This window comes from Oncorhynchus keta, chromosome 28, assembly GCF_023373465.1.
Source record: "Oncorhynchus keta strain PuntledgeMale-10-30-2019 chromosome 28, Oket_V2, whole genome shotgun sequence".
NCBI lineage: Eukaryota > Metazoa > Chordata > Actinopteri > Salmoniformes > Salmonidae > Oncorhynchus > Oncorhynchus keta.
The window spans coordinates 28,911,257-29,199,614 of record NC_068448.1 but is presented as its reverse complement, the minus strand read 5'-3'; the positions used below and the strand labels follow the sequence as shown (position 1 = coordinate 29,199,614).

Here is a 288,358-nt window from a genome sequence, read left to right as displayed (position 1 = left end):
TATAACCATATTTGCATACATCTCAATGCATTTCAGAGGCCATAGACTTGAATGGGTAAATGTTGACATGTAACTAGTCTTCAACAGTTTAAGCTAGAAACGCCATTCAAACTTTAAAACGTGAAGACCGGTCTGGAATAGGTTCCTTGTATACAGATAACCATATTTGCATACATCTCAGTGCATTTCAGAGGCCATAGACTTGAATGGATACATTTCAAAGGCCATAGACCTGAATGGGTACATTTCAGAGATAGACCTGAATGGGTACATTTCAGAGGCCATAGACTTGAATGGATACATTTCAAAGGCCATAGACCTGAATGGGTACATTTCAGAGGTCATAGACTTGAATGGGTAAATGTTTAAGCTAGAAATGCCATTCAAACTTTAAAATGTGTAGACCGGTCTGGAATAGGTTCCTTGTATACAGATTTTGATACCATTTATACTTTTTTTAAACTATAACCATTTAAAATGTGCATAAAAGCTCCATAGGCCTGAAAGGGAAGTATTTGGTTTCGCCACTGCTCTTGAACCGTTGAAGCTACTAACACCAAAACAACTTTAAAACGGGCAGGCTGACTGTCTTCAGGTTGCTTGAAAAACATTTAAAAAATTGATACTACCTATACTTTTTCCACTACAACCACATTTGCATAGATCCCAATGCATTTCAATTGCCATAGACTTGAATGGGAAACATTCAGGCCTTCAACCGTTTAAGCTAGAAACGCCACACAAACTTTAAAACATGCAGACCGGTCTGGAATAGGTTGCTTGTATACAGCTTTTTGATACCATTTATCATTTCTGAACCATAACCAGAGTGTATCCCCCATAATTTACACTCTGACTATAACCATTTTAAATGTACATAAAAGCTCCATAGGCTTGAATAGGAAATATTTGGATTCGTCACTACTCTTGAACTGTTACAAACTGCTACAAACACCAAACCAGCGTTGACATGTACGTGGGTCGTTACACCAATTAGGTGCCTTTTCAGTGGTGCAGTGTTTCCCAAACTCAGTCCTTGGGACCCCAAGGGGTGCACGTTTTGGTTTTTGCACTACACAGCTGATTCAAATAATGTATGGGCCTAATAGTAAAAACGTCATTGAGCAGTAACAATTCATTACATTTTAATGTGGCATGAGCACAACCAGTCGTGATATTTTCATCTGATTGTCAAAAACAAAATCACTTCAGAAAGTGAGCTACCTGAGGCTTTATACTGACTTCACAACCATTTTAAATAGGCATAAAAGCTCTATAGACTTCAAAGGCCACATTTGGATTTGCCACTGAGGTGTTTATGCTACAAGCAACAAAACAAAGTTCAAATGCAAACTGACTCAACTTCGATAGCTTCAAACACAGCTTTTTGTTCAAATTCATGGTACTTTCAAAACTATAAAGCTTGTTGTATGGCAGAATGCAGGCTTGAGGATTCTAAACTGAAGGGACTGGCACAGATACATTTGATAGCTTCAAAACATATTATATGGCTTATGTGCTATCGTACACACTCTAGCACACTATACTAGCCTGCTATAACCCACTATAATAACTCCACAGCAACAAACCACCCAAAATAGGTCACTATAACTAACACATAGCCTATGAAATCCCTATTACTACCATGACTACTCCTATAATTAATACTGCCATCACTACCACTACTATTTCACAACCATAAATATTTCAAGACTACCAAGCACACCACATGTACTTCAGTAAATTTACTTTTCTAGGTTTCAATTAACTTTGCAACTCTTCCAACTATTGACTTTTTTCACAACTGACAAAACTGGCGACAAAACTGTTACAACGTAGACATATATATTGATATAGTAAAATTAATATAAGTGTGTACAAAAAATAAAGGATATTTCATGCTGAAACCCTCATATTAAACACCAATGTTATTCACTAAATTGGTGGTTTAAATTTAGGATAATTTTTTACAGCTTTATCATTTTATTTTTATTTTTGTAATAATCTTATTTGATAATAATATTTATTTGACATATTTTAAATATGATAAGGTCACGCAGAGGGCCAGCGATAATTGCAGACACCTGTGATAATCTGAAGTACCCAAAAGGGTCACTATGTCATCTGATAAAATACAAATAAAAACTTGAAAGTTACCAAAATTCTGGTAGTTTATTGGTAAACTTAGAAGGTTTCCAGTAATATACCCTCCCTTTGCAACCCTAGTTAGTTATTTTTCCTGCCTCTCAGTTGTCCAATGTCAAACACTGACATACAATTCATACATAAAACTAAATATAGCTTAGAAAGGGAAAAACCCTTCATAGATAAATTATACATACCTGTTAATGTTGCTGGTGGGTTCTCCATCCAGTCTCTTTTCTGAACTTTCAGGACACCCCCTTTGATAGGCAGGACAAAACAACTACAGAAAACAAGGCAGAATAGTTGAGACAAATAGGGTAGTCCTGCTGTCAAATAAATCAATAGTCACTCTTGTAAAAAAAGAAAATACTTTAATTTGAAGTCTTCAAGCATTCCTGTGTAGATAAACAGATTATACAAAACATGCAGGCCAAGACATTATCTAACATACAGCAAATAGCCATTTTGGCATAAAATCTAATAAAGAATGACTCTGATGAATTTATATCGACTTTACACCTAGGCCAACGTAATAGCCTAAAATATTGGTAATTAAAAACAAAAAAGAAACACAAATAAAAGTGAGTATCAATTTTAAACTTCAGTACTTACATAGTAAGGATGACACCAAGCATAGTCCAATCCATGGCACTTTGTGATTGAGGTAAGCAAACTGTTGTTGCATGAGTTTTTATTGGTGCAGTCCATTCTCAGCTGTGTTTGTCTTGAAATATAACACGTAAATACCAGGGAAATGAAAGAAAAGGATCAGAGCAGTCACCAGATGTATCCAAGTGTGAAAATTCACCTGGGGCCTTTGAAGAATGTAAAGGGCGAAGTGATTATGACAAGCCAGGTGTAGTAGGGCTACACCTGTAGGGATGTTTTGATACTTTACTTTACTAAATCTCATTGCTTAACAGCATGTACAAAGTTAAGCAATATGTTTATATTTGTGATCATAATCTCAATAAAGTATAGGCAAAGGCATGATTCATGAATAAAGTGAACAATTCTCTCAAATTAATTTGCCGACTGAGTCAATTTTGCATAAAAGGAAAATAATCTACACTGCATCTATTGATAAATGCAGCGTATATGAGAGCAGTGGCGGTTGGTGACGTTTAAGGTAAGGGAGGCCGATAATATTTTTAATGAGCATGGCCTTATTTCTATTACTGTCACGATTTTCGTACTCCTCTTATGAGGAGGAGTAGGAAGGATCGAACCAATACGCAGCGTGGTAAGTGTTCATCATAGTTTTTATTAAAACTGAACACTACACAAAATGAAAACGAAACAGTTCCATGTGGAAAACACAGACACAGAAAATAATCACCCACAACCAAAAATGGGGAAAACAGGCTACCTAAGTATGATTCTCAATCAGAGACAACGATTTTGCTGATTGTATAATTCCTTCTCGCACCTACGTGCTCTCCTCCTCTCACCTTTTCCCTTCGCTTGTGGACTCCAGTGCACAACACATCAGTTGTCTGTGACCAGACGAAGAAACCTTTCCAAGCCAAACCTTCATATCATAACCGCTAACCGCTACACACAGCCTACATCACTGTCAACATATTAGCTAACAATGTTAGTAACGTCATAGTCAACACAGCTACTAAAACTAACACATTAGTAAACTCGCTACAATCATGCAGTATAGTGTACAGTCAGCAAGCAGTTTAGCAGTTAAAAAAAGCTTGCCTTGACTTGGAAGAGTTCAACGGATGGATAGCCATAGCCAGCTAGCTAACATATGTATGATATCAATATCAAATAGAAATATGCAACTGACATCGATACAGATTTTCCAAATGAATGGTTGGAGTAAAAGCCTATCGACACTCCGTATTATCTAGTACCCCATGAAATAACACAATATATAGATTCTACAGACCTTACTGAGAACTCCCAACCCCGCTTTTACATCAGCACATAATAGTTGTTTCTCTATAAGCCAATATGTAATTCACATACAGTGTATTGCATTGAGGGCAATGGAGTGGGTGGAGTAAAAGCCCAGCAACACGTCATTTTATCCAGTACTAACCTCGTTTTATCCAGTACTAACCGAACCCCACTTTTACATCGGCATAATTAATTGTTTTTTCTCTAGAAGCCAGTACTGTTCAAAAGTTTGGCAGCACTTAGAAATGTCCTTGTTTTTGAAAGAAAAGCTATTTTTTCGTCCATTAAAATAACATCAAAGTGATCCGAAATACAGTGTAGACATTGTTAATGTTGTAAATTACTATTGTAGCTGGAAACAGCAGATAATTTATGGAATATCGACATAGGCGTACAGAGGCCCATTATCAGCAACCATCACTCCTGTGTTCGATTGTCAAGCTTATCATTTTAAACGGCTAATTGATCATCAGAAAACCCTTTTGCAATTATGTTGTGCTGTTTAAAGAAGGAATAAAACTGGCCTTCTTTTGACTAGTTGAGTATCTGGAGCATCAGAATTTGTGGGTTCGATTACAGACTCAAAATGGCCAGAAACAAAGAACTTTCTTCTGAAACTCATCAGTCTATTCTTGTTCTGAGAAATGATGGCCATTCCATGCGAGAAATTGCCAAGAAACGGAAGATCTGGTACAACGCTGTGTACTACTCCCGTCACAGAACAGAGCAAATTGGCTCTAACCAGAATAAAAAGAGGAGTGGGAGGCCCCGGTGCACAACTGAGCAAGATGGCAAGTACATTAGAGTGTCTAATTGAGAAACAGACGCCTCACAAGTCCTCAACTGGCAGCTTCATTAAATAGTACCCGCAAAACACCCGTCTCAACATCAACAGTGAAGATGTGACTCCTGGATGCTGGCCTTCTAGACAGAGTTGCAAAGAAAAATACATATCTTAGACTGGTCAATAAAAAGAAAAGATTAAGATGGGCAAAAGAACACAGAAACTGGACAGAGGAATATTGAAAAAAGTATTATGGACAGACAAATTTAAGTTTGAGGTGTGCGGATAACAAAGAAGAACATTTGTGAGACACAGAATAAATGAAAATATGCTGGAGGAGTGCGTAACGCCATCTGTCAAGCATGGTAGAGGCAATGTGATGGTCTGGGGGTGCTTTGGTGGTGGCAAAGTGGAAGATTTGTGCAGTGTAAAATGGATCTTGAAGAAGGAAGGTTCTCACTCCATTTTGCAATGCCATGCCATATCCTATGGATGGTGCTTAATTGTAGCCAATTTCCTCCTACGACAGTATAAGGACCCAAACCACAGCTCCAAACTATGCAATAACTATTTAGGGAAGAAGCAGTCAGCTTGGATTCTGTCTATAATGGAGTGGCCAGCACAGTGACCGGATCTCAACCCTATTGCTGTTGTGGACGCAGCTTGACCGTATGGTACGTAAGAAGTGTCCATCATGCTAATCATGCTAATCCAATTTATGGGAGGTGCTTCAGGAAGCATGGGGTGAGATCCATTTAGATTACCTCAACAAATTGACAACTAGAATGCCAAAGGTCTGCAGGGCTGTAATTGCTAAAAAAATATGTATACCTTTGTCAACATCTTGACTATATTTCCTATTCATTTTGCAACTCATTTCATGTATGTTTTCATGGAAAACAAGGAAGTTTCTAAGTCCCCGATGAAATAACACCATTTCCCTCGACTAACATGTACCCCCGCACATTGACTCGGTACAAGTACCTGCTCTATATAGCCTCGTTATTATTATTTTATTGTGTTACTTTTTATTTTTTAAATTACATTAGTTTATTTAATAAATATTTTCTTAACTCTATTTCTAGAACTGCATTGTTGATTAAGGGCTTGTAAGTAAGCATTTCACGGTAAGGTCTACCTACACCTGTTGTATTCGGAACGTGTGACAAATAACAATTGATTTGATTTGATATACAGTGTATTCTGAAAGTATTCAGACCCCTTTTACCACAGTCTTATTTTAAAATGGATGAAATACTTTTTTCCCTCATCAATCTACACACATTACCCCATAATGACAAATCAAAAACAGGTTTTTAGATTTTTAGCAAATGTATAAAATAAAATACACTGAAATATCACATTTACATAATTATTCAGACCCCTTACAGAAAACTTTGTTAAAGGACCTTTGGGAGCAATTACAGCCTCGCATCTTCTTGGGTATGATGCTACAAGCTTGGCACAGCTGTACTTTCGTAGTTTCCCCCTTATTCTTCTCTGCAGGTCATCTCAAACTCTGTCAAGTTGGATGGGGAGCGTCGCTGCACAGCTATTTTCAGGTCTCTCCAGAGATGTTTGATCGGGTTCAAGTCCGGGCTCTGGCTGGGCCACTCAAGTACATTCAGAGACTTGTGTTGTGTTGGCTGTGTGTTAAGGAGTCTTTAGACCCTACTTAGTACTCCCAATCTCACTTGTACATCAATAATTGTAATAATAGTTTTTTCTCTATAAGCCAATATGTAATTCATACAGTGGAGGCTAGAGGGGAGACCTATAGGAGGATGGGTTCACTGTAATGACTGGAATGGAATAAATGGAACAGTATCAAACACATGGTTAAATCTTGATAATGAGCCATCCACCTATAGATCCTCCCACCAGCTTCCTCTGAATTCATAGACAGTGTATTGCATTGAGGGCAATGGAATGGGTGGAGTAAAAGCCCAGCAACACTTTTGATTATCCAGTCCCCCATGAAATGACACCATATATAGATTCTAGAGACCAATATTGTGAATATACCTGTCTGTACATTGTAGTTTTCAAGTGGTCTTAATTGTTTATTTGTTTATTTTAAACATATATGTTTATAAAGTGGGTGGTTCAATCCCTTAATGCTGATTGACTGACAACCGTGGTATATTTTATTTTTTATTTTACCTTTATTTAACTAGGCAAGTCACTTAAGAACAAATTCTTATTTTCAATGACGGCCTAGGAACAGTGGGTTAACTACCTTGTTCAGGGGCAGACTGTCACTCCCTGACCATAGTTTGCTTTGTATGTTTATAGGTTTTGTTTGGTCAGGGTGTGATCCGAGTGGGCATTCTATGTTGTATGTCTAGTTTGTCTGTTTCTGTGTTTGGCCTGATATGGTTCTCAATCAGAGGCAGGTGTTAGTCGTTGTCTCTGATTGGGAACCATATTTAGGTAGCCTGTTTTGTCAGTGTGGGTTGTGGGTGATTGTCTATGTGTAGTGTTTGTGTCAGCACATTTTGTATATAGTGTCACGGTCGTTGTTCATTTATTGTTTTGGTCAGTTTACGTTGTGTTTTCGTCATCCGTTAAAATGATGCATTCACACCACGCTGCGCTTTGGTCCGCTTTTTACGATGATCGTGACACAGACAGACAAAACACACATCCAGGCTGTGTAAGGGCTATTTGACCAAGAAGTAGAGTGATGGAGAGCTGCATCAGATGACCTGGCCACAATCACCCGACCTCAACCCAATTGAGATGGTTTGGGATGAGTTGGACTGCAGAGTGAATAAAAAGCAGCCAACAAGTGCTCAGCATATGTGGGAACTCCTTCAATACTGTTGGAAAAGCCTTCCTCATGAAGCTGGTTGAGAGAGGGCCAAGAGTGTTCAAAGCTGTCATCAAGGCAAAGCGCGGCTACTTTGAAGAATCTCAAATATAAAATATAGTTAGATTTGTTTAACAGTTTTTCGTTACTACATGATTCCATATGTGTTATTACATAGTTTTGATGTCTTCACTATTATTCTACAGTGTAGAAAATAGTAAAATTAAATAAAAACCCTTGAATTAGTAGGTGTGTCCAAACTTTTAACTGGTACTGTATATATATTTTAAAAATCACATTCCTTCTTGCATTTGCTTATAAGCACCATAAAAATGGCCATTGATTACAATCAGATACGAATTGTGGGGGAGCCAGAGGGAGCAGCATTTTCCCATTCAAGTCTATTGCCATTGTAATGCATTGAGATTTATGCAAATATAGTTGTAGTGTGAAAAGTATTATTATTAGTAGTAGTAGTAACAACATTCTCTAAGTACACTGACCAGTGCCAGCCTGCTCCTGGTTTTAGTGTTGGTAGCTTTAACAGTTTTGAAACTAGAGGTTCCAGCGGAATAAGAAGAAGTATGAACAGTTTTTAAAGTTGTGCTTTGCTTTCAGAAAGCACACCTAACAATGCCATTGTTGATTAGATGCTTAGGCTAACCACCTCCTAGCCTAATACATAACACACAGCTGTCTGTGCGGGTCGCTACAATATGTTAAAATAGCTGATCTGATTCCTTTGATAGACTACTATATCAACCTTATTACTTTGGAGTGTGGGGCAGTTGGATCACATATTTCATCACAAATAAGACTACTACACTTGTATACACTCTCCTACTAGAAAACTACAGTATATACAAACTGTAATAATTACTCATAAGGAATTAGAAAAATTGTGGGCTATCATTTAGGGAGAGAAATATGATGGTGGATGCAAAGACGCAAAGTTATGGAATATGGATGAATGGACATTTTCTGTCTAATAAGATGTGAATGTGTTTGTGAATGTGTTGTGTAAGTCATTATATCTTTCTTTACTCCACACAAAGAATGTTTGAAATCAAAACAAAGTATTCTTAAACCCTACTTTGGTGTTCTAATCAACACATTGTTTTAAATTGCTTGGGGTGGCGAGCAAATAATTGCACATCAGCGCCGCCAGCTGGATGGGAGTTTACTACTGTGCAAGGCAGACTACAGACCAGTACTTAAGGTAAAAGATAACTAACTATATGTAAACAAACACTACTGTGTGGCATAATATGTCTTATGTGATCCCCCATTGTTATAATTTGTAAGTTCTGAAAAGTTCTATGGCAGTTAATTCATGGCAGTGGTAAATTAGGTGATGTGGTTACTAAAACAGCTGATCTCTTGATTGGTAGTAGATGGTTCTGTTCTGATTCCAGATTTAAATAGCAGAGAAGTAGACCAAGATGTCATACCATTTAAGTTTTTGTCTAAAGTGCTGGGTAAGTGGTCAACATTTCAGTTGTTTTGTAAAAGTGTAGACGAAAAGTAGTTGATGCGGAACTAAAACAGCTGTCGTTTTTGATTGGTAGAAGATAATTCTGTTCTGATTCCAGCTTTGAATAGAAGAGAACTAGGCCAATATGTCATTCTCTCTTGGTTTTTGGCTAAAGTGCTGGGTAAGTAAAATTTCAGTTGTTTGTAAAACTTGAGATGAAAAGTAGTTAATGGTTTTATTAAAACAGCTGTCATTTTTTGTTGTTGTTTCAGAATTGAATAGCAGAGAAGTAGAGGCAGATTTCATATGCTCTCATTTTTTGTCTAAATTTTTGGGAAAGTATTCAAAGTAGCTGATTTGTGTCAAAGGTACATTTTTTTTTACAGTGAATAGAATAGAATCTTGGGTGTTATGATGTCACAATGTGACCTTTAGAATACTGAGGAAATCCCATGAGACAAAAAATGTAATAGTTTAAAGTATACAAAGTGTTATGCAAGCATACTATTCCAGACCAGTCTACACTTTTTAAAGTTTGAACGGCGTTTCTAGTTTAAACGGTGAAGAGGAATAATAATAACTATAAATAATAATAACTATAAATCAGAAATAATTCTTACAACATCTAAAGTGTGGCTGCTGTCACAAGCCATACAAAAAATGTATACTATATTAATACGCTTTTAAAAAAGTTATTCAAGTATAAATGACCAAAATGACCAAAGATTCTGGTAACTTTGGTAAATTACAGGTAGCCTGCAACACTAGAACCAACCCACTGAAATTAAATGTATTTTCAGAGGGAGATGTGGAATGTTTCTCAGAGTACATGGAGGTGTGGGTCCACAGAATGAGAAAAGAGGGCTTGAGACTGTCTCTCCTTCCGGGCCCTAAGAATTGAAGGTGACTATCCTAGTTTAACTAACTAATGACCTAAAAACTGGTTGAAATGTGGGCTTTTATTTTGAAGGTTCCTTTGTTAGTGTACGAAACTGACGTCATAATTTGTGTACCAGCAAAGCGGACATTTTAGAAGTTTGAAGGTAAAGGAGATTAGCTGACGACTTTCATATAATATTTTCGTTTCACAAATTTGAGGTGTAGTTATGCTGGTTTTATAATTTAATTCAAGAACCGGGTCGACCTCGTTCTTTGAACTAGTAAAGAAGTTGAGTCCAGTATTTTTGTATCGTATGCGGGCAAGATCCTGCTGCTAGCCCGTCATTTTGCAAGTGTGCGTTGTTTTTTAGCCCGTTAAAAGAGGGCCCTTTCAGCTCTCAGACGCCAAATCTAGTTTTTTTCTTCAAAATAGACGCATGGCCCGTGAACGTATAAATTATAACTTGTGTCTTTGTCATTTTATTAAGATAGCTAGATTAGAAGCGCTTTGGAATATTGCTAGGCCAACTGGCTTGCTAGCTAACAATTGACAACCCCGCGTGCGCCATCAGCTTTGTGAACGTGAATTAGCCATTAGCTAGCTAGTTTACGTTACTTGCTAATCTAATTTAGAGACCATGGCAGAGTTGTACATTCGCGTGGGAGAGGATGAAAACGAAGAGCCAATGGAGATCCCATCTGAGGATGATGGCACTGTTTTGCTGTCAACAGTAGCAGCCCAGTTTCCCGGGGCGTGCGGCCTACGTTACAGGAGCCCTGCGTCTCAGTGCATGCGAGGCGTCCGTCTAGTTGAGGGCATCTTGCACGCACCTGAGAATGACTGGGGTAGTCTGGTGTACGTCGTCAACTACCCAAAAGGTAAAGGTATACTAACTAACTACCAGTACTAGCTAGCTACGTTTGACTGACTGTACAGTGTGCACAGTCATGCGTAACTAGCTAGTAACCTTACTTGTAACAGTAGCTATGCAGCCTCATTTAGGGAGTTACCCATTAACTAAAGTTGGTGCACGAGGTGCACCCTTTCCGTAGTACTTAACATTTATATTGCGAAGCTAGCTATTTTGCTCGTGTTTAGGCTAATGACCAATTATTCTTCTTGACTGCCTTTTGATTTTGTCTTATCGCTGTATCTTACATTTTGTATTCCTGTGTCAGATAACAAAAGGAAGATGGATGAAATGGATGCCGTCTCTGCTGTAAAAATGAAGAGAGGTATTGATAGAACATCAGACCTCATTATCCTTGGGTTGCCATGGAAAACATCTGAGCAAGATTTGAAAGACTACTTTGCCACTTTTGGAGAAGTCATCATGGTGCAGGTAACACAACCTTATCAAGATTTGCTTTAATGGTTGATGTGTGTCATAAAGGAAACCATACATGTCAATAATCATACTTTTCACTCTCTAACTATCTGCAGGTCAAAAGAGATGTCAAGACTGGGAACTCGAAAGGGTTTGGCTTTGTTCGGTTCACTGAGTATGAGACTCAATCCAAAGTGATTTCTCAGCGACACATGATCGATGGAAGATGGTGTGACTGCAAACTACCAAACTCTAAGGTATTTAATCAATATGTAAGGAGTACTCTCATTTTAATATTTTCCTTAAGTCTCCATTTTGTTCTATTCCCTGTGCAGGTAAAATACTCAAGTGCTTTCTCTTTTATTTTCATGTTAGGCAGGGACTGATGAGCCCATGCGCAACTGTAAAATCTTTGTTGGCCGCTGCACAGAGGACATTACCACTGATGAGCTCCGGCAGTTCTTCATGCAGTATGGCGAGGTCACCGACGTCTTCATTCCTAAACCCTTCCGGGCGTTTGCCTTTGTCACTTTCTCAGATGACCAGGTATGTTTTCCTATGGCCATTCCTCAACCTGTTGGGTCAAGACTTGACGTGGTACGCAGATTACACTCTGGTTGGTTTGAGTGTTGAATCATCTCCTCCACCCGTCCCCGTCTCTCTAGGTTGCCTCAGCATTGTGCGGAGAAGACCTGATCATCAAGGGTGTCAGCGTGCACATCTCCAACGCCGAGCCTAAGCACAATAATAGTAGGCAAATGATGGATCGTGGGGCTGGTGGGTTCGGGGGTCAGGGCTATGGCGGTGGTCGTGGAGGGCTACCGACCAGTGGCAGTAGCGGGGTGAATTTTGGGGGCTTTAGCCTTAACCCAGCCATGATGGCTGCCGCTCTGCAAAGTATGCTGGCTAACCAGCAGGGTCAGACCAATGTGGCAGGCACTGCCATCGCCGGGCAGACAAGTGCCACCGGAGATCAAAGCCAAGTCTATAGTTCTAGCAGCACCAGTTACAGCAGCCCCAGCGCAGCTAGTCTTGGGTGGGCTGCAGGCACTAACTCTGCCTCTGGCGGTGGGTTCAGCTCTGGCTTTGGCACTATGGAGTCAAAGTCATCAGGTTGGGGAATGTAGAGAGCTTTGATTGAAAGTCTTATTTCTAGATTAATCTGGTAAGTATTTTGAGGGGCAAGAAAGAGTTAGTCATATCACATGTCTCTGCTATTTAAAACTATTGCCTTTTTTGTTTTGTTAAGAAGACATTAATTGTGTGCGTGACTAATTCTGTAGGAAATGAGTGAGTGGTTGAAGTGTATAGTTAGTGGTAAACTACTACACATGTAGTTTTTTTTTTCTTTTTCTTGAGAAAAAGTTATTTTGTAAAAGACATCAGATGACTGCATGCTAAGTAGATATTTGAGTATCACGACAGGCCCCCAACCATGTGTATATGGAATTGGATTTGATGTTTAATCTCTGTATGCAGTTGATTGTATCTTTGTTTACCATTTTATGGAAACACCTTCATGAAAATCTCTTCAACAGTTAACCAACTGTTTTCGAATTTCCCGGGAAGAAGCCCCTCGTTGGCAGCAATGTTCGACCGAACTCAGTATCGGTACCCCTCTTCCCATGTGTAAATGCTTTGCCATCAAAAGACACAGCTTCACTCTGCATATACTGTGTTAGACGGTGGGTGTTGCCTTTTTTTCTCCCCTCTTCATGGATATACAAATCTTGTCTGCTTTTTGTATCGCTTTTGAGAACAATGCGATTGGTGGTGGCCAAAGAGTGAGACTGAGTGAGCGAACGGTAAAGAAAGCAAGTGTGAAGAGGACTGGTTGTGCGATGCTAAAGGGCCAGATGTCTGCGAGAGTTAAGAATAACCTGTGGCTTTGTGCGAGTGTGAAAGGAAGAAGCAAGTACGAGTGTGTTCCATATGACCATCAAAAGGACATTTATCGCATATTGAGATCCCCAAAGTCTCCTTTCTCTAATATTTCTATCAAACTTAATCTTAAATACAGTGGAATGTTTAGTGCTTTGGATATTTGTATCCTTTCTTGCTGTCTGATTTGATGTGAATGCTGTGTGCTTTATTTTCTTCTTGTTCCTACCTACCCCTTTGTGTGAAAATGTGACCTGTTGGTGATTCTGTGTTGAGAGCACTGGGGGAGCTTGGAGGCGTGATGTGCAAGTGAACTCGTGTGTCTTAAGAGGGTGCAGTGGCGAGCGTTTGACGAGTCCCTATTGAAAGTTTGTTGAAGTGTTTTTGAATGCATTTTATATGTTTTGTCAAAGGGAATTCTCAAATAAAATTTGACTAGGTATTTTGCCTACCTTACAGTGACTTTTTATTTTTACTTAACATTAATTGTACTGCCAACACTTTAATTCGCATGTATAGGGACCTTGGACACGGCTGGCCCAGGTTTACATCTGAACCCCAGAGTGAAGTCAATTTTCGGGAAGCTGAAGACTGGAGTTTGCACTGTTGGTTGGGGGCTGCAGAATGCCTTATGCCTGGAAAGGGACTTCTTCACCTCACTAACAAGACCCCTGGATCACCCCACTGAAATTTATAACAGACCATTCTCAAATTGGGCAGAGGTATTTAGTTTTATACCTTCAAACAAGTACATTTTAAAAGCAACGGCAACATTTAATTTATGTAACAAATGACCTGCTATTTAGTGACCATGTTTTTGTTGAGTCTTTTATTTTTTAAGAATGACCCGACTCTTTAAATCTTACTTTTGAAATATTCCTTTTGTCATTCATTTATGCTTTGTCCCAATACAGCCATCGGTTATTGTAAAGATTTAAGTTTAAAGTATTCCGTTGATCTCTTTTTCATGTGGTTCGAAATGTACAATTTTTTTTGTTGGATTTATGGGACCTTCAAATTATTTTAAGGCTGTAAAGGGGAATGACTCCACTCAGTTTTTTACAGGGTTTTAGATATTTGGAAAATTCTTGAACTCGCCAGCAGCAGGTTCAATGAGTTAGCCAGCTAACTTGACTATATATTTTGCAAATTTTTGGGCATGTTCTAATTGACTCAACCAAAAACACATGTTTAGCTTCTGGTTCTTTATCAAAGTTAGCTGGCTAACTAATTGAACCTACTTTGTAGTATACCCCTCACGAATTGTCACTTGTGTACAGATATGGAACTCTTATTTTTAGTTCACTGAAGTGTAAAATAAAGTTTTAAATTTGTAATAATTTGTTGTATTTCTCTGTTTAGACAAGGTTATGTCTTTTAGCAGCCAGCACCATATTTGGTGAAGAGTCAGAAATTGTTGCAAAGTTCACCATCTTAAATTTGAGTCAGTGTGGCAGCCCTAAGGCAACATTGGAGCAATATCTTTTATAGATCAACTCTAATTTGTTGAATTTAGACAATTGCCTGGCTGTCATGCTCCAATCTCATTTAGAATGGGTGCAATTTGCTTATTAACTGGCTCATACCCAATTGACTGTCTTTGATATGGCTAATAACATTTCAACCTCCAGGTGGTAGCAAATTGTAACAGTCTGGCCCACAACTTTTCATGTTTCATCTGAGTCATTCATTTAATAGATTTAAGAACTTTTGAATTTGCATAAATCATTCAAATATGTAAACTAATTGACAGCAAAATGTCAGCTAAAGGCAGTGTTGATTTAAAGGGTCAATCTGCACTTGCTACATACATTTTGACTATTAAATTCATGATCTATACCCATTGATTTGTGAAGTATACAATTTATAAATGCCTCGTGAGCTTAGTTCAAATGTCCAACCTGGTTCCTGGAGAGCTACTGTCCTGTAGGTCGGGGTTTCCCAAACTTGGTCCCTCCCTGAGTGTATGTTTTGGTTGTTGCCCTAGCACTACACAGCTGTTCCAAATAATCAGAGCTTGATGATTGGTGGGAGTTCGGGAAACCCTGCTGTAGGTTTTCACTGACCCTAATCTAGCGCACCTGATTCTAATAATTAGCTGATTGATAAACAATTGAATTATTTACAACTGGGTTTGTGACAAAAAACTTACATGAGGGTAGCACTCCAGGAACAGGGTTAGAAAGTTGGGCCAGTAACCTAAAGTTTGAATTCCCGAGCCGACTAGGTGAAAAATCTGTTGATCTGCTCTCGAGCAAGGCACTTACCCCTAATTGCTCCAGGGTCGCCATCAATAATGGCTGATCCCTGGCCGTGACCCCACTCTGAGGTCGTCTCGGGGGAGTGGGATATGCAAAAAACACATTTCCATTTCATACCACACACTTGTACATGTGTGAAACAGGACAAAAATAAGCACCCCCTGTTTGACCTTTGACATAGGGTTGGATTCAATCCATATTGCAGAAGATCCGTGCCAAAATGTAAAGGTAATTTCCAATCAAGCCGGTAATGCGGTCTCTACAACTGCGGAAACAATGCCTTTATTTGTCAGTAGTGCTATAAATCGTCTCTTTAGCGCTACAGATTGAATAGAGCCTCCAGCCTCATCCTGAGCTATTTACCTAATCAAATTTTATTTGTCACATGCGCCGAATACAACAGGTATTTGACCTTACAGTGAAATGCTTACAAGCCCTTAACTAACAATGCAGTTAAGAAAAATACCTACCAATAAATAAAAGTAACAAATAATTAAAGAGCAGCAGTAAAATAACAATAGTGAGGCTATATACAGGGGGTACCGGTACAGAGTCAATGTGCGGGGGCACCAATTAGTCGAGGTAATTGAGGGATGTACACGTTGGTAGAGTTATTAAAGTGACTGCATAGATAATAACAGAGAGTAACAACGGGGGGGCAATGCAAATAGTCTGGGTGGCCATTTTATTAGATGTTCAGGAGTGTTATGACTTGGGGGTAGAAGTTGTTTAGAAGCCACTTGGACATAGATTTCGCGCTCCGGTACCGCTTGCTATGCGGTAGCAGAGAGAATAGCCTATGACTAGGGTGGCTGGAGTCTCTGACAATTTTTAGGGCCTTTCTCTGACACCGCCTGCTATAGAGGTCCTGGATGTCAAAATTCTTGGCCCCAGTGATGTACTGGGCCCTACGCACTACCCTCTGTAGTGCCTTGCGGTCAGTGGCTGAGCAGTTGCCATACCAGGCAGTGATGCCCGTCAGGATGCTCTCGATGGTGTAGCTGTATAACGTTTTGAGTATCTGAGGACCCATATCAAATATTTTCATTCTCATGAGGGGGAATAGGTTTTGTCGTGCCCTCTTCACGACTGTCTTGGTGTGCTTGGACCATGTCAGCTTGTTGATGATGTGGACGCAAAGGAACTTGAAGTTCTCAACCTGCTCCACTGCAGCCCCGTTGATAAGAATGGGGGTGTGCTCGGTCCTCTTTTTCCTGTAGTCCACAATCATCTCCTTTGTCTTGATCACGTTGAGGGAGAGGTTTTTGTCCTTGCACCACACGGTCAGGTCTCCGACCTCCTCCCTATAGGCTGTCTCATTGTTGTCAGTGACCAGGCCTACCACTGCTGTGTGATCGGATGGTGTTGGAGTTGTGCCTGGCCGTGCAGTCATGAGTGAACAGGGAGTACAGGAGGGGACTGAGCACGCTCCCGTGTTGAGGATCAGCGTGGCAGATGTGTTGTCACCTACCCTTACCACCTGGGGGTAGCCAGTCAGGAAGTCCAGGATCCAGTTGTCGAGGGAGGTGTTAGTCCCAGGGTCCTTAGCTTAGTGATGAGCTTTGAGGGCAGTATGGTGTTGAACGCTGAGCTGTAGTCAATGAATAGCATTCTCACATACAGTTGAAGTCGGAAGTTTACATACACTTAGGTTGGAGTCATTAAAACTCGTTTTGCAACCACTCCACAAATTTCTTGTTAACAAACTATAGTTTTGGCAAGTCGGATAGGACATCTACTTTGTGCATGACCCAAGTAATTTTTCCAACAATTGTTTACAGTGATTATTTCACTTATAATTCACTGTATCACAACTCCAGTGGGGCAGAAGTTTACATACACTAAGTCGACTGTGCCTTTAAACAGCTTGGAAAATTCCAGAAAATGATGGCATGGCTTTAGAAGCTTCTGATAGGCTAATTGACATCATTTGAGTCAATTGGAGGTGTACCTGTGGATGTATTTCAAGGCCTACTTTCAAACTCAGTACCTCAGTGCTTGACATCATGGGAAAATCAAAAGCAATCAGCCAAGACCTCAGAAAGATAATTGTAGACCTCTACACGTCTGGTTCATCCTTGGGAGCAATTTCCAAACACCTGAAGGTACCATGTTCATCTGTACAAACAATAGTACGCAGGTATAAACACCATGGAACCACACAGCCGTCATACTGCTCAGGAAGGAGACGCGTTCTGTCTCCTATAGATGAACGTACTTTGGTGTGAAAAGTGCAAATCAATCTCAGAACAACAGCAAAGGACGTTGTGAAGATGCTGGAAGAAACAGGTACAAAAGTATCTATATCCACAGTAAAACGAGTCCTATAATCGACATAACCTGAAAGGTCACTCAGCAAGGATGAAGCCACTGCTCCAAAACAGCAAAAAAAAGCCAGACTATGGTTTGCAACTGCACATGGGGACAAAAATTGCACTTTTTGGAGAAATGTCCTCTGGTCTGATGAAATAAAAATAGAACTGTTTGGCCATAATGACCATCGTTATGTTTGGAGGGAAAAGGGGGAGGCTTGCAACCCGAAGAACGTCATTCCAACCGTGAAGGACGAGGGTGGCAGCATAATGTTGTGGGGGTGCTTTGCTGCAGGAGGGACTGGTGCACTTCACAAAATAGATGGCATCACGAGGCAAGAAAATTATGTGGATATATTGAAGTAACATCTCAAGACATCAGTCAGGAAGTTAAAGCTTGGTTGCAAATGGGTCTTCCAAATGCACAATGCATACTTCCAAAGTTGTGGCAAAATGGCTTACGGACAACAAAGTCAAGGTATTGGAGTGGCCATCACAAAGCTCTGACCTCAATCCTATGGAGAATGTGTGGGCAGAACTGAAAAAGCATGTGTGAGCAAGGAGGCCTACAAACCTGACTCAGTTACACCAGCTCTGTCAGGAAGAGTGGGCCAAATTTCACCCAGCTTGTAGAATGCTACCCGAAACGTTTGACCCAAGTTAAACAATTCAAAGGCAATGCTACCAAATACTAATTGAGTGTATGTAAACTTCTGACCCACTGGGAATTTGATTGAAGGAGTAAAATCTGAAATGAATCATTCTCTCTACTATTATTCTGACATTTCACTTTCTTAAAATAAAGTGGTGATCCTAACTAACCTAAGACAGGGATTTTTTTACTGGGATTAAATGTCAGAAATTGTGAAAAAATGAGTTTAAATGTATTTGGCTAAGGTGTATGTACACTTCCAACTTCAACTGTAGATGTTCCTTTTGTCCAGGTGTGAAAGGGCAGTGTGGAGTGCAATAGAGATTGCATCATCTGTGGATCTGTTGAGGTGGTATGCAAATTGGAGTGGGTCTAGGGTTTCTGGGATAATGGTGTTGATGTGAGCCACGACCAGGCTTTCAAAGCACTTCATGGCTACAGACTTGAGTGCTACGGGTCAGTAGTCCTTTAGGCAGGTTACCTTAGTGTTCTTGGGCACAGGGAGTATTGTGGTCTGCTTGAAACATGTTGGTAATACAGACTCATACAGGGAGTCTTGGGACGTCCCTACCCCATTGAAGTTGAAATGTAAAATGGTTTAAAGTAGGGGTTAAGGTTAGGGTTTGTGATAGGGATGTCTCAAGGAAGCCGAATAGCACTGACACTAATTCAACTGCTGAAAACCCTCCCACTTGCTGGCTAACAGACATTCTCGTGGAGTTTTCATTCAATCAAGTTTTTAGTACATTTATCTAAAGCCATCCCTTTAAATTTGGTGTATCTTTCAGTAACATTTTCTCGACAGGCTCACTAGACTATATGGAGAGAACGTTCAGAATATTAGGGATCAATGAAAGAAAGCCATGTAGGCCTAAATACACGCATATGTCTCTTTTTCAGCACCAATTGGTAGATTAATTATACTCTGATCTTGTATTTTATTAAGGTAATGATTGTACAGTTGAAATCAGAAGTTTACATACACATAGGTTGGAATCATTAAAACCCGTTTTTCAATCACTCCACAAATTTCTTGTTAACAAACTATAGTTTTGGCAAGTCGGTTAGGACATCTACTTTGTGCATGATACAAGTCAATTTTACAACAATTGTTTACAGACAGATTATTTCACTTATTTCACAGTGTGATTTTCTGGATTTTTTTCTCATCTTGTCTGTCATAGTTGAAGTGTAACTATGATGAAAATTACAGGCCTCCCTCATCATTTTAAGTGGGAGAACTTGCACAATTGGTGGCTGACTAAATACTTTTTTGCCCCACTGTATATATATATAAAACACCATTCTATCTATCTATATATATATATATATATAGATATGTAAATAACACCATTCTCTCTCTCTCTCTATATATATATATATATATAAATATGTTCCTTATCCATTGTTTCATCACGTGTAAATGTGATGGAATTATTAGGGAATTAAATCAAGGTCAGAATACCGTGTATCTGTAGACACACACCACATTTAAATGTCTTTATTCAAACTTGACCTCTTTGCTCGTGGTCTGTTAGATCACATGCATGAATGTTGCCCATTGTTTGAAGCGGTTTCTTTTGCCTTGGAGTGCTTTTGAGTCAAACAGGTATGGTAAATGGACCGAATTATGGGACAGAAAGGGGCACACAATGGGCAAAATATTGTTAGCATAAAACTAAGGATAGTGTGGTTTCACGAGTTACGAAATGCAAATGACCCAAATACAGTGCCTTCTGAAAGTATTCAAACCCCTTGACATTTTCCACATTTTGTTACGTTACACACTCATTTTAAAATGTATTAAATAAAAAAAACTCAGCAATCTACACACAATACACCATTATGACAAAGGGAAAACAGGTTTTTGGAAATTACATAACTATTCAGACCCTTTGCTATGACTCTCGAAATTGAGCTCAGGTGCATCCTGTTTTCATTGATCATCCTTGAGATTCTACAACTTGATTGGAGTCCACCTGTGGTAAATTCAATTGATTGGACATGATTTGGAAAGGCACACTCCTGTCTATATAAGGACCCACAGTTGACAGTGCAGGTCAGAGCAAAAACCAAGCCATGAGGTCGAAGGACTTGTCCGTAGCGCTCCGAGACAGGATTGTGTCGAGGCACAGATCTGGGAAAGGGTAAAAATAATTTCTGCAGCATTGAAAGTCCCCAAGAACACAGTGGCCTCCATCATTCTTAAATGGGAGAAGTTTGGAACCACAAAGACTATTCCTAGAGCTGGCCGCCCGGCCAAACTGAGCAATCGGGGGAGAAGGGCCTCGGTCAGGGAGGTGACCAAGAACCCTATGGTCACTCAGACAGAGCTCTAGAGTTCCTCTGTGGAGATGGGAGAACCTTCCAGAAGGACAACCATCTCTGCAGCACTCCACCAATCAGGCCTTTATGGCGGAGTGGCCAGACAGAAGCCACTCCTCAGTAAAAGGCATGATAGACCACTTGGAGTTTGCCAAAGTCACCTAAAGACTCAAACCATGAGAAACAAGATTATCTGGTCTGATGAAACCAAGATGGAACTCTTTGGCCTGAATGCCAAGCGTCATGTCTTATTATTATATATTATTATTATTATGGAGGAAACCTGACATCATCCCTATGGTGAAGTATGGTGGTGGCAGCATCATGCTGTGAGTATGTTTTTCAACCTGCTCCACAGCACTCCTCAGGGTCTGACTGGGGTGAACGTTCACCTTCCAACAGGACAACAACCCTAAGCAGCACACAGCCAAGACAATGCAGGAGTGAATTCGGGACAAGCCAGAGCCCGGACTTGAACCCGATCTAACATCTCTGGAGAGACCTGAAAATAGGTGTGCAGCAACGCTCCCCATCCAACCTGACAGAGCTTGAGAAGATTGCAGAGAAGAATGGGAGAAACTCCCCAAATACAGGTGTGGCAAGCTTGTAGCGTCATACTCAAGAAGACTTGATGCTGTAATCAATGCCAAAGGTGCTTCAACAAAGTAAAAAGGGTCTGAATAATTATGTTAATGTGATATTTCATTTTTATAATGAGCAAAAATGTTAAATAAAATAAAAGTAATTATGGGGTATTGTGTAGAGATTGATGAGGACAAAAAATATTTCAATCAATTTTAGAATAAAGTTGTAACGTAACAAAATGTGGAACAAGTCAAGGGGTCTGAATACTTTCCGAAGGCAACGTCTGGGCAAGGCAAGAAGCCAAAATGTGAGGTAAGCAATTATCTAGGCTGCAGCCTTTTCTCATTGTAATTCAGTTGATGTTAATAGTAATGACAGTATGAAGGCTTCATAATGTTGTCTTTTGCTGACACAGTAACAATAAACCATGTTAAATCCATGCAAAACAGTTAATAGCAAGGAATTGTAATTCTTCACCTCAAACATTCCCTGAAAAGAAATACAATAAAGAAAGACCAATGCAATAGTAAGATAATACCACTTGCCTGCCCTACATTCTAGGAGAGATGCAGTATAGGCAGAGGTACTGCATCACACAGTCATCAATCAGAATTAGTTTTTCTTTAGTTGCAGTTTATTCATAGTAATTTGAGTATTACTCATGCAATGCGGTTAAGAGGCCAGGGTGTGGACTGTGACTGCCAGCAGCTGTCTGCCAGTGCCTTTGCTTGCAGGATGAGAAGGTCTTCCAAAATAACTTTTTACAGGGGGATCTCACTTTGGCAGGAACTTGAGCTCTGAGAGATCTGTCCTGCAGCTCTCTGTGGAGCTGTTGATCCGGATACATATACTTGGACGTCAGCTCATTCAGCCCCGACAACGTCTTCAACAGGTCCCTCTGCTCCACGGTCAACTCCTGGACCAAAATTACATTTTTGTCATGTATTATTAAATAAATTATATAGGTGAATTTGATTTGCACAGCATGATCCTGGATGGAGGGAGTTGACACTTGATTAAGTCCTTGTTAGGTTGCATCCAATGGATGACTTCCTCTCAGCCAGGTTTGCTGTCAGAACGGTTTCTAAGGGCTCTAATCGATCCACATCGCGGGACTTTAGCTTTACAGCGTGATTGGAATTTAACGGCAATGTTTACACTTTATCGGAGACTGTATTCACCGTAAACACGGAATATGTTGGCTCAATCTGAAATTACCTTTATATTTCTATTGCGGAATCTAATGCTTCAGCGTTACAGATTGAATAGAGGCCTAAATCACGTGTCAACTACTACCAGCCAGGACACGTTGCCCTGCGACTCAAACCGAAGCGTGTATCCAGTAACAACTATCTGTAGTTGACCTGAATATCGGCATTTGTGGTTGCAATTCATGGCTCATGCTTGATATTACAACACAACAAACATGCAACATCAAGTGTGGTGTCATATCTCAACTTTAGAACTGTACCACAAAACTATGAGCTGTCCCCAAAAGTCTAAATTGACATATGTAGAAACTAACATTTTCATACCAAACCTTTAAACACGCTATTGAGTTTAATAAGGAGTGATTATTATCAACTCACCCGGTTGTGCTGCAATCCTAGGTTATCCTCTATGGGAAGTGCCATTGTCTCTTGTCCACACCACACCATAAGGATGAAGGGTACTAAACTCACCAGCACCCTCATGATCATCACTTTCTTGAAGCTGCTGCAGGTCTCGTGGCACAAGCCACATTTTTATAGACCCCCCCACACACACACAAACAGGAGCATTTGACGCAGACATGAGTAATTACCAATATGAGCCCATTTCCTGTTAATACGCTGTAGTACATAAAAAAACAGACAGTATGTTCTCTGAATTAGACATCACAATTAAGTGGATGTAATTTCCTTTAAAAGCCTCCCTCCACCACAACTTGTAGCATCTTCTCCTCTAAGTAATTATGCACTGATTAAGTATCAATTTGCCATGTGTTCCATAATTGTAAAAATAAATGGTAAGGACAAAATAACAAAAGTGTGATGAAAGTTAGGAAAGGATCTCAAAACTAAGGGCTCTATTCAATCTGTATGCTAAAGCAATCCATGGTTTGGTTTAGTTTCCCCTGGCACCATTTCAACATGTCAGCGTTTTAGCGTTTGTGGCACAAATCCCATTAGAGCCATGGGACAGATATTTGCATTTTTTGCACACCATGTCCAAATCATTGGCCCCGTGCCTTGAATGGAATTTGTATCACAAATGCTAAAACATTAGGATGGTAAGCCAGCAGCATACCACCCTGCATCCCACTGCTGGCTTGCTTCTGAAGCTAAGCAGGGTTGGTCCCTGGATGGGAGACCAGGTGCTGCTGGAAGTGGTGTTGGAGGGTGCACTTATTAATGACACTTATTGTCATTATTTATTTAACTAGGCAAGTCAGTTAAGAACAAATTTGTTTATACAATGACGGTCAACATCGGACGACGTTGGGCAACTGTGTTTCCGTCCTATGGGACTCCCAATCATGGCCGGTAAGAGTAGGGGTGTTAACTCCGGTGTCCTGGCTAAATTCCCAATCTGGCACTCATACCATCACATTCACCTAATCATCCCCAGTTTACAATTGGCTCACTCATCCTCCTCTTCCCTGTAACTATTTCCCAGGTCGTTGCTGTAAATGAGAATGTGTTCTCAGTCTATTTACCTGGTAAAATAAGGGTTAAATAAAATAAAAGCATGTGGAAACAGTGCCAAGGAGACTAAACCGAAGCATGAATTTCTGTCATAGCTTGTCTATAGACTTAGAGGGTAAAGAAACCAATGTTTCATTTTGTAAAGGTAATTTCCAATTGAGCCGAAATATACAGTGTTTATGGTTAATGTGGTCTCCGCTAATGCAAGAACAGGAACATTCGCTTGTAAAAAATGTATCACGCTGCAACACTAAACGTCCGCAATGTGGAACAGCTGCTCAATGATATGACAGCTCCAGTTGCACCTCCGACATCACCTTAACGAAAAACAATGATATGCTATAGAATTGTCGTTAACTGCGGGTTAATGCTGATCTGATTGAATCTAGGTTTACGGCATTCTTTGGTAACGTATGTCGGCTCAATTGGAAATTCCCTTTACATTTCAATTGCGCTGTAGCGGGATCTTCAGCGCTATGGATTGCACATAGCCCTATTAACTGCGTTAGAGCTGTCAAATCCACAAGTGGCTCCTGGCGTTACCTATCACGGACATTGCCATTGGATGCACCAAGACGCATCAGTAAAAATCCCATGCAGCCGCGTTACAAGTTCGAACACTGGCATGTTAATTAGGCTAATTTTTCGTTTAATGGTTTTAAATGAGCGTCATTATTTATATATAGCCTACTCTTTTTCATTCTGAACTTCTAACGTGGGTGGGATAGGACGGTTGTGGTTTCGTGACAATGACGACAGGAGCAGCTGCTCACCAATTTGACCAACCTGGACTCGGGTATACGTAACATTGTAAATGAAAATCCGTCACACTCAAATTACACAGGCTACTGTTTGGGCCGTAGCACACGCCAAATAGATGACAGATAACCCACAAGCCAATCGTGACCTTCTCTTGTGAAACCCAGACGTAAGAGAGAGAGAACAAAACATTAGGATCTTTACTGTTTTGAAACTGTTGTATGTGTAATGTTTACTGTTAATTTTTGTTGTTTTTCACTTTATATATTCACTTTGTATGTTGTCTACCTCACTTGCTTTGGCAATGTTAACACATGTTTCCCATGCCAATAAAGCCCTTGAATTGAATTGAACAAAGGCTGAACCTGGTCTTAACTTCCAATGCTCCACCCCCCTGCCCAACCCCCCTCCACGCCACTCCGCCAACCACCAGGATGCCCGGCCTCAGAACATTCCAGGCATTCCCGTGATTGGCAGATAGCAGGTTGATTGACAGGTCGGACCCCGCGAACACCGGGTACTGGTCAGTACAACACAACCACCTCCTAGCCTAACACATAACACACAGCTGTCTGTGCGGGTCGCTACAATATGTTATGTTTGGTATGTATTAATTTGTGGATGTCCATCATCCATTTCGTATGATATGTTACGAATTACAATTTGTTGTGGCTAACGTTAGCTAGGTTAGGGGTTAAGATTAGGAGTTCGGTTAAAGGGTTGAGGTTAGGGGAAGGGTTAGCTAGCGATCTATGTAGTTGCAAAGTAGCTAAAAATTAGTTTCAATGTTGCTAATTAGCTAAACTATCCAAGTTTTCTGTAAAGAGATTTGAACACGCAACCTTTGGGTTGTTAGATGTACGCATTATACACCCACCCTGACCAACCACCCTACTTTTGTTTTTGCCTTAAGGAACCTTCTTTCTAATGTAACCATACCAAATGTAACATGAATGCCATGGATTTACATTGACTATGTTACGTCTAGTCCGAGACCAACCTGATTTGACAGCTCTAAACGCACCTCTGACACCACCTCAACAAAAGCAATGAAAAGTTAATCATGTGGCTAACAAGGGTTAACGCTGATCTGAATTAATCCTGGCCTAAACCCTATATAGCTTTCACCCATTCCTCTTTCTCAGATTGGAAGGAATTGCAGGCCTATACGTTCCCCAACAATATGTGTAATACAAAAACCACAAGAAGGTGGTATGCTGCAGGACCCAATTTGATTCAAGTTTTTGGGAATATGGGTTCTTCTCGTGTCTTCCTCAACACAACTGTATAATGCATTATTGAACAGGTTACATCCCAAACGGCACCCTAGTGCACTACTTTGATCTGGGCCCTGGTCAAACGTAATGTACTCAATAGGGTGCCATCTGGGACTCACTGTCTGAAGGCTGACTCGGCACCATCACCCAGCTGCACTGCCATCAAAGAGCTCATACGTTTTAATACAACCCAACATTAAGTCATTTAGAACACTTCCCTCCTCAGCAAGCCCCTAATTGTCGATGTTCCTTTTTCCGATGGATTAATTAAACCGTGGGCATAAACAAAGGATCAACCCAGACAAATATTTATTTAAAAAAGGAGAAGAGTATCATTAACAAAGTCAATGCTGAATCCAAATAGCAAAGCTATGCTAAATGGGTTGAGTGGTGATGACGATCCTAACTTTGATAATGGAAGAGCCAGGTTGTCTTTTTATGATAACTGTAATCTGTAGGCCTACATAGCAAAAACACTGTCACTTTGTTTGTCATGTAAGAAGTTAAGTCAACTAAACAGGAACACCAGAATGTATTTACAACAAGCCTACAGAGATAAAGGCTCCTTTAACCATCAAAAGGATTGACAATGGCAGCACATCTTCCATACCGAATGTCAATACTCGACAGTGGACTCCTTTCTTATAGCCTCGTTCGACCATCCTGATCTTACATTTTGGTGGACCAGGCTACATTTCCTATGCACTTTTCCAAAACCCTTTATCTTGATCTGAAAGGATTAGATAGTTGAAAGAAACATGGCATATATGGCCAGTGCCAGTGTTAAGTAGGAGCTAATTGCTAAAATGGGGGCCAATGAAGGTATTCTTGGAAGAACCTAACTGCCCAAAATAAGTGACGGTGGATGGCTAGAGAAGCTGAATGAGGGGAACTTAAGGCCTAAAACAAAGGCGTCAAAGATCAAAGCTACAGGTGCATCTGGTGCACTGGCAAATGAGCTTTGAATTGCCCTACGGATTTCAACAGGTGAGTGCTACAGCTGATATTAAAGGAAGAACAAACTGTGTGCCTGCTTGAGATGTAGCGTTTCTCACGTATAAGCCAAAGACACTGAGAAGATCTGAGCAGAGTGAATTGAGATCTGAACAACACGTGAACTATATTGCCTTCGCCAATAGGTGAGATACAAACTCCGCTCTCTCCACAAATGTGATTTAGCTTTTTCCACTCAAAGTATTCCATACTGTAAAGTTGTAAACAAATTAGATGATGCATTATCAATCATTTGAAAAAGTTCAGTAACCTTAGAATCCAAAACCCTTCAACACCTTCTCAAAGTAAGAACAAACCTGCACTGACAAGATGGACTTGACTAAACCACTAAATAATTTCCAAGACACATTTCAGACTATATGAGTCTGTTCAATCTGTGTTTTCATGATTGACATCCAGGAACCACAGGGACAAGTGTCTTAGGGCCACCTACTGGAAATTGCTTGAAATTACACAGGCTACAAATAAACAAAAGATTGTTCAATTGGTTTGAATTGTGCTAATTTGGTAAGCAAAGGCTTCAATGGATTTCATGAAAGAGAGATGCTCTCACTGATTTAACAGAAACTTTGAAAAAAATGACCATTACTGTACCTTGGGCCATCGCCGCAGTTGACGCCACGTTCTGCCCAATGTAACCCTGGGCAGTTATAAAACAGAGCAAAACCTGAATCCTGTTTTCCGCTCGAGGCTGGAGTGTAAGGACCACAAAAGCTAATTAAAAAGGGATTGAAATCTTTATTTAGCCTAATACAGTACAGTGCCATGGTTAACCTTAATCCAGTGTCAACTGTGAGAACTCTGGGTCTAACATGATTGGAGAAACTAGCCGACAGCTTGTGGTGTAAATTTTGGGGGCGAAACCAAAGAGGGAAGTCACGTCTGTGGCAATGGGCCCTACAGTACTAAGCACTGCACTTACCAACCTCATAGGGGAAGTGTTGACATACACTGATTACTTTTCCCACTTCATCATAAATAAAACTAATAGTACATCTGAACCCCTTTTAAGAATCATAAAGATACAATACGTCTGATTGAAGGAAGGGGTCTTTACATATTGATGCTTGGTTTTAGAGAAGTAACATCTAACATAAATCTTCTTGAGCTAGAAAATGCCCCTCATCTCTTCTGGCCTTCCGTCTCTGCGTCTGTCTGAGACGGCGTTGCTCCTTAAGCGTTGTAAGAGGAAGAGGAAACGTTGCCACCGTGGCCTGTCCAGTTGGTGTGGATGTACTTGCCAGGGTTTGACAGAAGTTCATACGTGTGTGCTCCAAAGTAGTCCCTCTGGGCCTAAAGTGACAAACACACAGAGATAAGAGTTGCCTCAGTAAAATGTTGTTTTATTCCTTCTATATTTTTGTCAATAAAGCGACGCAAGATGCTCTCGCAGAAGAGTGGGCGCCAGAACAGCCCGGCTGGCACATAACGTTTTTGTAATGTACTGCAACGTTTTCACAACTTTGTAAAACATTTCCTTGCTAGCTGGGCATATGGGTGGGCCTAAATGCTGCAGTATCCATTTCAATATGGTAGTTACATCATCGTCTTAGGGTCTTAAAGTCCACCCGCCTCCCCCTGCATCCAAACACACACTACCCTTAGCTAACATCCACACGTGACAAGACCGTTTTAATCTCTTTCACTTTGACATATGTTCTTGTAGGGGGAGCTTTGAGCCCTGAAGAGAGTGGTGTGTTGTGTCACTGAGTTGCTCCTTAAGCATGGTAAAGAGGAGACGCTTCCACCGTGGCATCCAATGTGTTGTTACCTGGAGGAGGTTAGCCGGGAGCATGTCGTGTCTGTAGCCGTCGTAGAAGGACAAGGCGGTGGTGAAACAAGGCATAGGGATCCCCTGCTGCACTCCAATGCTGACTGCCCGGCGCCACGAGTCCTGCAGCCATGACAAAGACAAGCACACGCATGAGCAAAAGCATACAGAATAATCTCTAACCCTCTGGGATTTGGGAACGTCATGGTGAATACAGTTATTTCAAGTTTATTAGACAAGATCATTGCAAAGCAATATGACATGAACACTTATAATCACATAATTAGATAGCTACAAGGGGGTTATTTATTTAAACGCAGAGACCAAATACAGTATAACTTTGTAAATGTTGCCCTGTCTTGGGCCATACCATGTACAACACTGCGATTAAAATGCAGTTTGAATAAGAAGCCCATGACATGTCATCTATATTACAAAAACACATTTCTACCAATAACTAACAGCCCCAATATATTCTCCTTTTGTGGGCTGGGAAATGGTATGTATCAATATAGCGGTGGGGTGGTAACAGCCGTGAGTGTGTGTTGCTAACGTGGCCACAAAGGTGTGGGCTTTCTTTCATCACTTCCTACTCCCCTAGGTGCAGATTGAGGATCAGCTTCCCCTCCCCCAATCCTAAACTTAACCCTTATGGGGGGAAAATGCTAAAAATGACCCAAGTTCAGCATTTTAGAGCAGATTAACCCTACTCTCCTTTACTGTACCTGGCAGTCCTGTACGGCATTACTGAAGAAGGTATCCAACAGCAGATTCTGCAGCTCAGCATCCCTGTCAAAGGCCTCTTTGATCTTCCCCAGGAAAACACTGGAGAAAAGAGATGGTGAGAGAGATACTGGCATCATTACTCACCAAACAAAACACAAACAGGGAGGGACTACAAGACCGTTTATTTTCATTTTCTGGTGCCAAACATTTTGCTACAGTGTGTCCTAATGTATATGACCCAGGGTCACTGTTTTATTATCCCTGAAAAAGGATAAAACCATTTCAGACAGGAGTGTAAGGACCGATCTACTTTAGACGGCTCTGCCCTACTGACCAAGACCATATTCAGAGTTAAAACACATTGCACTTTGAAAAGTAATGTCGGGTGTAGTTTGGCACAGGGCTGAGAGACATTATGATGAATGGTTTCTGTTTGCTTTATGCAACATATTTCCCACATTGCGCATTAAGACCAACATTTCCTCATTCTTGTATGGCTCTGATTCTCCAGGAATCCTTCTCTTCTTCATTGTGGTTGACTCACCAGCTGGCTGTATTACAATACTCTGTGGCAGCAAGAATACAACAAATATGACTTGACACCAGAGTTAGGGTGATATCAAATTGAGTCAATTCAGGATGTAAACTGACATTCCAATTCAATCATTTACAAAAGGGCATCCATTATTAAATGACTTCTCAATACACTGACAATGAGAAGCTAGTTATTTCAAAAGTTTATTTTTTTACTGACTGCAACCCTGATTAGGAGAGACATTTCCTCATTCTTCTCCCACTCCGATTTTCCAGGAAATCTTATCTCACATTCCTTGTGGCTTCATCAACCCTGCTTTACAACACTGTGGCAGCAAGAATAAAACAAATGGCTTCACACTGTGGCCACACGTTCGTAAATGGAGCTCTGACAGCCTTTTAATGATGATGGTATGTTAGGTCTTACCTTCGGATGATGCAGCCTCCCCTCCACATCAGGGCAATGGCGCCATAGTTTAGGGACCAGCCAAACTCTTTGGCCGCCTGTCTGAGCAGCATGAAGCCCTGGGCATACGAGATGATCTTGGAGGCATAGAGGGCCTGAACAGGACACAAGACAAAACCATTTGCTTGAAGTAACTGATAATTAGCAGATAAATTCTGTTCCCATATCCATGATTAATTTACGGAAGAGTTTAAAAAAATTAAAAAAATAATAACAATTACTTGACGAGTGGTGGTACTTGGATCATATTTTTGTATGTATAGCACTTAAAGTGGCAATATTTCAAGAATAAGTGGCAATATTTAGAGAATAAAGTCACACTTATATGTCAAGATTAAAGTAGGGGATTTGCATGTCTCCCTGGTGCTGTTGAAATGCCTGCAGTTGGATGACCTGGTGAAACTAGACTTCTGTAAAAAGGAAATCCTCTCTTAACACATAATAACCATAGGCCTATTAGGACCTGGAAGAGGTTGTGCCACAGATTAATTTCAGAATGAGGAACCACACGGACTCAGATGTCCTCACAACCCAGCTTCTTAGCACAGCGCGCATCCAACCCGGAAGCCAGCCGCACCAATGTGTCGGAGGAAACACTGTGCACCTGGCAACCTTGGTTGGCGTACACTGCGGCCGGACCGCCACAGGAGTCGCTGGTGCGCGATGAGACAAGGACATCCCTACTGGCCAAGCCCTCCCTAACCCGGACAACGCTAGGCCAATTGTGCGTCGCCCCACGGACCTCCCGGCCGGTTACGACAGAGCGAACCCAGGGTCTCTGGTGGCACAGCTGGCGCTGCAGTACAGCGCACTTAACCACTGCGCCACCCGGGAGGCCCCCATTGATCATCCTTGAGATGTTTCTACAACTTGATTGGAATCCACCTGTGGTAAATTAAACTGATTGGACATGATTTGGAAAGGCACACAAGTTTTCAGAAAACAATATGAAATAAATTATTTGGGAACAGTCTATAACTGAGGAAGCCAACTGAGTCCACCAATTAGCTATAGCATTTTTTGTTTTGCCTACCCCGGCCAAACCCAGACGACGCTGGGCCAATTGTGCGCCGCCCTATGGGACTCCAATCACGGCCGGATGGAATACAGCCTGGATTCAAACCAGGAACTGTAGTGATGCCTCTTGCACTGAGCTCTTAGACCGCTGCACCACTCTGGAGCATGAGTCAACATGTTCAAAATACTCTGTTTGGCTGATTACAAATAAAACATGTGATTTTCCTCAGCTATTGGTGAGAAAACATGACAAGCGCTTTAATAGTGATATGTGGATGAACTCTTGTTTTTACAGCATTGCCCCAGAAACCCAGACATCTGTAGCCTGGCTACCTTTCTGATGTCCTCAAGGAACGAGGCCTTGTCCCCGTTGAACTTGGCTCCCTGGGGCCCGGCCAGGCTCCTGCTGGCCTCCACTCTCTCGTCCTTCAGGGCCGACAGACATCTGGCAAAGACAGCCTCGCCTGTGAGAGGGAGGATGAGAGAGAGAGAGCGATGAGGCAGAGCACGAGAGGCATGAGAGAAAGAGGCATGAGAGGCAGAGAGCGAGCGAGAGGCAGAGTCAGCTTCTTTACAGAGCAACACATTTGGTCACAAACCAGGTCGCGGTCATTGGGCACAAAATGGGGAAAATGCTTTCAATAGGAAATTGGACAAGATCTACCTCAAAACATGTTCTCCCTTTTCATTTATATTAAATGCAATCACCCTATGAGTCCTCGTATGGTGATTCCTCACAAAATTAGAACAAAGAAAACAAGATTTGGGGTATTTTCATGAAATGTAAAAGACCCTACTATGGATTACATTTCATAAAAATCTCACAAATCCGGTTATTTTCTTTGTTCTAGTTACGTGAGGAATGACCCAGTAAACAGCTGTGATCTGTCAAAGATAATTGATAGCCTAGCTGAAATTGGCATGCTCAGCTCAAATGTTTGTAGTGACAAAAGGTCTTCGGGTAGCGGGTTCAAAAGGCATATATTTGAAGGAAAGGGTGAGTGCAGGTTTCTCTTTCCTTCATGAATTAGACATTAAGGGATTGTATTGTACACGCTGTAAACTAGACACTGACAGACAACTCCAATATTTACCACCAAAATTCTGCCCTTCTATATCTTTGATCGAATAGGCATCCCGTTTATACCTTAATCATCATCAAGTTTAATACTAATCCCAAACATAATGACAAGCCTACAGCTGGCACAGTTCCTAGCCGACAAAGTTAACACAATGCCGCCCACAACACAAAGGTACCCTATGACTCAGCGTTAGTAACCATCATTCTATTGTAAAAGCAGGGCTTGCCACATTCAAAAAAAAGGAACAACTTCCCACCACATGATGAAAAAAATACGTTGGGTAAGCATGACTTGCTAAATATTGCCACAGTGATGCAATGCAATGGCGAGCTGGGGAAGAGAAGACAAAAAAGATGTCACAATGAGTAAGGCTAAACGAAGCACCCGACTCCGCATTGAACGCAACCCTATTGAGAGCTGAAATCCACCCCCCCCAAGCCTGCCTGTATGGTGTGTCCACTCTCTCCCTGGCCCATGGCCACCCACACCAGTTCTCTGCTTTCACAATGAACCCTTTTGTTCTCTCCGCTATCATTCACAAAGGAGCTCCCTGTACTGATGATACAGGGACAACATTAAATACCATTAACACACCGCAATTTGTTTTTTAAAGTCTTCCTTTTCTGTTGCAGAAAAAAGTAGCCCTTTCTATAGCAATCTTGTGGTTCCATTTTCAAATCGTGAGTAAGACTGAATAACAGGCCTATGACATGGTTGTCAACTCAAGTGTAAACCAGTTTGATAATATCACTTAGGAGACGTATCTCTCCACTACTTTAGTCTTTAGCTGGAGGCAGCTTTGTCCTGGAATAACCACGCCACCTGATGCTACCTTTAGGAGACGCTGCCCATCGCAGCAGCAGCAGACTGAAAATCCCCCTTATGTCACTTGAAATGAGGTGGTGTGACTAGAAAAGCCTCCAATCTTCTTAGGGAGGCTGCAGACACTTCATTGATCACGTTCAGCTGAACAAAGACTGGGCCACTACTGTGGGGGTCAGTTAATGTGGCTAAACATTAGCAGCTCTTAAACAAACCACTACAAGAGTACTAAGTAGTTTGTGGGCTGGGTATCACTGCAAGGGGCGTCACTACAGTCCCTGGTTAGAATCCAGGCAGTATCGCATCCAGCTGTGATTGGGAGTCCCATAGGGCGGAGCACAATTGGGCCAGCGTCGTCCAGGTTTGGCCGGGGTAGGCAGTCATTGTATATAAGAATTTCTTCTTAACTGACTTGCCTAGTTAAATAAAGGTTCAATAAATAAAAATGATTCAGTATGCACAAAATGGAAGCCAATGTTCTGAAACAGAGTGAAACGGGGAGGTACTATCTGAACTTATTGAATAACAAATGCTTGTTTCATTTTCCATTGCCCTAATGAACAACCCTGTATCATGACTATGCCAACATTGCTGGGATACAAGTCTCTTGGCCAGGCTGTTAACTGCCCCAGGTTAACCTGTTGAGTGTGAGTATAGGGGGCAGTATTTTGATGTTTGGATGAAAAACATAGCCAAATGAAACTGCCTATTTCTCAGGTCCAGAATCTAGAATATAATTAGGATAGAAAACACACTAAAGTTTCCAAAACTGTCAAAATATTGTCTGTGAATATAGCAGAACTGATATTGCAGGTGAAAACCTGAGGACAATCCAACTAGGAAGTGCCTCTTATTTTGAAAGCTCCCTGTTACATTGCATGCCTTCCCTCCATTTAAAGGAATAGCAACCAGATTCCTTTCCCTATGGCTTCCACATGATGTGAACAGTCTTTAGACATAGTTTCAGCCTTTTATCCTGAAAAATGAGCGGGAATGATCACATCACATTAGTGGATTGCTGGGTGCCAGCAGAGTTTTGCATGCACAACAGCTTGGAGCAGACATTTTCTCTCTCTCGCCTATTGAAATATTATCAATTATTTATTGTAAATACAACCTGAGGATTGATTATAAAACACGTTCGATATGTTTCTACGAACTACAGATACTATTTGGAATTTGTCTGCCCCGTCGTGACCGCTAGAGCCTGTGGATTTCTGAACATAACGCGCCAACCAAATGGAGGTGTTTGGATTTAAAAATAATCTTTATGGAATAAAAGGAACATTTATTGTGTAACTGGGTGTCTAGTGAGTGCAAACATCCGAAGATCATCAAAGCTAGCGATTCATTTTCTTGCTTTTCTGACTTTCGTGACCAATCTACTTTGCTGCTAGCTGTTTGTAATGTTTTGTCTGCTGAGAGAGATGTCCTTACATAAACGCTTGGTTTGCCTCAGCTGTAAAGCTTTTTTGAAATCTGACACGCCAGGTGCATTAAGAACAAGCTAAGCTGTGTTTTGCTATATTGCACTTGTGATTTCATGAAAATTAAATATTTTTAGTAATTTAATTTGAATTTGGCGCTCTGCAATTCAGCGGATGTTGACGAAAATGATCCCGCTAACAGGATGGATGTGCCAAGAAGTTAATAAAGAGTGGTACAACTGAAAATAAACCGTGTCCAAAAAAAGAAAATAACCACTTTGCCGACAAGGTGTAGACTACACCAAAGGAGAGCATACACACAAAACAAGTTTGATTTGACTCAAAATGTCAGTCAAAATTGGTGGCAATCTAAACTTTTAGCCTCAGAGTGAAACGTCACTGCGGACGATTAATTTCCAAATGGAGACTTCATGACTATTGTCCGTTTCTCTCTTACCGATCAGGGTGACTGGTGTGCCGTACTCGAGAGCCGAAATAGCCGTCCACTTCCCTGTGCCTTTCTGCCCGGCGGCGTCCCGGATCTTAGGCAGCAGGTGAGTGCCGTCGGTGTCTCTGAACTTGAGGATGCCAGCTGTGATCTCGATAAGGAAGGAGTCCAACTCCGTTTTGTTCCAGTCTTCAAAAGCCTAAGGGAGACCCAAGAGCAGAAGTGAACCTGACAAATAGAATAATCAACTAAGATACGTCATGACATCATATAGTATCAACAGCTGTTATAGTTAGCTACTATGGAGACCATTTCATGGCGAGGTTTATGCTATTAAAGTTATGGTCCTAAGACATTCAGCCTCTTTTCTAAAAGACATATCTATTACATGACTGGCAGAGGAGTCAAAAGCAGAAAGTCATCAGGGGTGTCTGGAATGGTTCATAATTTAAATAAACTTTGATTCATTTTGAATGGCTCACCTGTGCCATCACGTCATGGTCCATACCCAGGACATCCTTCATGAGGTGGTACGCCTCGCAGATCAGTTGCATGTCCCCATACTCAATACCATTATGGACCATCTTCACAAAGTGGCCTGCACCCTCATCACCAACCTGTCAAAACAGCACATTTCAAATGACACGTAGAGCCAGGGAAGAGGGAAAGTTGTGCAATTTTGTGCCAAATCCTGTGGACATGAAAAATAAATTCCGCTCACCCAGTCACAGCACGGCTCTCCTGTCCCCACCTTGGCAGCGATGCTTTGGAAAATCTCTTTAATATGTGGCCTGTAGGAGTAAAAAACAATCACATTTTAACAGTTCATAATAATTAAATCATTGATTGTGGACACACGGAACATGGGAAAGCTTAAAAATACAGTATGAATAAGACAATTTTCTCACAGATGATCACTACTCCTCCTCATTACAGTCTGTACTCCGGTGTTATTTGGGACACAGTCATAATCAACCATCATTCCCAACCCCTCCATAGCAGAGGGAAGGGTAGAGTCCCAAAAGCTCACCAGGCCTCTTTGTGTCCCCCTGGCATCAGTGAGGGTCCATAGCGAGCCCCCTCTTCTCCTCCACTGACTCCACTGCCGACAAACAACAGGTTCTTCTCCTTCAGACTCTTACAGCGCCGCTAGACACACATACACACACAGTCGACACTACCATGAGACCACACTCTTGACAATGACACTACCATAGCTTTGAAATGGGTGTTTCTGATAAACTTACTGTTGTGTCTCTGTATTCTGAATTGCCGCCATCAATGATAATGTCCCCAGCCTCAAGAAGAGGGACCTGTGAAGGAAAATGGACTGGTAGAAGGGGGCAATCTACTTTAATGCAAGTGCCATGCACAACCAAATGAGCCACATTAGGGACTGTGTTTGAAAATTTGTATATTTCCAAAATTTTCCAGAAATCTTGTTTGAAGGATTACGGATTTCCTGCTTTTTCCCTCCTAATTTTGGGAAACCTACCGGAGATTTTAAACCGTGGGACTAAATTTCACTAGTTCTACATTTTTTCTTTGTGGCATTTCAATACCCCAAATGCATCCAAGCCAGCCATTACCTGATTTGGTGAACTGAAAAAGCCTTGATACATTTGACAGCCACAGCATGACCCATCATTTCTATCCTGTTTTTCTGTTTGTGCCACTGACCAGCTTGTCGATGAAGTCGTCCACCGCCTGGCCGGCTTTGACCAGCATCACAATCCTCCTTGGCTTCTTCAGCTTGGCCACCATGTCCTCCAAGGACTCAGCTCCTATTATCTTGGTGCCTTTAGCCTCATTGGCCAGAAAATCGTGCACTTTGGAGACAGTGCGGTTGTATGCACAGACCTATGGAAAGAATAGGTTAGATTAGGATTGCAAAATTCTGATACCGTTAATAGAATTCCCAGGTTTTTCAGAAATCCTGGGGAAATCTGGGAAAGTTACCAGAATTTTGAAACCCTACGATAGATGTAAGACAGTTTAGGCAAGGGAAAGACTGTAAAAAGTTTAGGCCTACCACTTATGTTGCAGACTATTTAGGGGGTATGTAACTGTATAAACTGCAATATGAGACTTACCACAAAGCCATGATCATTCATATTCAGGATGATGTTTTGGCCCATGACAGCCAAACCAATCAACGCAATATCTGCTCTGTGGAAAGAAAATCATATTAGTCAAGAGTCATGGTATCTGTTAGTTAGGGCATCTGGATAGAGACTGAACAAACGAGAGGGTGCCTCTCAAGCAAGAAACACGAGCCTGTCCAATATTGTAATGTTAGTGCCTACTCTGAATCAATTCTACAACGTTAGGTAGCATATTTTAAAGCCATGTCTATATAAAGTTGATTGAAATTGTCATGTAGGAAAGAGTTAATTAAATAGCCAGGATTCACTTAACTATTCAAGATTACCATGTCATTTACTATTCAAGGTTGAGGATACATTTTAATGTTATTTTACTAGACCTATGTCGATGTGTCGCGTGCATCGTCAAATCACTTTAGTTAACAACGTTTGCTAACGTTAAATTAAAGAGTAAAAACAGAGAGGTTTCTGTGGCTAACTAGGCTAGTTAGTAGATTAAGCCAGACTGCCCTTTTAATTCCAGGCATGCAACGTTAGCTAGCCATATTACACTGCTGGGTGGTATTGGATAGCTAACTAGCTTGCTAGCTAAAGTTAATGAAATAAAAAGTGGAGTGAGCTAGCAAAAATAGATGGTTTATCCATCGCCAGCTGTTTGAAATAATAATAATTCAGTTCTCAGAGACGATAATGCATTGATGTGCAATACTCACTCTGCCATGTTTCTGGTAAGGAAAATAATCCGTCTTCAAGTAACACACACAGCCAATGGACTTTCTTGAGATTTCCACAGTACTTCCTCGTTCTCAATTTGAAGAGGAAACCTCAAATTCAACCAAACCAAAGGATCGCCTATGTGAGATGACGTCAAAGAGCTCAAGCCATATTGTTCTCGAGTTCTCATTCGTGGAGAAAAACTGAGCAGAGATATCAAATATTTCATTGGTTTAAACCCCCTGTCACTCTTATAACTTTGTTACACTCCCACAAATTTCAAGACGACAAGACAACATTGAAATCTAATAATTTGGCTCCACAATGTTTGACCCCAATAAAAATATAAAAAACAATCTAACAACCTTTTTCCAAACGCACTTTGAGTTTAATTCCAAATAATGTTATACATTACTATTAAAGTTATATTTGTTGCCTGACCCAATCTTCACTTCTCTCCTTTGAGGACAATATTTTCAACACGACATGTAAAAATGATATACTGCCGGACCTGCACACAACTATTATCGTAGTTTATCATGCAGAACTACCACCACATGATGTAGCCTATGTGGTGTCAGAAATTTAATATGAAACTCATATCTTCCTAACAAAGAGCAGGAGAGCTGGGAAATTTGAGGAATATAAGGAAACGTTAACAGGAAATAGGTGGCAAAAAAGTATTTCTTCATGAAAGAAATGTCCCCATCTGTACCTTCATTTGAGATCGTTTCACTGATTTGAACAAATCAAAGAGGGGACAATATTATCCTCTTACATGATCATCATAAGATTATATAACTATGAGCCGTATTTTTTTTATTACCATATGCTCTGAATGTGTCTTCTAAATGACTGAAATGTCATATAAATGTAGAACTTCAGAACGATTAAATAAGAATGTATGTGATCCAATAGTATCGTCATAATTTTTCTGAATAGCATTTGTTTGAGAAAATGTGTAACGTTTTTTAAAGAACCCTCAGACTACCAACATATTTTACACACATGGATTACCAAGAAGAAACTACTGGATATAGCAAGAATCAAAGCAAAATATAAATCTATTTTCAGGACACCATACAACATTTTAAATATACTTAATTTTATCAACAAAATGTTCGTCATATTTTGATCCTGAGAGAGAATGACCAACAATATGGATTAGATTTCTTTATTGACTAACCCCCATAGACATAATTAGAATAACAGCAAAACAATGGGAGTAGGCTGGTTCATTCCACGAAAATATACTGAACAAAAATATAAACGTAACATGGAACAATTTAAAAGATTTGACTGAGTTACAATTCATATGAGGAAATCAGTCAATAAAAATAAATTCATTAGGCCCTAATCTATGGATTTCACATGACTGGGAATGCAGATACAGTTGAAGTCGGAAGTTAACATACACTTAGGTTGGAGTCATAAAACCTTGTGTTTCAACCACTCCACAAATTTCTTGTTAACAAACTATAGCTTTGGTAAGGTGGTTAGGACATCTACTGTGTGCATGACACAAGTAAGTTTCCAAAAATTGTTTACAGATTATTTCACTTATAATTTACTGTATCACAATCCCAGTGGATCAGAAGTTTACATACACTAAATTGACAGTGACTACGTTGCCTTTAAATAGCTTGGAAAATTACAGAAAATGTCATGGCTTCAGAAGCTTCTGATAGGCTAATTGACATCATTTGAGTCAATTGGAGGTGTACCTGTGGATGTATTTCGAGGCCTACCTTCAAACTCAGTGCCTCTTTGTTTGACATCATGGGAAAAGCAAAAGCAATCCACCAAGACCTCAGAAAGAAAATTGTAGACCTCCAAAAGTCTGGTTCATCCTTGGGAGCAATTTCCAAATGCCTGAAGGTACCACGTTCATCTGTACAAACAATAGTATACAAGTATGAACACCATTGGACCACGCAGCCGTCATACCGCTCAGGAAGGAGACGCATTCTGTCTCCTAGAGATTAAAGTACTTTGGTGCAAAAAGTACAAATCAATCCCAGAACAACAGCAAAGGACTTTGTGAAGTTGCTGGAGGAAACAGGTACAAAAGTATCTATATCCACAGTAAAACGAGTACAATTTCGACATAACCTGAAAGGCCGCTCAGCAAGGAAGAAGCCACTGCTCCGAAACCGCCATAAAAAAGCCAGACTACGGTTTGCAACTGCACATGGGGACAAAGATCGTACTTTTTGGAGAAATGTCCTCTGGTCTGATGAAGCAAAAATAGAACTGTTTGGCCATAATGACCATCGATATGTATGGGGGGAAAAGGGGGGAGGCAGGCAAGCCGAAGAACGTCCTCCCAACCGTGAAGCACGGGGGTGGCAGCATCATGTTGTGGGGGTGCTTTGCTGCAGGAGGGAATGGTGCACTTCACAAAATAGATTGCATCATGAGGAAGGACAATTATGTGGATATATTGAAGCAACATCTCAAGACATCAGTCAGGAAGTTCAAGCTTGATCGCAAATGGTTGTTCCAAATGGACAATGAATCCAAGCATACTTCCAAATTTGTGGTAAAATGGCTTAAGGACAACAAAGTCAAGGTATTGGAGTGGCCATCACAAAGCTCTGACCTCAATCCTATAGAATATTTGTGGGAAGAACTGAAAAAGCGTGTGTGAGCAAGGAGGCCTACAAACCTGACTCAGTTACACCAGCTCTGTCAGGGGGAATGGGCCAAAATTCACCCAATTTATTGTGGGAATCTTGTGGAAGGCTACCCAAAATATTTGACCCAAGTTAAACAATTTAAAGGCAATGCTACCAAATACTTATTGAGTGTATGTAAACTTCTGACCTACTGGGAATGTGATGAAAGAAATAAAAGCTGAAATAAATAATTCTCACTACTATTATTCTGACAAGTGGTGATCCTAACTGACTTAAGACAGGGAATTGTTACTAGGATTAAATGTCAGGAATTGTGAAAAACTGAGTTTAAATGTAAACTCAGCAAAAAAAATGAAATGTCCCTTTTTCAGGACCCTGTCTTTCCAAGATAATTCTTAAAAATCCAAATAACTCAACAGATCCTCATTGTAAAGGGTTTAAACACGGTTTCCCATGCTTGTTCAATGAACCATAAACAATTAATGAACATGCACCTGTGGAACGATCGTTAAGACACTAACAGCTTACAGACGGGAGGCAATTAAGTTCACAGTTATGAAAACTTAGGACACAAAAGAGGCCTTTCTACTGACTCTGAAAAACACCAAAAGAAAGATGCCCAGGATCTCTGCTCATCTGCGTGAACGTGCCTTAGGCATGCTGCAAGGGGACATGAGTACTGCAGATGTGACCAGGGCAATAAATTGCAATGTCCGTACTGTGAGACACCTAAGACAGCGCTACAGGGAGACAGGACGTACAGCTAATCGTCCTCACAGTGGCAGACCACGTGTAACAACACCTGCACAGGATCAGTACATGCGAACATCACACCTGCGGGACAGGTACAGGATGGCAACAACAACAGCCCAAGTTACACCAGGAACGCACAATCCCTTCATCAGTGCTCAGACTGTCCGCAATAGGCTGGACTGAGGGCTTGTAGGCCTGTTGTAAGGCAGGTCCTCACCGGACATCACCGGCAACAACGTTGCCTATGGGCACAAACCCACCGTCGCTGGACCAGACAGGACTGGCAAAAAGTGCTCTTCACTGACAAGTCACGGTTTCGTCTCACCATGGGTGATAGTTGAATTCGAGTTCATCGTCAAAGGAATGATCGTTTCACCATGGTCTGGGGCGGTTTGTCACAGGATCATCGGACTGAGCTTGTTGTCATTGCAGGCAATCTCAATGCTCTGCGTTAAAGGGAAGACATCCTCCTCCCTCATGTGGTACCCTTCCTGCAGGATCATCCTGACATGACCATCCAGCATGACAATGCCACCAGCCATACTGCTCATTATGTGCGTGATTTCCTGCAAGACAGGAATGTCAGTGTTCTTCCATGGCCAGCGACGAGCCCGGATCTCAATCCCATTGAGCACGTCTGGGACCTGTTGGATCGGAGGGTGAGGGCTATGGCCATTCCACCCAGAAATGTCCGGGAACTTGCAGGTGCCTTGGTGGAGGAGTGGGGTAACATCTCACAGAAAGAACTGGCACATTTGGCGCAGTCTATGAGGAGGAGATGCACTGCAGTACTTAATGCAGCTGGTGGAGACACCAGATACCGGCTGTTGCTTTTTAGATACATTATTCCATTTCTGTTAGTGACATCTGTGGAACTTGTTCAGTTTATGTCGCAGTTGTTGAATCTTGTTTTGTTCATACAAATATTTACACATGTTAAGTTTGCTAAAAATAAATGCAGTTGACAGTGAGGGGATATTTATTTTTAGTGGTGTGGGGGCTGTGCTTTGGCAAAGTGGGTGGGTTATATGCTTCCTGTTTGGCCCTGTCCGGGGGTATCATCGGATGGGGCCCCAGTGTCTCCTGACCCCTCCTGTCTCAGACTCCAGTATTTATGCTGCAGTAGTTTATGTGTCGGGGGGCTAGGGTCAGTTTGTCATATCTGAATTACTTCTCCTGTCTTATCCGGTGTCCTGTGTGAATTTAAGTATGCTCTCTCTAATTCTCTTTTTCTTTCTCTCTCTCTGAGGACCTGAGCCCTAGGGCCATGCCTCAGGACTACCTGGCATGATGACTCCTTCCTGTCCCCAGTCCAACTGGCTGTGCTGCTACTCCAGTTTCAACTGTTCTGCCTGCGGCTATGGAAACCTGACCTGTTCACCGGACGTGCTACCTGTCCCAGACCTGCTGTTTTCAACTCTCTGGAGACAGCAGGAGCGGTAGAGATACTCTTCATGATCGGCTATGAAAAACCAAATGACATTTACTCCTGAGGTGCTGACTTGATGCACCCTCGACAACTACTGTGATTATTATTATTTGACCATGCTGGTCATTTATGAACATTTGAACATCTTGGCCATGTTCTGTTATAATCTCCACCCGGCACAGCCAGAAGAGGACTGGCCACCCCCCCCTCATATCCTGGTTCCTCTCTTGGTTTCTTCCTAGGTTTTGGCCTTTCTAGGGAGTTTTTATTAAAAATTTTGCACGCCCAATTTTTCAGTTTTTGATTTTAAAAAGTTTGAACTATCCAATAAATGTCGTTCCACTTCATGATTGTGTCCCACTTGTTGATTCTTCACAAAAAAATACAGTTTTATATCTTTATGTTTGAAGCCTGAAATGTGGCAAAAGGTCGCAAAGTTCAAGGGGGCCGAATACTTTCGCAAGGCACTGTAAAGACATTTGTGCAATTAAAAAAAAGGAACAAGCTTTTTGTCCGTATGTAACATTTCTGGGATCTTTTATTTCAGATCATGAAACATGGGACCAACACATTACACATTGCGTTTATTTTTGTGTTTATTGTAGTTATTTTTAATATTTTAAGTTGAAATTGTGTACCAATACTGACATATAAAAGCCTGTTATATTAACTGAATTTCCCTTTAATATAGATCACATGGAGAATTCAATATATATCTATATACAAATTGTGAATAAAGGCTTGCTAAAGTGCCAATATTCAGCATTTTGACATGTACCTCCAACCCGGTGTCACTTCTTGGAAGATTTCAAACCATTTAATCCAACAATTTCTCCAAGTTTCACCATAATTATTTTGTTGCTCTGACAAAGTCATTTCATGTGATTAGTGATTCATTTAAGTCTGTCCCTCATTAAGGGACAGACTTAACCCTGTTAAGTGAACTGAACTATCGTTTTAATATGGTGAATCGATTCCTTTAAAAATATATATTTCATAAGAAAAATTGAACATTAAGTCAAATCATAGTGTAAAAGCATGTGAGGTGGGTCTACTCTTTTTGGCCTTTTTCTGGTGGGAAACTGAGTGGGTCAAGCATAACACTTCAACCCTGTTACCCATAGACAGGCTAGAATGTTTCAGCATTGTAATTTTCTTCTGTGAAGCTGCATTCAATTGCTACTTCCTGTTGCACAGAAGAGGCTTCCATTCCCCTGTTAAGAGGGGATTTATGGCTGATTTAACCAACCAGATCAGCTCTGACAAAGTGGGGAAAATATCAGAATAGGGCTGCCTGTGTAAATACAACCTGTGCATCAGGTTTCTGTATTGCAGTTGTACCAAGTTCTTATACCACAGAGATGTTTTGATAGCAAGTGCTGGGATTGGAACCTTAATTATTCCATTATAATTTCAGTCCAAATAGTGCTAAATAACTAACTATTAATCCGAGGTCATTTTGATTTTGTTCAGTCATACCTGGTATAGGACAGTTATAATCATTGGCTGATACTCTAAATAAGGGGCTGTAACTCTGCAAATGATCCGTGTATCTGGACAAAAATCGCTGATAGGCCTACAGATCCCATTCACCCTCTGATGGTATGGATAACTTGGTATTAGGTCACCAGAGAAACCCAGATTAAAATAAAAGGTCATATTTATCAAATTAATATAGACAGGATACTGTTTTGGCTGGGGTTAAAATTACCCCAAAGGATATGTATTTGATTAAGACCATATTGACACAGAAACACTAAATAATGAGTGAGATTAATAAAGTTGATTGACAAAGTCATGAAAAACACGTTGAATAAACAACCTTTTAAATATGATTAAAAATAGGCCTCTGGGTTCAAAATGACCCCAGTCAGTAGCATGATAAAGGATGAGACGAACAGATTGAATTTATTCTGCTTATGCACGGGTTGTACTTTTATTGTTACCTCATTCACTAAACAGCTCAATGGTGCAAGATTACCATACACAGAATTAGGACATCTGCATGACACATCTAGGCTATACAGCGAATGGATTATGATTATTACAAATACAGGAAACATATTTACATTTTAATTCAAGCCCCATACAACACAGATATTTACAAAATAAGTATGAAAATGAAGCCAATCTGACAAATAATGTACAGTGATAATGTCGTGGTTTGTCATTTTTGTGAACAAATCAGAAGGAATGTCAGTTAAAAACAAATAAGTCTTCTGATTGGGGTCAGTGGGGAAGATGCAAAATATCATGGCTAGTTTTGTTTTAAAGGCAGCATGGGAAAGCGTTGAGGTGAAGACATCTTGAGAAACAATGGTATACTGTAATTTTGGATGCCTAACAACAATAGCTACTTCTTAATATACTCCCTGATATTAGAAAAACAAACAAGAAATAACAAAAAGCGCAACTGCAACATTCTAGATGGCTAGCTATCACTAATATGGTTTAAGTTCAAAAGCAAACTTATTTCAGACTACTTTCTAAAAGGAAGCACTAAAGTGACCCATCTCCCTACAACTGGGCTCAAATGGGTTACATTTTAGTTCCTTTTTGATGAATGGAAATAATACACAGCAACATCCTGATATTACATTCAACTTTCTCTTCAAACTGCCTCAGCTTGCAAATGCTGCACTCCATCATTTGGTTCATTTGTAGTGAAACAACTGAAATTGAGCAGACTTTATTTGATCAGTTAGTTATACCTTTTATTATTCTGTGCAAAGAGCTGCAAACTAATATATACATTGCAAAACGATAAATACAGATGAAACAATCCATAATAATATCTATCATATAGATTTGTTGCCAAGTGGAAATCTTTGCTTTGACAGGTAATCATATCAATATGTTAATATTAGCTCATACATGTCATTATTCAATATAGTGAAGTTAATGGGAGGTAAACTTAGCTTTTGATCAGTGCATAGAGGCTGCTCTGTCATCTTGGAGGTTGAGGAAAGCTTGTCCTCCTACAACTAATCATTTTTCAGTAAGGATACCCTGACATGGAGAACCATTTCTGCAGCTCTTAAAGTAACAATCCAACAACGAGCCAAAGGTTTTTCTATCTGCCCTGCTATAGGTTGGTTGACCTGAGGGCAGAATGTCTTTCAGCGATTTTCATCTGTTCTGAGAAAATGTTGTCAATTAATTTCCAAACTGAAAAATGATGTCTTAATTTTAGCAAATAACTTTATGAAGCCCCAAACACAGAGGCTTGTCCACAATTGTCACTGTCTCTACACACTCAAACTTCAACTTATCTTTGCAGTGTGCCGAGGGCAAAAGGAACTACTGGTTGGTTGGCCAGAGCCATCTCATAGCCCTCTGAATATTCCATTCTTTACATATGTGCAGTACAAAGCAACCAAATGTAGAGACAGAGCCCCCATTTTAATGTCCCTTCATCATTTTGAGGGACCTAAAACGTGTGGCCGCAGTTGACCTATTGTGACGAGCAGAGCAAATATTTTCATAAATAATATCAGAAAAAGCATCAGAGCATATTCTATCCCTTTGATCCCAGACAGTGGTCTATAGTTAGTAAACATTAGCAGTCTCAGAGATACTCATCAACACATCATCATGCACACTGCCCAGCTAACACATTTTGGTTCCCAGAATATTACGGGAACTTTTTTTTTTAGGTTGTGAAACGTTCTGTGTTAGCTGGGTGGTAACCTATCAACCTTGTCACTTTCTTATCAATACTTACGTTAAAAGACCTCGTATTTACTGCCGGTGCTAAGATTCAATCGATCTTGGCTTGAATATGTCTGGTCTGCTCTATAGTCTTGCTATAGTTATTAGTTATATGTAAATGTGCAAAATAATGTTAAAACATAGCTGGATAAAACATCACTTCTTTCGCATTTGTTCCATTATTTCATATCAAAATCCATTATGGAATGACCGCATAGTATAAAAGAATCAACAGTGCTAATAAAAAAAATAACTTATGAGTAGTTAGCGGAGTTAATGAGGTTTAGATTCAAGAAAGAATAACAAAAGAAAAATATGGGATTCTGTGGGAAATCCGCCCCACCCTGTTTGTTCACCAATTCACCCGAAGAAACACAGTACCTGATGGTTTTCATGAGAGTGAATGGACCAGATATAGGCTATCATCTGGTCTATTTCTGCAAGGCAACACACTACAACCTTCACCAAATAACTACCAAGGGGGTCAAGGCTATTCAACCCTACTGAGTTCCCTTGGTTCCTTTCATTTGCACTGTGTTATGTCTTTAGTTGTTACACAAGGATGCGATGATAAAACACTGAATAAATGCTGAGGTCCAGTGTGGCTATGTGAGCCGACTAGCCACGAACCTAAATAGAGCAGTGTAGGAAAAGCACTAAGAGTAAGACTAAGAGTAAATGAGAGGTGACTAGCACAAGGATCCTGGAACATTATGTACAAATGACATTCTCCTCACAGTACTGTCCCCCCTCCTCCTCCCTCTATCGGTGACTTGGTATATTCCTGCTCTATTTATCTATCTATTCAATGACTGAGATATCAAGGACAGCTGAACTGGCAAAAGAGTAGAGGGGTGTTCAGTAATGTATTTTCATGGGAATAGTTCAATTTAATATTTTCATTACTGAATCGTGTTTATTTTGCTAGTTGTATTTCATACTCCTATACGCCAAATCGCTTTGAAAGTCCTTGCAGATAGACAGACAGCAATGCTTAAATTTGGGGTTGATTTGTGTATACAGAGGTCAAAACAGTAGGACATGGATACCACGTGGATAACAATAGTGTTTCTCCAATGCTGCAATAATGTCTAACTGAAAATGTCAATCTTTACCAACAGGTGTTGTTTTCCTGTTCGGTATTTCACACAAACATTCAGGGGAGTGGGGGGTGGTGTATGAGGGCTAGATTATACTGAGGGGCAGAGGCCCAAAGCAAAGTCTCGTAGACTGAAAACCTGTTTTCACTAGCAGCAATAGTTCTTGAACCAGCGGTGCTTTCTGTTGGAGAGCGTAAACTGATATTTCTCATGTAGTTCCTCATTTGTTTTGTTTCCCAGTAGTTTTTTAACTGTCATGTGATTATTTTGGTGTGTAGAATAAGCAAACCTGGTCTTCTCCTGAGGAATGCTGCTGTTGTCATGCGGGCGCGTAAATAAAATATTCTTGATAGACAGCTAACACTGATATAAAGACAATCTTTACAGACGATTAGTAAACTTAAAGAGAGTGGTCAGAACCTGTTTCTGAAGAATCGTGCACATACAAGTAGACTATTACGACATGCTACTAGTTAGAGGGGTCAGGGAAGGGTAATGACGACAAAGCGAAACAAAACACGAAAACGAATCCCAAACGAAAACACGAGAGGCTGGGAGAGGGAAATAGAGAAGGGGGAGAGTTGGGGGTGTTGGAGGGTTGGATAGGGGGTAAGCAGATTTTCAGGAACTTAAACTTTTAGTTGCTTGAGAGGAGACTTAAGCCACAAGTCTACGTACAAGAGAAAACCGTCAAGAATCACAATGGTTAATAAGTGTTAACACTTGGTATGTGTTCCAAGGCTAGTCTGAAGAATAGGAGCCATGTTTTCCTGCACACAGACGAACTCTATCAGTTCTTCAGCAGACCAGAGCGCCTTCTCGCCAACTTGGACCTGTGAGTTGAAGGAAAAACAACAACCGTAAGCAAAAAAACAACATACGTGTATATATCCCACCAAGTTGGGTGCTGGGCTAAAAGAAAAAGTAGATTAGAGCACTGGAAAAATGTTGTAAACGTACACTAAAGCAATAAGCTTTACTTTACAGGCAAAGGTATATCAAAATAAACAATTATAGAAAATGAAATCATTTCTCTATGGGTAGCATCAGAGCCTTATCAACATCAGTACTCTCAGTAGTCTTCTATATGTTCTATTCAATGGTAATGCTTAAATCACTAAGGGCTGGTTTCTTGAACCCAAATCAAGCCTCGACTTAAATGCACTTTCTATGGACATTCTCCATTGAAAATGTTTTTTACTCCAGGACTAAGCATGGGTACTGGGTACAAGGAAACGGGTCCTAAACAGCTGACAATGTTGTATTTCTAGTTAGGGGAATGTGTACAGTACCTTATTGTTCCCGCTAGAAGCGGGTTGAAGGCGTATAGCCAGTCGTTCATGTCTTTGTCATTGTTGGCCTGGAGCAGGATCCCTCTGTGCTTTGTGCACACAGCGAATGTGTTGGGTGTCTAGAGAGGATTCAAACAACACACGAGGAAGCTAGTTACCCTTGTGGCAAGCCATTTACACATGTAAGGGCATTATGTGCCATTGTTGTTCAACCCGAAGAGCTCGTATCAATCCTGTTCTACTCTTAAAACTCCACATTGTGCGTGGGTATAGTGTTGACCCATTAAAATGCCTGTACCTGCCAAACAGGTGAAAGCTTGTGTTTGTGTGCGCACGTGCATGTGGGCCCACCTTGAGCATGGCCTGCTGGTCCTCGCTGTACTCCACCTGGGCAGTGGACAGGTTGAGTACTCCCCTCTCCACCGGGTCCTTGTCGTTGTTGTAGATAAATACGTAAGGCCGGCGCACCACCACAAAGTGCTTCACCCACGAGTTGGACCGCGGCTCCATGAAGCTCAGGAAACCCTTCTTGGACACCACAGACCTGTGGTGGGAGAGAACAGGGGCTCAGTTTGATTCATTGGGTTTTAGCTATGAAATCATGACAACCACTCGAACATGCAGGGTTAACAATAGGAGTTAGTCTAGCCACTCACCAAACCTATACTCTATGTAAATGTATTGCATTATGCTATATGGTTGTTTGCGTGAATACTGTATGTCTGTGTGTCTAATGCATTATGTTTGGAACGTTTGTGATGTGCTGTCTATCTGTGTGTATATGCATACTGGCATGCCATATGATTAAAAAAACAATAAAGTGATCGTCATCATCATGCCCACTGCTAACACGAGAGGGACAAGGAGATAGCAGTTACCCAGGTCTCATCTCCTCGATGTCGGGCACCAGGTTGAGGAACTCGTTTTTGCCGGCTCGAGCCAGATAAGACGTCTCCAGGGTGGGCACCATGGGGAAGTTCTCATAGTCCGAGCAGGAGGGGCTGGAGGCGCGAGAATTGGCTTCTGGGGTTCTGGGAAACAATGAAGAGCGTCAGTCTGATGATACTAAGAATTAAATATTCAAAACTAATCACATATTTAGAAGCACTTCAGAAACATTTTAACTGTAGGGTGTGTCCCAGAATATAGTATACAAACCTGTGGCTCGGACATGAATATTTAGCCTATTTCTTATGACTGTTTTAAATAGTTTTAACAGTATATAGGAGGCTTAAAGTGCCACTCCCTCAATTATGCACAAAAGTGTACACCAGGTTGATGAAGCTCAAGTGTTATTGGTTTATATGTAGTGGTCAATACTGGATGTCATTTAGAATGGGAGAGGTGTGTTCATTTCAAATGGAGTCCACTATATGTATTCTACTATATGTATTCTACTATAGTCTAATTGATTCTACTATATGTATTCTACTATAGTCTAATTGATTCTACTATATGTATTCTACTATATGTATTCTACTATAGTCTAATGGATTCTACTATATGTATTCTACTATAGTCTAATGGATTCTACTATATGTATTCTACTATAGTCTAATTGATTCTACTATATGTATTCTACTATATGTATTCTACTATAGTCTAATGGATTCTACTATATGTATTCTACTATATGTATTCTACTATAGTCTAATGGATTCTACTATATGTATTCTACTATATGTATTCTACCATATGTATTCTACCATATGTATTCTACTATAGTCTAATGGATTCTAATATATGTATTCTACTATAGTCTAATTGATTCTACTATAATGGAGTCTACTATAATAGAGTCTTACTTCTGATCCACAGAGCTACAGCGGGAGTCAGCCAGAGAGGGGCAGGTGGAGGAGGGGGTGAGGGTGGCACTGCTGAAGCTGGTCACTGACGGGTCACGGCCCATGGGGGAGATGTCTGACAGCTTGAGCGAGAGAGCAGAAACAAGGAAGGGGAGATTAAGACAGTACTAACCACACTGATTTGGTGAAATTTAGTTGGCAGACAATGTCATGTTGTTCTGTTAAGGCATTGCAGCTTGTTATCGATCCACCTCTACTGTATCTCACCTTGCAGTCACTGATGCTGTTGCACACCTGGTTGTATTCACTGTTGAAAGTGTGGGTCAGAAGGCGGAGGCACTACAGGACAACAGATAATATGGTGAATGTTATGTTGTGTACATTGTGTGTCCTATTCGTTGTGAAATGTTTGTTGTTGACTTTATGGATATGATTCTGCTGCAAAACCAATTTCCCCTTGAGGGACAATACAGTTTTCTACTATGAGTTATTCCAGTGCTGGGCTCAAATTCACAACAAACCAGTGGGCTCCCACAGTTGACAGTGCATGTCAGAGCAAAAACCAAGCCATGAGGTCGAAGGAATTGTTTATAGAGCTCCGAGACAGGATTGTGTCAAGACACAGATCTGGTGAAGGGTACCAAAAAATATCTGCAGCATTGAAGATCCAAGAACACAGTTGCCTCCAGCATTCTTAAATGGATGAAGTTTGGAAGCACAGAGACTCTTCCTAGAGCCGGCCGCCCGGCCAAACTGAGCAATCGGCGGAGAAGGTCCTTGGTCAGGGAGGTGACGAAGAACCCTGTGGTCACTGACAGAGCTCTAGAGTTCCTCTGTGAAGATGGGAGAACCTTCCAGAAGGACAACCATCACTGTAGCACTCCACCAATCAGCAGGCCTTCATGGTAGAGTGGCCAGATGGAAGCCACTCCTCAGTAAAAGGCACATTACAGCCTTTTCAAGATTCTCTGGTCTGATGAAACCAAGATTGAACTCTTTGGCCTGAATGCCAAGCATCACATCTGGAGGAAACCTGGCACCATCCCTACAGTGAAACATGGTGGTGGCAGCATCATGTTGTGGGGATGTTTTTCAGAGGCATGGATTGGGAGACTAGTCAGGATTAACGGAAAGATGAACGGAGCAAAGTACAGAGATATCCTGGATGAAAACCTGCTCCAGAGCGCTCAGGACCTCAGACTGGGGTGAAAGTTCACCTTCCAACAGGAGAACGACCCTAAGCACACAGCCAAGACAATGCAGGATTGGCTTTGGGACAAGTCTCGGAATGTCCTTGAGTGGCCCAGCCAGAGCCCGGACTTGAACCTGATCGAACATATCTGGAAAGACCTGAACATAGCTGTGCAGTGACGCTCCCCATCCAACCTGAAAGAGCTTGAGGGGATCTGCAGAGAAGAATGGGAGAAACTCCCCAAATACAGGTGTGCCAAGCTTGTTGCGTCATACCCAAGAAGACTCAAGGCTGTAATCGCTGCCAAAGATGCCTCAAAGTACTGAGTAAAGGGTCTGAATACTTATGTAAATATTTCAGTTTTTTATTTTTTAATACATTTTCAAAAAATCTGTTTTTGCTGTGGCATTGTGGGGTATTCTGTATAGATTCATAAGGGAAAAACACAAATTAATCAATTTTATAAAAAGGCTGCAACGTAACGAAATGTTGAAAAAGTCCCGGGGTCTGAATACATTCCAAATGCACTGGATTTAGGTCAGTCAGCTGGCCAACTCATTGACCCTGCTTTCTGGAACACCCACCCCATTCCTTTGTTGGGGACCATGTGCAGTACAACTTTAGCAGGTACAGTTTGTAAACCATTAAAACAGGGTCATATTCATTAGGCATCAAACAAAATAAAATGGACTGAAACAGAGAGACTACTTGGACTTAAGAAACTGTCATATCCGTTTTCCTTTAAAACATTTTCCTTGCATTCCCTAATGAATATAACCCTGGGGTGTATTTATTAGTGCAAACCGTAGCTACTGAAATCATGTGTTTCTTATTGGACAAGTTCAGGTTAATCCCTCCCAGTTTCAGCCCATTTATAAAATTCTTTGTTCCCCCATCTCCTTCCTCCCTCCCTCCTCACCTTGGTAGCCAGCTCCTTCTCGCGGTCCACCAGGCTCTCGATGTCGGCCGAGTCGTAGCCACTGCTCTCGCTGGGTGTGATTGCACTCTCGAAGGTGGTGCTGGAGATCTGGGAGGAGATGGAGGTGGAGGTGCTCAGGGTGCCGCTGCTCATGCTAGGGGACAGTGACTCGCTCAGGGACTTGCTGGTGGGCCCCCCAGGGCCTGTAGCTGGAGCAGTCTCCACCAGCTTCTCTCTCAGCAGCAGCAGGTGACGCGTCTTCTCCACCTGGAGGGGGAAGGAAAAGGAACGAAGCGTGAGAGAGTTTGAAATGGATTTGATCCAAATTGTGCACTGTACAGGGAAGAGGGCTTTGGTCAAAAGTATAATTCATGATACAGGACATAGGGCTTTAGCAAAAATAAGCCATTATATAGGGAATATGGCTCTGGTCTAAAGTAGTGCACTACATAGGATTTTTTAAAGTTGTTGCCATTTCAGGCTTCCCTTTGCCCTCAACACTCTCAAAGTGCTCAGTCACCTCATGCAGCTGCTCCATTTTCTCCAGCTCCCATTGGTGCTCCAAGATGAGGCTGTCTCCTCTGGGCCTCCAGCCAGCCAGGTTCTCCTCTCCCCGGACGTAGGCCACAGAAGTGTCCAGAATCTTCCTCCTCCTCCGCTGCATACCTGAGTAGCAAACAAACACTCACTTCTCAGTATATAGTGGAAGGGGGGAGAGATACAAAGAGCTAGAGAGAGAGCATGCAGACATGGATCCTGTTATGAATTTAAACCAGCTCTGATTAAGACATAAGAAGGTTGAAACGTCACTACCTCCGAGGGTGGCTGTTATATCAATACACAACTGTTTGTCTGGACTTATACCAAGCACACACAAGCGCTATAGAGAACAGGGGAGTGGAGAGGAGTATGTTTGGGGGGTATATTTTAGCTATCCTCTGCTATTAAGTTAAGGCTAACGGTGCTTTTATCCCATACCAACAGTGTTTCAAGAGAGAGATTGCACTAACCTGGGCTTCCTGTGTCAGACATCTTGCACAAGCTCAGCTCATAGATGCCAGTCACTCTGTTGCTGTAATACGGAACACAAGAGGTTATATTAGGGTGTTGTTCATCAAGGTCGTATCTTAAGGCTGAATACAAAATGGCTGATAGCTGATTATTTGTCAACATAGATAACCGACAGCTGTGTATTAGTCATACACAGGAGGTTGGTGGCACCTTAATTGGGGAGGACAGGCTCGTGGTAATGGCTGGAGCAGAATTGTTGGAATGGTATTTGATGCCATTCCATTTGCTCCGTTCCAGCCATTATTATGAGCCGTCCTCCCCTCAGCAGCCTCTACTGGAGTCATAAAGGGTGTACACAAAATGGCTGACAGCTGCTTATCTGTCAACTTAAGATATCTGACAGCTGTCTACGAGTCATATAGAAGGTGGACACAAAATGACTGTCAGATGCCTTACCAGTCAGGGGTCTTGGAGTAGCCGCTTCCAAAGAGGTTCCTCAGGGAGCGGGGAGGGGAGATCTTGGCGTCTCGGGAGTAGAAGACCATGCAGATGTCTTTGGTAATAATGGCAGGCTGAATGCAGTGGTCGAGCTGTGGAGTGGAGAAATGGTTAGCATGTTAGCGCTCAAGCTCCTGAGTGCAGAGCACTGTAAATGAGTGGATACTGTAACACTACTGTATATAGTGCTTATGGGGCTGTTATACATCATTATTCACAATACATTCTTATTTACATGTATGCAGCCCTTTTAAGTATGGCCGAATAAGAATATCTGTATTATAGCAGTACATGTTTATAAGTTTGATTTACCTACAAGTGTCCTTGACACTTAACATTTAATGTGTTTCATTGATGATAATTGTCATCTGCAAATAAAATCCCTAAATCCTAAGCAGTAGGCCTAGAGACGGTAGATTATGTTTTATTAATACACAATACCAATTCATTATTGAGACAGGATTCCCTAGGTTGGTGGATACAGTAAAATCAAGATGGCAGGCAGGGCTGACCTCCAGGTATGCAGACAGGGTCATGAAGATCTTCTCTCCGTAGGGAGTGACTCGGTTGAGCAGAAGGGAGTTGTGCAGAGAGCTGTCCCACACAGCCTCGAATCTGTAGAAGGTCCTGAGAGGAAAAGATGAGAGGTCAGTATCTCCACGTTTACAGACTGAGGCCATGTCTGAAATGACAACCTATTTCCTGTCAAGCACACTACTTTTGTGCACTAGAAGCAGTGTATTATAGGCAATATGGTGTCTGTGGCTCTGGCTAAAAGTAGTGCACTGTATAGCTGCCATTTTGGCCGCACCCTGGTGGATCATTTCAACTGTGTGGGACATTTCTAAAATGGCTGTTCAGTGTCACAATGAGGCTGGTTGTGATTCCTCCAAGGTTCTCTCTTTTATATCACAATAGAGGTGAGAGAGTAAGCAACCAACAGTTCATAATATAGCCTGATGTAGCAGCGTAATCTACTCACTGAAGGTTAGAGAAAAATCACTGGGGTTCGGGTCAATTTAGGTAACCATATTGCACATCAACTATTGCTATATATTTGCTAGTAGTATTGACATTTGCTAGTAGTATTTTGAAAGACTTTGCAAATGCTACCAGAACATAATTTTGTAATAGACAAAGGTCTGTATGGCATGTGGACACCACCAGACACATATTATAGGAAGTAGCCTAGCAGAAACTAAGTTAATAAGTAGCCACATGGGGAGTAACTGAAGTAAATGTCAGTGTTATCTACTGCTCTCTCTCCCCAACTGTTACCAAAACATATACTAGAGTAGAAAATAGAGCCCAGAGATACGGTACAAATGTTAGTATTTGTAACCTAACTTGCTTTTTCTAACTGTTTCTGAGGGGAAATAAAGCTGTATTAAAATGGACAAATTGAAGAGGGGATAATACTGGATTCTAAGCATTATATGACACACCAATGAATCCCTGAACTATGGTTGTGGAAGGGAAAGCACTGCTACACACGCGGTCCTGGTGACGACTAGGAGTGAGGAAACACACGGAGGTGAGACCTGAACAGCACGCACGCTTTGAGCAGGTGTCACGCTACAACGCAAGTGTGAAAAGCTTGTCAAGAGCTTTGAGTGCTTAAGCTTTTTTATAGATAAGGGCCATTTTAATTATTATGAGGGGAAATTAAGTATGGACAAAAGTAGTGCACTAAACAGGGAATAGGGTGCCATTTGGGATGCTAGGGGGCCATTTGGGATACATAAACCCTTGGGAGTGAGGACACCTCATATACGGAAGGGTTCATTCCATTGTGTTCTACTCTTGAAATGCCACAATCCTCACAGTCCGATTGTGCGGTTGATAAAAAAAAACGAATGGCTCTGATTGCAAGACGCCCTGAATAAGATAACTGCTAAATGACTAAAACGTCAATGTAAATCTGTGCTGCGCTTACTCGTTTGTGACGACTGTGTTGTTTTTTTTACTTGTTTTCCCCCATGGGGAAAATACATTTTGATCCATTGACTTTGTTGGTGTCCGTCAATGAGCAACAGACCAATGGTTTCCAATGAAAGTAGCAGAAGGTGTATTTTTCATTACTCATGAACAAATTCTCTACTAACCACCAGGGGGCACCACAACCTTTAGCTCGCCTGACCCTGCCCTCATCCCTCAAGGACTCACGATGGCTGACGGAGTGATTCTGAAAAGTCCCCACTAAGCCATAGGATAGCATGTTTTACAGTAATTAGTCTTTAGATTCCTATTGCTTATGTGCAAGACAAAGGGAATTAGCAGTGTGACCTTTTCCAAAATCAGAAAAGCCTCAGTTAACAAAAGCGTGAATAATAGGCTATGATAGCCGTGATAATAGAATGAAAAAAGGATGAAACTGTCCTCGTTTCACAATGTGATGAAATGACAAATGAGCGCAATCAAAGAGCTGTAGAAAAGAACAATTCCAAGCTAATAGGTTTGTACTGGCTAGAAGGATATTAACCAATGGGAGTGGTATCAAAAGGTGTAAGACAAGAGAACACAAATTAAGAGTTATTACTACAGGCTAAGGGGCAAATCCTAACTTCCCATTGAAATCAATGCACGACTAAGTGACAATTATGACTTAATTGCAGGGTAGGATCCGCCCCAATGTCTATAAAAAGCCAAAGAGAGCCATAAAGCTTAATTCAGAGAAGACACTTTATGTTCCTTGGTTGCTGGTACCTAGCAATATCCTTATCAAGACAAAGCCTGAGCAAAATCAAGAGTCCAGCCGCAGCAGGAGAAAAGAAAACAAAAGAGAAAACAGAGAGAGTCAAGCAACACAAACAATGGAGTAAATAAAGAGAGCAAAATGTTAGCACTGGAAATAAATGTGATTGCCCACATGCAATGATGTCTGTGTACATACATCCAATGTCAGAGCTTATACACACACACACACACACAACACTGAAATGGGGCATTTTTGCTGTCTCTTCTAGCCAGGAAAGGCAACCTTGAAAGGCAGTGACGATTCCTTTCAATTTGGACAGAGTTATTCTGTTATGAATAACAAAACTGGTATTTTGTTTCTACTTTTAACAGACAACATGCATGCCAATTCAATATCATAACCATATTTCACTATACAGTACAACAAAGATAATCATATATAATTAGAATTCTTAGACTACTAAATAAAATACACTATAGTCCGGTTTCCCGGACACAGAATCTAGTTTTGGATTACAAAGGCACTTTTACTTGAGAATCTCCATTGAACATACAGATGAAGCCTACTCCTGGACTAAGAAGTATCTGGGAAACCAACCCTTGTCATAAAATCCATCCAAAGACATAATATTCTCATACTGTATGATTATCTTCTATGCCTGTATCCCTGCACCCTCCTGCACACGATGAGCTAAAACCTATGCATTAGATTGGGGAGCTAACACAATTTGATGGTGCTACACTGCCCTACCAAGCAAAAAGGCTTGGTAGGGCAGTGTTGCACCATAGCGTGGAACTGAGAAAAATGGCTTTTATTTACTTTGGTTTCACAGTAACTTTACGCAGTTAATGCTAACATGACCCCCAATTTCTCCAAAACACAATACAGGCAGGATACTTGTCCACATGATTAAGCATGTATTTAATATAGCAAAAATGACATTGACTCATTTTAGACCAAATGAGCAGTTACTGCCTTTTTACTTGGTAGGGCAGTACTGGCGTACCTGTTAGCATTGTGGGATGATTTGATATTTTTGGCCGAGATGATGTTAAGGGACAGGACGGCATCTGCTGCCGAGTCGTCCACCTCTGGCTTGTTCCTGATCCGACCTGAGGAAGCAAGCAACACCAGATGTTCTCATGATGATGAAGCCCTGTCTCTCCGGTAATGTCGCCAGACACTGGGATTCGAGTCAAATTTAATTAAAATCAGTCAGTTCATGAAGTGACAAAAAAAAAAAAAAAAAATTTGTTTATTTAGACATAATTTAAAATAGTTGCCACTTTTCAATGATCTTGTCTGGAACCAATGACCTTGGGTAGGCCAGTTGTGTATTTTTGTGCTAACATAGCGGAGGCAAATCCATATGTATTTACATTTCTCAAATAAAATGAATGAATTCAGTTGGATTTGGCTTTATTTTGAAGCACTCACCGACAACCAGCTCACGCACGTCCTTCCAGTGGAGCTCACTGCCCTTCTCGTGGATGAGGGTGACGGTGATCCGGCGCTGAATCCCCTGCAGCACAAGCAAACAGTCAGTATCCCAGTAGCCCAGACACAATGTCTGAACGTGTCAATATCAACAACGATACCATCATAAACAGTCAAATCATGTAATATTATGAATTATGATCAAAAAGGCTAAACTGATTCCAGATCAGCACTTCTACTCTGAGATGCTTTATGAATATGGGCCCTGAGGGGTCTCTGTACTGTACCTGATGTAGTAGGTAGGTTCCATGGCAGGGCAGTCCTCCACTGTGATCCACCACAGCTGGTATGTACCTACGGAAAGAAGCCAGGGACAAACATAAGTCGAACAGCCAAACCCCTGTGTTTGTATGTGCATGCGTCCGCATGTGTGTATGCTCGTGTGCATGCGACCGTGAGTGCGCGCAGACTTGGACACTCACTCTCCGGTGGGCTCCAGCTCGCTGATCTCGAACCACACCAGCAGGTCGTACTTGCTCACACACTGGCCCAGGTTGGACTTGCTGATGGTGTTGAGCTTGGTGGCTGGTACTGGGGGGAAACGCACACAGAGACAGACAGAGAGCGAGTGAGACACACAAACCCATTAGACAATCTAAATAGAATGTGGTAACAGAGGTGGCTGCTGAAATAACCTAGAGAGAAAAATGAATTCTGCATTTCTTGGAAAAATTAACAGGGGATGATAATCATCATGTACAGTACGCGTCCTACTATTACACACTGGGAGCAGTGGCGTACGTAAACAATGGTTAAATAGATAGTGATGATGACATGCGGAAACTCCTGTAACACGTTAATGTGTTATTATAAGCCTGTAAACATTCACTAATCAATACTCCTTACTGTACTCGAAGGGCTTATTTCACAAGGTACAAAACAACTGTCCAATTCTAAATCCACTACAATTTAATTAAGCCGGGAACACTGCAATCTTCATTTAAATACTATCAAGGAGTGACACTACAACACAGCCTGTCCAAACGCAAATCACAAATACTCTCAATTCTATAGTGCTACACTAGGGGACGTGAGGCTATATGACAGATTACACATTAGAAGCTGTATCTCCTGCTGAGTTATCAAACTGCCACATCCTGATTATAACTCCACCTACATGTAAATATTACCTCAACTAACTGGTGCCGCCGCACATTGACTCTGTACCGGTCCCTCCCTGTATATAGTCTCCACATTGACTCTGTACCGGTCCCTCCCTGTATATAGTCTCCACATTGACTCTGTACCGGTCCCTCCCTGTATATAGTCTCCACATCGACTCTGTACCGGTCCCTCCCTGTATATAGTCTCCACATCGACTCTGTACCGGTCCCTCCCTGTATATAGTCTCCACATCGACTCTGTACCGGTCCCTCCCTGTATATAGTCTCCACATTGACTCTGTACCGGTCCCTCCCTGTATATAGTCTCCACATCGACTCTGTACCGGTCCCTCCCTGTATATAGTCTCCACATTGACTCTGTACCGGTCCCTCCCTGTATATAGTCTCCACATCGACTCTGTACCGGTCCCTCCCTGTATATAGTCTCCACATTGACTCTGTACCGGTCCCTCCCTGTATATAGTCTCCACATTGACTCTGTACCGGTCCCTCCCTGTATATAGTCTCCACATTGACTCTGTACCGGTCCCTCCCTGTATATAGTCTCCACATCGACTCTGTACCGGTCCCTCCCTGTATATAGTCTCCACATCGACTCTGTACCGGTCCCTCCCTGTATATAGTCTCCACATCGACTCTGTACCGGTCCCTCCCTGTATATAGTCTCCACATCGACTCTGTACCGGTCCCTCCCTGTATATAGTCTCCACATCGACTCTGTACCGGTCCCTCCCTGTATATAGTCTCCACATTGACTCTGTACCGGTCCCTCCCTGTATATAGTCTCCACATTGACTCTGTACCGGTCCCTCCCTGTATATAGTCTCGCTATTGTTATTTCACCGCTGCTCTTTAATTACTTGTTACTTTATTTCTTATCCGTATTTTTTAAAACTGCATTGTTGGTTATGGGCTTGTAAGTAAGCATTTCACTGTAAGGTCTACCTACACCTGCTGTATTTCAGCACATGTGACTAATAATATTTGAGTTACCTCTTTCGCTTTTAACATTATTTTTCTACAGCAGATAGAGATTTGCTATTCAACTATTCACTCAACAATAGCAGAGATTGTTAAAAGGAAACAATTTTTTCTGTTCGTGTGTGTTTAGGTAATGGAACTGGAGCCCAAATGGCTTTAGGCCTGTATTCTCATGCCGTCTCATCTCTCTGCAGCAGACACATAGTGAGCAATATGTTGAGAGAGAATGCTAAGAGTGTGCAAAGCTGTAATCAAGGAAAAGTGTGGCTATATTGAAAAATCTCAAATATAGTTTGATTTGTTGATCACTTTTTTTGGTTACCACAGGATTCTATATGTGTATTTCATAGTGTTGATGTCTTCACTATTATGCTACTATGGAGAAAACGAGGTGTCCAAACTTTTGGTTCTTTAAGTATGGTGATGATATCATATTGTGAGGTCCATGGTAATTCCCAGCCCTAAAAGGTATGTGGCTGGTTGGTATGTGAGAGACAGTGGAGGGGACTAGAACTAGAATTGGGCCAGACAAAACTAGGATGCACCACACCGGCCTATGCCAACTACAGCCAGAAGATAAAGCAAAACAAAAGCACAGCACAGGGCTACAGTAGAGTAGCCTGATTCCACATCTGTTTGTGTGTATATATGGTCGTTGTCGATGCAGAACAAACAGATCTGGGACCAGGCTAATAGTACAGCGCATACTGCTGCTACTCCCAGCTACTACTCTCACGATTGTAATGTCCGCTGTACCAACCATGGTGCCTGGGTACAGTCAGCACGGGGCTGGTGGGCATGGGAAGGAAAGGGAAGTGAGAGAGCTGGTCAGCCCCGTCCTCCAGGCTGGCCACTGCCGTGGATGCTAGGGCATTGGCATGCTCGGACAGCGTGTCCAGCACCTGGCCGGGCACGGAGCCAGTCATCAGGTAACGAATCAACTCTATTTTACGGGCGTGGTCTGAGACGGGGCGGGGGGGGGTAGGTCATATGGCGTAGGGGTGGGAGTGAATGGAAGAGAGAGGGAGTAAGAAAAATGTGGGTGAGTGGAAGAGTGAGTGGAAGAGTTTGGGAAAGAGAGATGGATATAGATAGAGAGATGGATATAGGACATATTGAGGGAGTGGGTGAGTAGTGACAAGGAAATGGGTCAGAAAACAAAATGCCCAAAAAAAGGAAAGAAAGAGGGGAAGATATGAGACATGCAGTTGTGACTGGATATACAGTGTGGTGGCGATTCTAAAAAAATAATTGGATAAAGGGATTGCAAGATTTTCTGCAATGCTGTCCACGATACTGTCGATGTGGTATATGAAGAATCCTTACCTGGTTTAGACAGGGGCATTGGAATAGGGTAGTACTTCCTGGCAGCCTGAGGAGGACTACAAACAAACAAAAAGACTACACATTTAGTATTGAATTATATTGACGACACATTTAGTTTAAATTGAATTGCTTTTTGTATGTTTTTGTTTGATGTCATTACTTGAGCTTTTAATGTGATGTTTTTAATGTGTTGGATGTGAGCCTTAAGCCATTCTGGCTAATGGTAATTAGATAGACAACAAATCATGGTGTGCTGGTCTGGAATAAAATGATGTAGTACTACAGTAGCAAAAGACCTTGTTAACAAATTGACAGTTGAGAGTGTTGGCTTTACTTTACTACTAGACAACCCATCATTACCAATTCATCATTAATAAAGGTATGTGGGGGTGTGGCATTATGTAGCGCCTAGATCCTGATCTTGGATCAGTTTAGCATTTTCTCCTATAGGATTGGAGGAGAAGCTGATCTTGGATCTGTATCTAGGAAAAACCTCACCCTGGAGCATACCGTATGTGTGCAGGTGACCATTCAACCTACCTTATGAGGTCCTGACCGTGCAGGTGCAGAGGGTGCTGCTGGTAGTGACCAAACACCTCAAACACGATGGGCTTGGTTTTGATGTACTCAATGAACGACTCAGTCACCTCCACTGAAATCTACACAACAGGAGGGAATGGGAAAATGAGTCAGCTTTGGGTCATGTTCTATACCTTTGTGTATGTGTATGTGTGTGGTGTGTACGTGAGTGTGCGTTGTGCATGCACTCACATTCTGGACGTGATAGAAGCCCAGAGGAGTTCCTTTCCCACTGTTCTTCAGAGGCTCTGTGGAGAAGGCTTCGTCGTGACGATGGAGGAAACTGAGGAGCCAACAGATGATGCTTGATTATCACAAATAATAATACTGTACATAACTAAACTGTTACTAAAAGGTCTATACAGATGAAAGCCGACAGGTATGATTCCTGATGCTGTTGTTATGACTTGTGTTTAACACCCTTATAAGGTCTTATAACGATCCTGACTAAATAACAGCCATTTGGAATTTGTTAAATATCACATAAGCCTTATAACATATTATAAGAAGACATCATAAAGGCTCATACATGCTTATAACGAGTTTTAACCATTATACCTGTCGACCTTAAGTGTCATCAGTACTTCTGTTACACACACACACACACACACACACACACACTTTTGGGTCACTTAGAAATGTCCTTATTTTGGAAAGAAAAGCACATTTTGTGTCCATTAAAATAACATCAAATTGATCAGAAATACAGTGGAGACATTGTTAATGTTGTAAATTACTATTGTAGCTGGAATCAGCTGATTTTATGGAATATCTACAGTTGAAGCCAGAAGTTTACATACACCTTACCCAAATACTTTCAAACTCAGTTTCACAATTCCTGACATTTAATCCTAGTACAAATTCCATGTCTTAGGTCAGTTAGGATCACCACTTATTTTAAGAATGTGGAATGTCAGAATAATAGTAGAGAGCATGATTTATTTCAGCTTTTATTTATTTCATCACATTCCCAGTGGGTCAGAAGTTAACATACACTCAATTAGTATTTGTTAGCATTGCCTTTAAATTGTTTAACTTTGGTCAAACGTTTCAGGTAGCCTTCCACAAGCTTCACACAATAAGTTCGGTGAATTTTGTGACAGAGCTGTTGTAACTGAGTCAGCTTTGTTGGCCTCCTTGCTTTTTCAGGTCTTGCCCACACATTTTCCATAGGATTGAGGTCAGGGCTTTTTGATGTCCACTCCAATTCCTTGACTTTGTTGTCCTTTTGCCACAACTTTGAAAGTATGCTTGGGGTCATTGTCCATTTGGAAGACCCATTTGCAACCAAGCTTGAACTTCCTGACTGATGTCTTGAGATGTTGCTTCAATATATTCACATAATTTCCCACCCTCATGATGCCATCAATTTTTTTTAAAGTGCACCAGTCCTTCCTGCAGGAAAGCACCCCCACAACATTATGCTGCCACCCCAGTCCTTCACGGTTGGAATGACGTTCTTCGGGTTGCAAGCCTCCCCCTTTTCCCTCCAAACATAACGATGGTCATTATGGCCAAACAGTTCTATTTTTGTTTCATCAGACCTGAGGACATGTCTCCAAAAAGTACAATCTTTGTCCCCATGTGCAGTTGCAAACCGTAGTCTGGCTTTTTATGGCGGTTTTGGAGCAGTGGCTTCTTCCTTGCTGAGCAGCGTTTAAGGTTATGTCGATATAGGACTCGTTTTACTGAGGATATAGATAGTTTTGTACCTGTTTTCCTCCAGCATCTTCAAAGTCCTTCGAGTTGTTCTGGGATTGATTTGCACTTTTCACACCAAAGTACGTTCATCTCTAGGAGACAGAACGCAGTATGACGGCAGCGTGGTCCCGTGGTGTTTATACTTGCATACCATTGTTTGTACAAATGAACGTGGTACCTTTAGGCGTTTTGAAATTGCTCCCAAGGATGACCCAGACTTGGAGGTCTACAATTTTCTGAGGTCTTGGCTGATCACTTTTGATTTCCCCATGATGCCAAGCAAAGAGGCGCTGAGTTTGAAGGTAGGCCTTGAAATACATCCACAGGTACACCTCCAATTGACTTGACAGTCTGTTGTCCTCAGAAATTAAGGCTATTCCATTCGAAAAATTCCAAAATTCCAATTCCAAGAAACTTTAGATCTTGTACAACGCTGTGTACTACTTCCTTCACAGAACAGCGCTCTTCAACAGTGAAGAGGCAACTCCGGGATGCTGGCCTTCTAGGCAGAGTTCCTCTGTCCAGTGTCGGTGTACTTTTGCCCATCTTAATCTTTTATTTTTATTGGCCAGTCTGAGATATGTTTTTTTCTTTGCAACTCTTGCCTAGAAGGCCAGCATCCCGGAGTTGCCTCTTCACTGTTGACGTTGAGACTGGTGTTTTGTGGGTACTATTTTATGAAGCTGCCAGTTGAGGACTTGTGAGGCGTCTGTGTTCCTCAAACTAGACACTCTAATGTACTTGTCCCTCTTGCTCAGTTGTGCACCGGGGTCTCACACTCCTCTTTCTATTCGGGTTAGAGCCAGTTTGCGCTGTTCTGTGAAGGGAATATTTTTGATTTCTCAGAACAAGAATAGACTGATGAGTTTCAGAAGAAAGTTATTTGTGTTTCTGGATATTTTGAGCCTGTAATTGAACTCACACATGCTGATGCTCCAGATACTCAACTAGTCTAAATGTGTCCAGTTTTATTGCTTCTTTAATCAGAAAAACAGTTTTCAGCTGTGCTAACATAATTGCAAAAGGGTTTACTAATGATCAATTAGCCTTTTAAAATGATAAAACTTGGATTAGCTAACACAATGTGCCATTGGAACACAGGAGTGATGGTTGCTGATAATGGGCCTCTGTACGCCTATGTAGATATTCCATTAAAGAAATCAGCCTTTTCCAGCTGCAATAGTCATTTACAACATTAACAATGTCTATACTGTATTCCTGATCAATTTGATGTTATTTTAAATGGACAAACAAGGACAATTCTAAGTGGCCCCAAACTTTTGAACGGTTACACACAAACACACACACACTTTGACAACAGCCCTGATCCTAGATCAGTATGGCAGTGGTGTGCGTGTGCTCCGTAGCCTGCGAGGTTGATCTGAGGACAGATCTGATGATAGCCGATCAACTCACTTGAACTGGCAGAAGATGTCGGCATACTCTGGGAGAATGCCGCTGGCTTGGAGCACGGTCACACGGAAGGTAAAGATACTGCCCACCTCCAGTTGGTCGGCCAGTCCTTCTTCTCGACTAAGCTTAGGGTCAACCAAGTTCCCCTGAACCAGCTTCAAGTCTGTCACAAAACACCCACAGCAAAGGGTTAGAACATGCTGCGGACAGGTACATACCAGGATGAACACAATGCAAAATATTGTGTGTTATCCTCAAGTTTCATACATTTACTTTTCCCCCCAATTTCATTATATCCAATTGGTAGTTAGTCTTGTCCATAGGGGATTTGCAGCGATGGGACTCGGGAGAGGCGAAGATCGAGAGCCATGCTTCTTGACACACTGCTCGCTTAACCTGTAAGCCATCTGCACCAATCTGTCAGAGGAAACGCCGTCCAACTGGAGTCGCTAGAACGTGATGGGACAAGGACATCCCGGCCGGCCAAACACTCCCCTAACCCATACGACGCTGGGCCAATTGTGTGCCACCTCATGGGTCTCCCGATCACGGCCTACTGTGACACAGCCTGGGATCGAACCAGGGGCTGTAGTGACGCCTCAAGCACTGCGATGCAGCACCACTCGGGAGGCCATGATTTTAGTGTTTTATTGATAGAGACAGGTATAACGGGGAGGGGGATGTGGGTAGATGCAGAGGTGAGAAGGCTGGTAGGGCCAGGATTCTATTCAACACAGGCAGGGGGACCATACATGTGCCAGAGACAGCGGCTTTAACTGCTAGACCAACTCTCTCTACTTCCCTCCATATTTTTCGCTCTCCCTCTCCTCCTTCCCTCTTTACTTACAGTTAACAGCTCAATAAAGTGCACAATGAAAGGAAGGTTTATGGTCAAAGTTTATTATGTTTTTCTATCAAATGGCTTATGTGGACTATTGTAAATTCCTTCACAGGGAAACTAGATATGACTGCACCAACCAGATGTCACTTTACACCCAGAGATTCACATTAGCCAAAAACGTTTTATTTTTTATTTAACTAGGCAAGTCAGTTTTTACTTACAATGACTTACCATGACAGCCTAGGAACAGTGGGTTAACTGCCATGTTAACTGCCATGTTCAGGGGCAGAAAGACAGATTTTTAGCTAGTCAGCTCAGGTATTCGATCTAGCAACCTTGCGGTTACTGGCCCAATGCTCTAACCACTAGGCTACCTGCTGCCTAGTGACCTTTAGTAATTTAAATCTATTTGATTTTTATGACTGAAGGCCATTTCCAACTCTTGTATCAACCTATTTCAATTCATCCTCCACCTTCAATAAGAATATCTGCCACCAGCGTTTCCCCCATCATTGTAGAGGCGGTACGCCAGCCACCCTCCCCCGCCTACAAACATTTGGTTGAAAATGTTGGTTTAAGAGGCCCTGGATGCTAATTGGGGTGCCTTTGCAGAGCCCCACCTGGAAAATAATTTCGGGACAACACTGTCTGACACGATTAATTCCCACTCAATTCAAGCCATTGGCCGGCGAGATGTAGGCCTAATATGAATGAGAGGAGAGGGTTTTGGAGCTGTGCCGGTCTCTCCTTCCTTACCCATGTCATTGATTCTGTTCTGCTCCTCTGAGGGGGTGATGATCTCTGAACTCTGACCCTGGCCCTCCACGAAGCGCAGCTCTTCCAAAGATAGGCCAGAGCAGGTCATGACTGTGGAAGGAAAGTCATTCTGATGGGAGGGAGGGAGGGAGGGAGGGAGGGAGAGAGAGAGAGAGAGAAAGAGAGAGAGAAAGAGAGCGAGAGAAAGACAGAGGCAGTGGATATCAGCATATAGCTGCTTTGATAGTGAACATTTTAAGAAAAAAGAACTGAGAAAATGTTGCTGATTAAAAGACACGTTTATTGGGAGGTGTATGGAATGTAGACAAGATTAAGCCTAGTCCTAGACTAAAAAGCACTTTCAATGGAGAATCCCCATTGAACAGGACTAGGCTCAAACTGTATTCGGGAAATCGGCTATAACATAAAAAAAAAAGAGAGTTTGTCTGACGTGGCCTTACCTTTTTGAAGTACTCGTCGTCAAAGGATATCTTGGCAGTTCCCGACTGTCTCACTCCTGACCCGTAGTCTGGGGCCTCCTCGTCAGCTACAAAGACACGTTTTACAAGTCATTGTCATCGCGTTCGTCAGCCCGTTATTAACGTGGTGTGTTGACAAGAGCAGACTTGTCTCTTCAAAGAGCACAAAGCAGTCGACTCTGGGAATTCTCTCTCAGGTCGCAAGAAAACCGAGGACCTTTCAACATTTCTTCCAGTCATTCTGATTCATTGTAGAGTTAGATCTGGTATTTTCTTGTATAAAATAGTTTTGTTGTGATTTTAGTGAATGTGGTCTGTGATTAGGGTGCCTTGTCGCATTTTGTACACACATTGTTACATTCTACCTGGATACATACTCAAGGAGCAGGATTGGACAATTATGTGACAGTATATTAGATACTAATACTAATCACAATGAGACTCAGAGTAGGAGTGCTGATCTAGGATAAGTTTGCCATTTAGATAATGGACAGGGGGACCTAATCCTAGATCAGCACTCCTCCTCTGAGACACTGTGAATACAGGCCCAGGTCTGAATCTTGTCAAAGAGGGTGTGTGTAGAGAGAAATAAAGAGAGATGGAGCAGTACGTACCAGCGATGGCTTGGACACCGACACGCAGGAAACCACGCACATCGCCCTTCTCCGTCACTATGGCGACACGATGGACCAGGGGCACGGGGTAGAGCAGGTTGCTCAGGTACACAAAGGCTCTATGGGGGAAGGAGGGGGGAGAGAGGTGAGGATCTAACCCTACAAGCCCCAATTGGGGTCTGCTTTTGACTCACAAGGCTTGGTCAAATGAATTTATATTTGTCAATAAAGAAAGGTGACGCGGATATTTCATTACTTTCTTAATTTGAATGCGGTAACATTTAGTTAAAGGGTTCATAAGAAGTTCATAGCACATAACATACTGCATCAGTAAACCGTATACTGCTTATGAGTGCTGTATCTATGGGTTATAAATATACAATGTTATGGAGTCCTTATGTAGGTAGCTCTTCAATTGTCTTTTAGAGGCATTCCTAACATCCACTGGTCAAGAAACTAAACTAAGTGAACATTTTACTGAAGCGGAAGTTAGGGTTGAACCCTTAATGAATTAATAGGTATTTAAATAAATTTGACCATAACTCAATGACAGTACAGAAGGCCCTAAAGAAGTTAAGCTTGAGCCATCTGCGTCATGACAATACATCCTAGTCACATGGAAGGGGTGTAATATGAGATCTAATGAGCCAATAGCCAATCACTATGACTCAATTGACATTTGTGCAAGGCCGAGAGGCACACTTTTAGATACAATCATCAGATGATCACTGAAGTGATTGAGGTCATGTTCCAAATGGCACCCTATTTACTACATAGGGCTCTGGTCACAAGTAGTGCACTATGGGACCTTGTCAAAAGTAGGGCATTGTATAGGGAAAAGGGGTGCCATTTGGGATGCGACCTTATAGTAAACTCAGAAATGCATTCTATCACAAATTAAGATATATTTCAGAATAGACAAACACAAAAATAGACAAACTGCTAAAATGATAGACAACTGATATTGCAGCAAAAATAAAAACAATCTCTTTCAGCCATGTTGTTGAATGGTAAAATAGCAATACTAGCTAAATTGAAATGCAGCAGTCAGAGCCGACTCGCTTGTTATGTCGACGGGCTTTAGTCACACATTGACGTGTTGTTGCTTTGTGGGGGTTGATTTGCAGCGCCCCCGTTGCCCTAACTCTCCCCCTCCCTGTGCAGGAGAACTCAATGCTGAGGCAAAGGAGAGAGGAGAAATATATCTCAAATATCTTTAGTCATGATGACGCAGGTAGGGCTGTTAACAGGACAGACTGGCTGGGCCTGCATCGATCTGCCGTCTGACTCAGAGTCTGGATCCCAAATGGCACTCTGTTGCCTACATAGCGCACAAATTTTGATCCCTATGGGCACTGGTCAAAAGTAGTGCACTATATAGAGAACAGGGTGCCATTTGGGATGCAGACAGACTAGATGCGGTGGCTATGACATCTGAAATACAAACGGAGTTGATTCAGATGTACTATAAATACATATGTGTCGTATTTTTTTTTACCACTAAGGTTATTTACTTGATATCATTCATGTGAATTTCAAATCAGTATCACCTCCACTCCTACAATTATTAACGTCATGATTGTTATTATATGGATAATTGAAATCATTGCCATTGTATCACACATACAGTACCAGTCAGAAGTTTGGACACACCTACTCACTCATTCAAGGGTTTTTCTTTCATTTTTCACTATTATTCTACAATGTAGCAAATAGTAAAGAATAAAGAAAAACCCTTGAATGAGTAGGTGTGTCCAAACTTCTGACTGGTACTGTATGCTGTTAACAAATATGACTACGGACATTGAAAAGAAAGCAAAGCAAAATACAATTCAAATAAAAAAAATAATAAAATAAGGTCATGAAAAATAAACACCAAAACAAATAGACAATGAATTAACCACTACAGATACAACAAAAAGAGATGAGTTGTAGGGTGAAGTCACCCCTACTGTATACTGGGTCAGTTTAGCATTTTCTCCGCTAATGAGGATTGGGGGAGGGAAAGCTAATCCTAGATCTGTACATAGTGGAAACTTCACCCGGGAGCAGAAAATGGTGGCATCTGGAGCGGAGCGGTATTAAGCCATAGAAATAGAATGTCATAGAATGACATTCTATATCTACAGATGAAACAACACGCCTGGAGGATGACGGTGCTGGCTCTATTCTAATTCTAGAATATTCTACTCTGCCTGCCTTCATTCTAAATGAGGCCTTACAAATAAGACACTGCTCCATAGCAGTGTGACACATTATGCTTCTTTTCAGTCTACCATCTTGCAGAATGCAATACATAGAAAAGGGTTAGGTCCCAAATGGCACCCTATTCCCTACACACTAACAAATCAGCAATAAAGACAGTAGTGCACTTTATAGAGAATAGGATGCCATTTGGGATGCAACTGAGGAGACATGTCTCAGATATCCTTGCATCATTGACACTGAGGGGATGTTAGAGACTCACAGTATGAATAAGTGATAACTTGTTTCTATGCTTTATAGGTTGTGTCAAACTAAAACCTCCTTGGCCTGAAAATAAATTAAACCTCACAAACACTTAGTTCAGAGCACTCAATTCAATGAATGAGACATTTGAAACCCAACAGTTTGAGGTGTAAGTGGACTACTCAGCACACAAGATAATTTTGATGGGTGGGAATACGTTTCAATTATATCATCAGCCCTATAAATCGTATATGGTAGCCAAATAATGAGAAGACGCCTTTAGTACCTCCAAAGCTACACTTCACAGCGCTAACTATCACACACCCCCCTTATGGGGAATCAATGCATGACTAAGTGAAAACTCTACTTATAGTGAGCTCCAAATGTATTGGGACAGTGACACATTTGTGGTTTTGGCTCTGTACTCCAGCACTTTGGATTGGAAGTGATACAATGACGTTAAAGTGCAGACTGTCAGATTTAATTTGACATTTTAGGGGACCAAAATTATTGGGACTTATTCACTTATATTTGTATCAAAGTAGTAAAAAGTTAAGTATTTGATCCCATATTCATAGCACGCAATGACTACATCAAGCTTGTGACTCCAAATGTGTTGGATGCATTTGCTGTTTGTTTTGGTTGTTCCAGATTATTTTGTGCCCAATAGAAATTAATGGTAAATAATGTACTGCGCCATTTGAGTCACTTTTATGATAAATAAGAATATAATATGTGCCATGAACCCTTCTACATTAACTACGGATAATACTGAATGAATAGTGAATAATGATGAGCAAGAAATGTACAGTTGCACAAATATTATACCCCCAAGACATGCAAACCTCTCAATAACAGAAGGTTAGCATTTTTGGGGGAGTATGATATTTGTGCGTCTGTAAGTCATTGTATCATTTCAAATCCAAAGTGCTGGAGTACAGAGCCAAAACAAACAAAATATGTACTGTTTCAATACTTGGAGCTCACTGTATGTGGACTAAGTGAACATTGAATTTAAGTTTAAGTTAGTATTTGCCCCTGAGTGAAATGAGCCAGCACTCTTCTCCCCCACCCCCTCTCCCAGAGCCTGTGTAAATGTCACATGTGACACGGTCACAAAATGACTGACATGGTGGTTCAGATCATCATCATCATCATCATCATCATCATGGGTGGTCACCAACCTTCCCACCAGTATGAACCAGGGGGAGCGGTCGTAGAAGGGATCCTGGCCGTCGCTGAAGATATCCGAGCCCTCCTCGGTGCCAGCGTCTGAGCTGGTGTCGTCAACGAACGCCTCGTCATCCAAGTAGTCCGACATCTCGCTCTGTCGCTCGTCCGCCAGCTCTGTGATGTCTGAGTCGGCCGTGGAGAAGGTGGGTGAGGGCGTGCGGTCGGCCAGCCGCTGCTCGTTGACGCAGCCATGGAAGATGGGGGAGCTAAGGTGGAGGGAAGGGTACAAGGGGAGGGCCGGGAGGGTGATGGGATGCAGGGAGGCAAGCAGCCAAGTGAAGTTAACAATGGAGAGAGTTATAGTTTGGCTTGAGTAGATTGTACTGTAATGTGAAAGACTGACTTGAAGGTTAAAGTCTGTCATGGTGCACAGTTGGAGAGGGATACACTGGTCTCATTTGGTAGAGCACGTCGCTAGCAACGACAGGGTTGTGGGTTTGAGACCAGTACGAAAAAGTTACATGTATTCAGTCACTACTGTAATTTGCTCTGGATCAGAGCAAATTGCTAAAATATATATTGTTGACACTGTCCATATTGATAAAGTTATGTGAACAAGAGAAACAGCATTTGAATTATAAGAACAAAAGCTTACTTACATTTGTTAGTAGTCTAGTGTTAACTTTACGACTAGTACTAGTCTTATTTAACTGAAACACTACATCACAGGAAACACAAACAGAATTGTTACAACAATTGTTTTTGTACAAAAACACAAGGCGTAGACATAGTGGTTAGTAACAAAACAAGGACATACTGTATACATGAAATGACATTGATAAAATTAAAGAAAAATAAATAAAATCACCAAATGAAAATAACAAATGAAAAGTGAAATGCTGTAAGGGTCCAAAAAAACCAAAACCACATCATAAGGGCACAGAATGTCCGCTATCAACATAAAACAAATGAAACGTGCTTATTGAAAGATGTGAAATAATTAAAACATGAGGCTATAAGGACAGAAAATGAAACAATCCAACAGCACAGACATAAAAATGAATAATGGAATCGCAGAAGTGTAAATGGATTCCATTTCATGAATGATTCATGAAAGCTCCTCAAAACAGCTGAGGGTATCCGTCCACATAACAAAACCAACCGCTTTGATTTTGACTCCATAAAGCAACTCTTTTACATCTAAAATACCCAACCAAAGACAGCAGAAGTGACAAATAGAAGCCTAACAAGAAAAATTGAACAAAGGAATTGTTTGAGCCAGTGTTGTGTCGTACGTACCTCCCCACCAATTTGAACCAATGAAAGCGGTCATAGAAGGGGTCATTTCCAGTCAAAGCCCCCTCGTTGTCGTCCTGATTGGAGGAAGCCATTTCCCCGGCGCGGTCGTACATCTCTCTCATCTGGTCCAGCCTCTGCCTGCAAATCACATCAGAGTTCCACTTAGACCACAGTTTCGCTTCATTCCACTGATACTGTTTTCCCATCACCCTATTGTGCCAACCTGAACAGTACTGAACTGCCGTGGATATTTTCTCTCCACCTTTTCCTTTCCAGCACGGTCCACAGCAGCAACTATGGTATACGAATGTGAAACCAGGCCAACGCGTTAAAGCTTGGCTCAGTTCTGCTTAGCCAAGTAGTGTGAACAGTTCATTATTATTCTAACTTTTTAACCGTTATTTTGTCAACGAGTCATGTTAAGACCAAGGTCTCTTTCACCCAATACATCTAATAAATATAGACTTAGGTTACATCAGAGGGCCAAACAACCTTCTGGTAGAGAATGCAGTCGTGTACTAAACTAGTCGCCCGTAATAAAACGAAGAGCGCTATGGTAAAATGCAGCGAACGGCTTTAATGAAGTGGCAGCTGCGTTCATATATAGAACATGTCGCCATAGTCTCAGCTTTCTTCTATAGGAGGCCATTTTAAATTCTCAGCTTCTTTATTTTACATTTTAATCAATTTTTCTCCCCAATTTCGTGATATCCAATTAGTATTTAGTCTTGTCCCATCGCTGCAACTCCCATACGGACTCGGGAGAGGCAAAGGTCGAGAGCCATGCATCCTCCGAAAACACGACCCTGCCAAGCCCGCACAGCTTCTTGACACTGCTCGCTTGACCCAGAAGCCAGCTCCAAAGTGTCGGGGGAAAAAAAAACCTTCCAACTGGCGACCGTGTCAGAGTGCATGCGCCCAGCACGCCACGCAACAGCGCGAAGGGACAAGGACATCCCGGCCGGCCAAACCCTCCCCGAACGACACTGGGCGCCGCCTCATGGGTCTCCCGGTCTCCGGGCTGCGTCCCAGCCCGGGATCGAACCTGGGTCTGTTGTGACGCCTCAAGCACTGCGATACAGTGCCTTAGACTACTGCACCACTCGGGAGGCAATTCTCAGCTTCAAAACTAACTCTTCAATATGCTTTTTAAAAGACAGCTTTTCGTCTATCCAGATGATCAGATATTTGTAGTTCAGGACACGATCAATGTGGGCACCATCCAAAGTACATATGCTTAAAGTTATTTTTATGCGCTCTATTGTGTCCTGCTCTATTGTGTCCTGCTCTATTGTGTGCTGATTGTCAGACAGATTTTTTACCAATGGACTACCTTTGAATTAGTAGAGTGATCCACAGTATCGAAGGCCTTTGACAGGTTAATGAAAAGGGCAGCACAATGTTGCCTTACAATTTACAACATCATTTATAACAAGTGAAGCAGCAGAGACGCTGTGACCTGGTCTAAAATTCGACTGATACATTTCAAAGATAAGACCTTAGCTGAGAATTAATCAAGGATTCTAACATTTTAGCTCGGCAAGAACGTTTTGTAATAGGGCGATAGTTATTTAGGTCACAAAGAGTCACCACCTTTGAAGGGGTAGTACATGGGCCACCTTCCAAACCTTGGGGATAGTATCAGATATAATCGTCAGGTAAAAAATATGGGTTAATGATTCTGCAATCAAAAATGGAGGACAAACATTTTAGAGCCAACTCAACTCAGGCCCTTGAATACAGGAGACCCTAAATAAGTGCGTAACAAGTTGTGTACAAACCCGAGGAGAACATTTAAAAAAGTTTATATTCTTATTTAAACAGGGATCCATTTTTTTGCAGTTTGGTATCTCTAATACATACTATGGGACAATGATCTCTGACAAATGCAAAAACTAATTCCATATGCAAAAACATTATGGGGGTTATTTTCACATTTATAATCGTGGGTTTTGAGATCAATTGAGTCAGGTTAAAATCAATGCACATACACTTTAGTTTATCAGATACAGCACCAATATAACTGGAGTGCTGATCTAGGATCACTTTTGCGTTTTAGATACCAATGAATAGTATATGGACAGGTGTGACTTGATCCTAGATCAGCGAGCGTTGTGAATATAGGCCCTGTACCCTTTACCATACACCTCCCTTAAGAATGCAAAGAGGGATGGCATCACGGATATCATAAGTGGGCATGAAAATCAAGGTAAGCTGTGGCAATATCATATGAATCCAAATCAACTCAATGCAGGAAAGTGAATTGAAACCTGTGTAATTGATCATCTTAACATCCAAAGTAATGGGCAATTTCCAGTTTTTAAACTGAATTTCAACCCCCTTTGCTAAAATGACTGTAGCTGACCCAGGATTGACCCCAGAATCAAATAATTTACTACTTTAGGAGACCAGGGTTGTTTGTGTTCATTAGGGACTAAATGGAAGAAAATGGAGAGACTACCTAGAATTGCCCAATAAGAAACACTCATTTTAATTTTCTGTTGCAAAACGATTTTGCTACAGTGTGCCCTAATGAACATGACCCAGGGTCTTACTTAAGCTTCTCCAGGGACCAGTAGTGCGTGGCGCCATTCTTCAGGTCCTGTATCTCAACAGCCACCACGGTGCGGGGGAACGGGCGTGAGTCGCGCTCCTTCTCCAGCTCGGGGGGCGAAAGCTCCGGGGGAAGTGGTGAGTACAGGGTGTCCGTCAGCAATACGAACTGGAACTGCACCTGAAAGATGGGCGAGGTGGAGAAGGAGAGGTCAAAAAGGAAGGAGGGGGTGGAGTCCTGCCTGAGGTAATATGTTCAAGAAAAGAATGCCAAAGGGCATAAATAATAGGAGAGTAGAAGCTTGTGATAAATAAAGAGCAGTAGGAAACCTGAAAGTCCTTTCCCCTCCACGAGCCTGCTCCTACAACCTGACATGTCTATACTCAGAATGGAAATCACAAGCTCCTCTAGATCAGGAAGACCATGTGTCCCCCCCCCAAATGGTACCCACTTCCCTATATAGTTCACTACTAGGGGTCAAAAGTAGTGCACTATGTAAGGAGCCATTTGGGACTCGCTATACAGACCGGCAACAGTACGGTGACCGCAGGCTTCTCAGATTCCATATTTGCGTCCCAACTGGCACCCTATTTCCTTTTATTGTGCTTTTCTTTTGACCAGGGAGCTCTGGTCAACAGTAGTGCACGATAAAAGGAATAGGGTCCATTTGGGGCGCATACCATCTCAAAGATCAACATCCATAATTTGAAGGGTTGTGTTCAGCATTTTCTCCTCCTATCCTCTTCATGGAATGTATTGTTGCGATTGATTGATACTCATAAAACGTGAGTAATTTGAAACATTGTGATGTCCTTCCCTGTGACATCATCTCATGTACAGTACCAGTCACAAGTTTTAGAACACCTACTCATTCAAGAGTTTTTCAATCTTTATAAAATGTTATACATTGTATAATAATAGTGAAGATATCAACACCATGAAATAACACATATGGAATGATGTAGTAACCAAAAAAGTGTTATCAAAATTTATTAATTTATATTTGAGATTCTTCAAAGTAGCCACCCTTTGCCTTGACAGCTTTGCACACGCTTGGCATTCTCTCAACCAGCTTCATCAGGAAGTCACCTGGAATGCATTTAAATTAACAGGTGTTCCTTGTTAATTTGTGGAATTTCTTTCCTTCTTAATGTGTTTGAGCCAATCGGTTGTGTTGTGACAAGGTAGGGTTGGTATACAGAAGATAGCCCTATTTGGTAAAATACCAAGTCCATATTATGGCAAGAACAGCTCAAATAAGCAAAGATAAATTACAGTCCATCATTACTTTAAGGCATGAAGGTCAGTCAATCCAGAAAATGTCAAGAACTTTGAAAGAATATTCAAATGCAGTTGCAAAAACTATCAAGTGCGATGATGAAAATGGCTCTCATGAGGACCTCCACAGGAAAGGAAGACCCAGAGTTACCTCTGCTGCGGAGAATAAGTTCATTAGAGTTAACTGCACCTCAGATTGTGTACCAAATAAATGCATCAGAGTTAAAACAACAGACAACATCAACTGTTCAAAGGAGACTGCGTTAATCATGCCTTCATGGTCGAATTGCTGCAAAGTAACCACTACTAAAGGACACCAATAAGAAGACGACTTGCTTGGGCCAAGAAACACGAGCAATGGATATTAGACCAGTGGAAATCTGGCTTTTGGTCTGATGAGTCCAAATGTGAGATTTTTTGTTCTAACCGCCGTGTCTATGTGAGACTGAGAGTAGGTGAACGGATGATCTCTGCATGTGTGGTTCCCACCGTGAAGCATGGAGGTGGTGGTGTGATGGTGTGCTTTGCTGGTGACACCGTCTGTGCTTTATTTAGAATTAAAGGGACACTTAACCAGCATGGCTACCACAGCATTCTGCAGCGATACTCCATCCATCTGGTTTACGCTTAGTGGGACAATCATTTGTTTTTCCAACAGGACAATGACCCAAAACACACCTCCAGGCTGTGTAAGGGCTATTTGACCAAGAAGTGCTGCATTGGATGACCTGGCCTCCACAATCGTCCGACCTCAACCTAATTGAGACGGTTTGGGATGAGTTGGACGCAGAGTGAAGGAAAATCAGCCAACAAGTGCTCAGCATATGTGGGAACTCCTTCAAGACGGTTAGAAAAGCATTCCAGGTGAAGCTGGTTGAGAGAATGCCAAGAGTGTGCAAAGCTGTAACAAAGAAAAGGGTGGCTACTTCGAAGAATCTAAAATGTATTTTGATTTGTTTAACCCTTTTTTGGTTACTACATTATTCTGTGTTATTTCATAGTTTTGATGTCTTCACTATTATTCTACAATGTAGAAATCCCCCTGAATGGGTAGGTGTGTCCAAACTTGACTGGTACTGTAAATATGACATTGACTTGAATTGGGATTCCCATTCTAGTAATTCTATTTCTATGGTGTACATTGACATTGTGCTCAGCGGATCAGCACTCATCTACCACTTTCACCTATCCTGCGTTTTCACATAAATGCAGAGTACATAGAGAGGAGACAGGGAGAAGAAGCTACTTAAAACTATTGCTATGCAGCCATTGCCTCAGATATTTTGAAACTAGGTGTGTATGCGAACATCTCCCAACACCAATGGACATGCGTTTCAGGAACCGGACCAAATTTGATAGAATTTTGTTCAGAATATAATAATATTTCTCAATATTCAATATTATTATTAAGAGTTTAAATAGGGTTTTTAAACTGAATTGGAGTGTATACTGTGACAATAGTTACCTTCTTCTTTAGTTCGACACTGATGGCGTTGGCCTCCTTTAGGTAGACCGCATTGCCCCACAGCTGGTCGCGGAGCGAGGTGAACTGATGGTACCGCCATTTTCTGAAGGCCCACTGCGCTAGCTCAAACTCATGCTGTGTCCAGGGCACTGCAGGGATCGGGGATATTGTCAAAGAGTGGCAAATATATTCAAGTCTACACAAGAGACACACACACAGAGACATGCACACACACAGACACACACAACTCTACGTACACACGCACACACACACACGTTAAGTATTGTTCATGGGTTCAATGTTGGGGGGTTGTTTTGGACACTAGTAAATGTATGTGGTTGTGCTGGTTAGGAAGACTGGAATGTTTCATCATTAGTCAAAAGACTGTTTTACTTGGAGTTCAGTTACCTTGATCAATCTTTTCTGATGAGTGGGTGATTTCTATGGGCAGTCAACATGACAACACACATTTTGCTCATGAAAAGAACACACACAGGTGCAGTACAGGGCCACATTAGAAAAGTTAAATTTAACTCATTTAAATGGCTTTTTGGGCCTGTATTCATGAAGAATCTCAGAGTTCAAATGCACAAAATCACATGGACAGGAGAGACCTCTTGCTAGATCAGCACTCCTACTCTGAGATGCTTGATGAATATGGTCCCTGGTTCATGAACAGTAGCGAAATTCTATTCCTTGTTCTATTCCATGATTGAAAGAAGAACGCACCCTCCTCTTCCTCCTCTTCATCTTCCTCTTCATCGGGTGTTTCCACAGCCAGTGAACAGGTCTCCACCTGTTTCTGAAGTTCCTGCAACTTGCTCTCATAGACCTGCACAGTACGGCAGAGGGCAGAGAGGAGAGAACGGACACCGCCCGTCAGCCAATGGACAGACAGGAAGGGAGGACAGAAGGTGGGCCAAACCCCCACCACCATCATTGACAACAACACCACAACCATGACAGAGCTAGCATGTCTTGCGGGGATCAAGACAGATGGTTGCCCGATTCACCCTATAGGACCAAACAAATTATGCTGGCTCAAATGTTTCCTTTTCGCATTATATTTTCCAGCAACTATGGTTGATACCCAACCAGGCCAGCTCGGTCCTTGTCTGCTTGGTTTAGCCCTTCGTGTGAACCAGGCTAATGGGGAAAAGGGATGAGAGGGGTAAGCTTGAGTCACACCGTCGATTTTCATGAGATACATTTCATATTCATAACCATTTCATCGTCTAACCTAGCAACTGTAATGCTAACACAAAGTGACAATTGAAAGAACATTCATTTTACACTCAAACTGATTCATTAAAGTATCTAAGAGGTTGGTAGTTTGGAGAGGTTGGTTGAAACGGTGCCTAATGTCATCCAATGAGGGGTGTCGTTCATGCAGGAGACAGTTGTCCCGATGACATCATGCTTTTTGTTCAGTGTCTTCTGGGGAACAATGTCGCCTTTCATATCACACACACACACCCTCTGCACTACCCACCAATAGGCAGACACAGACTCAATGTTGGATGTTATACTGTAATGAAAACATGAAGACCAAACTCTTTAGTCCTTTAAAAACCAGCTCTAGAATTGGTTTCCTATTTCGCAACAAAGCATCCTTCACTCATGCTGCCAAACATAACCTTGTAAAACTGACCATCCTACCAATCCTCGACTTTGGCAATGTCATTTACAAAATAGCCTCCAATACCCTACTCAACAAATTGGATGCAGTCTATCACAGTGCAATCCGTTTTGTCACCAAAGCCCCATATACTACCCACCATTGCGACCTGTACGGTCTCGTTGGCTGGCCCTCGCTTCATACTCGTCGCCAAACCCACTGGCTCCATGTCATCTACAAGACCCCCCGTAGCTCGCTGGTCACCATAGCATCTCCCACCTGAAGCACACGCTCCAGCAGGTATATCTCTCTAGTCACCCCCAAAACCAATTCTTTCTTTGGCCGCCTCTCCTTCCAGTTCTCTGCTGCCAATGACTGGAACGAACTACAAAAATCTCTGAAACTGGAAACACTCATCTCCCTCACTAGCTTTAAGCACCAACTGTCAGCGCAGCTCACAGATTACTGCACCTGTACATAGCCCACCTATAATTTAGCCCAAACAACTACAGTGCCTTGCGAAAGTATTCGGCCCCCTTGAACTTTGCGACCTTTTGCCGCATTTCAGGCTTCAAACATAGAGATATAAAACTGTATTTTTTTGTGAAGAATCAACAACAAGTGGGACACAATCATGAAGTGGAACGACATTTATTGGATATTTCAAACTTTTTAACAAATCAAAAACGGAAAAATTGGGCGTGCAAAATTATTCAGCCCCTTTACTTTCAGTGCAGCAAACTCTCTCCAGAAGTTCAGTGAGGATCTCTGAATGATCCAATGTTGACCTAAATGACTAATGATGATAAATACAATCCACCTGTGTGTAATCAAGTCTCCGTATAAATGCACCTGCACTGTGATAGTCTCAGAGGTCCGTTAAAAGCGCAGAGAGCATCATGAAGAACAAGGAACACACCAGGCAGGTCCGAGATACTGTTGTGAAGAAGTTTAAAGCTGGATTTGGATACAAAAAAGATTTCCCAAGCTTTTAAACATCCCAAGGAGCACTGTGCAAGCGATAATATTGAAATGGAAGGAGTATCAGACCACTGCAAATCTACCAAGACCTGGCCGTCCCTCTAAACTTTCAGCTCATACAAGGAGAAGACTGATCAGAGATGCAGCCAAGAGGCCCATGATCACTCTGGATGAACTGCAGAGATCTACAGCTGAGGTGGGAGACTCTGTCCATAGGACAACAATCAGTCGTATATTGCACAAATCTGGCCTTTATGGAAGAGTGGCAAGAAGAAAGCCATTTCTTAAAGATATCCATAAAAAGTGTTGTTTAAAGTTTGCCACAAGCCACCTGGGAGACACACCAAACATGTGGAAGAAGGTGCTCTGGTCAGATGAAACCAAAATTGAACTTTTTGGCAACAATGCAAACGTTATGTTTGGCGTAAAAGCAACACAGCTCATCACCCTGAACAAATCATCCCCACTGTCAAACATGGTGGTGGCAGCATCATGGTTTGGGCCTGCTTTTCTTCAACAGGGACAGGGAAGATGGTTAAAATTGATGGGAAGATGGATGGAGCCAAATACAGGACCATTCTGGAAGAAAACCTGATGGAGTCTGCAAAAGACCTGAGACTGGGACGGAGATTTGTCTTCCAACAAGACAATGATCCAAAAAATAAAGCAAAATCTACAATGGAATGGTTAAAAAATAAACATATCCAGGTGTTAGAATGGCCAAGTCAAAGTCCAGACCTGAATCCAATCGAGAATCTGTGGAAAGAACTGAAAACTGCTGTTCACAAATGCTCTCCATCCAACCTCACTGAGCTCGAGCTGTTTTGCAAGGAGGAATGGAAAAAAATTCAGTCTCTCGATATGCAAAACTGATAGAGACATAGCCCAAGCGACTTACAGCTGTAATCTCAGCAAAAGGTGGCGCTACAAAGTATTAACTTAAGGGGGCTGAATAATTTTGCACGCCCAATTTTTCGATTTTTGATTTGTTAAAAAAGTTAAATATCCAATAAATGTCGTTCCACTTCATGATTGTGTCCCACTTGTTGATTCTTCACAAAAAAATAGTTTTATATCTTTATGTTTGAAGCCTGAAATGTGGCAATAGGTCGCAAAGTTCAAGGGGGCCGAATACTTTCGCAAGGCACTGTACCTCTTTCCCTACTGTATTTAATTAATTTATTTTGCTCCTTTGCACCCCATTATTTTTATTTCTACTTTGCACATTATTCCATTGCAAAACTACCATTCCAGTGTTTTACTTGCTATATTGTATTTACTTTGCCACCATGGCCTTTTTTGCCTTTACCTCCCTTCTCACATCATTTGCTCACATTGTATATAGACTTGTTTATACTGTATTATTGACTGTATGTTTGTTTTACTCCATGTGTAACTCTGTGTCGTTGTATGTCGAACTGCTTTGCTTTATCTTGGCCAGGTCGCAATTGTAAATGAGAACTTGTTCTCAACTTGCCTACCTGGTTAAATAAAGGTGAAATAAAATAAATAAAATACGTAATATTTTGCGTGCTACAGCATGTATGTATGTACCTACTCATTCAAGGGTTTTAATTAAATGTTCTACTATTTTCTACATTGTAGAATAGAAGACATTAAAACTATGAAATAACACATGGAATCATGTAGTAACTATAAAAAAAGTGTTGTACAAATCCAAATATATTTTATGCATTTGAGATTCTTCAAAGTAGCTACCCATTGCCTTGACAGCTTTGCACACTCTTTGCATTCTCTCAACCAGCTTCATGAGGTAGACACCTGGAATGAATTTCAATTAGCAGGTGTGCCTATTTAAAAGTTCATTTGTGGAATTTCTTTCCTTCTTAATGCATTTGAGCCAATTAGTTGTGTTGTGACAAAATAGGGAGGGTATACAGAAGATAGCCCTATTTGGTAAAAGACCAAGTTCATAGTATGGCAAGAACATCTCAAATAAGCAAAGAGAAATGACAGTCCATTACTTTAAGACTTGAAGGTCAGTCAATCTGGAAAATGTCAAGAACTTTTAAAGTTTCTTCATGTGCAGTCGCAAAAACCATCAAGCACCATGATGAAACTGGCTCTCATGAGGACCGCCACAGGAAAGGAAGACCCAGAGTTACCGCTGCTGCAGAGGATAAGTTCATTTGAGTTACGAGCTTCTGAAATTTCAGCCCAAATAAATGCTTCACAGAGTTCAAGTAACCGATAGAAATACCTCCTTTGGTCTGATGAGTCCAAATTTGAGATTTGTTGGTTCCAACAGTCATGTCTTTGTGAGACACAGTAGGTGAACGGATGCTTGTGTGGTTCCTACTGTGAAGCATGAAGGAGGAGGTGTGATGGTGCGTTGCTGGTGACACTGTCTGTGCTTTATTTAGAATTCAAGGCACACTTAACCAGCATGGCTACCACAGCATTCTGCAGCGATACGCCATTCCATCTGGTTTGCGCTTAGTGGGACTATCATCTGTTTTTCAAGAGGACAATGACCCAAAACCCCTCCAGGCATTGTAAGGGCTATTTCTATAGAAGGGGAGAGATGGAGTGCTGGATCAGATGACCTGGCCTCCACAAACAACCAACCTCAACCAAATAGAGGAGGTTTTGGATGAGTTGGACCGCAGTGTGAAGGAAAAGCAGCCCACAATTGCTCAGCATATTTGGAAACTCCTTCAAGACTTTTGGAAAAGCATTCCAGTTGAGGCTGGTTGAGAGAATGCCTAGAGTGTGCAAAGCTGTCATTCAGGCAAAGGTTGGCTACTTTGAAAAATCTCAGATATATTTTCATTTGTTTAACACTTTTTTTGGTTACTACATGATTCCATATGTCATTTCATAGTTGTAAGGTCTTCATTATTACACAATGTAGAAAATAAAGAAAAACCCTTGAATGAGTAGGTGTGCCCAAACTTTTAACTGGTACTGTATATATATTTACCAAAAATGATATATGGGGGATTGGAAATGATGCAGACAATTACATTGATGGAAGCCACATTCTATCTGCAATATTAAAGCTGAACCACCCCCCCCCCCAAAAAATGTATCATCCCAGCCCTACTATACAGGGAATAGGGTGCCATTTGGGTCTCAAAGATTATCTTTATCCATGTTGAGTCCACCTACACAAAGACAAAAAATGTCTCTCCAATTAAGATAATACTTTTAAATATAATTGGTAATACAAGTAATTCTAAAACCTTTAACAGGAAACTACTCTTATTTGGATGTACTATATCCCCCCTTCAATCTTATATTGCAGGTATGATATGCTAAGATTTCATATGAAAAATCAGACTTTTTAAATACACTATCTGTCAAGGTGTTCAGTATGTTAAGATGGAAATGTGGTGATGGTATGTTCAAAGTATATCAATCACATAAAAATGATTAAAGTGAAAAACCTAAATTTCTCACTTCCGTTAACACCTGGAAAACCACAAGTTAAAGGTGTTTAAAAGGTAAATTTCTTAAAGTTTGAAGCAACAATTACTATCCTCAGGTCTAATAGAATGAATTCACTTTCTTTGGGAAAAACTTTTTTGAATATCATTATTTTAGACTGCACCTAGTTAGTGTATTTTGTAAAAACAAACCAAAAAGCACTATTTTGTGGCAATAGCAGGGCATGGCTAACACGTAGTATTCTAATTATGAAGACAATTTATAGTCCTTTGTGTGATGTATCATGCTATGTAATTCGAATTCTAAACATAAACCACAGTAACATTTTTAAAAATATTTTTAAATCAGCCTTCATCAATTCAAGTACTGGAGCCTGAACTGTGTATGCCTAAATCATGACTACTCTACTCTTACAATGCAGTGAGGTAAGATACTGGTTGTTGATTTATTTGGCGTAAACTACGTCTTAACAGTAGCCTGTGTGAGTTCTGGGTCAATTAACCATATCGTTCAAGAAATGGATAACTGTTGTGGACATTCATTTATGAACTACCGAGGTCATTAGATTAATTAAGCTAAATGTTTTTCTGATACTCGAAAACACAAACAAGACGGAACGTACAGTAGTATATGGTCATATAGAATGTGCTTTATATAACAGTAACCACGGTTTCATCCACAGTTTTTATGCAAGTAAAGTCATACCGTACAAAATAAAATCACAACAGCTGTTGTGGAAACTGGAAGTTTCGGGAACAATTTTATAAATACTGTCAGATCATTTGTTCGTTCGACATGGTGGGATCTTTTCGCGTCGGTAAAAGGTCATATGTGAGAAATGGAGGTGGAAACGCCTTTATGCGCAAATATTGATAGAACAACCCTCATATCTAAGTGAACTTGGTGTCACGCGATGATATTGTGTGTGGTCTTCCCACTACAAATCCGGAAAACATGCAGTTTATTAGGCTACAGATTAAATCAATAATGAACTGCACAGGGTGGTGAAAGTGCAGTTTTCCAAATAAATAGAGGGTCTTATTCTGGTGAAATGATTATGGATGCTTGTCTATCGTTTGACAAATACAAATATTCTCGCTCGTATCCATAATAATCTCATCATGTAGACTAGCATACCTGGCGGCACAGCCTACTCACACTGCGAACTGTAGCTGGAGCGCACTTACCAAAATCAGAGTAGGCACATTTGCTATTTAACTCAACAGTTTGCAACAAAACGATCAGTTGAAAATGCATTGAATTTTTAAATCGGCACATGTACATTTAAGCGAGAAAGTACATTTTGTGGGCAATACTTAAATCACGCACAGATTTGTTTCGGCAACAAGTCTGTTTGGTGGGAAAAAAAATATCATATTTTGTTTATACTGATTTTAGAATATTCACATGAGAATCTGTCGCAAATTGGATGGAAACCTAGCTTGTGTGTGGATGACAACCCCAGGCTGCTTGTTTCCAACAGTACAACTGTATTCCTCAGCAATTTCAATCCTCTTCATGCTTTGTTTTCATGCCATGATACTTAATAGTATGCTGATACGGAGTATCATGAGATCCCTCCCTCAGATCTTATTTAACGTACAGCCAAATGTTCAATATCAATTCACACGAGGCTGCTTGGCCTTTGAGAAATGTTAGATTTTTTTTGGGAAAACCAGTAAGATTAATTTAAGTAAACTAGTTGAACACCAAGCAATCGCTTTTTTGGGGGAAAACCAGTAAGATTATTTTAAGTAAACAAGTTGAACACCAAGCAAAGGCCTGCATCTGTAACTGCATTTGTAACATTTTATTTCAGTCATACTTCGAAAATAGATCTCCAGCAACACAAACATATGTATTATATCCTTGATAAAAACCTGTGAACAATGAAGTTCCAATATTTTTTGCACAAAGTTCTAGCCTTTTACGGGGCAACAACTTGATACACAGCCATATCGAGGCACTTCATAATCATATTCAGATAGACTAACAACACTGACCAGACACTAACATAACATATATTTAAAAAGAACAATATAACTGTACATTGTCCATTTCATTGACTACTTTTCCAGCTCTCCAGGTAATATTTTGAGAAGCTGTCAGCACCGGATGCATGCGTTAAATAACATTATTTATTGGAACATTGACTTGAAGGCATGCAAAATAGTCATAGAAGCAAGAGCACTTTTTAAATGTAAAGAAAACAAACGGTTGAAGAAAATGTCCTATAGATTTTTGCCATTTGGTTTGCGTTACACACAAAGGTAGAGTAAATAGTATTTTGAGAACTTTATATTATTCTGTTATGTACAGTTATCAATAACATACTGTAGCTCAGATAGGCCAATGGATATCACAAATCTCTAAGCATCCTGAATTAAATGTTTTCTTTAAAGAAAGTCATTTAGAGATCGGTGTTGGCCATTGCATTTGGAAATCACAAGGTTCTCTTCAGGGATAGGCAGCGAAGTAAGCTATTAAGGTATAGGAGATAAGAATACTTAAATCACTCAGAAGTGAAGAGTTGACTAACAGCATCAGTGGCAAACTCATGAGGCAATAATTATCTCATTTGAAGTCTGTCAACAGCGTTTACACAGTGTAATTGATAGAGATAAATGCATGGTATCAGATAAATTGTTTCAGGGCGGTGTTCTAATCGCTAAACTAATCCTTAAGAACGAGGAATGTGGGAAACCGAACAAGATGTGTACATATTCCATTCTTTACAGATGGAAATGGCATTCAATGTGTCATGTATTTACAACAGTAGAATTTATGAAATCACATGTTCGAGTCAAATCCAAATTGGACATGGATGCTTCTCCTGAAACATGCAATATGCAAAGACTTTCATTCTTTCTGTTACTCCCAAGTTGAGGGTGAGTCTTTTGAAACCATGGTAACCCTTGGTTGGACATCCTCTCCCTAAGAAGCTGCATTTTCTGGATCTGAGTCACTGAACCAGAAATAAATAAATGGCAATCTAATACATTACCCAGAATCCACAGGCGCTTTACCGAATGGCACCCTATTCCCTACATAGTGCACTACTTTTGAACAGACTCCAATTATCAAAAGTAGTGCACTAAGGAGGAAATAGAGTGCCATTTGGGACACAACCAGTTTTAGTACTGTACATAGAACACATCCCATGGGAAAAGCAAGACCCTAGCTTTTAAACTCAATGTGTGGCAGTTGGTCTTAACAGAATGATGTTCCGCTAGATCTCATTAAATCAACATCTACATCTCAAACAATAGAGTACAAAAGAAAACAAGACAGATCTGTCCATATTCTCTCACTTTTTTGTAATACGATTGAGAGTACAACTTCTTCATGACTTAAGGAAGTGCAATTGAGTTTTGTAAATACAATGTACGGTGGCAGTCGCATATCTTAAGTAAAAATACCTGTTTCCTTTCATTTACACTAACTATGAAGACAAGAGGCTTACATTGTTTTACTCATGGTGGCCAAAAGGAATAATAAGGCATTGTCTCCCCAATCTCGTTAATTTGGTACATTTTCAGCACTAGTGGTTACAAGTATAGGGCAATTTAAGGTATTCATTTAGTATGCGTTCTGTAGGCAAGTGTTAAAACTGAATCAAAAAGTTATAGGGAGACCGAGGCAATGAAGGTCTTTGATACCAGATTGTAAATGCAGAGCAATGTTAATGTCGTGTTAGTGAATCATTAAGGCACGTTGATTCCATTCGATCAGTCTTCATTCATTTTCAAAAGGCAGTCAAGTGTTGGTTGTGCACAGTAAATTAATTCACAATGAATGCATCATCTAATTGACATACAGATTATATTGTATTACACAGTCACTTTGATGTGTAGCTTAATTAGCTGCTAACTTCCATATCGATAATAACAACAGGTCAATGTAAAAACCTTTCAAATGTGACATGGTAAATTATGATAGAACACTTACTGTCCAGAAATGATATAACAAACATTGTAAATGTACACTTGGCAGATCTGGTTAGTGTACCAAATTAAATAAAAAGGGTGAGAATGTTTGTTATTTTTCCTGGAGTTGGGTTTCGTAAAGAACAGAGTAAATACTGTTTGACTGTAAATGTTGGGCACTTTGTAGACACCAAGGTAAAGGGTTTGAACTAAGGATTTAGAAACAACCCTGTTTTCCCCTAGCCAAGGGTTAATCTTCATAATAGCTAAAATAACATTCATTATAAACCAAAACTAAAACTGCAAACAGTGTAAAACGCAGATGATCAACCATGAAAATCATTTGTCTGAACAAATAAAAAATGTATGATGATTTATCATTATTTAAAATGGATGACACAAAAAGTCCTATTATCTTGTGTTGGCTTTGATTCCTTACAACAGCTCTCCTCATTTGCATATGTTGAAATAGCAACCAGTGCAGCACAACGGATACAGGAGGAAGGGCATAGATAGATTATGCAATTGAAATGGTCAATTGTGCTTTCATTATACACATACCATTGAAATTTGGATCAACCAACACACCGTTCAAGTGCAAAAAGAGTAACAGTTCTAGCTGTTTGTCTCACTGTGGACAATTATTCTGAGGTTTTGTGATCTGTAATGTGTTTGTCTACCAAAGTACAGAATTCCTCATTCCCACTAGCCCCATCTCACACTGTCGTCTCTCGGCTAGCCTTCAGATCCTTCAGATTAGGAGCAGACATTTGCCTGCGCATTCGAGGTGGTGCCTGAAAATTGCTTTGATGGTTGGCTTGGTCAGTTTGTGGATATTTCTGGTAACTAGTGAAGTTGGTGTTGGCGCCATAGGGCATGCTGTTGTAGTGGCAGGGCTGTTGGTGGTGTGGTTGGGGTTGTTGGTGTTGGTAGTGGTGCCGGGGTTGGTAGAAGGCCTGCTGCTGCTTCCTGCCCTTATCAGAGTACTGCAAGGACTCCATGGAGCCGGAGGATCGGCGGTCCATGGAACCATTGTTTCGGCGGTCCATAGAACCAGAATTTCGGCGGTGGTTGAAGGAGTTGCTGCGGCTTCGTTCATGGGACTGCTGATGCTGGTGGTTTCTATGGCCTTGTCTCTGGCCCTGGCCTTGGCTTGGGCCCTGCTCCAAGTCTTTACATCTGCGTGGCTGCGGCGAGGGGCTCGGCTGTTGGGGGTAGGTGGCTTGAATAACAGGAGTCGCTATTCTCTCTCCGGGCTCTCCCCCCTCCTCAGCCTGCACCTGACCCACCCCCTCCTCCTCTTCAAAGGCCTCTTTTGGCACCTTCAGCTCAATGACCCGCTCGTCGGTGATGATGATGTGGGTGCCGGGACTCCAGGAGTTGCGGTGCGTGGGATTGCTTCGGAACGGGAAGCGGAGCTTGCGGTCCTCCGGCGGGATGAAGCGGTGGGGGCCGCTCTGCCGGCGAAGCTGCTTGGTGATCTCCTGCTGCTGGAGACTCTTCAGGCGCACCTGCTCCTGCCGCATCCAGCGCATATGGCCCCGGCGGAGGGTGGAGTCGTCACCCGCAGTTTGCAGTTCGCCCTCCTCCCCTTCGGCCTGCACCAGGGGTCGGCCCTCCCGAGGACTAGGGGTTCTGGGGGCGCTAGCAGGGGGGCTGGTGGTAGGCGGGCTGGAAGTCTGACACTCTGGGGTGATGAGTGGCAGGACTTTCTCCATCTTGACCATCTTGTTCCTGAGGGCACGGATTTCCACATCCTTCATGTTGTTCTGCTTCTTCACCTCATGCAGAATGTCCTCCAGCTTGTCAATGTGCACCTTGAGGTCATCCATGGGGTCAGCCACCACACCTGCTCCCCCTCCGCCTCTTCCCCCATTACCGTTGGTGAGAACATCCTCGATGCGTTCGTCGCCTACCCCGACCGTGTCCCACACGTCCCTGGCCACAGCCCGCCACGAGTCCCGCTCGTTGGGGTCCTTCTTGCCATAGGCGGCGCACAGCTCCTTCATCTTGACGATGGCCAGGGCCTCTATCTCCTGGCGTGTGTGGCGGAAGTCGTTGAGGGCCACCTCGTAGCAGATCTCCTTCACTGCCTGGATCTTCAGGTCCGAGATGGTGACCCACTTGGCATCCTTGGTGATGCGTCGGTGCTGGGGAACCTGGTACATTTTCACAGGCTCCCGACGCTTCCCACTGCTGGGCAAGCCACACTTTCTGACTATGGACTGCAGCTTGCTAGGAGGCAGCTTTTCCCTCAGGGAGGTGATCAGTCTCCAGCTTTCCTCACAAGACCTCTTATCTGAGTCATCGCCACTATCAGAGTCGCCATCCTTGAAAAAACAAAACAGGAAACAAACCAAAGAGGTTCCCAACAAAATGAAGAAATTAAAATGGGAAATCAAAAAGAGGAAGGATGGCTTTTAAAAAAAGGAAAGGATACAAGTATGAATATGCAACATGGGAACTTCTATTGCCACGGGGTGTTTTTGGGTAGGATTTAAATTTATATAATTACTAATTTTCTACATCTGCATACGTTTTTCTAACCATTTTCAGTGTAAAACAATATACTTTTTGGTCAGATTAAAAACACCCTCAAACTTTCGCATACATCATAATTATACAAGATGTATGACAAATTGAGGAGGACATGCACTTTCCATGCCCAGAAAAATAAGTCTAGGAAGAAATCATTCATCAAATTCAGGGACAAACCAGCTTAAACAAAAACCTAATACTGACAGTGGCTTCCATTGACTTTCTTTTTATAGATCTAAGACCTTGGTTTGCACATTGGTTCTGGCCTCAGGCTAATAAGTGAATTCAGAAGAATCCTATAAAATTGTGCTCTTTAGTGTAAAATTATATGGATTTATATAGAATGCTTTGCTTATTTCTTGGATGTAACTTTCCTATGCATGTTCTAGTGCTGGAACAACACTCTTTTGCAGATGTTACCATCAGGAGTAACCTCTGCAGAGAGCTCTCATATTTTGAAATGGGGAAATATTTTATACATTATCTACAAAATGGTACTTGGAACATGTATGATCAGGTAGGCCAAAATCATTCCCAATGTTGCATATTGATATTAAAAGTAAACGTAAAGCATGACTATCATGATTAGATACAGAATATGAACAGAAAAAGGGGGACAGGTGTTGATCTGATTTGTTGTGTACTACTTCCTCTTCATAATTGACGATATGGGCACTTGAAAGCGGGATCCCAAACATGCTACAAAGGCATGCAAAAAAAGGCAGACACATTTTGGTAGCCTTTCCTCATTCGAGGTCCACGTGAAAGAAGATTTAGAGTTGGTTTTAGAGTTGCTCTAGTGTTAGCAGTGGTTGAGAGGACAAAAGTAGTCTTGCAGTTTTATTGGAAAGCCAGTAGAGAGGACAGACAGAAGTGAGGTTAAGTGTTAATGCATCCACTTCACGGAAGACGTTAGTTGGAAGAAAATGCAGTTTCTCATTTTGGTAGACAAAGTACATTACAGATCACAACCAGAGAAAACAGGAAGTTGATGACTGTATCTGCGACTAGAGACATTGGTTGGAAATAGGTGTACAAATACGTGTATGCAGTAGGAGTCTGAATATCATACGTTTGTAGTTATGCTCATCAAACCACCAGAGAATTAAAGTATTCTTAGTGATTCGTTGATTAAAACCCGAGCACTGATAATTCAGTTGAGTTATGTCCTCAGTGTGCTTTACAAAAGGCACAGACAGGTGAGGCTAGCATAAGGAAGTGACAAAAGAAGTCAATGAGAAACCACATTGTCGCTAGCCTTCAAAAAGTACTACAGCAGGACTCTTGGTTATCACAATGCATTGTACATATCAGCAACTGCATTGAAGAGCATAGAAACTCAACACAAAACAGCAAAAAACTAGAATAGAAGTCTAAACCAAGACATTCCACAGTAGCCACATCGTTGAACAGTTTAACTGTATATCTCTGCAACTTAGCCTGGGAAAGGAAGTGAAGAAAACATGCTACAAAACATGAACCATGCAAAAGCAGTAAAGCGTTACCAAAGCTAGATCACTGGCAATTGTACTGTAATTTTGTTGAGCCAATGAGTTGGTACTTGATTAATTCAATTCATTTGAATTGAGGTCATAATAAAAAATAATACAAAGCCAACAATTAATTTACAAAAATTCTGTTTTGCAAGGTTCAGTTCAAACCTAGAAGACACAGGAGTGAAAATAAGATAATAAGATTTGGAACAGGGAAAAATGCTTTGCAATATAATTCTCTCCGAATCAAATTGTTTCAGCAAGTTGGTCGAAATCAGAAGTCATGGGGCAAAGGCTTTGCTCTTCCCTATCTCAGACCAGATAGTGGATTCACACTCCCATGCAAGAGGAACAGACATGCTAAGTAAAAGTAAGTGCTTCTCTCCTTCACTCACACACACACACATACAATAGAAGTGTCTCAAAAGGTGTCAGCAGTGAGAAATTAGTGCTAGTCAGACTTCAACAGAGCAAGCGGGCAAAATAATGTCGAATGACAAAACTAGCTATCAAAATGAACTATCCACAAGGTTATTATAGTAAAACCATGCTATAACGTTGTATCCTGTAGCACATTTAATTTAATCTCAACACAAAAACAAAACTACCAGGTATTTTGTGGCCCCCCCACAAAAAAACATGAATTAATCTACAGGTTATAGAGAAGTTAATTTGCTAAATGTTTCAAGGCTTACCAGTCTCTGCTGTTCCAGAAGTTGGTCCGCCTCCTCTTTCTCTTTTTTGTACAAGATCTCCATCTCAGTCAATCTAGAATGAATGAAACACACAAATTAAATCTTATTGTATACACAATTATTCAAAAACATGCTTCGCCACCTCAAACTTTTTTGTTGTTGTTGAATTTTAGCCCTTTTTCTCCCCAATTTCGTGGTATCCAATTGTTGTAGTAGCTACCATCTTGTCTCATCGCTACAACTCCCGTACGGGCTCGGGAGAGACGAAGGTTGAAAGTCATGCGTCCTCCGATACACAACCCAGCCAGCCGTACTGCTTCTTAACACAGCGCGCATCCAACCCGGAAGCCAGCCGCACCAATGTGTCGGAAGGTACACCGTGCACCTGGCAACCTTGGTTAGCGCGCACTGCGCCCAGCCCGCCACAGGAGTCGCTGGTGCGCGATGAGACAAGGACATCCCTACCGACCAAGCCCTCCCTAACACGGACGACACTAGGCCAATTGTGCGTCGCCCCACAGACCTCCCGGTCGCGGCCGGTTACGACAGAGCCTGGGCGCGAACCCAGGGAGTCTGATGGCACAGCTGGCGCTGCAGTACAGCGCCCTTAACCACTGCGCCTTAGGCCTCAAACTCTCAGTGAGCGGAAGCTATCCACCTCTGAAAGTCCCCCCCCTCTAAAGACACAATCCTGTATCTGCGTTTCAGCTCAACGGCAGTTCTGCCATGTGGTTTGGTACAAATACAAGGGATGGGGCTAGTTAGGGAAACGTAATCACTCAAAGTCATAGCTTAGTCTAAGTATGCCAGGACTGACAGTCCATGAGATCAACATGACTGTATTCGGTCCTGTACATACCTTTTCTCCATCTCTTGCTTCATGTCAATGCCCTGCTTCTCCAGCAGCTCTCTTTGGGCAAAGGTCCAGTCCACTGGCTCTACTGGGGTCTCTGCTGTTGGGGTCTCCTTCTCCTTCTCCTCCTTCTCGGCCCTCGCCTGCTCCGGATGGTTGAACCGAAACACGTGGTTCTTTCCCATGATGATACGGTTTCCTGTGACAAGAGGGAGTGCGCAAGGTCGAAACAAAACAGGCATTGAGCTCAAAAGCCAAGCAGTAAGAGATTCAGGAATTCCTGTCATTGAATAGCAATTCACATCAACACCTTCTCCAGTCTATTTCTATCAGTGGAGAATATGTAAAGTGAAGGATCTTCACATTGACATGCAAATGAAGAGAACATTCCTGAAAACGCTTCATGAAATATAACTGCATATGCAGCTGTGGGGAATACACACCTGAGCGAAGCTGCACTGACGCTCCAACTCGCTTGCCGTTGACATAGGTCTCCGATCCCTCACAAGGCACCATCAGGACAACCACTGGAGACAAAAAAACATCAATACAGGGAACAGTATTAATCCCTATACCAACAAATCTGAATAATGCTTCTAATATGAATGCCTGACTGCCCAAATTCTACACAAATACAACACAAGACAAATGCGGTACAAATTATAGGTACAGTATATTGACAGTGGTATTGGTTGGGCCTGGTGAGGAAATGGCAGCCTCTTCTTTACAAGGTGCTTCAGTGATCCAGGGTGTTTATTTATTTTATCAGACAACCATTTGTAAACATACAGAAGTATCATTTGCCAGAAGAATTTACTGAAACTGAGGTGTAATGTCCATCTTCTGGCCACAAACATTTTCTAAACCTCCTCATGCAGCCACACTTGAGTCCATGCAGACACTTGGCAGCACGACGCTTCACTGATTCACAGTGACAAAGCCCAACGTGGTTTCTCTCACCGTCTCCATTGGCGTTCCGCTCGCTGCGGAAGATGCAGTGCTCCTCTTTGATGTGGGCTCCGCTCAGAACGATGTCCTGCCGTCTCTCAGTGTCCGCCTGGCCCACCCTGTCGGCACAAGTGAGGGAGGACATTTTGTGACTGAGTGTCAGAGCAGGCGACCATTTTAACTAGCAGGTGACAACCAAAAGCTATGGCTTAAAATGTTTGCTTATAACAGGGTTTTACCTCCTCTGAGGTGCTTCATGGCATTTCATCTAGGCTCCTGTTACTCATTATTGTCACCTCAGGTACTGAGGTAACTTTATACTTTATAGGAAGACTACTGTGTGGGAAAGGAGAGCCAGAGGTAAGCGATTTGACTCGAGACAAATCAAATACGCTGGTGACCAAAGGCAGATGACATGCCACCTTTCATGCCAAACATAGGGGAGGGACGGGACTGGAAAAGTTAGATGTGAGAACTAAAAAAATCTTCGATTAAAATGTTTTGCAGTAGCTTCTACACAGCATTCCACTGTGAAGCTTCAGTGCTCCTCTGGCTCCGGGGTGAAGTTTATCCTAGGATCAGCTTCGCCTCCCAAACACCTTAACCATTGATGGGAAAAATGCAAAAGTGACCCAAGATCAGTGTCTATGGAGCAACTTCTCCCTACTGTGTTCCGCTGAGTTACCTTGTGATCCCGTCTTTGATGTAATACAGCAGACATTCTGACATCAGTGGGTCCTCGTTCAGGTTGACCAGGTGAGGGGTCTAGTGAGACGGAGAGTTGAGTGGAGTTCAAGAGTAAGACACAGTTCACATACAGTACTTGCATCAGTAATACGTGTGAATCAGAAAAATTCAGGAAATCACATTTCATAGGTATATTAAGTTCACATCTGCATGATTGATACAAATGAATTCATTAATACCCCTTTATGAAAGTGGAATGAACAAGGCAATGTCAATAACATACTCACGAGTTCTAAAGTCTAGTTTCACGATATACACCAGACCTGGGCTCAAAAGTTTTTTTCTTCACTTCTTTCAAATCATTTTGATGCGTTTGATTGTGCCTGCCTGAAGTGCTGGATGTGAGGAATTTTCACTTTTAGGCCCAGTACATTATGCCAGGCAAGCTCAATCAAGCGTAGTTATTGAGCTTGTTTTTGAAAGAAAATGACAACTATTTGAACCTTTGTCTGATAGACACCACTAAGAAACACATCAATGCTACAGTAAGCATCACTGAGCCACCAACCTTCTTGGGGGAAAATACCCCATTAGCAAGCAAGTCAGCATACAAGGCCTCACAAGGCCTCTCTACGAAAAGCTAACCAATGGAGAGGCAGCAGGTGAAAATGAGAGAAAGTGGACGGAGGAAAGAAATTAGTGAAATGAAGGAAAACAAAACTAGCAGTGAAGGAGGGTTTAAAGTGCTAGGAGAAAGGGGCGCTTCAAAGTCATAAGAGGGGATTTTCTGATATCAAATAAATTTGCTTCAATGGGCAGTCGCGTTCGTTACAGCCGATGTGGCAGAGATGACTAATCTAATCTCCCTCTCAATCGTGACTCCACTGACGAGAGCACTTGTTGTTCTTTTCATTCCTGACTTGTGAAAGCTGCCTGCCTGTGCGGGGGAGATGGTGGTAGGAGGGAGAACGGGAGGGGGGAGTGCAGAGGTGTACAGTCAGATTCTTCAACCACTACTCAATAAGCCCCGTCTGTCTCTATAGCGTCAATCGGTTTGCGGAGCTGACGGATTGAGTGAGGCCTGGACGACTGACAATTTCGTCCTCTTCACAGAGATGACGTGGATAGGGCTGTGATTTCAACATGTCTGTCAGGCACAGAAGGCTTCCCCATGCAAAGAGCTAACAGACTGAATGGACCTTCTCATGTTAAGGCTGTGGCTGTATGAGCATCTATCATGGGTGGATTCTTTCAGTGAAATGGAACGAACAGAGCCGACCATTCCCTATTCTACATGACTCATGACAGACAATCATAACTGTTCTATACAATACATTTCTACCTGAATGTTCTACAACCTCGTAAACAGACCAGTGATACAGTATGACAGCTGCTAGTAAACTCTACTAGCAATACTATGGCCACATTCTAGAAAGCGGTTTTCAAGGTTATTATACAAATACATCACCGTGGTGTAGATCAATAAATAATACTTCTCTTCAAATCAAATAATGCTCGAATACAATAGCAGTACATGTGTGATCTTGCTGAGGGGGATACAAGGCCACAGCCATTTTGATTCATTACTAAGCTCTAGAAATGCTAAACCTGGGTCACTCTCTACGGGGTGTGTCAGGGGCTATCATTTAGATTATCTAGCGGGGGAGCGGTAGAAATCAATATGTAGATTTGATTTCACAAACCTGTTTAGTTGAAAAACAATCAAAGTCCTCGTCAAACAAGGACTTGGGCCTTTCAGGGCCCATCTAAACATTACCATATGGAGGAAGCAGATAAGGGAATGGGGGGAAAAAAAGAATGAAAATAAAGGAATGTATGGAAGAGCAAGTTGAGCTGAGGGATGGCTCTGGAAAGAAATGACACACAAATGGAAAGAAGCAACAATGGGAAACCGGTAGTGTAGTACTAGAGACAGTGGCCGAACACCCATACTTGCATTCTAAATATTAGGCACTTTATGTATATGCGGACAATTGAAAGTTTTATAGTATGTTAAACTTCGAAACTCAGGTATGCTTTAAATGCCAGGATGCTATACTCATTTCGGCCTTTCATCTAGTAGAATTGGCTGCATACTGTTGAGGAAGAGAACAGTCTTTCTACACTCACATGTGTTTGACAACAGCTGATAATGAGACAAGGGGATGCGCTGTACCCAAATTAACAAATAGCGGGAATCAACGCAATTGCACTTGAAATGATGCATTCTCAGGATGGGTGAGCCTAGTATGTTGATATTTGTTGCTTACTGCATTCATTTTTACTAAACAGTACGCTCTAAACAGTATGGAGTATGATTATTACACAGTAAGTAGTTTTAGTAAGTAGTAGGCAAGAAAGGTTTCGGACACGCCAGTATCGCTGTGTGTTAAATAGATGGTAATCTCTATCCTGAAATGTCTAACAGGTCTTGCTGGGTTGGGGTCAATTCCATTAAAATTGCAGTAAATTCAGAAAGTAAACTAAATTCAACATTTTCGTAATTGAAAAGAATTGGAATTTCAGTACACTTCCTGAAATAACTGGAATTGACACTGCCTGCTACACTAGACGTAACTTTTGCAGAGCGCGAGACGCCCCCATTGATTTCAATGAAACATGGGCGTAAGCAGCGCTCTGGTTCTATTTTTAAGAATTTGACTCGCGGCTCAAACCAAGAACACTAGATGGAGTGGCTTGCGCTCTGCTCACGCTGGTGTAGCAAGTAAAAAAAACCTACTGCTTTTGTAATGCCCCGGTATGACACATATCCTTTTACCTTTTTAGGAGAGAAGACCCCGAGAGTGCCGCCATCCTCACGGATAGCCACGCCCATCTCTGCCAGCAGGGCTTCCCTAGAGGAGAGAGTGGAGGGTGATGTTATAAACACATCTTCCCTAGAGGAGCGAGTGATGTTAGAAACACATCTTCCCTAGAGGAGCGAGTGATGTTAGAAACACATCTTCCCTAGAGGAGCGAGTGATGTTATAAACACATCTTCCCTAGAGGAGAGAGTGATGTTATAAACACATCTTCCCTAGAGGAGAGAGTGATGTTATAAACACATCTTCCCTAGAGGAGAGAGTGATGTTATAAACACATCTTCCCTAGAGGAGAGAGTGATGTTATAAACACATCTTCCCTAGAGGAGAGAGTGATGTTATAAACACATCTTCCCTAGAGGAGAGAGTGATGTTATAAACACATCTTCCCTAGAGGAGAGAGTGATGTTATAAACACATCTTCCCTAGAGGAGAGAGTGATGTTATAAACACATCTTCCCTAGAGGAGAGAGTGTTTGTTAGAAACACATCTTCCCTAGAGGAGAGAGTGATGTTATAAACACATCTTCCCTAGAGGAGAGAGTGATTTGAAACATCTTCCCTAGAGGAGAGAGTGATGTTATAAACACATCTTCCCTAGAGGAGAGAGTGTTTGTTAGAAACACATCTTCCCTAGAGGAGAGAGTGATGTTATAAACACATCTTCCCTAGAGGAGAGAGTGTTTGTTAGAAACACATCTTCCCTAGAGGAGAGAGTGATGTTAGATACATGTCCATGTGTCCCTTATTACATTGGTGGTGGGGCTGATTACATTCTTTATAGTAGAATCTGAACTGAAAACGTTATCACCACCATGCAATAAAATGTCGCTCGAAATTTAAAATTGGTGTTACTTTAATACGGAATGCGGCATTTGCAAGAAGATGCATACTGATCACACAAGGCATAGAGACATATAGGAATGTGTATTGGGTATGTCCTCAGTATAGGTCATTAAGTGTTTGGGTGCTAGTGTTCATCTTTACAATGATACGCTTTGTGACAGCATTCTATCAACTAAACTTGTCACGCAATGAAATACAAACAATTGTTTCCTCCTGACATACATCAGTGGATGAGCAAATTTGTATATATTCTGTCTTCCTTCCCTTCCCTTAAACATGCTTCTATTTTCAGAGGAAAGAAAGGAAGAAAGAAGCACACTGAAAGGAGAGTGTGACAGATGGATGAGGTCAGAGGGAGACAGACGGAAAAGGCACATTTCAGAAGAAGGGTGCAGAATCGGGACACAGCCTTTCACTGAAAGTGTCCCATTTGAAAGGACAGACGAACAAAAAGGCATCATGGGGCTTTGACCCTCCACTGACCTCTCCATTCGTATTGCCTCGGTCTTTCGAAGCTTCTCCTCCCAGGTCTCATTGAGCTCAGCAATGATTTTCTCAGATTCCTGAGGACAGATTGGAGAGTGGCAAGAAAAAGAATACATGAAGCATACTGTTATTATTCAGTTCATCTAATATGATAAAATCACCTCCTTAGGTTCTATATCCTGAAAACCTACTCACAAAATCTTATGGTGAGAATATCAAGACTTAACTGGGGGTCAAGCCAAAACACCCAAAACCTGGGTATGTCATGTGCTCCCTAGTCCTGCCATTGTGTTATGCTCTCCTTGTTCATCCCTACTAGCACCACTGGCTTGCTCACGACCATCTGGCTCTAAAAGCAGGAAGTATGGCCATTAGCCAATAAATTCAACTCCATCCTTTGTCAAGGGTTAACACCCCTACCATCTGTTGTTCTGGATACAGACACTGTCCCTTGGCTCAAAATAAAAAAGTCCATGCCTGCGTCCCAAAAGGCACCCTATTCCCTGAGAGTGCACTAGTTTTGACCAAGGCCCAAAAGGCTCTGATGAAAGGTTGTGCACTAAAAGGAATAGGGTGCCATTTGGGACGCATATACGGCTCATGGATGGGCCACTGGAAGGAGATTCAGCAGATTATGAACATCTTTTACGAAATGTTTTGTTTGAGGGAGGCACGTGAAATCAGCTAAATATATCCAGTTACACAATGCTTATGATAGATTAATCTCCCAAAGACACATGGCAACACTAAGTTCTATTATCAGTTGAATGTCAGACTAGGAGCAGACATATGATCCTGATGACCAATTTATTTCACTGTGCTAATATGAGCACGCAGTGTGCACTCAGGATATTTTCTGACGCTTTTTACGCTTAATGGCCACGAAGACCAGATCTATTTTGGTCCTATTTCCTCCCCATCTGCGTCGGCGCCCGACGTCATTGGATGACAGACTGGCACCACGGTAGCCATGGAAACTGTAGCTCGTAATGGCTGTATGTTGCCATCCTATGTGCTCCCTCATCAGCAGCGAACGAGGGTGAGAGGGAAAGCCAAGGGAAGATATAAAAGAACAGCTGAAAACTGATAGCTAGAGAGGAAGATATTAGTAAGAGGGCCGCTTTTCCAAAAGGGTCTTGACATCAAATGGACAGATTCATTGTTTAACAAAAATTGCTGCACTTTTCCAAGCTGAGTTTTCACACTAATGTTATATCCCTCCATGCATGTTTCTTACATCTTCAGAGGACTTCCATTTGAGGAAACAGACAAAGAACATGGGGAAATTCTGGACTTCCTATCTTTTCACATAAAAGAGGGAAAAGTTAGGGACTATATTGGTTTAGTTACACTGTGTATGTCCATACATAGTTTAGGGGTCTCATCCATTTTAATGCCATTTAATTATGGAATTTAAATGTAAAAAATATAAAAATGCAACATGTAAAGTGTTGGTTCCATGTTTCATGAGCTGAAATAAAAGATCCCATACATTTTACAAAACGCACAAAAAGCATATTTCATAATTGTGCACAAATTTGTTAACACCTCTTTACGAGATAATCCATCCACCTGACAGGTGTGGCATATCAAGAAGCTGATTAAACAGCATGATCATTACACAGGTGGACCTTGTGCTGGGGACAACATAAGGCCACTAAAATGTGAAGTTGTGTCACACAACAATGCCACAAATGTCTCAAGTTTTAAGGGAGCGAGCAATTGGCATGTTGACTGCAGGAATGTCCACCAGAGTTGTTGCCAGAGAATTGATTTTTCTCTACCATAAACCGCCTCCAACATCGTTTTAGAGAATTTGCCAGTATGTCAAACCAGCCTCACAACCGCAGACCAGAGCCATTGAAGAGCGGGGACAACAATCCACAGGTCACAATCAACAGCCTGATCAACTCTATGCGAAGGAGATGTCTGCATGCGGAAAATGGTGTTAACACCAGATACTGACTGGTTTTCTGATCCACGCTTCTAACTTTTTATTTAAAAGGTATCTATGACCAACAGATGCACATTTGTATTCCCAGTCATGTGAAATACATAGATTAGGACCTAATTAATCTATTTAAATGGACTAATTTCATAACATGAACTCTAACTCAGTAAAATAGTCCATCGGTATATAGCCCACCCAATTTACCTACCCCAGCCCCATACTGTCATTTTATTTTAGGCTCTTTTGTACACCAGTATCTCTACCTGCACATGTGCATCTGATCATTTATCACTCCAGTGTTAATCTGCTAAATTGAAATAATTCACTCCTATGGCCTATTTATTGCCTACCTCCTCATGCCTTTTATATAGATTATTATTTTCTCTCTACTATGTCGACTTGTTTATTGTTTACTCCATGTGTAACTCTGTGTTGTCTGTTCACACTGCTATGCTTTATCTTGGCCAGGTTGCAGTTGCAAATGAGAACTTGTTCTCAACTAGCCTACCTGGTTAAATAAAGGTGATATAAAAATAAATACAAATATTTTCAATTCTTGCATATTGTGTTTATATTTTTGTTCAGTGTAGCTAGTACTGGGGTTGGGGCGGATACTGTACCTTGAGTCTCTCGATGGCCTCTTCACCTCCCGGGGTGGACATGATGCGCTCCTGGATACTGGTGACCGACTGTGGGCCAACTAGGCTGCAGAGCGAGCCAGAGGACGGCGAGGCTGTCAGGGAGCCGATAGGGGCTGTGGAGAAATGGCCAGGGCGTTGGTTCTCTGAGGCTAGCAAGTATCTATGCTTATTGTTGTGTATGTCTTTCAGGTCTGAGTCAACAAGAGGAGAGAGAGGCAGGGTCCCAGGAAAGGGAGGAGGGTCACAAAAATGACAGGAAAAGGAGAATATGGGGAAGAGAGAGAGAGAGACAGAAGGACAAAGGAGTAAAGACCAGTGTAAGACGCACATCAAAAGGATAAAAGACAGACAACCAGCACAATGGTCAGTTTCACAGAGCAGCAGTTTTCTCCCCAGGTGGTTAAAAAGTTAAAGGACGTTGTTTTTGTTTAAATCGGTAAACCATTCCATTCAACGTCTCGCAAAATGACAAATCGAATTGTTCATTATTTTTGATGGCCACAACATTTTTTTTTGTCAGGGAATTTGCAGGACTTCTAATCTTAAAAGGACACACATTACTGTGGCCAATGAACAGATCCCTCCATCCATCATTACAATTGGGAATTCAATTTGAATGGCCATACGCTTTTCAAATGCACCTACCAACTTCAATCAGTGACAGATAACTAAGTAGGATATGTCATAATGGTAATGTATTGCACATAAACAGAAACTTTGTTTATTTAACTCCAAAATATATATTGGTGTGAAAACTGCTAACATGTACCAACTGGAGGAGGAGGGGGGTTATAGGCAGCCAGAGGTCCAGGGAGGAGGAGGGGGGTTAAAGGCAGCCAGAGGGCCAGGGAGGAGGAGGGGGGTTATAGGCAGCCAGAGGGCCAGAGAGGAGGGGGGGCGGGATGAATGTTTGGAAGTGATATAGATGGAGACACATGCTGCCAAAGTTCAGACTGCAGTGAGAGTCACTTCAACTTACCCCACAAACAAGAACAAGTGAAAACACACCCGCGCGCACACACACACTGACAGACAGAGCTGTCTGTCTAAATGTCAGCCAGCTCCTCTCTACAAAATGGCCTCAAGGGCGTTTCAGGTGACTGCCCTCTAAACCTCACAGGAAGACAGGGTCTCGTATGACAGACTGAAACCTCCACATATTGACTAAAAATTGAATTTGAACGACAGGAAATGTGGTAAAAATACTTGGTAAAAATGGCCACCGAGCAGCAGCGCATTACCATCCATTTCGTTATGCTCCCATGCTGGCAATTTTTGCAATGTCATAATGCAGATGGTACGGAGCACATACGCTTCAATTTTTACCAGAGCGTATAATGGCCATGTGGAGCAGCCAAAGGACAGGAGAGGGGGAAAGGGTAAGGAGTTTGGGGAATACAGCTAAAATAAAGCATATGCTCGCTACAAGAGGACTGAATTCCGTCGAAACACAGCAAACGTCTAGATAACACACATCTAATCGGCTACATAGAAATGAGAGCATGCACCTTTCCTCCTGTAGCTCAAAGCTTCAATTTGAGAACTTAGTAGCATTCTAATGTCTTGAACATTGTCACCTGCAATGGATAATTAGTAAAACAACACAAGCTTCATCGGCAAAAAAAAAAAAAGAAGAGGTTTTCAAAGATGGGTTAAGAACCCAAATGGTAAGTAATGATGTGGGTGGGGGGAAAAGACAGACAAGTTATTAAGATGGCATTAGAAGTTAAAGCACAATATTGTCTATTGTCTAGTGCTTTGGTTGGGATATACAACACATGACCAAAAGTATGTGGACACCTGCTCGTCGAACATCTCATTCCAAAATCATGGGCATTAATATGGAGTTGGTCCCCCTTTTGCTGCTATAACAGCCTCCACTCTTCAGGGAAGGCTTTCCACTAGATGTTGGAACATTGCTGCAGGAACTTGCTTCCATTCAGCTACAAGAGCATTAGTGAGGTAAGGCACTGGCTCGCAGTCAGTGTTTCAATCAATGGAGGCTGCTGAGAGGAGGATGGCTGATAATAATGGCTGGATTTAAAAAAAACTTTATTTAACTAGGCAAGTCAATTAAGAACATTTTTTTTCAATGATGGCCTAGGAACAGTGGGTTAACTGCCTTCAGGGGCAGAATGACAGATTTTTACCTCGTCACCTGGGGGATTCAATCTTGCAACATTTCGGTTACTGGTCCAACGCTCTAACCACTAGGCTACCTGCCACCCGTTGAATGAAGTCAATGGAATGGTATCAAACACGTCAAATACATGGTTTCCATGTGTTTGACACTATTCCATTGACTCCATTCCACCCATTATTATGAGCCGTCTTCCCCTTAGAAGGCTCCACTGGTTCCAATTCATCCTGAAGGTGTTCGATGGGGTCAGGGCTCTGTGAGGTCAGGGCTCTGTGCAGGCCAGTCAAGCTCTTCTACACCGATCTTGACAAACTTTCTGTATGGACCTTGCTTTGTACATGAGGGCATTGTCATGCTGAAACTGGAAAGGGCATTCCCCAAACTTTTGCCACAAAGTCGGAAGCAGAGCATCGTCTAGAATGTCATTGTATGCTGTAGCGTTAAGATTTCCCTACACTGGAACTAAAGGGCCAAGCCTGAACCATTAAAAACAGCCCCAGACAATTATTCCTCCTCTACCAAACATCACAGTTGGCACAATGCATTGGAGCTTTACACCACTCCAGCCGACATTTGGCATTGAGCATGCTGATCTTATGACAGTGCCATGTTGAAAGTCACTGAGCTCTTCAGTACGGGCCATTCTACTAACAATGTCTGTCAGCGACGGGTGTGGCTGAAATATCCATATCCACAAATTTGAAGGGGTGTCCACATACTTGTGTGTGTATTTGGATTTGAGCCAGCTAATAATTCTGCCTCACCCCCATCATTCAAAACAAATAGCAAGCGCAAAAGCATGCTAACCTAGTGGCATTCTAACCCATCCCAAATAGCATGTAATCAAAACCCTTGGAATCTGAGAATCCATAATATTAGGCTTATCTTTTGCATTTTCATGCAAAACCAGGAGGGTTGTTTTCAGGAAAAGGGTGGGTGCAACAGCAATGGTTAGCTATCAGTAGCAAAAGGGGCGAGAGCGAGTGAGGGCGAGAGTGAACCCCACCACAAATATACACACATTTGCTTCCACTTCCAGGGCAATCATCACCCATAGGCTCAACTGAGGGGCAGCAGGAAGAAGATAAGGATCAGAGGTGAGACTAGTAGACGAAGTTAACTGGGAGGCAAAGATTAAAGACATTTCTGACTGGGCAGAAGGAAAGGGGACTGCTTGATGAGGATGAGATGACATGCCATTGAACATGCAGTAGACATTAAAACGGTGGATTATTCATTGTCACACATTAATGAGATTACATGTTATGTCTCTACCCTCTCTCTATACATGCATGTGTAGCTATTGTAATATGAACATAAACCATTGCCATTAACTACCATCTAAGATGCATATATTGGGGATTTAGCATGTACCAATCAACAGTCTATTTTTTTAAAAGTTATTTTAGAACAAATTCTTATTTATAATGACGTCCTACACCGGCCATACCCGGACGCCACTCGGGAGCCCAAAATGAATGTTTTTGAATGTCTTAACTTCAAGAAATCAATATCTAACATATATTGTGTGCTTATTTATTGCAAAACAATCATGCCTCATCATATTAGAGATAAAATAATGACACGACAGGTACGATTTCAATGTCATGCTACATCTAGTTTGGCATGTAGAGAACAGGCAGTGGTGTACAGGTAACACAACAGATACAAAGAAGATGAATTAGAGAAAGGAGATCAGAGTGAAGAAGAGAGAGAGAGGGGGGATGTTGCCAGCTTGTGTTGGCCCACTGAGAACAAGACTACATCACAATAGTCTCTCCTTCCTTCTGAAGTGTGCATTTTCTCACTACTCCCCACACATTATAACGCATTCGACTGGTCTAGAAAGACTTTCCATATATAATTTCCTTTCAAATCCATGAAGGGAAGTGAACAAGTGCACACTTCGGGAGAAAAGAGACCGAGCAACCTAAGAAGGCCGAAATGCTCGTCTGAAATGTAGACTGTGACTGAAGGTGGCATTGTGATGTGGCACACTCACTGTCCAGGATGTCTCCCAGGCCCTGGGCGCGGAGCAGGTCCTTCAGCCGTGTCACCTCGTCCTTCAGCTCGCGCACAAGCTTGTTGTTGGGGTCCTCGTTGATGACGGCATTGCACTTGATCTGCTTGGCCCGGTCAGCATAGCTAGCAAAGGAAGTAAGCAAAACACATTTACTACAAATCATATTGACGTAGAATTGGACTTGTTCGTCATTGCAGCTGATGTTGAAGGCAACTGCCAACTGACTGACCTACAAATCACTTGACTCATAAATAACTACTCATTACTATGTAGATCAGTCAGACACTATTTACCCACAATGCATTACAGATAGCCAACTCAAATACGCTCATTGTCTCCTGAAAAATCTGACTTAAGACAATGATTATAATAACTACTAATGTATTTAGCCCCACCAAATCTCACTCTGCATTACAGTAACACAATGAAACCATACAGTAAAATAACTAAATATGAACTAGATTTTACAGTAATATTGCATTTTGTGTTGTTTCAAAGAGGTGAGCCCTACCGAAGTGTGCTGAGGGTTTCATCATAGTTGATATCTGCAGGACTGAGAGCGGCTACCATGGCTGTTCTGGAGTTTCCACCTGATTGAGTGAGAGAAAGAGATTGGAACAAATTAATTCCCTTGTCACAAATAGCGTACAAAATAATTTACACGACAAGGTGCATACAAGGTCATTCCCGTGAAAGCATCAAAAAAGCTTAACTCTGCTTTGGGATAGCTTTAACTCTACAGTGTTATTGTGGATATGGATACTCATTGCTATACAGTTTATACAGTTCTATACAGTTTACTCTTAGACTGAGCTGATACAATGACAGGTGAATGTGCATTTTGGATATACACACACAAGTATGCCCAATGAGACTTCTAATTGTCTACCCATGTTGAAATACAGTTTGAGTAAAAAAAAAAAGAAAGAAAAAGGCGTAGAGTAATATTTTTTCATCACGTTACAGTATACACAGGTTTTCATCTTGACTGACAGGCATATGCCATTCACTTAATGGTTTACATACATATAATCTAGTGACCGTAATGTATTTCTCATATAATGCAGTTCAACAGTTGGCATTTATCTATTCTTACCTAGGTTCTCCCTAAGCAGCCATGTCAGAACCGAGTCTCTGTACGGGATAAAGTCAGTCTTCTTCTTCTTCTTGCTCTGTGTCAAACAAAACCAATGTTAGAGGGTGATGAACAAACAAATGGATGGATGGATGTTAGTTTCCCAATGTAAGATGGAAAGAGTGATGGAGGAGAGGCTGAAGGGAGAGTCTACTGTAAAATGGCAGCATCTTCACACTAAGTGCATTAGCGGTGGTGAAGAAGGAATAGCAGCCTGATTTCTGATGATTTTGTTCCAGTGCAAAGATTGTGTAGGTTCCTCCAAAAAGTAAAATAAAATAGTATGCGTCAGACGTGCTGAATACAATGGGTTTAGACTTTACTGTGAAATGTTTGCTTACGAGCTCTTCACAACGACATACAGCTAAATGTAGTAACACAAGAAGAATAAAATACACAAGAACGGAGCTTATATACAGGGAGTACCAGGACCAGAACACTGTGCAGGGGTACGAGGTAGATATGTACATGAAGGCTGGGTAAAGCGACTAGGCATCAGGGGAAACACTGAGTGTACAAAACATTAAGAACACCTGCTCTTTCCATGACAGGCTGACCAGGTGAATCCAGGTGAAAGCTATGATCCCTTATTGATGTCACTTCAATCAGTGTAGATGAAGGTGAGGAAACAGGATAAAGAAGGATTTTTAAGCCTCGAGACAATTGAACAATGGATTGTGTATGTGTGCCCTTCAGAGGGTGAACAGGCAAGACAAAATATTTAGGTGCCTTTGAACGGGGTCTGGTAGTAGGTGCCAGGTGCACCGATTAGTGTCAAGAAACGCAACGCTGCTGGGTTTCACGCTCAACAGTTTTCCATGTGTATCAAGAATGTTCCATTACCCAAAAGACATCAAGTCAACTTGACAACTGTGGGAAGCATGTGTGTCAACATCAGCGAGCATCTCTGTGGAATTCTTTCAGCAGCTTGTAGAGTCAATGAATTGGTTTAGAAATGAGGTGGTTCTGAGAGCAAAAGGGGGAGGGGGGTGCAACTCAATATTAGGAAGGTGTTCCTAATGTTTTGTACACTCAGTGTATGATTAGAGTAAAATAACGAAAAGAGAAGCAGCAGAATATGATGAGTGTGAAAATACATGTGTGCGTATGTGTGTGTTGTGTCGGTATGCGTGTCTGGCGTGTGTATGTGTGCGTATGTGTGTGTTGTGCCGGTATGCGTGTCTGGCGTGTGTATGTGTGCGTATGTGTGTGTTGTGTCGGTATGCGTGTCTGGCGTGTGTATGTGAAAGTGTGTGTGTGTTGTGTCGGTATGCGTGTGTCTGGCGTGTGTATGTGAAAGTGTGTGTGTGTTGTGTCAGTATGCGTGTGTCTGGCGTGTGTATGTGAAAGTGTGTGTGTGTGTTGTGTCGGTATGCGTGTGTATGTGAAAGTGTGTGTGTGTTGTGTCAGTATGCGTGTGTCTGGCGTGTGTATGTGAAAGTGTGTGTGTGTGTTGTGTCGGTATGCGTGTGTATGTGAAAGTGTGTGTGTGTTGTGTCGGTATGCGTGTGTCTGGCGTGTGTATGTGAAAGTGTGTGTGTGTTGTGTCGGTATGCGTGTGTCTGGCGTGTGTATGTGAAAGTGTGTGTGTGTTGTGTCGGTATGCGTGTGTCTGGCGTGTGTATGTGAAAGTGTGTGTGTGTTGTGTCGGTATGCGTGTGTCTGGCGTGTGTATGTGAAAGTGTGTGGGTGTTGTGTGAGTGTCAGTGTAGTGTGTGTGAGTGTGTATACATAGTCTTGTGAGTGGGCATAGAGTCAGTGCAAGATGAGGTCCATGCAGATAGTCCGGGTCCATTGCAGATAAAATAAAGGTGATGAGTCAATGGAGAAAAAGGGTCAGGTGACAAAATGACACCTTAGCACTGAGACAAAATATTGCCATAAACCGTCTCTTTTTGGAGGGATCAGTGGTTTGAAATGACTGAACACACAAAGGGTTACCTTGCTGGTAGTGTAATCCTGGGTATGCAAGTAACACCAGGGAAAGAGGGAAAGAACAGAAGAGCAGACCAAGTTACAACATGCCTTCCTCATGAGTAAGAGGATGACACAGAGGGAGAGCGAGGGAGGGGGAAATAGAGGAGAGAGAGACAGACAGTACTCACCACCTCAGCCAGGGCAGAGATGACCTTCCCTAATGTGGTCAGAGATTTGTTGATGTTGGCTCCCTCCTAATAAAGACAAGCCACATAGCAAATATCAATTTAATTAGACCCTTAAATACATAGCGACTTGGTGTTTTTGTGGTATGTTGCTTAAGAGTGGCCTACATCCATAATAATAATAATAATACAATTTAGCAGATGCTTTCATCCAATGCGACTTAGTCATGCATGCATACATTTTTTTATATGGGTGGCCCTAGCGGGGATCGAATTCACAATTCTGACGTTGCAAGTGCCATTCTCTACCAACTGAGCCAAAAGGGTCCTTCCTACCTTTAGCCTGGTGCCTTTGGCTCCAGTAGAGTCAGCTCGCTCACTTCCTGCCAAGTCCACCAGACTGATTTTGCTGACCTGGAACGGGTTAGATGGGAACAATTAGTTTAGGACTAACACACACACACACACACCATAAGAAACAATATATCCATTGCCTCACATAATTATTTTCTTTAATTACATTCAAAATAAACAGTAGGAAAAATAATATCCTAATCATGGAAATTGCAGGTATAGCTAAATAGTTTACCCAATACAACTAGTTCATAACAAACTGCATACACGAATACAATATTAATAACCAAAACAGTTGCAATTCTAAACCAATTAATACCTAAACATATACTGTTGTCAAGTCAACTGAAGAGCGACTTCCACACAGAAATCTGATAGTATCACACTACAATAGACATTGTGTGTATACTGACAGTGACTCCTTTGTATCTCCATCATAATCACAGGAAATGTGGGGAGGTCAATTTGGGATCCCATTCCTCTCACCTTTTCTGTGGAGAGGTCTGTCTCACTGTCGTACTTCCTCTGTGTGAAGACGATGGTGAAGACAGCGTGGGATCTGCTGCTGGTCTCGTTCATGTTGGTGGCTGCCACCGTCCTGTAACAGAGTTGACATTAGTTGAATCAAATGGAAAGATGTGAAACCCATCGTACTGCTATCTAAAGTCTATTGAAATGGTTTGAATGTTGATGTAAGACGTATATGGGCACGTGTTGTGCCCGGTATTGAGTGTTCAGAGTATTGTTCTTCAAGGAAAGACTTTCGTACAATACATTCAGTACTTCTGCATTTCTCATACTTACAATAAAATATAAAAAAACATAATTAATACAGTATTTAAGAAAATCCCTGGTCAAGACATTTTCAATACCATACCAAGCTTTAAAGCTGTTAACACACACACAGCTTGGGCAGTATACCGTATATCGGGTATTTGGAAATGGCCACGGGATGGTTTTTGAATACCGTCGAAACAATTAAGACTTTTTTCAATAAATGTTAATATTTGTAACTACTTTAAGTAAATAACTGCAGTCAACTTATTAGGAGATATAGCAGGTTGCATTCTTCATGAAACTTAGTTACCCAGAACAGTTGAGCCAGTCAAGCGCTTGTAAATAGCACAACCGGAGAAAGCAGGAGCAGGTGAGTCCAGCTGTGTATTGACAAGGGACGCACGCCTTTTATATTGAAAGTCAAGTGTTTTTTTGCTCAGAGGCGTACTAAAGTTTTCCTTCACAGAAAATGTATTAGCGCAACACATTCGGCAGAAAATACCTTCATTTTAATCAGATGACAACAGAAGTCTAACGCTATTTGGTTGGCAGCTAAACAAATAAATGAGCATACAATTAAAAAGCAAGGTATTTTTTGCAAAAACAATGCATGGCCATCATATTCCAAAAGAGTATCATAGGAAATGTAGATGGCTACATTCTTTAATGTTTGGCTTAAAGTTAAATCTTGCACTTTACCCGTGAATAGTAGGCTAAACCGAAAAGTACCAGAGAAAAGTAGCTACACATCAGTCAGAGTGCTGTCTGCTAATAGAATGCCCGTTCGTGAATTCCAATCTGAGTGGAGAAGTGCAACTGAAGCATAAAATTAGTCTAATGCCGAGCAGAAATTACAATAAGAAGCATTTTAGATTTGAGTTTACAAAACGCAGCAAGATATACGTGCTAGTTATCTAAGTGGCTGAATTAATAAGGTGATGGGGCATCATATTGTGTTAGCTTTCTGCCATGTTTGAGAAATCTGTACAGCTGCCACTGCGATCTTGATTTCCTTGTGTTTTTTTCCTCTTCATTCCCCTCTCCCCCTCTTCTCCAAGCAGAGCAGGCAGGCCCGTTGCACTAACGACTCCAGACTCCACACAGACACAGCTTGTACACATGCTGCTCCATAGCCAGTACTGTTCTTTCTTCAGACAACAATGGGTCAAAAAACTTTGTTCATTTTCATGTCTCTCGTTCACATTCCCTTGTAAATGTCCAAACTTTAAAAATGATTCAATAGCTCCCACACACAAACGCGTTGAACTTTATGATCTGGATTGCCTGTCTTCGCAATTTGTTTTTCTTTTGCGCTTGTTAGCATATCTAGCTAGCAGCCTACATTGAATTCACAATTACCTGTGCTCATATTGCTAGCATTCTGGTGATAGACACCCAATGGGCTATTTTGCCATTTTTGGTCCCCCTTGGGTACTAAGCCGGTAATACTGTAAATCACAGGATGAGAGAAGAATGGTATGATAAGATACCACCCAACCCTAACAAACATGTGGGATATACACTAAGGAGATATGGGCTTTACAACCCACGTTCCAGACAAAAGCTTGCCGAGTCAATAGCAGAAAATTAAAGCAAGGTTAGAATGCACACTCCCGTGACACAAACGCATGCACAGCCAAGAAGGTAGGCATGTGTACACACACACACAGTCCCAAAAGAAGAGATACCTGCCTGAGTTTGGGAACCGTGACCAAGCTACTGCTTTAACAACAATCCAGTCAACCACATGGGCTCCACTACTACTCAGCTTAAAACAGGATAATAAACTCACTGAAAAGCATGACTTTAAGCAAATCCATTTTTAAGAACGGTTTGTTATTCCATTCTTAAATTATATGATCATTTGTGCATTTATGTCCAACAACCTCCCTCCCCACGCACTCCTCTGTGCATCCCTAATTACACCCTATTCCCTATTTAGGGCCTACTTTTGACCAGAGCCCACAGGTCTCTGGTCAAAAGTAGTGCACTACATAGGGAATAGGGTGCCATTTGAGATAAAGCCCCTGGGTAGGTCTCGTCCTGACGCTGACCTGGCCTTGTTGCCGGCGTCCATGAGGTCGTTGATGTCGTTGTAGGAGGTGACTGCCAGCTTGGACAAGTCCTCCACATAGGGCCCCAGCAGGGGGTGCTCTCGCACACGCAGGTTCCCTTTGTTCTTCGGGTTGAGCAAGTCCCGCACCCGCTCGCAGTAGATCTCCATGTAGCTGACCTAGAAGTGATTGAATTACAGATTGAGTATCTATTGGCCATGGCCGACTAAAGCTACAGTGAAGCCTTGACATCAGAAACATACAGCAACGCTACGGGATGAAGTTTCCACTACATACAGATCCAGGATCAACTCCCCCAATCCCAAACTCACCCCAGATCAACATCTAGGGGCAACTTTACCATAATCATATATGACAGTCAAGAAGAGGGTTTCAATCAGTAGTAATGCCATTTATAGTGTTGGAATGCTAATTTTTGTAATGCAGAAGTCACAGTATTCGCTCAATATGGATCACTTGGTGTTCCATTTCAAAGACTAGAATTTGCTTAAGCATTGAGTACACGGAAGATTGAGCTAATATGCGTTGCTAGTAAAGCATTGCTAGGGAAACCACTATATTTGAGGTTGCTCTGGATATAAGAGCACGGTAGTCACTGCAGGGCTACAATTTGGGAGGGTCGGCCTACATCAGAAAGAGGAGTGAGGAGGGGCTGAGGTAAGGGGAGAAGGAAAAGAAAGAGTGTTCCCTAATGCCGTCTGGGACTCACCTCCACCGAGAATGAGATCTCGTCTTTGTTGTTGTCATTGATTTTCTCAAAGAGTTCTTCACAGAGCTAAGAGGCAGAGGAAGAAATGTGTTATTGCCATTTAGGAGCATTTAAAAGAGGAAGACAGAGGAGATGCAGATCGATAGATAGATAACACAAATAGCTTGACGGTTAGATGCCAAAACCAGGAGAGAAATGTCTTAATGCAGTAAGTGCTGCCGGCAAAGAGGTGGAATGCATACAAGAGGGTGGCAATGAGAGAACCGGTTGCTTGTTTGTGAGCCAAAGCCCTTCCAATCTCTTTGGGATGGGCGGAATTGAATACTCAGGTATCCAATCAATATGAATGGTCACATGAAACTTTCAAATATGGTTGAAATAAAATGGGACAATACAATTGCTCGTTCTCGTAAAACTAAGAATATGAATATAACTAAGGACATGATCTAGGCCAGGTATTCCCAAACTGGGGTAAGCAATGTTGTCTGGGGTATGCCAAATACAATATATAATTATTTTACATTTTCAAACAGTACATGTATATTTTCCAGCGGGGCTATACATTTGGGTGAGGTTTTTTTCCCCTCGCCTGAGCAGCCTCGCTTCACTGCCAGAAATACAATTAAATCTAGTGTTCAGCGAAATAACAACAATATCAAATACAGGTAGCCTAGTCAAATAATTAACATCCAATCACATTAACTGTTACTCTCTTGCGCAGACGTTTATAAACTAAACATGACAATTCTAAAAATAAGCCAGAGTTTTTTGAGCGAGAATAAAGACGACTTTTAAGTAGTAAGACATGTATAAAAGCAACAGATATCATTAATAAGAAGGGACTAGAAGCATCTTATATGGTGAGCTACTGAGTGGCTAGGACAGCCAAGCCCCATACTATTGTGGAGGACTTAATTCTTCCTACTGCCGCAGATGTGGCTGGGACAATGCTGGGGGAAAAGGCCCCAAAACATTATACACACTACGCCTCCATCAAACAACACTGTTTCACGATGCATCAGTGACATGGCAGGAGATGTTTTGAAACAATTACTGCTTCGCATACAAGCCAGTGAATTATATGCGTTACAGCTGGATGAGTCAACAGACGTGGTGGGCCTGGCACAGCAACTGGTAAATGTCTGTTAAGTTTATGGGGGGTCAATTAAGGAAGACATCCTCTTCTGCAAACCACTGGAAACCAGGACAACAGGAGAGGATATTTTTTAAAGTGTCTGGACAGCTTTGTGACATCACATCTTGACACCCAAAGTCAATTTAATGGTATCTGTACTGATGGAGCAAATGCTATGACAGGTAGACATAGTGGAGTGGTAACGCGCGTGCAAGCAGTTGCTCCCGACGCCACTTGGGTACACTGCAGTATCCACCGAGAGACTCTTGCTGCCAAGGGAATGCCTGACAGCTTGAAAGACGTTTTGGACACCACAGTGAAGGTGGTTAACTTTGTTAAAGAAAGGCCCCTGAACTCTCGTGTATTTTCTGCATTATGCAATGATATGGGACATGTAATGCTTTTACAACATACAGAGGTGCGCTGGTTATCAAGGGGTAAAGTATTGACACTTTTTTTTTTCTCAATTGAGAGTCAAGCCTTAAGTTCTCTTTACTGACCATAATTTTCACTTGTCTGACCTCTTGCATGATGACGAGTTTCTCACACGACTGGCGATCTGGGTGATGTTTTCTCGCCTGAATGATCTGAATCTATGATTACAGGGACTCTCCGCAACTATATTCAATGTGCGGAACAAAATTAAGGCTATGATTAAGAAGCTGGAGCTCTTTTCTGTCTGCGTTAACAAGGACAACACACAGGTCTTTCCATCATTGTATTATTTTTTGTGTGCAAATTAACTCAAGTTTACGGACAATGTCAAATGTGATATAGCGAAGCACCTGAGTGAGATGGGTGCGCAATTACACAGGTACTTTCCAGAAACAGACGACACAAACAACTGTATTTGTTATCACTTTCATGCCTGCCTGCAGTCCACTTACCGATATCTGAACGAGAGAGCCTCATCAAAATTGCAACAAGCGGTTCTGTGAAAATGTAATTTAAATCAGAAGCCACTGCCAGATTTTTGGGATTGGGCTGCGCTCAGAGTATCCTGTTTTGGCAAAACGCGCTGTTAAGACACTGATGCCCTTTGCATCCACGTACCTATGTGAGAGTGGATCCTCGGCCCTCACTAGCATGAAAACTAAAATGGAAAATGATTTAAGACTGAGAGACTCTCTCCAATACAACCCAACATTGCAGAGTTATGTGCATCCTTCAAGCACACCCTTCTCATTAACCTGCGGTGAGTTAATCACCATTTTTGATGAACAAATAAGAATTTATGTATGTAAGATAGCTAAATAAAGAGAAAGATTATTGATTATTATTATATTATTATTTGTACCCTGGTCCTATAAGAACTCTTTGTCACTTCCCAACGAGGCTGATTGTGACAAAAACTCACTCATTCTTATGTTTAATAAATGTATAGTGTGTGTGTGTGTGTGTGTGTGTGTGTGTGTGTGTGTGGCAGGCTTACAATGATGGCAAAAAACAACATTTGAGAGTGCGCTAACCCTAGTGCTAGAGGGGGTACGCAGCTGGAGGTTGAATGTTTGAAGGGGTACGGGACTATAAAAAGTTTGGCAACCACTGATCCAGCTTGAAGAAAACAAATGTAACAGAATAAATGTAATTTGTTTTAGACATTTCTTGAATCTGTTCTATGGCACCCGCAATGGTAGTCTGTGATCAAGGAGGCAACTGCACTCAAGTGAAAATGTTATTGGAACATTGAACAGTTATTCAAGTGAGCTAAGGAGGATGGATATTTGAGGACAGAGGAGCATACCAGGGGAATGATACCCTCCTGTCCTTCCTCCTGCCTGCCCATCATTGTGTAGGACTTGCCAGCTCCGGTCTGGCCGTAGGCAAAGATGCAGACGTTGTAGCCATCAAAGGCATGCTGCAGCATCTCCTTGCCAAGGTCATTGTACACAAGGCTCTGTGAGGCAAAGGTGGGGTCCTCTGGCTGTAAGAGAGAAAGATAAACCTAATATATGTACTTTAGCAGACACTTTCATCTAAAAAGGGACTTATAGTCATGCATACATACATACATACTTTATTTTCATTTGGGTTGCCCCAGCAGGAATAGAACCCACAACCCTTGGTGTTGCAAGTGCCATGCTCTACCAACTGAGGACCACATTTAAATGTATGTTTATGTTGAACTACAGTACAGTTCATGGTCAATTTGGCAGCCATTTTGGAGGCCATGGATAAGAGCAGGACAAAGGCAAGAGGAAAGCAAACTCACCGTAGTGTGGGACCAGTAGGAGTGGTCAAAGCTGAAGGACTTTGCTGGGTCCTTTGGGTTCTTGGGGTTGGATATAACTGTTGGGGAGGAGAAAAAAAAACATTAAATCACAAGGCTGATAACTTTTACTGTGTAAGAGTGTGATAAGTTTGACCACATCCAATTTATTGTATTTTAACTTCAAGTGCAAAAGTATTGCATGCACGATAGAGGGTTTGGGCTATTTAAACTATTTGGAGTTTACTGTATTTGTAAAAATAATGCATTTTTGTTGCCTTGGAATAAATACTGTCTACACTCAGAGACATACAAGCAGGACAGTTATATTTTTATAAAGTATGTAATAGACACAAAATACTAGCATTTCTGTAATAAGTCTTTACCCCTTTACAAAATAGCACCTTCAAATAATCCAAATGAGATATCGGCAAATAAAATAAAATCAAAACATGGTAGATATCTACTGCAAGATATTTCTTTGTGGTTGAGATATCATGCATCTGTAAAGTTCCTGTTAATGAATCAGCGCAGATACTAATACTAAAACATGTTTGCATACAGTGGGAATGGCAATACAGTAACATGCTCTGTCTCTACACATCACAGCAAAGCTAGCAATGTGATTCGCTAATTCGTCACCTGACGTGTCAATGTATATGGGATGACAATGATGACAACATTTCTCCTCTGCCCAGCCTAGCTGGCATGTCAAGCACGCCTGCTAGGCTGCCTCCCAAATGGTATGCTATTCCCTACATAGTCCACTGCCTTTGACCAGGCACCATAGGTCTGGTAAAAAGTAGTGCACTATGTAGGGAATAGGATGCCATTTGGGAAGCACTCCTAGTCCCACCAGTACAGACATCCAAGCTTTCCACACCAACAGAAAGCTAAGCCCCTTGCGGAGGGGAGGGAGGAGAGTAGGGGGAGTCCCAGAGGAATATACTGTAGGGGATATTTGAAGATATTAGCGACCCAGTTGTTGCTTGAAGTCCCTTGACAGATTGTGCGCAAATTGGCCGGACTTCGGGCCAATCCAGGGGATTTAGCTGAGGCTAGCCAGACAACGCATACCTCTGTTGTCCAAGTGGTGGGTCAGGGAGGGGAGGGCAGGGGATTGGAGGGCAGGGCAAACGGAAAAATGGATACTGACTAATGTGACGAGTGCGCTCGGGGCCTAGCAACGAACCAAATAGAGTGGCAACAGCAACCGATGCCAGCAGGCCAGATGACTGGGGGAAAAACCCAGCTAGCTATATTGAAGGATCACATCATTCCAAAGACAGTTTGTGATCCAAATAGCAGCCTACTCCCTATATAGTGCACTACCTTTGACCAGAACCCAGTCGTTACAGTAATGAGGTCCAGTGTTAGCACTATGGCATTCATAGTCAATGGGCCAATTAAAGCTGGGTATAGCTACTTCAGACAAGGGTACTTAAGAGGCCTCTGCACACTGAGAAATCCCCTGCAGTATGTGTGTGTGTTCAGTGTGTGTGCGCACATATATATATGTGTGTGTGGAGAAGATGGTGGTGCACTGATCAATAATGCAGTGATATGGAGGAGGGAGGAGATTGCAATATCATGTCACGTGGCGACAGAATGTCAGTGTGTCTCTTCAGAAGAGAGAGGCGAACTCCAACTTTGCATAGTCAACGAGCATACTGTGCTTGATTTAGGCCTCCGTAGCCTATATTAGACTCTTAAGGGCAGAACCAAAATCATGCAGGTAAGAGTTTAATTCTATCCTCGCTAATCATCTAGGTCACAGGTCCCCTTTCTTTTTGAGCCCCGAGGAGAGGGGGCTAAATTAAGCCCCTTTGACCCGAATCCAATGGGAAACCGGAGCCCAGAGGGAGGAAATTGAAATGTACAGGATTTACGTTACAGATACCCCTTATTACCCCTTTCCTGGAACAACCCACATGGGCTATTAATGAGGGGGACTGCAGCCGCTCTGTTCCAATGCCATGCCGCCCACTCAGCAGTAAAAACAGGCTGATGATGGCTGACTCACAAATGGTACCCTATTCCCTTTATAGTGCACTACTTTTGACCAGGGCTCATAGGGAATATGGTGCCATTTGGACACAGATGATGAGTCTGTGCCAGGAGAGGCTCCTAGCTCCAGGTTCGGGCATGAGGACAGTGACAAGCGCTAGCCAAGGCTAGCCAATGCTCACTCTCACATCTGTTCCTGGTCTAGCGTACAGCATGTAGCCTTACTGGGGCACAGGGCGCCACTCCAACAAGTCAAAAGACTGAGGGCTTCGTCCCTTTTAGTTTTATTACACCCGTCTGGGTGCACGTCATTAAATTCTATTCCAGTTGGCAGTAAAGGAGAAGAGATGAGGAAAGTTGGGTGTTATTGTGGGGAGCTATCATCATTGGGACACACTAGACCAGTATCCCAGACACAGATTATATACCTCATCTTGGACTAAAAAGGACTTTCAATGGGATTCTCCACTTAGCAAGTGAGCATGCTTCTTAGTCCTGGACTAGGCTTAATCTGTGTCCTGGAAAGCAGCCCACAGAATCTGTGGCTAAGACAGGCCTGGCTGACCTTCTGCGTCAGTAAAGGAAGATGGCTCACTCACTACAGCCTGCATTAGAGGAGGGAACGCATTTTCTTTTATTTCCTCTTGGAGGCGATTCATGCTCACGACGCACCCTGCCACAGCGCCTCTGCCCACTCCCTCCCTCTCCCCATCCCTGCCCCTCTCTCGCAGTAGAACATAGTTCCCTCGTATCCATCTGGCCTTAGCCATGCTTCACTCCAATAGGGCCAGAATTTCAAAAAAGAAAAAGGAGGGAGACAAGTCTGTTGGAAGAAGAACAACTTCACAAGCATACTGAGATGGGAACCTGTTGACTGTTTCAACTGTCAGAAAGTACTCATCAATATAGACAGCAGAGGTAGCCTATAAGTCTTCCCCAGTTCTGGTGAGCAACTACACACATGTAACTTTAAATCATAATTCTTCACTGTATGTGCTTTTCTTTGGGGGTGGGGCTAAGGTGACATCATCCATGTGAAGCTGGCAGCAGGACACAGGGACTCTATATTGAGAAAAACATTAAATAATGATCCAGACTTCAACTACTCCGGATTAACGTTTATTTTAATTTTATTTCACCTTTATTTAGCCAGGTAGATTAGTTGAGAACAAGTTCTCATTTGCAACTGCGACCTGGCCAAGATAAAGCATAACAATTCGACACATACAACAGAGTTACACATGGAATTAACAAAACACAGTCAATAATACAGTAGAACAAAAGAAAACAAAAAGTCTATATACAGTGAGTGCAAATTAGGTAAGGGAGTTAAGGCAATAAATAGGCCATGGTGGCGAAGTAATTACAATATAGCATTTAAACACTGGAATTGTAGATGTGCAGAAGATGAATGTGCAAGTAGAGATACTGGGGTGCAAAGGAGCAAGAAATAAATACAGTATGGGGATGAGGTAGATAGATGGGCTGTTTATAGATGGGCTATGTACAGGCGCAGTGAACTGTGAGCTGCTCTGACAGCTGGTGCTTAAAGCTAGTGAGGGAGATGCGAGTCTCCAGCTTCAGTGATTGTTGCAGATTGTTCCAGTCATTGGCAGCAGAGAACTGGAAGGAAAGGTGACCAAAGGAGGAATTGGCTTTGGTGGTGACCAGTGAGATATACCTGCTGGAGCGTGTACTTTGAGTGGATGCTGCTATGGTAACCAGTGAGCTGAGATAAGGCGGGGCTTTACCTAGCAGAGACTTGTAGATGACCTGAAGCCAGTGGGTTTGGCGATGAGTATGAAGCGTGGGCCAACCAACGAGAGCGCACAGTTTGCAGTGGTGGGCAGTGTATAGGGCTTTGGTGACAAAACGGATGGCACTGTGATAGACTGCATCCAATTTGCTGAGTAGAGTGTTGGGGGTATTTTATAGATGAAGTCGCCGAAGTTGAGGTTCGGTAGGATGGTCAGTTTTACAAGGGTATGTTTGGCAGCATGAGTGAAGGATGCTTTGTTGCGGTTTAGGAAGCCGATTCTAGATTTAATTTTGGATTGGAGATGCTTAATGTGAGTCTGGAAGGAGAGTTTACAGTCTAGCCAGACACCTAGGTATTTGTAGTTGTCCACATCTTCTAAGTCAGAGCCATCCAGAGTAGTGATACTGGAAGAGCCAGCAGCGATCGATTGAATAGTATGCATTTAGTTTTACTTGCATTTAAGAGCAGTTGCAGGCCACGGAAGGAGAGTTGTATGGCATTGAAGCTCGTCTGAAGGTTAGTTAACACAGTGTCCAAAAAAGGGCCAGATGGATACAGAATGGTGTCGTCTGCGTAGAGGTGGATCAAGGAATCACCCGCAGCAAGAGCGACATCGTTGATATATACAAGAAAAGAGTCGGACCGAGAATTTAACCCTGTGGCACCCCATAGAGATTGCCAGAGGTCCGGACAACAGGCCCTCAGATTTGACACACTGAACTCTGAGAAGTAGTTGGTAAACCAGGCGAGGCAATCGTTTGAGAAACCAAGGCTGTGAAGTCTGCCAATAAGAATGTGGTGATTGACAGAGTCGAAAGCTTTGACCAGGTCGATGAATACGGCTGCACAGTAACGTCTCTTATCGATGACGGACGGTTATGATGTCGTTTAGGACCTTGAGCGCGGCTGAGGTGCACCCATGACCAGCTCTGAAATTAGATTGCATAGCGGAGAAGGTACGGTGGGATTAAAATTGGTCGGTAATCTGTTTGTTGACTTGGCTTTCCTTAGAAAGACAGGGTAGGATAGATATAAGTCTGTAGCAGTTTGGGTCTAGAATGTCACCCCCTTTGAAGAGGGGGATGACTGCGGCAGCTTTCCAATCTTTGGGAATCTCAGACGACACGAAAGAGAGGTTGAACAGGCTCGTAATAGGGGTTGCAACAATTTCGGCATTTCATTTTAGAAAGAGAGGTTCCAGATTGTCTAGCCCGGCTGATTTGCAGGAGTCCAGATTTTGCAGCTCTTTCAGAACATCAGCTGTCTGGATTTGGGTGAAGGAGAAATGGTGGGGGCTTTGGCGGGTTGCAGTGGAGGGTGCCGGGCAGTTGACCCGGGTAGTGGTAGCCAGGTGGAAAGCATGGCCAGCCGTAGAGAAATGCTTAATGAAATTCTCAATTATAGTGGATTTATCGGTGGTGACCGTGTTTCCTAGCCTCAGAGCAGTGGGCAGCTGGGAGGAGGTGCTCTTACTCTCCATGGTTTCCCAGAACTTTTTGAGTTTATACTACAGGATGCAAATTTCTGTTTGAAAAAGCTAGCCTTAGCTTTCCTAACTGCCTCTGTATATTTGTTCCTAACTTCCCTGAAAAGTAGCATAACATTCGATGCTAATGCAGAACGCCACAGGCGTTTAACACCTCACTACTCTCATCAACAACACAAAGTGGACATCATCACATGTCCAAAGGAGAGAATGTTTGACCTGGATGTCCTGCAGCTCCTGAGCCATAGTTAATGAGACAGGGGGCATACTGTGTGTGACAGGGAGAATGCTCCATGTAATGCACTATGACTCACCTACCCTGCCCTTCGGGTCTCATTGTTGGATTATCAATCACGCCGTGCAGTGTGTGCGAGTTGTGTGTGTGTGTGTGTGTTATAGGAAATCTTTGGCTTTTAGAAGATAAGTAATATCCGGTATATTCATCAATACGCACATCTGATCAAGAGAATGGAAAATATAGGCTCCCACAGGTTTCTTTTTTTGTTGCAAAATACTGCACTGAATCAAATCCTGTATTTAAAATGGGAGACATGTCCTTCTGTCTAATGAACGACGTCATCACCGTATCTGCCCCACTCAACCATGGCAACAGGTACAGGACTAGATTCTGGTTGCCATGACAACCCTGCTGACACGGCACAGGAGGATGCTGCACATTGCTTTCCGTGTTTCTCTCTCATTCTCTCCCTCTCAACATTCCAATTTGCCTTCTGCGAAAAAGTTGTCATCTTGAGAGTAAATCCAGGTTTATGGACAATAAAATGTAATTATTTTTCCACAGAGGTATATTCAGCATTCCAATCCATTATAGTTGGCTAAACACGTAAAAAGGCACCGTGAAAGTGTTAGGATTTGTAAGTACAACATTAAGCTACTTAATATTGGGGACCGTATTCATGAAGCATCTTCCACACTCACCACATACACTGCTGCTACAGCTCAGTCTATTATCTATCCTGTTGCCTAGGCACTTCACCCCTACCTACATGTACATAGCTACCTAAATTACCTCGTATCCCTGCACATCGACTCGGTACTGGTACTCCCTGTAGATAACCATGTTATTTTTAGTAGTTATTGTTATTTACTGTGCATTTATTCCTCGTGTCACTGTTCCTATTTTTACTTGATCTTTAACTCCGCATTGGTGGTAAAGGACCCGTAAGTAAGCATTTCAGTTAGTGATGCACCGATATTACATTTTTGGCAGATAACGATATTTTCCTTGCCACCCAAAAATTATACTGATAAGCAAAAAACATTTAAGGCCTTTTAAGCATTCAAGTACAGTTAAATAGTTAACACACACACACGGACACAGCGGTCTAATGTAATGCATCTCGGTGCAAGAGGTGTTACTACAGTTCCTGGTTCGAATCCAGGCTGTATTACATCCGGCAGTGATTGGGAGTCCCATAGGGCGGCACACAATTGGCCCATCGTCTGGGTCGTCATTGTAAATAAGAATTTGTTCTTAACGGACTTGCCTAGTTAAATATAGGTACACACCACACTGACCAAAAAGTTATTTTGTTGGAACTTACGTATGTCCCCCATCACCAGTAAAACATAATCAAAACCAATTTATTTCACTTACTTGCTGTGCTGTTTCGTTGTTCATTTGTTCAGTCGTTTCATTCTCAACCAGGATTTCTATGGAATGCCGTTTGGGTCTTTGCGGGTCACAAAAGACACACGGCAAATAACAATATTTGATGTGTCAAATAACGACATAATCTGTTTCAGTAGCTATAACTATATAGCTAGGTGTCTTCTAAAATAACCCTAATTTATAAGACAGTTCTTAGTTGATTAATGGTGGTCAGACACATCTATGTGAAGCTAGCAACAATAGTGGACTTGCGGTTAGCCTTCAAAATAAAAGTTTTGCATAATTCTCCTATTTGTACTCATTTGCATCACTGTCAATAACACTCATTTTGAAAGCAAACCGCAAATTCCACTATTGTATCAAATCCTTATAGTGGCTAGCTTCATAACAGATAACACAGTCCAGTTGAGTCTCACTAGCCAGATGAAGCTAGCTGGCTGCTTATAACATTAGCTTTGGGCAACAGGGTTAAGTAGCTGGCTAGCTATTTATTTTCATGAACTGAAGTACAATTTCAATAGGCCGAACAACAAGTCGCAACCTAGCTAATACTTACAAGGATTCCTAAATCATTGTTAAGAACAATGAAAATGACTGCAGTTTCTACAGGCCATTGTTTTCAGGCTGGTTGTATTGGTGCTAGCTAGGTACCAAGCTAAAGCTTGTCTCTCTGATATTTTCTTAACTCTTTCAAATGACTGCTCGATCCACACAGCAGACATTGTGTGGGCTGTTAGGAATGCTGCGTTGCGCCAAATTTTACGTGGCATTAATACATAGGTATACATAGGTATGCACGGTAGCTATGACATCGGTTTCTAACAAATCAGCATTAAACCAGACATCGGGCCGATGCTGATGTTGGCATTGTTGGCTGATTGTGATATGTTCACTGATATATTGTGCATCCCTAACTACACTATTAGTCTACACCTGTTGTTTATGAAGCATGTGACAAATAAAATGTAGGAGTCTAGAACCAGTTTAGCCTTTCAGAATCGGGGGGTCTGATCCTAGATCAGCACTCCTAATCTGAAATGCTTTATGAATACAGGCTCTGAGACAAACTATGCATAAAAAAAACTATAACTAAACAGGGTCTTTCAGAATATAAAGATAAAATACAGTATAATTTTAATAAAAGTACTGCATGTTTCACTTGCTAAATTCTCCTTCGCACTGGGCCATGAAAACATGATTTATGTGAAATGGAAAGGAGTCTAAATGGACTTATAGATCAGGCACATACCATGGCACCCTTGCATGAACTCGGGTCCTTCAGAACCACTCACAGGAAATGAGCCATGACAATTTCGATGGGACACACACTTCCTTAACAGGAGTCGTGGTCGCAAAGGCAGAAAGGCAGGCGGGAGGAGATGGGAACATTCTAGCCAATGTGAGGGCCGATACCAGTGCTACCAACAAACACCAATATAAAATATTTTCCTCAAAGTTGCCATGTGCGTCCACTTATATATCAGTACATTAGTCACAACTTATACATTGCAAAACATACAACGTGATCAAATAAGCCTTAGCAAATTAGCAAGACAAATCTATTGACTAAATCCAACACTTTCTCACAGACCTCCATACAAAAAAATCCCCACATGGTCTGCTTCTCGCTGTATTCTGGCGTGGACAGATTTTGACGGGAGTGGAGCCTTTCGCGTCGGCTCTTCCACTCTGTACACACCAAAACATCCTCTTCATATCAAGATCATTAGTTCATACAAACCACTGCTGGAGTGACAATGAATGAGTGAGGCCAAGCATTTCACAGGGTACCTCCCAAAAGGCACCCTATTCCTTATATAGTTAACTACTTTTGACCAGGGACCATAGGTCAACAGTAGGGAGTAGGGTGCCATTTGGGACACAACCCCAACTCAGTGCCCTGGTTCAATGAAAGGCAATGGGGGGCGGGGGGTGGTCCTTAGTTCCTCTTCCAGAACCTATAGTTTGCCTGATGTGATGCAGGGGGGCTACAATTTAGTATGAGTGAGACACTAACAACCAGCTTGGTGATGCTGGCAGCCATTTTGTGACAGGATGCTCAACAAGTAATTGGGCTCTACATGTCTTTGAGCCCCAGATGGTGACAGAGAGGCACCTGAGACTACCAGCCAGGCGAGGCAGGGCCTAAAATGGCTGAACGCGTCTGCCTCTCCGATGACCCTCCAAGGACCTGCTAGCTTCTACTGGTCTCGATCAATACCCACTAGTGAATGGGCCGCTGACTGTGCTCGCAGTGTTATAGAGGTCGCTAGATAAATTCATATTTAAGAACAAAACTGAAGCAAAACACCTAAAAAAAAGGACCCAGATATGAATTGAAATAATAAACTGTGGAGAAGTGTAATTACCATACGTTCCTTTCCACGAGGCAGAGGAATTTTTATGGTTTCCCTGGGGCCTGTGTGCATATGGACAGAGTAAGGTAACGGTTCAATCCCTGAATACTTTTCAGTGAATATATCCACCAGCCAATACTGTGTCAACTGCACACGTGTGTTCCTGTTTGGTTTCTGTTTATCCATGATTGGCCCAGTAAAAAGTCACAGCCCTGAGTCTGTTTTAAAAACAGAGGGTGAGAAATACTGATACTTATCCCTCCATCTTAAAAGAGGAAACAGAATAGGACAGGACACATTCTGACTCGCCCGCTGCCGACATACTCAGCGTGCTGTTCTCGGTTTGGCAATGGTCTGCTTGTCGCGCAGGGCCTTAGCACAGGTGGTAGAGTTCTTACTGGACACAGCTCAACTCCACAGGCTCAAACTAGTGTCTGACCAACTGCCGTATGCTCTCGACAAACAGCTGAGCGTGTCTCAGCCACAACACAGGACTCACAACTTCTCCAAAACAGAGACCGAGCCATGTGTGCGATTTGATTTAGCGCCTTGGATACAGCACATTCTAGGACCAAGCCTTTTAAACCCTGTAGGCTATTGTCTTTCTTTTAAGAAAACAACCACCACTAAAGTCTGGTCCAAACAGATTACGGACACAATAGCCTTTTGTTTTGTATCGTCTTCATTTTGCCAGTGGGGCGGATTTTTTCAGAACTAGGAGGCCAAGAGTTTACCTTAACTTAAGATCTGCAGTCCCCCCAAAATCTAATTTCTTTGCTCATACACGTCAGCTCAGACCATAAGGCACCAAAAGGAGAACCAAAACATCCGATACGACAACATTGTATAATCCTATTAAAATGTTAATAGCGTTGCTTTTTATTGAAATACTTAAGAGTAATTATTGCAACTCTAGGGGGAGGCATTGAATCCCCCGCTGAAGAAATCTCCATTTCCACTTTGCATGCCGTTCACATCACTTTCCCTTTTACTGGGGGAGGGGAGAGAGAAAAACACAGGAAGATACGAGAACAATGCAGTGAATACAGTACTTGCTGTCGACGACAGAGCCTGCACAACACATTAGATAATCTGTTATGACGAGCCTTTATGCGGCCGGTTCCCCTCGACAATGACCCTTTTCACATAGCCTTATGGTACCCCCGTTATGATTACTTTGCCACTTTAATAAAAAGGAAACTTTCTATGGAGAAGCATTGTTGGCGCTTGAGTGTGACTGCAGGCAACAGCACATTTCTCCCTCATGGTCTATGTAAACTGTGCATAAAAGGCTGCAAGAGTTGCAGGTTTATTGTAAACTCTGTTTATAGACTGGAAAAACAAATGATCTTTATCTTTACGACGGTTGTAAAAAAGTTGGATTCGAAAATATTTGGACCACAACAAGTAGACAATTGACAGGGTGGCTGAGGAGTAACGTTACATGTAAGGGATTACCAAAAACCGGTAACTGTAATCCATTACCAGCAAAAATAATGTAAACAGACTACAGACACTTATGAAAAACTACATGATTAATTTGAGGTTTACTTTTAAATTCAGAAAGGATGTTTTTTTGGGGGGATCATTGACACTTCTGTTTTGTCAATGACTTTCAAATCAACATTGAAAAAAGGTGCAAGTTTAAGTTTGTTCCATCTGAGCAAGTCTGACCACAAGTCAGTGACCACTATGATGACACAGAAAATGTGTTTGATGGATCGCGAGTATAGACTTGTAGGCTACAGTCCATGTCTTCCAATAGTGTCTTCCATCCAAAGATTATCCAACTTGAATAAACGCTTGGAGGTAAGGATGACAGCAGTGTAGTCTACGGCGATACAGATATCAATAAGAAGTGCTATCTACATAGCGCATTGATGTGAATCACATTTCTACGCTCTCATTTAGCTATTTGGGCCTTACAGATTGTGGTTGTTGTGGATGGCTGTTCACATATCTAAATGTGTAGTTGAACCCAATAAATGTTTCAATTCAAGAAGTTTAAGCTACCTATCAATCATTGTTTTTTTTAAATCAGTGGACAGCCAATTTTCGCCTAAAATGACACCCAAATCTAACTGCCTGTAGCAAGAATATGCATTTACTTGGTACCATTTGAAAGGAAATACTGAAGTTTGTGGAAATGTGAAAGGAATGTAGGAGAATAACACAGACCTGGTAAAAGATAATATAAAAAAATATAAAACTTTCAAAAAAACAAAAAAAAATGTTCCGTCATCTTTGAAATGCCAGAGAAAGGACCAAATCTATTCTAGCCCAAGTGCTATTTAGATATTGGCCACTAGATGGCAGCAGTGTGCACGCAAAGTTTTAGACTGATCCAATGAACCATTGTATTACTGTTCAAAATGTTGTGCCTAATTTGTTTATTAATAACTTTGTTTTAAACTGTGCACTCTCCTCAAACAATAGCATTGTATTATTTCACTCTAATGGCTACTGTAAATTGGACAGTGCTGTTCGATTAACAAGAATTTAAGCTTTCTGCCAATATCAGATAGGTCTATGTCCTGGGAAATTGTCTTGTTACTTACAACCTCATGCTAATTGCATTAGCCTATGATAGCTCAACCGTCCCACAGGGGACCCACCAATCCTAAAGAAGCTTTAAAGGAGAGAGCCTATCAGTCTAAACCAGATGTTTAAAATAATGATCAAATCTCACTCATCATTTTTTTCTATGATTTGTATGTGGTCAAAACGAGGGCTTTAACTGTTGGTAGACTTGAATTTTTAAGCCCTTTTGAAGATTTGAATTATGTTATTTTTAGGGTGGTAGATGCCAGACTCTCCTGACATTACTGTAATTGTGTTACTGTAGACCTCGGGTAGCCTCACAGGACACAGGAAGTGTTTGGAATGAGCCTTGACCTGAGGGGGAAATAATATCCTCCTCTCCTTGAGGGGGTGCACCTGCAGGCGTGGGAAATAATATCCACTATGGATGTCCTCCATGAGACTGTTCCACTCGGAGCTGTGAAAACAGCTGGAATCTCCCACATGTTTTCAGAGGACCCCCTAACTATCATCTTCTATAATGTCATGCAAAGGTGCAAATGTGTATTTGTATATGCAAAGGTGCAAATGTATATTTGTGTATTTGCTTACAATGGATGTTTTACAATTATTAGAAATTGATGTGCAGTTTTCATGTATTTCACTGTCACAATGTCTGGTTGAATTTAAGGTTTACTTTAAAGATAAAATCCGCATTAGGGGAAATGGGGCCACTATTGTGCTATCCTATCAGGTGTGCAATGATGTCCGAGTGAGGAAAAACTGTTTGCACCAACTTCGTTGTTGTAATAGCCCGAAGGGACGTGTCAGTATCACAATTTAAAAGGAGCTATGTGTTTTTGCATTGTATTTCAGAAAATGTCCTTAATATATCTACAGTAATAGTGGAATGATAGTTTTTCACAATATTTTTTCTCCAAAAATGTTACTTGGCCCACACAAAATTGCGTTCTTCTTGGTCAACAAAAGAATGACCATCACGTGTTGTCAAATTGGCTGGGGCCAGCAAATCTCGTCAATTAAACAGACCACACAACTTGACAACGAGACGGTTCATTGTTGAATTGTTACATGTAGTACCTCTTAAGGATTCTAGCTTTAATGTTTTAATTGTAAAGTTGTGCAATGTAATCACTGTTCTAGAGTAGATAGTTGAACAGTTAGGGCCAACAGTTCCCCTCTTGTCACAAAACTATGCGAAACCTTTGAATGAAACATTGCTGGCCTTGCATGTTCTCTCATAGGCCTGAAGTTCTAGAAGCCTCTCTATAGCCTTTGTGATCCTGGCCTCAGCGAGCCTACGTAAGCTGCTAATATCACTAGGTTGCTCGGCGTGCTAGGCTAGCAATGTGTCTCTGGGCCGGGAGGCTGTTTGGTGCTTGGGCTATAGGAGTGTAGATGAGTGTCAGAAAGGTTGGGCGGCTGAAATCTCCCCATTCCTTCCTGTCACTGACAGTCTGTCGGCATGCGAAGCACCAGCTGCCATCTGGTTCTGTATAAATAGACAGCACTCTCGGGCTAGAGCAGCTGTCGAAGGTTAGGCTGGCCCTGATCTCATTCCCAGTGGTTTCCAGCTAGAAAGACAACCCCACCTGACCGTATATCAATTCACCCTCTCTCAGCACTCCCTAAAGATGTCACACAGAAAGGCATAATACTCTGTTAATGATTTTGTCGTCATGGAGGACTGATTGGGCTCATTGATTCGAGTTGATAAAGAAATGCGGCGCTCATGGAATGGCATGCTTTGAGCACTACCGAAAAGTGCGGTTTACATGTGAAAAATGAATGCCATATGCTGCATTTGCTATAGGCCTATTGTTTACCTTTTAGTTGGTGACACTTTGATATCTTGGCAATATGCAGCTGTTTAAAGGGCAAATCCACAGATGAAACAAGAAAAGAATGGTTGCCCCGCCTCTGTTTGGGTAAAAAGCTGAGGGGTGGGCCTGGAGATATGTAACCACTCAGGTTAATAGACAGTTATGGAAGCAAGGCCTGACCTCCCATGATATCCAAATGATGATTAAAACAATGTTATGAGGCTATACAGTGCTTGTTTTCATATACAATGTGCACAAACATCGGCAAAAAACAAGCTTATATTTTGGTTCTCATGGAGTGTAGCAGTTGAACTAAACTCATGAGGCATTTAAGTTATATTCTTCAAGAATCAATGGATAAACACTACCGTTAAAAAGTTTGGGGTAACTTAGAAATGTCCTAGTTTAAAAAAAAAAAAGCACAAAAAAAAGTAAATTAAAATAACATCAAATTGATCAAAAATAAAGTGTAGACATCTTTAATGTTGTAAATGACTATTGCAGCTAAAAAAAAGCATTATCTACAGAGGTATACAGAAGCCCATTATCAGCAACCATCACTCCTGTGTTCCAATGGCACATTGTGTTAGCCAATTCAAGTTTATCATTTTAAAAAGGCTAATTGATCATTAGAAACCCTTCTGCAATTATGTTAGCACAGCTGAAAACTGATTAAAGAAGCAATAAAACTGGCCTTTAGACTGATTGAGTATCTGGAGCATCAGCATTTGTGGGTTCGATTACAGGCTCAAAATGGCCAGAAAAAATAAATTTCTTCTGAAACTTGTCAGTCTATTCTTGTTCTGAGAAATGAAGGCTATTCCATGCGAGAAATTGCCAAGAAACTGAAGATCTGGTACAATGCTGTGTACTACTCCCTTCACAGAACAGCGCAAACTGGCTCTAACCAGAATAGAAAGAGTGGGAGGACCCGGTGCACAACAGAGCAAAAGAACAAGTATATTAGAGTATCTAGTTTTAGAAAGACGCCTCACAAGTCCTCAACAGGCAGCTTCATTGAATAGTATCCGCAAAACACCAGTCTCAATGTCAACAGTGAATAGGAGACTCGGGGATACTGGCCTTCACGCAGAGTTCCTCTGTCCAGTGTGTGTTCTTTTGCCCATCTTAATATTTTATTTTTATTGCTCAGTCTGAGATGTGGCTTTTTCTTTGCAACTCTGCCTAGAAGGCCAGCATCCCGGAGTTGCCTCTTCACTGTTGACATTGAGACGGGTGTTTTGCGGGTACGGCAGGGTAGCCTAGTGGTTAGAGCGTTGGACTAGTAACCAAAAGGTTGTCAGTTCAAATCCCGGAGCTGACAAGGTACAAATCTCTACAAACCTACTCTTCCTAGGCCGTCATTGAAAATAACTATTTGTTCTTAACCGACTTGCCTAGTTAAATACATGTAAATAAAAATGTTTACAAAAAAAAAACGATTTAAGCCGTATAGTCAAAAACATTAACATTGAAAAATTCAGTACTGAAAAAAATAAAAAAAATAAACATATCTTCGTCAAATTAAATGGTTTCAAGGAGTTCTCACAAGCTGTACCACTGAACTGGATATTCCAGGAGAGAGGTGTTGTTCACTCACCTCGGCTAAAGCTAATACCACTTTAAAATTAGCTCCTTGTCTGGAAATAATTCCAGCTGATACAGGTTACTGTCCTTCAATGCTGCTTGAGCTCAATTCCTGAAATGAATTTGAATATGGGCATAGGGATTGCAGTAAATTGTACTCTTCATATTAAAAAAATAAATAAAATTGTACTCTTCATATTCCTGTAGTGATCTCTAAAATTACCATACATCTTGCCTTGGAGCAATGGGAATGTCTTATACATTCCAGCACAGTAATCACAATTCCATTATGAACTATAAAAGGATGGAGATAAATAATTGTAATTCTGATTATGGATAAATATAACTTGGGGTTCAGTTTTTCAATGTACACAACCAATCTCACTTGTTTATTGGTCTTTGTAAAAATATGTCTTCCCCAGATATACTAGTTTTCCCTGTGCTCTGCAAAGCTTTCGGTTGGTTAGTCATCATACACTCCACCCACAATACATCACTGTGGGCAGCAGCGCCAGTGTGGTACATGGTTCCTGACATCAAGCTCTCACAACATGCGCCCATTTTACAGAGGAGTGACCTGAATTTCTTCAGCTCCTCTGAGAAAAGGCGGACTCTAAAGTGACTTGCTTTATGTAAGCTTCATAATCACAACACTTTGCAAAGGCTTGGATAATGCATACAACGTTTTACAGGGAAGCTACAGTCGTTTCAGTTTCTATAATTGCAGGGAAGATAAACGGGTTGATGGTAAAGGTTAATGTCAGATGACTACATATTTTCCCAGAATCCTCTCTGTGTTCAATGGAAATGACAAACTGCATGCGCGCGTTGTGTGCATGTGTGATCTCAATTAGCTTGAGGGTATTAGCAGAGTTTCTTTTAAGGCAGAGGTTCCAGGGAGAGAAGAGAACCAGAGGGAGGTGGAGGAAGATATTCCATTTATTAGTTAAGTATTCAAAAACAACACTTCCTCACCACTCTCTCCCCAATCTCATGAATAATACAAAATAAGCATGGTCCCCACAACTGGGCAGCCCGTGCCTGGACTACAAAGCTCCCCCACTAGTCTCTGCATTCAGCTCTTAGTCTGTGGGAGGGAAAGAAACAATGGAAACAAGTTCTGCAAAGAGAATTGTAGTGCTGGTCTGAACTCACAAAAAAACATATTCAGCAGAGAATGTGGGAAAGTTGAGCCATTTTACCAGCCTTAAGTAACGCTACTACCATCTCGCAAGTCAGAGCGACTCAACCTCAAAACAAATACACCATTATCTGCTTTTAACTGCTGCTGATTTGTATTTATTATGGATCCCCATGGCAGCACCTACTCTTCCTGGGGTCCAGCAAAATTAAGGCAGTTGATTGCATCATCGAGGTGGGAAGATGGATGTGGGCTTGGGTGAAACTAGTTTTAGTCAGAGACATTATTCTAAAAAAATCCTCTCATTAAATAAAGTGAACATTGGATCAGCATTAAACCAAATAATTGAATATCATATTTCTGAATATGAATAATTTGAAGGACTCAATGGTAAAATATATTTTTCTCCATAGAGGAGCAGTTGACTCTATATGCCTGCATGCTGGCTAGACACCCAGTTGTCACTTCACCAATTTGTTACATTCTTCAAAGCAGACAAACTTTTAGAAATGTAAAAAAAAAAAAAAAAAACTTTTCTCCCCAATTTCGTGATTACAATCGTCTTGTCGCTGCAATTCCAACGGGCTCGGGAATGGTGAGTCATGCGTCCTCCAAAACAAGTGGCACTTCTTTACACTTGCTCGCTAAACCCGTAAGCCAGCTGCACCAATGTGTAGGAGGAAACACTGTTCAACTGACGACCGAAGTCAGTCTGTAGGTGCATGGCCCACCACAAGGAGTCTCTAGAGCATAAGGAGCCAAGTAAAGCCCCCCCGGCCAAACCCTCCCCTAACCCGGACAACGATGGGCCAATTGTGCGCTGCCCTATGGGACTCCTGGTCACAGCCGGTTGTGACACAGCCTGGGATCAAACCCTAAGCTATAGTGACGACGCAACAGTGCAATGCAGTACCTTAGAACGCTGCGCCACTCGGGGGGCCAGTAGAAACCATTTTTTAACCAAAAAGGGTTCTCCTGTATGGACAGCTGAATAACCCTTTTAGGTTCAAGACAGCACCTTTTTATTGTATTTTTTTTACCCCTTTTTCTCCCCAATTTCGTGGTATCCAATTGGTAGTTACAGTCTTGTCCATACGGAAGTTGCAGTGATGGGACTCGGGAGAGGCTAAGGTCAAGAGCCGTGCGTCCTCCGAAACACAACCCAGCCAAGCCGCACTGCTTCTTGACACAATGCCCGATTAACCCGGAAGCCAGCTGCACCAATGTGTACCTGGCGACTATGTCAGCATTGCACCCCGCCCGCCACAAGAGTCGCAAGTGTGCGATGGGACATGGACATCCTTGTCGGCCAAACCCTCCCCTAACCCAGACAGCGCTGGGCCTTCCTGGGACTCACCCACAAACAGGACCAATCCTGGCCTGCTGAGAAGTGACGGACTCCATCCTAGCTGGTGGGGTGCTCTCATCTGATCTACCAACATAGACAGGGCTCTAACTCTTCTAGCTCCACAATGAAATAGGGTGCAGGCCAGGCAGCAGGCTGTTAGCCAGCCTAGTGGCGTCTGCCACTAGCACAGTCAGTGTAGTCAGCTCAGCTATCCCCATTGAGACCGTGTCTGTGCCTCGACCTAGGTTGGGCAAAACTAAACATGGCGGTGTTCGCCTTAGCAATCTCACTAGGATAACGACCTCTTCCATGCCTTCCACTATTGAAAGAGATCGTGATACCTCACATCTCAAAATAGGGCTACTTAATGTTAGATCCCTTACTTCAAAGGCAGTTATAGTCAATGAACTAATCACAGATCATAATCTTGATGTGATTGGCCTGACTGAAACATGGCTTAAGCCTGATTAATTTACTGTGTTAAATGAGGCCTCACCTCCTGTTTACACTAGTGACCATATCCCCCGCACATCCCGCAAAGGCGGAGGTGTTGCTAACATTTACGATAGCAAATTTCAATTTACAAAAAAAAAAAAAGAGAAGGTTTCATCTTTTGAGGTTCTCGTCATGAAATCTATGCAGCCTACTAAATCACTATTTATAGCTATGGTGTACAGTCCTCCTGGGCCATATACAGCACAACTCACTGAGCTCCCTGAAATCCTATCGGACCTTGTACTCATAGCAAATAATATTCTAAGTTTTGGTGACTTTAATATTCACACGGAAAAGTCCACAGACCCACTCCAAAAGGCTTTCAGAGCCATCATCGACTCACTGTCACAGTCATACTCTGGACCGTTTTATCCCATGGAACAAATGTTGTGGATCTTAATGTTTTTCCTCATAATCCTGGACTATCGGACCACCATTTTATTACGTTTGCAATTGCAAAAAATAATCTGCTCATACCCCAACCAAGGAGCATCAAAAGTCATGCTATAAATTCTCAGACAACACAAAGATTCCTTGACGCCCTTCCAGACTTCCTCTGCCTACCAAAGGACGTCAGAGGACAAACATCAGTTAACCAACCACCTAACTGAGGAACTCAACTTAACCTTGCACAATACCCTAGATGCAGTTGCACCCCAAGAAACTAGCTCCCTGGTATAAAGAAAATACCCGAGCTCTGAAGCAAGCTTCCAGAAAATTGGAACGGAAATGTCACCACACCAAACTGGAAGTCTTCCGACTAGCTTGGAAAGACAGTACCGTGCATTATCGAAGAGCCCTCACTGCTGCTCGATCATCCTATTTTTCCAACTTAATTGAGGAAAATAAGAACAATCCGAAAATGTCTTTTTGATACTGTCGCAAAGCTAACTAAAAACAGCATTCCCCAAGTGAGGATGGCTTTCACTTCAGCAGTAATAAATTCATGAACTTCTTTGAGGAAAATATCATGATTATTAAGAGAGCAAATTACAGACTCCTCTTTAAATCTGCATATTCCTTCAAAGCTCAGTTGTCCTGAGTCTGCACAACTCTGCCAGGACCTAGGGAGACACTCAAGTGTTTTAGTTCTATATCTCTTGACACAATGATGATAATAATCATGGCCTCTTAACCTTCAAGCTGCATACTGGACCCTATTCCAACTAAACTATTGAAAGAGCTGCTTCCTGTGCTTGGCCCTTCTATGTTGAACATAATAAACGTCTCTCTATCCACCCGATGTGTACCAAACTCACTAAAAGTGGCAGTAATAAAGCCTCTCTTGATAAAGCCAAACCTTGACCCAGAAAGTTTTATATATTAATCGACCTATATCGAATCTTCCATTCCTCTCAATTTCTTTTGAAAAAGCTGTTGCGCAGTAACTCACTGCCTTCCTGAAGACAAACAATGTATACGAAATGCTTCAGTCTGGTTTATACCCCATCATTAGCACTGAGACTGCACTTGTGAAGGTGGTAAATTACCTTTTAATGGCATCAGACCGAGGCTCTGCATCTGTGCTCGTGCTCCTAGACCTTTGTGCTGCTTTTGATACCGTCGATCACCACATTCTTTTGGAGAGATTGGAAACCCAAATTGGTCTACGCGGACAAGTTCTGGCCTGGTTTAGATCTTATCTGTCGGAAAGATATCAGTTTGTCTCTGTGAATGGTTTTTCGTCAACTGTAAATTTTGGTGTTCCTCGAGGTTCCATTTTAGGACCACTATTGTTTTCACTATATATTTTACCTCTTTGGAATGTCATTCGAAAACATAATGTTAACTTTCACTGCTATGCGGATGACACACAGCTGTACATTTCAATGAAACATGGTGAAGCCCCAAAATTGCCCTCGCTAGAAGCCTGTGTTTCAGACATAAGGAAGTGGATGGCTGCAAACTTTCTACTTTTAAACTCAGACAAAACAGAGATGCTTGTTCTAGGTCCCAAGAAACAAAGAGATCTTCTATTGAATCTGACAATTAATCTTGATGGTTGTAGTCGTCTCAAATACAACTGAAGGACCCTGGCGTTACTCTGGACCCTGATCTCTCTTTTGAAGAACATATCAAGACTGTTTCAAGGACAGCTTTTTTCCATCTACATAACATTGCAAAATTCAGACACTTTCTGTCCAAAAATGATGCAGAAAAATTAATCCATGCTTTTGTTACTTCTAGGTTAGATTTCTGCAATGCTCTACTTTCCTGCTACCCGGATAAAGCACTAAATAAACTTCAGTTAGTGCTAAATATGGCTGCTAGAATCCTGACTAGAACCAAAAAAAATGTATCATATTACTCCAATGCTAGCCTCCCTACACTGGCTTCCTGTTAAGGCAAGGGCTGATTTCAAGGTTTTACTGCTAACCTACAAAGCATTACATGGGCTTGCTCCTACCCATCTCTCTGATTTGGTCCTGCCGTACATACCTACACGTACGCTACGGTCACAAGACGCAGGACTCCTAATTGTCCCTAGAATTTCTAAGCAAACAGCTGGAGGCAGGCCTTTCTCCTATAGAGCTCCATCTTTATGGAATGGTCTGCCTACCCATGTGAGAGACGCAGACTCGGTCTCAACCTTTAAAACTTTACTGAAGACTCATCTCTTCAGTGGGTCATATGATTGAGTGTAGTCTGGCCCAGGAGTGTGAAGGTGAACGGAAAGGCTCTGGAGCAACGAACCGCCCTTGCCGTCTCTTCCTGGCTGGTTCCTCTTGGGATTCTCTGCCTCTAACCCTATTACAGGGGCTGAGTCACTGGCTTACTGGTGCTCTTTCATGCCGTCCCTAGGACGGGTGCGACACTTAAGTGCGTTGAGTCACTGACGTGATTTTCCTGTCTGGGTTGGCGCCCCCCCTTGGGTTGTGCCGTGGATCTTTGTGGTCTATACTCGGCCTTGTCTCAGGATGGTAAGTTGGTGGTTGAAGATATCCCTCTAGTGGTGTGGGGGCTGTGCTTTGGCAAAGTGGGTGGGGTTATATCCTTCCTGTTTGGCCCTGTCCGGGGGTATCATCGGATGGGGCCACAGTGTCTCCTGACCCCTCCAGTCTCAGCCTCCAGTATTTATGCTGCAGTAGTGTATGCGTCGGGGGGCTAGGGTCAGTTTGTTATATCTGGAGTACTTCTCCTGTCTTATCCGGTGCCCTGTGTGAATTTAAGTATGCTCTCTCGAATTCTCTTTTTCTCTCTCTCGGAGGACCTGAGCCCAAGGACCATGCCTCAGGACTACATGTCATGATGACTCCTTGCTGTCCCCAGTCCACCTGGCCGTGCTGCTGCTCCAGTTTCAACTGTTCTGCCTGCGGCTATGGAACCCTGACCTGTTCACCGGACGTGCTACCTGTCCCAGATCTGCGGTTTTCAACTCTCTAGAGACAGCAGGAGCGGTAGAGATACTCTTAATGATCGGCTATGAAAAGCCAAATGACATTTACTCCTGAGGTGCTGACTTGCTGCACCCTCGACAACTACTGTGATTATTATTATTTGACCATGCTGGTCATTTATGAACATCTTGGCCATGTTCTGTTATAATCTCCACCCGGCACAGCCAGAAGAGGACTGGCCACTCCTCATATCCTGGTTCCTCTCTAAGTTTCTTCCTAGGTTTTGGCCTTTCTAGGGAGATTTCCTAGCCACCGTGCTTCTACACCTGCATTGCTTGCTGTTTGGGGTTTTAGGCTGGGTTTCTGTACAGCACTTTGAGATATCAGCTGATTTACAAAGGGCTATATAAATACATTTGATTTGAGCCAATGGGTCTCCCGGTCGCGGCCGGCAGCGACAGAGCCTCGACTCGAACCAGGATCTCTAGTGGCACAGCTAGCACTGCTGTGCCTTAGACCACTGCGCCACTTGGGAAGCCCAGCACCTTTTTCTAAGAGTGTACTGTATGTCCATTCGTTACAAGAGAGCTTCACTTTGAATATGAGTGTGTCCAGGTTCTCCTTCACTGCAGCCCTCTAAAACTATGATGCAAATTAATATCCAATTCTGTTTTGGACCAGCGCATCCCTTAGCCATGCACTTCTTATTATAGGTCACATTACACATGCCTACAAGGGTAAGGACATCAGTCCACTTTCCTCCAGTCATATTAATAAAGCTAATGGATCGTGGATTTGCTTTATCGGGTGGCTGACAGCCAATAAGAACGCTTACATCTAGGAGCGGTGTCCAATCAACATCAGTCATTCACCACCGAAGCGGCGAGGGGCGGGAGACGTGCCGGTCGCAGACAAAAACAAATCAACAACCTCTAGGGGTCGAGTCGGCGAGGACAAGGTGAATATAATATTTTTGCGCCTCGCTCGTTCTTCAACTTGTTCTTTTCCTCTTCAGTGCAACGGTGTGTGTGCCTCTCGCATTTCAAATCCTGCAGTGCTAACACAAATCCCATAATTTCTGTCTGGGCGCCTGTGTGATGCTGCATCACGATCTCCTGCACGTGATTGGTGCTCTGTGCTCATGCACGATGACTTTCACTGTCTCTGCTGCTGCTACTATGGCTGGATAACCCTTCCCCCACTACCACTAGCTCCTTTCCTCACATCCATCATCTTCTGCAAGAAGGAACACAGCTCTCTATCTCTCACACACACACTTGACTCAATTACAGGAGGGAACTGATACCAAGCTAAAAACACAGTGAGTTGCACACAACCTTGATATTGGAAAATATAATTTTCTAAAAAAGGTGAGAAAAATGCAAGCCTCAGTAAAACATTTTTGGGGTGTAAGCTATGCCAATAAGATACAATATTTTGTGGCCTGGCTGGTCTAGCTGTAATGCCGCAGCCTCAGGCACACGTGTCGGCATCCATACTCACATGCAGTCAGAGACGGCACTAAGGGGCAATTCATTTAGGTTAGGGCTGGCTCTGGCTGCATGTGGGTACGCAGATACACGAGCCACTGTGGCCCTGAATGTTGAATTCAGACTTTTTTTGTGGCACCCACCCCCATCAAAAGTTGCCTGTCCCTAGGTGGTACTTGTGTCATATTTTAGCTAGCCCTCTAGCCTTCTAGTTATTTTCGACAGTCCTCCAACCGGGTTTCTTCATCACTACAAGTTAAAGATTTTGTAGTGCTTACACCAATCCAATCGTCTTGGATCTCCACAAGTGCATAGTGCGTTGCGGATAGGGGTTCATTTGGGATTAGGCACGAGCCTGCATATTCAAACTCATATCCGTCAAAACCAAACATGATACGTGGTTGGGGAAAAAACACAAATTTATAAGTTGCAATACCACAACAAGTCAAGCCAGGTCAGCTAGAAAGCTAAAACAGCAATGTACTGACAGCAGTTGTTTATCATGTCAACCTTTCTGAACCCTGCCTGGGGAGCAAGTGTTCAAGCAGTTATTTATGGTAAGCATGCTGCCATGCTCTTCTCACTTGCAAAACTAAAGGTCGACCGGGTAATCAGGGCCATTTTTTCAAGTTTTCATTATCAGAATTTTTGCCCAATTCTTTTTTTTTTTTTTACACTTTTATTTAACTGGGCAAGTCAGTTAACCTGTTAAGTCGACCCTCTACTTTTTCGAACATTCTGTTAAAAATCGCGCAACATTTCAGCGCCCTGCTACTCAGGCCAGGAATATAGTATATGCATATGATTAGTATGTATGGATAGAAAACACTCAGACGTTTATAAAACTGGTTAAATCACAGCTGTGACTATAACAGAACGTGCGTTTCATCGAAAAGTGCAGGAAAACCTGATCACTGAAAATGGAAATAATTATCCTTGCGCTACTTCCAGGAATTGTTCAAAGTGAACCGAATTAAATGAGGCCGAGGTTGCAGTGCTTACAGCTTCCACACGATGTCTAGAGTCTTGTCATTTGATTCAGCTTTGATTCTTGGTCAAACCGAATCAAGGGAACCGATTCCCTCCGGTCTCCGACCGGATGTTTTGGTAGAGTTCTCTCCAGACATTTTTTTGAGACGGACACCTATAGAATTGACATCGCCTCCTGATGATTCTTATCGCTTATTAACGTGTACTAATACCTAAAGTTGCATTACAAAAGTATTTCGAAGTGTTTTGTGAAAGTTTATCGTCGACTTTTTGAATTTTAAAAAATGACGTTACGTTATGAAACGTTATTTTTTTCCGTTTATCACACAGTCTTCATAGATCGATATCTAGGCTATATATGGACCGATTTAATCGGAAAAAAAGACCCAATAGTGATTATGGGACATCTAGGAGTGCCAACAAAGAATTTGGTCAAAGGTAATGAATGTTTTATATTTTATTTGTGCGGTTTGTGTAGCGACGACTATGCTAATTATTTTGTTTACGTCCCCTGCGGGTCTTTTGGGGTGTTACATGCTATCAGATAATAGCTTGTCATGCTTTCGCCGAAAAGCATTTTAAAAATCTCACTTGTTGCCTGGATTCACAACGAGTGTAGCTTTAATTCAATTCAAGAGCTCTAGATGGGACGCCTGCGTGCCAGGTAGGAGCAAGAGGTTAAGAACACATTCTTATTTTCAATGACGGCCTAGGAACGGTGGGTTAACTGCCTCGTTCAGGGGAAGAACGACAGATTTTTACCTTGTCAGCTTAGGGATTCAACCTTGCAACCTTACGGTTAACTAGTCCAACGCTCTAACCACCTGCCTCTCATTGCACTCCACGAGGAGCCTGACTGTCACGCCAATGCAGTAGAAGCCAAGGTAAGCTGCTAGCTCGCATTAAACTTATCTTATAAAAAACAATCAATCATAATCACTAGTTAACTGCACATGGTTGATGATATTACTAGTTTAACTAGCATGTCCTGCGTTGCATATAATCAATGCAACGCTGGGGGATGATTTAACAAAAGCACATTTGCGGAAAAAAAAGCACAATCGTTGCACGACTGTACCTAACCATAAACACCAAAGCCTTTCTTAAAATCAATACACAGAAGTATATATTTTTAAACCTGCATATTTAGCTAAAAGAAATCCAGGTTAGCAAGCAATATTAACCAGGTGAAATTGTGTAATTTCTCTTGCATTCATTGTACGCAGAGTCACAGTATATGCAAGTTTGGACAGCCTGGCTCATTGCGAACTAATTTGCCAGAATTTTACATAATTATGACATAACATTGAAGGTTGTACAATGTAACAGCAATATTTAGACTTAGGGATGCCACCCGTTAGATAAAATATCGAACGGTCCCGTATTTCACCGAAATAAACGTTTTGTTTTCGAAATGATAGTTTCCGGAGTCGACCATATTAATGACCAAAGCTCGTATTACTGTGTGTTATAATTAAGTCTGATTTGATATAGCAGAGCGATGGTAGGCAGCAGTTCGTAAGCATTCATTCAAACAGCACTTTCGTGTGTTTTGCTAGCAGCTCTTCGCAAGCACAGCGCTGCGTATGACTTCAAGCCTATCAGCCTAATGGCTGGTGTAACCGATGTGAAATGGCTAGCTAGTTAGTGGGGTGCACGCTAATAGTGTTTCAAACGTCACTCTCTCTGAGAGTTGGAGTAGTTATTCCCCTTGCACTGCAAGGGCCACGGCTTTTGTGGAGCGATGGGTAACGCTGCTTCGAGGGTGGCTGTTGTCGATGTGTTCCTGGTTCGAGCCCAGATAGGGGCGAGGAGAGGGACAGAAGCTATACTGTTACACTGGCAATACTAAAGTGCCTATAAGAAAATCCAATAGTCAAATGTATATGAAATACAAATGTATAGAGATAAATAGTCCTATAAATACTATATGAACTACAACCTAAAACCTCTTACCTTGGAATATTGAAGTCTCATGTTAAAAAGGAACTACCAGCTTTCATATGTTCTCATGTTCTGAGCAAGGAACTTAAACATTAGCTTTATTACATGGCACATATTGCACTTTTACTTTCTTCTCCAACACTTTGTTTTTGCATTATTTAAACCAAATTGAACATGTTTCATTATTTATTTGAGGCTAAATGTATTTTTATTGATGTATTATATTAAGTTAAAATGAAAGTGTTCATTGTTCATTCAGTACTGTTGTAATTGTCATTATTACAAATAAAAAAATATATATAAAAAAATATATATTTTTTAAATATGTTTTTTATTTTATTTATTTATTTATAATGTTTTTTATTTATTTATTAGTATTTTTTAATCGGACGATTAATCGGTACCCGCTTTTTTGGTCCTCAAATAATCGGTATTGGCGTTGAAAAATCACAATCGGTTGACCTCTATTCTAAACAGTTGTTAATGAAGCAGCATTCAGTGTTAACAGCGAAGTAGCAAAGATTCTATTTCTAGGTTCATTTCTTGGCAATGCTTCTTAGATATATCCTGATGATCAGAAATCAAAACACTGATATTTAATGCTTAAATGAGAGCCAGGAAGTGTGTGTGTACGCGTGTTACAGTATCTCAGCTCAAAGGGTTAACAGAGACTGTGTCATGGCTTCCTACAGCCATCACAAGATGTGTTATTGATCCAGACAGGCAGGTATGGTTGCTTAGCAGACGTGATGCATTCCTTCTGCTCACTCAACGTCTGCGAGGAATGATTTCCCAGAAACTGGAGCAATGGTTAAAAGGCAGGGAGTAAATCATGATGGCTGACATAACGGACAAATAAAATTAATAAAAAGATTTACACCAAAACACACTCTGGAACTCACTTCAGAACTCAAATAGCACAGAAATCCTGTCATTATCATCAAAATAATATAGTAAACGTGTAAACCTTAAAGAGATGTGATTCTATCAACAGTGATTACTAGCATTTTTTGTTGTTGCATGTCAGCAGTCAAGAGCCAAAACTGATGATGGAATGATGAAGTGTTGAGTGACCTATCCCTGTGCATGATGCGCTGCTGACCATGCTCAAGACTTAGCACAATATGAACCAAGAACACACACCATCTGTGTGAACTAACGCTTCTCAAATATGTACTTCGTTAGTACATATTTTGAAGCATGCATCAATGCACGCTTCAACGGGAAGTATGCAAAGGAATAAGACGCAACCACGTAAAAAAAATGACAAAATGTCAATCAATGGCGGACATTGTTTGAGCGGACGTCTGATAAAATACACAAGACTTCAGAATGAAATGTTTCCTATTCACATCTCATATGTTGCTTGACTAAAATATTGTATCTTGATACATTAACTTAATAGTGTTAACTTTGGCATGTTAACCTGCCAACGTACCGTAGATCACAAGCCCATAATAAGTCAATAGGGCTAACTACTGTTCGCTAGCCAGTAGCTAGATTATTACAATTCACATATCTAGTTGATAATTATGAAGTAAAAGGTTTTATTTGTGTATATCTTCATCTATTATTGCCATTGTCCTGGCTGGAAGAAGGTTCAGTGAATGGGGCGGTGCAGCGTGAGGCAATACAGTAGGGTGCTTTTCAAATGTAATGTTTTATTATGTTCTCCACATTCTGGTGCTCACAAGAACGTACTCAAGAGAGGGTCCTCGGAGAATACATTCGGAGTATGAGAGTGTGGAGCTCGGTAGCAGGCATATTGAGAAACACTCACAGTCTGTCTGCTTCTCATTAGCAGGTCATGTGTGTGTGTGCGCGTGTCTATTTATCCACCTCTCTCAAATGTGTGTCTGGCTGTGTCCCATCCCAGGCCCATTCCTAACAATGACAGTGTGGTATGTAACCTAACATATCAGGGGTAAAAGAAACAGCTGAGCAGCCTTTCTTTCTTGTCTTGACGAGAAAAAAAAAGAAAAACTGGCGGGGGAGGTTGTCTGAACTGTTCAACCAATCCAGCAAATGTGGAGGGGTTAAGATGGAGTGTTCCATAGTTACCATCCAAAAGCAGAAGTCTCATTAAATGCCCTCTTTCCATTTCCCCTGAAAACCGGATGCATCTGGTGGTCACGACCCCACTGAGGGTGCACGAGAAGAAGTGAAGCAAGGAATGTCACACCCTGAGTGGGTGTGTGTGCACCTGCGAGGAGGGAGATTACTTTGCTGCCAAACCTGGCGACCTCAGGCGAGCTGGAGGATTACACGTCCTAATCAGGTCAATCGTCCTCGTCTGCAGAAGGCTCAATAGCACTATGACCTTCCCTTGGCCAATCTCGCCGGGCTTAATTTTGACACCTACTCGTCCCTTTGTGTTTTATCAACCACCCTTAGTTTTCTCCATCCATACATGTGGAGTGGGTTTTGATTGATGTCGAGGTAAGCGAATAGCTATCACACTTTGAGTGTCACTGATGGACGGTGTAGCCCAGTCAATGCCTGAAGGGTTTTCTGGAAGGTCAAATTGAACATACACTTAGCTGACCATGGGAAGGGAAATGGTGGTGGAACCAATGCTGTGACCTTCCACCGTAGATGGTATCTATGATGTTTACACCATAAAAATAGAATGACTAGAAAGGACAAAGCCATTCAAAGCACAGCACTGACAGTACACTCAATATGGCCGCCCGTCCGCTACACGGATCAAAGAACCTTGACTAGAATGGGTATGCCCTTCTAGACATTCTACTTCTAAGGTTTAAACTGAGAATAATCTCTGATTCAGCGGTACTCAAACTTTTTCAACAGGCACCCCACATTTTTCAGCAGAATTTCTAGCAATCTCACCCCTGCCAAAATCAAATGAAAATATTAAAATAGGGACATTGGATGTTTACATCAAGAAATGACCTACAATTAATTTATCTTATCAAAGTTGAGAACCAATAAATACATTAACTCAATAAAAATAAATTTTACTTTGGTATTCAAACCCAACTATGAATACCACTGCAGTAATTCTCTCTCCTATTCACCATGTAGAAGTATGAATAGAAGTCTAATATCCAATAATGTTTTTCAATGAGAACCCATGATGGCTCAGGTGCTCGTTCCCATAAGTCACACGCCCTCATCAGGTCAATTGCCTCCATGCATTCGGAAAGTATTTCAGACCCCTAGACTTCTTCCACATTTTGTTACGATACAGCCTTATTCTAAAGATTTAAATAGTTATTTTTCCCCCCGTCATCAAATCTACACACACACCCAATAATGTATATTACTCACAACACACCTGGAGTGTGTCACCCGGCTATTCTATTTTGAAAGCAGATTAGGACTGAACTTCAAAGAAAATATGCATTGTATCATTTTATTCTACCATTTAACAAGTGGCAGTTCAGAAATCCAGCAGGGGCTTCTGATTAAATTCACAGAACCGCTTGTTGCCATTTCGATGAGGCTCTCTTTTTCAGATATCTGTACGTCTACTGAAGGCAGGCATGAAAGGGATAACAAATACAGTTCTTTGTGTCGTCTGTTTCTGGAAAGTACCTGCATAATTGTGCACCCATCTCACTCAGGTGCTTCGCTATATCACATTTGACATTGTCCGTAAACTTGAGTTAATTTGCACACAAAAAATAATACAATGATGGAAAGACCTGTGTGTTGTCCTTGTTAATGCAGACAGAAAAGAGCTCCAGCTTCTTAATCATAGCCTTAATTTTGTTCCGCACATTGAATATAGTTGCGGAGAGTCCCTGTAATCCTAGATTCAGATCATTCAGGTGAGAAAACATCACCCAGATCGCCAGTCGTGTGAGAAACTTGCCATCATGCAAGCGGTCAGACAAGTGAAAACTATGGTCAGTAAAGATAACTTTAGGCTCGTCTCTCAATTTATTTATTTAAAAAAAAAAAAATGTGTCAATACTTTGCCCCTTGATAACCAGCGCACCTCTGTATGTTGTAAAAGCATTACATGTCGCTGCCCATATCATTGCATAGTGCAGAAAATACACAAGAGTTCAGGGGCCTTGCTTTAACAAAGTTAACCACCTTCACTGTGGTGTCCAAAACGTCTTTCAAGCTGTCAGGCATTCCCTTGGCAGCAAGAGTCTCTCGGTGGATGCTGCAGTATACCCAAGTGGCGTCGGGAGCAACTGCTTGCACGCGCGTTACCATTCCACTATGTCTCCCTGTCATGGTATCTGTACTAATGGCGCAAATACTAACACATCTTGACCACAAAAGTCCATTTGATGTCACAAAGCTGTCCAGACACTTTAAACATATCCTCCCTCTCGTGTTGTCCTGGTTTGTAGAAGAGGAAGTCTTCCTTAATTGACCCCCCATAAACTTAACGGACATATACCAGGAGCTGTGCCAGGCCCACCACGTCTGTTGACTCATCCAGCTGTAACACATATAATTCACCGGCTGGTATGCGAAGCAGTAATTTTTCAAAACATCTGCCATGTCACTGATGCGTCTTGCCTGTCCTAGCCACTCGGTAGCTCACCATATAAGACGCTTCTAGTCCCTTCTTATGAATGATATCTGTTGCTTTTATACATGTCTTACTACTTGAAAGTAGTCTTTATTCTCGCAAAAAAAAAAAATATTTTTTTCTTAAATTGCCATGCTTTGTTTCTAAACATCTGCACAAGAGTGAAGGTTTCATTGAGTTGTGAGAGTACATTTGCACATATAACACACTGTGGCTGAGGAAAAGCACTACACACAATATAAGTGAACCTCAAATCAATGTCGTCCTCATATTTGCGCCTCGTCGATGGGCCAACGTCCCTGTCTGTTGTTGGGTGCTTTCTGGGCTAACAACAAATGTAGAATTACTGATGCTAGCATTGGAGGCAGAACAACTTGTGCTAACAGGTGCAGGTGTAGTACTGCTGGTAGGAGCAGTTCTACCAGTAGAGCTGGTATGTCTCTATGGACACAGGCCTTACTTTTTTAACCATTTTCGAGCAAACGGAATGAGCAGCCACTATGTTTGGCTACATACGGACCGTTAGTGGAATTCCCGTGAGAGTAACAGTTAATGTGATTGGATGTTAATTATTTGAGTAGGCTACCTTTATTTGATATTGTGTTATTTTGCTGAACACTAGATGGGTTTCCTTTTTTATTTTTGGCAGTGAAACAAGGCTGCTCAGGCGAGAAAAAAAACCTCACCCAAATGTTTCGCCCCGTTACAAAATATAAACGGACTGTTTGAAAAAGTGATTTAAAAGTTTTTTAAAAATGCGAATCACATTTTTATTTGGCATACCCCCGAAAGCATTGCGCGTACCTCAGTTTGGGAATACCTGGTGTAGTATATACACATTTGGCTTTACTCAGACAACATACCTGGAACGAGTCAGCTGGCCAATGCTATTTTGAAAGTAAATAGGGAGTGTATTTTGAGGGAACATACTAGTACTTTGACAATATTCTTGCATTCTGCAGTGGAAGAGCATGCACACTAACAGGTACAGAGAACGGTGAGCGGAAACCTGAAGAGTGCATATACAGTCCATTCGGAAAGTATTCAGACCTTGACTTCTTCAACATTTTGTTATGTTACAGCCTTATTCTAAAAATGTATAAAATATTTCCCCCCCTCAATCTACACACACACACTACCCCATAAAATAAAAAATAAATTGCAAATGTATTTACATAAGTATTCAGACCCTTTACTCAGTACTTTGTTGAAGCACTTTTGGCAGGGATTACAGCATTGAGTCTTCTTGAGAATGACACTTCAAGCTTGGCACACCTGTATTTGGAGAGTTTCTCCCATTCTTCTCTGCAGATCCTCTTGAACTTGGTCAGGATGGATGGGGAGCGTCGCTGCACAGCTATGTTCAGTTCTTTCCAGAGATGCTCAATCGGGTTCTGGCTGGGCCACTCAAGGACATTCAGAGACTTGTCCCGAAGCCACTTCTGCGTTGTCTTGGCTGTGTGCTTAGGGTCGTTCTCCTGTTTGAAGGTGAACCTTCACCCCAGTCTGAGGTCTTGAGGGCTATGGAGCAGGTTTTCATCAAGGATCTCTGTACTTTGCTCAGTTCAGCTTTTCCTCGATCCTGAAGAGTCTCCCAGTTCCTGCCGCTGAAAAACATGCCCACAGCATGATGCTGCCACTAGCATGACATTTTTTCTCTTTAAAAAAAAAAAGTCAGTTAAGAACAAATTCTTATTTACAAGGACGGCCTTCCCGACCAAACCCGAACGACACTGGGCCAATTGTGTGCTGCTCTTCCAATCACGGCTGGTTGTGATACAGCCTAGAATCGAAACAGGGTCTGTAGTGACGCCTCTAGCACTGAGATGCAGTGCCTTAGACCGCTGTGCCACTCGGAAGCCCAAGTGACATGACGCTTGGCATTCAGGTCAAAGAGTTCAATCTTGTTTCTCATGGTCTGAGAGTCTTTAGGTGCCTTTTGGCAAACTCCAAGCAGGCTGTCATGTGCCTTTTACTGAAGAGTGGCTTTCTTCTGGCCACTCTACCATAAAGGGCAGATTGGTGGTGTGCTGCAAAGATGGGAGAACCTTCCAGAAGGACAACCATCTCCACAAAGGAACTCTAGAGCTCTGAGTAACCACAAGGTTCTTGCTCACCTTCCTGACCAAGACCCTTCTCCCACAATTGCTCAGTTTGGCCAGGTGGCCAGCTCTAGGAAGAGTCTTGGTGGTTCAGAACTTCTCCCATTTAAGAATGATGAAGGCAACTGTGTTCTTGGGGACCTTCAATGCTGAAATGGTTAGGTATCCTTCCCCAAATCTGTGCCTAGACTCAATCCAGTCTCGGAGCGCTACAGACAATTCCGTCGACCTCATGGCTTTGTTTTTGCTCTGACATGCACTGTCAATTGTGGGACCTTACATAGACAGGTGTGTGCCTTTCCAAATCGTGTTGAATCAATTGAATTTACCACAGGTGGACTCCAATCAAGTTGAGGAAACATCTCAAGGATGATCACTGGAAACAGGATGCACCGGAACTCAATTTCGAGTCTAATAGCAAAGGATCTGAATACTTATTAAAATAAGGTATGTTTTTTACATTTTTATAAAGTTTCCAACATTTCTAAAAACCTGTTTTCGCTCATTGAAAGCAAGTCTGTTCCGTGTGCACCACTTCTATGCTTCCCATTCTTAAAATTTAGTTTTTGCATGTTTTTCTTTCTGTTTTGTACACCAGCTTCAAAACAGCTGAAAATATATTTAACAGCGTTTTAGATGGAACAAAGACACTATATATTTTTTTGTCACAAAAAAAGAAATTCTGTTAACTTCTAGAATTTTTGCAACCAAGAAATGGTGGAGCGATTTCTGCATAGTGCATCTTGATAGGGATATTGCTAGCATGCTCATAGATAGCGCAATGACTGGAAGTCTGTGGGTAATGCTAGTTATTATTGGCTCGCAAAACTACCCCTAACTTCCATCATATATGACAGAGACATAAAAACAATTATTCATGGTTGATCTGACTCTGGGGAAGTAGATAAAGGGCATCATTGCCAAAATCCCAAAGTATCCCTTTAAGCACTGAAGACGTGAATCTGGTTATGCACATTTAATAGGTTAGCATTAGCCTAGCCCGCACTGTTAGCCTAGCAATAGCATATCAGAGGTCCTTCTTTGCTGCAGCAATCAACCATGTTATACAGTACATTTGTAATCTAACACTGTTAGCCTTGCGATAGTGTAGCAGTGAACCTTCTTTGACACAGCCGCAAACCACCACGCTACATATACGAGTGATGGAGGAGGGAGGGGGAATAGAACACATGGCTTACATAACAAGACACATGGACCATTGTGAGCAGCACATCTGGCTCATCATTAAGGGTAGGCTTTAAACTCATAAGATCTGTCCACATAGTGTTCTAACGCTAGCTCGTGCCGCAACCCATTTTGTGAAATTTCCGGCTAATTACTTTGGCAATGGTATGTCTGAGCACAGGTCTCCACTGAAAGAGACCTTGCTTAGTATCACCCTGCTCGCAGAGGCCTTGAGTTCATCCCCTGCACATTGTATAATCACAGAGGAAAGTAGAGGGGGAGAGTGATGGCACATGCCCTTGACACAGACACAAATGAACACACACCTTGAGGGAGGGTGGCAACAGAATGACAACAATAAGGGGAGCATCACAGCCCAGTAAAAAACACAGCTGCTTTCTCTCAGCAAGCTGACCAGGCTTATCCGTAGACAGACACCCTACTGTAAATCAGGCCCCTCTCCATCCCATTTAAATTACAACTATATCTAAAGGGTAGCAGAAATACAACACAACCGAAGGACATTGAGATATATATATAGATATATACACACACACACACATACACGAAAACAGAGCCTGGAGTCATAAAGGTCTCAGAGTAGGAATGATAATCTAGAATCAGATTTTTCCTTTTAGATAACAGTGAATGGACAGGGGTGATCGGGGCACGTATTTAGTGTCTCGGTGTAGGTGTGCTGATCTAAGATCAGGTCCTCCATGTTCTTATTCATTATGATCTAAAAGGCAAAACTGATCCTAGATCAGTACTGCCTCCTACTCTAAAACACTTTGTGAATACGGCCCAGATGTTTTCAAGTGGGACTTCTGTAAAATAACAATTTGATGGTGCATTGCAGGAAAGGAGGTTCATCTTAGCTAAACAATGACATGTCATCCATATACACATGTTGCGGTCTTCAAAACCTGTGCTTCACGTACAACCTTGTAAACAGAAGGAAGGCTTTGTTCAATTGTTCAGTTCTATTCCTTCAGCGCCACAGAGATGATCAAAGAATGCCTTCAATTATGAGAGAAATACCTTCCCAAAACATCAAAGTGAACAGTGGTAGAACATTCCTCTGTGTAATGGCTTTCGAGATTTTTTGGAAGGGGCGCATTATATTAGGTAGTGATAGAAGCATCATTATATAACCCCAACTCAGTGTTTCCCCTATAACAATTGTATAAATAAAATGACATCATCTTAGGTACATCTTTGTAAGTATTAATAGGGTTAAATCTCACATCGACAGTTGATGGATAGGGTATAAGCAGAAATGTTCAGTATATTATTCATTAATGAAGAACCTATATTCAATGCTATTTGGCAGAGCTCTTCACACAGCAAAAAAAGCGGTTCTACTAATCTAACATATGGAAATGTTTTAAGATCATCATACCAAGGATCATTTATCTATTTGACTTTGAATTTTAGGATCCCTTTAGGCATAAATATTTGATATAAAATTGCATTTGGCCTTAATGCTATTAGCACAAAGAAACATATTGAATAACAGATTCATACATGGAAAAACAGTCAAAGAAATCTATCAAAAGGAAGTTTGTTCGGTGTCGGTCCTATATCTGAGAGATAAAGATCAGGAAATTACATATATTTTTTAATTTACCCATAATTAACCAATTTGTTTTGGCACTAAACTACTTCCACACATACTTGCATTCATTTTTTTTCTTTTTTAATTAGAGCAAAACAACCGACATATGCATTTGTGAGAGTCTCACCTTTCCATAGAGGAGTCATATTAGTGTGTAGCCCAAACTGTTTGGACGCTACAGACGTTTGTGAGAAGAACGGTTTTCGGGATGTCTCATGGTCTGACAAACACCGCTGTAGTTCGGCCACCTTCCACCGCAGATGTGGAAGGTTGCCATTGGCAGATTGAGACACAGCCCATGCAACAAAAAAAAAATACATCTAGCTTAAACAGACAGATTTTGATGGGGATTTTTCCCCCTACGCTAATTAGATTTCCGTGGGGGGGGGCGGACATCGACTCTAAGGGGTTAACCAATTTTTCAACTGAACCCATATCCACATTTTTAGGCAGCGGTAGGGAGACTCACCTATACAATGTTAGGGAAACACTGAAGTGACCTGCATAAAGGGCATGTTCTCTCATTGGCTGACAGTCTGGACTATGAATGCATGTGGGCCTGCCTGCCATGGGCAAGACAGCATTCTCATTATACCATCTGCAATGGAGTAGTGCTCTGCAATCTGTGCATGTGATAGGAAGAGAAGCAAGACTGCTGCAGCCTCCCTCTCCCCCTCTGCTACTCACCCCCACAAAAAAAACTCACACCCCACAAGTCACCCAGGTCACATCGAAGTGTCATTGGCCTAATGAAAAAGCATCAGGATGTGAAGTAAAAGATTCAGGATTCTACTAAAAGCTTTCCTTTGGATAGGTTTGGTCCTTAGGAAGTGCATGCAAGTGTGGCATTGATGGATGCAATCAACGACCAGCTGGTGTGATTGAAATAACACAAATGACTAAAGGCGACAACTGAACTTCAAGGCAAATCAAAAACCAGTTCATGGAACAGGTTGATAAAAGGGTTGTGTTACAGGCTCTGAGTACCAGGTCAATATTATAACAAGGCGTATAACTACCTGACATGAATGAGATGGCGTTTGTCTCATGAGGGTTTTAATGTGCCATTCAAAGACCGGTTTTGGAATAACTATAGTTCACTCAAACTACATTTTAGTATTTTGTTCATTAATCCACTGTTAATAAAATACCATTTTATTTTACATTTCCAGTCAACTTTTCAAGACCGAGCACTTTCAGTACATAGGAAAAAAATGTGGATGCTTTTGAATGAACTATCCATAGAAATAAAAAAAAATGGTGACCCATAGTCACAAGTGGACATGGTGAATCACTGGCTAAAAACATCCAAAAGGATTTGTAACATTGGATAAATCCAAAATGACTGAATTACTAAGGAGGAAAAAAAACATGACAGCGACATCTCCTTTTCCAAATAGCACATCTCTATATTCAACATTATAGCGTTATCCTCATTTTCTCTGTGCTAACAGAAATGTGATATTGCTGTGCTGTCACTTGGACCTTAGCTTTGGGCAGCACATTAAATATGTCTGTACAACATCCATCTGAATCATTGATTCCCATTATATGCTATTGGATGGGGACAAATTCCATCTGCTGATACAGCAACTGAATAGCAATTAAGGCCATTTTGTTTGTTTCAACCTCAACATCTTGTAGAGAGCGCTTTTCTAAATGACAGGAATGCTTATGGTTGAGCTGGTAGCAGCACAGAGGTCCAACTACTCTTTGAAAACAGTTTTGCTTTATATCATAACTGTTGGTTTTTCCATACTGGAACATCCACTTTTGATGTTTCATAGTTTGTCTATTTTCTACATATGAACTGTCCACCTAATATTAAAGGGCATGTTTTCAAAACAGTTCTACTGTCTGCCCTCGAAGGTGCACCAAAAGGCTGCGTGGAGTGGAACTTGTGTTTTCTGGAGTATTCCACATCAACTCGGGGATGACATAACCACACACTCCAGACCAGTGATAAGCACTGCTACCAATATCAAATAGTCCCAACTGTGGGACAAGGCATTGATGAATAGAAAGGGGGAAGAAAGCCCAAAGAGCAGGCTCTGAATGCATCCCAAATGGCACTCTATTCCCTACATAGGAATCTGGTCAAAAGTAGTGCACTATGGATCCTGGTCAAAAGTAGTGCACTATATGGGGAATAAGGTTCCATTAGGGACACAAACCGTGTCAGAATGGACCAACTCAGCATTTCTCACACTGAGGCTCCTCAGGCATGCATCTCTTTACAAAGAGGAATTCACTCAGAACAGCTTTCCTTCCCTTTTCAGGCTGTTTCTTTTCAACACTGATGCATTCACTTTGTTCATTCTACTGTTTTCAACCAAGACCCCTAAGGTACAGAGCTGGCTTGGGCATGTGGAAACCAATGTGTCATGAAGCCAGATTTGTATCGGTCAAGTGGTCCAAAATATAATGAGGATATTATATATGTGTGTATGTTTGTGTGTGTTACTTACTGGTAGAATTGCCTTGCATCTGAATGATGCATTTTGACTCCTTGCTTGTCTCTCTCGAGTTAAAGGGACGAACTCGGACAGCGACTTTCACAGACGCCCCAGACATGGCAGCAGTTTAGGACTTTCACCCAGTACCCAGTAGTATGATTCCAAAAAATACTCTCCTGAAGAAAGAAAAACTATTACTTTACTTTTGAATTACATACAAATTCAATGCATGTTGTCATAAGTAATAAAGGGATGACTTGTTAGATTCGATACTAGGGGTAAAATAGGTGATACGGCCACAATGTTGACAAGCTGTTAAATAGCATCACATTTAAATATAATACAAAGCAATTGGAGAAACGACAACAGAAGGTCTAAAGTAGATGTCACTCGTCATTAAAATCTGAAATATTATGCATTTCTCTCAGATTACAAGTATAGGTCACTAAAGGGTAAAATAACGAAACCTAATTCCCGTTATCTCAGTTTGTAGGCCAAATGCTCAGACTAGTTTAGAGGAGCCTACAATATGGCCGACTCATCGCATAGAGGCTACATTATACCGATATGCTACATAAATAAATGTCTGAATAAAAACAGTAGACTGCCTATTAGGTATACCTATTAGTCTACATACTGACAATTTCATTAGGATTGTTAGTTTGTACAATCTCTAGAAAAGGGCCCAGCATCGACTAGCAGAAATCTGATGTTTTCACCATGTCCTTGCAGTCAGCCATTTACTAGCCGAGGCATACGCCCATGCAATTCTATCTACCATATTTGCTATATGCAAACGCACAGACACCTGGCTACACATTGAAAAATGTTTAGAAAAAATATTTTCGAAATTTGAAAAGGGCTAGTGGTAAACATTAGAAATTGTTGCAAAGCATTTGGCAACACATACCAAATGTTTGTAAGATTAAGTGAAACAATGTAGGCCCGTTACTAAAACCAGCAGATATCGTACTGACGAAATCAAACCTTCTTCCTAGGTTCCTGCCTTTCTAGGGAGTTTTTCCTAGTCACGGTGCTTCTACATCTGCCTTGCTTTCTATTTGTGGTTTTAGGACGGGTTTCTGTAGAAGCACTGTGACATCTGCGGATATAAAAATGGCGTTATAAAGACATTGATTTGAATGGCCTTATGTCGCCGTTCGCGATAATGACTTCACGCGCAGGATATTCGTTTTGGGATAATTTACAACAATACCATCGTGCATAGGTAGTCTATTTGATATCAAATCAGAACAAAGTATTTTAAACGTTTGCGATCAGAATACAACAGATTACTAAATTAATTTTAAGGAAAAGCAACAACAAAAAGTCGCTCGCTCTACAGTAAAAACGGAATGAAATGAAACAGGTAATGTTTATGCAACTTACTTTTGAAGATCGAAACGAAGACTAGAACACCATAGAAAAGTAGAGAAAACCAATAAGCTTTACAATTAAGTATAATATTGTTCATCAGAGTATGCTCGCAAAAAAATGGTCAAGCCCACTTTCATGAAAAACACCCATTATAGCAGTGTTTAAGTCTCCACCAGACAGGCTTCCACTGCATTCGTTGCTTCCTTAATGAGGTTATTTTCCAGTTCAGATGAAAAGCGGTCGTATATCTGCACACAAGCAAAAAAAGAACAGATAGAGTACCTTGATTTACTGAAAAGATTACGTCAACTCCCTTTCGACTAGACTGATTGTCAGTTTGATAAGCCAATGAAATCAGACTAATGCATGAGCAATGCGATGGGGAGCCAATAGAACTCCACGAAATACGATGGGTCCGTTGCATTTGGCCGTGACGCCATACTGCAGGGTTTCTTACCGCTCCCTGTACCGCTGTCACCGCACTACGAAGGTCTAGACAGGGACCAAAGTGTATAGGCGCCCCCTAACAGGAGAAAGTGTAATTACACAGTAATTCAAAGAAATCTTCAGACATAGATAGACCTTTCCCTACAGACTTAAGCATCTCATGATTTTTCTAATGATTTCACGATAAATCAATTGCATGCGTCTTTGCCCCATCTGATTCTAACAGTCCACAGACATAGGAACTCCAACAGTGTTAATCTGCTAAATTGTAATTATTTGCCTACCTCATGCCTTTTGCACACAATGTATATACTATTTTTTTAAATAAAAAAATGTTCTGTGTTATTGACTTGTTTGTTTACTCCATGTGTACCTCTGTGTTGCTGTCTGTTCACACTGCTATGCTTTATCTTGGCCAGGTCGCAGTTGTAAATGAGAACTTGTTCTCAACTAGCCTACCTGGTTAAATAAAGGTGAAATAAAAAAACAGATATGAAGGATTATTGCCCATGATCAAGAGTGTGATCCTTGAAAACAATGTCAAAGGTCATGTCACTGACACAACACTAATAGCTTCAGTAGTATAGTAGTGAGACAGGCAAACCATTTTGTTGCAGCTTTTTAGCCTGGAAAGTAAGGCTCTCCAACACCATCAATGCCTGAATGACTGACTATTATAACTTAATTAAATAATTGTTTATTGTACAGTTGCATAGTATTTATGTATAATTGCTGGACAACTCGTGTACCCTGTAATGCTAGTTAATTACCGGTAGTAATAATCAAGGTGTTTACATACCCTGCCTTCCTACTTATATTTGACAACCAGACGCGTGGGAAGTGTGCGTGAACATTGTTTATAAATGGCTCGATTCCAAACTAATGGTAACTTTCATTCAAAGGAATAAAGCAGTATTTGATGATTGTGCTCAAACTTCTTTGAATGAAGAGGAATAGTTTAATAGCTTTACACCTATTTGCATTGACATGCTTTGTTTTTTATTTGTTCCAATTGGAAAACAATTACATTACAGTTACGCATAGGAATTCAATAGATCTATATTATCCAAATGTAATATTATGAAGGTCCATTTCTGTAGATTAATCAATAAACCCATTTTGCTTAATATAATTAAATAACCCATCCCAGTTGAAAAAGTAATTTCAACAATCGCTGTAAACCTGTGTGCATCATCATTTATTTCAATTCAAAGTCCTGGATTCCAAAACAGGTATGTGGGTAAAATAAACAAATTCCTGTACAGTTAAAGGACAAATCCACTCAAACTATATTGGCATTTTGTTCCATTAGTCAATTGTTGATACAGTCACAAAATGTTTAGCATATCAGCAGTCAAGTTAAGATATTGGACTATCAAGAAGCAAAGTGTCACTTGCCACGTCATGTTGATGCATTTTGCTGAGTAGTTTTCCTTTAAGGGCTCAGACGCACAAATAGCATTTGCTGGCAGAGAGCACTTGGCACCTCAACCTAATTTGCAAACTGATTTTACATATAGAAAAACATTGAGATCAACATTTGGTGAGATGTGTGCGAGCCTTAAGTTAGTTAGCCACTCCCAATTCACTCACTACCCCTTCGATGTTCGCAGATCCATAAAGTAAAAGAATGATACACTACACAGTTAATACCTTTCCAGACCCTTCAGATCGGCAAACTTCGAAGGGTTAGGGCTAAGGAGGAGAGGGACGGAACGAATTGGGTCTGGGCATTTAAGTCAGCAACCTGGGTAAGGATTAAGAAACAGTGAGCTTTGAGAGACCTCTTGATGTGAGAGATGTGTTCCTATATCCTGCTGTGGGAGATGTGTTCCTATATCCTGCTGTTCTTCCAATGGTGTTCATGCTACAAAGATGCTTTATATTCTTATGACCGTTCTGCTCCATCGTAAGAGGGTTTGCCATGAGGCGCTTGGGAGGTTTTGAACTATAGGCCATGCAAACAAAAATGTATTCACTCGTCTGTCATCAACAGGGAGACAACCAAACTAACCAACCATACATAATTTAAACTAATGCTTTACTTACCACTTTCATCAAATTAAGCCCACAATTAGTTTTTGTTTGTCTACAAGACAATCTAACACGTTCATTTCAAGCTACATTTTTAAATATGTATTCTCATTTCCCAAGCCTCGTCAGCAAACGGCACAAGATGTGTGCATGTTGTACTGTAAACTGTATGGTTATGATTAACAATATTGTGAATTAGTTCAGCCACTTTCTTTTCAATGTCTTGTTTAAAGTTACCACCAAGACAACCAAAATGTATCACAATCCTAAATGTATCATCCGTCCCTTCATAAAGCTGAAATGTAATAATTAATCTAACAAAGTATACATAAAGTCACAAAACCAAGGGAAAATCAACAATGAATGAAGAAATGCATTCTGCTGCTAAGACCTGTGACAGCTGCTTATCCTTGCAGTGTTACGTATATATGTAGATATATACACAAAGTCATGAGCAAAAACCTTTTAAAAGTCTTAACTTTATTATGTTTCATTTTAGAGCTAAGGGCCTTCAGATGATGACCCGAGAAAATAAGGATAAAGGGAAGAAAAATAAAATCAGGTTTCATTTATTTCTCTTGCGTTTTCCCCCCGTTCTTGATGGTATTTACTTCAGGCATGGTGAATTAATGGTGGTAACATCCCTTACTGACGGCGGGGCGGCGTTTGAAGTTGGGCTGTCATTAGAGGAAACGTCCCTGGCCTTGCTTCTCTCTCATCCATGCCTGGATCCTCTCCTTCAGTTCAGGGACTGTGAATAAAGACAATGACAGAGCAGAACGTGAGCACAAACCCATGGGGACCCATATAGTTAATAAAGTGTGCTAGTAGGACATGTTGCCTAAAAGAAAGACTTCAATTCCAACTGTCGAGTGCTGGTCCACTTTATTCAGTGATTAATGTTTTTAAGCAAGAGAGTTGAGAAGGGACGGCAGGTAGCCTAGTGGTCAGAGCGTTGGACGAGTAACCGAAAGGTTGCAAGATCGAATCCCCGAACTGACAAGGTAAAAATCTGTCCTTCTGCCCCTGAACAAGGAAGTTAACCCACTGTTCCTAGGCAGTCATTGTTAATAAGAATTTGTTCTTACTTGACTTGCCTAGTTAAATAAAGTTTTTTTTTTTAAATGCATCCAATCCAAAACGATTCATGCATATATTATGACAACATTTTGTGAATTTTTTATTTGTTTTGGCCTTCGACAAGGGTTTTTTCAGCAGTTTTTATCCCACTCAAGGCAAGCCAAAGTTCGGAATCGGAAGTCTACGCCCTTTTGTCTGTGATCGGTTAACAGTAGGGATTCTTCAATTACGTGTTTGTTGTCATTCAACAATAGAAGACCAGTTCTTGCACATTTTTCACTTGAGAAATACTGCACCAAACATTCTCCTCTGCAAAAAATATAAACGTATGACAATTTATTGAGATATCTTAAATTCATTATTTTGAGGAAGTGTTTTCTGGCTACGGTGTTACATGATGAATGAACAGTACTACTACTGTATTGTCGTTTTTCAGTCGAAGGTATTTTAAGGGTGTTTGCGAGCACACTCGTTCGGTTCACCAAGCCTTTAGAAGTCTCAATTTTCCATCGGTAACATTTGTTTCAAGTGGGTTCTTGCTTTTCCTCACATATCAAACTAGCATCTTGTACTGCAGGCTATGAGTATAGGGAGTTGCAATTTAAGTGGATATGACTTTGATGCCGGTGTGTGCACACATACGTGACTCCAGCATGCTTTCGTTGAGCGGCTGTCTGTTGAAGGGGTCAGTGGGGGAGTTGAGAAGGTGGCGGAGGATGATAGCTCGGTCCATGATGTTCCCAGAGGGCAATATCACAGGGTCTGTCATTAGGGTGTCCATCAGAGGATCTGTGGAAACAAACACACACAAATGTAATGTACCTTCAATTATGTATTTATTTGCCTTCGTTGTAGCCCTCCCATTTACACAACATTACGTTGTGTATATTAAATGTGATATGCACAAATAAAAATATAGAAATTTGCCTTGAGCTGTGTAAAAGTATTCCTACCAGGATGTGAGAGAACAATGTTGTGTCGTGTTTGAATGAGGTGTTGAAAAATACATTAATTAAATTCAGCAAAAATCGACACACTTTCCTCTCTTCAGACAGTGTTTTTACGCACTCTGCAAGTATATTTCCATGCATGTGTCTGCATTCTCAAATCAAAGCATTGATGTCTCGGAAACACATGCAAGGAAATCATGAAGACAATTAAATTAGCTTACAATTAAACGCTGGGTCCTATCTGATTCAAAAGGATTTGGTTAAATACAACTGACTAGGCATCCCCCATTCCCTTATATTGAAATCTTGAGTTTGCCGTCTGAGGGTTTTATACATGTTACACACTTAAAAATAAAACTTGAGGGTTTTCTTTAACCCGGGACAGTTAGTTGACACCTCAGATCCACAGATGACGCAATCTCAATTGCACTCCACACTGCCCTGTCCCACCTGGACAAAATTAACACCTAAGTGAGAATGCTGTTCATTGACTACAGCTCAGCGTTCAACATCAGTGTCCTTAAAGCTCATCACTAAGCTAAGGACCATGGGCCTAAACACCTTCCTCTGCAACTCGATCTTGGACTTCCTGACGGTCTGTCCCCAGGTGGTAAGAGATGGCAACAACATATCTGCCACACTGATCCTCAACATGGGGGCCCCTCAGGGGTGCGTGCTTAGTCCCCTCCGGTACTCCCTGTTCGCCCACGAAAGTTTGCCGACGACAACTGCCTGATGTCCGACAGATATTCAAAAAGTTCTACAGCTGCACCGTTGAGAGCATCCTGACTGGTATGGCAAATGCGTGGCATCTGACCACTATGTACTACAGAGGGTAGGGCGTACGGCCCTCACTAGAGTACTTGCATTGACACCCCCCACCCTACTGGGACGTTGCATCCAAATGAACATACCGCTGCTGTCAGGGGCAATTAGTACAAAATAAATAAAGATTTCAAACACTAGAAAGTGAAGTTTTAACATTGCAAAGTTTGAACACTTGCCTTTAAACTCGTCAGGTGCGTCACTGTAGTCCATTTCGGACTGAGAGTTCCTTGCGACAATCTCCTCCACCTTCTCCGATAGTAGCTTGAATTTTTCAATGGCGATGGTAGACTTGATGCCGGCTTTCGTCATCTTGGAAATAACTTCCTCAAAGAGTTCTTGACTGTACGACCGCTGGAAAGGGAAGAGAAAGAACACCATGTAAGCCTGGGTGTATTTATTACCACACACCACAGCAAAACGTTTTGCAACGGAAAAACAAAAATAAATGTTTCTTATTGGACAAATTCATGAAGATCCCACCCAGTTTTGCACCGTTTGCTTCTATTTGGTTCCTAGTAAATATAATTACCTTTTGAAGGAATTATCACTGAGAGGCTTTGGGATGTGAGTGTGTCATTCTACCAAATGATTACAAAATAGCAGAGGTGCATGGAGATGGCAGCTTCCATGTACTTAACACAAATTCCGTGTTTGCTTAGTCCGCCTTATTGTACATTGCTCTGTTACCTTTTTTTGTATCTTCATTTGCATACTATATATGAACCCAAATTGAAAAACCTCAAAAGTATATTGTTCTCCCTCTCCACCACCCTCCCTCCCTCCCCCCTCCCCTCTACTCTCCACTCCCCACCCTCCCTCCCTCTCCACTCCCCTCCCTCCCCACCCCCTCCCTCCCTCCCTCCCCACTCTACCCTCCCTCCCCACTCTACCCTCCCTCCCTCCCTCCCCACTCTACCCTCCCTCCCCACCCCCTCCCTCCCTCCCTCCCCACTCCCCTCCCTCCCTACTCTACCCTCCCTCCCTCCCTCCCCACCCACCCACCCACCCACCCTCCCCACTCTGGGTTCAATTACTTAATCTTTTCAAATACTTTGACGGTTTGCTTGAGCCTGCCTAGAGTGCCAGATGGGCGAGGTTAGCAGTGTGGGGACTTTTCTATTGGTTTATTAAACAAGGCAAGCACAGATAAAGTGTTTGAATCAATTTCCCAATTGTTTGAAAGCCAGGTGTGCTACTACTACAGTTTACCTGGTCGTCGGCGATGGCCTTGGCAAAGCGGGCACAGTCAAGTTGCAGATAAATGTCAGTAAGCTGGTCCAGGAGCTTTTTGGGCTCAAAACCATACTTCTCTGGGTTCTCCACCTTCAGGTCCCGGCACTTCGGCCCGCAAAGCTGCTGGAGGTTAAAGTTCAGCATGGCTGCCAGACGAGGCCCCAGCTCCTGGAATGCACAGAGCAGCGAGTTAGGTCACCAGGAAAAATATTGTCTGCATCCATGAATAGGAGTTGTTTATGGTTACTGTTGAAGTAGGCTTTATACAGTAATATGTATCACAAACGAGTTGAGCACAAACGAGTTGGTTTGTTTTCATGTTTTTAAATATTTATCGAAATATTTTTAAAATTAAGGCTTTTTAAAATTAAGAATCTTTTTCAAATCAACAAGTGCCTTGATGTAAAAATAAGCACACAATACATTTTTCAGTTTACTAAGTGGTTACAGTCATTCCCATTTTTCTGCCAGTCATAGACTACCCTTTTCAAAGAGCACCTGCACAACCTTCGCTTTTATCCCATTTGAGCACAACAGCCCAAAAAAATATTGTCAATGTTTTAATTGGCTGCTGTGTGGGGGCTGTTGACAACCAGTAAAAGTCATTCTAACCGCATATTTGTTGAATACAACATTTGCAAACAATGTTTTTGCGCCCATTTATCCCTTTATAGACTGGAAAGTATGAGTAAAATATGTTTGATCCCTGGTCAGAGTGGTACTTACGGGCCGGAGGAAGGGCTTCTGGACCTGCTTGGTAAGGATATGGAACATGTCAACAGTCTCTGTGGCCAGTGCCAGGTAGGAGCGCGACACCCGCTCGTCCTGGGTCAGCTGGGACTGGCGGCTCTGCTGCTGCTCCTGAGGGAGAAAGAGTCGTTAGGAATTATAAAGGCGATTTGTAACACGTTAATATGCGCTTCGTAATGGGTTCATGTTTTCCCCCCGGTAATTCCGTACTGACCCTGGGAAGCAGATCCCACTGCTCCTTGTTCTTCATCTCCTCCTGGACCTCATGGATGCGCTTTAGGGACTCCAGGCTCTCGTCCAGCAGGAAGGTGGTGTCGTTGATCAACATGTTGATGTAGCGCACAAACTGCTTGCCAGAGCTAAGGGGAATAGACAGATTGATTCACTAACTAGGAGGCCTTCGGAAGCCAGTCGAAGTCACACAAACTGAGTCGGAGTACATTTTACATGTAGCATTAGATTTATTAGTATTTATTAGCTGACGATACCTATTAAGTTGTGATTCTAGCCCACTTACTTGAACTCCTCCAGGAATGTGCCGTGGTGGCCCATGTTCTGCCAGAGGCTCTTGAAGATGGTGCTGATGTGGTAGCGGATGGTGAACTTATCGTAGAACTCGCTGGTGGCACCGGTGTGCTCCACATCTGTGGAAAGGAAGGCACACAAGAGTCAGTTGCATGTGAGAATCAGTGCACTTGACTCTACTCTAATAGCTTTTGCACACTACTGAGTGGAGCCAAGTTGAGCCGTACTGTGATGGTGTGTTACACACCCACTATAGTTGATGGAACCATTCTGGAAAGAAGAAAATATCCAAGCCAGCACAATAAAAAGTTTGTGTTCATGCAAAAGTGTTAAAATTGCGCAATGTGTCTAGTTCTGCCCCTCCCGAAATGCTGCACCAAGTAGTCACACCTGTGTAGAACTTCATGAGGGCCGGGACCAACTGTTTGACGGACAGGGGGTGGTTCTCCATCATCTCGGAAAAGCGCTGGGTGCGCAGCTGCACCGCCGGGTTGGTGACAAAAAGCACTTCCACCAGCTTGGCGATCAGGTAGGGGTTCCGGATGTAGTTCTGACTGCAGATGAACACCACCAGAAAAGTGACAATGTCCTGGACGCAGGGCTCATAGAGGACCTGAGGGGAATACCTGGCGGAGGATAGAAAGGTGAGGCTAACCGTCAGTCAAGAGCAATTTTCACAGAAGATACCTTTTCAAAAAATACATGTCATTTTATATTACCCCCATTCAAACAGCCCCACTTTAAAAAACAATGACATTTCTAAGAAAAGCACATTGTGTCCATTAAAATAACACCAAATTGATCATACAGACATTGTTAATGTTGTAAATAACTATTGTAGATATCGGCAGATTTTTTATGGAATATCTACATAGGCGTACAGAGGCCCATTATCAGCAACCATCACTCCGGTGTTCCAATGGCACTTTGTGTTAGCTGATCCAAGTTAATAATTTCAAAAGGCTAATTGATCATTAGAAACTCTTCTGCAATTATGTTAGCACAGCTGAAAAAGGTTGTGCAGATTTAAAGAAGCAATAAAACTGGCCTTTAGACTAGTTGAGTATCTGGAGCATCAGCATTTGTGGGTTCGATTACAGGCTCAAAATGTCCAGAAACAAAGAACTTTCTTCTGAAACTCGTCAGTCTATTCTTGTTCTGAGAAATGAAGGCTATTCCATGCGAGAAATCGCCAAGAAACTTAAGATCTCATACAACGCTGTGTACTACTCCCTTCAGAGAACAGCACAAACTGGCTCTAACCAGAATAGAAAGAGGAGCGGGAGGCCCCGGTGCACAACTGAGCAAGAGGACAAGTATATTAGTGTGTCTAGTTTGAGAAACAGACGCCTCACAAGTCCTCAACTGGCAGCTTCATTAAATAGTACCCGCAAAAGACCAGTTTCAACGTCAACAGTGAAGAGGCGACTCCGGGATGCTGGCCTTCTTGGCAGAGTTGCGAAGAAAGAGCCATATCTCAATATCTCAGACTGGCCGATAAAAATAAAATATTAAGATGGGCAAAAGAACACACATACTGAACAAAAATAAAACACAACATGTAAAGTGTTGGTCCCATGTTTCATGAGCTGAAATAAAAGATCCCAGAAATTGTCCATAAGCACAAAATGCTTATTTCTCTCAAATTTAGTGCACAAATTTGTTTACATCCCTGTTCGTGAGCAAGAATCAAGGGGGAGAGTAATTGAGAAACTCAGAGGAAGCTTGTCCAGGGATGAAGAGGATGGTCCTCCTCATGTATTTATTAATAAAGGAAAGAGAATGGAGAGAGCCAGGAGTTTCTCCAGGTCGGGTCACATGGTCAGGAAATCCTCTTGGCCCTACTCTTGCCACATCCCTTTGAAGTTAACAATTCTCCAAGAAATGTATAAAACATGGAACTAATCACTTGCTTTAGGTAAAACAGGGTAAATGGACACATACAATCCAACTCTTGGGTATTTGTCTGGCCTTGTACTATGCAATTACAATCGATCTGTCGACTTACTGCACAACGAAAAGCAGGAACTCGGCAACATCTTCAATGTAAAACTCCGGCAGAGCAGCAAAGCTTTTGGGAATCTCCGGATTCAGCGGTAGACTCATGCTGCAACAAAGGGAAGGAAGGAATATGAGTTTTTGATCCACTTTATGCATGTCAAACAATACAAACAATAACAAAGATAAATCTAATAAACATTTACATAATATCATTATCAGTTTAGTAAAAAAGTTGCATCCCTCAGTTTAAAAGGGATTGTGCGAGATCTTGTCCCTTCTTCTACTTACCCATGGATAACATTTTCATGCCTGCGTGCAGTATTAAGGCAGTTGCTAACTAGAGCTAGCGTAATTGGTAACTAGCTTTAAGACAATGACTGGTTCGCAAAACTACCTTCAACTTCCTTCAAACTGCATGAAGAGACGAACATGGTATCGATGAATTCATCTGACTGGTTAGGTAGAAAAAGAGCATAATTGCTCAAATCTCACACCCTCCCTTTAATTATGACAGATATGACGTAAAGTAGGCTATGAACTCATATTGCAGCATTAAAACAGTTCCTGATTGTGTCAGAGTGTCTTACTGTGGGTAGGCGGGATCCACCATGCGTAGGATGAGCTGAATGACCATACTGTAGAACTGCAGACATCTGCGTAAAAGGTTCTCATCCAGAAGCCCTGCGTCGGCACAGGCTTTGGAGCGCACCAGTTTCTGTCAAGGTCGAAGATCAAAGATAGAGAAGTTTCTGGTGAATATTGTCGTTAACTCATGACACAAGTTGAAATTATTTATTTTCTTATTCGCAACACTAATTTCAGTTTAAAAAAAAATCTAAGATATTAACCAAAACGGATGATTCGGAAAACAAACTGACGACACGGGATTGGAATAGGAAATCGAGTTTACACACTTAAAAATTACCAAAACATTATCACGTATGACAAGCAGAACACAAGCAGATGAGAGAGTGGATTAAGTCCTTTCAGCCTGAAAATAGTGGGAGGAGATTTAAAAAATAATCCATTAAGAAAAATCTCTTAGCGAACTTTGAGCTGGGTTTTGCATCTCTTTAGCATCTCTCGGTGTCGGCTGGCCAGTGGAGAGTCCTTCCACTGGCTCTCACTGTTCTTCAGCTCCTCCACGGTCCTGCCATGCCAAACAAAACAGGGTCGCATTCATTAGTATTCAAAACATCTCGCAACGGATAACAAAAACAAGCAACTTCAGCTTGTCGCTCCCCGTTTAAGTCAATGTTCTTAACGTTGAGAGCCTAGTGAATACAATCCAGCCTTCATATACTCACTAATACACTACATACACACCTTAACACAATGAAATAATTTCCACTCATAGGCCAATAATGTATCAAATGATCACCAATGAAACGTAACAATGAGCTCCTCACTAATGTATGAACACATTTACATTTTGATATTTCACTGGTTGGAGACAACCACATTACATTTATTACAAGTACTAAAAAACCAAAGCCAATATCTTATATATTTTTGGAACTCTGAAGCCAAATCTCTCTGAAAACTCCTTTCTTGAGATGGACATCTATATTCTATGGTCCCATGTAGAGTTGTCATTGGGTCTGAAAATTGTAGTCCGGTCTTACCCAAGTCTGGTGAGCTGAAGCCCCAAGCCCAGGCCTGATCCAACATCACAGAAATGTAATGAGCCCGAACCCCCCCCCCAAAAAAATGCACTATTTCTCGAAAACAGCATATTGATTTAAACTGGTGTTGAGAACAATGTGGTGGAGGTGGGCAGCAGTGGAGTGAGGAGACGAGGAAACAGCCCTCGACTTAGAAATGCGATGAGAAAACTCACCTTAGCCTTAGTTATGATCAACTAAATATTGGAATAGGTTATAGGCTAATGCAAATGAAGGTATGTATCAAATGGTTTCTTACTGGAACTCCCAAAGTCATATCCAACCATTATAATACATTTAAAGCAATAGCCGTGTGTGGCCAACTTGGTATTTCAGCACCGTTTTGATTGGGTCAGCGCCATCAAGCTGCATTGAGGCAAGTGTGGGGACTCGTCGTGATAACATAAATATAACAGATTTTTCACAGACTTTTAAATATATGGTTAATTGATCTCTGGCTGGGAAAATAAGTGGAGGTGTTAGCTCATCTATTCTTCTACTCATCTGTCACTGATCATAAACATTTAGCATGTAATAACGTAGCTTAAATCAGGTGTATCATTTTGCTATAGGCAACTCCAAAAACCTGCATAGGTTGTGAAATATGAACACGAGCCTCACATGCTTTTGAGAATATAGATTGCTATTAAGTAACGCCGGGACCTGTCGGGCTGAAAATGACAACTAGTCCCAGGTTGTTTGAGTGGCTGTGGCCACTTGTCCTCACGTGTGTGTGTGTGTGTGTGTGTGTGAGTGAGTGTACCTGTTGAGCTCACGGATGGCTCTCAGTCTGCGGATGTAGCGTCGGCAGCCCGGTAGGATGGACAGGTGGTGGGTGTGCAGCGTCAGAAAGAAACACTCTGTGGGGAACTTGGGCTCAGAGAACTTGGAGGGGTCGTTGTCTGTCAACAAAAACAATTAGGAAACTTTCAGGGGTGAATGGCACATCCAGTTTGTCAATTTGGCAGGTAATCCTAATAATAACTACATGGTAATTTTGTAATTTTCCATGAAATAACGGTGACCTTCAGATCTTTAATCTATTTTTGTGGTAATTGAAGTTTGAAACGTTTTACTTTAGTGAAATATAGTCAACTTTAAATATATACAAATATCTGGTTTGATTACTTTGATAAACTACTAGATCACATACAACCAGACTCAAGACTACTACACTTTTACTTAAAGAATCAGAAATTTTGGGGGAGAAATATGATGGTGAATCTAGTGGAAGAAGTTTAAAAGTTTGTTAGTGTTGAAACATGTATGCTGGTGTAGTAGAGGGAGTGACTTTTATAAATAGTTTATCGTAGTCTTCAGTAGAAGTAGTAACTAATTAGTCGCAATGTAGTTTTTAGCAGCGGTATGGTTAAGCGTTACCAGCTCCACAATTCACTGTAAGCGCATACGGAAGAGTGGGGCTAAATGTAACACGGGTCAATTGTAGGGTTACAGTTGTGGTAAAATGACACCCTACCTAAAAAACGCCATCCCCTTTGTGACCTTTCCCCCACTGCTACACATTTTTCCAGAGGAAACACTGCTCTACATGCAGTTTGAAGGAAGTTTGAGGTATCTTCACAGGTACACTAGCTATTCTCATAGACTTGCATTGGTGGTAATGCTAGTTAGAAACTTACTACAAACTGCACGCAGAGACATAAAAATTGTATTCATGAGTTCATTTGACTAGGTAAGCAGAAAAAGGGCTTGATTGGCAAAATCTCGCAATATCCCTTTAAAGTGTCTCACAGCTAAACACATTTTTTTGGAGTGGCGGCAATGATTTAGCAGCGGCGAGGCAACACTGAATATGTAGAAATCACTCCGCCATTGCCTGGTTGCTAAAAGTAAACAAAATTGTAACTTGAGGAGAGGAAGCATAGAAACAGTGCACATAGAACATATCTACCGCTTATCAGACTTGCTTTCAATGTGAATAATAGATTGACAACTAACATTTCTATGTGAATATGGTCAGGACGCACACAAAGCAACTTTAAAAATGCACTATGGAAGTTCAGTTGACAATTGCAACTCAACCACACAAATTCTTCATTTTTTTCAAATACTTTAACTGCATATGATTGAGCTTGTCTGGCACAAAAGAATCAATGGAAGTCCCAAAAGTGCAAACCCCATCCTCATGACACTCCAGGTTAAACATTTGAAAGAAAACAAATACCACATTAACCTAGGTGTGATCAACTATAACTCATTATAGTCATTGTTAATACTATGACGTCGATGGTGGGGTCCTCGTAGATAAAGGGCAGACAAATTGTTCCATTCGAATGCATAGAGGCTCTGTTATATTATCTACGGTGTCCACTCACACATCTCGGCCAGCCAGGTCTTGAGCTCTTCCATGGTGGCCTTGAGCCGGGTCTCCTCGGGGCTGACATGCAGGCGGCAGTGGGGGTGGAAGATATAATAGGGGTCCACCGTCTCCAGCTTGATCTTCATGCTCAGCTGCTGCAGCACTGACAGGAAGTTGATCATGAAGCCATCTGTGGACACCAGCTTGTCGTCCGTCTGCAAAAGGATGAGGGGACAAAGGGAAGAGAGAAGGGAAGAGAAAAGTTCAAATTATTTTTTTGTTATTTAAGGAGTGGGGCAGTCCCACTTTTCCAGAAAGTCTTTCACTGTTCTAACAAGAAAGGTAGGGAGAGGGGAGATTGTGTGCTAGATTAGCATTGGGTCTATTCAGACTTTGGGGCCAGACATTCTAGCTTGAAATGGTTGCATTAGAAAACCTCAATTCAGACATTTCCTAGATTAATGAATATAGGATAAGATCACTTTACCTGCATCTGGGCTTTCTTCACATTGCGGTTGACCAGAGCTGCCATGTAGTTGAGAGCTACCTCTCTTGTCTCTCCATTCAGTAGGATGTTGTGGAGGATTTTAAACATTTCACCCTGACAAAAGAATACAAAAAAATAATTGTCATGCCAAATTGAGGGAAGTATACTTGGGCAAATGACAAGCCATGATAGACCCAGTGGGGCAGGACTTACCCGGGCTGACTCCAGGTAGTGCTGCAGGGATTGACTGACCACGCGAGTGTTCTCTGTGGTGATCGCAGGGCCTGAGAAGTACTTGTCACCAACTTTGGACTGAGGGGGAAAGACCAAACAAATGAAGTAATTTCTTTGCTGGTTAAAGTAATCTAATGCCAACATAATTCTGGATGCAATGTGATATAGACTTGTCAATGCTAAGCACTGAAGTCATATTTTAGTTCTGTGAGCTTTTGTTGTATCATTTTGTAAGGTAAACTACAGCAATACACTAGGTGACACCAGAAAACCATTTTAACATTCAGAAAAATTTGCAAAATTAAAAAAATCCCAGGGACAAGCTATGCTGCTGGGCTATATTTCTCTTGCTTTTCAGCCCGTAAGGGCACATTGCATTGATTCACACAAGTTGTATTACTCACCACCAAGGTGGTTTGTTCTAGGTAGAGATCTAGGATCAGCTTCCCCTCCCACAATCTAACCTTAAAGTCCATACATTTTGGGAGTTAACATATATTGATATACAGCGCATTTGGAACGTATTCAGAGCCCTTGACTTATTCCACATTTTGTTACTTTAAATGAATTGTTTTCCTCAATCTACACACAATACTCCATAATGACAAAGCAAAAACAGGTTTTTAGAAATCTTAGCAAATTCATTAAAACAGAAATACCCTATTTACATAAGTATTCAGACCCTATGCTATGAGACTCGAAATTCAGCTCAGGTGCATCTTATTTCCATTGATCATCCTTGAGATGTTTCTACAACTTGATTGGAGTCCACCTGTGGTAAATTCAACTGATTGGATATGATTTGGAAAGGCACACTGCTGTCTATATAAGTCAGGTTTGAGGGAAAAATGAACAGAGCAAAGTACAGAGAGGTCCTTGATGAAAACCTGTTCTACAGCACTCAGGAACTCAGACTGGGAACGAAGGATCACCTTCCAACTGGACAACGACCCTAAGCACACAGCCAAGACAATGCAGCAGTGTCTTCGGGGCAAGTCTCCGAACGTCCTTGAGTAACCCAGCCAGAGCCCGGACTTGAACACGATCGAATATCTCTGGAGAGACCTGAAAATAGCTGTGCAGCACCGCTCCCCATCCAACCTGACAGAGCTTAAGAGGATCTGCAAAAAGCAATGGGAGAAACTGCCCAAATGCAGGTGTGCCAAGCCTGTAGTGTTATACCCAAGAAGACTCAACGCTGTAATTTCTGCCAAAGGTGCTTCAACAAAGTACTGATTAAAGGTTCTGATTACTTACGTAAATGTGCAAACATGTAAAAAAATATATATATTTTTTGTCATTATGTGGTATTGTATGTAGAAAAAAACTAATGAATCTGTTTTAAGATAAGGCTCTATCATACTAAAATGTGGAAAAAGTCAAGGGGTCTGAATACTTTCCAAACGCACTGTATAGACACTGATTCTTAAAAAATATATAACTAAGAAATGCGTCATGAACTGCAATGTCGTACCCTATCAGACTCTCAAAAAAAGCTTGTTTTCCCTTTTTCGATCACGTCTCATCGCTGCAACTCCCCAATGGGCTCAGGAAAGGCAACGGTGGAGTCCTGCGTCGTCCGAAACATGACCCACCTAACCTCATTCCTTAATACCCATCAGCTTAACCCGGAAGCCAGCCACACCAATGTGTCGGAGGAAACACCGTTTAACTGGCGACCGGGGTCAGCCTGCAGACACACGGCCCACCACAAGGAGTTGCTTGGGCGCGTTGAGCCAAGTAAAGCCTCCCCCAGTCAAACCCTACCCATACGACGCTGGGCCAATTGTGCGCCGTCCTACGTGACTCCCAGCCACAGCCGGTTACGGAACAGCCCGGGAATGAACCCAGGTCTGTAGTAACGCCTCTGGCACTGCGATGTAGTGCCTTAGACCGCTGCACACTCGGGAGGCCCAAACAAGCTTATTTTAATCCATTGTTTGTAAACAAACACTGTATAGCTTCACCAACACACACTACACTGATACTCCCCCCCCCTCCTCTCACACTGTTTGAATTCCTGATTGCATTAGTATGGAGAATGCTAAACTGACCCAGCATCAGTGTCCAGGGGTAATTTCACCCTATTCCTATTACTCACGTCATCCTCTGCAAAGACCGACAGGCTGAAGAAGGCTCCCAGGAAGGAGAGTCTCTGGACTTCTCGGCCAGTCCCCGGGCTCAGAGACTTAGGACACCACAGGGGCAAAGACGTCATCTGGACACATACACACACACTATAGTTTAGACAGGCACATACATGAGGTGAGCCTTAAATTACTAAGCCATACCTGCTTAAAGAAGTCACCAGTACCACTGGGACCTGGTGAAAAGTAGTGCACTTTAAAGGGCATAGTGTCCAATGAGGAAGCATCCTTGTTATCTTCCCATTCCTCGAAAATGTGAGCTAGACAAACCTGTCATATATAAAATAACCAAGCCAAATTCTTCCCTGCTTCTGTAAAGTGGGCCGGCTGACTCAAGAGCAGAATGCTTCACATAAGACAGTGGATGTGCACAAAATGGTACCCTGTTCAGTGCACTACTTTTGACCGAAGCCCTATGGGACCTAGTCAAAAATGGTACACAATATAGGGAATAGGGTGCCTTTTGAGACTTATCCAGTGCTAGAAAAATAAGTACTTCTTTCTATGGTGCCAATGGAAACAATGTTTTTCATCTACTGTCTGTAGTTGGTCTAATCGGGGGCAAGGCTTTTGAAAGTGTTTTGATGTATTTGTATTTATTATGGGTCCCCATTAACTGTTGCCAAGGCATACATTCACAACAGATTTCACAACATATTAAGTGTGCTCAAGTAAACAGTGGTATCAGGTTAAAAGGAGAACAACAAATCAACACCTTGGACTACAAGGTGCACTGGAGGGGATTGTTCGCAACCTCAGTAATAGAGCAGGAAAGACACAGGAAAGATGGCAGCGTAGCCTAGTGGTTAGAGCGTTGGACTAGTAACCGGAAGGTTGCGAGTTCAAACCCCCGAGCTGACAAGATACAAATCTGTCGTTCTGCCCCTGAACAGGCAGTTAACCTACTGTTCCCAGGCCGTCATTGAAAATAAGAATGTGTTCTTAACTGACTTGCCTGGTTAAATAAAGGTAAAATAAAAAAATAAAATAAAAAATCTCTTCCAGCACACTCACCAAATTGCACATGGGGTGAGTCTTCACAAACTTGATTTCACATAGCTCAGCTAATGCCTGTAGAAAACAAAACACGCCGTAAGTGAACGTTAAATGAACAGCCATCAGAAATAGCCTAATAACATTGACCATTGACTGTGAAATGACCATAGGATTCAGTCCCCTGGTGTATAAGAAAACACCCAAAGTCATCTTATGACAGGCGTGACAAGACAAGTTAAAAATGTCCAATCATGTTACCCAGCCTTTAGTTGGAGTAGCTGAAGCCATAGAAAAATAGAATTCCTAGAACAGTTAAAGCCCCTCAGACCAAAGCAAATTTGTCTGGAACACACGAGTACCCTCAATATGGCCACCGGTCCATCAAATCACAGAAACATTGATTTTAATGGCAAATACCCATTCTAGTAAATCTATATATATGGTTGGAGCCTAAAGGTTAGCTGAAGGTTGATAGGCTCATCACGCTAGCAGAGATTCAGCCTCAAGTCAATCCATTATACATTTGACATCTCGAACTGCCCCCTATTAGTTAGACATGCTCAGTCACTGGCTGCGAGGCAGCATCTAAAAGACCACATTAAAACTACGTCCCGAATGGCACCCTACTCCCTAGAAATTGCCCTAGGGATCCTGGTCAAAAGTAGTGCACTACGTAGGGAATTAGGTGCCATTTGGGACACACACTAAGCCTGCACCGCAAGCGCACATTACTTCTCCGTTGCCACCTTACCATCAGGGGGAATTTGAAGTTGTCACTGTCGAAGGAACATTCTTTCACAGCCAGACCAAGCCCTTGAAGGATTGGAACAAAGATCTGAAATACAGCCAACAAGTGAGCAATTTTGAGGATGGCGTTAGTCGACACAGCTGAAACTTGACATGGTGAAATGTACAGGACAACTTACTACAATAACTTTTGTTCCCATTTCATATGGAGGTTATTTTTAACTGTTTGAGCAAATTTTCTAATGTTTTAGAATTGACCATTTCATTGTCAGACTAATAAAACCATTAGTGTATTTCTGTTTCTGTCTATGAGTCAGTCTACCTGTCTGGGTCTACCCCACCTGTCTGAAGACCTCATCCTCCTGGTAGGTAATGCGAGCCAGCTCCTGGATAAAGCCATACGGCAGGTTACGGCACAGCATGTAGGGTACCAGCAGGGACTGCTGCAGAGTACTCCTGAGTGGAGGAGTGGGGAGGAGGATGGCTTTTACTCACAACACAGAATATATCTGGACTGTGTCACCTGGCTATTCTATTTTGAAAGCAAATTGTCTATTTTGAGGGAACACACTTGTATTTTGGCAATATTATTGCATTCTGCAGTGGTAGAGGATGCATACTAACAGGTACAGAGAACAGTGAGAGGAAACGTCAAGAGTGCATACAGGAGTGCATTCGGAAAGTATTCAGTCCCCTCAACTTTTTCCACGTTGTTACGTGACAGATTTATTTAAAAAAATTGATTAAATTGTAGTCCCCTCTCAATTTACACACAATACGCATAATGACAAAGCAAAAACGGGTTTTGACACTTTTGCAAATGCATTAAAAATGGATTTTACATCCAGACTCTTCACTCAGTACTTTGTTGAACCACCTTTGGCAGCGATTACAGCCTCCAGCCATCTTGGGTATGACGCCACAAGCTTGGCACACATGTATTTGTGGTGTTTCTCATCTTCTTCTCTGCAGATCCTCTCAAACTCTGGCAGGTTGGTTGGGGAGCGTCGCTGCACAGCTATTTTCAGGTCTCTCCAGAGATGATTGATGGGGTTCAAGTCCAGGCTCTGGCTGGGCCACTCAAGGATATTGAGACTTGTCCCGAAGCCACTCCTGCATTGACTTGGCTGTGTGCTTAGGGTCGTTGTCCTGTTGGATGGTGAACCTTCGCCCCATTCCTGAAGTCCTGAGCAGGTTTCCATCAAGGATCTCTGTACTTTGCTCCATTCATCTTTCCCTCGATCCTGACTAGTTTCCCATTCCCTGCCACTGAAAAACATGCCCATAACATGATGCTGCCACCACCATGCTTCACCGTAGGGATGGTGGCAGGTTTCCTCCAGATGTGACGCTTGGCATTCAGGCCAAAGAGCTCCAACTTGAATCTTGTTTCTCATGGTCAGTCCTTTAGATGCCTTTTGGCGAACTCCAAGTGGGCTGTCATGTGCCTTTTACTGAGGAGTGTCTTCGGTCTGGAAACTCTACCATAAAGGCCTGATTGATGGAGTGCTGCAGATATGGTTGCCCTTCTGCAAGGTTCTTCCATCTCCACAGAGGAACTCTGGAGCTCTGTCAGAGTGGCCATCGAGTTTGGCCAGAGGGCCAGCTCTAGGAAGTGTCTTGGTGATTCCAAACGTATTCCATTAAGAAAGATGGAGGCCACTGTGTTCTTGGGGGCCTTCAATGCTGCAGAAATGTTTTGGTACCCTTCCCCAGAGCTGTGCCTCGTCACAATCCTGTCTCGGAGCTCTACGGATAACTACGTTATTTTTGCAAAATCATACAAAAATAAATAAATGTCTTAAAATCAGTTTTCATTACGTCATTATAAGGTCTTGTTTGTAGATTGATAAAAATAATATATATATATTTGATCAATTTTAGAATAAGGCTGTCACATAAAATGTGGAAAAAGGCAAGGGGTCTGAAAACTTTCTGAAAACACTAATGGTGTACCAGATGCTAGAGTGTGGGTAGCAAAGGTGTGAATGATTGGGAAAAATAAAGTGGACATGAACTTCAGGAGAAATAGATGAGTTGCTATGGTGATAGGGTTGCTATGGTGATAGATTAGTAGCTCCTGCTAGGGGTGCCGAGAACGCAAAAAAAAAATAACAAAAACACGTACACCAGTCTTTCCCCTAGTTTAAAGCAAGGTGAAAGCAAGATTCAGGCTTTCTGGCATCACAATTGTCAATTGACATGTTCATTACTGCTTTCTTTCATGTGTCCATGGGTGAATATTTGGGCTTAAAAAATAAATAAAAATAACTGCACTTAATTGTTATGAATTTAAATAATAAATACTACAAATGTAGGCATGGGGCAACAGTGCTAAACATCTTGACCAGGGGCACTAAACTCTTACCCAACAAGGTCTGGTGCCTGCTGGTTCTGTTCTACCTGAATTAATTGCACACACCTGGTGTCCCAGGTCTAAAATCAGTCCCCGATTAGAGGGGAACAATGAAAAAAAAAAAGTAGTGGAACTGGATTCAACGTCTAGAGTTGAGTTTAAGGGATCTAGACACTCCTATCCAATGGTAGGGAAACACTGATGTACACAGAATAATACTGTATTAGGACCATAGTATTGTGAGAGGCGACAGGAAGATGTCAGGCAGACCTGGGCTGCGTGAGGGCACCCTGAAGGACAAGAACGGCGTGGGAAATACACTGTGAGCGTATGTTGCTGAGGAGCTGGCTGACACTGGGGTGGCTGCAAATCTGAGAAGACAGAGGGAGAAGAACAAGTTAAGCGTGGTGACTAGAGCTGCAAAGGGAGGGTATATTACTGGAAACATTCAAAGTTTACTAGTAAACTACCAGAATTGTGGTATTTTTAAAAGGAGTTTATGTAATCTATGAAAATACATCTAGTGGCCCTTTTGGGACCTTATGATTAACACAGGTGTCTAATTATCTCCGGCCCTCTGTGGCCTTATCACATGTAAAATAATGAAATAAGACCATTTTAAAACAGAAAATAAAATTAAACTTGTAAACCATGATCATAAATATAAACCATCAACTTAGTGAATAACATTGGTGTTTAATGTGAGAGTTTTTCTCCACATTTATTTTACTATGTCAATATATATTTGTTGTCAATGTCTTGGCATCAAGCTGTTTGGGCATACCTACTCATTCCAGGGTGTTATTTTTTACAATTTTCTACATTGTAGAATAATAGTGAAGACATCAAAACAACACATATGGAATCATGTAGTAACCAAAAGAAGTGTCAAAATATATATTTTTTTATTAAATTCTTCAAAGTAAACACCCTTTGCATTGCCAGTTTTGCACACGCTTGGCAAATGCCAAGATTCTCAACCTGCTTCATGAGGTAGTCACCTGGAATGCATTTCAATTAACAGGTGTGCCTTGTTTAAAGTTAATTAAATGTAAAGATATGCCACAAATTAACAGCCATGAAAAGATCATGAAAGTGAGAAATTGCAGTGGAAACACATTTAAGCACAAAGTGATATAATAACCATCATATTGAAAAACTTGGAATCACATAATGATATGGTGTGTGTGTGGTACTCCCACTATGACTCAGTGAAATATGCAGCTTATTAGGCTACAGATGAAAATATGAATTTCACAGGGTGATGAAAGTGCACTGTGATGAGCTTGATGCACCTTTTCAATAAATATTGAGAGTCTTATTCTGGTGACATGATGAACAATGCTTGACAGCCGTTTGACAAGAAAACTATTTTTGCTCTTTCTTAACCATAATCTCATCAAGTAAACTAGCCTACCCGCACTGTATCTGTGAGCGGTTAGCTAGAGCACACGTGCCAAGACCAGAGTAGGCACATTTGGTATTTTAGGCAAAAATTTGTTACAAAAATATCAGAGTTGAAAATGTGATAGAACACATGGAAGTTCAGATTTGTATTCAGTATGTGAAAACTTAAGCGACAAAAGGTACATTTCATGTGCACTGCGCCATCACAGATATTTATCAACAAATAATCAGTTTGGTGAAAAAAACATTACTCAGATTTCTGAATATTCTAATGAAAATCTGTCGCCAATTGGATGGAGACTTAGCTATTGTGAGCGGTATTTTGGTCTGGCTTTTTGAATTCAATAAGGTGTTTTGTTCAAGTTTGTCTAATATAAATAACAAAAATGTGATTACAAAAAATAAAGTGTTGCGAATAGCAAATTTGACTTTGCCTCCTCTCAGAGCATTTGTTACAACCAGAGGCCACACTAAGCATAGCTGAAAGGTAAGTATTGTTTGGGGACACTGTGTTACAATGGTGTTTCTGAATTAAGTTTTAGCTGCCCTTTTAAAGGACAAAGATTCCAAATGAGTAGATACGGGTCAAACCTCCGGTGGCCCGCCATGTATCTTAACAGCGTTTCCAGTTTACCTTGGGCGCCTTCTTTTCCTCCATGCCCACACTGTCAAAGCGCTCGATGAGGTAGTTGAGCATCTCTGTCTCCTTGCACGCTTCGATGGTGAACCGGTCGCCGCAGGATTCCCAGGCCATTCCCCCTCCGGACACACCGAGACTACACAGAGAGATGGATGGGGGGAAAAAATGGGAGAGAAAGTCAAAATGTAACAGGACGACAGGAGAGCAGAACCAGGGCGCCTTAAGAAAGAAGCCCTGTGGACAAATGTGGTAAATAAGCGACCATTTCAGTTCCCCTGAAATAAATTGTAAAATGTTAGCGAGAGTATAGCAAGGCAGCGTTTCGGCATTGACAAACAATTCTTGAGTCTGAACTCTAAATAAACACCCTCAGATTTTACAAAATTCTTCCAATAATCTCACTCAATAGCAGTTTGAAGCGGGGCCGTGTTCATTAGGGCAGGCAAACCTTTTTGCCATATTTTGCCAAGGAAAAAAAATTGTTTGTTTCTTATTGGACAACTCCAGCTAGTGCCTTGCTCCCGCTCTCTTAGTTTGTCACATTTTTGCAATTGATGCCTGATGAACACAACCCAGGTAACGGATTCTCCAGAGATCCCACCCAAGGGTTCACTGGGGTCTAAGTTAATGCATTGTTAGTGGTCTGTTTTCGAAGACAGACCAGTGGGTAACCAGTGAGCAGATTCACAACCTCAGTCCGCAGGAATATTGTGGATAAGTCTTCTGCCCAAAGCTACTCAACAAAAGATTTTTAGTGGAGACTGAAAGTGCAAGTTTTCAACCAATCTAACAGATTGTTTATCCGGGCTGCAGCAAGCAGCATTTGCAGCAACAGAAACCATCTGAAGACACAATTAAACCAGTTGTCGTCTGTGGATTTTACCTGAAGATTGTTTGCAGAAAAGTGAAACAGTGCCTTCAACACGCACTTGCAAGGGTTATTTACCTGGTGTCGACAGTCTAAACTCCTTCACTTTGGGTCCTTTCCTCATAGTACAAATTTAGCTAGCGAAATTGGACATCTTAGCTACAGTACATGACATGCCTAATTCACTGGGAAACTACAATCCTGGCCCAAACTCATGCTGCTGATTTACAAGGATCATAGTGCTTGAGAACCAGATATCATTCTCCTACTGCAGTGGTAGCATAGTCATAATGAATTCTCAATATTTTTGCAAGCAAATATTTATTTTCGATTTACAGAACAGACTCCTAGCAGTACCACAAGGATAAGCACCCTGCCTCGATCTGTACTGAAATTAACTTCTGAGGTTGAGCATGAACTACAACAGTTGAGGGTCATAAAGCTGCCAGAGTCTACAGCAGGGCGTCAAACATACGGCCCGCGGGTGGTTTGAGTAAAATAATAATTAGTGCGTTTGACACCCATGGTCTACAGGCTCTACGTTTCTCAGCCTGTTCCTGCAAGAGCAGAAACACTGTCTGCTTCCCAAATGGCACTATATTCCGTTCATAGTGCACTACTTTTGATGGTCAAAATTTGAGCACTACATAAGGAATAGGGGGCAATGGTGAAATGCAGACTCTGCTGTTAGTGGCTAGGCTCGACACACTGCTGAAGCATGCCGGTGAGTCTACGGAACACACGCCGTGCAGCGGTGTATACCTGGACCCAAACTGGACCTGCGTAAAATCTTCCTCCTGCTCATCCTCAGGCTCTTCTTCGCTGCTGTCCTGAGACATATCAGAGAGGGCGAAGAACAGGAGGGATAGGGGGCTGGCGTAGAGAGGGAGGAAACGAGGAACAAGGGATAAAGGAGGAGGATGGGGAGACAGATGGAAAAATAGAGACACATGGGTCATAGCTAGGAGAGGATGGGATAGGGAAAGAAGATGTAACACTGAGGAAAAGATGCAGGAAGGGAGTGATGTGACGAGTTCACCTTCCCTCGGACTTCAACTGAACCCTGGTTGTGATTCACTGTGGAATAAAACACCAGACTACTCTCCTAGTGCTGACCTTGTCACATGTCCATTAATACATTTTATCTGAAGATACACCATGAACACACAGGCTCCTACAGACAACATTGTCAGAGTACCACAGCTGTGAGATTCACACAAAAAACATGCAGGACAAGCAATGCATTGGCAAGCAAAAGGTCTTTCTCCTCATTTCTCAATTATATACACACACACACTACCAATCAACTTGACACCTACTCATTCAAGGGTTACCCTTTATTTTTTTTACTATTTTCAACATTGTGAAATACCACATATGGAAGCATGTAGAAACCAAAAAAGTGTAAAACAAATCTAAATATATTTTATGACATTTTTCAAAGTAGCCACCCTTTGCCTTGATGACATCTTTGCACACGTTAAAAAAATACTCTCAACCAGCTTCATGAGTTCCCATATATGCTGAGCACTTCTTGGCTGCTTTTCCTTCACTCTGCGGTCCAACTCATCCCAAACCATCTCAATTGGATTGAGGTCAGGTGATTGTGGAGGCCAGGTCATCTGATACAGCACTCCATCACTCTCTTTCTTGGTCAAACACCCCTTACACAGCCTGGAGGTGTGTTGGGTCATTGTCCTGTTGAAAAACAAATTATCGTCCCACTAAGTCGAAACCAGATGAGATGGTGTATCACTGCAGAATGGTGAGATAGCTATGCTAAGTGTGCCTTGAATTGTAAATAAATCACAGACAGTGTCACCAGCAAAGCAACCCCACGCCATCACACCTCCATGCTTCATGGTGCGAACCACACATGCAGAGATTATCCGCTCACCTACTCTGCGTCTCACAAAGACACGGCGGTTGGAACCAAAAATCTTAAATTTGAACAGATTTACACCGGTCTAATGTCCATTGTTCGTGTTTCTTGGCTCAACCAAGTCTTTTCTTCTTATTGAGTCCTATAGTAGTGGTTTCTTTTCAACAATTCGATCATGAAGGCCTGATTCACACAGTCTCATCTGAACAGTGGATGTCGAGATGTGGCTGTTTCTTCAACTCTGAAGAATTTGATTGAAATGCATTCCAGGTGACTACCTCATGAAGCTGTTTGAGAGAATGCCAAGAGTGTGCAAAGCTGTCATCAAGGCAAAGGGTGGCTCCTTTGAAGAATCTCAAATATAAAATATATATTTTGATTTGTTTAACACTTTTTTGGTTACTTCATTATTCTACGTGTTATTTCATAGTTTTGATGTCTTCTCTATTATTGTACAATGTAGAAAATAGTAAAAAATAAAGAAAAACCCTTGAATGAGTAGGTGTCCAAACCTGTATATTATTATAAGAATACATTTTATTTATTTTAAAAGAGGATGACTGTAAATTGTGAAAATCATCAGGGTATTGGAGTTGGTTTGCGGTTAGGAATTATGTGCAAAACACCACCCATATAGAGCATGTCCATAATAAGTCAAGCAATAGGCCTACATAAGTAGCCCATTATCATGTTGGCCAAATGTGCATGGGTTTTTATGGATCAAAAGGGGTTTAGATGGTGGGCGTGACAGGGGGCATGACGCAGGGCATGTCAATGAGCGCCGTCAGCCCATCAGCACTGCAAAAAAATGTAGGACACAGACTTGGCAGTATAGGGAGTTTTTTTGAATTTATATGCACATTTCTTGCAATTCTACCAATTTATCAATGGTGCGGAGCAAATTATTTTGTTTTAAAAGCTAATTTCCTGCAATTATATAGCCTTTGCCATGCAGTGGAGAGAAAATGTTGCCGTTTTAAAGCAAATTTCCTGTGATTCTACACATTTTGCCATGGAGCTGAGGCTGGAGGTAGGGTTAATGTTTTAGTAAGTAGCTTGTTGCGCGTCACTCTGTCACACGTGGTGGAGGAGGTACCTAGACGGGATCCGGGTGGCGAGGGCAGCTCCTCGGGCAGCTGATCTGGGTGAGGGGGGTACCAGAGGGAGGGGCATGGAGGTGGGCGGATGAGGACTAGTAGAGGGGAGGGGAACCAACTGGGGGCTAGTTGGTAGTGGCGGGGCCGGGGCCAGAATGATGGGCGGTACCGGGAGACCTTCAGTGATAGGGCCGCGTGAAAGCCCAGGGAGGCTAGCCAGTCTGGGGCTAGGGGGGGTGGAGATCCCCAAGGGAGAGGTGACAGAGTAGGGCCGGTAGCGCTGGGAGATAGGCAGAGGGGCGGAAGGGAGGTTGAGAGAGAGCCTAGGGGGTAGGCCATGGAAGGGGGACTTGGGGCTACCATTGGATGCAGGGATGGGCTGGTGGGGGTGGGGAGAGGTGGAGAGATCATCCTGGCTGCATTCAAAGCCAGCGAGTGCGGACTACACCCGTACAGGCTGTGAACATTGCAAAACAAATGGGTTGACAAATGGGCTACATCTTCCTCTTTTACAATCTTATCAATAGTCAAGTAACTCTGTATATAAAACTGAATAAAAAAGACAATGATACCATGACAGTGCCAGTTAAAAAGAGACAACACTTCCCATTGACTAGGCCTAAATCACACAAAAAGGGAACAATTCCCTTTCTGTCAATTTCAATGTAGGAATTCCATTGGACACTACCTTGGATAGATGCCATTTTGGACACAACCCTACCGAACTCAGCAAAAAGAAAAGTAAACGTCCCTTTTTCAGGGCCCTGTCTTTCAAATATAACTCGTTAAAGATTTAAACACGGTTTCCCATGCTTGTTCAATGAACCATAAAAAAATGTATAAACACGCACCTGTGGAACAGTCGTTAAGACACTAACAGCTTATAGAGGTTACGCAATTAAGGTCAGTTATGAAAACTTAGGACACTGAAGAGGCCTTTCTACTGACTCTGAAAATCACCAAAAGAAAGATAGCTGGGGTCCCTGCTCATCTGCATGAACTTGAATTCGTGAGACACCTAAGACAGCGCTACATGGAGACAGGACGGACAGCTGATCGTCCTCGCAGTGGCAGACCATGTCTAGAACACCTGCACAGGATGGGTACATCCGAACAGGTACAGGATGGCAACAACAACTGCCCGAGTTACACCAGGAATGCACATCCAGTGCTCAGACTGTCCGCAATAGGCTGAGAGAGGTTGGACTGAGGGCTTGTAGGCCTGTTGACAAGTCGCGGTTTTGTCTCACCTGGGGTGATGGTCGGATTCGCGTTTATCTTCAAAGGAATGAGCATTACACCGTGGCCAGTACTCCAGAGCAAGATCGATTTGAAGGCGGATGATCCATCATGGTTGGGGCGGTGTGTCACAGCATCATAGAACTGAGCTTGTTGTCATTGCAGGCAATCTCAACGCTGTGCGTTACAGGGAAGACATCCTCCTCCCTCATGCAGGCTCATCCTGACATTACCCTCAGCATGACAATGCCACCAACCATACTGCTCGTTCTGTGCGTGATTTCCTGCAAGACAGGAATGTCAGTGTTCTGCCATGGCCAGCGAAAAGCCCGGATATCAAACCCATTGAGCATGTCTGGGACTTGTTGGATCGGAGGGTGAGGGCTCGGGCCATTTCCCCCGAAAATGTCCGGAAACTTGCAGGTGCCTTGGTGGAAGAGTGGGGTAACATCTCACAGCAAGAACTGGCAAATCTGGTGCAGTCCATGAGGAGGAGATGCACTGTGGTACTTAATGCAGCTGGTGGCCACACCAGATACTGACAGTTACTTTTGATTTTGACCCCTCCTTTGTTTAGGGACACATTATTCCATTTGTGTTAGTCACATGTCTGTGGAACTTGTTCAGTTTTTGTCACAGTTGTTGAATCTTCTTATGTTCATACAAATATTTACACATGTTAAGTTTGTTGAAAATAAATGCAGTTGACAGTGAGAGGACATTTATTTTTTTGCTGACTTTATGTGTACCCAGGACTGGGGGCTAGTCGTGGGGCCACTGGGGGGTACTTGCCTGGACAAAGAGCTGGCCCCAAACGAGCCTGCACAGGGGGCCATGGGACTGCTGCCCTGGCTGGAGGGCTGGATCAGCGTCAGGTGGTGGTCAAGAGATTTGGCAGCAGCAATTGGCTCGGACGTGGCAGTCAGGCTGGCAAAGGGGTTGTGGACGTGCAACTGGGTAGACATCAGGAGCACCTCCATCAGGATCTGGCCAATCAGGTCTTTGAAGTCAGAGAAAACTGGGAGGAGAAAGAGAAATCCTATAAACATACTTCATTTGTGACTTGTAAACAAATTCTAAAATGGTATACATGACAGATTAAAAAAGACTGACCACACAAACTGATTTGTATTTAATAAAAATATTTTGTTCACATTTCAATAGAAACTTTGTGTTAGAAGATTTTTTTTTAAATTTCAGCTATTGCATTCAGATGAGGAAATCCTAAACCATAATCTAGGACTCTTTTGCAAAAAAGCTGTACAATTCAATAAGAACATAGCTACATATGAAATATCATGCATCTTTGCCATACCGTCTTTGAGGCTGCTCTGGTGGAACTCGGCGGCGAGCAAGGGGAGAAAAATGACGTCTCTGTCCTGCTCCTTCCAGGAAACACGTAGGATCTTACAGATGAGCTGCAGAGCCTGCTCTTCAGAGACATCTGAGTTCTCAGCGGATTCCTGGGACAGATACACCAATAGTTAGAATTACAAACTAGAACGGTCATTGCCGTTCAAGAGACTGGTTACCAGGTGGTCATGTGTACCGATAGGTGGCAAAACATTTAAATAAAAATGTCCTTGGGTAAAAGCAGGGTGTTCAGGACTCAATGTCTGCTTTTATTGGAGGGTCCACCGCAAAAAATGCAGCCTTGACTCAAATTGAGAGAAAATGAATTGCTAGAATTGCTGCTTTTATTTATTTTTTTGTCATCCAACACTTTTTTCGGAGGACATATATATATTTTTTTCTTTACAGCTTTTCTGCTACAAAGACCACCCTTGTTTGGTTTCCACGTGCCAAATATTTTTTAATTGTGCTGTGATGTTTCACATTCTTCTTTAAAAACGTTCTAATCGTATTGTATCAACAGATTGTGTGCTAAAAAGTAAAACCTTTCCTACGAGTATTATTACATTAATTATTGACTGACTACGGCTTTCCAAAATCGCCCAACACTGCTATTTGTAAGGTTAATTTTAAGCGCATGTTGTGATTTTTTTTTTTAACCATTCCTGAACCTGTGACAGTATTCGGAAGTTTGGATGGATGAGGTGCCCAAAGTAAACTGCCTGTTACTCAGGCCCAGAAGCTAGGATATGCATATCATTGGTAGTATTGGATAGAAAACAATCTAAAGTCACCAAAACTGTTAAAATAATGTCTGAGTATAATGTCTGACATAGTAATCAGCTTACCCCTGATTACTATGTCGGTCAACGGGAAGGAAAAGGAAGACATCCCAGATTGCAGTTCCTAGGACTTCCACTAGATGTCATGTCTTTAGAAAGAGTTTCAGGCTTGTTTAAAAAAAAAAAAATGCACTAAAATTTGTAGTTTTAGTAAGTGGGTCCCATTTTGGCTGGAGTGTTTTTTGCGCTTTCCGGTGAGGGTGTGTACTTCGTTATTTGTCTCCGGTAATAGTCTCCAGTATTCTCAGTCTTAAATTGTATCGTTTATTTACATATTAGGGTACCTGAGGATTGATTAGGAACGTTGTTTGATGTGTTTGGAAGTAGTTTATTGGTAACTTACGGGCTTCATTTGTATGCATTTTGAATGAGGGAAATGGGTGGATTACTGAGTCAAGCGGGCCAATGACGGACTTTTTTGGGATATAAAGATGGACTTTATCGAACAAAAGGACCATTTGTTATGTAGCTGGGACCCTTGTGATTGCAACCCGATGAAGATCTTCAAAGGTAAGGGATTTATTTTATTGCCATTTCTGACATTCGTGACACCTCTGCTTGGTTGGAAATGTATGTAATGCTTTTGTGTGCAGTGAGCTGTCCTCAGATAATTGCATGGTGTGCTTGCGCCATAAAGCATTTTTGAAATCTGACAAAGCGGCTGGATTAACAAGAAGTTAAGCTTTTAAATGATGTATGACACTTGTATTTTCATTCATGTTTAATATTACGATTTTGGTCATTTGAATTTCGCACTCTGCAAATTCACCGGATGTTGTCGAGGTGAGATGCGAGCATCTCAATGATCCGTAAGAAGTTAATTTATATTTTTTGAGATGTGAATACCAAGTATGTCTACTTGTCACCATCCGCCCATTTTATTGGTAAACTACAAGGTACAATAAACATGTTTTTAAATGATCAAATACGTAATATGGTACACTTGTCACATTTAGGTTTTAGTCCAGATAGGCTAGAACAATTATCAAGATCTTCAATGAGACTGTGCAGGGATCCAGATTGTGGACTTAAGGGGAGAAAAAAAAAAGGAGTCATCAGCATACATTTAACAATTTTGTTTTTCTCCCCTGGAATTCTAACACCTTGATGTTCTTGTTGAATCTAATTTTAATAGCTAGCACTTCAAATGGCCATAATACATATGGGGACAATGGACAGCCTTGTTTTACTCTTAATAGCTCAATACTTTGACAAGTAACCATGGATTTGCCTCCTTACCACTGTCTGCAAATTACACTGCTGATTTTAGATCTGAATTAGTGAAAACAGTAGGATACCCATATTAGTGACTTTATTTTACTATCCATTTTCTATTGGACATGGATTGATTCTGTTGCAATGGCTATACAATAACTAAGAGCTAATAACTGCTGCTGCCAGCTGCTCTTTATTGGTGCCAATTAGCCAAGCAACAACACCTCTTTCAAAGACACCTTTAGCTAGATGGTAGAATCCATAATACAAAAGTATTCAGGTGAGGGTTAGAGAGGAAACAGACTGTACCATGTAAGCAGACAGGGGTGTTTTCAGAGAGCTTTCAAAGACCATTGGCATAGACAAATGTATTGGTTCAGAGTATTTCAGTTCAATAGCCATGTGGAGATGGGCGGTGAAGGATTCTATAATGCAATCACTGAGGCAAACCTGGGCATACAGATAAAGAATCTTCAATGCCAGTCATCATTTAGGTTATTTTGTTCCGAAAAACTGCAGACGTTTTATTTGTTTCTATTGTGCAATAGTAAAGAGATCTATTCTACATCATCCATGAAAGACCTTCCACTCATTACTAATTGCAAGGCAACAAATTAGCATGCCCTTACCTATTTAAATTAGCATGCCCTTACCAGAATTAGCATGCCCTTACCTATTTTGAATTTAGGGATTAGATCATTGCGAGAATTTAACCGAAATAAAAGTAATTAACCCAAAACCAAAGTTGTTTTATCAGCCAGGAGCGAGGTCTTTATATTAAAGTCAAAAATGGCTCTCTGACCATCCAAAATGACCTACTTATTATAACTGAAATGAAGATGTATTTTTCTTTGAGAGTTAGCCATTTATTTCCTTTTCTACATTGGCAGGAGTATCAAAAGGACATTTATTTTCACATACACAATGAAACCACTGAAGTATATGAACCCACTGCTCATTTGGTGAAAAGTATTGATGTACAAAGTCTCCAACAATTCCATTCACTTACATTCATTTGGCAGATCCTTTTCTTGACAGGTCCTGTCTGAAATAGCACCCCGTTCCCTATGCTGTATCGTGCACTATTTTGAAGTGCTGGTCCAAAGTAGTGCACTATATAGGGAATAGATTGCCTGGCTACCCAGACTCTTTGTTCCGGCCAAATGCCACTCCAGGCCCACAAACGTTTCCTCTCTGCAATGAGTGTGGATTTGACACCATCCCCGAACCCTCTAGAATGAACACATTCAGACCATCTGATTTGTCCCAGAAACCAATGGGTTGGGCCAGAGCCATAACAAACGTGAATGAAGCGCCGTATTCAAAGTACATAATTGGCTTTGATATGGATTGGTTAGACACGATCCAATCATTACTTTTCACCCACCACAAATTACTTTCAATGATGGCAGATTCAGACTGAAGTATGTAGAGAATGATAAGAGAAGTGGAATAATTCAGTTTGAGCCTTCAGGCATGGGAATAGATGGTGCCTTTTTAGACACAGTCAAAGTGACTGATTAAAGTACAGGAAGTACAGTAAGGAAAGGGGTGGAATGGGAGCTCTGCTTACCTTTTCAGCCAGGTCCCTCTTCTCCCTGCGATCACTGTCCTCCACCTCCATGTTCTCTATCCCTGAGTCCACATCCACCTGGGACATGCTGCTGGGCCACACGCACAGAGACAGAGGGAGAGAGGAGCAACATAGATAGGGACAACCAATTTATCCCTCCACCAGATCACACAAACAGGCAATCAACTGTACTCCAACTCAAAAAGGACAAAACACACTGTTGCAATGAACAGTTAAAATCAGCTTGTGGTGGTCTATCGCCTATGACGAGCGCACTGTCTGTTATTTTCTGTTCATTTCCGGATGATTCTACATGTTGAATCGCCACCATTCGTTGACACCCAGCAGTTGATCTCTTACACTTACGTTGCTTATGTGGCCATCCACCACTTTTAACTGTTTGTCAGCGCGGTTTTGTTCTTAAGAAGTGAAATTAGCATTCAAGGTAAATTCAAGGTAAATTCAGAACACCTTACGCCTCTGTTGTGCATTTAAGTGCTTTCATGTTTTGTACTATTCCCCTTACCTTAAAGCTGCAATCTTTATCGGTGAACCTGACAAGTTTATTTGCGATATTACAACGGCTCGGACGCCATTGCACATGCGATAGAACAGCAGAGTATTTTTTTATATACAATGCTGGATGCTAATTTCCTCAAGACAAAAACAAAATGTGCCTGGGGTGGCCAGTGGCACTGTTTCACCTATCGCGGAGCTCAGCTTTAACACATATCTTTGTATAACACACTGCACACATTGTATCTAGCTTTAAACTTTCTAATTTGAGTTGGAATGAAGGGATGCATGTGACATCTATTAAAGCTTTGTGTAAGGAGTTCATAAGGGGTGAATGGATACACTAAGCATGAGATCAGACTGACCCCGGGCCATAACAATTGAACAGAGCTGAAATGTGATGCCTGTCATCCTAGCATCTTCTCTTATGTTGAATTACACTTTGTTTAGTTTATTTGACCATTTTAAACACACTTCAAAAGACAACATAAATAAAATCATTGACGAACACACAAAAAAGTCAGAAGACTTACAGCGGTGAAAGAAAGTTTGTACCCTTTAGGATTTTCTGCATTTCTACATAAGTTTGAGCTAAAAATGTGATCAGATCCTCATCATCTATGTCCTAATAATATATCAAAGTGAACCTGCTTAACAAATAACAAAAACAATTGTACTTATGAATTTCTTTATTGAGAAAATTGATCTTAAATTCAATGTAATGGTTGGAAAAAGTATGTGAACCTCTTCATTAATGAGCTAAATTAAATGTATTAAACTAGTCAAACGTGTATTATTTGGTCCCATATTCTTAGCACAAAATCAATGTGAATCAATTTGCTCAATAAAGAAATTAAAAAGTTGTGTTATTTGTTTAATTAGGTTCACTTTATTATTAGGACTTTGATCACATTTTAGGTCAAAAGTATGCAGAAATAGAGCAAATCCTAAAGGGTTCACAAACTTGCTTACCACTATTTCCAGTGTGGTCTTCTAAATTGACCTCTTACCCCTAAACACTCCTGTCCTGTAGATCTGAGAGAATTGGGATAGATAAACATCATGGCAAACGCTTCATCTTGCCTTCGAATCTCCATATTGCTTACACCTCCTAGCCAAACCTCTCAAAACTGGGCTAAGGATCGGTTTTGAATCGACCGGTCCGAGTTGCTCACCTCTTTTCACAGGAGGCTGTGTCAATGTCCATGCTCTGGGATCGGGAAAGACTCTGGGACTGGGTCTCCAGGCTGTTGGAGGGAGAGCTGGAGAGGGAGCTCACTCCCTCGCTGCTCTGACTGCAGTACGTCACGCCTGGGACAGGTACGAAAGAAAACAAATAAGGTACACAGGAGGAGAAAAAAATGGCACCATATTCCCTATATAGTGTACTACCCTTGGCCCTGGTCAAAAGTAGTACACTACATAGGGAGTGGGGTGCATTTGGGACACAACTGAAGAGCTCAGTGTGTGAGGAATACAGTATATTTGACTCGACCCCCATGGCTTTTCTCTGCATATGTACAGTAGGTCCATTGGCAACAAGCACTTTTTGTCAGCTCACCAAGTTAGGTTACCAGAAATTAACTTGAACACAGCTGTGTGTGTGAATTGGAAAGCCTGTCTACTCAACAGCTAAGGACAAAGCTGATTAAGGCCCATATCCAATGGCTAAAGAAAGACCAGGAATTACCACCTGACTACAGAACCCTCAACATAATGTGGAAAACCTGGGCCTTGTTCAGCAGGGCATCATTTAGATGGATAGAAATACATTGTGTGGAACAGACATGCCCCTGTGACATGTAAAATAAAGTATGGCAGATGGAGCGCAATGGTGCAGACTGCCTCCATTGAAAATGAATGTCTTCTGCCTGGCTGGAAAAGATATCAAAGCAGTTCATGGACACAGGGTGTTATTGTTGAAGCCTGATGCCAGTGCTGTTCGTTGCACCCTCCTGAACACAACCTTGGTTGTGTTCAATTGGGTTGAACAGCTGTAAACTAACAGCATTTTCCGCAAAGGTAGGCTAAGCCATATTGCATTTTTATTTGCTAGCTAAATTCATGTTGAGATAGAATACTACATTTGTGGAAATCTGTTTAACAATTATTGGAAATTAGTTTATTGAAAGCCTATATCAAATCATTTTAAATTTTGGCAAGTTAAAGGATTTGGGTCTATCATGTTTAAAAAATGTTTTAAAAACACTTGAAATTGAAAACAACATCATTACACATTGTGGATCTCATTTTAAAGCAATCAGTCAGTCATTAAGGTAGCTTCCTTTGACAGAGTAGGCTAACCAGTACAAACAATAGGGGAGAGACTGTATTCATCCATATCTATGACTCAATAGTATACGTTCTAGAGTACTGTATGCGTTTGTGAAAGCAGCATTTCTCACACCGATGCCAAATGAGGACACACTTTATATCTCCCATGGACTTCAGAACAAAATCCTAAAATAGGCCATTAACTGCAGAGGCAGTAGGAATGTAATGTTCAAGAATAAGCCCACAATCTGGGAATAGCCTATAGAATGCCACACTGCTTTCCACTCTGACTTCCGCTGGCTGAGAATGTTAGCACTCTCATCTGTGCCCTTAGCTGAACTCAGGCCAAGGCTGGTGCACGAACGGCACAGTGACTGTGCACTTTCCTGGTAAAGGGCACGATGGCAGGTTCGGGAGACTTTGTTTTGCTCAAGACCAGGTTTGATCATGTTGATTCCATAGCTGGACGCTATTTGTTCGAGGCTACCAGGTTTTCCAAACCGCTCAAGATCAACTTAACAAACAAGTCTACTCCAACCGGGCCTATTTTGCATCTGCTTAGAGTCCTAGAACTATTTAAAACCAGACTGCCTACCAAAGTTTCTGAACTTTGGTTCTTTTAAGCCCGACTGAGTGGAAAGTACACATTTGTACATAAGCATGTTCACTCAATACAACACGGATAAGAGGCAGAGTATTTCAGCCTACTAATGCTTCTTACTAGTTAAATAAAGGTGATATTTAAATAAATGAAAATGTGTACTAGCCAGTAATGTCTGAACTTGACCTATAGCCTAATTATGGCCACCTGTGTTTTTGTTGTTGTCATTCTCAGCATGAATGGTGAGGCTGAAATGCATCCATGCAGGGCAGATAAATGAATTTTATTGACTTGAGCCTTTTGAGTGCTATTTCATTCACTATGTAGCTAATTAGCCTACAGCAATGCCTTTACAGCAAGCAATCTGACCAAACTTGTTTAGCTCCCAATGTAGGAGATTTTGTGAAAGCTAGCTACAGAACACTATAAAAATGCAAACATGGTCATCTTTAAACATGCTGTCTAAGATGTGCTCATACCAGATGCGCCAATAGGAGAGGTGGCGGGAGTGACACTCTGGACATTGAGCCCAAGTGAATGTGAGGCGGCTGGTGGTAGGGGCTGGGGTGTGGCCCCTGAGGTCCCAGGAAGGGGCCAAGGGGGGGTCTCTCTCTGTGGGGACGTCAGGGGAGTGCTGAGGGGGGTGCTGGGCTGGGATGTTTGCCCTCCTGCAAGTCTGGCCAGTCTCCTCCTGCGGATCTGTAATGAACAGAAGCAAGCTAGCTAGTTACCCAATGATGATTCAGTCGACTTAACAGTATAACAGACCAACATGAGAGACACTGATTTGATCATTAATCATGGTCAACGGGATACATCGGGATTTTGGCATTAAAGCCCTTTATCTACTTCCCCAGAGTCAGATGAACTTATAGATACCATATTTATGTCTCTGCATCCAGTATGAAGGAAGTTGGAGGTAGTTTTGTGAGCCAATACGAACTTGCATTAGACATCCAGTCATTGCACTATGGTATCTACTAGCATGCTAGCAGTTACCATATACTTCGTCATTGTGCAAACACTAGTTTGCAACTTCCTCAAACTGCATCCAGAGACGTATAAAAAAAAAAACACTGAGAGACAATAACATTTATTTAGGTGTTGATTGCCGACATCTTTGGGAATAATAAAATGACAGCTAGAAGCTAGCTAGCTAACGGCATGTTAAACTGACTTGGGCCCGGTTTCGCAATAGCGATGGAACTTAGGTTAATGAATGTTTTAACAATACATCTTTCTGACAGCTGTCAAAGATGTAATATGCATTTCCAAAAACACCACGCAGAGACAACGGTCGCTAAGTGTGCCATTGGAGCATGCCAATAGTGATATCAGCTTTCTCCATTCAAATCTTTCGGTAGCATTAGAAATATTGCACAATACTGACAACGGATCAGCTCCGAGACAGATATTACCACCTACGGCTGCAAATATTGAGGCAGCTTACTTTAATGTGGTGCCTGGAGAAGGAATGGCGTGCTGTGTGAAAAAGTCTATGACAAACAGTAACACTCTGAATGACCTAAAATTACAAAATCGTATTTCTTTTTCCAGGTCAGGCCAATCCAAGCTATACTGTGCAAGTAGGCTAATAATAGGCCAACTATTGAAATAGATGAGGCTTTGTCATAAATTCTCAGGTTTCAGATATTTTAAATGTTCCGGTTTTCGCTCTGTCCGTTTTTGAATAGGACACCCAATTTGGTGGTTTTCTATGTCCACAAACAGTGCTTTTAGCACATCAGGAGACCACTTTTGAGGCTAGGGAAAATTCTAAGAAATTTAGATTTTTCTGTGTAGTTACCCTTTAATTCAGGCACCTAGACTGTTTGGTTGTCTTGTTTCTGTAATGCACATGAGCTGGCGTTTACAAAACAAATGGATTGATGCAAATAATCATATCGTTCTGCCAGGTTGGCATAGGCTACTTTGTAGCTAGTTAACATCTAATGGAGAAGGTATTTTGAGAAAGGCCTTTGTTAACCTTTCAATCTATCTTTTTCCTGTTCCTTAATTGTTTGAAACTGGACGTTTTACTTCATGATGTACATCTGGCTTCAAATGAGCCTATTGGCAAAATACCACCATGGAAACAAATATTTTACAAAAGACTCCTATTATGTGCTCTCCTGTTTTATTATGTCAAAGGCATTATCCTAGTCATATTAGCAACCCATGATAGTTATTGCATCTTCAGATCTCCACTCTTTCTAAATAGATATTTCCATCTCTGTCAATGAGACTGCTTGCATCTGTGGTGCGCAAATTGAACATATGTGAGTAGACCTACCACCGTGTGCACATTGCTGCACTTAAAATGTGTAGAAATAATTGTTGATCATAATTTTAAGCAAACATTATGATCTGTTCCATCAGCCTTATTAATTGATAGTGTATACATCCACTACACTACTTTGATACGCATCCTGGTGATTAAGTAGTGAGTATACACAATGCACACAAGAAAAACTACAACACTGCTAATGCTTACCCAATAACAGAACGCACTAAATTACCTATTTGGTACATAACTACGCACATGTTACGCTACACATCATGAAATATATTGAAAAATTAGACCGTAGCCAACAAGTAGCAAAATAGAACTCTATGAAAATGTAATGCTTATGATTGAAGTTGGCATATAACGTTAATCTACTAATGATATTTTTATGCAGTCATCTCGGTTTTCACTGGAAGCATATCTGTCTGTATACGTCGCTTGTCTGTATCAATTGCAAAGACATTGGCAACTTTGTATTTGTAGTCAAGTTTGTTCTTTAGTTGTCGGCAGTCACAGAGAGAAGTAAACCAAGTGATTATATGTTTAGCGGATTTATTCTGTGTATAAAGCGACGCGGGAGGGCAAAAAAAGCATCTAACGACGCACTTCGCTTTTCTACGAGTGGTGTGAGACAGGTGTTCGATTACGAGCGTTTTAATTACGCTAGTTTTAGAAAACAGATTTAACGATGCTCCTACGAAGGCTATAATGATGAATTTAGCGTTAAGAGGCTTTTTGGAAAACGGGCCCTGATTGGTTGCACAATGCCATGGTGGCCTGCTGTGTTATGCTGAGTCGCCTAGCTAGCTAGCTAACGTAGCTACCTGCCTTTAGTTAATAAACTAGCTAGTTACAGAGTGTGGGCTAAATAGTCAGTAACGTTACTAACGTATCAAAACATACCCATTAAATTGACGTCAAGGTATCCAAACCCTTTATCGAAAAGGCCAGCGTTAAAATGGTGTTGGCTAGCTACCGTTACTGTTATATCTCCGGCTTTACGCTTAACGCGTTACTGTAGTGTCACTGACTAGCTAGCTACGTTAGCCTTTGAAATGGTAACGTTAACAACGACGACATAGACTTTTGTCGAGACAAATAGGAAAAAACGAATAGTCGTTTTTAGCAACATTACGTCGTTATCTTACCTCGTCGGCACTCAACTCCTCCATCGTTTTCCCTTTATTTTCAGCTAGCTTTACTAATTTTGCCAGCCAGCTAGCTATCTATTTAATAGAACCAAATGTGCATAGTCTAACTCGTGAAACAAATAGCAATTTATCTTGATTGCCTCGAAGTTTAAAAAAAGAGGATGCGTGCGTTTCCTCAATTGAGTGGTATCTATTCGAATTATACGAAGAATGAAACAAACACAAAAGTATTATTCATCAAAACCACTGAGGTATGATCAAAACACGAAGGTTGCCATTTTGGATCATGTGTCACGTGACTGGGGACTGACACTTCACAAAGGGAGGTCCCAATACGGGGAGGTCTTACACTATATACACAAGTATGTGGACACCCTTCAAATGAGTGGACTCGGCTACTTCAGCCACACCCATTTCTGTCAGGTGTATAAAATCGAGCAAACAGCCATGCAATCGCGAAGTGGTAGGCCATGCAAGCTCACAGAACGGATCGCTCGGTTGCAACACTCACTACCGAGTTCCCATCTGCCTCTGGAAGCAACACCAGCACAAGAACTGTTCGTCGGGAGCTTCATGAAATGGGTTTCCATGACTGAGCAGCCACACACAAACCTAAGATTACCATGGGCAATGCAAAGCGTCGGCTGGAATGGTGTAAAGCTCACCGCCATTGGACTCTGGAACAGTGGAAATGTGTTCAATGGAGTGATGAATCACTCTTTACCATCTGGCAGTCCGATGGAAGAATCTGGGTTTAGCGGATGCCAGGAGAACACTACCTGCCCGACTGCATAGTGCCAACTGTAAAGTTTGGTGGAGGAGGAATAATGGTCTGGGGCTGTTTTTCATGGTTCGGGCTAGGCCCCTTAGCTTATTTCCAGTTGAGGGAAATTTTAACGCTACAGCATACAACAACATTCTAGACGATTATGTGCTTCCAACTTTGTGGCAACAGTTTGGGGAAGGCCGTTTCCGGTTTCAACATGACGATGCCCTTGTGCACAAAGTAATGTCCATACAGAAATTGATTGTTGACTGGCCTGCAAAGAGCCCGGACCTCAACACCATCCAACACCTTTGTGATGAATTGGAACACCAACTGCGAGCCAGGCCTAATTGGCCAATGTTAGTGCCTGTCCTCACTAATGCTCTTGTGGCTGAATGGAAGCAATTCCCCGCAGAAATCTTCCAACATCTAGTGGAAAGCCTTCCCAGAAGAGTGGTGGCAATTTTAGCAGCAAAGGAGGGACCAACTCCATATTAATGCCCATGATTTTGAAATGAGATGTTCGATGAGCAGAAAGTACACATACTTTTGGTCATGTAGTTTGTGTCAAAATAATACTTGTTTACACAAACTGTGATAACTTCTTTATACTATTATCGTGGTTAAATTACATTTATTTAATTATATATTTTTGGGGCAGGTAGCCTAGCAACCTCGGTCATCAGTTCAAATCCCAAATCTAGTCTTGCAACCGGTGGGTATCCTATCCCCACATGACCTACAAACTAGATTATATAATTACTGGTAACACAGGCTCTTATTGCCAAATCTTTGACTACTGCTAATACAACAACCAGTCTTCGCAGTCCTATTTTACTATCATATTCTCGTCCTATCCTTGACATGTTCACTGGGACAGGGGTTTTGGAGAAAAAAATCATAACCTAGACCAGAGCTCTCCAACCCTGTTCCTAGAGAGCTACCTTACTGTAGGTTTACGCTCCAACGTAAATTTTATCTGACCTGATTCAACTCATCAACCAGCTAATTATTAGAATTTGATAAACTAGATTAGGGTTGAAGCAAAAACCTATAGGACGGTAACTCTCCAGGAACACATTTGGAGAGTCCTGGCCGAGATATGTCTGCTTTAGGAAGCACTGATTATCTTTTTATTTATGTTTTTATTTCACTTTTATTTAACCAGGTAAGCTAGTTGAGAACAAGTTCTCATTTCAACTGCGACCTGGCCAAGATAAAGCAAAGCAGTGCGACACAAACAACAACAGAGTTACACATGGAATAAACAAGCGTACAGTCAATAACACAACAGAAAAAAGTAAGTCTATATACAGTGTGTGCAAATGGCATGAGGAGATAACGCAATAAATAGGCCATAGTAGCAAAGTAATTACAATTTAGCAAATTAACACTGGAGTGATAGATGAGCAGATGGTGATGTGCAAGTAGAAATGCTGGTGTGCAAAAGAGCAGAAAAGTACATAAAAACAGTATGGGGATGAGGTAGGTAGATTAGGTGGGCTATTTACAGATGGGCTCGGTACAGCTGCAGCGATCGGTTAGCTGCTCAGATAGCTGATGTTTAAAGTTAGTGAGGGAAATATAAGTCTCCAGCTTCAGCGATTTTTGCAATTCGTTCCAGTCATTGGCAGCAGAGAACCTAAAGGAAAGGCGGCCAAAGGGGGTGTTGGCTTTGGGGATGACCAGTGAGATATACATGCTGGAACGTGTGCTATGGGTGGGTGTTGTTATCGTGACCATTGAGCTGAGATAAGGTGGAGCTTTACCTAGCATAGATTTATAGATGACCTGAAGCCAGTGGGTCTGGCAACGAATATGTAGCGAGGGCCAGCCGACTAGAGCATACCGGTCGCAGTGGTGAGTGGTATAATATCCTGACTACACCGCAAGCATTGCAAAAATGAGTTTAGAAATCTATGTTATTCAAATATTGCACCCACACTGCTCACGAGTGTCCGCGTTGCCAAGGGATAAAATAGAAGTCCTTTCTATTTCTGACGCAGATCGCGCTGCAAGTCCTGCCTCCCATCTCCTCATTGGTTTATAGAAGCAGGTACCCACGTGCCATCTCCTCATTGGTTATACTCACGTGGGTGATTGAAAGATGAACTGTGTTGCCGGTTCTCGTGGTAATACTATGAACGTTTAGATGCCAATCACCATATAAGTTCAATGATGAAAAAGTCTGGAAGGAGGAGAGATGACTTGAAACGATTCTGTTGACCGTTTTATGTGTGGATTAATTGTCAGAGTAGAGTACCTTGTGCATTTCAGGTAAAATAACAACCTAATGTTTATATCCCAGGACAAATTAGCTAGCAACAGCAAGCTAGCTAAATAGGACAAATTAGCTAGCAAGTGCAAGCTAACTAGCTTAATTGCCATAAATGTTTATTGCTTTTGACCTGTCCCCAAATTGTCATTGGTTCAGAGTTTTTCATATTTTAACCTGCGTGTCATGATCGTGTTTGGTGTAGGGGGACAAAATACATTTATGCACAATGTCACACGAGCGCAGCCGGTTTGGGTTCCGTGTAAGGGGCTTTGGTGACAAAACGGATGGAAATGTGATAGAAAGCATCCAGTTTGCTGAGTAGAGTATTGGAAGCTATTTTGTAAGTGACATCGCCGAAGATCGGTAAGGTAGTCAGTTTTACGAGGATATGTTTGGCGGCATGAGTGAAGAAGGCTTTGTTGCGAAATAGGAAGCCGATTCTGGATTTCATTTTGGATTGGAGATGTTTAATATGAGTCTGGAAGGAGAGTTTACAGTCTAGCCAGACACCTAGGTATTTGTAGTTGTCCACATATTCTCAGTCAGAACCATCCAGAGTAGTGATGCTAGTCGGGAGGGTGGGTAGCAAACGGTTGAAAAGCATGCATTTGGTTTTAGTAGCATTTAAGAGCAGTTAGAGGCCACGGAAAGAGTGTTGTATGGCATTGAAGCTCATTTGGAGGTTAGTTAACACAGTGTCCAAAGAAGGGCCAGATGTATACAGAATGGTGTCGTCTGCGTAGAGTTGGATCAGGGAATCACCCGCAGCAAGACCGACATATACAGACATATACATAAAAGTGTCGGCCCGAGAATTGAACCCTGTGGTACCCCCATAGAGACCGCCAGAGGTCCGGACAACAGGCCCTCCGATTTGACACACTGAACTCGGTCTAAGAAGTAGTTGGTGAACCAGGCGAGGCAGTCATTTGAGAAACCAAGCCTGTTGAGTCTGCCGATAAGAATGTGGTGATTGACAGAGTCTAAAGCCTTGGCCATGTCGATGAACACTGCTGCTTCTTCAGAAGAAGAACATCTTCAGAGAATGTGTAAATCTACACTAAAACATAGACACTGAAACCTTAGGCTGCTGCTTTTCAACCCTTTTGATGATAGGCTACACATGAGCTCATGCTCAAAATGCAGTGAAAAGAGAGTATTATAAGAGTATCATAAAGGCTGTATGATTTATGGAGTCAACTAATTGCCAGTGATACATTTTCACATTTCTATTTTTCATAATGTAAAATGCATTTTCCATATTATACAGTCTATGCTTGATATTTTATTCACAAGTTTGTGGCAAGTCGGTTGGAGCTAGGAACACAAGCATGTCACGACACCCACAATAGCTAAATATGTGTATGCGGCCGATAAAATCTGATTTGAAGTCTTTAGAATTTCTCTTAAAACAGACCTTTTCAGCATTGCTAATGACTTTGGGAAAATCAAATCCAGTTTTGTTTAGATTATTCTCAGCTCCCTACCTTGCCTCATGGCAAAACAGAACAGAGGACCACAAAGAACGCAATTTAATTTTGTGTGCCGGTAATACGGCAGAAGTGTTGTCCAGTTACTGACTGATATGTGGAATGTGGAATATAATTTTCTTAACATCCATATTATAGACCAGGAGTACTCAATTCTTACCCTACGAGGCCCGGAGCCTGCTGTTTTTTTTCTACCTTATAATTAATTGCACACACCTGTTGTCCCCTAGGTCTAAATCAGTCCCTGATTAGAGGGGAACAATTAAAACATGCATTGGAACTGGTTTCGATGTCCAGAGTTGACTTTGAGGTTTATAGACCATTATTAATTCAGGTGAGAATCCTCCTCTTAAAAATGTCAACCAAGCCCTGCTGTTTTTCTTTTCAAATTATGTACCGTACAATTTTATAACAATAATCCAATGGTGTCCTCTAATGGTCAAAAAATATTATGTATTCATTTGGGACTATCAAATGAACAGTCCCAAGTCCTATTGCCCCAGACAATGCCTGATAATTTACAGCTCTTAGACCTGGGTTTCTTTCCCCTATGCTTAGGGTTCAGTCTAGGAATAACACAATTGGTTTACATCATGGAACATCTTATCTTCTTCTCAAGAAGATGGTCGACGTAAGGTCTTTAATCAGGTCAACACTTGAAAGGCTGTGTGGCCAGACTGTATTCCAGGACTCGTTCTCAGAGCATGCGCAGATCAGCAGATAGTCATATTCACGGTCATTTTCAAGCTCTCCTTGTCCCAGTCTGTAATCTCCACGTCTTAAAATGACTACCATCATTCCTGTTCCCAAGAACTCCTTCATACCACAATGACTACCGCACTATAGCACTTACATCTGTGATCATGAAGTGTTATGAAAGACTGGTTATGACACATCAACTCCATCAACCGAGACACCATAGATCCACTCCAATTTGCATACTACCCCCAACAGATCCATAGACAACGCAATTGCACTCCACACTGCCCTCACCCACCTAGATAAGAGAATACTGAGAATGCAAATTGTCTGGGTAGCCATTTGAATAGGTGTTCAGGAGTCTTATGGCTTGGGGGTAGAAACTGTTTAGAAGCCTCTTGGGCATAGACTTGGCGCTCCGGTACTGCTTGTCATGTGGTAGCAGAGAGAACAGTCTATGACTACGGTGGCTGGAGTTTTTTACCATTTATAGGACCTTCCTCTGACACCGCCTGGTATAGAGGTCCTGGATGGCAGGAAGCTTGACCCCAGTGATGTACTGGGCCGTTCGCACTACCTTTTATAGTGCCTTGCAGTCGGAGGCCGAGCAGTTGCCCAACCAGTCAGGATGCTCTCGATGGTGCAGCTGTAGAACCTTTTGAGGATCTGAGGACCCGTGCCAAATATTTTCAGTCTTCTGAGGGGAAATAGGTTTTGTTGTGCCCTCTTCACGACTGTCTTGGTGTGCTTGGACCATGTTAGTTTGTTGGTGATGTGGACACCAAGGAACTTGAAGCTCTCAACCTGCTCCACTGCAGCCCCGTCGATGAGAATGGGGGCGTGCTCAGTCCTCTTTTTCCTGTAGTCCACATTCTTTTTCACTGCTTGGTATAGCAACAGCACCGCCCTTGATCACATGGAGCTACAGAGGGTGGTGTGGACAGCCCAGTAAATCACTGGGCCCCAGCTCCTTGCCATCCAGGACTTCTATATCAGGCTGTATGAAAGGAAGGACCGGAAAATTGTTAAAGACTCCAGCTTCCCAAGCTCTGCCGCCGCACAACAAGAGATACCAGTGCATCTAGTATGACACCAACAGGCTACTGAACAGCTTCTGTCCTGATGCCTAGTCATCTTCCCCTGGTACAGATCTACCTCTATCACTCCAGTATCCCTGTACATTGTAATTATGGTACTGGAACTGACCCTGTACATGGCTTCTTACTTTCTTGGGTTATTTCTTATTTCTCATGTTTTTGTTGTCATTTATTTTTTGTGCAGCATTGATATTGCTTACTGCATTGTTGGGTTTGGAGCTTGTAAGAAAGGCATGTCACTGCACTTGTGGACGTGACATTAAAATTTGAAACCTTAAAGTGCATTCCTTCACATTCTTTTTGAAAACTTGCTTGCAGACCTGCCCTTCACAGTAGAATTCCTGAGAAAAGAGAATAGGAATATAAAATGCATAAGAGAATGTAGTTTATCCTTCTCTATCCAGTGTGTCCAATCACAATTCTTCCCAATCTGTTCACACACCAGCTTACTCCCCTTCATGTCACCAGCGACTGTATGATACACACAGAGCAAAAAGCATGTTCATAATTTTTGAAAGACTGACCTAGTAGTTCATGTAGGCTCGCTAGAACAAGCTCAATTACACTAATCATTATCACAAATGCTCTTTTAATGGAAACCTCAATATTCTTTGGATGATCTAATCTTTGACCAAAGTGATTGTCAGGTTAGTCTCACACAACCTGACTAGAAGGCTGGTCCAGGTCGTTAGGTTACGTTCCTTCTCGAACTTGAACTGCAGACTGTTTGTGAAGGAACGCTCACTAATGACCTGGCCAGAGCTAGCCGAGCCAGTGTGAGACTTGAGAATCTGGCTTTGCTAGACTTCAACAGGTTGCCTGGATTGCACCTTGCAGTGCCTAGTATCTAGCCCATTGGTGAAAGAGAAAGTATAGTTGCAGAAGGGGCTGAGGATTTTGATTGTGTACAGGTCATCCTGTTACTCTATCACCTCCCCCAGCTTCAGCATCTGGGTGATTTTACAAACTGGGATCAATACCTGGGGATGGACAGTGTAAGAACACATGCTCAGACATACACCGATTATTCCAAACATTAGGAACACCTTCCAAATATTGAGTTGCACCCTGACAAAGGCTTGAAGACACCAGCTGCTACAACCAAACATATGAGTCAATACAGCAATTGCTTGTATGATGTCATATTAGAAATCGTACATAATTGAAAATAAATAACCATTTCATCTGTTTTGCTTGGGAACATATGAGATGAGGGTTTGGCCTGAGCTTTCATTCGGTCCTGCTAAATTGAGCACCACCGTAGCTTGGTTAGGTTTTCGACCATTGATCAAGAAACAAAGTTAATTTTAGAAATAAGACAAGATAGGAAGCATTGGCAGCATTGCCTTTGTTGCTAAACTAACAACAACAAAAAATGAAGGGACAATCTGCAGTATCAATCAACTCAGTGATTCCATACAGTGCCTCTACTAATGCAACAACTGAGTGGGTATTGTATCTACACTTCAATCAACTATTGTAATACATTTCATGTTATCAGAATAATGCTCATCTGATCAAGAAAGTTGATAGTAAAAAGGAAGACTAAGAAAAAAGCTACTAATAACCTGCATTTGAAGCAAACAGAATAGGTGTGAATGGTTGGGATTTCCTCATAAAGATGTACAGATTTTTTATTGGAGACAGCAATGACAGAAGTGTTCACAAGCTGCAAAACAAAGACAACGTTTTATTTCTCTCAATACACACCATGCCGTTTGTATGTCGCTCTAGTAAACGGCTTCCATATATACCAACTGCCTTTGCCTGAGGGAATTAGTCAAACACACACACACACTAAAGCCCCAGCATTTTAAAAAAAAAATCAAGGAATTCTCATTTGTACACAAATAATCATGGGTGTCGATCTGTGCTATTATATAGATAAAGTGCTCCAAGGACCAGATTCACTGTTCGTGACAGATCAAGGGTTTACATTCTGGCGCTTGGGATTGCCACTACTTGGGTGCTTATACTTTTCTGGCGCTTGGGATTGCCACTACTTGGGTGTTTATACTTTTCTACAAAACACAGTTATTAATTTAAACTTTAGCAGATTCACCCATTCTCTGAGGAGATGCCACACAAGAGGCTATTCTGGTGCAAACTCATTCTAGCACTGGTGAGCAGTCTACTTCAACTGTTACAAAAATATACAAAAACATCTGTGCATTCATTCACAAATCTTATCAAACCAGTAAAAGATAAAATGCCTCTACTACACAGTCTCAAGTAGAGGAGGCCAGTGGGAGGAGCTGTAGGAAGACAGGCTAATTGTAATGGCTAGAAAATAAATTCTAAAGGTATCAAACATATGGAAACCATGTTTAATGCCCTTCCATCTATTCCATTTCAATGAGCCAGTAATCCTATAGCTCCTCCCACCGACATTCAATGGTCTCAAGGCATTCAAGTTGGCAGCAGGCAATATGGCTGGCCACCTCAGCTGGAGGAGGGGCCGGTGTGTCTCTGAAGCGGGGCAAGGACGACGTCAGCGTTCTTCTGCTCACTCTCGGCACTGTACAGGCCGTGCTCCCGGATGTAGCTCACCACCGGGTCCGGCAGTAAGTAGCGGACGGTCTGGCCCCGGCACAGGGCCCGACGCACGTGCGTGGCCGAGATCTCGTTGGTTACCCACTCACGGACCACGTGGATGTTCTTGCGGTGCTTCCACAGCACCTCTGATTGGTGGATGAACTTGTGGGCATCACAGCCGTTGCGGGTGATGCACACCAGGCCATAGCGGCCCACGATCTCGGCAATGTCCTCGTGCGTCCACAGGTTGGGAACGCCGAAGGACTCCAGGACATCCGCGCCGCACAGGAGTTTCAGCTGAGGGCCGATGTCTAAAGAGTTCATGGACAAATGAATAGTTTATTAACCCATACAAGACTGAAATGTGTCTTCTGCTGTACCGAACCTCTGATATAAACACACATTAGGCTAGAAAGTCTGAAGCAGTGGGTTTAAGTAAAAGTGTGTCAATTGCCTGATTTCTGAGAAGGATCTTTTCATCATAGGGCTCACCTACACTTAAGAGACACGTACCATGGAATGTTGCCAGACAATGTAAAAAAGTTGGCCACAATGTTCTGCACTAGTAGAGACAGCCTGCGCCGGCAAAACATGTAACCAGCACCATTACTTTTTATTACCTCAGGGCAGATCACTTGCTGTTCCACCATACCAGTCTTCAGATGGCGTGACTAGTTGTCACTGGTTTCTATAACACCAGACCCTATGTGGGTGCTAATGTCCCAGACAGACAGTAGTATTCAACAGTTGCTGGCTCAATGAGGTAGAACAAGGTGCTGGCAACAATAGGGTTGCCGGTTTTAGTTTATTAATATGAACATAATTGTTTTTTTTTTAAACAAGCACATGAAAAAGCCATATATGCACGAGTAAAATCATCAAGGACAAAGTCCGAGACTTAATTCCATTGTGGTTGAATTTCCAAATGGGCAAAATAATGAATGTCACTATCAATGGTTCTGTAAGTCACTTTGCATAATAAAATAACCAAAATTGTCATTACTAATCTGAGTGGAATTGATAGTAAGAAACAATATAGCAGCAATGAATCCCATTGTGTTACCTGCCCTGGGTGTTACACAGCATCCTCCTCTCCAAAGAGCTAGTAGGGACTTTTGGGTAGTAAGAAATGTGTGCATTTGTCTGTAGTCTCGGAATGCTCGTGGAAAATCTCTCCTTTTTTTACCTCTCCTTGTGTGATACGAGGATGGATCCTCGAAAGCGTGCTTTGTCGCCTCAATCCTCCTCTTCTTTGCAGTGTCCACATAGTCATTGTTCTGTTCCGCTGTCGTCAGTTCTTTATAATGATGCCTTAAGTGTAGACAACAATTCAATTGACACGAGGGAGATAAAGCCCAATGGAACCAAGCAAGGATCATGGCAGAGTAGCTTCACTTGTTATTATGGTTACAAAATGTCACAACTAAATGACTTTTTGGTCATTCATTTGATTTCAATAACTTTGACTGCAGACCTTTTGACTTGAACAAAACTTGCTATACATACTGTATTTGCCCATGGCTGAAGTAATCTGAAAGTAACTTTGAGACCTGAATGCTAAAACATTGAGATAGAGGTGCTCCAAGTTGAGTTTGCATACCCCACCCTACCATGAGTGCCATAGGAAACTATTCAGACCCCTTGACTTTTTCCACATTGCAAATTGATTAAAGAGTTTTTCAATCTACACACAATACCCCAAAATGACAAAGCAAAAACAGGTTTAGAAATGTTTGCTCATTTATCAAAAAAATAACTGAAATATCACATTTACATTAGTATTCAGACCCTTTACTCAGTACTTTGTTGAAGCACCTTTGGCAGTGATTACAGCATCGAGTCTTCTTGGGTATGATGCTACAAGCTTGGCACACCTGTATTTGGAGAGTTTCTCCCATTCTTTTCTGGATCTCACTGCATTGTCTGGTTGAAGATGAGTTAAAGGGCATCAAGTGGCAGTTGATCTACCTAGGAAATGTAACTCCTCGCTCTCCTCAGCAAATTCCCACCACCACCACCTTCTCTCCTATGTCAGCACTCCATAGTGATGTAACAGCCACCTATAGACCTTGATGATGAGAGATCTCAGATAGCGAGCTGAATAACCTTGCTACAACCCAAGCCATAGCCTCAAGACCAGAACAGATCATTGAAGCCATCATCAGATGCTAGGGCCAAAATCAAAGCTCTCTGCAAACAGATAGAAGAACTGAAGTACGCCATAGCTGCAATGATGATCCATCTAACTCATACAAGCAACACGTCCAGGGCCAAAGAGGAATGAAAACTTATTCTGCTATAACTGTGGTGAAGATGGCCACTCTTCCAGGAATTGTCATAAAGGAAAGAATGTAGAGGAATTCAGACGCTTCATCCATGCTCAAGGACCATCAGGAAACAGCAGAGGGGGACAGTAAAGGAGCCTACAGTGTCTCCTGTGAAAGTGAATGGGAAAACCCTGTCATGCCATCCTAGACAGTGGCAAGCATCCCACCGGCAGTTCTACAAAGACAACACATCCATCTCCAGCCTTTAGAAGGGATAACCTTGTGGGGCCTAAGTAAGAGCAACTACCCCATGACGGCAACATCAGGGAGACCCTCCATGCTCACTGGGACCAACCGTTCCAGACCAGCTACATTTAAATGCTTAATGTAGAAGGATGTCAGCAACATGAGGGCTGGTCTCCTTGCAGGGCTGGTCTACCTGGATGACCACATTGTGTTTGGGAAAACCTTGAAGGGGCATGAGGATAGGCTGATGAAGGTCCTGGACTGTCTGGAGGCCTGAGGCTTTCCATCGACAAGTGCCAGTTCTGCCAGACCTCAGTGAAATACCTGAGCCACAGTCTCCAATCAAGGTATCGAAGCCCTCCCCTCATGGCCCAGACCAGAAAACCTCAAGGCCCTCCAGTCGTTTCTTGGGTTCTGTGGATACTACCAGAGGCAAATTAAAAGGATACACTTCTGTCGTAAGATCCCTCCATGAGATTACCAGAGGTCACACCCCCAAGAGAAAATGGCAAGCCCACCAGTCCTCCCTCTAGAGTCACCTACCGGAAGGAGAAGGAGCTGTTTGGAAAACGATGGACAGCAGAGTGAGAGAGAACCTTCCAGAACATTGTCGAACGCCTCACCGGCTCACCTGTATTTGCCGTCGCTGACCCTGAGAAGCTCTACGTCCTCCACATTGACACCAGTCTGAGTGGCCTGGGTGGAGTGCTGTACCAGGAGTACCCTGAGGGATGGAGACCAGTGGCTTATGCAAGCTGGACCTTGTCCAGGAAAGAGAAGATCCAGCTCACAAGCTTGAGTTCCTGGGGCTAAAAGGGGCAGTGTCAGACAAGTTTCATGATTATCTGTACAGAGCTAATTTCCTGATGCACAAGGACAATAACCACCTCACCTATGTGCAAGCCAGTGTCAAGCTGGATGCTACAGGCCAGAGGGGGATGGCCACTCTCGCCAACTACGAGTTCAAGTTGTAGTACAAGATAGAGCGAGTGAACATTGCCGCTGACGCCTTGTCAAGATGTCCACACATGAGTGCCGAAGAGGCTGGAGACTGGGTTGAAATCCCCTCACCAGGAGTCAGAGCCACTTGCCAAGCGATGACTGCCAACAACTCTTCAGACAGTATCTCAGAGTGTGCATCTAGGAACATAAGGGCCCAGCCCGAGGCTGAAGCCTTTGTGAACTTCACTGCTCTAAAGATGGACTATCCTGCGTGAGGATCTGCAATGTGCTCCAGGACTCAGTAATATCCACTGTCAGCAAGGCCATTTCCAGAGGCTACAGTGTTTACCCTGACTGCACCTGTCGCAGTTAACCCAGAACCCCAAGGAGCCACAGAAGATGGACTGGAGAGGGACCCTGAAGAGGAAGCTGTCCAGCCCTCCCCAGATCCACAGTGGACACTCAGGCCATCTCAGAACTGCCAAACAAGAGAGTGGTGAAGGCACTAGTTAGACTGTCTAATGAAGAGTTAGGTACACCGCACAACACTACCGTATTACACCGAGGTATACAGGTATTTTGTATAATAAGGGTATTTCTTTTCTTGGATGAAAGATGAATGTTTCTGTGTACTTATGTCAAGCTATGACACATTGACGATGCTGTGTGTGTATCAACGTATTGCATTCTGAGGTCAAAGGTGTTGGGTCTTGTCAGGAGGCTACGTTTATTTTGTGAGGGGTGTATGTAACTCCTGGTTAACTTGCTGTTTTGTAGCACAGACTATTACTTATTGTGTACTGACCATTGTTGCATGTGAGACATATTTGGGAGGTGGACCAGTTGCTAGTGAACAGTGCGACGTATGAGAAAGAACTACAAGCAATCAACATTTTCTAATTAGTTGTTTAAAGTTGTATAACTCACTGACCAGTGAAAATAATAGTATATATGATGAACAATTAGTTGAGGATCCCGACCACCATGAGTACAGTGAGGGATTTGTTGCTTGTACTTTCTCAGACAGCGGATCAACTGTCATCAACAAGCTCCTCTTTCTGTCTCTCAACCGCTACACCGAGAGACAGCGTTAACATGGTCGTGAGTTGCCACTGGTCGTGGTAAAGGAGAGGAGTTCAGAGTTTGAGTGGTCCCATTTTAATTGAAGAGGACCGTTTTAGTTTTTGTTTCACAAAAGGAACTGTCGGGCCATTCCAGTGTGTTTTATTGGGACAGCCATAAGTCTGTTGACTAGAGGTTTCCATTCATGCGCAGCGCCTCGATCACGCACCAGTAAAGCTTGGAATGGATTCTTGGACACAGAACCAAGTTTATTTGGGACAGAGAATTTTTCTTGTTTCTTTTATTAGTTTATGGGAGGGGATCCCCATTTTAAAGTATCTATGAGCATTTTGAGGTGTTAAACCCTGGTACTAGGTACAAACTGATATGAACTACGGTCCCTCAGAAGAGAGTGCCACATTTGCATTTGTGAAATTATTTTGACAAGATATGAAAGTAAAGGGCTTTATGTTTCTAGATCCGTATCACAATTGAGAATGGGTTTACGTGGGTTTTTTGTCTGCCAGTGCCAATCTACCTCTGAAAATAACATAAGGTCCTTGGACCTTAAGGCGTAACAGTAGGCTCCTTAAGAGTACATCTTGGCCAAGGTTACCCTGGATAAATGTAATACAAGAGTCTTGCAGTGCAAGTAATGCTTTTTTTCTTTTTGTATCACACAAACTCATCAAATCAAAATAGATTTGACAACCCCTCTCAATAACTAAGCTACAGTCTTCACACACAAATGATCAGCACTCACCGCATCACTTTAGCTGTCTCCACCCATTCAGGCTGCTGGCTCTCCCATGCATCTACTTTGATCCAGTCAGAGGTGTCTGTGGCCAGCCTGGCCATATCTACACGGTGACAGGCCTCAATCAGACCCTTCTTCTTATAGCCGTCACCCACTGCAGAGATGATGCCCCTCACAACTATGTACTGTCCTGAGAGTACATAGAAAGAAAGAGTTAAGCCAGCTAATTTTGTAGAGCACACAATGACAATACAAATTCAGTTAAATACAAAATACTACCACTCTTATTTTACTAGATCTGCCTCTCATAATTTGGAAGCAATACAAATGTCTGAGGAAGTAGGTCCTAAACTCACAAAACACAAAGTGATGATTTACAAATGTATAATCTAAAGAGAGATCTACTGCAGCCCTCATCATCCACATACAACAACCAGTCACATTCTGTTAAAGGTCCCAAAAAGCACACACATCCCTGGGTCGCTTGTCTTTTCAGTTTGCAGCAGCTAGCGACTGTTACAAACACTCAAACTGGACAGTTTTATCTCAATCTCTTCATTCAAAGACTGAATCATGGACACTACTACTGACAGTTGTGGCTGCTTTGAATGATGTATTGTTGTCTCTACCTTGCTGTTGTCTGTGCCCAATAACATTTGTACCATGTTGTTGTCATGTGTTGCTTCTTTGCTATGTAGTTGTCTTAGGTATCTCTTTATGTAGGGTTGTCTCTCTTGTCATGGTGTGTGTTTTGTCCTATATTTTTATTTTATTATATTTAATCCTAGCCCACATCCCCGCAGGAGGATTTCTGCATTTTGGTAGGCCGTCATTGTAAATAAGAATGTGTTCTTAACTGACTTGCCTAGTTAAATAAAGGTTAAATAAAAAATATATAAAATAAAAAAATCTGTTGACAGACGACAAATGATCAGACATACCTGTATCTTCCAGGTAATCCCGTGCCAATTCAAACATACGCAGGTGCATATTGGTTATGGGGTTGAAAGACCCACAAGCCAGCAGAACCACTTTGGTTAGGTCTTGAGGCTCCATTGATTACAGTACATAGGAGCTTGAAGGACAGTCTAGGCTGAAAGAGAGAAACATACAAAGATATGTTGACAAAGCTGTGTGACTGGGAGGGTTTAGATTTCAAAACTCTTTACTGAATGTGTATATGTTGTGTGGATGTGTCTTGCCCATTGCACAGTTTACTTTTTGATGCCTTTGACACATTTGATTCTAATATTTTATAGCATTTCTGACAAGATAAAACATTTTTTTAAATGTAAAGGGGCGAATACTTTTTCCGCTCGTTGTACAGCGGTTTGAACAATTCTGTGGCTAATCCATTTTGCATTACTTTAAATGTGATAGGCTAAACATGACATATGACTTATGAATATAATCTGAGCACAACTTTCCCAGCATCATCTGAGTTTGGCTGTCATTGTAAATGAGAATTTGTTCTTAACTGACTTGCCCAGTTAAATAAAAAGGTTAAATAAAATACAAATAAATGAATGAAGCCCATAGATGGAATGTTGGTAGCATAGGTCTATGTATGCCTTACTGTGTAAGCCTACTACATAATGATATCAATATTATGGGCTTTTGACTTGCAAAAGTGAAAGTGTGCAACTGAAAGAGCTTTAAGAGATGCACCATGTAACGTTAGCCTTGGAATGCCCCGGTGTTGGCTAATTAGCTCAGGTTCAAACTCACAACCTTTGGGTTGCTTGGCATTCTCTATATTACACTCATTCAGCCACCCTACTTTCCTTGATGCCTTAACATACTAAATGGAGTTTCTCGAATTGACATATAGAATAATAAGAAATGCGCCAAGAACAGATTGCAACAATAACTTTTTAACTACTTTTCAACTATTTAGCATGTTCGCTAACCCTTTACACGCAACTCATAAACTTAAACCCTAGCCTAGCTAACGTTAGCCATCTAGCTAGGATTCGTAACATACATTTTGCAATTCGCAACATATTGTACGTTTTGCAAATGTTGTTAAATATAATACGATTTTTAACGTTTATTGGGTGATGGACATCCACAAACGAATACATACCATACGAAACGTAACATGTCATACTAAATGGAGTGTCTCGAAATGCTCTGAGACCAGGTTGCTACGAGGGGTCTCAAAGCCTAGGCTAGGAACGTCTGTGCCATTTACTCACTTAAAAAGACAGTAGCTTGAAAAAGAACTTCAATGTGTCCGTCTAGAGAGACTGTACGCAACAACATACAGTATAACACTTCATCAAAATCTGTCAGACTCAATCTAAGATAAATCAAGAAATATGTCATTCGTTTTTACTTAAAGGTCTTAGTCGCGCGATTTTACAGTTAACTAAGACGTTATTTCTCAAGTGAAAAAAAATGCACAAAAACTAGTCTTCTGTCACTGAACGACAACAAACACTTAATTGAAGAATGACTACTGCTGACCAATCACCGACGAAGAGGGGTAGACTTCGGCTTCCAAACTTCAGTTTATTTATTTAACTAGGTTTAAGTTAGTTAATAACAAATTCTTATTTACAATGAAGGCCTACCCCTGCCAAACCCTAACCCGGACGATGCTGGGCCAATTGTGTGCCGCCCTATGGGACTCCCAATCACAGCCGGTTGTGATACTGCCTGGAATTGAACCAGGGTCTGTAGTGACGCCACTAGCACTAAGATGCAGTGCCTTAGACCGCTGCTCCACTCTGGAGCTTGACTCAACAAAAGTGATGTGCTATCTGATATCCTTGGGACGTCCATACCCTAGACCTAAACCTAACCTCAGCCCCTTCCTTCTTCTTCAGTGGGGTTTAACAGGAAGTCTTCAATACTCCATGGAAATTGAAGGCTATTTCGATCATCTAGCTAAAATATAAGCCTATTTTGACTAACAAGCCATGGCAATAGACAATAAAACAATCCTGAAAACATTTTTCTTCTATATCATGGCGGTCCACAAACAATAGTTTAAGTGCATGCCGCCACCTACTGTGCAAGAATGTACGATCAATCATGATCTGCCCAATTCTGTACTACCATGAAAATACATTCTAAACTAAATAAATCCCTAACTTCTACCACAACCTCCCCAAAAAACCCTCCCCATTAAACTGTATCTATGTCATGCTGAAACACTCCACCCTTAGCATTGTTCAGCATGTCAACAACCATTTCAACAGTAACATCTGTTACCCCCAATATATCTCTTTTGCCATCTCCACAATAACCTTCAACCTGTTATTTTTGCTTTCCACAACCCAAGTTGTACTGATAATCTTATCAATATAATTCATTATCAAAGTGTCCTTTGACAAGGCACATTCATGAGCACAAGATTTCTGAACAGGCCTCAAAATCATGCCAGGACCATCAGAAGCACCAGCCCCGACTGTAGACCCACTACAGGTACATCCATGTATGCTCCATCAGTCCGCACTGTAGTTCTACCAATCTGTTTTATGGCCTCTGCATACGATACAGGATCAGTCATGATGTATCTCTGAGCCTCTCTCTGTACCTTGCATCCACCAAAATGCTGCACTGTGTTCTCCCCCACAATTACAGCACTTACCCATTCACCGTAATCATGTTACGTGCGCCTTTACACTTGGCACATCTTTTCTTTCCTTTACACTGAGCAGCTACATGTCCCATTCTTTGGCATTTAAAACACCACAGTGCATGGGAAAAATTATCTAACATTTAAACTAAGGAATCCTATCTGTACTTTTCCCGGCAAGACTTTCTCAAACCTCAGCATCACTGAACCTCTCACTTCTTTGATCCTCTTTTCATCTGTGAACATAGATATATTGGGACCCCAGTGAGGAATACCCTTAACCTAGCATAAGCACCAGGTACATGGCTTTTAAACTTCATCCCATTCAATGTTTCTATTTTCAATATCTTCCCCTTGTTCCCACACAATATTAACTATCTACCATTTCCAATGAAGCGAGCTAATTTAACTTCACCTACCTCTTTCTCTGCGGCATTACCTTCAACCAAGTTAGTCAATAGGGTGTAAGTGAGACCCTGTGGTCTCATCAAACACAATCACCACTTTCCACTCCAACACATCACTACTCTTGTATCCTACCTTGGCCCTCTTTAAGCTTTTTTTTTACAAGGCGATCCCCTACTTTCTGTATCATGATCCCTCTTCTTCCTAGGTCTTTTCACTACCGAACATTCCGGCCCTTGACCCTCATCCTCCCGTTCCATACCATCTGTACTGACACCCATATTGTTCGCATTCCAGCACAGCTGCTGCTGCTGCTTCACCAACTTTTCCTCAATTTCCTCCATTTCATCTGCACTACTCGCCGCCATTTCTCATGAACCTCTTACCACATTTCTGCAATAGCGAAACAAGACTCAACGATATCAAACAACTCTCACTTGTGATCAAACAATCGGTCTCATTCGTTTCTAGTCGCCTCCTTACACAGTTCAACCACAAACGTGTCAATCCCTCAATCTTCCCAGATCCCTGAAAACATTCGCTTGACTTTCCCAAGATATAAGGAACCTAATACTAAAATGACTCTTTAAAATGTAATGCACTTTCTGTATTACTAATCGGTCTTTGATTGGAGAGAATTAAAATAGAGACATATGATTGGACAAAAAATAACCGGAAAGGACAAGGCCGCACCCACGGAATAAGAGTCAAGTCTAGATGGGATTCAGCTTTTGTCAAATGTACGTACATATTTTTGTTGTTGTTGCATTTTAGCTAATCCTAACAATTTTCTAACTTTAACCAAATTCTCATAACCTTCGACATTTAACAGGCTACGTAATTTCTCATAAACCTGCTACGAAAAGTCAATTCTAACAAATGCTGGATCCCTTCTATCCATGACCACGAACAAGAGCTACGTTCACAACTCCCACACTCCCCAATGATTTTTGACAGTTTTTTGTAACACATTTCATGGAGAAGTATTCAAATATATGTTCACCTCTTCCCTAAATTGATTGTGTTGAGGCGAGTTATATTGTTCTAACGATCAGGTGAGAATTACTTATTTAATTTTTTTCAAGTCAGCAGCTAGACAACTATAGCCACAGGCTAGACTACTACACGCACAAAAAACGGTCTCAGTCAGATGAATCTGGCGACCAGTGGGAACAAGCTAGCTAACTATAGTCGCTAGCTAATAGCGAATGTTATTCTTCATGTCAAAGTATAGACCGCTCCACTGTGTTTGTAACTAGGTCCACAAGTGATACATGATACAAGTGATACATGAAATTGAACTATTTACTCACTAAATATGATATTTGCAGGGTGGAAGCATGGCTTCTCGTGGGAAATCAGAAACTGGGAAACTAAAACAAAACATGGAGGAGCAACTGGACAGATTGATGCAACAGCTCCAAGATTTGGAAGAGTGCAGGTACTCTCATCAGTCATTCCTAACTGTGAACATAATGTGGGTTGTCTGGATGTTCCACACACAGAACTAGAATTAATTCAGTGTATTATATTTATAAGATTCCACTGAGGGATGTAGCATGGAACTTAGACCACATCTGTCTATAGTGGATGTTCCACTCACAGAACTAGAATGAGTCATTATATTCATTCTATTTGTATGATTCCACAAAGTGATACATGTAGTATTAATGGAATTTAGAGCACATCTCTGTACACCCATAGATTTTGTTCCTCCATTACCAGGGCTCTCTGTTTATTCTAGAGAAGACCTAGAAGAGGAGGAGTATGAGGAGACCAAGAAGGAAACCCTGGAGCAGTTGAATGAGTTCAATGAGTCTCTGAAGAAGATGGTGACAGGCAACATGACATTGGTGGATGAGCTTGGAGGAATGCAACTGGTAGGGACTTTGGATGTCCAGATCTTAGAATTAAATAGAATATTATGAATGTAAATAATATACTTCAAGGACATCAAAGTCATTCCATGGAGGTTTGAGTGTCTGCTGTTTTTTGTTAATTCCTTTAAATGTGTGTCCAATTAAGACCTAGACAACTAGGTGATGGCAGTTCCTAAATAATCAATTATCAATCAAGTACAAGGAAGGAGTGAAAACCCACAGACACTACCCTACAGGAAATGAGTTTGATGTATCTCTATGGGCCATACACTGTCATATCATAAGAGTGACATAATATTATAACGGGTAATGACAAACCATAATGTTGTCATGATGCATGACATGGGAGAACTGTCCTTTTCTTCATTAGGCAATCCAGGCTGCCATCAGCCAAGCTTTCAAGACCCCTGAGGTGATCCGAATGTTTGCCAAGAAGCAACCAGGGCAGTTGAGAACCAGATTAGCAGAGGTTGGTCGGAAGCACTGTTCATCTATGTATTTTATGTACATTATTGTTTGTACATTATTTTATATATTTAATATCAAAAGTAAGCTTTACATTCTAAAACCGGTTCAGTTCATGGAATGCTTTGAGGGACACATATTAGTCGTGGACTAAAAATCATGGTCAATGTAGAATCTCTATTGAAATAGCTTTTTAATCCAGGACTAAAATTAATCTGTGACTGGGCAACCGCCCCTGAAAGTTTAGCCGAATGGTGTGAAATTCTCTGTAGATGGACCGTGATGTCATGGTGGGGAAACTTTCGAGGGATGTGTACACTCAGCAGAAGGTGGAGATCCTCACTGCCTTGAGAAAACTGGGCGAGAAGGTAAAAGGCCCGTTGTACCAGTGTACTGTGATCCCTTCTTCATATAGCTTAAACTTGTGATGAATACTGTGAGAAAGTGGCATTGAATATTTTGATAATCTGCTATGGTGGAATGGTAATTGGTATAACATGTCATGAAAACCTATAACAAAATGTAACCATCTGGAGTTCAATAAATTGTATGCTATATATGACAGTCATTAACTGTCATTTCATTTAGTGAAATACTATAACAGGGGTCTTATGACTATGGTGTGGATTAATGGTCTTTCCTCAGTTTCTCTCTTTTAATTTCTCTTTGTTCTTCCTGCAGCTTACAGTCGAAGACGAGACTTTTCTGGCTGAAAATGTGACCGCAACTCTCAGCCAATTTGAAAAAATCACTGCAGACCTCGGTGAGCTTTAACTCTACTGCACTTCTCTTTTTTTTTTTTTAAATGTGTTACCAGACCATGAGATCCAACCTCCACAATGTAAACTACTGTACTTAACCAGCATCTCACTTTTCAGGATCAGAAGACAAGATAATGGCTTTAGCTAGTTCTGGTGTGGAGAAAACCAAGGTATAGAGCGTAATCAGGTGTTGTCCAATGTCTGTTGTTGTTTAACATCAAGTGTTTCCACCCAATAACAGTGCCATAATATTGATCATGTAAATCAATCATGCACTTAGATCGTACTTGCTTTTAAAGAGTAAAGTTCAACTTTTGTACACTTTTTTTTCTGATGATTGTAAAACTTGGTATGCATTTGGTACTAGAGTAGTCTATTTATAATTTGAACAGTCCATCGGTCATTCTTTTTGTTAAGTGTGGCCCAGACATTTTGAAGGCTTTAAATTCAGTCTTCATGGCTAAATCATTTTGTTTTAGCTCTTGGATTGAATTATTTTTCCTGCATAACTGTTCATGTCAAAATAAATAAATTAATCATTGCAGTGTTAAATATGCAACGCTGGGCTTAAATGTGATTGCATAACACACCAACTTGAACCAGCTCTGATTCTTAATTGAGAGGGGCCCGAAAATGTCAATCTAAAGTCAGTTTACAGTGTATATGCATCATTTTGGATGTGTAGTATGTTTAATGTCGGACTACAAAATACTTTCTAAAAATGTAGTCATAAGTGGTATAAGTTTCTCCATGATGTTTGAGAAATGTAACTTTATATTAGGAATACAATCTTCTGTCTCATTAAATATAGTAGTGTTGTGGTTAAAACACATTGCCATTATTCTATACACTAGTTCTGTTCTTTCAGCACCAGGGGGCACCATGATCAAACATTCCTATTTATACGCAACACCAGTGCTCTGACTCACCTGACAGTCTTATCTTATAACTGAGTGGATTTGAACTAGCGAAGCCGGTGGGAGGCATGCCTTGCTCGAATGGACCGGTAATCTGCGCCGCTTGGTCATATTGTCAAGAATGGAGCATGGTGTATTATATTTTCCATGAAATGTAAGTTAGAATTGAAAAAAAGTATAATTGGGAAGGCAGAAAGCATTTATATCAAAAGTAATCACTTTTGCATGTAGAATCCTACTCATTACTCCACATGGCTGAAGCGGCCGTCAGTTTCACAGAGTTCAAAATTAGCCAGGCTGCATCCTTTTCCATGTGTACTTGCACACTTCCTCTTATGTAGAACCATTATTGGTGTAATCATTGGCTAGAGAATGTTTCCACCATGCGGCGGTGTGCAAGTGCACACTTTAGTAAAAAGGCAAGGGCAGATACAGCAGACCTCAAGTACAGAGAATGACACCAGTCTTAAGTGTGAACTCATAATATAGAACAGAACATAATCCAGACACATTTGTACTCTCTCATCCTTTATTTTGTTCACGAGCAAGCATCAACTTCACTACAATTTGCCTTTCAATTGGTAGAAAAGTGAGAGCAGCCCCAACAAGCACAAAAGGAAGCGTTCAACAGTTCTGAAAACATTGTCACCTTCCATTTTTGAGCAAAGATAAAAAATAAACCAAAAATGTTTGAGTGGTGTGGACTTGTGAAAACAGACAATCCGAGAATCAGTAGTATACATGTCCCCTCTCCCACTCAAATCGCACAGTTCCACATGTAATATACAGAAAATGGTTGTTTTCATTAGAAGTGATTCATGCAACGTAAACACCCGTTGAATCCCAAAGCTCATGTCTGCTGGAAGGACAGCGACATTCATTCAATTCAATGGAAAGGAAAATGTCCAAGGGGCTGATCAAAAGTATCACAGAACTTGACTTGAGGCCCAAGCTCCACTGACTGGCACAAACAGTTGTAAACTCTGGCCCCTTGGAATGGTGGCTGTTCAGTAGTATGTTTGATTTGTACTTTTCAATAAATAAAGAAAATGTTTAAAAGGGAGATGAGAATGTTAAATTGACAATGGACTGTGACAAAATGAGCGTGAGAAATTTGGAGAGAATAAGATTATACTCTTGTTCTGGTGAATTTCATGCTGCCCTCAACAACTGTCTGCAAATCAGGCAATAATACACTGTTCAAAATTACCGTTCACTATACACAAATAGGTAACTTTATACCCACATATGCTGCCTAGAGCATTTTAATATTGTACATATTTTTAGAAGTGGATTTCCTCAATATGATGATTCAGTACAATATCTATAGAGGATACAATATGGTCCTACTTTCGCTACACATAAACATAGACACATGACTCCTATGTAAAACATTAACTTTTAATAAAACTAGCAGTGGACTATTATTACTACAAAATTAAATCACTTCCCCCAGCTCTGTAAGAAATCTAGCATTAAATAGTTACAAAATAAAAGTTGCCACAACTAAAAGAGCGTGGATGAGTGTTTTGTTAGTTGTGTTAATGCGCTGTGATCGGCAAAAGGCACTCCCAACTTGGGCCAGCTCAAACCTGACCCCCTTATTGGGCCCTAGTCATTTTGAAGGGGAGACTGTTCACCACATTTCGACAGTTGACCAAAAATAATAAATACATTGGGCCTAACAGAAATGTGATTGAGCGACTCCAGACATATGGTTTTGCTCAAACCCTCAAAAAAGTTACTTGGAACGGTCTCCAAAAAATTACTTTATATGAAACTTGCAAAGCATAAAATGGTACACTTGTGTTACTTGAGCCATGATGTCTTTGGCCTCTAAAAATAGATTAACATGCAAAGTATAAGACTTCCTTTATAAACCTTTCCAACAGTTTTCCAACTTTGTCATGCCTCACCTTTACTCACTTTACTTTTAAGTTTGACTAAAATTCCCAAAGTCATGCCATAAAACATACTTATGAAAGTTTTGCAGAATGTACATAAATCATTTGGATTCCTAAAACGCTGGAATAACGTTAACCTGTTTGAGGGTTACAAATCCTTTACCACATGGGTTTTTTGAAGGTATTGAGATGAATAAGCAGTGATTTTTGAGAGGAAATATAGGAGGTTAACATCTGTCATCTTTTCAATTAATTGTATAAGTTTTATACTAATACCAGAGGGAAAACAAGTTTACCAAATGTAAACAAATATCTTAGAACAACTCTACAGTACAGTTCCATGTACAATAAAATCTAGTGGTCTACTGCAAAAAAACATTTAATTTTAAAGATTGAAACAAGGACAAAAAAGACTACATTTTAAAGAGTTCTCATATCACAACAATGTGTCAGCAGTCACGTATTTATTCGTATTTGTTATGACTTAGGTTTCAATATCCTTCAAATAAGTAAAACAACTGCAGTGAGACTACGCTCAACTGTAATGAGAAAACCGTTTAAAAATGCATCTAATATATTATTTCAGGTTAAATAGCCATGCCATGAAAAAAATCCTTAAAAAATATGTTTTTTTGCAATGAAGCAGACAAAAAGTTCTCGCATTTAATTTCTCTTCCAAAGAACGACAGCAGCCGTGCTATTGAATTGAGCCCTCCTAAAGCTAGACGAACCATACGCCTCAGGTCCGTCTGTATGCTGAGATTCGTTTGTATTTTTGTTCTAATATTTTTGATGCAACGGCAGGACTGGAATATGGAAGGGCTTTTTAAAACTGCAGATGGAGTGTAATTCTCTGCTGGTCCTAATGTGCAGAAATATTAATATCTACACTCATTGTGAATTGATAGCGGAACTGCAGAAGCTGGCTGTTTTCTTAGTACCTTAAGCTACATCGGACTGTGGTTTACTGAACGTGATCATCTTGACCTCAAATTACCTTCTGTACAATAACAGACGAGAATGGGAATTAAATACATTGTCGCCTTGAGTACAGCATTGCCACCTGTGCAAGTCAAGCAAAGAAATAATCATAATTTGGTGGGTGCTTATATTTGTCCCATTTCACACGTGAATTGGAAATGTGTTTTTTGCATATCCCAACTCTCCCTGAGACACCGTCGGAGAGTGGGGTCTCGGCCATGGTCTGACATTATCAACAGCGACCCTGGAGCAATTAAGATTATGTGTCTTGCTCAAGGGCACATTGACAGATTTATAAACTTGTCGGCTCGGGGATTCGAACTAGCTACCTTTGTTACTGGCCCAATGCTCTAACCGCTAGGCTACCTCCCGCCCTTATGTATATAGCATGTGAGGTGTGGCATGTGAGGAGCCGAAAGCAAAACCGACCAGTCCTGTCCCCACTAAGCAAAGAAATAACTACCTCCTTGCAAATGAAAAGACAAAATGAGCAACACTTTGCCATAGAAACCTTTGTGTACAGTTCTGGGTCTGGGTTGCTCTTCTTGAAGCGGACATTTTGTACAAGTATGACGGAAGAGCTTTGCCAAAAAATGTGCAACATGCTATAGCCTTTGTGACATATATTCTACACGACGTACTGCGTCTTTTTAGATATTGGACCCATTTGTTTAGGCCTTCACTAACACATTGACTAATTACATGGTTTCTTCATATTTACAAAATATTAAAAAGCAATTTATTCATCTACACATATGACTTGTTCAAATATCCTCATGCACTAAAAGGAGAAAAATGTAAATATGCGGTCTACGTGTCTGAAACGTAATCTCGTTTCACTCGCCGGACTACAACTCAAGCACAAAGAAAAAAAAAGTCAAAGCTTCTCTCGTTTAGCGGCAAACAAATCTAAAACAGATGTGCAAGGAATATACATTTTTAAAAATCATTCTCCATTTTGAAAGCCTTACATCAGTAAAGAACTAAACAAAAGTGCAAGGTTGTTTCCTCACGGTAGCTCAAAACAAAATGCAAATGTTGGCCAAGTCTTCCCGGGAATAAAACATTCAAAATTAAAAAAGTAAGAAATCAGCGATCCGGTGATTACTATACTACACAGAGTACCACCACTAAGATGACGACAGGGAAACCTTGACAATATATCGCTTTTAAGGGGGATTTGTGTTTTGTTTTTACATCATGGCTCCTCGGTAAGGAATTTGTAAGGGTGTGCCCCCACTGTTTAGGAGGGGTAGTGAGGATGAGAAATTCTATGAGTCATGTGTGTTAGAGTATGTATATGAGTGTGTGAGAGAAGTGTGTGTATCACAGGAGGCTGCTGAGGGTAGAACGGCTCATAATAAATGGCAGGAACGGAGCAAATGGAATGGCATCAAACACCTGGAAACCATGTATTTGATACCATTCCACTCCTGCTCCAGTCATTACCACGAGCCCGTTCTCCCCAATTAATGTGGCACCAACCTCCTGTGAGGTGTATGTGTATATGAGTGTGTGTAAGAAGTGTGTGTTTGCATGTGCATGTGAAAATGTATGAGTGTGTGTATATGTTAGTAGGTGAGTGTGGAGTCGTCCCACTCCAGCTGCTGCTGTCTGCTGGCACCCTGCTGGTCCTCTGGCTCTCCGGCCTCCTCATCCTCGCTGCTCTCCGACTCAGCACTTGTGATGTCATCTTCCTCCTCACCTTCCTCGCTCTCCTCCTCTTCTTCTTCCTCCTCCTCACTGCTGTGCTGGTCCTCATAAGTCTACCAGAGGAAAGAGGGAGAGAGAGGGTCAGTCTTTCACACATTATTAAGTGATTATGAGAAAGATCTGAAGGAAGTGGAGGAACCCGATCAGCAGCTGCGTAGGCTGTGACCAACACTTATGCTGCTGCCATACTGTTAACTATTATTATTTATCTTGATACCCAGTCACTTAAACCTAATCCCCATCCACATGTAAATATCTACCTCAAATACTCCAGTATCCCTGCACATTGTACGTTTGGTATTGGCACCGACCCTTTTTATAGCTTCCTCTTTTTTTCCTGTGTTGCCTTTATTATTTCTACACACACACACACACACACACACCCCGTCAAAAGTTTGGACACCTACTCATTCAAGTTTTTCTTTATTTTTCTATTTTCTACATTGTAGAATAATAGTGAAGACATAAAAACTATGACATTACACATGGAATCATGTAGTAACCAAAGAATAGTTAAACAAATTAAAATATATTTTATATTCTTTAAAGTAGCCACCCTTGATGACAGCTTTGCACAGTGATGTAAAGTACTTAAGTAAAAATACTACTTAAATCATTTTTGGGGGTATCTGTACTTTACTATTTATATTTTTTACCTCTTTTACTTCACTACATTCTAAAATAAAATTATGTACTTTTTACTCCATACATTTTCTCTGACACCCTAAAGTACTAGTTATAATTTGAATGCTTAGCATTACAGGAAAAAGGTCCAATTCACACACTTATTAAGAGAACGTCCCTGGTCATCCCTACTGCCTACGATCTGGTGGACTCACTAAACATAAATGCTTCCTTTGTAAATTATGAGTGTTGGAGTTGCCCCTAGCTGTCAAAAAAATAATAAAAAAAGGAAAGTGTGCCATCTGGTTTGCTAAATATAAGGAATTTGATGAGTATTTTTTCCACCACTGAACTTAAATACATTTCAAATCTGATACTTTTAGTATTTTACTCATGTAGTATTTTACTGGGTGATTCGTTTTTACTCAAGTCATTTTATATTAAGGTATCTTTACTTTCACTCAAGTATGACAATTTTGTACTTTTTCCACCTCTGGCTGTTGAATACACCCATTGTTTTTGCTAAAAGGGATAGTTCAGCATTTTTACATATTCATTTAATAATTCTTTCCAAACCTTAAAAGCAGTCTACAGACATGGAAACAAATACATAAATAAATAAATATATATATATATATATATATATATATATATATGTAAAAATACCAAAACTATGCCTTTAAAAAGGGGCAATCTGCAGTTGCTATACCAATTTTGGACATATAAATTATTATAATTTTTTTTTTCAAGAATCAATTAGTAACTTATGAGCTTAGTTCAACTGTCACACCCAATCAGAACCCAAAATATATGCTTGTTTTACTCCGATCTTTGTAACCATTGTACATTTAAACACTGTATAGCCTCAAAACATATACCAAACAAAAATAAATGCACATGCAAACAATTTCCATTTTTTTACTGCGTTACAGTTCATGTAAGGAAATCATTCAATTGAAATACATTCATTAGGCCCTAATCTATGGATTTCACATGATTGGAAATACAGTTATGCATCTGTTGGTCACAAGTACCTTTGAAAAAACAAGGTAGGGGGTTGGGTCAGAAAACCAGTCAGTATCTGGTGTGACCACCATTTGCCTCATGCAGCGCGACACATCTCCTCCGCATAGAGTTGATCAGGCTGTTGATTGTGGCCTGTGGAATGTTGTCCCACTCCTCTTCAATGGCTGTGCAAAGTTGATATATATTGGCTGGAACTCGAATATGCTGTCGTGCACATTGATCAAGAGCATCCCAAACATGCTCAATGGATGACATGTCAATGGGTGACAGGATCTTGTCACTGGATCTCTGGGCATGCAAATTGCCATCAATATAATGCAATTGTGTTTGTTGTCCGTAGCTTATGCCTGCCCATACAATAACCCCACCGCGACCAAGGGGCACTCTGTTCACAACGTTGACATCAGCAAACAGTTCGCCCACACAACGCCATACACGTGGTCTGCGGTTGTGAGACCGGTTGGACGTACTGCCAAATTCTCTAAAACAACATTGGAGGTGCTTTGTGGTAGAGAAATTAACATTAAATTCTCTGGCAACAGCTCTGGTGGACATTAATGCAGTCAGCATGCCAATTGCACTCTCCCTCAAAAGTTGAGACATTTGTGGCATTGTGTTGTGTGACAAAACTGCACATTTTGCAGCACAAGGTGCACCTGTGTAATGATCATGCAGTTTAGTCAGCTTCTTGATATGCCACACCTTTTAGGTGGATGGATTATCTTGGCAAAGGATAAATGCTCATTAACATGGATGTAAACAAATATGTGCCAAGAATTTGAGAGAAATAAAAAATTTGTCCGTATAGAACATGTGATTTTTATTTACATGTACTTTACATGTTGCTTTTATATTTTTTGTTCAGTGTAGTTAAAATGATACGTTTGAGACCATGTATTGTCAGTCCTTGCATCCATTGCTCTGTCTATGCATTTGAGAGTGGTTACATTTCTCCGGGCCCTTCCCGCAGCTTTTTGTTATTGTTTCAACTGAGGATTTGCTATTTCAGTGCAAGGCTTTGACCAAAGGGAAACCTTTTTGGAGCATTACAGTGTGCCCGTGTGGTCTATTTGTTTTTGAATGATCGGTTGCTCCATCTCTGTTGGTCTCGTGTGTCTCAGTTGGTAGAGCATTGTGCATGCAACGTCAGGATCGTGGGTTCGATTCCAGCACACAACTGCATGTTGCTTTGGATAAAAAAAACGCACACAATACTATATAATTTTTTTGTACTACTATTGGATAAAAAGGTGTCTGCTAAATGATTTATAAGATATTACCTCCATGGGGTTGACTGTGATGGTGAGGGCCGAGTCATCCCAGTCCATCTCATTCTCCTTGCCGCCCTCTGTGTCCCTCATGGTGTGCTGGTGGGCTGATCGGATCCGGAACACGCCCAGGATGATCATGAACACCAGGAAGCTGACACACACCACAATGACGATGGTGGCGGCACTGGGGACCACTGGGGACAACACACACAGTGTGTATTAGGACAAATGTACGCATGCAAGCTCACACACACACGTATGCACGCACACACACAAACCATCTTCACTTCTTGGGCTGGGTAAGACTTAAAGTCCTACTCTAGTCTCCTTTTCAGCTCATTTATCACCTGATTTAAAAAGAAAGAAGGTACAGTTGAGGTTTTAAAATCACATTTGATACCCCACCTTTTTAGCCTGTCCTTTAATCAATTTATTTACTGTTATTTAGCTCTGTCTTTTAATCAATGTCTTTGTATTGTTGTTGTTTGTTTTATGTTCCCATATTTATGCATTTTATTTCTTCCTGCTTGTATTATCTCTCTCTCTTTTACTGTGAAGAGTGTTGTGAATTTGTGAATTTAAATTCACTTTAAATAAGCAGGCTGTATCACAACCGGCCATGATTGGGGAGTCCCATAGGGCGGCGCACAATTGGCCCAGCGTCGTCCGGGTTAGGGTTTGGCCGGGGTAGGCCATCGTTGTAAATAAGAATTTGTTCTTAACTGATTTGCCAAGTTAAATTAAGGTGAAATAAATATTGATTTGATTCATGGTGCATGGATAGAAGAGTTGGCGAGAGTTGTTGGGTTTAATGGGATGGTTGTTTTTGGAAAGTTCGATTCCCCCCCCCACACGTTCCACAGGTCCCATTTAATTTGCTTACTAAAACTGCATCAGACTACACTGAACAAAAATACAAAACGCAACATGCAACAATTTTACCGAGTTACAGTTCATATAAGGAAATAAATCCGTGAAATAAATTCATTAGGCACTAATCTATGGATTTCACATGACTGGTCAGGGGCGCATCCATAGACCCACCCATTGGGGAGCCAGGCCCATCCAATCAGAATGACTTCTTCTCAACATTAAAAAAAGACTAATTAGAAATACTCCTCAGGTTCATTAGCTGTCCGGATGGTTGGTCTCAGGCGATCCCGCAGGTGGAGGTCCTGGGCTGGTGTGGTTACATGTAGACGTTGTTGGCGGCTTTTGCTAGAGAAATTAACCTTCAATTCTCTGGCAACAGCTCTGGTGGACATTCCTGCAGTCAGCATGCCAATTGCACGCTCCTTCAAAACTTTAGATATCTGTGGCATTGTGTTGTGTGACAAAACTGCACATTTTAGAGTGGCCTATTATAGTCCCCAGCACAAGATGCACCTGTGTAATGATCATGCTGTTTAATCAGTTTCTTGATATGTCACAGCTGTCAGATTGATGTATTATTTTAGCTAGCAAATAAGAAATGCTCACTAAAAGGGATGTAAACAAATTTGTGCACATTTCTGGGATCTTTTATTTCAGCTCGTGTAAAGTGTTGGTCTCATGTTTCATGTTGCGTTTATATTTTTGTTCAGTATAGGTGTAATCTGCTTTAGGAACATGTACCCCAATTATTTCACCTTCTTTATTACTTTACCAAACATACAGTTGAAGTATCCCACAAGACATACTTCCGGCGCCGACAGAGATGGCCGCTTCGCGTTCCTAGGAAACTATGCAGTTTGTTTTTTTTACGTGTTATTTCTTACATTAGTACCCCAGGTCATCTTAGGTTTCATTACATACAGTCGAGAAGAACTACTGAATATAAGAGCAGCGTCAACTCACCATCAGTACGACCAAGAATATGACTTTCGCGAAGCAGATCCTGTGTTCTGTCTTTCACCCAGGACAACGGAATGGATCCCAGCCGGTCGATCCAAAAAAACGACTTTGTAAAAGAGGGAAACGTAGCGGTCTTCTGGTCAGACTCCGGAGACGGGCTCATCGTGCACCACTCCCCAGTATACTTCTCGCCAATGTCCAGTCTCTTGACAACAAGGTTGATGGAATCCGAGCAAGGGTAGCATTCCAGAGGGACATCAGAGACTGTAACGTTCTTTGCTTCACGGAAACATGGCTCACTGGAGAGACGCTATCGGAGTCTGTGCAGCCAGCTGGTTTCTCCACGCATCGCGCCGACAGAAACAAACATCTTTCTGGTAAGAAGAGGGGCGGGGGCGTATGCCTTATGGCTAACGAGACGTGGTGTGGTCACAAAAGCATACAGGAACTCAAGTCCTTCTGTTCACCTGATTTAGAATTCCTCACAATCAAATTATCTACCAAGGAAATTCTCTACGAATTTTAATCACAGCCGTATATATTCCCCCCCAAGCAGACACATCGATGGCTCTGAACTAATTTTATTTGACTCTTTGCAAACTGGAATCCATACATCCTGAGGCTGCATTCATTGTAGCTGGGGATTTTAACAAGGCTAATGAAAACAAGACTCCCTAAATTGTATCAGCATATCGATTGCGCAACCAGGGCTGGCAAAACCTTGGATCACTGCTATTCTAACTTCCGCGACGCATATAAGGCCCTGCCCCGCCCTCCTTTCGGAAAAGCTGACCACGACTCCATTTTGTTGATCCTTGCCTACAGACAAAAACTAAAACAAGAAGCTCCCACGCTGAGGTCTGTTCAACGCTGGTCCGACCAATCTGATTCCACGCTCCAAGACTGCTTCCATCACGTGGACTGGGATATGTTTCGTATTGCGTCAGACAACAACACTGACAAATACGCTGATTCGGTGTGCGAGTTCATTAGAACGTGCGTTGAAGATGTCGTTCCCATAGCAACGATTAAAACATTCCCAAACCTGAAACCGTGGATTGATGGCAGCATTTGCGTGAAACTGAAAGTGCAAACCACTGCTTTTAATCAGGGCAAGGTGACCGGAAATATGACCGAATACAAACAGTGTAGCTATTCCCTCCGCAAGGAAATCAAACAAGCTAAGCGTCAGTATAGAGACAAAGTAGAATCTCAATTCAACGGCTCAGACACAAGAGGTATGTGGCAGGGTCTACAGTCAATCACGGATTACAAAATGAAAACCAGCCCCGTCACGGACCAGGATGTCTTGCTCCCAGGCAGACTAAATAACTTTTTTGCCCGCTTTGAGGACAATACAGTGCCACTGACACGGCCTGCAACCAAAACATGACACGGCCATTTAGCAACCAAAACATTACAGTCATGTGTGCATACATTCTCCTTCACTGCAGCCGAGGTGAGTAAAACATTTAAACGTGTTAACCCTCGCAAGGCTGCAGGCCACTACCCTGGCGTTACAAGCGCCATGCTCTACCAACTGAGCTACAGAAGGACAGACGGCATCCCCAGCCGCGCCCTCAGAGCATGCGCAGACCAGCTGGCTGGTGTGTTTACAGACTATTCAATCAATCCCTATCCCAGTCTGCTGTTCCCACAAGCTTCAAGAGGGCCACCATTGTTCCTGTTCCAAAGAAAGCTAAGGTAACTGAGCTAAACGACTACCGCCCCGTAGCACTCACTTCAGTCATCATGAAGTGCTTTGAGAGACTAGTCAAGGACCATATCACCTCCACCCTACCTGACACCCTAGACCCACTCCAATTTGCTTACCGCCCAAGTAGGTCCACAGACGATGCAATCTCAACCACACTGCCCTAACCCATCTGGACAAGAGGAATACCTATGTGAGAATGCTGTTCATCGACTACAGCTCGGCATTTAACACCATAGTCAAATCAAATCAAATTTATTTATATAGCCCTTCGTACATCAGCTGATATCTCAAAGTGCTGTACAGAAACCCAGCCTAAAACCCCAAACAGCAAGCAATGCAGGTGTAGAAGCACCTTGATGACAAGTACCCTCCAAGCTTGTCATCAAGCTCGAGACCCTGGGTCTCAACCCCGCCCTGTGCAACTGGGTACTGGACTTCCTGACAGGCCGCCCCCAGGTGGTGAGGGTAGGCAACAACATCTCTACCCCGCTGATCCTCAACACTGGGGCCCCACAAGGGTGCGTTCTGAGCCCTCTCCTGTACTCCCTGTTCACCCACGACTGCATGGCCACGCACGCCTCCAACTCAATCATCAAGTTTGCGGACGACACAACAGTGGTAGGCTTGATTACCAACAACGACGAGACGGCCTACAGGGAGGAGGTGAGGGCCCTCGGAGTGTGGTGTCAGGAAAATAACCTCACACTCAACGTCAACAAAACAAAGGAGATGATTGTGGACTTCAGGAAACAGCAGAGGGAACACCCCCCTATCCACATCGATGGAACAGCAGTGGAGAGGGTAGCAAGTTTTAAAGTTCCTCGGCATACACATCACAGACAAACTGAATTGGTCCACCCACACAGACAGCATTGTGAAGAAGGTGCAGCAGCGCCTCTTCAACCTCAGGAAGCTGAAGAAATTTGGCTTGTCACCAAAAGCACTCACAAACTTCTACAGATGCACAATCGAGAGCATCCTGGCAGGCTGTATTACCGCCTGGTACGGCAACTGCTCAGCCCACAACCGTAAGGCTCTCCAGAGGGTAGTGAGGTCTGCACAACGCATCACTGGGGGCAAACTACCTGCCCTCCAGGACACCTACATCACCCGATGTTACAGGAAGGCCATAAAGATCATCAAGGACAACAACCACCCGAGCCACTGCCTGTTCACCCCGCTATCATCCAGAAGGCGAGGTCAGTACAGGTGCATCAAAGCTGGGACCGAGAGACTGAAAAACAGCTTCTATCTCACGGCCATCAGACTGTTAAACAGCCACCACTAACATTGAGTGGCTGCTGCCAACACACTGACTCAACTCCAGCCACTTTAATAATGGGAATTGATGGGAAATGTAAAATATATCACTAGCCACTTTAAACAATGCTACCTAATATAATGTTTACATACCCTACATTATTCATCTCATATGTATACGTATATACTGTACTCTATATCATCTACTGCATCTTTATGTAATACATGTATCACTAGCCACTTTAACTATGCCACTTTGTTTACATACTCATCCCATATGTATATACTGTACTCGATACCATCTACTGCATCTTGCCTATGCCGCTCTGTACCATCACTCATTCATATATCTTTATGTACATATTCTTTATCCCCTTATACACACAAGTGTAAGACAGTAGTTTTGGAATTGTTAGTTAGATTACTTGTTGGTTATTACTGCATTGTTGGAAGGAGAAGCACAAGCATTTCGCTACACTCGCATTAACATCTGCTAACCATGTGTATGTGACAAATCAAATTTGATTTAGATTTTTTTTAAAGTTGGACGTTTACATACACTTACGTTGGAGTCATGAAAACTCATTTTTCAACCACTCCACAAATTTCTCGTTAACAAACTATAGGTTTGGCAAGTCGGTTAGGACACCAAGTACTTTTTTCAATAATTGTTTACAGACAGATTATTTAACTTATAAGTCACTATCACAATTGCAGTGGGTCAGAAGTTCACCTACACTAAGTTGACTGTGCCTTTAAACAGCTTGGAAAAATCCAGAAAACGATGTCATGGCTTTAGAAGCTTCTGATAGGCTAATTGACATAATTTGAGTCAATTGGCAGTATACCTGTGGATGTATTTCGAAGCCTACCTTCAAACTCAGTGCCTCTTTGATTGACATCATGGGAAAATCAAAAGAAATCAGCCAAGACCTCAGAAAAAGATTTGTAGACTACAAGTCTGGTTCATCCTTTGGAGCAATTTCCAAACGCCTGAAGGTACCACGTTCATCTGTACAAACAATAGTAACGCAAGTATAAACCCCATGGGACTACGCAGCCGTCATACCGCTCAGGAAGGAGACGTGTTCTGTCTCCTAGAGATGAACGTACTTGTTGCGAAAGATGGAAATCAATCCCAGAACAACAGCAAAGGACCTTGTGAAGATGCTGGAGGAAACAGGTACAAAAGTATCTATATCCAGAGTAAAACAAGTCATATATCGACATAACCTGAAAGGCCGCTCAGCAAGGAAGAAACCACTGCTCCAAAACCGCCATAAAAAAGCCAGACTACGGTTTGCAACTGCATATGGGGACAAAGATCGTACTTTTTGGAGAAATATCCTCTGGTCTGATGAAACAAAAATAGAACTGTTTGGCTATAATGACCATCATTATGTTTGGAGGAAAAAGGGGGATGCTTGCAACCCGAAGAACACCATCCCAACCGGTAAGTATGGGGGTGGCAGCATCATGTTGTGGGGGTGCTTTGTTGCAGGAGGGACTGGTGCACTTAACAAAATAGAAAATTACGTGGATATATTGAAGCAACATCTCAAGACATCAGTCAGGAAGTTAAAGCTTGGTCGCAAATGGGTCTTCGAAATGGACAATGACCCCAAGCATACTTCCAAAGATGTGGCAAAATGGCTTAAGGACAACAAAGTCAAGATATTGAAGTGGCTATCACAAAGCCCTGACCTCAATCCCATAGAAAATTTGTGGGCGGAACTGAGAAAGCGTGTGTGAGCAAGGAGCCCTACAAACCTGACTCAGTTACACCAGCTCTGTCAGGAGGAATCGGCCAATATTCACCCAACTTACTGTGGGAAGCTTGTGGAAGGCTACCCAAAACGTTTGGCCAAAGTTAAACAATTTAAAGGCAATGCTACCAAATACTAAATGGGTGTATGTAAACTTCTGACCCACTGGGAATGTGATGAAATAAATAGAAAGTTTAAATAAATCACTCTACTATTATCCTGACATTTCACATTCTTAAAATAAAGAGTTACACAGTATTGTTGAAACTCACATTCATGAGCTACTTGCTATGGGTGTCACCTCTATTAGCTTCACGACTGACATTTGGACCAGCGATGTCAACCCCATGAGCATTAGGAGTCTGACAGCACAGTGGGTCGACAAAGATTTCGTACTGAGGAAAGCCATATTGCATGCTCAAAAATGTGCTAGTTCTCATACTGCTGCTGCCATTTCAATGGCATTTTTTAAACATGAACACTCCCAGCTCCATTTGAACAACTGACTCTAGAAATAAGCTCAACTGCGTCTGTAGCAGACGGGATACCCGGTCATGGCATTGAAAGGCCTGCTCATCAAAAATGCTTGGAAAAGTACTCTGCTAGTCTGTGAACAAGCGATTCGGTGGCATTCTCTCTGAGCCTCTTTACTGTGTCGCCACCAGGCTAGATGCTAGGTACAAGAACCGCTACTTCGATGCAGACAAGAAATAGGGTTTACATGAAATGTTACAGACACAGCTGGACAAGATGAAATCAGACACAGTGACAGTGCCCACCGTGGAAGAGAGGCCACGGACAGACAGCTGAAACTTCACTGCTTGACACGTATGATGAAATCCTGGTTGAGAATGAAACGACTGAACAAATGAACAATGAAACAGCACAGCAAGTAAGTGAAATAGGTTTTGATTATGTTTTACTGGTAATGGGGATGTACATAAATGCCAACAAAATAACCTTTTGGTCAGTGTGTGTTTCAACTATTTAACTGTACTAGAATACTTAAAGGCTGCAACATTTTTTTATATCCGTATTGTTTTTTTTGGCAAAGAAAATGTCATATCCGTGCATCCCTAATTCTGAGCATATGCAATTGTGCGACTTCCACATAAAATTACTTCTTCACTTATTTTAGGTTTAAGGAAGTGTGTATGTCACATTCCTTATCATAGAGCTATGAAAGTAATGTATCCACCTGCTCGAAACAAAATCAGCGATTGCTATGCCATGAAGAATTCGAGCTGGATAAATGTTTTTCTAAGGAACGCCCCTTTGAGGTAACATTGCATTGAAGCCATATAAATCAGTGTAATGATGCAGCCGACCACCAGAGGGAGGCAAATGCAACTTTATGCGACAGAGGACCCTTACATGGTCTTAGGAAGGTCTGGATGGCTGACTTATAAAACGGTGGAAAATCAATAAAATAATGTAAACATACATATATTTTTTAAAGTAATTCTATTGCCCGATTTCGGGGACTGTCAGCTTGAGAAGATGTATGTAGTATTTTACTAAACTCAGTATCCACATTTTTTCTTCGATGAATCCTTAACCTACCACAGCGGATCAAAGTGGTCCACTTTGACCAAGATGGACATTCTTCAAGTTGTGTGGTAACCTTGATGGGTGGATTTTGATACAATGCCTGCCATTTTGCCAACCCAAATGGTGTCTATATGTGGGGGTATGTGACACAGCCATGTTTCCACCTGGTACAACTGGAAAAGTAACAGCGATTCCCTGAAGTCCATCTCTATGACAATTCAACCAGTCTCCCAGCGTTGGTTACAAGAGCAGCAGCAACTAAATCAGGCTTCCCTGCCCCCCTTTTCTGTGTCTCTGTCTCTTTCACCAAGTATATCAATTGTATTACAAAATCTGAGGACACCCTCATCAACTGGACATGAGCTCAGATATTTAGTGTGTAGTTTAACTGTTTTTATGCAGTTGTTGATGTTTGTACACTACAATTCAACTCAGCATCTTGGTATTCTGTTTCTGCTAAATGTAATGTACCATTATGTTTATGCCTGTATTCATGTAATTTATATTGTAAAATAAAGAGATTTTCTGATAGAAAAACTGACTGTATGGGGATTTCATCATTGTTAGGTTGAAAGAAGAAGAAAAGGATCTACACATTGTAAAGAATCAAAAGCCACTTTTATACACACACACACACACTTTTGGTATTTTGCTGCGCTGTCACATTGTGTGATCATAATGGAGGACCGTTGGACCTGGATCCATTTACGAAGTGTCACAGAGTAGGAGTGCTGATCTACGATCAGATCATCATGAATCTGATTATTACAGACATCCTCGATCAGCGCTCCAACTTTGAGATGCTTGATAAATAAATGGCCCTGGTGTAATCTCACAGTCTTGATGGGGTTTTAGTAGGGTGTTACGATACATTGGAGCCAGGTTGTGCGACTACTCTTCCTGACTTTAGCAGTTACAACTGGCTAATAACAATGTATATCTCCTCTTAGATTTTGACTGTCCTCTGCCAACCTTCTCTACTCTTATCTGGCCATGGGTACACAAGTATGTACTAGCCCTGTCATGTAGGCTACATGGTTTATTAAGCACTCTCAGCACTGGAGATTACAACCCTCAAAAAAAAAACATAAATAAAGGTTGTGCTCAGATTCCTGGCCGTCCAGATGTCGCGGAAGGACCGACGGCACTCAAATGTAATCCCCAAACTAAAAACCAGGCAACCGATAAATATTTCATGTGCCCTACTTTTGGTTAATTTACGTAAATCTATGGGGAAAGCTCGCCCCGGTCTGACCAAGAGGGATTTATTTATTTATTTTAGAGCAAAACATTTAACAGATTAGCTGTTTGATTATGAGGTTAGGATTAACTTTAACAAGAGATGAGTAAAATAATCTACAGCAAGTATTGTGGGAGAAAATGGGGGATCTGGAATTGTCCAATCCAAGATGGGTGTATCATAGAAATAAATATACAAGAGTTTTAGCGTTTCTGGTATTCTAAATCTATGGATTACTATTCATTCCAAAGCAGTGTCGAGGCCATTTCGGGTTGCCACAAAACCGCATTCACCACATACAGGGAAAAGGGAGGTTTGGGGTAATTAAAGAAATACAAAAATAAATCTATATTTATTTGAATTCAAGCTGTGTATACCTGTGTGGACTGAGACAGACTGTTGGCACAGCACACCCAATTTTGCAGTTTTGATTAAATAGAAGGCTTGTGTAGTGCTTATGATGCATATTGGTAGCTAGCCCAAAGAGGCTAATTATGCTAAAGCTAATGCCTAACAAAGTTGATTTACTGTTTAACGGATGCCCCGCCTCACATTAAATCATTTTTTTGTTTGACATGTTTTTAATGATTTATTTGATTCATGTGAATCGATTATTTTAATCTATTTTTGACAAAAGTCAACTCACTTCTCCATTGCAGTAGTTAGTAGGATACTGTTAAATCGCAGTGAATTGAATCATGTGAATCAAACGTTTCATTTGCGAATCACAAAAAGTAATTTTAGGAAAAATGATTTGCTGTATGTAGCCTTCCTTTTTGGTTATGTGACTGCAAAACTTGTTTTGTAGATACCTCAAGTTAACATTGCATTACAATAGATGTTTGTCAGCCTGCAAAGTAAACACTTCTAGGGTAAGATAAATATTTATTTTTATTTTTATTTTACCTTTATTTAACCAGGCAAGTCAGTTAAGAACATATTCTTATTTTCAATGACGGCCTGGGAACAGTGGGTTAACTGCCTGTTCAGGGGCAGAACGACAGATTTGTACCTTGTCAGCTCGGGGGTTTGAACTCGCAACCTTCCGGTTTACTAGTCCAACGCTCTAACCACTAGGCTACGATGACTAAACAAGAAAATGTGCGCTTGCTTCAGCTGTCTAAAAATATTTGTATGGTAGTGGGTGTGTTAAATGTCAAATTAAAGCTGAATAGTTACTGAAGCAGTTCATTATAGTAAGTATAGGTCTGATTACTTTAGTAGACTGCTATATATTTCAGTAAACACATAAATTATAAAAAATAGTAGAACCATGCCTCAGAAATTAACTGTGCCTAAAACTCAGCCGGGACAGGCTTTCAATGGTGGTATCCTACTCCTGACACTGACACCAAATTAGTTAAGGGGGTACATCCTGACCAGGGCTCTGTGGTCCCTGTGACTGTCATTCCAGAACCATTATACCAAAAGGCTAACATGTTGTACTAAGGTTGTTCAGTATTTTTTTTTTTTACCAGTGGTTCAAATTTTTACTTAATCTTTTCATGTATACCGTTATTCACACGCTCACCTCACTTGCACAGACAGGCTAATGAGTGAGGTTAGCATTAGTGGTTTTACCTGAAGCCTGGTGAGCGTTGACCAGGTTGTGTCCGGACAGGTCCACAGATGCGTGGTGCACTGGGTTGATGAAATTGGGCTGCACCATGGCATTATTAGCATGGTCCATGGGGTTGGCTGTGTGGATCACACTAACCTGGGGGTAGGCACATGCATGCACAAATTTTTTTTTTTTTTAAATCGAGAGAAACAAAGAAAAAGTCCAGAGTTACAGACAGACCACAGAATCAAAGTGTTAAGTATTACTGAAGCTTTTCCATTGTTAGTTGTTCACTTCACCAATTGTTGTTCATAATTGTTTATGACATAAAAGGGTTAATATCCCTAACACAGTGACTAGGGATTCTTTTACATCAGTCTCTATACTGAAGAAGTGACAGCAGTTGCCGTATGGGTGAGGTAAAAACAGTAAACGCTCAGTCATACCTCGACCTTGAAGTCGTTGCTGATGTAGCGGCCGTTGAGTTCGGAGCAGAACAACTTGAACTTCCTGTCAAAGAGAGCCTCTGTGTGCCAGTTCTTGTAGCGAATCAGGTGCAGGACCTGCTCATAGTTGGCCATGGTGTTGACGCCTGGGACATGGAGAGGAGGCTTGTCAAGTAAAGATTTAGTTTGGGAAAGTGTAGCTAAAGGCAGGTCCGGCACTCATTGTTAGCACATAGCAGACAGGAGGGTTGATGAAGGATATGTTTTTTATGCATTATGGGGGGAAAAGTCTAGCCTACCATAGCCAAACAGCCTAGTCTAGCTTAGCCATCCTAGACAAACCTGTCAGGACGAGACCCAGGTTGGAGGAGGTCATCTCCAGGCCGCGCTGCTGGACCTGGGCCTGGTCCACCTCCAAGGTCTCATGCTCTCCGTCTAGCTCATCGCCCAGCGCAGTCACCTCACATGTGTCCAGGTTGTGCATGATCTCCTCCGACACTACCGTCTCTTGAACTGAGAAAAGAGGGGGGAAGAAGATTGATTTTTTTGTTAAATCTGTACGTTTGCTGTGGGAATTTATGTACAGTGGGGCAAAAAAAGTATTTAGTCAGCCACCAATTGTGCTAGTTCTCCCACTTAAAAAGATGAGAGAGGCGTGTATTTTTCATCATAGGTACACTATGACAGGCAAAATGAGAAGAAAAAAAATCCCGAAAATCACATTGTAGGATTAATGAATTTATTTGCAAATTATGGTGGAAAATAAGTATTTGGACAATAACACAAGTTTCTCTTTACTTTGTTATATACCCTTTGTTGGCAATGACAGAGATCAAACGTTTTCTGTAAGTCTTCGCAAGGTTTTCACACACTGTTGCTGGTATTTTGGCACATTCCTGCTAATGCAGATCTCCTCTAGAGCAGTGATAGTTTGGGGCTGTTGCTGGGCAACACGGACTTTCAACTCCCTCCAAAGATTTTCTATGGGGTTGAGATCTGGAGACTGGATGGGCCCCTCCAGGACCTTGAAATGCTTCTTACGAAGCCACTCCTTCGTTGCCTGGGCGGTGTGTTTGGGATCATTGTCATGCTGAAAAACCCAGCCACGTTTCATCTTCAATGCCCTTGCTGATGGAAGGAGGTTTTCACTCAAAATCTCACGATACATGGCCCCATTCATTCTTTCCTTTACACGGATCAGTCATCCTGGTCCCTTTGCAGAAAAACAGCCCAAAGCATGATGTTTCCACCCCCATGCTTCACAGTAGGTATGGTGTTCTTTGGATGCAACTCAGCATTCTTTGTCCTCCAAACACGACGAGTTGAGTTTTTACCAAAAAGTTATATTTCTTCTGGATCATCCAAATGCTCTCTAGCAAACTTCAGACGGGCCTGGACATGTATTGGCTTAAGCAGGGGGACACGTCTGGCACTGCAGGATTTGAGTCCCTGGCGGCGTAGTGTGTTACTGATGGTAGGCTTTAATACTTTGGTCCCTGCTCTCTGCAGGTCATTCACTAGGTCCCCCCGTGTGGTTCTGGGATTTTTTTTCACCGTTCTTGTTATCATTTTGACCCCACGGGGTAAGATCTTGCGTGGGGCCCCAGATCGAGGGAGATTATCAGTATGTCTTCCATTTCCTAATAATTGCTCCCACAGTTGATTTCTTCAAACCAAGCTGCTTACCTATTGCAGATTCAGTCTTCCCAGCGTGGTGCAGGTCTACAATTTTGTTTCTGGTGTCCTTTGACAGCTCTTTGGTCTTGGCCATAGTGGAGTTTGGAGTGTGACTGTTTGAGGTTGTGGACAGGTGTCTTTTATACTGATAAGTTCAAACAGGTGCCATTAATACAGGTAACGAGTAGAGGATAGAGAAGCCTCTTAAAGAAGAAGTTACAGGTCTTTGAGAGCCAGAAATCTTGCTTGTTTGTAGGTGACCAAATACTTATTTTCCACCATAATTTGCAAATAAATTCATTAAAAATCCTAGAATGTGATTTTCTGGATTTTTTTTCTCATTTTGTCCGTCATAGTTGAAGTGTACCTATGATGAAAAGTACAGGCCTCTCATCTTTTTTATGTGGGAGAACTTGCACAATTGGTGGCTGACTAAATACTTTTTTGCCCCACTGTATGTGGTAACATTTTCCATGCCAATAAAGCCCTTTGAATTTTGAGAGAATATTGTCGCTGTTAAAATGTGATCTTCTTAACAGAGCTATTGGGGCTTGTCCCCCAGAATTAGATTAAACCTTGTCCTAGACTAAAACAAACTTTCAATGGACATTCTCCACTGACGATGATGGTTACGCTTTATTTTACAGGTGGTATTTACTAAGAAACTATGTGGTAACAATGGATAATAGTCATTTCAAAGAAACCACCTGCTTAATATCAGGAAAATAAAAAGGTAACTATGGAGCTTTTCAGTCCAGGACAAGGCTTAATCTGTGTCTGGGAAACCAGCCCATGATGTCCTGTACATTGTTTATCAACCAGAGGTAATGAGAACAGCAGAGCTGGTAGGTAACAGCGGTAGTAGACCTCTAAGCCCTGTTTTCCCATATGGCTTGTTTTACACAAGGGCACTTTGTCTCTCTCAATCTCTAGATCACTCGACCCTCCCTTTATTTCATTCTCTTTCTCCCCTTTCCACATCTCTCGCTCTCCCTCTTCTGTTTTTTCTCTCTTCTCCCTAGCACTCCCTGCCTTGTTCTTTATCTGACCAAATAGATGAACAGATGTCGTGGCTGGTCAAATAACCCCTCCCTAAAAGCTTGTGTAGTAAACAACCCCTCCCTCCTCCTCCCCCCTTCCACAGCTCCCTCCTCCTCCCTCCCACAGCTTGCCACTGGTGGCCTAATCCTCTGTGCGTTATCTACTTGTTTCCACTGGGATATATACCAGGGTCTGGCCAATATCAACCCAATTCAATTCAGCCAGTACAATTAATCCCCGTGCATTGGGGTCTCCTCCAGATTTGCCCTTAGGGACACAAGGGCATCTAAAATGAGCATCCATGTCTGCCTGAACCAATATTTCCTATTGAAAGCAATTGGGATCTGCCCAGTCTCTGCAATTGTAGGGAAGAAGAACCACTGAGTTTAAATGAAATGCCCTGAACCATGATCTTGGCTGTGGTATTGTCTGTGAATGACTGGTGTGTTGTTCGGGGAAGTTTTCCCATATGGCTTGTTTTTCCACAACGGCACTTTGTCTCTGTCAATCTCTAGATCGCTCCCCCTCCCTTTCTTTCATTCTCCTTCTCCTCTTTCCACATCTCTCTCGGCCTCCCTCCTTTTTATTTAATCCATTTTAGAATACGGCTGTAATGTAAAAAATTGTGAAAAATGTCAAGATTTGAATACTTTCCGAAGGCACTGTATCTACAGCCAACCTCTGATCTGTAGACCGCCAACAGGTCCCTGAGATGGTTGGCTGACTGACAGTTTGTCAGTTCTCAAGAGTTGGTTTGAATTTAAGGGGATACTTCAAAGAAGAGGGACCATAGCTTGCTGGTTGAGAAACCTTAAAGGTTTAGAAACATTTCTTAACTGTAAGGTGGTACACGATCTACAGTAAGGGGGTACAATCTACAGAGTGCTTTTTTTTGGTTTGTTTTGGCTCCCCCAAGTTATTACATTTTTTCACATTTTAGTTTTGGGCATACATTTTTTTTTAGCAAAAAATGTCCTTAATTGAGGAAATCTGTTCCTAACTAAGTATTCACACAAATAAAATAAAAAGACGTGATCGTGTCTCAATGTATTCGAGGTATGAAATGATTGTATTAAAAAAAAAAAACTATTTTTGGGCTTACAGTAGTTGTGGTCCATTTACAGTGTACAAATTATAATTATTTTACGTCCCCCCATTCACGACCGACCATTCACTCCGACAAAAATAAGCCCACGGCTGAATCTAGTTGCCTACCCCAGATCTAGATTAAGGTGGACCTATTTAAAGTATGGAGGTATGATCTACAGTAGGGTGGTACGTCTTAGTACCTGTGGGGTCATCCTCTGCCCCCTCTGCGGCCTCTGGCTCGGTTTCAGCCTCAACCTCGCGGGTGATGGTGCTGACAATGCGCAGCTCGGGAAACAGAGTCACGCCCTCGGGGCTCTCAAACTCTGCAGCGCCGCGGGCAAAGTGGTCGATGCCACTCAGGCTGATCTTGGGCTCCTCGGGCTGCAGCACCATCACGTATCCCGCCGCTTCCGGTATCAAGATGCACGTCTCCTCATTGAAGCACCTAGCAAGCCAATGATTTCAGATTAGGTCCATTTCAGTTGATATTTACATTTCAGTCTAATATAATCAGTACATTAGCCATGCAATATGCGAGAAAAAATATCCTCTGTCTTTCTAAGTGCATGCAAATAGGGCAGGGGACCATTTAATTGTCTATACTGTGAAACTTTAAAACAGTTTGCAGTTCACTTGAAGCAGTATTTCATTATTTTCACCTCTATCTTACCATTTTACCTTTCATGTTGAATTAACTTTGGAAAAGGCAGGCACACACGACCCTCCATTTTACCTTTCATGTTGAATTCACTTTGGAAAAAGTAGGTACACTCTACCCTCCATTTTACCTTTCATGTTGAATTCACTTTGGAAAAGGCAGGTACACACTACCCTCCATTTTACCTTTCATGTTGAATTCACTTTGGAAAAGGCAGGTACACTCTACCCTCCATTTTACCTTTCTATTCAGAATTTTTAAATTAAATTCCCTTAGAATAAATAACCTTTTGAATCTTTATTTGAGTGTAAAGCAGCACCTTTTAAACATGTCAGTGATTTACCATTTAAATATCATCATCTTTCACTAACACACAATGTATAATATCATAAAGCATATACAATAAAATATACATTCTAAAGCCTGGCTAAAGAGCCAAACTCAGTAGTTGCTATTTTATTGTACCAAGTGGTCTGGCGCACAGACAATGTATTATCATTCAGGGCTGGTTTCCCGGACACAGATCAAGCCCAGTCCTGGACTAAAAAATATGCTAAATGGAGAATCTCTATACATTTTTTAGTCCAGGGCTAGGCTTAATCGGTGTCTGGGAAACTGTTGTCGAAACTGTTGATTGATGGCACGGGACACTCACTTGACGGTGGTGGAGACGCGGAGGTGTCGAATGCCGGGGGTGGGGAACTGGCGTGAGTTCAGGTAGGAGATATGCTGCATGACCTTGTCGAAAGCCTCAATGTCATCGCCTTCCACGGTCAGCGACGACTGGTTGGGGTTGAATGCCACCTGAGAGAGAAAAGGTGATGGTGGCAGAGTGAGACCCAACTGTTGATTTTCCATGTTAGTCATTTAGCAGGCGCTCTTATCCAGAGCAACTTACAGTCGTTCAGTTTAGTAGGGGGAAAAAGCAACATATTGTGAAGCTCACCAAACAGTTCCAGCCACTGCCAGGGAAACTAAAGGCATGGATTGCTGTCATACCTTGTACATAGACTGCTTACATGGTATGTGTAATGTGTAAAAACATTTTTTTGTGAACCATCTCTTTAAGGTTAGGAAAGCTGATCCTAGAGCTGTACATAGGGGAAACTTCACCCCAGAGCCCCTCCAGCCCCCCAGGCTATAGCTAGACCTCTCACCTTGACGGCTGAAGCCACCTCCTCAGGCAGTTGCACATCCAGGCCCTCCTTGCAGGTATACAGGCAGTCGATCACCTTCTTGTTCTCCAGCTTTCCCGATCGGATCATCAGGCCGGCCAGATTCCCCCGGAAAAACTGGGACATGCGAGCATTGCCGCCTGGACCCAGCAAAGGGCAGAGGAGAAAACACACACACACAGTCAGCCAGGCGTATAAATCTGCAGACGGACCTTTTCTGGGCCAGTGGTTTGAAGCATGCCATCTGAATGTGCAGCAAAGGCCGCGTGACTGGCGCTCTCATGCAAGTTAGTATGTGTGCCCTTAAAAGGCCTGAGAATGGATGACGGATGAGCTGATACAGGCCTCCAGCCAAACATGCACCAATCTGCAGTTTGATGGTGGAAAAAAACAATGGATTGGAGGGGGGGGGGGGCATGCTGTCATGGAATCGGTTCAATGTCTTCACCTCAAATGTTATAATCTTACATACATTTTCATACCAATATGTATCCTATCAGGCTATGGTGATTCTTGATATTTCAATATAATTTATGTTTTTCAATATACTTTTGCTACAATCGGTTGTGAGGAAAATCTTAAATGTGACTTACATCCCAGTTAGCACATTTGGTTCCTTGGAAGCTGAGGGAACGTAAGATTTTGCCTTCCCATTGGTTCTGGGAATGAAGCCATAAGTTGCCTGATGGTAAAACTGACCTTTTTTTTTTTTTTTTACATTCTGAGAACGGAAGTAAACATTTTGCCTGTTCTGGGAACATCCCTTTTTAGGTTGCAGGGGTTCTGAGAACATTTTACTATGATTCCCTGAAAGTTTTCCTGGGATGTTTAATTAACACAGAATGGAAATGATAGATTATTTGAAAGTAATTAAATAACAGAACATTCTCTAAAATGTTTTTAATGAAATGCAAAGGTTATTTTTCAATAACTTTCACTGAATGTTTCAATAAGACTTTTAATAACACTGCTGGTTTAGTTTGGTCTAACTGTTCTGAACTCCAAGCAAAGATAGGACCCATGGAAATGAATTTGCTTAGTGCACACACATTGTTTTATTGCACGCGGTCAGTGAGATTCGAACCTATGAACTTCTGTTCTCTATCCATGGAATTTGTCCACTGTGCCACCAGCATACCGTGTTTCCTAAACTCATACAAAGCAGTTAATTTTAGTCTATTCATACAGGCCCTATTTAAGGAAGCAAGCTGTCATTAAGATCAGGTGTGGCCAATTAGTAGACGCAGCCAACACACCTGAACACATTTAACAAGATAGAGGAAAAGAGTGTTTGGACACAGAACAGAATGTATGTTTTTAAACATTCTCAGAACTTTCTCTGAATGTTAAAGGTTCTTTTTTTTCTTCTTTTTTACAGTCGCTGAATAATTTGAGAACATTACTTTAAATACAACCATTAGGAAATCTGTTGGGAACCTTATGCTGAAGGACTAATTTCCACAGAAGAACATTGTTTCTTAACAATCTGTGAATGTTCCCAATGTCAAACCAGTTGGAGAACGTTCTAGAATATTACCAAAATGTAAATTAAATGTAACGATGTTTGAACTTTTTGGAAACGTTCTGTTAAAGTAATGAAATACCAAGAAAATAACATTTTTGTTGTTGTCAAGTTCCTTAAATGTGCTGAGAATGTTCCAAAGCCAAGCAACTATCCTGCACCATTCCAAGAAAGTTTATATGCAACGTTGGCAGTACATCTAAAATAACTATAGGAGAACCATGCTCTCACCAAGATCTAAGAAACATATGGTTCTCAGATCATTTAGTGCTAGCTGCGATGCATCCTATCAGTTATGGTTCTTGATTTATTGTTAACTTATTTCAATATACTGGTGCATTCCTTGAGGTGAAAATCGTACGGTCGAGGTGAATATTGTGCAGGGACTTGATGCACCCGGTAGTGCATGAGGATGGGTCTGCTGTAGCTGCGTCACTGCAACGCAAATCTGGCCTCGTCTCTCTCAAGGTCACATTGTCCAGCAGCCAGCAGCAGAATCGCTGTGTCGCAAGCTGTACATTGTCATCAGATACTCTGGAGCCGCAGCTCCTTACGCAAGGTCATGCACCGAAAAGGTAAACATCTCCAAATACTGCACCGGGTAATAGAGAGCACCGTCTGAAGGCGAAATTGATAGAATACTGCATTGGCTTATGAATAATAGAAATATCAAAGTGATAAAAAAAAAAAGCCGTCCAGGAATATGTTGCATCCAGTCTTACGCAGACTGTCTCATGCTAGAAATGTGGAGTTAGAGAATCATTCCTCGTGCAGCTAGAATGTGGAAGACATTCTAGTCGGGGGTGATGATGATGGCGTTAACAAGATGGACAAATGGCACATATTAAGGAGTAAGGGAAAGACTTGAGCAACCTGTGGAAGGCTCAGAGACTGTCTCATTGTCTTTGTCATGTCCTGGGTTGTCTGTAGAGAGTACAGGAGAGAGTTCAGGGAAAGAGAGCAAGGGGGAGGGGATTGAGAATCAGGAGAGGTTGGTTTGATGTTACACATGAACTCCTAGTGCATCATCCTGGTAGCAGGGAATGAGTTAATACTGTATATACAGTATATCAGAACAATTACATGTTCACATTTTAGGCATAAACACAAGGAGAACTACTACCATTGTATATCAATGAAAGAAAATGGCAAGAAAAATGGCAAGAGAAAAAAAGTCTCAAACAGAAAGCCTTATTCTAGCAATGTTCCTTTAACTATCAATATAAACTCAAAGAGCAATACTGGTGGCTTAGCTGATACATGCATTGCCATGTAAGCTAAAGGATGACATCTTAAAACATCCTGATAAGGGATTTATATTTGTTAAGATAATATCTTAAGACATGCTTTTGTCTGTTTTCACCAACATTCCCTCTGTGTCTTGCCTGGTCCCAGATCGGTTTGAGTTAACATGTCAACTCCAAATGTTTGGTGATAGCACAAACAGATCTGGGACCAGGCTACTTTGTGGCTAGTTTACCTTGCCAGCAGGCCCCAATAGTGAGCTGCATGTCGATCTTCGAGGAGTGCAGGGGGTAGTCTTCGGTGACCAGGAAGGGCTCGAAGGTGGCCCCGTCTACAAAGAGAGCCACGGAGGGGAACTCCACGTTCAGCACGTAGTGGTGCCACTCTTTGTCACACACCTGGAGGGAGAGAGAGAGAGAGAGAGAGAGAGAGAGAGAGAGAGAGTAGGGGCAGGTGGTCAAAGTCAACTCTATCTAAATGAGTCTTTCCTCGCCCCATTCTCAACTTCAACCAACCTCGCCTCCTGACTTTCTTCTCCAATACGATTTGAGAATGAGGCAAGGAGAGAGGATGCAAGAAATCAATTAAATATTGACTGGGTTGGAGCCTAGTCGAGGCCATGATGAGGTAGACATGGCAAAGAGCTCATTCTGCATATGTTCTACTACCCTGCTCTCATTCTACAGTCCTCATAAACATCTTTATTATGGCAATGACAAAACTGATTGTGCTAATGGACAAACCATTTGGAATTTTGCTATGATTGAGAGGCAGCTGAAAATCATTGGTTGTTGTGGGGTTCTGGGACATTCTCACTAGTAAAATCTGGGACAATAAAGTAACTACTACTACAGTCAAATTGTCTTGAGGTGTGGTGTCAAAAAAGGGGCAGTCTTGGTTGTGTCCTGCTTTGAAGTGTTATCCTCTGCGGTCAAATGCAAACGCATCTTGTTTGGTGTATGCATTCGTTTTACCCCAAATTAAATTAAAAGTGTAGCAGCTCACCTGGTCCAGTTTCCAGTGGAACTCCGCTGGTTTGTAGTTCTCCGTCTCTGCGGGGTCCTGACGCAGCAGCAGGATGAGGTGACAGTTGTGGACGTAGAGGGAGTAGTGGTGTCTGTTCATCTCTGTGGGATGGGCACCAGATTAGGGTTAAAGGTAGGTTTGCCAAACTCCAGTAACGTTCCAATATTCCCAAGTTCTCCAAAAGTCCCAGATGGAAGATTCACAGAATCAAAATAAAATGAGCAGAAAATCTGGAATACACCAACTATGATTTCAAGAAAACCATGGAATTTTGGAAAAGTTGCCAGAATTTTAGACTGGGAGTATTTTTGGAGTCCTATCGCGAGAGGACAAATACGGTGTATTGATGTATGGGGGTATCAGACCTGGGTACGAATCATAACCCTAATTATTTTCTTTCACATTCCTAAGCTGTGCTCGATTGAGCTTGCCAGGCACAATGGAATAGTCCCAAAAGTGCACACCCCATCGTACCAGCACTCCAGACAGGCTCAACGGAGTACACATTATGGGGTGTTTTACAGTGAGTACAGGGTAGCGTACCGGTCTTGTCCGAGTTACAGAGGATGGTCTCCTTCTCCCTGGCCCCGGGGCCGTGCCTCATCCACACAGAGACGGTGAAGGGCTCCTTCAGGCTGGTGCTCACCACGCCCTCGGGCACCTTGATGGCCTGCGTGCCATTGAACTCAAACACCTGGTCGCTGTCATGCCCATTGTCTGTGGGCAGACCCACCGTCCAGTTGGCAGAGCTGCTTGGTGCAGGCAGTAATTCCACCGTGCCAGCGCTGGCGCCTGAGAGAGACACACACACCGAATGCCAGGTTTAGATACAAATACACAATGAGAAAAGCGATGACTCGTTTTCCCCAGCTAACAATTACATCATGTCAACAAATCAAATCCACTTTGTTCACTGAGGTTATTTTGGAATGAACTGCATTTATGAGGAATGGATGTTGTATGGCACATTGCTTGATTAGCAGAGATCCATTCTCTGAGCTACAGTATATCATGGTTGTTTTTGTTGTAGGTTTAGGGTTTCTCACCGCATAGCTTGTGCAGGGACTTCTCAGAGTAGGTGTCTCGGTCGCAGCCCTTTCCGATGTGATTGGTCTCCAGCTCGATGTTGGCCTGGATGGAGGTGATTGGCTCCTCGCAGGTCTCCAAGTGCATGCTGGGGAAAAGGGCCAGACTGCCTGTGCCAGGCTCATACTCAATCCTCTTGTTGAAACCTGAGAAAGAGGGAGAGAGATAAGAGATAGAGGGAGAGAACGTGAAAGAGAGAAGGGAAATGAGCAACATGTTTAGACGCAACACCACAAATAATGGTGTAAGACATTTACAGTCGATACTCGTTCATTCATTAGGCAGTGATTCTGACACTAGCTAAGAGAGGATAAGCTTGCGGGTTGAATGACCTCTTTCCAATAGTATGCTGTAAACTTTAGCCTTACAGATCCTGAAGCCATTTGAGAGTTACTGATAGGGTAGGGCCTTTGCTACCTTGCCAGCCGGGCTTGCAGGTGGGCTTAATGTTAATCTTGACCAGCACATCTTCTGAGGCGCGGTTCTTCCCACAGTCGTAGGCAGTCACCGTCAGTTTGTACATGCGCTCTTTGCTGTAGTTCAGCTTCTCTGTGTTCTTGATGAAGCCTGAGTGAGAAAAAAAATGAAAAAATAATTGAGCTGATTTGAGCTTTTCATTGATGGAATGCCAACAAGCTACAGGTGCGCTAAGAACAAACGTAAACAGTGCTAATCAAAGCCCAACTTTTAAAATCAGATATAGACACGCAAGGGATTATCATCATACAGAGATTGGCATTTCAAGGTGCAAGCCTACACTTCAAAGGCAAAGTGCTGGGGGAAAAAATGACAGACTTACTGTTTCCCGAGATCAATAAAAAAATTGGTCTAGGTCAATAAGAATCGCAGCTCTGCTTTAGCTGCTTGGGCAGCTACTTCGGGGTCCTTACCGTCCTTGTCAACAGTGAAGGGTACATCTGGGGTGATGATCTCGTAGCTGCAGATCTGGCTAAACTGGAATGAGCAGTCAGCATCCACTGCCTCCACCTTCAGGATGCTGTCATACTTCTTACCCTCGATGACCGTGGCTTTGTAGGACTTCTCCTTGAACACTGGGGAATACTCGTTGATGTCGTTCACTTGGATGTGGACAGTGGCCCTGGTGGGGTCAAAGTTAAACTGGTGACGACAGACTGACCGACCAAAAAGATACATCCATCACACAAGCTTCTGTGAATTACATTAGTCTCTGCTTAGCTAACTAGGTAATCTGTGCAATAATCAATTTTAGGATGGCTGTATTGCAGCCAATCACAATTTATCATAATGTTGCATTACAGCTGGATAACTTTGATTATACTAACATAATCAAGGATAGTAAGGAAGGATGGCTCAATGTGGGCAAGGGAGACCTCTGAGATTGGAGACAATACTCCTCTTCTGGTCTCAAAAGTAAAAAAGTGTTACACTATTGTATACACCCTTATATTATACTAGGATTATACGAGGGTTATTGTGTTTCCATAGCTAGGGTTGACAGTGAGGACTTGAGAAGAGCATTATCACCAATTACATTTCAGTTCAATTTAAGGGGCTTCATATGTTTACATTGCCAAAGCATATGCAATACCTCTACATAATCAAAACAGTTGCTCTCTGTGAGGTATTAAAGTTCACAGTTAGCCACTGGGGAGCCAGGCCCAGCCAATCAGCCAGGCCCAGCCAATCAGTGAGTTTTTCCCCACAAAAAGGGCTTTATTACAGAAAGAAATACTCCTTCAGTTTCATCATCTGTCCGGATGGCTGATGTCTGACGATCCCGAGGGTGAAATAGCCGGATGTGGAGGTGCTGGTCTGATTACCCGTGGTCTGCCGTTGCGAGGGCGGTTGAACGCACTGCCAAATTCTCTGAAACGACGTTGAGGCAGCTTATGGTAGAGAAATTAACATTCCATTCTCTGGCAAGAGCTCTGGTGGACATTCCTGCAGTCAGCATCCCAACTGCACGCTCGCTCAAAACTTGAGACATCTGTGGCATTGTGTTGTGTGACAAAACTGCACATTTTAGAGTGGCCTATTATTGTCCCCAGCACAAGGTGCACCTGTGTAATGATCCTGCTGTTTAATCAGTTTGTTGATATGCCACAGCTGTCAGGTGGATGGATTCTCTTGGGAAAGGATAAATGCTCACTAACAGTGGGAAAACACATTTGTGCACAAAATATGAAAGTAATGTTTGTGCATATTGAACATTTCTAGGATTTTTTTATTTCAGCTCATCAAACACGGGACCAACACTTTATATTTATATTTTTGTTCAGTATAAATGCCAGCTGAAGTGTGACTCTGGCCCCAAGTGAGAGCAGGTCTGCCGAAGCCATGCCCAGTGAGACATGGGTGGCGGCCCGCGTAGACGGACACAGAAAAGTCTGGGCCTTTTGAGTAAAACACTGGGGTAAATCCTGTATGGAAATGCACCTTTTCCTTCCAACCTTTATTTGATTGAATATGTTGGCAATGATCAAATTCATAGGATGCAAGGTGAATTTTGATTGATGGACTCATCGCATCAATCTAATTTTAAAAGGACTGCTAGCACCAGCAACAGAACGTCCTACCCACACAATTACACTAAGATCAGGTCATTCGAACAAAATTGAGTCAAGGCGGGAAGAAATTGCACACACTGTGGCACTCAAGTGTTGACTTTGCAAATTGGTCCCAGTACGGGGCCCTAAAGCACTACGGAGCAAGAGTCAGACATACTTGTGAGATTTCTTCATGTTGGCTCCGTCGGGGCCCTCTCCACAGTCATAGGCCTGGATGGTGAAGGTGTGCTCCTTCTGGAGTTCACAGTCCAGCTTGTCCTTAGCTCGAATGACTCCCTCACCCGTGGACTTGTCCAGGACCACTGCCTCAAAGGGAACATTCTGCCCATGGATCCTGAAGCCACAAATCTCACCTGAACAGGTCAAGAATCAAAAAAGTGTTTGTTTAGAAGGGGAAAGTTCCTTCTTGAAGTCTACAGTCATATTAGTAAGAAAACACTATGTATACACAAACTTAAATAAAGAACAGCCAAAGGTTTTGGCAGCCAGGGATTTGTACATTTGGGAGCAGGGGGTGTCTGTGGAGGAAGCCAGAAGCATTGTTGTATGGGTGAGTACTTGAGGGGAGGGGGGAGTGGGGGTATTTAGCATAATAGTGTGCTGACTGATCACATCGCATCCAGTCATGCATGTTGAAACCAATAAATATGTGGACAGGCATTTCACAGGAGTACTTTACATCACAACAATTAAACTAAACAATCAAACCAAACCAAAACAAAGAGGGAGTGCAAAGCCAATATCGGAGCAATATATTAAAATCGGTGCATTTCACTGTCCGGCTATAAATTACAGGGCTATTTCATAAGAAAAGAAGGAGTGAACATAGGAAAAAGAAAGGAACCCTAAATCAAAATATTAAATGTTTACAGTAGAAGTAATATGAAACGATTATGATGAAGTGGTCCGGTATCAAATGGCACTAAACCTAATACAACGAACAAAAACTAATTTAACAAATTTAAATAATCCATTAAAAGTTCATTTTGGAGTGAAGGAAGTCTTCCTGTGCAATTTTGCCTCGCACCCCAAACTATTTAGAAATGAATACAAAATTAAATCATAGAGGATCAAACCAGTACAATAGCAGTAGTCAAACAAAAGTACTGGATGAGAACTGGGGTTAGAAATATCAACTTGCTTGACATCCACATCAAATGACAACTGCAGCCATGCTAATGGTAGAGATTAGTGGTAGAAAAGATGCAACAGAAACCTCACAGCAGAGAGAGTTTGCATTAACAACCTCAGCGACTTTGCTTTGAAAAATCGAGAAATTACAAGTTGCCAGTAGTCAAAATCATGGTTATTGTGTGAAAATCATCTTTAATATAATTATTTTTAAGTAATACCGGCATTTATTTAAATTTGGTTCTTTTTTGAGAGGCACCAATGATATTGGTGTGCTGTTTATTGTCCATACATAATAAATTGTCAGTATCAAATTTAATTTCCCAACATTTAGCATGGGTTTCACAAGGTTGTATTTTCTTAATAAATATTCAACTCAAGGCAGAATTGTTCATTTAAAGTAATTGTCTCAAATTGGTTTTGATATCAGTCTTGGTTGATTGTTCATGATGAATTTGCCAAAATGACAGATATCTTTGAGACCAACTCCTGACTTTAGCACCTTTTCCCCGATTGTGGCTGAAATACTGTTAGGGTCTGCAAACTACAATGGATGTCTCATGCACAGATATTTCTAAGTACACGCAGCCCCACATCACACTTTTCATCCAGTTGTATTTTCCAAAAATTTGGGGTGAGAGAAAAGTAAAAGTTAAACAAAAACAAATGGGGAGGAGATTAAAGAGCATGGCAGGAGTTTCTGTGTAAAAGTGCAGATGCTAGTTTGCGTTAGTGGGTTAATAATAAAAAACTGAGCACAAGACAGGAGAAAGAGCCCATCATCACCTTCTTTGGTGAAGGTCACCTCAAAACTTTCTACAAGAAGGGAGAGAAAATCAACCCAGGTCAGTCAGAAAAGTTTAATTTCAGAGGTTACACAGAGAGGACAAGATACAGTTGAAGTCAGAAATGTACATACACCTTAGCCAAATACATTTAAACTCAGTTTTTCACAATTCCTGACATTTAATCCTAGTAAAAATTCCCTGTCTTAGGTCAGTTAGGATCACCATGTTATTTTAACAATGTGAAATGTCAAAATAATAGTAGAGATAATTATTTATTTCAGCTGTATTTCTTTCATCACATTCCCAGTGGGTCAGAATTTTACATACACTCAATTAGTATTTGGTAGCATTGCCTTTAAATTGTTCAATTTAGGTCAAATGTTTCAGGTAGGGGTTTGTGATAGCCACTCCAATACCTTGACTTTGTTGTCCTTAAGCCATTTTTCCACTTTGTGCAGTTGCAAACTGTAGTCTGGCTTTTTTAATGGCGGTTTTGGAGCAGTGGTTTCTTCCTTGCTGAGCGGCCTTTCAGGTTATGTCGATATAGGACTCGTTTTACTGTGGATATAGATACTTTTGTACCGGATTCCTCCAGCATCTTCACAAGGTCCTTTGCTGTCGTTCTGGGATTGAGTTGCACTTTTTGGACCAAAGTACATTCATCTCTAGGAGACAGAACACGTCTCCTTCCTGAGCGGTATGATGGCTGCGTGGTCCCATGGTGTTTATACCTGCGTACTATTGTTTGTACAGATAAACGTGGTAGCTTCAGGCATTTGGAAATTGCTCCCAAGGATGAACCAGACTTGGAGGTCTACAATTTTTTTCTGAAATCTTGGCTGATTTCTTTTGATTTTCCCATGATGTCAAACAAAGAGGCACTGCGTTTGAAGGTAGACCTTGAAATACATCCACAGCTACACCTCCAATTGACTCAAATGATGTCAATTAGCCTATCAGAAGCTTCTAAAGCCATGACATAATTTTCTGGAATTTTCCAAGCTGTTTAAAGGCACTGTCAACTTTGTGTATGTAAACTTGACCCACTGGAATTATGATACAGTGAATTTTAAGTGAAAAAATCTGTCTGCAAACAATTGTTGGAAAGATTACTTGTGTCATGCTCAAAGCAGATGTCCAAACAGACTTGCCAAAACTATAGTTTGTTAACAAGACATTTGTGGAGTGGTTTTAATGACTCCAACTTGTAAACTTCTGACTTCAACTGTACATACTTTTGCCATATATGGATACACATTCACATTGAGAGTTTGGATTCAAATTTGATGTGCAAATCAATACACAGCTCAAAAAGCCCCCTTCCTTATGGGAAAAGTAAGAAGGTTACAAAGAAACATGACAGTATAAGCTTCTACTGCCCAAAATGTACCATTTAGCACATGACATGCTAAGAGACAACGATAACCAGCAAAATATTTCTGCATTTCTTGGTAGGCTTGGGCGATATACAGTTTATACTGTTTGGAGGTTTTTCAAAATATCGACGGCATGATTTTCAATACCGTAAAAAAAAGAAAAATGCACATTTTGTACTTTGGGGGATTGCTACGCCACTGCTTATAAGTTATGTTTAACTAAGGAATCTACAATCAGTCAAATTATATTCAGTTTAGGGCTCCAGCTATGCATTCGGTTTGCTAACTTGCTAGCTATAGTTAGCTAACGGACTTTTGTACATCACGCTGTAACGTACAATTGACCTTATTTTATGGCCCAAAAAACATAATACTTAAAGGTCAACTGTAATATGAATACCATTGTAAAGCACAATTTCTCCCCCTTCCAGCAAAATCAATGACGAGACCTTCATGCTGCCCGTCTCTGCATGACTGAAGAAGGCAATGAGCTCCATAGGGTCTTTTTAGAAATGGGGGAACGGAAGAGATAAGCCGTGTGGGCAAACAGCTTTTTTCACCCCATCTGTCTAACTTATCACCTCTAAAATGTAAATAAAACACTATAAAAAACTTTTATAATGTGTCATTACATACCCATTTGAAGGTTTGTGTCGAATTTGAGTCAGGTTTTTAGGGCGGCGCGAAAGTTATCTTTAGAAGTAAACAACGGCTATCGTGGCTTTTGAGAGTCATGATGGCTTGCAATGATGATACAATAAATGAATGCATTCAGTTGTACAATTGACTAGGTATCCCCCTTACCATATCCCTGTCACTTTCATGTTTTTAAATCTGCGAGAGGAGAATTACAGCTGGTGGAGACAGGCTGTACGACACAGAATGAGTTGCATTATGCACGTTACGACACAATTTAGCGTACAGCGTCAGAGGGGTCCGTTTTTTAAACTTTTCTCCAATACTATCGGGCCATTTCCATGTCAATCAACGCTTGAATAGAAACGTAGTTCACACCCCAGATTTTGATGCCAACACAGTCCCTACAGTCGTTTGAATGCTGCGGTTGCACACATTTGTACAGAATGGGGTTAGTCAACAGTAAGTGGCTAGATGCCAAGATCAAGCTTCTTGGTTATAGCAGACATTCAATCCCCTCCTGTTGCCTACATTTTTTGTTCATCAAAAACAATTATATTATAGATAGAGAGATAAATAGATTTTAAAAATCTAATCTATCTAGCTAAGTACCACCCCTTGTGTGCACATTTGGTAATACCGTATACCCGGTATGGTACAGAAACAATATGAAAATGTGGATACCGCCCAACGCTAGTTCCTGATGAATGACGTAGAAAACAAAATAATTTAGGATGATACTGTAGCTTACTAGCCTACATCAGAAGGTTTGGACACAGTAATAACAATGCAGCATTCATCTCAGCAGACCTGTTCGGAAGTTGTTACCTTACTACTTACTCATTACTGTGTAGTCTGAATAAAAATGGAGTTCATCAAAACTCTTATGCCATTGGCATTAGACTGTACTCACAGAAAAAGTGCTACTAAACCAAAAGCTAACATACAATATTTCAAACTGAGCGTTGAGATACAACTTCACAGCTTACTCCTGGGTCAGCTAACATTAGGCCGGTTCTGCTTGGTTGATTGTTTACGACCCGTGTCCCTGGCCTCTCGTGGGGTGAGCTGTCCGTCTAATTTTTACCTAGACAATTAGAAATGGATTTCCCATTAGGGGCTTCTGTTCAGGACCAACCATGCGGTGGAAGCTTTGGGCCTCCCCCCACCCCATGCTTTCATCAGCCCGAATGACAACATAGCTGAGACTCGGGAAATTCTACCCACAGCCTACCCTGTGTGCCTTGGCCCTCTGCTCTGGCTACAAGCCCCCAACATTTTCTACAAGACATCATCCCAGCTCAATGTGTATTGATTCTAGGCCCCTTGATGCCCTTTGTATTGCCGGTCAATGGCGGATGTCGTAAGAATAGGCCGACACCTGAACTGAGGGCTACGTGACAATGTGAACTCCACAATGGGGTAGTAAAAGGATGTATAGCAGATCAAAAGGTGACTTAATTGGTTATGTGGTAACCCAAATTCTATGTTTTAGGGATATGTGAGAATATGAAATTCACAATGGATGAGTTTCACAAATATCTTTGACTTAGAGGCTCTTACAGCAGCTGTTCTGACTGCACTCCTGTTTGTTATACTACAGCCCCCTAGCTCATCACCACCTTCAGTAGCAGGAGTTCCTGTCAAGACTAATCACATTTCAAGGAAGATAAATCATACAAAATAACAGGGGGATATTGGTAAATGGTATCAATGGTACACTAAACAGACAAACAAGCCAGATCAATTCAACGGTCATTGTCTTGGAATAAAATTAGGAATTAGGAATTGCTCTCATGTTAAGGCTAAATGTCCATACTGCATCATACTCCAATGTCCAGTGCAGATGTCCCTACTACTCAGTCACATTAGGAAATAAGTAACCCAAATGTTGTTGTGGCCAAATGCTACAGGAGTCCTTGACTGTGTCCCTGTATTGTAGTTCCGGGCTTGACTATTTCTATGGCTGCTGTGCTCATTTTCAAGCTTCCCGCAGCTTAAAAACCTACCATCGCTGCACCAGTGAACACACCCACACGTACACATATGGACAGACTGACACAGCCATGACGATGCATGCACACTAGAGTTCGACTGATTAATCTGAATGGCCGATTAATTAGGGCCGATTTCAAGTTTTCATAACAATCGGTAATAAGCATTTTTGGACAGCGATCATGGCCGATTACATTGCACTCCACAAGAGACTGCGTGGCAGGCTGAATACCTGTTATGCGAGTGCAGCAAGGAGCCACGGTAAGGTTCTAGCTAGCATTAAACATATCTTATAAAAAACAATCAATCTTAACATAATCACTAGTTAACTACACATGGTTGATGATATTACTAGTTTATCAAGCTTGTCCTGCGTTGCATATAATCGATCCTGTGCCTGTTAATTTATCATTGAATCATAGCCTACTTCACCAAATGGGTGATTTAACAAGCTTATTTGTGAAAAAAGCAGTCGTTGGACCAATGTGTACCTAGCCATAAACATCAACGCCTTTCTTAAAATCAATACACAAGTATATATTTTTAAACCTGCATATTTAGTTAATATTGCCTGCTAACATGAATTTCTTTTAACTAGGGAAATTCTGTCACTTCTCTTGCGTTCTGTGCAACAGAGTCAGGGTATATGCAGCAGTTTGGGCCGCCTGGCTCGTTGCGAACTCTGAAGACTATTTCTTCCTAACAAAGACAGCCAACGTCGCTAAACGGGGGATGATTTACCTAACCATGAACATCAATCCCTTTCTTAAAATCAATACACAGAAGTATATTTCTTTAAACCTGCATATTTCGTTAAAAGAAATCCATGTTAGCAGGCAATATTAAACTAGGGAAATTGTGTCACTTCTCTTGCGTTCATTGCACACAGAGTCAGGGTATATGCAACAGTTTGGGCCACCTGGCTCGTTGCGAACTAATTTGCCAGAATTTTACGTAATCATGACATAACATTGAAGGTTGTGCAATGTAACAAGCATATTTAGACCTAGGGATGCCACCCGTTAGATAAAATACGTAACGGTTCCGTATTTCATTGAAAGAATAAAAGTTATATTTTCAAAATTATAGTTTCAGGATTTGACCATATTAATGACCTAAGGCTCGTATTTCTGTGTGTTATTATGTTATAATTAAGTCTATTATTTGATAGAGCAGTCTGAGCGGTGGTAGGCAGCAGCAGGCTCGTAAGCATTCATTCAAACAGCACTTTCGTGCGTTTGCCAGCAGCTGTTTATGACATCAAGCCTATCAAATGAGATTAGGCTGGCGTAACCTATGTGAAATGGCTAGCTAGTTAGCGGGGTGCACACTAATAGTGTTTCATAGTTGTGTAGGGAGTACTGAAGATCACAGAATGAATGGGATGGAGGGGAAAAAAGCCATTCCCAATACCGCGGTGCTTTGAACCTCAGCCAAAGTCAATCTCTTGTATGATTTTTAAAAAATTAAAAAAAAGTGCCCTAATGCTGCCTTGGCACATATCAGTTTAATTGTGCCTCTCCTCGGAGATGAACATTAAAAGGGAAACTTCTGATTGATCTGGATATGAAAGGATCCTTAGGGTGGATATGGGGACCAGCTGCGGACCACTGTGTGGTAAAAACAAATCTAATATGCAATATCTCCCCTGGCAGATTTGGAACATAAACTGGGTGGTGCACTTAACGAAGATTAACGTAGAGTGTATGACTGGACTTTGAAGAAGGAGTGACATAGCTTGGCCGTAAATTAAAGAGATTAACTTGATGCTTCTTCACATACTACAGAGGTCAAAGTGGGTTTAAGATCATATAGAGACATCAAGTAAATAGATTCCCTATGAATGCTATAACATTCTATTATGTGTAGCTACTGCATCCCCAATTCGCTACTGAAAAGTCTCTGAAGAGCAAAGCAGCATGAGTAACCAATGAAAAACAATAAATTATAACATCTTTGTGACTGCTCGCTGTCAAACCACTGACTTGCAGCATTGTACACCTGGAATTTTGGAAATTGATTAAATCTAATGAATCTGTAATGGTTATATTTTTTCTCATCGCCTTATGGTAAATGAAAGGAGAGAAAAAACAGAATCCATAAATCGAGGGGTTTAAAGAAAATGACCTATACGGTTAGTGTAGAAGAAAAAGCTCCGCTCTCACCTGCGTAGCGCAGTGGGGCGTCTTTGTCCAGGGCGATAAGTGGAGGGTCCAGAAGTACTTTGTCGTCATTTTCTGTTACGATGCCATGATACGTTGTCTCGATCCATGGCTTGTGCTTATTAACTATAGAAGAGAGAAAGAGACAAAATTAGCTCCCATGCATTTTCATAAGAAAAACATACAAGGTTTTGAAGCACCTGATTCAGGGACAGAGGTAAAAGCCTTAGGGCAAATTAAAAGTAGAGCGGCCTGACCCGATACTTGAAACTATAGGACTACTGTGGGTCGTTCTCCCAATCATCTAGTCCTGAACTGGCACACTTGAAGACATTCCAGTAATCAGCCAGCCTTCAAGCACAGGATTCTCTAAACACCTTCAGCTGGGCAGAGATACTGAGAGAGACCGAGACACAGAGCTATCCCTCAGACTACACAGACCCACAAAGAATTTAAAAACAAATCCAATTTTGATATACTCCCACATCTATTAGGTGAAAAACCACAGTAGCAAGATTTGTCACCGGTTGCCACAAGAAAAGGGTAACCAGTGAAGTAAACACCATTATAAATACAAACTATATTTATGTCTATTTATTTCCCCTTTCGTAATTCAACTGTTTGCACATTGTTACAAGACCGTACATAACCAGTAATAACATTTAGAATGTCTCAGTTCTTTTGAAACGTTTTCAAATGTAATATTTACTGTTAATTTCTGATTGTTTATGCCACTTTTATTTATTAACAATTCAACTTGCTTTGAAATGTAAACATGTTGTTTCGCATGCCAATAAAGCCCTTTGAATTAAGAGAGCAAGAGCACATTGGGCTCCAACAATGTACCTTAAATTAAAACGTTCACTCAGTCACAAGTTAAAGTCTTTGTTTTAGACTGCACCTTGCCTCCTGGGAGTTTCTACCACCCACCTACACCTCCGTCATGGCCCCGTAAACAAAGCCTGCTCAAGCTTGGCTACACAATTCATGTATTTTTCTGAAAGATATCAATGCATACATACACAATTGCGCAAAGGCACTTTAGAGGTGCTGACACAGTTTCTTCCAGTTGAAGTCAAATTCTTCAGCAAAGAGCACCAAAGCCAGGTGGGGGTGCACCGCTCATTGCCCGCTTATGCCAAGTAATGGTAGGGGAAACATTGACTCAGCCACACTAAGTGGATGAGGTTTGACAGCATTGTCATCGGGCCAATGACTCCTGCAGCTTGAGTCCCAGCAGAAACTGTGTGGACCAGCAGTCTGGCTCATTAGAGCTTTGTGCTCAAGTCTGTTGGCCCGGGACACGGCCCCAGCTGCAGACAGGATTCACTTTTAGCTGGCGGCTGCAGAAAAAGCTGCAGTGAGTGACACATTTGGGCTGGATTACAAACATGTGTTGATGCGAGCAAGGGATAGTGGAATTGCACTCTCAAAGTAAATATGGAGCCACTCCTGAATCAGAAGAGTGACTCGCTAGGTGTTGGTGATGTCAACATGGGGCATGATAAGAAATACGGTAAGCTGACCAGGCATTTGTTGTCTGTTGGAATCCTGAGAGTGGTAATAGATGAATTGATCTGACAGGAAGATGGCAAAATAAGGAACTCAAAACAATATACAAGGTACCCCTTGTATATATATCCTCACTACTCTTACTTTACTGCTGCTCTTAAATAAATCAAAAATCTCAATGTTTTTTTTTTTTTTTTTTTAACTTATCTATTTTTTCAAAACTGTAAACTGTCTGTTTAAGGGCTTGTAAGTAAGCATTTCACTAAGGTTGTATTTGGCGCATTTGACAAATACAATTTTATGTTGAACTAAAGTTCAAGTGTCCTGACCTCAGAATGACCCCTTGAGCCAGTCTTGTGGTTACATTCTGCTTATAGTAAAAACTTAATCAAAGAACCAAATCATAGGTTGCCCATAAAAGATAAACAAACCAAACACTATGCTTCTTTTCAAGGTAGTTCAAAGTAGCAGTTTATCTATACCTCGTGAAACTGTGTCTAGAGGATCATGAAAGCCTGGAAGTTACATCTACCTACCTACATTTTGCATGTGGCCAAGACTGGCAAATCCCATTAGCCATCTAAAATTTAACAATTTTTATTTTACATTTTCTCCTGTGCAAACATTTGGTTGTGTTTAGTAAATTGTGGAATGGTTAACAACTAGAGGTCGACCGATTATGATTTTTCAACACCGGTACCGACAATTACAACAATACTGAATGAACACTTATTTTAACTTAATATAATACATCAATAAAATCAATTTAGCCTCAAATAAATAATGAAACATGTTCAATTTGGTTTAAATAATGTAAAAACAAAGTGTTGGAGAAGAAAGTAAAAGTGCAATATGTGCCATGTAATAAAGCTAACGTTTTAGTTCCTTGCTCAGAACATGAGAACATATGAAAGCTGGTGGTTCCTTTTAACATGAATCTTCAATATTCCCAGGTAAGAAGTTTTAGGTTGTAGTTATTATAGGAATTATAGGACTATTTCTCTCTATACCATTTGCATTTCATATACCTTCGAATATTGGATGTTCTTATAGGCACTTTAGTATTGCCAGTGTAACAGTATAGCTTCCATCCCTCTACTCGCCCCTACCTAGGCTCGAACCAGGAACACATCGACAACAGCCACCCTCGAAGCAGCGTTACCCATGCAGAGCAAGGGGAACAACTACTCCAAGTCTCAGAGCGAGTGATGTTTGAAACGCTATTAGCGCGCACCCCACTAACTAGCTAGCCATTTCACATCGGTTACACCAGCCTAATCTCGGGAGTTGATAGGACTTGAAGTCATAAACAGCACAATGCTTGAAGCATTGCGAAGAGCTGCTGGCAAAACGCACAAAAGTGCTGTTTGAATGAATACTTACGAGCATGCTGGTGCCTACCATTGCTCAGTCAGACTGCTCTATCAAATTATAGACTTAATTATAACATAATAACACACAGAAATACGAGCCTTTGGTCATTAATATGGTCAAATCCGGAAACTATCATTTCGAAAACAAACCGTTCCGTATATTATGTAAATAAATAAAGTCTAAATATTGCTGTTACATTGCACAACCTTCAATGTTATGTCATAATTACATAAAATTCTGGAAAATTAGTTTGCAATGAGCCAGGCGGTCCAAACTGTTGCATATACCCTGACTCTGTGTGCAATGAACGCAGGAGAAGTGACAATTTCACCTGGTTATTATTGCCTGCTAACCTTTCTTTTAGCAAAATATGCAGGTTAAAAAATATGTACTTCTGTGTATTGACTTTAAGAAAGGCATTGATGTTTATGGTTAGGTACACATTGGAGCAACGACAGTCCTTTTTCGCGAATGCGCACGCTTCGATTATATGTAACGAAGGACACGCTAGATAAACTAGTAATATCATCAGCCAAAGTAACAAAGCCGACCATCAGCAAGGGCATTGAAGATGAAACCTGGCTGGGTCTTTCAGCATGACAATGATCCCAAACACACGAAGTAGTGGCTTCGTAAGATGCATTTCAAGGTCCTGGAGTGGCCTAGCCAGTCTCCAGATCTCAACCCCATAGAAAATATTTGGAGGGAGTTGAAAGTCCATGTTGCCCAGCAACAGCCCCAAAACATCACTGCTCTAGATGGAGGAATGGGCCAAAATACCAGCAACAGTGTGTGAAAACATTGTGATGACTTACAGAAAACGTTTGACCTCTGTCATTGCCAACAAAGGGTATATGACAAAGTATTGAGATAAACTTTTGTTATTGACCATTAAAAAACCTACAATGTGATTTTCTGGATTTTTTTTCTCATTTTGTCTGTCATAGTTGAAGTGTACCTATGATGAAAATTACAGGCCTCTCATCTTTCTAAGTGGGAGAACTTGCACAATTGGTGGCTGACTAAATACTTTTTTGCCCCACCGTATATGGATGACGTGATAGTAAAAATAATATTTTACAAAGTGACATGATATAATTTAACACATTAGTCTATCCTGTCATATCATCATGGCTACTTAGTTGTACTTAATTATTCAAGTTATTCCAAAGTTGTAGCCTACATGTCTTTTATGTAATCCGGAGGTACACTACATGACCAGAAGTATGTGGACACCACTTCAAATTAGTGGATTCGGCTATTTCAGCCACACCCGTTGCTGACAGGTGTATAATATTGAGCACACGGCCATAGACAAACATTGACAGTAGATCAGGCCATGCTGAAGAGCTCAGTGACTTTCAATGTGGCACAGTCATAGGATGCCATCATTCCAACAAGTCAGTTTATCCAATTTCTGCCCTGCTATAGCTGTCCTGCTGTTATTGTGAAGTGGAAATGTCTAGGAGCAACAATGGCTCAGCCGCAAAGTGGTAGGCCACACAAGCTCACAGAACAGGACCGCTGAAGCCCGTAGCGCTTAAAAAACATCTGCCCTCAGTTGCAACACTCACTACTGAGTTCCAAACTGCCTCTGGAAGCAATGTCAGCACAAAAACTGCTCTTCGGGAGCTTCGTGAAATGGGTTTCCATGGCCGAGCAAACGCACACAAGCCGAAAATCACCATGAGCAATGCCAAGTGTCAGCTGGAGTGGTGTAAAGCTCGCCGCAGTTGCACTCTGGGACAGTGGAGATGACAGGGTGATTAACAAAAGGTTAAGCTGTGTTTCAATATATTTCACTTGTGATTTCATGAATATTAATATTTTCTAGTAATATTTATGTCCGTTGCGTTATGCTAATTAGTGTCAGTTGATGACAATTCTCCCGGATCCGAGACGGGTAGATCCAAGAGGTTAAAAAAGGAACCATCAGCTTTCATATGTCCTCATTGCACTTTTACTTTCTCCTCCAACACGGTTTTTGTATTATTTAAACCACATTGAACATGTTACATTATTTATTTGAGACTAAATGTATATTTTATACATAAGTATTATATTAAGTTAAAATAAAAGTGTTCATTCAGTATTGTTGTAGCTCTCATTATTACAAGTATATATACAAAAAAATAATTCAAGTAATAAATAAATAAATTTCAATTATTATTATACATTTTATTTATTTTTAATTTTTTTATTTTTAAATCGGCCAATGAATCGTTATCGGCTTTTTTTGGTCCTCCATTAAATCAGTATCGTTAAGGGTGTTGAAAAATCATAATCGGTCGACCTCTAATAATACTGACCCATGTTGACTCCATTACTTCCTACAGTTGTGTCAAGTTGGCTGGATGTCCTTTGTTGAGTGTGAAAAACCCAGCAGCATTGCAGATCTTCATATAAATCAGTACGCCTGGCACCTTCTACCATACCCAGTTCAAAAAGGCACAGAAATATTTTGTCTTGCCAATTCATCAATTCGCAATTGTCTTATGGCTTAAAATCCTTTTTTTAACCCCTCCTCCCCTTCATCTACACTAACAAGTGACATCAATAAGTGATCATAGCTTTCACCTGGACTCACCTGGTCAGTCTAATCTAAATATATGGCTCTGGGAAACCTAATGGGGTTTTTGAAGAATCAGAATGGATGGAGCACCGAAAACACCTTAACAGCATGTCTCACATGACCTGAAGTGTGGTGGTTGTCTATAGACAGATTGCAAGACCAGACTACCTCGATAAGCTGCTTTAAGTCTCCACAGAATCTCAACCCAACAGAGGGATAAATTTAGGTCACATCCGTGGGCATGCTGCTTTTCCAATGATCAACCACACCATAACTTGGGACAGCCTAATTTGAGTGTCCTAACTACATGGGATAGATAACCTTATATATCACAGCACTACGCCATTCTTTCTATTATGTGGAGCACTACTGCTATCAAATTAATTATAGATGTCTTGTGTAAACAACTATAGTGTTTCTCCTGGGTAAACTTGTTTTTCACTTCAACAATATAACATAATTTCACTTCATCAGCTGGGACAGAATGTACAAACCAGCAAGCAATCTACCCTATTTGCCAGCCCACTGGTACAGATACAGCAGAACATGGTCATTCACAAGCTAACCATCTCTGGTAGTGTTATTGAACATTGTATGAAGTTGCTCTGCAATGTGTGAGAGACATGAGTCATACATGTGAAAGGGTCATGTGGTGACTGACAGTGAGATGAGATAGTAATTGCCTGAATAAAGAACAACAAAATACTGAGTATTGCTCACAATCCATCAAACCACCCTACAGCTAGACTAGAGTAAAAAGAAAAGAGATTGAGGTTAGGATTTTTTTATATTCAGGGGTTACTATTTCAGCCAAGAGTGAGAAAGTCAAAGGAGACTCTTTCCCCTCTAAACAAGTGGCAACCTAAAATGTGGGAACATTCCCTCTGAAAACATGCCATGACTCTCCACGCTATGTCATTGAAAACTAGTTTCAATCTTACACACACACACACACACACACACACACACACACACACACACACACACACACACACACACACACACACACACACACACACACACACACACACACACACACACCTTCTATAAAATGTACAAAGGCTAAAACAATCCTATTTAAAGTGTGAAATTCAACACATCATTTAGTGCACGCCATGTGAAATTGATGTTAAGCCCCTTAAAAATCACCTGATTTACTTAAAAGGCACATCCAGGTATGACATGGCATGGGACATGTGGGGGGGGGTGGACCTTTACTCTTTTCTCCTCCATTGTTTGTACAAGCAAGGGGGAGGTCAATTACACAAATTAGACTATCAGAGCAACTCCTCGAATGGCCCATTTCTTGAAGTCTGAATTTTTGTCTAAGGGGCGGTGAACTAATTGATGTAACCACTGTTTCCTTCCTCCTCATTAGGATATGCGACTGAGAACGAGATTTGGGTCTTGGGGGTGTGCTTTGATGTGGGTGTCTCTTGAGTGTTCGCACGTGGGAAGCGTTTGCACATTCACTCTGACAAAACAGTACACAGTTACAGTCCCTCACCCTTCTAGATAACTTTAAACAGTCTAACTAAGTAATGTGTCTGGAAGTAGCCTAACTTTTTTGGCAATTAGCTTCATCCCACTGCTGTGGGGCCGTGGCAAAATTGGTTGGACTTCGGATAGCCCATCTGTGGGGCTAGTTAGGGACTGTCAATCAATTATCAAAATTATCCCATTTACACTTTGTAGTAAATTTTGACACTATAACAATGTTTCAGGCTCATATCGATGCCACATTGGTTGAAAACGGCCTGAGAATTTGGCTTTTCGGTTCAGTTGCGCTTTAAGTGTGTGTAAATTACTGTATATTTGGGATATTGTTTTAAAAAAGGAAACATTAATCTCTGGAGTTCAAAATCTGTTGTACAGTGGCGGTGAAGATCGACACCATGTGACAGCAAAAACAACATCCAAATTGAGCCCCAATTTGCAGAAATGAGGCAGTTATTTCACTTCCTGATGTTAGCTACTAATTGGACCATTTCAAATTATTTGTGTCTGTAGCCTGCTAGCACTAATGGTTTGTTATTACCACAGAGTTTTAAAACCCAGTTCCAACAGGCCAATACTTCCGGGAATACCTTGCCAAGCAGCTTCAACAGACCAGACTGGGGTTTTGGGTTTGGAAAATCAATGGGAGAAGAGAACAATTATTCCTTCGTTGTTAATTTTTAAAAAGGTTAATCTCAACTTCGATACTTTCTACAGACAGCCAACCGGTTACAGATCACAAGACCTTATGGAGTTTCTCTCATCTTGTGGAGTGTGGAAAGAAAGCCTATTGCATTTTTATTTTTATTCAGATATCAAATCAAAGTTTGTCACGTGCACTGAATACAACAGGTATTACAGTAAAATGCTTACTTACAAGCCCTAACCAACAGTACAACTTAAGTTTAAAAAAAGGTATTAGGTAAACCATTAACAAGTAAAGAAAAGAAAAAACAGTAAAATGACGTGAAAATAACAGTAGCGAGGCTATATACAAGTGGTATACCGGTATAGAATATGCGGGGGCACCGGTTAGTCAGGCTAATTGAGGTAACACGTACATGTACAGTTGAAGTCGGAAGTTTACAAACACTTAAGTTGGAGTCATTAAAACTTGTTTTTCAACCACTCCACAAATTTCTTGTTAACAAACTACAGTTTTGGCAAGTCGGTTAGGACATCTTCTTTGTGCATGACACAAGTAATTTTTCCATCATTTGTTTACAGACAGATTATTTCACTTATAATTCACTGTATCACAATTCCTGTGGGTCAGAAGTTTACATACACTAAGTTGACTGTGCCCTTAAACAGATTGGAAAATTCTAGAAAATTATGTCATGGCTTTAGAAGCTTCTGATGGGCTAATTGACATCATTTGAGTCAATTGGAGGTGTACATGTGGATGTATTTCAAGGCCTACCTTCAAACTCAGTGTCTCTTTGCTTGACATCCTGGGAAAATCAAAAGAAATCAGCCAAGACCTCATAAAAATAAAACAAATTGACCTCCACAAGTCTGGTTCATCCTTGGGAGTAATGTCCAAACTCCTGAAGGTACCATATTCATCTGTACAAACAATAGTATGCAGGTATAAACACCATGGGACCACGCAGCTGTCATACATACTGCTCAGAAAGGAGACACGTTCCATCTCAGAGATTAATGTACTTTGGTGCGAAAAGTGAAAATCAATCCCAGAATAATAGCAAGATGCTGGAGGAAACAGGTACAAAAGTATCTATATCCACAGTAAAACGAGTCCTATATCAACATAACCTGAAAGGCCGCTCAGCAAGGAAGAAGCCACTGCACCAAAACCGCCATAAAAAAAGCCGGACTACGGTTTGCAACTTCACATGGGGATAAAGATCGTACTTTTTGGAGAAAAGTCCTCTGATCTGATGAAACAAAAATAGAACTGTTTGGCCATAATGACCATTGTTATGTTTGGAGAAAAAAGGGGGAAGCAGGCAAGCCGAAGAACACCATCCCAACCGGGAAGCACGGGGGTGGCAGCAGGGGGGAAGCAACATTGAAGCAACATCTCAAGACATCAGTCAGGAAGTTAAAGCTTGGTCGCAAATGAGTCTTCCAAATGGACAATGACCCCAAGCATACTTTCAAAGTTGTGGCAAAAATAGCTTGAGGACAACGAAGTCAAGGTATTGGAGTGGCCATCACAAAGCCATGACCTCAATCCTGTAGACAATTTGTGGGAAGAACTGAAAAAGCATGTGCGAGCAAGGAGGCCAACAAACCAGACTCAGTTACACCAGCTCTGTCAGGAGGAATGGGCCAAATTTCAGCCAACTTATTGTGGGAAGGTTGTGGAAGGCTACCAAAAACCACATTTGACCCAAGTTAAACAATTTAAAGGCAATCCTACCAAATACTAATTGAGTGTATGTAAACTTCTGACCCATGTGATGAAAGAAATAAAAGCTGAAATAAAGTCACTCTACTATTATTCTGACATTTCACATTCTTAAAATAAAGTGGGGATCCGAACTGACCTAAAACTGGGAATTTTTACTTGGATTAAATGTCAGGAATTGTGAAGACCTGAATTTAAATGTATTTGTATGTAAACTTACGACTTCCAACTGTAGATATAGTTAAAGTGACTATGCATAGATGATAAACAGATAGCAGCAGCATAAAGGAGGGGTTGGGGGGAGAGTGGCGGGACACAATACAAATAGTCTGGGTAGCCATTTGATTACCTGTTCATGAGTCTTATGGCTTGGGGGTAAAAGCTGTTGAGAAGCCTAATGGTCCTAGACTTGACGCTCCGGTACCGCTTGCCATGTGGTAGCAGAGAAAACAGTCTATGACTGAGGTCTGACAATTTGTAGGGCCTTCCTCTGATAGCGCCTGGTGTAGAGGTCCTGGATAGCAGGCAGTTTCGCCCCAGTGATGAACTGGGCCGCTCGCACTACCCTTTGTAGTGCCTTGTGGTCGGAGGCCGAGCAGTTGCCGTTTAATGATAATCATGTTTAATGATTTTTCAACGCCGGTACCGATGCAGATTATTGGAGGACCAAAAAAGCTGATACCGATTCAAAAATCGGCCGATTAAAAAAATACATATATTTGTAATAATGACAATTACAACAATACTGAATGAACACTTATTTTAACTTAATATAATACATCAATAAAATCAATTTAGCCTCGTTTAAATAATGTAAAATCAAAGTGTTGGAGAAGAAAGTAAAAGTGCAATATGTGCCATGTAAGAAAGCTAACGTTTCAGTTCCTTGCTCAGAACATGAGAACATATGAAAGCTGGTGGTTCCTTTTAACACGAATCTTCAATATTCCCAGGTAAGAAGTTTTAGGTTGTAGTTATTATAGGAATTATAGGACCATTTCTCTCTACACCATTTGTATTTCATTAACCTTTGACTATTGAATGTTCTTACAGGCACTTTAATATTGCCAGTGTAACAGTAGAGCTTCCATCCCTCTCCTCGCTCCTCCCTGTGCTCGAACCAGCAACACAACGACAACAGCCACCATCGAAGCAGCGTTACACATGCAGAGCAAGAGGAAGAACTACTATAAGGCTCAGAGCGAGTGACGTTTGAAACGCTATTAGCGCGCGCTAACTAGCTAGCCATTTCACTTCGGTTACACCAGCTTCATCTCGGAAGTTGATAGGCTTGAAGTCATAAACAGCGCAATGCTTGACGAAACAATGAAGAGCTGCTGGCAAAACGCACGAAAGTGCTGTTTGAATTAATGTTTACGCGCCTGCTTCTGCCTACCACCGCTCAGTCAGATACTAAGATACTTGTATGCTCAGTCAGATTATACAATGGGGCAAAAAAGTATTTAGTCAGCCACCAATTGTGCAAGTTCCCCCACTTAAAAAGATGAGAGGCCTGTAATTTTCATCATAGGTACACTTCAACGATGACAGACAAAATTAGGAAAGAAATCCAGAAAATCACATTGTAGGATTTTTAATGATTCTATTTGCAAATTATGGAGGAAAATAAGTATTTGGTCAATAACAAAAGATTCTCTCAATGCATTGTTATATACCCTTTGTTGGCAATGTCAAACGTTTTCTGTAAGTCTTCACAAGGTTTTCACACACGGTTGCTGGTATTTTGGCCCATTCCTCCATGCAGATCTCCTCTAGAGCAGTGATGTTTTGGGGCTGTTGCTGGGCAACACGGACTTTCAACTCCCTCCAAAGATTTTCTATGGGGTTGAGATCTGGAGTCTGGCTAGGCCACTCCAGAACCTTGAAATGCTTCTTATGAAGCCACTACTTCGTTGCCCGGGCGGTGTGTTTGGGATCATTGTCATGCTGAAATACCCAATCACGTTTCATCTTCAATGCCCTTGCTGATGGAAGGAGGTTTTCACTCAAAATCTCACGATACCTGGCCCCATTCATTCTTTCCTTTACACAGATCAGTCATCCTAGTCCCTTTGCAGAAAAACAGCCCCAAAGCATGATGTTTCCACCCCCATGCTTCACAGTAGGTATGGTGTTCTTTGGATGCAACTCGGCATTCTTTGTCCTCCAAACACAACAAGTTGAGTTTTTACCAAAAAAAAGTTATATTTTGATTTCATCTGACATTCTCCCAATCTTCTTCTGGATCATCCAAATGCTCTCTAGCAAACTTCAGACGGGCCTGGACATGTATTGGCTTAAGCAGGGGGACACGTCTGGCACTGCAGGATTTGAGTCCCTGGCGGCGTAGTGTGTTACTGATGGTAGGCTTTGTTACTTTGGTCCCAGCTCTCTGCAGGTAATTCACTAGGTCCCCCCGTGTGGTTCTGGGATTTTTGCTCACCGTTCTTGTGGTCATTTTGACCCCACGGGGTGAGATCTTGCGTGGAGCCCCAGATCGAGGGAGATTATCAGTATGTCTTTCATTTCCTAATAATTGCTCCCACAGTTGATTTCTTCAAACCAAGCTGCTTATCTATTGCAGATTCAGTCTTCCCAGCCTGGTGCAGGTCTACAATTTTGTTTCTGGTGTCCTTTGACAGCTCTTTGGTCTTGGCCATAGTGGAGTTTGGAGTGTGACTGTTTGAGGTTGTGGACAGGTGTCTTTTATACTGATAACAAGTTCAAACAGGTGCCATTAATACAGGTAACGAGTGGAGGACAGAGAAGCCTCTTAAAGAAGAAGTTACAGGTCTGTGAGAGCCAGAAATCGTGCTTGTTTGTAAGTGACCAAATACTTATTTTCCACCATAATTTGCAAATAAATTCATTGAAAATCCTACAATGTGATTTTCTGGATTTTTTTTCTCTCATTTTGTCTGTCATAGTTGAAGTGTACCTATGATGAAAATTACAGACCTCTCATCTTTTTAAGTGGGAGAACTTGCACAATTGGTGGCTGACTAAATACTTTTTTTGCCCCACTGCAGGACACGTTAGATCATATCTAGTAAGATCATCAACCATGTGTAGTTAACTAGTGATTATGATTGATTGTTTTTTATAAGTTAAGTTTAATGCTAGCTAGCAACTTACCTTGGTTTACTGCATTCAGTCAGTCTTCTTGTGGAGTGCAACGAGAGAGAGGCAGGTCATTACTGCGTTGGACTAGTTAACTGTCAGGTTGCAAGATTGGTCCCCAGAGCTGACAAGGTGAAAATCTGTCGTTTTGCCCCTGAACGAGGCAGTCAACCCACTGTTCCAAGGACGAAAATAAGAATGTGTTCTTAACTGACTTGCTTAGTTAAATAAAAGGTATATAAAAAATAAAATAAAAAATATTTTTTATGTTTCATTATTATTATTATCAATGTATTTTTTTTTTTTTTTTTAATCGGCACCCAAAAATTCCATTACGATTAATCGGTCGACCTCTACTTTGGAGCGTTGTCTGAATGACCATCGGTTTCTTGGTCACCTTCCTGACCAAGACTCCCTTGATTGCTCAGCTATAGGAAGAATCTTTGTGGTTCCAAACTTCTTCTCATGTGTTCCTGGGAATCTTCAATGCTGCAGACATTTTTTGGTAATCTTCCCCAGATCGGTGCCTAGACACAATCCTGTTTCGGAGCTATACGGACAATTCCTTCGACCTCATGGCTTGGTTTTTGCTCTGACATGCACTGTCAAATATGGGACCTTATATAGACAGGTATGTGCCTTTCAAATCATGTCCAATCTATTGATTTTACCACAGGTGGACCAATCAAGTTTAAGAAACATCTCAAGGATGAACAATGGGGCGGCAGGTAGCCGAGTTGTTGCGCGTTGGACTAGTAACCTTAAGGTTGCAAGATCGAATCACCGAGCTGACAAGGTAAAAATCTGTCATTCTGCCCCTGAACACGGCAGTTAACCCACTGTTCCTAGGCCATCACTGAAAATTTGAATTTGTTCTTAACTGACTTGCCTAGTTAAATATAGATAAAATAAAAGCAATGGTAACAGGAGGCCCTGGAGCTCAATTTCTAGTTTTTCTAGTCTTCTAGCAAAGGGTCAGAATACTACAAACCTGTTCTCTTCGGCATTTGGGGTATTGTGTATAGATTGATGAGGACAGTTGTTTATTTAATCCATTTTAGAATAAGGCTGTAACGTAATTATTTTTTTTTAAAGTCAAGGGGTATGAATACTTTCCGAATGCACTGTACGTACGTATGTACGTATGTACGTATGTACGTATGTATGTATGTATATATATAGTTGTGTGTGTGTGTGTGTGTAAGTAAATTAAATAAAAACACACACCTATTTTATATATTGAGAGAGAAAACGAGTTTCCACTGGTATAAAAGCTTTAACACATGCTCTACTCAGCATTTTTCTAAATCTGCTATTCCCCTAAAAAACTGAGGACAAGCAGAACCCATGACCAAAACATATTGTCTTACTGTTTGTCAGACTTATCTACGTACAAGACGAAGACAATGCAATTGAGGCTAATTAAGTCAAACTAATGGGTCTAGGCCCTAATCATGGAGCCAAACAGATAAGATAATAAAATGGAGGTAAGGAGATGTGGATGGCTTAGAATCATTTAGATATATGTATGATGTGCATGTGTAGGGGTTAACTAACTCGAAGCCAAGAGGGAGGAGGAATTCAGATCCAAACGGCTTGATGTGGCCTTCTGTCTCACAAAAACAAATCAATTTGCTTGCTTCAGCATTCCAGTGCACACTGGAGCACAACGTATTTGCCCTAGAAAGCATTTCACTGCACCTGCGATAATATGCACAAATCTGTGTACACAACCAATAAACTTGGATTTGAAATAGCACAGTCACTTCCAGACAAGGCAATAGCAGTGGGAAAACAGTGCACTAACCTTAGAGCATTCTGTGAGCCAATGCAGCTTGTCCCTGTGGACATAGAGAGCCCTTAGGATGAATCCACTTTAAAGTCGCCCCAGCCCACCACTAATGCACCTGTTATGTGTGATGTCAACTAGAGGTCGACCGATTAATCGGAATGGCCGATTAATTGGGGCCGATTTCAAGTTTTCATAACAATCGGAAATCGGTATTTTTGGACACCAATTTTACACACCTTTATTTAACTAGGCAAGTCAGTTAAGAACACATTCTTATTTTCAATGACGGCCTAGGAACAGTGGATTAACGCTAAGTGTTTCAAACGTAACTCGCTCTGACTTGGAGTAGTTATTCCCCTTGCTCTGCACGGATAACGCTGCTTCGATGGTGGCTGTTGTCGATGTGTTCCTGGTTCGAACCCAGGTAGGGGCGAGGAGAGGGATGGAAGCTATACTGTTACACTGGCAATACTAAAGTGCCTATAAGAACATCCAATATTCGAAGGTATATGAAATGCAAATGGTATAGAGAGAAATAGTCCTATAATTCCTATAATAACTACAACCTAAAACTTCTTACCTGGGAATATTGAAGATTAATGTTAAAAGGAACCACCAGCTTTCATATGTTCTCATGTTCTGAGCAAGGAACTAAAACGTTAGCTTTATTACATGGCACATATTGCACTTTTACTTTCTTCTCCAACACTTTGTTTTTACATTATTTAAACCAAATTGAACATGTTTCATTATTTATTTGAGGCTAAATTGATTTTATTGATGTATTATATTAAGTTAAAATAAGTGTTCATTCAGTATTGTTTTAATTGTCATTATTACAAATAAATAAAAATACATTTTAATTGTCCGATTAATCGGTATCGGCGTTGAAAAATCATAATCGGACGACCTCTAATATCAACAATATGTAGAGCCTGCAGTGGACATACACACTTGCATATGCAGTGCACAGGACACTACTGTACCTGGTATGCAATCCAGTTATCCATCATGTACAGTAAACCTACAGACATCTAGGCCTAATCCTATAATGGGATGCTCCTGGGCTAATCTCTATTGGTCTTCTTGCATCCCATCTCCTCGCCTCCCTCCCAACCGTATTGGAGGAGAAGGTCCCTCGCCTAATGAGTTCTTCTCCAATGTGTTTTTAGAAGGAGTTGAGGAGAGACGAGATTATGCGAGGAATCAAGGTGAGATGAATTGACGAAAGAGCCCTGCTTCATTCGCTCACAAGTTCAGCAACTAGCAAGACTCGTAAACAAAGTTAGATAGCAGAGGCTTTTCCCTTCATATGCAGGTTTCATTGCCTGTTCTGACAAGCAAAATTACCTCTAAGCTGCGCACCTCCTCCAGGACTGCCACGCAGAAATGCCATGCCGCGCAGTGACAAGAGATTGAGAACTTCACTGAGATCGCCCCATTAGTTTGCACTATATAGATCAATGTTTTTTCTGTGATCAAATCAACATTATAAAAATAGCCCCTTTTCAATGCAAAAAACTGAGCTGGCGATTTTTTTGTAGTGCAGGGACAGCCCACGATCGGTTCCTGATGGAATACGCTCTTCAGATTAGTTCAGATCAGAGCACAGAGCCTTGTGTGTGCACTTTCGTTGATATTCTTTGCTAGTTAGTGAGTTATTAGCCCAGTTATAGATAAGTACAGGTCAACATTGGGGAGTTACGTTTAAAGTTTCATGCAATGTAGGCCTGCAAACACACATATAGGCTACATCATAGAAATCAAAAGCTATTTCCAAGTGAAAATATTATGGGATTTGCTCTATTGGTTTTGTTGGTAGGCCTACATTATGCTCAAATAGCAGCCAATAGGCTATTGTGGCTGTCTAAAACTGTAAGGGTACAGCCTCAGTGTTCACTGTAAAAGCACACCAGAAATGGCACAAAATTCACACAACGTTCAAGTTTCTGCTCACAAGACCAAAAATCTGCTCAGTCCCCCAAAAAATTTGAGGGAATATTGGTGACAAGGATGCTGAAAGTCTACTTTTGATATAGGAACAGTCATAGCTGTACCTTTTGCGAAGTGAGCAATTTGCCAAGGAGTATTTTGTCATCCTTTTCCCTTATTCTCTTGCTAATGTCTTTCTGATTGGTAGGATCAACCTATTATGTCGAAGAGATCGTAAACTACAGCAAGTATGAGGGATGACACAAATCACAGATATCTTCCAGATTTTTAATGGAGTACATTTTCTGTATATGAAGCACATTTCTGTGAACAATCATATAATTTCTAATCTAAGATAGAGGTTCATAATTTACAGATCGACCATCATCTCTGTCCATCTACAGTAGACCTATTGCTCATAGTATATTATATTGCTCTGTCTGGAAGGGTTGTAGGGCCCCCTAGAGATAATATTCTGAAACCATTAAAAAACAAAGAAATAAGTTCATTATTGTATTGGGGGGGGTCATTTTAGAAATACTAGGAAAGTATTGGAGCCAGATCTGGCTTTATTAAATGTAATGTAGCTTCATATTATCTTCTTGAACTACAGAAAGCTTCATAAATGTCAAATAATGTGACAGGTGAAATGAAGAACGAACGCAATGTGCTTAACATATTTCACAAGTTGACTGCAGGTATTTACTTAAATACAAACATTAAAATGTATTTAAAAAAAGGCGAATAAATTGTTAATGGTATTGATAAAAAACAGCTTTTTTTTAGCACCCCCGTGTGTACTACGCCTGTAATACCATATATCCTGGGATGACAGAAGAATGGTATAATGACATGAAAATCTGGATACCGCCCAATCCTATTAGCTGCTGGCTAGGTTTGAACATGTTTGCAAACAAAATACACTTCAAAACAGCATCAAAAATGTTCTCTTACCTGAGAGGATCGTCCTTAAAATTCCTTAGCATAGCCCACTGGCAAGCTAGCTCGCTACTATTAGCCAACATCTTCAACAAGTCAAGATGAACAATTTTGAAACGATAGGGCTTGAGTCAGTACAGATGGCCCTTAAAGCAGACCTATGAAACGATAGGGCTTGAGTCAGTACAGATGGACCTTAAAGCAGACCTAGTATCAGATACCCACACATCCTGAGTTAAAACAAATTAGAAAGCAATTTTTAAAAAGGTATGACTCTGGATCAGGGGATAGCTAAAATCAAGTTTTACATAGTCCGATGATATGTCAAATCAACAGGATTTTTCAACCACTCAAATCTAAGAGATTCAGGCTGAACCAATGAGGAGGCATGGCTATCCCGCTTCCTGAGCAGTCGGAGGTCGTTCGCGAGAACAGGATTTTAAGAGAGAAATATGTTGACAAAAATTATTATATACAGGGTTTTATCTGGAGGGAAAAAAGGGGGCTTATGTGGTGGGCGTGGTAATAAGCACGGTCGTGCCATCGGTGTGGCTACATTTTAGAGACCAATTTGAGGCCCCCTATCTTGGCGTTGTAAAGCCATTTTTTTAATTTTTAAGCCAATTTACTGCAAATCTACACATTTCTCCAGTTCTATTTTTGTTTCATCAGACCAGAGGACAGTTCTCCAAAAGGTACAATCTTTGTCCCGACGTGCAGTTGCAAACCGTAGTCTGGATTTTTTTTTAATGGTGGTTTTGGAGCAGTGGCTTCTTCCTTGCTGAGCTGCCTTTCAGATTATACTTTTTGGTCTGTTGAAACAAAAACACAACTGTTTGGCCATAATGACCATCATTTTTGGAGGAAAAATGGGGAGGCTTGCAAGCCGAAGAACATCATCCCAACCGTGAAGCAAAGGGGTGGCAGCATCATGTTGTGGGGGTCCTTTGCTGCAGGAGGGACTGGTGCACTTCACAAAATAGATGGCATCACGAGGGGGGGAAATTATGTGGATATATTGAAGCAACATCTCAAGACATCAGTCAGGAAGTTAAAGCTTGTCGCAAATGGGTCTTCCAAATGGACAATGATCCCAAGCTTACTTCCAAAGTTGTGGCAAAATGGCTTGAGGACAACAAAGTCAAGGTATTGGAGTGGTCATCACAAAGCCATGACCTCAATCCTATAGAAATTTTGTGGGCAGAACTGAAAAAGCATGTGTGAGCAAGGAGGCTTACAAACATGACTCAGTTACACCAGCTGTCAGAAGGAATGGGCCAAAATTCACCCAATTTATTATGGGAAGCTTGTGGAAGGCTACCCAAAACGTTTGGTCCAAGTTAGACAATTTAAAGGCAATGCTACCAAATACTAAAAGTATGTGGACACTTGCTTGTCAAACATCTCATTCCAAAATCATGGGCTATAAAATGCAGTTGGTCCCCGCTTTGCTGCTATAATAGCCTCCACTATTCTGAGAGGGCTTTCCACTAGATATTGGAAACTTGCTTCAGGGACTTTCTTCCATTCAGCCACGGGCATTACTGAGGTCGGGCACTAATGTTGGGCAATTAGGCCTGGCTCGCAGTTGGCATTCCAATTCATCCTAAAGGTGTTCAATGGGGTTGAGGTCAGGGCTCTGTGCAGGCCAATCAAGTTCTTCCACACCCATCTCGACAAACCATTTCTTTATGGACTTCGCTTTGTGCACGGACGGGGACATTGTTATGCTGAAACAGGAAAGGGCCTTCCCCAAAGTTGGAAGCACAATATTGTCTAGAATGTCATTGTATGTTGTAGCGTTAAGATTTCCCTTCACTGGCACCAAGGGGCCTAGCCCCAGACCATTATCCCTCCTCCACCAAACTTTACAGTTGGCACTATGCATTCGGGCAGGTAGCGTTCTCCTGGCATCCGCCAAACGAGATGCATCCGTCAGACTGCCAGATGGTGAGAGAACACTTTTCCAGAGAGCGCGTTTCCACTGCTCCAGATTCCAATGTCAGCAAGCTTTACACCACTCCAGCGAACACTTGTGTATAGTGATCTTAGGCTTGTGTGCGGCTGCTCGCCCACAGAAGCCAATTTCATGAAGCTCCCGCCGAACAGTTATTGTGCTGACGTTGCTTCTGGGGGCAGTTTGGAACTCGGTACTAAGGGTTGCAACCGAGGACAGACAATATATACGCGCTGTGCACTTCAGCACTCGGCGGTCCCGTTCTGTGAGCTTGCGTGGCCTACCACTTCGCGGCTGAGGCGTTGCTGCTCTTAGACGTTTCCACTTCACAATAACAGCACTTACAGTTGACCGGGGCTGCTCTAGCATGGCAGAAATTTGGAGAACTGACTTCTTGGAAAGGTGGTATCCCATGAGGGTGCCACGTTGAAAGTCACTGAGCTCCTCAGTACCGGCCATTCTATTGCCAATGTCAAGAGTGGTGTGCTCAATTTTATATATCAGCAATTCACACAATGAAGTTATGAATCAATGAATGCGGACGAAATGGCGGGAGAGAGCTCATTCTGGAGAGAGAAGTGCCTTGTGGATCATAGCCACACTCTCCTTCTTATTGGACTGTGCCATCACTGTGGCCTCCACAATGGATTAGTCCACGGAGACAGGCGCAAATCAGACAGGTGTTTCATGTGCCATCAATCTATTTGCGACTGCTCGGCAAAAAATATATATATATTGGTCGACCAACAGCCTATCGACCAAACAACCGACCACTCGACTAAATGGGGTCAGCCCTACTGCAGTCTCAACAGAACCAGAGCATTATTCTAGAGTCTTTGTCAAGCAACATAGTTCTCAGCACATTTGCTACAACCATGCTGACAATTACACAGTTTGTTTAGTATGAGTGCTACTGTTTTTACAGTAAAATGATAGCTTCTAATCCTATGAATGATAACATTTGGGGAAATGGCATCAGTTGCTGCTCCAAATGTGTATACACATTAGTAGTTCCCAACACAGAAGTGCTGTACACAAAGAGGCAGGGCAGTAAAACGTAGGCTATTCAAAAAGGACCACACCAAACCACAGACCTGTTTAGCAGCATTCTCTTTATTGAAAAGATCCCAGTACGGTTTGACCTCTTAACTGTGCTCAAATACTTCCTGTGAGAATTACAGGCCCACTATAGCCCCTGGTAATTCTGCATTACAATGGGACGCCCACATGTAACGGATGTGAAACGGCTAGCTTAGTTAGCGGTGTGCGCTAAATAGCGTTTCAATCGGTTACGTCACTTGCTCTGAGACCTTGAAGTAGTAGTTCCCCTTGCTCTGCAAGGGCCGCGGCTTTTGTGGAGCGATGGGTAACGATGCTTCGTGGGTGACTGTTGTTGATGTGTGCAGAAGGTCCCTGGTTCGCGCCAGGGTATGGGCGAGGGGACGGTTTAAAATTATACTGTTACACACACTCTACAAAGTAGTATCACCATGCTAGCTACCACCGTGACATCTCTACCTCTAAACAGGGATCTGATGCACTCCCATTATCTCCCTCTGTCACTGCTGAAGCGCTCTGCATGTGTCCATTAGCCTATTGTCCATAGCCTTTACTATTGGCCCAACAGAAGGCCTAAGCAGATAAGATAACGCTGGGCCACCACGGCCTAAGAGGAGAAGTACAGCATAGCTCTCCTGACTGCGGCATCACCATGTCAGATGATCAATCTGTGATGATCAGATGAACTCATCAGATAGTAATGGGAACGTCTGTAGTTGTTGTGTACTTATGAAACAGGCAGGAGTTGAATTAGGCAGTTATAGTTGTTGGTGGAGCTATTAGTGAATGCTGCAATCCGATGGCTAACAAATTGTATCTAAAAGGAAATGCAGTTCCCTTGCATTCCAGCTCAATTGAAACCAACAGCTCTCCCCACAAACATAGAGCACTCCACGGTATTTGACTCAAGTGGTTCTATAAAAATTGTATGTGTTGAACGCTTATAGAGATGATGCAATCGGGTGCATGTTCAATAAAAACAACCACATAATAACCCCCTGCACCAGCCCTGACTCCTATGTGTGTTGCTTGTTCACTCCATGTGTAACTCTGTGTTGTCTGTTCACACTGCTATGCTTTATCTTGGCCAGGTCGCAGTTGCAAATGAGAACTTGTTCTCAACTAGCCTACCTGGTTAAATAAAGGTGAAATATTAAAAAAATTTAAAAAGACTAAATGCGCCCACATGCTTCTCGGCCAAAACAGTTAGAAGAGTTTGTGCATATAATATGATGTTTGACTTCAACAAGGTTTTTTTTCGGCGATTCGGGCACACTACATTTTTTCTTGAAGCAAGCGGAAGTTGGTAGCCGAAGTCTACGCCCCCTTGTTGACAACTGGTCAACAGTAGGGATTCTTCTATGAAGTGCCTGTAGTCACTCAACGAGAAGACGACTTCTCATCGTGCACATTTTGTCACTTGAATACTGCACCAAACATAGTCAGATTCAAAATTGCACGACTAAGATCACAACAACAGAAAATATATCTATATTGACATTTGAGTCGTAGATTAATTATGACTATTTTTAGGAAGTGTTTAATGGCCCGCGTCTCAAACTGGACAAACAATACTATTGCTGCTTTTTTCTTTTTCAAGCAATGGTCTTTTAAGGGAGTATGCGAGTACACTCGTTCGGTTCGCCAAACTGAAGCATGCTGACGCCTTTAGTGTTATGCCTAAGGTCAAAATAATATCTAGTGGAAACACCAGTCAGACAAGGTTGACAAAATGTGAAGGTATTCAATTAATCCAAATTCAAGTCGAGACATGACTTAACCTACAACACGGAGGAGTGGTGGACCTTTGAATTCTATTGACATGGGGTAATCAATGGACTCAATCTGTCCACAGTCCAAAACATTGGGGGCACACTTCTGTGTTTGCTGTGCTTATTGACAGAAGCCGCCTCTACCACAGAGCGTCAACTGTTCTGGGGAAGCCCTCTGGGCAAACCCAGGTCTCATGGCACCATTCCCTAAATATCTCTGATCACGCAAAACACAGGAGAGCCTCTCATCAAGCACCCTAACCACGAAACAACGTTTGTTTGTCCACCAAGCAATCCCTCCACCGATCCACCCCTGCAACAAGGCCAGACCATTATTCTCTGAGAAGGTAGGTGGTGGAGGGTGGGGGCATTGAGGGTTTGAATGTAACTCAATCACCTCTCTGAGAGCGAGAGAGACACACACAAGAGGCTATGCAGTGAGAGTGAGAGTTTGCAGGAGTCCGCCCCAGTCCCAGTACAGGACTGCATAGGCCGGTGAGACCTGTGGATGTGTGACTGCAGCAGGTAAATGGGTTCTCTGGTTACCCGTTTCCCAGGACGGCTCCTGGTATTCATGTGTTCAGACACAAAGCTCCAGAGGGCTATATTTCTCCCTAGTAACAAAGAAGCTCTGGGAAGGGCAAGAGATACCACACCAGATAAGGCAGTGCCTCTGCTTTATGGCTCAAATTACAACGAAACACCGCTGTTTATGTTACAAGGTGTGGTTTCACCATTACCAAGCACTGTAAATGTTTCATCATTAGGACACCGTTAAGGATTGTTAGTGACAAGATCAGGAGGCGTCATTTTTTATTTTCATTACGGTCAATATATTTGACGCCTTAGGCTTCCCATTCAGAAATTCATTCTGAAAATCCATTGATTATATTCTTCAATACCATGGGTTTCATATGAGTTTCTGTTGGCTTGTTTTATTCCAAAACTCTACATTTCCTGTACTGTAATCAAATGACATTCTGATGTAGCCTAAAAGTGTTGTAACTGAACCCAAATTTCTTCAACGCAGCATCTGCAATTTCAACAGCCTGATCCTGGTCACTTAATTTGGAAAGCTGAGGGATGGGAATGGGGAAATGTAAACACTCAAATTCATAGACAAAGCTACAGATTGTGCCTTTAGCATGGCAAATACATTATCTGAATGAAATCAGCATGTCATACATTCCCAGACTGCAATATTTATGTTAATCTATGCATCAGCTGTTCCACTGTATGTTCTGTGAATGTAGACCACAACACAGCCAGCTGACCAAATATGACGAAGAACAATTGAATATTCACAATTGAATGACCCATTCTTGACAGGTCACTGACTCAATTCAGCTACCAAAGGGACCAATAGAAAGGAGGTTACCACCAGGCCTACTCAAAGCTGGTTGTCAGTGGTTGTCTTTTTCTCTGGCAAAAACATTTCACACTGAAGAAAATCTAAATGCTCAAACTATGCACTTTCTGAAGATGAGCTCATCCACGTATTCTTGGGGGCTTTTAACAGTGACAGCATTGTGATGTTCTCATTATGACTCTGGGCCCAAAAGCTCTTTGTTCCACTGTGAATTCTATGAATAAATGAGGCAACGATTCAAGAGTTAATTTTGAAACAGGCACCTCATTATAGGGCAAGAATAGTTTTGCAGGGAGGGGGTGAGAAATCCATTCAAGGCATTATCATTATCTTATGGGGAAAAAAGGCTAGAAAAAAGGCATATATTTTGTTGTGATCTGAGGGAGATATTCCTGTGATGGAAACCACAGAAAATGGTGAGGTGTGGCCATGTCCGATACACCATCTGTATAGTCTACATACAATGAACATGCACTTTAAAAACTGTAGGCTAATACAGGGATTCTTCCAACAATGTAGTTTGATAATCAATGGCTTTACAAGAAATTGTGTCACAGGGATAGAATTCTGAAGAAAATCACAAAATATACCAAACAAAATCACTTAATGGTTGGTGGCATTTTCTTGACCATTTCACAGCTGAAAGCAAAGACATTCAACTAAACTAACAGCCTAGGTCTAGTACAGGATCAAAAAGCTGTGCTCATTAATAGAGTAGAATAACAGTAAATCTCTCTCTCCTTTACATTTCACATTTAACCTATGATGCCATCGATACCAGAGAAATGTGCCTAATGTTATCTTTACGAGAATCCACAAAATGTTTGGTTTACGACAACAGATTCCTGGTGTATCATGCATTCGTTTGTCACTGACGTTTTGCAGTTATTTTTTAGCTTATCATTTTGTGATAAGAAGACCAATACTATTAGCACACTTAGACCTAAGGGCTAACCGGCATTTGGTGTTTAAAACAAACTGGCCTCTGAGGTGCACCTGTCCACTGTTTGCTAAGACAATTAAAAAAAATATAGAAAATGCATTTTATTTGACAAATACAAGGGTTTACATTTGTCAAAACCACAAAACATGGAATTTGTCTTCCCTCTTACCCTTTGTAATCAAACCAACCTTCTGTATACATGCTAGACTACATTCTGCGGGCATCAATAAGTTAAATCAACATGCGTCTCCCTCGACAAGCAACGAAAGCAGCAGGCCTGGACAGCTAGGGAACACTCGCACATGATTTATAATATTATAATGATATGTGCATTTGTTAACTCCACTGAACAGAAAGCTGGGAACCCAATTTGTTAATTGGATGATGAATGAGCTGCCGAGATATTCTAGCAGCCAGTTTTCTTTGTCTGTGTATAGAGGCTGAGGCCCATGCATCATCGTGCAGAGCTCTGCTCAGGCAGGCCAAGCATTTGACTGGGAGGTATATGGGGAACGATTGGCTGGATACACTTTGTATGTTAACATCAGAAAGCTAGGAAACAACGCACAGTATGAATGTGCCATTATCAATCATAATCTAAACCCATCCAAGCAGGATTCATTCCAATCATGTAAGTGTAAAAATCCTTGAATAAACTATTTTGCTGAGTCAAATGAGTCAAATGATTGAGGAAAGACCAGTCGAGACTCCTGCCTCAGAAATTTGAACAGAATATGTTTTTGCGGAAGAGGCACATGTTGTCCCCCAGGCTGACAGACTGGCTAGGCTTTGCTTATGCTAACTTAATTTTGGCCACTTAAAATAAGGATGCGCCTAAAATTAGAATAGTCCAAGAGATGCTTGCAGATAGAGTAGTGTCTGGGTCCCTATTCAATAACAGCCTGAGTAGGAGTGCTGGTGTCGGATCAGGTTCTCCTTGTCCATATAATCTTAGGAATGATGACCTTAAAAGCCAGTACCTTGTGTTCTCTTTGCATACAGTAGTGACATATTTGAATGTGTGAACCTACTTTATTAATAACATAACTGGTTACTAGGCCTCCCGAGTGACGCAGCAGTCTAAGGCACTGCATCTCAGTGCTTGAGGCGTCACGACAGACCCTGGTTTGATTCCAGGCTGTATCACAACCGGCCATGATTGGGAGTCCCATAGGGCAGCTCACAATTGGCCCAGCGTCACCCGGGTTAGGGTTTGGCCAGTGTAGGCCCTCATTGTAAATAAGAATTTGTTTTTAACTGACTTGCCTAGTTAAACAAAGGTTAAATAAAAATTTAAAAAAATAGGATACAGTAACAGGCCTGACATCATTGGATCTCTATGCTTGCCATACCCTGCCAATGCATCATACCCATACAGTGCCTTGCAAAAGTACTCATCCGCCTTGGCGTTTTTCCTATTTTGTTGCATAACAACCTGTAATTTAAAATTAATTTGGCTTTCATGTACATACACAAAATAGTCCAAATTGGTTAAGTGAACATTTTTAAATCATTTGTATAGCAAAAAATTATATATATATACACACACATCTGTTCTGAAAGGCCGCAGAGTCTGCCACACCACAAAGCAAGCGGCATTATGAAGACCAAGGAGCTCTCCAAACAGGTCAGGGACAAACGGCATTTGGGAGAATCCCCAAACATATGGAAGAAGGTACTCTGGTCAGAAGAGACTAAAATTGAGCTTTTTGACCATCAAGGAAAATGCCATGTCTGGCGCAAACTCAACACCTCTCATCACCCGAGAACGCCATCCCAGTGAAGCATGGTGGTGGCAGCATCATGCTGTGGGGATCATTTTCATCGGCAGGGACTGGGAAACTGGTCAGAATTGAATGATGGATGGCGCTAAATAGAGGGAAATTATTGAGGGAAACCTGTTAGTCTTCCAGAGATTTAAGACTGGGACGGAGGTTCACCTTCCAGCAGGACAATGACCCTAAGCATACTGCTAAAGCAACACTCATGTGGTTTAAGGGGAAACATTTTAAATGCCTTGGAATGGCCTAGTCAAAGCCCAGACCTCAATCCAATTGAAAATCTGTGGTATGACTTCAAGATTGCTGTACACCAGCAAAACCGATCCAACTTGAAGGACCTGGAGCAGTTTTGCCTTGAAGAATGGGCAAAAATCCCAGTGACTATATGTGCCAAGCTTATAGAAACATACCCCAAGATTATTGCAGCTGTAATTGCTGCAAAAGGTGTCTCTACAAAGTATTGACTTTGCGGGGTGAATAGGTACACACGCTCAAGTGCATTTTTTGTCTCATTTCCTGATTGTTTCACAAAAAATATTTTGCATCTTCAAAGTGGTAGGCATGTTGTAATAAATCAAATTATACAAACCCCCAAAAAATCTATTTTAATTCCAGGTTGTAAGGCAACAAAATAGGAAAAATGCCAAGGGGGTGAATACTTTCACAAGCCACTGTACATTCAAAAAGTGGCCACACAAAGACCTCTGAGGGTATTTCTAAAATTCAAGAAAGGACCTTCAAGTGGACACAATAGAAACAACTTTGAAACGAGTGATCAAAAACAAAAAATATATTAATTGAATGAGCAGTGTGAATTGTTTCATGGTCTTTTACAGTGAGAATGGAGCTTATCATCACACAAGTATGCAACAGAACACAATTGTTGATGCATTGCATAGAGGCAATTGACCTTTAGACAATAAAGATAAGCTCACAGCAAGATGTGGATTTCACAGGTCGCTTTCCTGATAGGATCTGGGAAGTGAGCAGGTGCACTATCCAAACACAACGCCAAAAGAGAGAGTCATACACTGCCTGGAACTGGACTGAGGGTCCTCTATATGCTAACGTTATACAGCATATTCCAAAGAAAAAAAAACAGTATTTACAATGTTTATCATGAGACAAAGGCTAATCAATAATCATGGAAGAAAAAGTAGACTACTTTTAGTCTTTTCTAATCAGAAAAATGTGAAGCACAAACTAGCCTTTAGCTTAATGTATCCATTATTGTCCCAAATACTGTATATAGGCTATTATGTTAGTTACATGGTATTCAAATCATGTCTAGACTGAGTAATTAAATGACTTAGTCACCACATGGATAGGCTACAATTTGATGTAATCACGGAAAATGAGGTTATTGCTTTTCAATGGTGATCTCTTCTCAAGCATCCTCAGCTGCCTGACATGGCAACACAGTTATCACAAAGAACCAGAGTTGCTGGTGGAGCCTTCACTGTTTGACATCTTTGGATCTTAAATCGATATGACCCTTGCTAAAAGAATGAAGACGAATATGAATGTTTCCCTATTACTCGGAGCCTGTCGTTTTGATCTTGAAAATGGGTGTGCCGTGGGAAAAAAATGATACATTTCAATCTCCAGTGTTGCGCCTAACTGCGCATGTTGAGCACCTACCTACCTGCCTTAACATGAAAAGTAGGCTACATTTGGAGCGTTCACGTTGAGAGGTCACTGGATAAAGGTAGATATGTTCTATACATTGATAAGAGAGGTGAGGGGAGAGGTCTTCATCTTTCAATATTGAACTGCTGGCGCGACGTGGACCGCCCTGCAGCAAAGGCATTCAGTGTTGGCAAGCTACTTCTTGTGTCTAATCCGTCCATCATATCTTTGGCATTTCAGTGAGGACCGCTGATGCACCTGCAGCATTGTACTAGCAGTATAGTAGGGATTTAGCTAAACCTGTGATGAGAACGCATTCATTTTTAAACCCAGATACAAGTTGTACTTGTGAGAAGGGTCTGCAATGCGTAGTTAACAAGCGACGATTAGACGTTGTGCGCCCGCAGCGTCGGTAAAACTATTAGGCTACCAAATCAAACATCTGTATTTAAATCAAAATTGCCCTAACAATGTGTTTGAGGCATTTAAACATGCACTTAAATCACGGATTTGGGGTAACGTAGATTTGAAAAATAAATAAATAAACATCCATGTTACACAAGTGCTACGTAGCCTACTTGGCCCGGTTTTTAAAGCTAAGTTCGATGAATTTAACCTTAAGATGCTTTTGGGAAACCGGGCCCTGAAAAATAAGAAACAGGTGAATGAAGCAGACAAGGGAACGCCTATAGGATAACCATAGTATGGGCTCTGATAAGTTAAGGGCTATATTAAAAATCGAATGCCAACGTGTATGTTTGCAAATTGAATTGTATTTATGCAGATAGGCCTACAATGGATGGGCACCCAAAATAACATTGACGTCTGGCAGAAGGGAGAAACAGAAAACAACCTCTTTCATTCATACAGATATAATGGCCCCGCATCATTTCATGATACTAATTAAAAATTACAGTGACGATGCCAAATGGATAGAATTTAAGTTGGGTTTCATTGCATTTTTGATCAAATAGCTACATCGCGCTATGCACTGACAGACGAATAGTCTACTTTGTAGTGAGCGACATCCATCCGCTATGGCAATCAGTAGCCTTGTCAGGTTGACCAGATACATCCCGTAGGAATGCCATTATCTAGGTTATTAATTGTAGCCTTTTATAATAAACAATGTGTAGGCAAGACGGAGGATTGGCCTTAATTTTCCTTCAATGAAAGTCGTTCGTTCGCCCGAACATAGGCAGACAACGCAGAGATAAACCCTCGTCTTTGGCTTACCTTTAGCTGCCTCCACCGCACATAATAGTCCGAGGACCAGTCCGACAACGGATGCAAAATGTTTATACCTTCTGATCTGCATCCCAAATTCGAATTACAACACGGGAAAATAAAAACAAACGTATTATATCCTCGCCTATAATAAAATATATAACTCTCTCAAGAAAAACAATTTCAGAAGATGTATTCGGCAACCGTGATACTCCTAAAATGGCCGCCCCCAGCGCCGCTTTGCTATTCCCTTCTATCGCCACTCGCTCTCTCGCAGTTTTGCGGACTGATGGCTAGTGACGTCAATACTGTTATTGTGGGAGTGCTTGCAGCTAGTTGAGCACAGACAGTCATACTCAGACAGAGGGCGAGGGTCAAATACTTCTATTGGTAGGATGAGTGACACCCAGGCTGGTGACAAAGAGGGGATGTACTGTTGGGTGCCTTTTTTTTTTATTAGGCCTACAATAAGACTTTCTTATATCCTCGTTCCTAATCAATCAATCAAATGTATTTATAAAGCCCTTTATTACAGCAGCAGGTCACAAAGTGCTTATACAGAAACCCAGCCTAAACCCCCAAATGGAAAGCAATGCAGATGTAGAAGCAATGTTATGGGAAACTCTGTTTATGATCAATTAAATAAAACTGAATAGGGCAGCTGTTGCAATAATATGTCTGCTATCTGTGTAAGTAAAGCAGGCCTAAATAAATACATGCACACACACCTGTCTTCACTAATGATCTACTGAGAGGCCATATTCCTTCTCGTAACCTTTCTTTTACCTTTGTGTTCAACCTTTGATGTTTTGTTCAATCCAGAACACAGCAGGTGAATACATCTATCAGCGGGTACCGAGTGGATCTGGCCCAAAATCTTTTGTTCATGTTACTAATACAGACAAATACACAGATGGTTTTCTATTTCAGTTTCCACCACTACAGAGAGAGAGCTGACTCACACTGCACAACCTTCATCAAAGACACAACATTGATCCATTTCATCCAGGAGCCAACTAGGACTGCATCCCAAATG

At 41.6% G+C, this 288,358-nt stretch overlaps 8 protein-coding genes and 1 long non-coding RNA gene across 33 annotated transcripts; 3 read left to right on the top strand and 6 right to left on the bottom strand.

Moving 5' to 3' along the window:
• The first annotated feature begins 9,059 nt into the window (after positions 1-9,059).
• Positions 9,060-10,032, top strand: LOC118360994 (uncharacterized). The gene is made up of 3 exons (XR_004820952.1): positions 9,060-9,133; positions 9,248-9,310; positions 9,930-10,032. It is a non-coding gene; the product is annotated as an uncharacterized LOC118360994 (long non-coding RNA).
• Positions 10,033-10,123: 91 nt separating this feature from the next.
• On the top strand, positions 10,124-14,557 carry tardbpa (TAR DNA binding protein a). Of its 5 annotated transcripts, none has more exons than XR_004820950.2 (7): positions 10,124-10,887; positions 11,188-11,351; positions 11,453-11,608; positions 11,712-11,882; positions 12,002-12,086; positions 12,875-13,021; positions 13,737-14,557. XR_004820950.2 is itself a non-coding variant. In XM_035740661.2 (6 exons), the coding sequence occupies exons 1-6, from the start codon at positions 10,647-10,649 to the stop codon at positions 12,967-12,969; spliced, it is 912 nt and encodes a 303-aa protein (XP_035596554.1). In that variant the 5' UTR covers positions 10,124-10,646; the 3' UTR covers positions 12,970-13,673. The 5 variants fall into 5 exon arrangements, 3 of the variants coding, with proteins under 3 accessions (XP_035596554.1, XP_035596552.1, XP_035596553.1); XR_004820951.2 differs by having other exon boundaries at positions 10,125-10,887; positions 11,453-11,593; XM_035740661.2 differs by lacking the exon at positions 13,737-14,557 and having other exon boundaries at positions 12,875-13,673.
• A 6,814-nt stretch (positions 14,558-21,371) lies between these two features.
• Positions 21,372-23,308, bottom strand: sst6 (somatostatin 6). Its single transcript, XM_035739670.2, has 2 exons — positions 22,942-23,308; positions 21,372-22,268 (listed from the first exon to the last, which is right to left on the bottom strand). The coding sequence occupies exons 1-2, from the start codon at positions 23,050-23,052 to the stop codon at positions 22,008-22,010; spliced, it is 372 nt and encodes a 123-aa protein (XP_035595563.1). The 5' UTR covers positions 23,053-23,308; the 3' UTR covers positions 21,372-22,007.
• A 4,499-nt stretch (positions 23,309-27,807) lies between these two features.
• Positions 27,808-38,356, bottom strand: pgd (phosphogluconate dehydrogenase). Its single transcript, XM_035740658.1, has 13 exons — positions 38,201-38,356; positions 37,476-37,551; positions 37,063-37,242; positions 36,630-36,695; positions 36,413-36,531; positions 36,104-36,173; positions 35,865-35,999; positions 35,392-35,581; positions 31,937-32,067; positions 30,548-30,681; positions 29,586-29,685; positions 28,861-28,983; positions 27,808-28,382 (listed from the first exon to the last, which is right to left on the bottom strand). Exons 1-13 carry the CDS (start codon positions 38,206-38,208, stop codon positions 28,263-28,265), a joined length of 1,452 nt encoding a protein of 483 aa, XP_035596551.1. The 5' UTR covers positions 38,209-38,356; the 3' UTR covers positions 27,808-28,262.
• A 6,568-nt stretch (positions 38,357-44,924) lies between these two features.
• On the bottom strand, positions 44,925-156,850 carry kif1b (kinesin family member 1B). Of its 11 annotated transcripts, XM_035740647.2 has the most exons (50): positions 156,537-156,847; positions 155,160-155,323; positions 117,335-117,411; positions 116,867-117,046; positions 113,988-114,053; positions 113,258-113,436; positions 110,913-111,024; positions 110,409-110,486; positions 110,076-110,141; positions 109,912-109,929; positions 107,932-108,007; positions 107,347-107,425; positions 106,815-106,957; positions 105,834-105,875; positions 102,652-102,863; positions 100,078-100,157; positions 98,706-98,781; positions 95,925-96,004; positions 95,252-95,358; positions 94,735-94,818; positions 94,298-94,490; positions 93,439-93,511; positions 79,506-79,608; positions 79,185-79,217; positions 78,777-78,925; positions 76,035-76,213; positions 73,480-73,617; positions 72,192-72,446; positions 68,560-68,678; positions 67,928-68,013; positions 67,467-67,596; positions 65,873-66,032; positions 62,948-63,038; positions 62,717-62,835; positions 62,177-62,232; positions 59,168-59,276; positions 58,973-59,039; positions 58,686-58,770; positions 58,255-58,360; positions 55,063-55,177; positions 54,509-54,642; positions 54,052-54,113; positions 53,562-53,707; positions 53,042-53,308; positions 51,198-51,269; positions 50,931-51,052; positions 50,004-50,156; positions 49,477-49,669; positions 49,126-49,244; positions 44,925-48,666 (listed from the first exon to the last, which is right to left on the bottom strand). In XM_035740647.2, exons 2-50 carry the CDS (start codon positions 155,263-155,265, stop codon positions 48,624-48,626), a joined length of 5,538 nt encoding a protein of 1,845 aa, XP_035596540.1. In that variant the 5' UTR covers positions 155,266-155,323; positions 156,537-156,847; the 3' UTR covers positions 44,925-48,623. The 11 variants fall into 11 exon arrangements, with proteins under 11 accessions (XP_035596540.1, XP_035596547.1, XP_035596542.1 ...); XM_035740654.2 differs by lacking the exon at positions 72,192-72,446; XM_035740649.2 differs by lacking the exon at positions 79,185-79,217.
• A 1,303-nt stretch (positions 156,851-158,153) lies between these two features.
• On the bottom strand, positions 158,154-196,594 carry ube4b (ubiquitination factor E4B, UFD2 homolog (S. cerevisiae)). Its single transcript, XM_035740642.2, is given in 30 exon segments — positions 158,154-159,756; positions 160,728-160,874; positions 162,040-162,214; positions 163,073-163,264; positions 163,823-163,957; positions 164,061-164,205; positions 164,364-164,490; positions 164,762-164,997; positions 166,380-166,478; positions 166,960-167,087; positions 167,423-167,522; positions 168,800-168,938; positions 170,373-170,571; positions 170,844-170,957; positions 171,057-171,155; positions 173,179-173,295; positions 174,239-174,295; positions 174,972-175,055; positions 175,309-175,423; positions 177,594-177,694; positions 179,365-179,506; positions 181,001-181,111; positions 183,217-183,548; positions 183,551-183,674; positions 185,249-185,474; positions 185,772-185,919; positions 189,440-189,527; positions 191,131-191,266; positions 193,310-193,529; positions 196,266-196,594. Coding segments are annotated over 30 exon segments (4,128 nt in total). The 5' UTR covers positions 196,290-196,594; the 3' UTR covers positions 158,154-159,688.
• Positions 196,595-204,200: 7,606 nt separating this feature from the next.
• Positions 204,201-215,012, bottom strand: nmnat1 (nicotinamide nucleotide adenylyltransferase 1). Of its 7 annotated transcripts, none has more exons than XM_035740634.2 (5): positions 214,882-215,012; positions 211,349-211,500; positions 210,414-210,597; positions 206,320-206,444; positions 204,201-205,444 (listed from the first exon to the last, which is right to left on the bottom strand). In XM_035740634.2, the coding sequence occupies exons 2-5, from the start codon at positions 211,461-211,463 to the stop codon at positions 205,041-205,043; spliced, it is 828 nt and encodes a 275-aa protein (XP_035596527.1). In that variant the 5' UTR covers positions 211,464-211,500; positions 214,882-215,012; the 3' UTR covers positions 204,201-205,040. The 7 variants fall into 7 exon arrangements, with proteins under 7 accessions (XP_035596527.1, XP_035596526.1, XP_035596529.1 ...); XM_035740633.2 differs by having other exon boundaries at positions 214,836-214,991; XM_035740636.2 differs by lacking the exon at positions 214,882-215,012 and adding an exon at positions 214,413-214,629.
• lzic (leucine zipper and CTNNBIP1 domain containing) lies at positions 214,999-218,045 on the top strand. 2 transcript variants are annotated; one of them, XM_035740640.2, is made up of 7 exons: positions 214,999-215,138; positions 215,730-215,839; positions 216,143-216,278; positions 216,649-216,747; positions 217,016-217,111; positions 217,425-217,506; positions 217,622-218,045. In XM_035740640.2, the coding sequence occupies exons 2-7, from the start codon at positions 215,739-215,741 to the stop codon at positions 217,678-217,680; spliced, it is 573 nt and encodes a 190-aa protein (XP_035596533.1). In that variant the 5' UTR covers positions 214,999-215,138; positions 215,730-215,738; the 3' UTR covers positions 217,681-218,045. The 2 variants fall into 2 exon arrangements, with proteins under 2 accessions (XP_035596533.1, XP_035596532.1); XM_035740639.2 differs by having other exon boundaries at positions 215,108-215,453.
• An 887-nt stretch (positions 218,046-218,932) lies between these two features.
• On the bottom strand, positions 218,933-287,620 carry clstn1 (calsyntenin 1). 4 transcript variants are annotated; one of them, XM_035740628.2, is made up of 19 exons: positions 287,332-287,620; positions 258,474-258,596; positions 252,300-252,329; positions 250,540-250,735; positions 248,724-248,932; positions 248,251-248,400; positions 247,794-247,979; positions 247,291-247,539; positions 246,727-246,848; positions 245,957-246,119; positions 245,350-245,400; positions 242,937-243,094; positions 242,435-242,583; positions 241,322-241,566; positions 237,657-237,827; positions 237,315-237,460; positions 236,889-237,024; positions 225,950-226,134; positions 218,933-223,072 (listed from the first exon to the last, which is right to left on the bottom strand). In XM_035740628.2, exons 1-19 carry the CDS (start codon positions 287,411-287,413, stop codon positions 222,878-222,880), a joined length of 2,946 nt encoding a protein of 981 aa, XP_035596521.1. In that variant the 5' UTR covers positions 287,414-287,620; the 3' UTR covers positions 218,933-222,877. The 4 variants fall into 4 exon arrangements, with proteins under 4 accessions (XP_035596521.1, XP_035596523.1, XP_035596522.1 ...); XM_035740630.1 differs by lacking the exon at positions 245,350-245,400 and having other exon boundaries at positions 287,332-287,619; XM_035740629.2 differs by lacking the exon at positions 252,300-252,329 and having other exon boundaries at positions 287,332-287,619.
• Between the last annotated feature and the right edge of the window lie 738 nt (positions 287,621-288,358).

Bases quoted from the DNA above. Each gene is read 5' to 3' on its own strand.
- tardbpa (XM_035740659.2), top strand. From the start codon at position 10,647: ATGGCAGAGTTGTACATTCGCGTGGGAGAGGATGAAAACGAAGAGCCA. The intron at 11,352-11,452 runs GTAACACAACCT...AACTATCTGCAG, and splicing joins GAGAAGTCATCATGGTGCAG to GTCAAAAGAGATGTCAAGAC. The intron at 11,883-12,001 runs GTATGTTTTCCT...CCGTCTCTCTAG, and splicing joins TCACTTTCTCAGATGACCAG to GTTGCCTCAGCATTGTGCGG.
- sst6 (XM_035739670.2), bottom strand. From the start codon at position 23,052: ATGATCATGAGGGTGCTGGTGAGTTTAGTACCCTTCATCCTTATGGTG. The intron at 22,269-22,941 runs GTGAGTTGATAA...ATTTTGGTCCAG, and splicing joins TAGGATTGCAGCACAACCGG to GAGTTGACCGTGGAGCAGAG.
- pgd (XM_035740658.1), bottom strand. The intron at 30,682-31,936 runs GTAGCCAGGCTA...TGTCCTGTTCAG, and splicing joins TCCTTGAGGACATCAGAAAG to GCCCTCTATGCCTCCAAGAT. The intron at 28,383-28,860 runs GTAACAACACAT...TTGTCACTTTAG, and splicing joins TCCCGGCTAACCTCCTCCAG to GCCCAGAGGGACTACTTTGG.
- kif1b (XM_035740647.2), bottom strand. From the start codon at position 155,265: ATGTCTGGGGCGTCTGTGAAAGTCGCTGTCCGAGTTCGTCCCTTTAAC. The intron at 114,054-116,866 runs GTATGCTCCTCT...TCTGCCTCTTAG, and splicing joins AGGAGGGTATCATTCCCCTG to CTCTGTGAAGAACTCTTTGA. The intron at 51,270-53,041 runs GTGAGGAGGGAG...GTTGTCCTGTAG, and splicing joins AGAAGGAGCTGGCTACCAAG to TGCCTCCGCCTTCTGACCCA.
- nmnat1 (XM_035740634.2), bottom strand. From the start codon at position 211,463: ATGGAGCCTCAAGACCTAACCAAAGTGGTTCTGCTGGCTTGTGGGTCT. The intron at 206,445-210,413 runs GTGAGTGCTGAT...TCTACACTTAAG, and splicing joins GAGACAGCTAAAGTGATGCG to GCATCATTATAAAGAACTGA. The intron at 205,445-206,319 runs GTAAAAAAAGGA...TGAACTCTTTAG, and splicing joins CTCGTATCACACAAGGAGAG to ACATCGGCCCTCAGCTGAAA.
- lzic (XM_035740640.2), top strand. From the start codon at position 215,739: ATGGCTTCTCGTGGGAAATCAGAAACTGGGAAACTAAAACAAAACATG. The intron at 215,840-216,142 runs GTACTCTCATCA...TGTTTATTCTAG, and splicing joins CAAGATTTGGAAGAGTGCAG to AGAAGACCTAGAAGAGGAGG. The intron at 217,112-217,424 runs GTAAAAGGCCCG...TTCTTCCTGCAG, and splicing joins TGAGAAAACTGGGCGAGAAG to CTTACAGTCGAAGACGAGAC.
- clstn1 (XM_035740628.2), bottom strand. From the start codon at position 287,413: ATGCAGATCAGAAGGTATAAACATTTTGCATCCGTTGTCGGACTGGTC. The intron at 248,933-250,539 runs GTATGTCTGACT...TGACCCCACCAG, and splicing joins AACATGAAGAAATCTCACAA to GGCCACTGTCCACATCCAAG. The intron at 243,095-245,349 runs GTTGCTCAAGTC...TGCTGGGTCCAG, and splicing joins AGTCTCTGAGCCTTCCACAG to GCGGCAATGCTCGCATGTCC.